We start from the raw sequence: 266,621 nt of genomic DNA on the forward strand, positions 1-266,621 counted from the left end.
GTAGGGTTAGGACTGCAGCCTAAGTCTAATGTTTCTTGGGCAGAATGTTTGTTGATGCTATACCATTTTGCAGTGACCTTATAATCAAGGATATGTCTTACTGGTGTGGTCTTAAATGCTAACGTAGATTTCTCAAAGTTAGGTTAGGCTTATTAAATGAACTCTTTTTTTTCCATTGAAGAGAAAATCTCTAATAATTTATTGACATTGTGGGGGGGGAAATGCAGCTTTACGAAACCTCAAAATGTAGTAGCAAACAAAGAGACAACATAGACATTTTAATTCTTCACTGGTATGGCTTCCCCCCTCTTTTGTGACAGACATTCACACAGAAACATTAGTACTCCTGTCCTGTATCGCATTTAGACAGAGAGTTATGGAATACTGCAGGGGTTGGCAACCTGCGGCCCATAGGCTGGATGCAGCCCACGAAGACTGTTTTACCGGTCCATGAGCTACCTCTGAACTGAGCCGCCCGCTTGGTGAGTCCCCCGCGTGCTGCGCTACACCAGTGCAGCGAGGCATGGGGACTTGCTGAAAATCGTGTCTGTGCACGCGCAGATACCGGAAATCGCTTCTGCGCATGCCCAGACGCTGAAAATCGCTTCTGCACAGGCGCGATTTCGGCGTTGCATTGCGCTGGCCTGGCCCATGGATGGTAAGCCTTGCCAACCCCTGGAATACTGTCTCTTCTTAAGTGTTCATGGAGATGCAGCCAGTACACTCAAGTCACTTACACACAAAACAAAATGGAGAATGTAATATGATATGTGGGCCCATGTGATCAAAATTAACCAGTCACAACTGAGTTACTGGGGAATGTTCCAGAATTAAACATGCAAGAATGCATTTAAGCATTCCCAATTTCAGTAAATTATACTTAATGGTCTATGCAAACAAAAGCACTCAAGGAGAACACAGAGCAGGTCTGTGATGGGTGTGATCGAGTGGGTGTGGCCTATGGAGGGGCAAGGCTTAGGATGGTCCCAAAGGCCAGATAGGAGGCCACATTCAGCTCCCAAGCCTGAGTTACTGCCATACAGGGAGAGCGGCGGCGTTTTTTCAGCAGCATGAACCTCTCTGATTAAGATACTTAAAAAAGTAATCACAGCAAATGCTCTTAAAATTAGCCTGCATCTTAAAAAGCACATCACTGAAACCTGCTGTGAATTTTTTAGCTTTCAAAACACTTCTGCCTTCCTCATGGAAATATTAAGTGTTGGTCCTGATATGAGCATCAGCAGACTTGAGTACATATTTGTTTTACGGATAGCAAGCCAACATAAATGCGTCTGGAGATCAGAATCAATTGGATAGAATCAAGTCGAGGTCTTTGAAGACTCTCACACAAAGCAGGTTGGATCGGAACTTTGGCTTTTGTAGATCAGCCAATGAGCTGAGATGGAAGAGGAAAATTCTATGGTGCTGAATGTTCATTCAGGTTGCACGGAAATCCAGGAATAACATCAATGACTAGAGATAATTTTAACAGAGAATGGCTGAAATTTTCTGGTCTGGCCGTGAAGGATGGTGATGCAAGCAGAAGAACTTCTGTTCCCTGTCCTTGATTTGTTGTTTAATAAGCACCAGTTTGTGCTATTGAGTTTATGTAGGTCTGGACAAACTGCACCTAGGATTATTTGCATAGCTTTAAATTTAGCAGCTTTCCAGTCATGAATTGAAATTGGTGTTCTCTTCCTTTCTATCCAATTCACACATTGCAAAGCTGGCTGAGCTCCAACACCATCATCTGAATTAACAAAATATTGGAAAATGTGGTATTCTTTGCTAAAAAGAAACAGGAAATTAAGTCTGATGAAATATATACACAGAAATGCAGGATTTTAAAATCCCCTTTTCACTGCAAGATTTTTTTTTTACTAAAAACCTTAAGAAAAGGACATACTCCAACATCTGAAATGGAATATTTCACTCTTTGGAGCGAGGTCACTAAATGCATGATAACATGGAAATCTAATTTTATTATTGTAACTAAGCCATCTTAGATGTTTGTGTATTATGGCAAGCCTTTCACCTGCACACGCAGCCCCTTCCCTGCTCCCTTAGTGGCATGAGTAATCAAAGGTTAAAACCTCTACCTGACCACAGTTTCCCATTTTCTCTGATAAAGGAAACTATGATTAGCAGTTTCAGAACAAGCCAAGATAGTAAACAAGGATTTGGTTTAAAACCTGGGCTTGTCCCAAGGCTGGTAAGCATACTTTCCTAGTTCAGGAAACTGTAGTTAGAAACTTCCCCATTCGATTGCTCATTCCATAGGGAAAGAGTGAAGGGGTCAATATACTCAGGCAAAAGGCACATCCATATCTCAGCTTGTTAAGCAAAGAGGTGGATCTGCACTGATTTCTGTGCATGGTGTTGGCATTCATATGACTGGATCAATGAGTTCAGACACTGCTAAAAGTCAGCATATGGTCTAATTTAAAAATGTAGCTTGTGAGAATCAGCCTAGAATGGATTGTGGATCAGAGGCAGAGCATGTCCTCAGCTAAGGGATGAGATAGTGAGTAGACATCTGCCCTTGTACCTTTTCTATCCTCCTTCATAATAATTGTTCCAGAATTTACTGGTCCATTTTTTATATATAACAAAAGCTATAACCTTTCCTTATTTTATTGGAAATGTTATATTCTAAATCAGGCATAGGCAAACTCGGTCCTCCAGATATTTTGGGACTACAACTCCCATCATCCCTAGCTAACATGACCAGTGGTCAGGGATGATGGGAATTGTAGTTCCAAAACCTCTGGAGGGCTGAGTTTGCTTATGCCTGTTCTAAATGCTTCAACTTTCACAGTGGTTACAATTTTGTTTTGAACAATCACACAGATTATGGGACAAAATTCAGTGGCCTGGTTGGCATGTCGTCACAGTAAATGGTTTACTATGAACACTCCAGTCTGGGAGAAACAAACCACAATCCCCGACATAGTTTGATGCCCATACCAAAAAACCATGGTTTTCTTCACTCCATACAAATCACAAGCTGGATCCAAGGTTTGTTCATAGCTTATTGGCCATGGTTTCCTGGAACGATACAAACCATGATTCCCTAAACTTAAGCCAGGGATTACAGCTGGTTTATGCCACACGCTAGCAGGGAAGAGCAAAACAGCCCAGATTGGCACATTCATGGTAAATGAGGAGTTCCCCATCTTTTAGGGCCCATAGGCACATGTACAAACTGGAGAAACTATAATGAACTATACCTCACACCCCACACCCTGTTCTATTGTTTCTAATAGAGTCTTTTTGTCATACCTAATGAGGGGTGGGCTAGGGACTGTGGCGCCTGGGAGGTGACCCATGTGATAAACCATTAACTCATTTATTGTTGTATGTGAATTGGGCTGGTGTATGACATCATTACACCGGGGTGGGAAATAACTCTTAATTTTGCTTACATTCTATTTTCTGCGGCTGGAACCATTGCAGATTACAGAGATTACTACAAAAGGGGAACAATAAAATGAAATGAAATATATGACTATTACTTTCCCACCCTTAAGCATAAATATGATTTGAATAGAGAGAGAGAGAGAGAGAAAAAATTATCATGTACACGAACTGGGTTCCACATGAGGAGAAACTCAAAATGTTTAAGACCTTTCAATAGAAGAAAGCGGCAACTTTTAAAAAAGCAATGTATGATGAGAGCTATCTAAAACCACATATGATTTAGAATTGTATTAATACCCAAAACTAAAGGGGTACCGTAATGAAAACAACATGCAGAGAGTTTCAAATGAACAAAAGGAATGTTTCTTCCACACAGCGGAGTCAGTTTCAATACTGCAGGATGTGGTAAAATGATTAATAATATATCAGGATTTATTTATTTATTTTTAAAAATACAGTTGAACAGTCTTTTAAAAAAGAATAGCACTGTACAGATGTTTGACTTCAACTTGCCAGATTCAGATTTGGCATGAACGACTCTTTTCCTTACTCTTTACAAACGGGTCCTATTTTTCAAACATTGGACTTGACTGTTTTAGCAGCATCCTATGCCACCTGTGGGGTGGGGAAGCACTGATGGAGAAAAGCTGATTTTCACTTGTTATAGAATGTTTTAGTTTATTTTGAAGACTTCTGTGCAACAAGATACATATGAAACACTGCAAGAATAAAAGAGCTGAAGAAAGTCATAATATTCAGCGTGCGGGCCAATAAATCCATGACCAAGGAAACATACTTTACATGTTGAAACACCCCTGGAAATAAAAAAAGTCTTTGCCAGGCACTGAAATGCCCCCAAGGTTAGTGATAGGCAAGCCTTTCTAAACGGGGCATTCCATAGCTTTTGGCACCACCACTAAGAAAGCCCCTTCCCTAGTTCCCCCTCTAACTTCACATGGTAGAGGGAAATAGAGAAGGGTCTCAGATTATGAGTGTGGGCAGGTTATTAGGTCCAGGTCACTTCTATCTATTACAGTTTAATTCTCTCAGTAATTTTTGGTTGTGGAGAAGACCCCGCTTGTTATCTGCACACATTTTTCTACCAGTTTAAAGTGCCTGTGAACAAAAATGCAAAAGGAAAGTTCTTTGGCATGGAATCATAGAGCCATAGAATTGTAGAGTTGGAAGAGACTGTGAGGGCTGTCTAGTCCAACACCAAGCAATGCAGGAATCTCAACTGAAGCATCCATGGCAGATGACCATGCAACCTCTGCTTAAAGCCCTCCAAGGAAGGAGAGTCCACCACTGACAGAAAGTTCTTCCTGATGTTAAGTTGGAATCTCCTTTCTTGCAACTTAAATCCATTGGTACAGGTCATACCCTCTGGAGCAGGAGAAAACAAGCTTGCTCCATCCTCCATGTGACAACCCTTTAGATATTTGAAGATGGCTATCCTTCTCCTCTCTCCCAACTTCACTAGAAAAGAGTCACATTGATTTCAGTGGGATTTACTTCTCATTAAGTATGTTCTTAATCTCTAGAAGAATATATTGATTTAAATATCACTCAAATCAGTTTCGCTTTGCTAGTAAGTGACAATGTTTTAAGGGTATGCCAAATAATGGATGAGATATTTAGGGGGACAGTGGTCCCAGTCAATTTTTGCAAGGTATGTCTATTAGGCCACATTCTTAACTGCAGTGTAGCTGCACTCACAATTTTTTTGGAACAATTGCATGGCTCACATTGTTGTTAGCTATCCTTCTTTCACAGTCATGAGTGGCAGTAGTTGGAAACTGATTTTGTTAAACTCCCTGATTACCCCTTTGAGGATGCTGCCGCTAGAGATATTCAAATGTGTTTATTCATGATAGTGTTTCTGTGGCCACCTGTTCTATCCTGTCATTTCCCTCTTCCCATGGCCTGCCCCCAAATTTTGGCAGATTGAGCAGCAATTTGGCAACATCTGTGGCCTTAGTACCAACATACATGAAGGAGAAGCCCCCACTCTGCATATTGACTGAAATTTAGAAAATACCGTATTGGCCTGAATATAAGCCACACCCGCAAATAAGCCGCACCTTTAAAATTCATGGGGGAAAATAAATTTGAAAAGACAATAACTGAATGTAAGCCGCTCCCTTAAAATTGGGTTACAGGCTGAAAATCGCTGTGGTTGGTAGAATTGTAACTCCGAGCCAATTTAAGCCTTTGAACTTGCAAGCCCGCAAAAGTTACTGTACAATCGCTAAAATTGCAGAAAAGGCTATTGAATTCCTACAATTCTGCAGGCACTCACACCTGTAAATGGCAAATGAACAGTCCCAAGTTCGCAAATCAGCAATAAAACATTTACCGTATGTCTGTTTCAGCAGCGATACCACAAAAGCCAATTTTTGTAAGGTTGAGAATTTAAGCAACACTTTAACTTTTTATGGTTGGAATTTGAAAAAACAAAAAGGTGAGGCCAATATGGTACATTAGAACAACTGTAGCATTGCTATTCGTACTGCAGAGAGAAAAGCTGATTATTTAGTCACCAATGAAGTTCTAAACTCAATTACCTTCTTTGCAGCTAAAGTACCCATATAAGGTCTACCGTCTAGCTCTACAGTTTTTGAATCTTAATTTACCACATTATGTTTTCTGCTTGCTTTGCCGAATGCCCTCTAACGTGTCACAAACCATAAGAAGATAAGGCTTGCAATGGCTGAGCTACTTGATTAAAAACAGAGCTTCTTGTAAGAGCTCCTTGGCCAGTTAAATTCTCTCAACCAAGACAAAACAAAGACCCGTACAAGTGGTAATACTGAATCACCTATTTTAGAATTAATCCAGTAAAAGGTTTCCGATGTTCCATCATCATGGGGTATAGCTGATATTTTTCATATTGATGTTGATGTCTTGTGTCCGCTTACCATTTTGCTGTTATTGAGGATATGAGGGCATTCACATCAATTTGTGTTCCTTCATCCAAAGCTCTTTTATTTAAAGGCATTTCTAGCATATTTCCCCTTCGATTCAGCGCATTTACAGAGGATCCAAAATTTGAAAAACCAGAATTTTTCTTGAACAAGTATCCTCTGGGCAGAGCTCAGATTGCCTATCTTCCTTCATCTGATTTTTTTTTGCAGCAATAAGTAGCCATCCTAACATATACTAAACCAGAAATAAATTTATGCCAAACTCCGCTCTAATTCAATAACACGGGGTAGATTTTTTTTAACCCCTAAAATTATATGCAGAAATCTGCTTTTGAACTCTTCCAATTTTAGTAGCACAAAAAATTAACATTGGTATAACATTTGCTTTGAAAATACTTAAAACTTGGGCATATTGATCCTGGGTATCAATCAATCAATCATTTTATTCGACCATCAGTCAGTAAAAAAAATATACATTTGTCAGTACACAGTTAAAACTCCAGGAAGATTTTAGAACTTAGTCAACACTAAAATGGGCTAAACTGATAGCCCCATATCAATACATTCAATTATATTCTTGCGACGCTTAAAAGCTAAAAAAAGAAATTTGGCCACCAAGGAAGGTATAGCTCTAGTGACGTTATTCAGCAAATGTAAAACCTGGTTTTCTCCGGGTAGGAAGCTAGATTGACATAGGAGTGAGTCTATAAAATTTTGTCTAAGCTCTGCATAAGAAGGGCAAGACAAGAGAATGTGTTCGGTGGACTCAACCACACCCATGGCACAATGACAGGTTCTCTGGGCGTATGGTACTCCCCTGTACCTTCCCCACAATATCGCAGAGTCAAGGACATTTAATCTAGCTGCTGTAAGAAGTCTACGGTATTCCACATAGTGAATTTCTGCAAGGTAGGGGGCTGGTATGGTCCGATAAATCTGGTCCCCTAGGAACATCCCTGGTTTTACCTGGGCTATGTCCTCTTGTCTGGCAATGTCACTCAATCTCCGGGAGATCACAGCTCTAGCTTGATTGTACGTCATAGACTCAAGGTAAAGGTGAGACAATCCGCAGGATTGAACCTCGTTAGTGACCTCCCTTTTCCACGATGATTGGAAATCGTCCCTCAATATCAAGGGACTGATTAAACCACTGGTTTAAAACAAAGCTTGAGCCATAGCCAGAGCTTCGTCTTCAAGGCCACATACCGTAGAGCTTACCAGCCGACTTCTAATCTCATAACCGCACCCGCTACCGAGGGGGGAATCCTAAGGATGGCTCTAAGGAATCGCGTTTGGATAGAATCCAGTTTCAAAAAATCCCTACGGGAGCCTAAAGAGATGCCCACCAAAAGAAGGGGGAGGACTTTCATTTGAAAGAGTCTCAAAGCTATCTTCACTGATTGAGCCTGATTCTTAGTGTATAGGGATCTAATCTGGATGGCTGCTTTAGATGCGTTGGTTGTTATATAGTCTCTATGGGCCAGAAAAGACCTATTTGACCGTATTACTTGTCCCAGATATTTAAAGCAGTTAACCTGCTCTAAGGGGATCCCGTTCATCGACCATCGATGGAGTCTCGGTCGGGCAGAAAAGACCATGATCTTGGTCTTAACATAGTTGGGTTGAAGCTCATGCTGATCACAGTATTCATGTAGAGCTTGCAGCATTCTCCTCAGTCCAATAGGGGATCTGGCAAGAAGTGTGGCGTCGTCCGCATACAGAAGAACATTCAGAGATCGGCCTGCTAATTTGGGGGGGTGGAAAGCATCATTGGCCATGTGGGTCACCAGTGAGTTAATGTAAAAATTAAACAATGCTGGGGCCAATAGACAACCCTGTCTTACCCCTCTAGTGGTGGTAATAGGGTTGGAGACTAGGCCTTTATTGTCTAGCCTGATTCTCAGAAAGGTGTTTGTATGGAGGCTGATAATCAGATGAAGGAGACGACGATCGATATTTGTAGCAGCCAGTTTTGTCCATAGCTGCTTTCTAGAGATTCGATCAAATGCCTGCTTAAGGTCAATGAAAGCCACATGAAGAACCTTTGGGGCTTTACTTGCATACTTTTCCGCCAGGTGATTCAAGGTTAATATTTGGTCTATGGTAGATCTTCCAGGGCGAAAACCCGCCTGTTCGTCGGCAGTGATATTGTCGTCCTCCATCCATTTCGATAGTTTGTTTAGCAAGTACCCCGAGTAAATCTTCCCAATGACATTTAGCAGGCTGATCCTGGGTATCTAAAATTCAGCAGTCTCTTTAAAGATCATAAGTAAATGCATTCAGGTTACTGTAAAGCCCAAGATCCTGAAGCTGAGAAATTTATGCCCCGATAACAGTAAGATTTTGGCTTTTTTGAATTTATGCAGGTGTGTTTTTTTAATCACCAATTTTTCTTTTCTTTTATCCAGAGTGGTCTAACAATCATTCCGTCTTTCTTGGGAACTCTGAGAATTGTAGCTCAGGGAAGGGAATAAGGGTCTCCTAAAAACTCTCAGTGAGAGATTTTACTTTCTTGGGCTCCATGATCACTGCAGATGGTGACAGCAGTCACGAAATTAAAAGACGCCTGCTCCTTGGGAGAAAGGCAATGGCAAACCTAGACAGCATCTTAAAAAGCAGAGACATCACCTTGCCAACAAAGGTCCGTATAGTTAAAACTATGGTTTTCCCAGTAGTGATGTATGGAAGTGAGAGCTGGACCATAAAGAAGGCTGATCGCCAAAGAATTGATGCTTTTGAATTATGGTGCTGGAGGAGACTCTTGAGAGTCCCATGGACTGCAAGAAGATCAAACCTCTCCATTCTTAAGGAAATCAGCCCTGAGTGGTCACTGGAAGGACAGATCGTGAAGCTGAGACTCCAATACTTTGGCCACCTCATGAGAAGAGAAGACTCCCTGGAAAAGACCCTGATGTTGGGAAAGATTAAGGGCACAAGGAGAAGGGGACGACAGAGGATGAGATGGTTGGACAGTGTTCTCGAAGCCACAAACATGAGTCTGACTAAACTGCGGGAGGCAGTGGAAGACAGGAGTGCCTGGTGTGCTCTGGTCCATGGGGTCACGAAGAGTCGGACACGACTAAACGACTAAACAAACACAAAACAAAAACTCTCAGCACTACATTCCCAGAATTCCTTGGAGGAAGTCATGACTACTAAAGTGGTGATTTACTATCTAGTTCTGATGGGCCCATTATCTCTATGGTCCTTGCAAACTACTGCAGAACTTCTAAGAGAGAGAGCAGGCAGGACCTGCTGAAGTGTGGGTTGGGTGGGCTTTGCTTAGGAAGAGAAAGCATCCGGCTTCTGAGTCTGCCTTGGGGCTGAAGGCAATAATTACAGAACAAGGGAGATGATCATAGTTACTGGGCCAAAAGAAAGGGGCATGGTCTCCCTTGCATTGTGTTTCTTGGGCTTATTGATGCCACTCTCCTACCACTCTGAGCCACCAAACATTCATTCATTGGGAGAGAGACGTCTCCCTCTCAGCCTCACACCCACCTCCTGCACCAAATTAAATGCCTGCCCACCCCCTTTCGCCTGAAGCACCATATTTGCTTAATGCAGATGGTCCCTTGGGGAGCTTGTAGTATCTTCTAATAAATATGCAAAGCATAAAAGATAAGAAATCAGCCTTGATTGCAATGTGGTGAATAGTATGGAATGGTATGCGGGAGGTGATTAGCTGTATGGAATGGGGGGGGGGCGCTGCTTTTCTAACAAGAGTACAATTAGCTCTCTGTGTGTCTTTATTTTTCTCCCCTGCCCCAAAATGTCGAAGGACTGCCTCCACTACCAGGAGTGCTAATATGGCTTTAGCAGTTGCTGCCAAAGACAACAGAGAAGATTCCTGTCTGATATACAGTGGTACCTCGGGTTAAGTACTTAATTCGTTCCAGAAGTCTGTACTTAACCTGAAACTGTTCTTAACCAGAAGCACCACTTTAGGTAATGGGGCCTCCCGCTGCCGCCACACCGCTGGAGCATGATTTCTGTTCTCATCCTGAAGCAAAGTTCTTAACCTGAAGCACTATTTCTGGGTTAGCAGAGTCTCTAACCTGAAGCGTATGTAACCTGAAGGGTATGTAACCCGAGGTATCACTGTATAAGGGAAGGGACTTCCAAAGTGTAGGCTATAGGCCTAATTCTGGCATAGCACAGAATAGACCCACTGATGGATAGGGATGGGGGAAATCCAATTCACATTTGAAGGCCTCATTAGCATTTTCCAAAACGCATGCAGCCTCCAATATTTGCACTTCTCTGAGATTTGCCATAATGCTTCCCAGCCATGTGATGTGTATAAAAAGGCATACACGAGTGTAAAATGTCAATAGAAATACATATATTGTTGAATATAAGGCACAAAAATGCCTTATTGGGGAAATTGCTTTACAAAACTGTATACATTAGGCAAAATTGTATACGGACTCCTGCATACTTGGAGAAATCCAAAGCATGCTTATGAATTTTCACGAGGATTTTTTGAAAAATCACAAACTAATGTGGAAATGTGGAGACATGGACCGAAGATTGGTAGAATGAGAAAATGAGAGAAACCAAATGTGACAGATTCACCCATCCCGCCTGGTGGGATGGCATCTGTAGGATGTGCTCTCCTGCAGAATACAGCGATCGGTTGGGGATGTAGGGGTGAGGAAATCTCTTAGATAGCCAGGTCCCAAGTTGTATAGGGCTTTGTCCACCAAAACCAGCACCTTGAACCTAGCTCCTGGGCTAGTGAAATGGCTCTCACCACAGAAGGGAAGACTGTGATCTCATAAACTCATTTAGATTGACCTCCACAAAAAAATAAATTAGGGGCTTCACATATGGATGCTAGATAACTTGAGATGCCTGGAATAAAGAGCTGTGTTAGCTCAGCTTTTCTGTCACTATAGCACACTGTCCAACTTTTTCAAGCACCAAACCAGGACATGCATCTTTCAGGGCGTGCTCCCAGGTGAGTCATGTGACAGGCGCCTCATTCTCTCATGAGATAAAACCCCCCAAAAGTGCTTTTACAGGGCAAGAGTGCAGCACGAGAGCACGCAAGATTGTGGCACCCCAAATGACCGCCACAGTCTTGCGTGAAAAAATGGGCTGTCCCGTTTTTTACGTGGCACTTGTGAGTTATGCTATAGCTGTAATGCATACTTCACTGGGAATAACTTAGTGGGACTTACTTTTGAGTAAATATCAAAAGATGAAGAGTTACAGGATGAGAATGACTGGTTGAAATTTTATGGTCTGCTTTAACTTAGCCCAGGTCATTATGATGGGCCATTTTGTTTTCACACCCTGATGGTGATGATAATCTTAACATTACAGCACCTTTAAAAAAGAAATATATATCTGTTTTGCAATATACCCTGATGATGATGATACTCTTAACAGTACAGTACCTTTAAAAAAGAAATATATATCTGTTTTGCAATATAACACTTCAGTAGAAAGTAGTAAACAATGGCCTCGAATAGTAATGTTTTCATGCATGGAGTCATGTATATATATATATATATATAAAGTTCTGATATGTTTTTCTCCACCCGACAATATGAGATGCACATAGGAGTGCTATATTTCAAAGCTGCAGCACATTACTTCCTGATAGAGAAATTGCACAAGATTTTTTTCTTTTCTTTTCTGGCTGTCCTTGATAATATTAAATAGAACCATTGAGCTGACTGATGGTGAACTTTAAGGGAGCAGAGTTTGTTGAGTAAGTTGGAATTCAAAAGACCAATGACCCTGCCACAATGATCCATGTACACTATGTAATTAGATTAAGAATTTGAAAATCAAATCCAATACAACTCAAGACAACTCAGATGAGATTTGTCAGGCTTGTCTGTCACACAGAGTACAAGTGTTATAGGAGAATGGAGTGGTGGCTGTCGGGACAGAACCCTGTTCTACTTGAGGTATGTGTGACAGTTATCAAATGTACCCAAACCGTTTAGATGGTGGGGGTGCTACACATATCACTTTTACAGTTGGTGACTCCTAGAAAGAGCCATGCTGCCAATGCTTTTAGTATAATTTACTACTGGGGTTCATCATAACAAATGCCTGAGGGTTTTCAGGCATGCAATTACGTTGCAGCAAAAGCATCAAAGAATCTGGTGGCACCCTAAAAATAGACCAACAGATTTCATTATGGGATAAGCTTTTGGGGACTACAGCCAACTTCATCAGATGCATCTAAGGACATGGGCTTTAGTCCATGAAACGACATGGTAACATTTGGTGAGCTTTAAGCTGCCACAGGACTTTTTGTTAAAATAAGTAAATAGGTATAGTGGCCTATGTTCTGCAATATATATTTTAAAACGAAACATATACAGTCAAACCTTGGTTCTTGAACGTCTCCGTTGACGATCAGTTTGGAACCCGAATGCCAACAACCTGGAAGTAATTGCTTCCGTTTTCGAATGTGCCTTGGAAGTTTCCCCATTTTTTCAATGGATTTTGCCAACTGCCCTTTGATCTTCGGTTTTCAAACGTTTCGGAAGTTGAATGGTCTTTCGTAACGGATTACGTTCGAAAATTGAGGTTCCACTGTATATGAGATTGCAACAAAATCCATTCCTATTTCAACTCCCTATTTATTGCTGATGTTGCATTAGTGGCGGCTGTTGTCCATTGGCAGAAGGCTGGGAGATCAACAAGAGGTAGAGACATGGCCCGTGACAGGTAGAGCCAACAGAACATTTTCCTCCACATTCTCCTCCCTGCTGAGTTCTACAAGAGGTAACACTGAGACTGAGGAAGAGGAAACTGACAGCCAGGGCCACCCTGTGAACTGACTGTAAGTAAGAAGGCAAGCAGGTGAGCATTGATTGAGGGCAGACTGAGGCTGGTGGGGCAGAGCCCCATTTGTCAAAATTGACCAGACTCTCCTGTGTTATATGCGGACAGGTCCGCCACTGCTGTCCTAGTTCTGCCAAACAACAGCATATTGCTGGTATTCTATGGTATTCTACCATGCATGGCCTGGTAAACTGAGATGAGAACGGTTAGTGTTCCAGTGTGACCCAGAAGGGCTGCTGAAAATACACTGGTTGTCTTGTTTAGAGCAAAAGCAAAACACAAACCCCAAACAGTCCCTGCCCTCCCAGCACATTCCCTCATTTGATTCTACTCAGAGAAGGTCCCAGAGGAAGACCCGTGGTCAATTTTGTTGGCTGCGAGTTTCCCTTTTTCATTATGTGCGATTCGGCGGAGGCTGAACCCTGTCATATCAGAGTAGCCTTTGGCAGTGAGCTGGGCCATGAAATCTCACTGGGGGAAAAGACAACAATATGTGTGGAATTGGAAATCAGGAGGCTGCTTAGGCAGACTGGGCAGCTGTGTGGCAAAACACCGTACAGTCAGCTTCGAGGCAGCCCCGACAGCCAAAGATATGTCTTTATATTTCCTCTGTGTTAAAGAGTGAATAGCCTGGTTTAAAATGCAGAATTATTGTATATTGTATTACATAGAATCATAGAATAGAATCATAGAATCATAGAGTTGGAATAGACCACAAGGGCCATCGAGTCCAACCCCCTGCCAAGCAGGAAACACCATCAGAGCACTCCTGACATATGTTTGTCAAGCCTCTGCTTAAAGACCTCCAAAGAAGGAGACTCCACCACACTCCTTGGCAGCAAATTCCACTGTCAAACAGCTCTTACTGTCAGGAAGTTCTTCCTAATGTTTAGGTGGAATCTTCTTTCTTGTAGTTTGGATCCATTGCTCCGTGTCCGCTTCTCTGGAGCAGCAGAAAACAACCTTTCTCCCTCCTCTATATGACATCCTTTTATATATTTGAACATGGCTATCATATCACCCCTTAACCTCCTCTTCTCCAGGCTAAACATGCCCAGCTCCCTTAGCCGTTCCTCATAAGGCATCGTTTCAAGGCCTTTGACCATTTTGGTTGCCCTCCTCTGGACACGTTCCAGTTTGTCAGTGTCCTCCTTGAACTGTGGTGCCCAGAACTGGACACAGTACTCCAGGTGAGGTCTGACCAGAGCAGAATACAGTGGCACTATTACTTCCCTTGATCTAGATGCTATACTCCTATTGATGCAGCCCAGAATTGCATTGGCCTTTTTAGCTGCTGCATCACACTGTTGGCTCATGTCAAGTTTGTGGTCAACCAAGACTCCTAGATCCTTTTCACATGTACTGCTCTCAAGCCAGGTGTCACCCATCTTGTATTTGCGCCTCTCATTTTTTTTGCCCAAGTGCAATACTTTACATTTCTCCCTGTTAAAGTTCATCTTGTTTGTTTTGGCCCAGTTCTCAAATCTGTCAAGGTTGTTTTGAAGTGTGATCCTGTCCTCTGGGGTGTTAGCCACCCCTCCCAGTTTGGTGTCATCTGCAAATTTGATCAGGATGCCCTTGAGTCCATCATCCAAGTCGTTGATAAAGATGTTGAATAAGACCGGGCCCAAGACAGAACCCTGTGGCACCCCACTAGTCACTCTTCTCAAGGATGAAGAGGAACCATTGATGAGCACTCTTGGGTTCGGTCAGTCAGCCAGTTACAAATCCACTGAGTGGTAGCATAGTCAAGTCCGCATTTTACCAGCTTCTTTGCAAGAATATCATGGGGCACCTTGTCAAATGCCTTGCTGAAATCAAGGTAGGCTACATCCACTGCGTTCCCTTCATCTACCAGGCTTGTAATTCTGTCAAAAAACGAGATCAGGTTAGTCTGACATGACTTATTTTTCAGAAATCCATGCTGACTATTGGTGATCACAGCATTCCTTTCTAGGTGCTCACAGACTGTTTGCTTAATGATCTGCTCCAGAATCTTCCCTGGTATTGATGTCAGACTGACTGGGCGATAATTATTTGGGTCCTCTCTTTTCCCCTTTTTGAAGGGTTTCAGTTGCTTTGCCATCTTTATCAGAGCAGTACAGCAAGCACTGTTGCTGACTCAGTCTAATGAAGGAGAACTGAGCCTGAGGCTGAGATTTGAGGAAGATGTACTTACGTGGGACTTCCAAGTAAACAACCCTAAGTGGGTTCCATAGCTAAGCTGAGTAGAGGCCACAATCCAACATAAAAGGCACTTCTAAGCCTGCGGATCTGAAAAACAGAGTTATGTTGGATTGGGAAAGTGAGTCTGTGGAAGAACTGAGATTGAGTAAACATCTGCCTAAGTGCAACTGATTATGCTGGAAACACTGACTACACTGGCCTTTTTGTACTCCAGAGTAGTGTGCCAGTTCCCTCTCCTCCATGGCTGTTAACTCCTTCTCTGACCATTGGGGTTCGCTGCAGCCAACCTCTCTCTCATAGAGGGCTCTAGACATCCTTAGCTAATCACATAATTGTACAACAGACCGTGTCATAGCTGTGGCAATTCAAGGGGAAGTGGCTAAGTCACATAATAGCCATCCCTTAATCTGAACCGGTAACCTTGCCTTCTTTTCAGTTAAAATGAGCTGGGATAATTATGCATGCAGAAGGGGAACAATGTCCCTCCTATGTCATGTATTGTGTGACCTTGTGTCCTGGACAAGCACGCAACCTATTTTAGAAACCCTTTGCATTTATAAGCCCAGTCTTATGATTATGATTACCTTTTGCAAGGAGGTGCCTGTTGTTGCAACATAAGTGCAACAATCACCATAAGTGATTGCTCAGCAAAATCTGGTGGTTTTGTTTAATGAAGGGTGAAGAAAATATTGTCTGTGGCTTTTGGACACTTGCTATTTTCACAGTTGGTAGGCTGTGATGCAGGTGCTTGTTTTTAATGAGGGTTAATTTGTCTCATATTTTAATTTGACAGAACCTGGCAATCTTTCTCTTTAGTCTCGCATCTCTTTATGTGTAAACCAAAGCTGCATTTTATCATTCAGTTTTAAGTAAACTTTTGGATTTGGAATGTATGAGGAAATTAATATAAATGTTGTATTTAGATATGGTACATTTAGTTAGATACAGGGATAGAAGTTGGCTGATTATTTTTTAAAGGGAGGGGGAAGAAAATCCATATAAAATACTTTTCTTATTGGAAGAAGTCTTCTTGGATAAGAGAGAGTAAGTCAGATGGTGATTAGGTTCAACCTAGAGTATTTTATTTTATTCGAAAATTCACATTCTGCCCCCTCCAAACATGCACACAGCATCCAAATCAGTTGAGAATATACAAATCTCACAATATAAAACAAATAAAATTAATCATTGCAGGATATTCAGTTAAAACAATTCATCCTATCAAACATCAAATCCAAGCTAGTGAAAAAACACGACCTCATTGTGTGTCCTGCTAGGTGTGTTGAGCCTATTATACCCTGTGATAGCCCCATGGCTGTAAATAGCTGACATGGAATTCTTTAACCGGTATTGTTTTCTAGCTTAATAGTTTAAAACATCCTCAATCTGAACATGCCATGATAAAACTGGGGGGTGGGGGGCAGGGAATATTCATGGGAGATAAGGAAGTCATGTAAATCCATCCAAATTATCTCAGTTGGGATGCCCTTCAAGGATATTTTCTTTCATGAAGTGTGCAAGGATGCAATTATTGACAATGCTAAGGGTTGAGAGCTTATAACCTGGAGGCTCTTACCACAATTCATAACAGTTTGGCAGTTGGGCATCAGAGCACACTCTGAATATAGCATCTTTTATTATTATTACTGAATTGAAAAGAGATTCCAAGAGTAATGTAAGGTCATGGCTTAAATTAAACCCCAGTGAAAGGAGATGAACTTGCACAAGTGTAGTTGGGCAACTTTTCATGAAAGGTCCACACTCCGTTCCACTGGGTCACTGAAAACGTTAGTGTGGGTCTTGCGTCAGTAGATGTACTAGTGAGAGGAATCAAGGGAATAATAGAAGCACGGGATGGGAAGGATCATCTACTTCAGCCTGGTCTTCTGATGGAGGGCCCTGCAGATATCAGCCAACATCCACCACATGCAGCTGCAGGTGCTTAGGAAATATATATGGCAAATCAAAAAGAACTGGAATGCATCCATTCAGCTTTAAGGAAAGAATAACTTGAGAGGAACAAGACATACCATAAGAATAAAATGGCTGATCTGAAGAGAAGAGTGGAAAAATAGGCTTTGCACACAAATTTTCCTCAACTTCTCATTCATTGTCATGGGGGATTTATTCACTATTAGTCTTCTGTAGACTTCATAGCCTATGAAATCTGATATTGCCTTTCATGTTGGCTTTTCCCATTAAATATCTGATCTTATGAATGCAACACACGGCTACACAGGCTTGGAAATCAATTCCGTCATCCTAAAATATTACCTCCATGTGGAAGACTTCTGCTGCAGGGAATCTAGTTCAATATCTTACCTTTTGCTTGTATAGATTGCCTTTTTACTTTCCTAATATCCTGAACATGCTGTAAGGGGAATTCCCCCCCCCCCCCCACTGATAGAAAGTAAATAACGCCAAAGGTGTTTATGAAGAAGAAGGAAAAAAACAGACTTGTTGTCTCAGTCAGTTGGTTAAGAGACTTGAAGATCTCTACCCCCATTTCTGGAAATTCATGGTAAATAAAGTCCAATGTGCATTGTCTCTATGCAGCTTTTCTGTGGCAGTCAATAAATTAATTCATAATTTCTCTTTCTTCTTTCAGCAAGATGGGATGATTAGTAACATTAAAAAAAATCAAATCCAGATGAGGGGCTCCAGTAATTGGCTTGAGCAAATGCTTGGCACAAACCTGATATGCCAGTAAATAATCTAAATGAAGTTCCCAGAGGGAAACCCCGCTCTGCAAACAGCATGCGTTATCCCACTGTTGACTCTCTCAGTGGGAGGGATCGCTCCATAGCACAGAAACCCCAGTTCAGATTCTTGCTTAGATACAGCAGATCCACAAACTAGTTGAGCCTGAAATACTTGGAGTGAAGTTGATTTGCAAACTAGTTGCCCTCAGTTGCAATGCTTATGCCATAGTTTTTGGGGAGAAAGCCCCAGTGAATACAGCACTTGCTTTTAGGTAAACACGAGTTAGGCTCGAACTGTTAAAGAAACATTTGTGCTGATAAGTGGAGCGGAACTGGACAGCTCTGGCCCACTCCCCCCCCAACTCCCCATGCCCACTGCTTCTATTGCAAGATAGCACCATTCCTAATAGGATGGGTTTCCCAGAATGCAGTGCTAGGGGCCATGGGAAGTCCCTTATCCTCAAAGTTCTGCTCTGTGGTTTTGGGGTGGTCCCCCCACTGTTTTTCTTTCCAGTTCAGCAGTGCCAATGGCACAGACACGGGGAGCCTTTTGTGCTTTGCAGCCATTGAGCTGTGGTGGTATACTTGCCCTCTCACTGCCTCTGATCAAACAAATTTTGCAGGTAGAAAAAGACTGGTTTAAAACTGGAGTACTGTCTGAGCAGCATTGGCAGATTAGCTTGTTTTCAGAACACACTGCCAATAAGACTAGAAGTCTTGTACCTACAACCTTTCTTTGCTGTGTATTCACTGAAGAAAACTTTGCGCATCTTAGACACACATATAAAAGGTAATGGGACCCCTGACTGTTAGGTCCAGTCGTGGGCGACTCTGGGGTTGCGGCACTCATCTTGCTTTACTGGCCGAGGGAGCCAGTGTTTGTCCGCAGACATCTGGGTCATGTGACCAGCATGACTAAGCCGCTTCTGGCGAACCAGAGCAGCGCACGGAAACACCGTTTACCTTCCCACCAGAGCGGTACCTATTTATCTACTTGCACTTTGATGTGCTTTCAAACTGCTAGGTTGGCAGACACACATATATAAATGATATATATAAATACACACATATATAAATGTGATGGTAGAATGGTGTCAAAAATAAACTGCTAAGTGAATAAAGATGGATGTGGGTGTAATGTGATGTTACTTAACATGCTGTGTTGCCTTGTCACACTTGTTAAGGCAGCATCTATTTCTGTGTCTGGGTCACCTACAACAGCCTTTGTTGTTGCATTTTCTTTCTTTCTTTCTTTCTTTCTTTCTTTCTTTCTTTCTTTCTTTCTTTCTTTCTTTCTTTCTTTCTTTCTTTCTTTCTTTCTCTCTCTCTCTCTCTCCCTTCCTTCCTTCCTTCCTTCCTTCCTTCCTTCCTTCCTTCCTTTCTTTCTATTCTCCCTCATCTGTAGAAAGCTCAGATGTGGCTTAGTAAACACTGATGATACTGTGTGTAATCAGACACCTGTTCTTGCCATTTGCAACTGTCGGTTGTCACATATGTCGTTCCTTATAAGGAAGGGGAAACGTTGGCACCCACCAAGTAAGAACACACATCCACGCATGCATATGCATACAGAAGTACTTTGGTCTGTCAGCCGATGCTTCAGAGAGAATGTTGAGACCTGCAATGAGAGGCAGCCCAATAAACCCCGCTGCAGTTGCACTAAATTGATCCATGCCAGTGGGCCTTTCATAGGAGTCACCACCAAAATGGATGATACTTGCACAGCTACAATGGCTGGTAGATGTCCCCTTTGTCTACGCAAAGGGCCTATTCCTCGTGAAATGCTAGTATGACTATATGGAGATGAACTTTATCATCACATGATTGTCTGCTGCAGTCATTTACTAAGTGCCAGTGAAGGGATTTACACCAAGTATCTACCATCCCCTGACCATTCTTACAGATCCTCTGCTGTAATTTTGTTGTGCCGATAGATTTTCCTGATCCTCCCAAGAGACATTCCCCTGTGTCTAATTAAAATAAATATTTTTTTAAAAAAGGATGACACATTTACACTTTGGTTACACTCACTTTTACACTTTAGCCACATCCACTGTGACCTGAAGTTGTGTTGACCATGGGTTAAGGCAACCCTCGACTGAAAAAATATTAGCCACCCTTGGTCAAGTTGTAGTTCATATTCGCAAGTTATGCCAGCCTTAATTAATCTTTCCTGGGCTAGAACAGGAAAAAGAAAAATTGTAGGGAGGGAAATATTCTGACAACAATATGCTAAAATCAACCTTAGTCTGTACTCAAGGCCTTATGGGCATGCTTGCATTATTAATTATCGTAGGATAATGACCTCTTTCTTCATTTATTCCGCTTTTGTGGAAGTAATACTAAAGATTAGAACTTCTAGAAATATGAGTGAATGTGAGTTTAATATACTAATTTGACAATCCACATAGTTACTTATTTCATTGTTCAGATGGTCACATTATTAGAAAATTGTTGTATTTTAGCGATTTGACTTAGAAGAATGAGACAGAGCTCTTTGCTGAGATTATTTAGTTGCTACTACATAATTAAAGCATGACTGTTGTATGCAAAGTGGTATTTTCAACTCAAAACAACATCTAACTCACTAAGTGATTTCTACTTGCTAGAATAAAGCTTCAGGTGTTGATAACTGCATATAGAGCTAAGGTTATGGGCAATGAAAATAACTTTGTATAAACTCAGTATATGTGAAAGTTGTACATGGAGTAGAGCTCTGCAGAAAATAAAAATAAATAAATGTGCAGGTTGTTTTGGTCCCTTGTAAAAGGGACTTAGTGAAGCCTGTGCTCCCTGCATAGCTGGTCTTGACTTTTATAGCATCAATAATTTTAATCTCCTTCTAAAGTTTACATCTGGGCCGACTGCATAGGTGGGGCAGTGGCAGTCCCAGCAGGAGAACTAAGCTTGAAAATGGAATTCTTTGCTTTATTGCAAACAAATTTTAAAGGAAGGAATGGAGTGAAACCTTTTGCTCTAATCCGATCAATCCTTCCCCATGTGCACATTGACAGGTATCCTTGATGTGAGACCCTCTTCAAACATCCTTTTGAAAACTAGTTTAGAAAGCAACTGGAAAGAGCCTTAAAAACGCCAAGGTTTTCTTCCCCCACACATCAAATACCAACTACTTAAATCCCAAACTGTTGATCCAGTATAAGATATTGGGTCACCCCTGCCTCTTTTAGATTGCTTGTTTGCCAGGACCAAAATGGCGAACAGCTTTCTACACCCACAATGTTGGGAGCAGGTGTTATAAGGCAAGCCATTATATACCCCACCCCCAAATTTATTGTTCAGCCATTATATACCCCACCCCCAAATTTATTGTTCTGGTTCATTCATAGCTTCATAAACAAAGGATGTGTCCCTCCAGATGTTATTGGACATGCCCAGCTCCTCCCTTGTCCTGTCCTGTGCCATTTTCAGATCCCTTCTAGTACTAAGCTGGAGTTCCTTGTTACATGGGAATCGGAGACTTCTGGCTTAATGTCGTTTAACAAACTAGGAAAATAAACCAGATATGATTGGTATCCCCATAGTAAGTTTCCAATTTCCTAGCCATATTGGGAAGCAGGACTCACCATATGAACCCGGCCAATCATGAACCAGCTGTTGACATGGATTATAGGTGTGTGTGTGGGAACACTACGGTCAAGTTTTGCTTCATGGCATTTCTAGGTTGTGGGAAACTCAGCACAGATGGGGAGAAAGTAACACCTAGACCCACTCCAAAAGGCTTTCCATGTTGCAGAAGTTGTTTCTGGGAGTTTAAGTTGGCAGTGTGTTTACTACAGAATAGTCAACATGGGAAAAGTGTAAAATATGAGCTAGTGAAAACTGTTTCAGAAGATCTGTTGCTGGATAACTTCATTGTTTTGTTAACAACGAGGGATCTGTTTTTATGACATCACAATTTCCCGATAAGACCACTAATACTTTCAGAGACTTTGCGATAATAATCCTCTCTTTCTCTTCACATTGTAAAATTTAACAAACCCGAGCTGCATTCTGATTGAAATGCTCTCCACTTCTTGTGGTTTTTAGGAGGAGTGTAATACCCTCCGAAGCTCTGCAGTTTCATGGAGTTTAAGATGACATGTTCAGCTATTACATGGCTTTACTTCATTGCATGCGCTAGGTGTAACTAAAATCATAAATCTCCCGAATGACAAAACATAAAATTTACATGCAAGATCTAATCTATCCTGTTCTGACTTATAAAAAAAGGGTCACTAGTGGGTAGTAAATTAAGACTGCATAAAAGTTTTACCTGCAGGTGCTAAATCATTTGCTCATATCAGGCTTATAGGATTGTCTTTGTTAATAACTACAGTGCTGGTTGTCTGCTATTGGGTTAGTAAAGAATAGGTGAGAAGGTCAATATTTGCCAAGCTGTTCTTGGCCTAAGTAATGGCTTTCCAGATCCTTGTGGATAACTATTGTCATCTTTCTGATTACACTGTTTTTCATTAGAATGGTATCCAAACGCCAGGCACTGAGGCAGTGTCACCCACCCTTAATATCAAGTCAATATATGCCACAGGAAAAAGAGGAAAAACAACTTCTAAACTAATGGAATTTTATTTGACGACTTCTTGTGGAGACACTGACTCCAGTGAAATGAAATAGTCGGTGGTGATTGGGCCATGGAAGTGGTGAGAAGTAGGCATATGGGGCATTGTAGGAAACTGAGAGAGGGAGTGGGGAGTGGTGGAAAGAGAAATGTTTTCCCTTGCGGACTGTAGAATTGCTTCTCTTGTACATAGCATAGTGAGCTGTGGTCCAGAACATTTAAATGTTGTCTGATTGGCGAAGGCTAACATGCCACAATCAAAGTTCCTTTCCTTTCTGACACTGGAGAAACATAATATGTAGGATTTTGGAGAAGTAAACAGCCTTTAGAGCATGGTTTTATTCCAGGGGCCAGCAAACCTTTTCAGCAGGGGGCTGGTCCACTGTCCCTCAGACCTTGTGGGCGGGGGCGGACTATATTTTTTGGGGGAAATGAATGAATTCCTATGCCCCACAAATAACCCAGAGATGCATTTTAAATAAAAGCACACATTCTACTCATGTAAAAACACCAGGCAGGCCCCACAAATAACCCAGAGATACATTTTAAATATAAGGGTACATTCTACTCATGTAAAAACACGCTGATTCCTGGACTATCCGTGGGCCGGATTGAGAAGGCGATTGGGCTGGATCCAGCCCCTAGACCTTAATTTGCCTACCCATGTTTTATTCCTTTCAATATGGCAGCCATCCGTGATATTTTTCTAGAAAAAGAGGTGCCAGAATTCACCATGAACACATCCCTCATTCTATTAGAATAGCAATGGTGCCAGAACTAAGTTCCAGCTGAAAAAAATGCTCTGGCAGCCTTGCCGGGGAGAGTATTCCATAACACATTCTTGTGTTGCCACCCTCCAAACGTCTTGTGGAGGGAGCACACAAATAAGGGCCTCAAATGATGATGACAAGGTCTGGGTTGGTTCCCATTGCAGTCTTATGGCACCCCCCCCCCATTGCTGGTGAGGCTGTGTGGCATGGAGGGGCCACTGCCACATCTGTGCACAGCGGCTGAAGCAGAGGTGTGGGGCAAGCATATTGCACAACAGCAAGGAAAGTGATTAAGGATCCTTCCTGGCCATTTCTGGGCCTTCCAGTGGCAGCCGGTGCTATGCCAGGAGATCCCGGCAAAAGGACACCTCTGCTGATCCCAACCCCACCAGCCCAGTGTAAGGGGATGGGGTGGGGTTGCTTTGTTAGTGATTTTTAAGGCAGTGAGAAAATGCCTCCCGCCTTAGCATAAGGACCCTAAGCTTGAATCATTTATTTTGCTTTCTTTCTACGTCCACTCTCAAACTTTCACTCCAGGAACTGGTGCATTGCATATTAATAACTTCCAGCTATATATCAGCCTTCCCCTTCCCAATGGCAGTTGGAACGCTTTCCATGAAATCGGACAAGTATTGCTCGAGCCATTTCAAATAAACAGAGCACAGTCAAGACAAACTCAATGAAAGATTTAAAGGAAAAGAGAAAGAGGTATAAGCGTGAATAAAGAAGCCCTCAGAAAATTTGCAGGTGCTTTAGGTGCCTTTTAGCTGCAACTTTGCCAGTTTAATTTACTGCAGGATATAATCTTCTTGGTGCAAGAGCTGTGTCCTAGCCTCTTTGAGGAATCACTGGGCTGTACAAAAAGATCATAGGCACCAGAGCTTTATGGCTCTGAAAGTTGAACAGGCTGATTCAAGTTCAACTTGGCCATGCTGACTTGTGAAGAAAGAACTCTTTCAAGAAGACAGGTCGAATATTTGGATGTTTATGAAGAAAAACTTGAAAGGGATGGGAGTGGGACGGGGGTTTGAAAATGGACTAGAAGCAATTTATTCAGAGCAAAAAGCTAAGTTGATAGTGAACAATGTGGTATCGGAGGAACTTCAAATTGAAAAAGGGACACGACAGGGGTGCCCTCTATCCCCTCTACTATTTATTTCTGTTCTGGAGGTATTGCTGAATATGATCAGGGAGGACCAGTTGGTGCAAGGTATAGTGGTCGGAGCGAAACAATACAAACTGAAAGCTTTCGCAGATGACTTAGTCTTGACAGTACAGGAGCCAGAATCTAGTACAAAAAGAGTTTTGGAACTTATCTTGGAGTTTGGTCGGGTGGCGGGATTTAAGCTAAACAAACAAAAAACTAAGGTTTTGGTCAAAAATCTGACACCTACAGAGATAGAGGGGTACCAGAAAGAGACAGAGCTAAGTGTGGTTAAAAAAGTGAAATACCTGGGGGTATCCTTGTCCACTAAAAATTTAAACCTTTTCAAAGATAACTATGAAAAATGTTGGCTGGAAATTAAAAAAGACTTGGATATTTGGTCAAGATTGAAACTTACCTTGTCAGGCCGAATCGCAGCTATAAAGATGTGTGTTTTGCCAAAAATGTTATTTTTATTTCAAACCCTTCAGGTCATGGACAGAATGGAATGTTTTGGAAAATGGCAGAAGGATATCTCTAAGTTTGTCTGGCAGGGCAAAAAGCCCCGAATAAAATTTAAAATACTAACTGACTCAAAAGAAAGAGGGGGGTTTGCCCTGCCGGATTTAAGGTTGTACTACGAAGCTGCAGCCTTCTGCTGGTTGAAGGATTGGTTTCTGTTGGAAAACACCGATGTCCTAGATCTGGAAGGGTTTGATAATGTGTATGGTTGGCATGCATACTTGTGGTATGACAAGGCGAAGGTTCACAAACTGTTTAAAAACCATATTGTCAGAAAATCAATTTTTGCCGTCTGGATGAAGTACAAGGATTTATTAGAAAGTAAGACCCCGAGGTGGTTATCACCTGTGGAAGCCAAGATTTCTAAAAAAAGGCCCAATATGGAGGCCTACTGGCCAAAATATTGGGAATTGATTGAAAGAGTTGGAGATAATTGGAAGCTCCAAAGCCAGGACAAACTAAAAGGTAAGGTGCGAGATTGGTTACATTATGCTCAAATTCAAGAGGTATTCAAAATGGATAAAAAAGCGGGTTTTCAGTTGGAGAAATCGAAACTGGAGACGGAGTTACTAGAACCAAAGACTAAGGTACTTTCGAGGATGTATGACTTGCTGCTTAAATGGAACACACAGGATGAGACAGTTAAATCTGCTATGATAAAATGGGCACAGGATGTAGGACACAACATTATGTCTGAGGACTGGGAAAGGTTATGGAACACCGGTATGAAATTCACGGCATGTAGTGCCTTGAAAGAGAACATTATGAAAATGGTATACCGGTGGTACATGACCCCAGTCAAGTTGGCTAAAATATATCATCTTTCTGATAATAAGTGTTGGAAATGCAAGGAGGCAGAAGGGACATTCTTTCACCTCTGGTGGACCTGCCCGAAAGTAAAGGCCTTTTGGGAAATGATACATAATGAGCTGAAAAAGGTATTTAGATATACCTTTTCTAAGAAACCAGAGGCCTTTCTCCTGGGCATGGTGGACCGGAAGGTGCCAAAGAAGGATAGAACTTTGTTTATGTATGCAACCACAGCAGCTAGGATTCTTATTGCAAAGTTCTGGAAGACACCAGATTTACCTACACTGGAGGACTGGCAGACGCAGCTGATGGACTATATGGAGTTGGCAGAAATGACTGGCAGAATTCGAGATCTGAGCGAAGAAACAATGGAGGAGGACTGGAAAAAATTTAAGGACTATTTGCAAAAATATTATAAGTTGTTTGAATGTTAAGATTGTGCACGATTAAGAAACGTTATGCTTCTGCAATTTATCTAAGTAAATGATAAAGTAAGTATTGATGGAAAAAAACGAGACAAATTAGAAACAAAATATTATGTTTATTAAGAGTGTTAAAACTAAATTACAAATTTTCGAAATTGGTAACATAATAAATTCAAAGGTATAATAAGATGGGAAACAAGATAACAAATTGCTGAACTGGCTAGAATAATGAATGCAATGCTGAGAGGATGAGAGGAGGTCCAAAAAGAAAGCGAACTGTGGAAGGACGTTGTGAAAGTTTCTTAACTTTTTCTTCTTTTTTTTTTATCTTTCTTCATATATAAAAAATGTTTCTTGCATGTTGCTATGTAAACAAATCTGTTAACCTATGGAAAGAAACGCAATAAAAAATTTTATAAAAAAAAACAAAAAAAACAAGAAGACAGGTCGAATATTTTGCATCTGATGACTGCACAGGCTTCTTCCCTCTCCCCCCCCACCCCCCGCCACACATTTTTTGTTGTTCTTTATCCCACTCTGGTTTATAATTTAACCACAAGGACCCTGGCACATCACACAGCGCGTTCAAGCACATGGACGTGTGCTCAGGCAAAACCCACCGATGGCTGCAAAGCCTGCCTCACCGAAATATTTGTTCATAATACTTCCCATTGAGGCTAGGAATTGAATTGAGCTGTCGCCTTGCCTTTTTTTCTGATTGCATTGAAATCCCGACAGCAGGGGGCTGACCTCCTGCTGAGTTTGGGCTGCCTGTGAGAAAAGGAAAACAGGTGGTGAACCTACTGTGAATCAGGAGGAGACTGGCAGAGGATGGATTATCGTGTTTCATTGCAGTTAAGAGGGGCTCTCCCCCTGCCTTTCTTTCAGAAGTAGGGGAAATCATGTTCCCCCCAACCCCCACCCTCTACATATCGAACCAAATTCAGTGTGTGCTTTTTAAGGCTCATACCTTTTGGCCAAATTAAGCCACAAGGGGCGATGAACACAAGCCGGCTGATGTAGAATTTTAGGCTGAAATAACAGGTTGCTGTGCACAGTAATGTAATGTGTGTGTAGCTTTTTACTTATTTCCATGTTATTTATTCCCTGAAGAATATAAATGATGCACTGTACGCACTTGCTGATTCACACTTCACTTAAAAAACAAACAAACCCCAATCATTCATTTCATTTCCACTACCAGGGAAAAATTAATATGGGAAGCATGAAAAATTTCTAGATATGGCCAGTTTACAGCACAACCCTATGCATGTTTACTCAGAAGTAATGCTCACTGTGTTCAGTGGGGTTTACTTCCTAGGATTGCAGCCTTACAGACAACCCTAGGCACATCTGCTCATAAGCAGATTCAGTGGGGCTTACTCCCAAGTAAGTTGGCATGGGATTGAAGCACCTTTGCCAAACGTGGCTGATCCAGTGTGAAAGTTTGGTTTCCTATTTGGATCACTGGCTGCCACTGGACAGTAGAAGCCATAGATCCCTGCTGTCCTTATTCCTGTTATTTATATTAGGTTAACTCAGTATAAAGTATCCTGTGATTGCTTTAGAGAATTTCCTCCACTGTGCCAACCCCCCCCCCCTTTGGATGTATGGTGTATTTCTATACCTTTCCTCGGTCAAGTTAATTGTTCATCCCTGATTAATCTGTATGAATTTGTCTATTCTGGGATTGGCTAATATTTCTTTCTTTCCTTTCATTAGCTACAAAAAGGGTTTTTTTTCTGATCCTGATTTGGGTACACTTTTTGGGATTCCGATAAGGCTCTCTTAGCAAGACCCAACACCAATCTGCTTCTCTTTTGACTGGCGTGATTCCGGTTGTTCTTATGATAACTTCCTGATCCTTCAAACTGGAGATGCCATGGACTTTGTCAGCAGTGTTTTGCATGGGGAGTTATTAAACAATCAGAAGAGAAACCAGAGCATTCCAGTGAATTATTATGAACCTTTCCCTGAAGCAGGGAGCTTATATGATTGTCCATACAACTGACCCTAATAAACCAGAAGATGGAAATATGTTTATGGAGATCCAAAAACGACAAAGACCATCTCTGTCTCATGTACATGAATTGCTAGGGAAATATTGCTTTGTGCAAACATTCCTGTAATATATGCACCTTGCATGCAATTTTTTTCTTTTCTTTTGGACAGAGAACTGAATCAGAGAAATGTGAATCAGGATAGCTGCATCAGAGTTCACATACTGGTTTGGGAAGTGAGGATTTGATAGGCTCACATTAAAATGTGAATCCTGCCCCCCCAATCCTGAGGGGGTACCCAGCTGATCAAAAGGTGGCAGAGTTGTGGGGTGCCGGCATGTAGTCAAAATCCTGCGAAGATGGATGCTTCCCACTTGTCATTCATTCATGGAATCAGGGAAGGAGAGACATAAATTGGGGAAGATATCTCATTGTGTCTCGTCAGACTAGGCTACACAAGGGCTGGGGAACATCACTGTATGGATTCAAGCAAAATGTGGTCTTTGCTCTCATGGTTGTTGTTTTTTTAAGCTAGAGCTTTGTTTTTCATCACAAGAAACAAACAAAAAGCAAAGGTCTTTCCCAGGAAAGAAACAAGGCTGTCATGGAGACCTGCCTGCCTCACATTCTTAAAAGGAACTTTGACATCCTGGCCTTCTGAGTCTCATCAAATGTACACCATCAAATTGTCAAGCTAACCTCATGGTTTTACTTTACAAATACTTCTTGGTGAACCGAGTTCAAATCAAGGCAGCACTGAAGTGTTTTCAGTCCTTCTGGGATCTGCAGTTGATTCCCAGATTTGACACCGCACAGGCCTTTACCCTCAGAGGCCTTTGAGCAGACAGGTATGATAACATGGGAATGCCAAGACGTGAGGGGAACAATCTCTCCCTGCCTCCTGCCCAATTCAAAGCAGTGGGAATGATCTTTGTTCTTCCCTTCTGGCAACTGACCAGGTCTCCCTCGAGAAGCTTGTAGAAAGATCTGTAAAACCAGCCAGGCTGCTGTAAGGCTGGCAGAAACCCCACGAGCTCTATTTTGGTTTTGCTGTTGCGTTTTAAATAGACCAGTGTTCGTGTTTTGGCTGGGCCTTTGTGCCCACCAGCACCATTAAAACAAACGATCTGTCAGCATTTCAGAGGGAGAAAAGCGCGTTAATTTCAGGCATTTACAGCTTGGCAATAAAAAGGTGCTCAAAGCTGGAATATGAAATACAAGAGATTCTTGTGGAAGTTAATATTTATGTTCATATTTCTCCTCCTCTCTCCACCCACCCCCTGTTCCCCAGTCAAAACTACTGCATGTCACTTAGAAAGTTATTACAGCTTGCCTCCCTGCCTGAACGGAGGAGGCCCAATAAGAAAGTGTGGCACTAGCAAGTTAACATCTTCTGTCTAGAGCAGACGTAATTTCTGGTTATACTTGCTGACGAAACCAGTGGAGGAAACCCACCCTGTGTATAGCTGCAAAGAGGCTGCCAGTCAAGAATAACCAGCAAGCCGCTCTGTTCTGAGTAAGTCCTTGGACTCTCCAAATCTTTGCTTTCTACGTGCTTTCTGTATTCCAGCAAGGAGTTTGGTTGGCAGAAAAAATACATCTTGATTTTGTGTGCTTATGCTGCAGACATTGGTCCAAGGCTTCTGTTCCTCTACAAGTGAAGTGTCTTTATATAAACTTAACCAAAGGTCCTGCTGAGTCAGCACAAAGGTCTCATCTGATCCAGCGTCCAGTTCTCACAGTGACCAACCAGATGCCTAAGAGGAATCCAAAACTCGGACCTGAGCGCAACAGCGTTCTCCGTCTCTGTGTTCCCCACCAACTAGCTATCAGAGGCAGAACCTAAGTACTGATTTGGGGCTGGGCGATATAAACGGGGTTTAAGGAAGCCTGCTTCTCAGTTGATCAAGCCCTGGCCTCCAGCTCACACGGGCCAGAGTGGGGTCTTCGTTAAACTGCTCGCTGAGGTGCAAGCAGCGGAGCAGTTTAAAGAAGCTGCCCATCTGTATGGTCCCTCTGCGGCTTGAGGGCCAGAGTGCACTGGTGGCTTCACCCAGCGTTTATCACAGGTGAAACAGCTGTTGCTCCTGAGTCCCTAAGCCATATGGCCGGGTTGAAGCAGCCATTGCGTTCTGGCCCTCGTACCGGTCCTGGGCGATTTATCAATACATTGCCCAGGTCTAGTACTGATAGCCTTACCTTCCACAAAGCATATAATCATAGAAGGGTCAGAGAGCCAGTGTGGTGTAGTGGTTAAGAGTGGTAGACTCGTAATCTGGGGAACCGGGTTCGCGTCCCCGCTCCTCCACATGCAGCTACTGGGTGACCTTGGGCCAGTCACACTTCTCTGAAGTCTCTCAGCCCCCCTCACCTCACAGAGTGTTTGTTGTGGGGGAGGAAGGGAAAGGAGAATGTTAGCCGCTTTGAGACTCCTTCGGATAGTGATAAAGCAGGATATCAAATCCAAACTCTTCTTCTTCATCATCCAGAGATCCAGGTTTCTGGCCATCACAGCTATTTGAGGGCACAAATACCATAGCTTGACTGAGCGCTGTGTGAAGAAGTACTTTCTTTTGCTTGTCCTGAATCTTCCAACATGATGTGAGATGTAGAAAAGCACCCCCCCCCATTCCAGTGGTTCCCAATCTTTTTTTTGGCCATGCCCCGCCTAAGCATCTCTAAAATCCTGGTGCCCACCCCCCTGTGACATATCATTCTTACTATTCAAAATGTGGACTCCTATTCACATGGAGGAAGCCTAAAAGGCCATTAACTGTTAATAACTCATTCTCAAATTGCCCCCCTTAAAAATCAAAATGCCCCGCTGTGGGGCGTTGGGAACCACGGCCCTGTTCACTTTCACCACGCCATGCAACGTCTTACATGTCTCTGTCATATCACCCTCCTTATTCACCTTTCTCACCCCTGAGCTAAAAATTCCCAAATGTTGCAACCTTCCTTTAGAGGGGCATTGCTTCATCTGGGTTGCTACATTTTGAATCAAGTACCCTGAGTTCATAATGCTTCATAGTTATATATATATATGTATTTTGGGGGGGAGTGTTGTTCCAGAACAGGAGAAACCCAACTTATCTGATCCACAAAACTTTGAAATATTTGTCCTCTCACACACAATGTGATTTTTTCAAACAAGCAGTCCAGAAAGTGAACTGAAAGAGAAAAGAAAAGGGAAGCTACATAGAACTCACAGGTTTCAATCAAAAAACCTGGTGGAAAACATCTATCCTAAAGGCACAGCTGGATTGGCCATTTTTTGTGTTATTTGTTCAGGGAGAAAGGGAGAAGTTGTCTCCCTGGCTAGACAACTGAATGACTCTTTCTTCCAGTGTTGTATTGCAACTTGCTTTTTCTTTGGTTACAAACCATTGCAGAAGAAGTAAACTAAATCAATGTACACCCCACAACAAATGTTCCATTTTTGTAGTAGCTTAGGTCAGCACTTTAAATACTAATGTTCAGAACAGACAACCTGAATGTTCCCTTATTTTCATTTTATTTTGGTTTGGTGTCTGAAACAAACAAACAAAATTATACAAGTGACTATGGAAAGAATTGGTCATTATCCAGAATGAGTGATAGACAGAGGTGTGTGTGTGTGTGTGTGTGTGTGTGTGTGACAAACTCGAAACAGAAAAGGTGTTGTTTTTTCACATGCCATTTCACAGGTAAAACTACTTTCAGTTCTACTGCTTTGCCAACGTTTTCCATCAACACCTGGCTGTTTGCCAAAGTATTTTGCTTTTTTAAATCCCAAAACAAAAAGGTATCTTGGAATGTCCTAATATTAGCAAATCACTTTTGCTAACAGGGACAAAAGAACTTTGGAAAACATTACATGAAGAGCACAGAGATCATAATTAAAAGAAGCTCCTTAATCTGGCAGAGCTCAAGTCCATCCGGGAATTGCCAGTGGAACCGGTAATAGACTTCCTGTAGAGAGACATGTGCTGATTACTTACTCAGTAATCCCTCTTCTAACTAAAGGGTACTTTCTAACTAAAGCTTGTTGGGTACTGAACAGGCGATTGCCAGGCAAATACTGATGTTGCCTTAATTAGTAGGCTATTATTTGCTGTGGATTTAACACACTGGGTCCTTGCACTATCCACTGAGACTAATTCTAGATTTTCTAAGGTCAAACAGATTCCTCACTGGCCTTGCAGACAACTTCATTGTCCAGAAAGTGGGAGAAGCAACAAGAGGAACAGCCATTTTAGATCTGGTCCTAACCAATGTTGATGAGCTGGTTAGTGGGGTAGAAGTGGAAGGATCATTAGGCGCGAGTGATCATGCTCTTCTGAAGTTTACTATACAGCGGAAAGGAGCAGCCAAGCATACTAGGACTCAATTTCTTGACTTTAAGAAAGCCGACTTCATAAAACTTAGGGAAGTGCTGGGTGAGATCCCATGGACAGCAATACTAAAAGGAAAGGGAGTTCATGATGGCTGGGAGTTTGTTAAGAGGGAGATAGTAAAAGCACAACGTCAGGCAATACCAATGAGACGGAAACATGGAAGGTGCCTAAAGAAGCCAGGGTGGCTATCTAAAGAACTTTTAACTGAGTTAAGATTAAAAAAGGATGTGTACAAAAAATGGAAAAGGGGGGAAACCACCAAAGAGGAATTCAAACAAATAGCCAGCACGTGTAGACACAAAGTCAGAAAAGCTAAAGCACAGAATGAACTCAGGCTTGCTAGAGAGGTTAAAAGCAACAAAAAAGGCTTTTATGGGTATGTTCGTAGCAAAAGGAAGAACAAAGAAACAGTGGGGTCACTCAGAGGAGAAGATGGTGAAATGCAAACAGGGGACACAGAAAGGGCTGAACTCCTCAATGCCTTCTTTGCCTCAGTCTTCTCCGATAAAGAAAACAATGCCCGACCTGAAGAATTTGGAGCAAATGATTCAGCAAAGGAAACACAGCCCAGAATAACTAAGGAGATAGTACAAGAATACTTGGCTAGTTTAGATGTATTCAAGTCTCCAGGGCCAGATGAACTGCATCCAAGAGTATTAAAAGAACTGGCAGATGTGCTCTCAGAACCACTGGCAGTCATCTTTGAGAATTCCTGGAGAACAGGCGAAGTCCCGGCAGACTGGAGGAGGGCAAATGTTGTCCCTATTTTCAAAAAGGGGAAAAGAGAGGACCCAAATAATTACCGCCCAGTCAGTCTGACATCAATACCTGGGAAGATTCTGGAGCAGATCATTAAGAAAACAGTCTGTGAACACCTAGAAAGGAATGCTGTGATCACCAATAGTCAGCATGGATTTCTGAAAAATAAGTCATGTCAGACTAACCTGATCTCGTTTTTTGACAGAATTACAAGCCTGGTAGATGAAGGGAACTCAGTGGATATAGCCTACCTTGATTTCAGTAAGGCATTTGACAAGGTGCCCCATGATATTCTTCTAAAGAAGCTGGTAAAATGCGGTCTTGACTATGCTACCACTCAGTGGATTTGTAACTGGCTGACTGACCGAACCCAAAGGGTGCTCATCAAAGGTTCCTCTTCATCCTGGAGAAGAGTGACTAGTGGGGTGCCACAGGGTTCTGTCTTGGGCCCGGTCTTATTCAACATCTTTATCAACGACTTGGATGATGGACTCAAGGGCATCCTGATCAAATTTGCAGATGACACCAAACTGGGAGGGGTGGCTAACACCCCAGAGGACAGGATCACACTTCAAAACGACCTTGACAGATTAGAAAACTGGGCCAAAACAAACAAGATGAATTTTAACAGGGAGAAATGTAAAGTATTGCACTTGGGCAAAAAAAATGAGAGGCACAAATACAAGATGGGTGACACCTGGCTTGAGAGCAGTACATGTGAAAAGGATCTAGGAGTCTTGGTTGACCACAAACTTGACATGAGCCAACAGTGTGACGCGGCAGCTAAAAAAGCCAATGCAATTCTGGGCCTCATCAATAGGAGTATAGCATCTAGATCAAGGGAAGTATTAGTGCCACTGTATTCTGCTCTGGTCAGACCTCACCTGGAGTACTGTGTCCAGTTCTGGGCACCACAATTCAAGAAGGACACTGACAAACTGGAACGTGTCCAGAGGAGGGCAACCAAAATGGTCAAAGGCCTGGAAACGATGCCTTATGAGGAACGGCTAAGGGAGCTGGGCATGTTTAGCCTGGAGAAGAGGAGGTTAAGGGGTGATATGATAGCCATGTTCAAATATATCAAAGGATGTCACATAGAGGAGGGAGAAAGGTTGTTTTCTGCTGCTCCAGAGAAGCGGACACGGAGCAATGGAGCCAAACTACAAGAAAGAAGATTCCACCTAAACATTAGGAAGAACTTCCTGACAGTAAGAGCTGTTCGACAGTGGAATTTGCTGCCAAGGAGTGTGGTGGAGTCTCCTACTTTGGAGGTCTTTAAGCAGAGGCTTGACAACCAAATGTCAGGAGTGCTCTGATGGTGTTTCCTGCTTGGCAGGGGGTTGGACTCGTTGGCCCTTGTGGTCTCTTCCAACTCTATGATTCTATGAAATGGCCATCATATAATTGTAATGTCAGTCAATGATGAACTCTTAAAGTAACTTCAGCTGCTGTAGTGGAACAACGTGAAACAGCTCAGGTTTTGTATATTGAGATGCAGCAAGCTTGCAGAACTTGCACTAGGGTGCAAATCTCCGTTTGCTTTGAGTGAGTCTTGCATGGCAAGTCCCCACTTCTTCTGGTTCTGGAATTTACCATTAACTTCACAGTAGTTTGGCAGAGAGGTTTGGCTAGCTCTATAGAGCTGGGGGTAGCCAATGTGGTCCTTGCACAAATGTAGGGAAATGTAGGGTATTGTCAGAACAAATAATGATGGATAAAGTATCAAGAAAGATTGAAATAAGGAGTGCTTGTGTGGATACAGTCTTACTGGTACCTCCTGGAACAGGGGTGGTCAAATCATAGCCTGAGGGTCATATGCAATTCTTGGCCTAATTAAAAAGGGGTAAGAATGGGCTGGGTGGGAGGGAAGCAGCTGAAGAAGAAGGCGAGGGGGGGGGGGAATGCCTTGACTACTTCTTGTTTGTTTCCACTCACTTTGGCTCTGGCCCCACGCACTCTTGAGTGGCCTTCAACAGAGCAAAGGTTCCCCACTCCCTTCCTAGACTTAGGACACGCGTAAGGAACTTTGGGCCTTCCAGATTTTGCTGAACCACAACTCCCATCAGCCCCAGGAACCATAGCCAATGGCTGAGGATCATGGGAGACGTAGTTCAGCAACATTTGGAGAGTTGAAGGTTCCCCGTGCCCAATTTAGGACAACTAATAAATACTCTAAGAAGTCAAAATGAAACAACTGAGTGTAAAACCATTAATGTCTTGGCGTCGCCAGTGGACTGAGATGAATTAAGGATATTTAGACCCTGGAACCTAGAACAATGTCACATTGCTTACTTGGTCCACTTAGTGTTTAGCTTGGCCCTCCTTTTCTCTGGTCTCCGTTGCTGATTCCCTTCTCTTTACCCTTTCCCTTCAGCAGTAAATTTTGCTGCTGCTGACAGCAGTGGTAATTGCTTTATGTAGAATAAAAGTCCTTCCATTCTCTTCCTCTGTTTTTATAGTATATGCAACCTTACCAAGCTAAAGTTTAAAAGGACAGAAAAATTCATGGTGTTTGCAGTAAGAACATGTTTTATGCTTTCCTGGTGCTAAAAGCAGGAGGATGTTACACTGATATGGAAATGTCAGAGTTACCGAGCTGTTTCTAAGGCCGTAAATGTTTCTTTTATTTCCCTCCCCCCCCCTTTTATAATGGTTGCTATTAATTTTAAATTTCCATGGCATTTGCTGCAATCAGAAGGGCAAAAGTTCCTAGGCTCCCCTTTTTCTTCTCTCGAGCCAAATCTTTCAGCTTAAGGCAATACTGCAAATGTGCCGTCCGAATTCAGCAAAAGGTGTAAGTAGGATGAAATTGTGGGGGGGGGGGTCAGCCTTTGACTTGCCCCTCATTGCTAAAATAAGGGCATGACCAACATCTAGACTGGGCATGATGCTGCCAAAACGAAGTACCTTTAAGACAGTGGCAGAAGGTTAAAACACTTGCTCGATAGAGATGGATTTTGAAGGAGGATGGAGATGCTTGCTGGGAGGAGATAGTTTGGAAGAAGGCCTTTTTTTGAGGAAAGCACCACCATTTCTGTAACATCTGATCAGGTCCTTGAGCCCAAATCTCAACACTCTTATGCCACGACTCAATACTGATGGCCAACTTAGGGCTTGTCTACATTTCTGCTTTCCCTGTGTGTAGAAAGTGCAGGTCTGTGCAGTTTTCTGTTTCTCCCCTGCTTTCTAAGTACAAGTCCGAGTGGTTTGGCCTTTGCCCTGCAGAGTACAGACCTGGGGACAGCCATCTAGAGCAGTGTTTCCCAACCACTGTTCCGCGGCACACTAGTGTGCCGCGAGATGTTGCCTGGTGTGCCGCGAGATGTTGCCTGGAGGGAGGCGGGCGAGTTGGGCGGTGAGAGGCGGGGCGGCGGCGGCGAGGAGAGGCCGCCCAGCGCTGGGCTCTCGCCATCTGCCTGCCTGGCTGCCTGCGAGCCCGGCGGGCAGCGCCTCCGTCCGCAGCGCCCGTCTCGCGGCTCTCATTCCCTGCCCCTGCCAAAGCTCACCCAGCCAAGCCGCGCTCTCCTTCCTGCCTCGCTTTGCTGCCTCCTCCCCCCCCCAAAGCTTGGAGGTTCCCCGGCAAGGGGGAGGGGAAAAAATTGAAACTTACACTTTCGTGCGTCCCTCCCGGCGTGACGCTGCGCGCTGACGTCACGGGGCTGTAATGGTGGTGTGCCTCGAGATTTTTTTCATCAAACAAGTGTGCCTTTGCCCAAAAAAGGTTGGGAAACACTGATCTAGAGGCGAGAAGTTGCTGAACGTGTGTTATTTTGTCAATAAAGACTCAATGTGTGCCTTCCTTGGCTAGGGTGCCTAGGACATGCAACTGTCCCAAAGTATAAGGGGCAGTGTTTGGATAGGTCACGATAGGTGTGGATGCACAAAGAGGGAGTTCTGAGATGGGGCTGCAAATTGGCAAATCAAATTTTAGGGCAAAGTGTGTTTCTGGGGGAATTTTCACATGTAGTGAATTTGTGTTCTATACAAATAAGGGGTCAAGCCAAAAGAAATAAGCATCCTTTCCCCGCCTTTGTGGATGTTGCAACAGGATTTATGTGAGAAATAAATATTCTCCAATCTTTTATTAAGGTGCCTAAAATATTTATAGCTGTTTTTAGTTTGATTTCATGCCGTGCCATTTTCATTTTCTTTTTTTTTTAGTAACCATACCTCACCAGACTTTCTTTCCCCTATTAATCACACTGGCTGGTGCTCAGCTTCCCACAAGCAAACAGCCAACTCTTACATCCCACCAGGTGGAACAAAATGATCTATTGGCTCCATTGGCTGTTGCAGCCAATGACCCACAAACATGTATCTCATATTCCATAGGCAAGCATATCTTGGTTCACCATCCTGAGAGATTTGCTCTTCCAATAGGAAACCCGTGACTACCTATGCATTTCTTTAGGTATGTGAAGCAACACAGGTTATCAAGTGCTATAGGTAGCTATTCTAACTCAGAGATGGCAAATACTGCAAATTGACCATTCATTTTTTGCAGGTCCTTGTCCCCAGCTAACTTTTCTATGCTAAGCAGTTTTGAACCTGGCAACCTACAATTCTGTTAACAAAGACTTTTTGTTGGAAACCACCTGGAGTGACTGGGACAACCTAGTCATATGGGCAGGGTTCAATCAATCAATCAATCAGTCAATCAAAATTCTGTGTTGACTGCATTGGTTGTATCTTTATTAATGGGTGTATTAGAATCCTACCATTTGCAGTACCTGATGTTTAAAAGCAGGATTCCCACATTCATGGTTCAAAAGGAGATCTGGGAACTACGATGCTAGCCAAACACATGTAATGGTTGGCTATGGAAGGATGGATCTTTTCAATGGTGCTGCCTCGGCTGTCAAATGCCCTCCTCAAAGATGCTCCTTTGGGGCCCAACTGTTGTCATTTTGGTGCCAAGTGAAGACCTTTCCATTTTCCTAGGCTTTTAAACCTGCATTAGTTTTTAGGCTGATTTTACTTTCTGTGACATGTGCTGGTATAAAGGCATATGCATGGGCTCTGCCTGCACACCTAATGGTGAGTAATTTCATAGAATCATAGAGTTGGAATAGACCACAAGGGCCATCGAGTCCAACCCCCTGCCAAGCAGGAAACACCATCAGAGCACTCCTGACATATGGTTGTCAAGCCTCTGCTTAAAGACCTCCAAAGAAGGAGAGTCCACCACACTCCTTGGCAGCAAATTCCACTGTCGAACAGCTCTTACTGTCAGGAAGTTCTTCCTAATGTTTAGGTGGAATCTTCTTTCTTGTAGTTTGGATCCATTGCTCCGTGTCCGCTTCTCTGGAGCAGCAGAAAACAACCTTTCTCCCTCCTCTATATGACATCCTTTTATATATTTGAACATGGCTATCATATCACCCCTTAACCTCCTCTTCTCCAGGCTAAACATGCCCAGCTCCCTTAGCCGTTCCTCATAAGGCATCGTTTCCAGGCCTTTGACCATTTTAGTTGCCCTCCTCTGGACACGTTCCAGTTTGTCAGTGTCCTTCTTGAACTGGGGAAGGATCTCATGCTTCTGAATTGGAACATGCCATTGACAAAGCAGCTCAACAGTGGTGGATTGGGGACTCCTGCAATTTTCTTCCCCCTTAGAAACAATACCAATGTGACTGAGGATATGCCCAAAGCTTGAGATGGAGTGCAGCAGGGAGGGAAGAATCTTTCATTTTGGCAGACATGTCTCATTTTTAGTCACAGCTAAGTATTTTCCCAGACCTCTCCAATCATAGTGATTTGGGGGAAGGATTGAAAGTTGTGTTGGTTATTCACATAGATCTTTGTTTTCCCCTATTCAAATAAGTAAAAAGCTCTTCATTTTGTTTTCCTAAATCCAAGGGGTCATAAGAGCAGAAGGGCAGCCCACCACCAACTATTGGGATAGCAGCATCATTGCTGGAGGGGTGACATTTTGCTCACCCCTGTCTTTTCTTTTTTTCTATCCCAGTCCCTGTTTTGTACCCAACTCCAAATGGTAAAGTCTGCCCTTGCGGGAGAGCCGCTGAATTTTGTCAGTCTTCAGCCTCTCAGAAGAGGGGGCCATGCCTGCAAATTGCACCCACTATTATGAGCCCTTTCCTTAAAGGCCATCAGTTCCTGGAAGAAAAACGTTTTCACCAGCTGGAGGAAGGACAACAAGAAGGGAGCTAGCCCAGTTTTAAACACTGCTTCTCATTGTAAGGAGGGTCCAACTCACACTAATGTGCAAAACCACTTCCAAAGGTAGGCTATCTAATCACCTCTTTATATTGGGAGCTATGGAATGCTTCAGTCCTATTTGCTGCAGAGATGGGGAGAAATTCCCCACATCGAAAATGGATGCTGCTTCAAAAGGAGCCAGGGCCAGGGCAATCAACTCATACAGAGATGCAACGGGCAGCCTCCTTGGTGAGTAAATGCCTTAGTCCAAACAAGCTTTCAAATTGCTAGTTTTATTTCTCATGGCACACAGCACGTTGGTGTGTCCTGTCGCACAGTTTTGGAACCAAATTCGCCGCGGTGGCAAGCAAATGAATCTCTTTAAAATACACAGCTGTCGCTAGCTGTACGTCCGACACAGCTGTTTGCTCCCTTGTCATTCTTTTATGCACGTGTTCCCAGCAGACGTGCCAAGAGCTTCGGCCCACTGGGGCATGTGGATGCCTAGGCAAAAAGGCTCAGCGGGGGATGGAGTGATTCCGATATAATCACAGCCCTGCAAGTGTTACAAAGCACAATCAAATGCGCTCACGTCCCAAAGGGAAATGATTATTGCATGATAACAACACTCCCTGGAGTGGGCCTTATTGGTATTATAAAGAGTGTTTATTGTGGAGAAGCGTGTTTTGTTCTTTCTTCCTCTTTGGCAATGCTGGCGGTTAAGAATATTGAGCAGCCACTGCAGCAGAAAGGTAGCTCTAATACAGCTCTTTAGAAAGCTATATTAGCTTCTGTCTGTCTCTTTCTCAGGCAGAGTTAAAATCTAGAAAATGAGCATTTTAGTGTACACAGATAGAAGCCCTTCGTCAGCACACAGGCAGGCCAGCCCCCACTCCTTCCAGGAGTCTGAGGCACTCTAATTCCATGTTTGTGGAAACTTATTATTTTCTTTGTATGTTTGTGCTTTGAATGAAGACTGGACAATGGGAGAGGATCAATTTACGCTAAGAGGTGCCATCTGCAGGGAGTGTCCGCGGAGCCTCAAACGGCACACTTCTCAAGTCATTTCGCAAATTATAGTGTAACGCCAGTGGTTTTAGAAGCATTGTCTTCTGAACTGCACTTTCAAAAGTAAATCATAACAGCTGTCAATAACGAAACATTGAAAATAATTCCCGTAATACCCAACGGCAGTGGAGACTCAGTAGGCTCCAGCTGCTAGCAATAGTAAGAGGAGCTTTTGACAGCCATAAGAAGCTGTTGCAAACCTCAGGCACCTCTGTCTCAGGATTGTGAGGAAGGTAGTTGTGTCTCGTTCAGGATTTATCACTGTGTAGACTGGTCTCCCCTCTCCTTATATTTCACCTGCATGGTAAAGTACACAAAATACTCGTTTGTTCTTTGTCCAGCAGCTAAGGAAATGGTTACACATTTGTCAATTCAGACTGGATTCCCTCTTCCCTGCTAAAATTTATATGAGATTCCCTTCAAATCATGCACAACTGCAGGTGTGTGAAAGCAACAGCTAAAAACTAAAATGTGGTTCTAGTTGGCTGTTCGTTTTTCTTTTTGTGTGTGTCCAGTCCATGAGGCCAGGTGAGGCAGCTGCCTCAAGCTGCAGGATCCACAAAGACAGAAGATCCCAATGTCTATCTTTGTTACCCCCTTGTTCCTGATGTAGATCTTCACTCAATTCTTCTTCCCTGGTGGGAAGGAGGCCACCATTTTTGGGTTTGCCTCAGGCGTTAAAATGTCTTGGGCTGGCCTTGCTCCACTCTACTGATGGAAGCCCAATGACTGACTTTGACTTTTGTGATGAATGTAGTGAGCACAACTCCCACAACCTGAGGCACTGTTCTGTAATATGGCGAGGCAGATGTTGGGGCCCATGTACACAAACACAACCATATTCCATTGTCAGAGCAGGCTGTCAGTTGCCAGCAACCCCCAGGTGTACTTGGGAATTATATAAGTGCCTAAGGAAAGGGCCTGCCGGATCACGCCAAAGGTCCGTCTAGTCCTCCAGTGTCCCGTTTCACAGTGGCCAACCAGACCGCCATACCACATAACTCAAATGCTGTGTGACAACTGCTGATGCTGCCTTGCAAAGTGAAAGAGCAAGTTGCCAGTGAAGCCCCACTGAGTCCTATTCCCAGTTTTGGCCCAACTTAGGGTATCTGTCATGGCGTTGAGTAGCTGCGGCAGGATTGGTGGTTGTTGCTTGGATGCGAGGCTGGGCAGCATCCTGTAACTCTAGCTGTAGCAACCACTGCTCATAAAGCAAAACAAAGAGTTTCAAGCCAGGAAGTGAAATTTCAGCCTCATTTGTTCCTTTGTGCGTACTGAAATCTCATTCAGCATTCATTTGTGTGCAAGAGATTCCCTTCCCTCCCCCCCCCCCCTTTTTAAAAGAATGTTTTTATTGAAGATTTTCTTGGGTTACAAAGGTACATACAGCGCCTCTGCTTTCAGTTCATAAAGTTCTTTCTACAGATCATTCATATTCAATGCAAGACACTCATGTTATAGACCAGGCTTCCTCAGCCTCGGCCCTCCAGATGTTTTTGGCCTACAACTCCCATGATCCCTAACTAGGACCAGTGGTCAGGAATGATGGGAAGTCTATTTATTATTGGTTTTTGTTGGCGGTTAGAGAGATTGTGGGGGTTGGTTGCCTATAGTTGACTTAGTGAGTTTTGTTTGTGAGAGTGGGGAAGGGCTGTTGGGTCAGCTTAGCCATCTTGATTCATATGCTGTCGGTGGTCCTGTTGTTGTCTTGTTGCACCAGGGTGAAGGCGTCCTCTTTTGTTTGTCCCCCCTGCTGCTCTTCTTTCCCCAGTTGCTTCCCTCTCATCCCACCCCCATTGAAAAAGGGGTGAGTAGGTGAGTAGTAGTGGGAGGGGAAGGGGCCACATACAATGAGGGTGAGGACCGCATGGATTGCTCAGCAGCATTCTGGGATACGCCTGGACTCTGTTACCTTCCTAGACTCAGGTTTCCAGGGCTGTGTGTGAAATTGGCCAAATTATACATGCTGCTGGCCTTTTTTGAGAGCTCAAAATATTGTATAGCAGCTACTCTTTTTCCTGCCGAATGAACTTCTAAGACAACACTAACCTAATATTACTTTGTGGTTAACATTTCTATATAAATAACATATTATTGTCAGTTTCAATGGTTATCTTTATTCCTCAGCTTTATTCTATTCCAGTTGAAGGAAAGGATTATTCCTTAAAATACCTCCCCAAATATATTTTTTTTTAAACCAAACCAAACCCTACTGTGTCCTTTTAAAATTCACAAACGCTATGAGGAAATAAAACCCATTTATCTCTAGATAGCAGCAGCCTTCTACCCTTCCTCATTTTATAGGATTGCCCATTAAATGGCTGATTAGTTCTCTGTCTTTTATAAATATTTCAAGAGTTGCAATCTCTTTCCAAAGGTTTGCAGAGATTTGTGTCCAGCTTCTATTATCCATAGTACTTCACTTGATTGTTTTTATGGTCAGGCTTCTTGTTCGCTTCATTTATCGCAAGCCTAATTCACATGCCTATAGATTTGCTAAGGGTTTCAAGCCAGCTTGAAACAGCAGTCCTGTTGATATGATGCATTTGGAGGAGACTCTTCATTGTGCATAATTGCTTTGGGATTTTGATAACTGTCCTTTGTCATCTCCCTCTACAGTGGTACCTCGGGTTAAGTACTTAATTCGTTCTGGAGGTCCGTACTTAACCTGAAACTGTTCTTAACCTGAAGCACCACTTTAGCTAATGGGGCCTCCTGCTGCTGCCGCGCCGCCGGAGCACGATTTCTGTTCTCATCCTGAAGCAAAGTTCTTAACCTGAGGTAATCTTTCTGGGCTAGCGGAATCTGTAACCTGAAGCATATGTAACCTGAGGTACCACTGTATATCACTTGCTCTCCTCTGCATGGGATGTCTGCTCATTTGAATGTTCACATGAAAGGGAACTGTTCTGAATCTGTTTACAGATATAAATATGTGTGTGGGCATACTATCAGCAATTGTAATGAATTTGAATATTCCTCATAGGGAAACAAGTTTTGTGTGGCTCTATACAGAACACCACCACCCCTTGCAGACCCTTTCCTGTGCTTCACTTAGATTTTGGATCCAGAGAGGATCGTATCTCACTAGTTCTCTCATTCATTACAGCGGGTGACCATCCCAGGATCAAAACATATGTAGTTAGGTGCTTGGTGTGTATAATTTCTCCCTCTGCTAAAATTCTCAAGGAGATTTTGAAGTAAAGAATACAGTCAAGGAGGCATTCCAACTGCATATTGCATAAGTGGGTGACTAATACCCCCCCCCCACTTGGGGCTCTTCCACAATTCTGCTTGTCCATGTCTAGAAAGTAAGAATCTGAGCTTTCTCCACTGGTCCCATGCTTTCTAGGTATGGGTCCAATCAGTTCCCCATTTGCCCACTGCATTCCCTGGGAAAACCCACTCTTTACTGCTGAATCAGAGCAAATGTCATTTTGCGGAAAACCTGGCTGACATTTGCTCCGATTCAGCAGTAAAGAATGAGTTTTCCCGGGGGAAAACAGCAGGGCAAATGGGAGTGTGGCTGAACTATTTGGGCTGGGCACACATTATTGGCTTAAAATGGAGCTAGCTTGTTCCCTTTCTCAATTCAGTTGAAGCCAATCTGTTTTGGGAGCAAAAGTGCACTTCGACTTAGGCTTGTGGAAGTCATTTTCTTTGCATTCCGGTATCCTGTTTGTAATAGCGACTGATGCAGCAAGATTGTTTTAAGGATTAATAATGAGGAAATCTTGTTTTTCCACCCAAGATTGCAGTGATCATTTGCTTATTTTGTGTTGCAATCCCTTCTATAGTAGCATTAAGCAGATTGGCCCTTTTTTGCAATTGTCTTAGGCGCATAGAGCTGATTGAGAAGCGGCAGAATTGCTGGAAGGTGGAGACGAGAGGGAATGGGCCTTTGTTTATTTTTCATGCTGACCTCCCTATCGTTCTCCACTACAGTGTATTAATCAATGGCAATAGACACCGTTGCCCTTAGTGCAGTCAGTGTTTATAGCTTTAACTTTCATAGCAAGGACATAAATACATACAATTCATTACGTGTGCACTGTTATTTGCTCATCATCCACCACGCCGAGATTATCATAAGTCTTTGAGGAAGCCATCAGGTTTTCAGCTTGTAGGCCTCATTAGTATCAAACATCCTGTGACAAGGTCATAAAAGCAAAAGCTCTCAGATTGAGAAACAGCTATTAGTTGCTATTGGTCATTTTCTTACCATTGGCATAATAGCAACTACCATTTTGTGATTGTGTGTGTGTATATCTGTCTCCTCCCTCATGATACCATCCCCATACATGAGTTACAATAACATTTAGCTTTGCGAGTGCAGAAAACTGTTTTGCCAGTAGCATGGCTGATAGATATTTAGCATATCTCTGCTCACTTGTTCTTTCAAACAGAAAGAGCAAACCATTTATAGGTTGGGGTTTTTTTGTTTTTAAGGTTTCAAGTTGAACCTTTGTTTGATAGGCATGTGCTGCAGCTGGATCTTCTTCAATAAGCTACAACTCCAAGCATCCTCGTGTGGATGTTTTGTATACCAGGCTGCATAGGAATATGATCTATTTGATTTTTCTATCTTGCTAGCAGAATATGGAGAGACTGGGCATCCTCCTCTGGGACAAATATGCTATTCACTAATAATAATTAATAATAAGTTTATACCATGCCCATCTGCTCATTATACCCCTTGGTAAGAAGGCAGGCAACCTGCTGAAGTTGTTGGGGCAATGGCTCAGTCACCCTCATGGCCAGCTTCCACTGGCTGAAGCTGTGCAGGCCAACTGTTGAATTGATGACTTCAGAAGCCTGGGTTCTTGCATTTTTCAACCTAGTTCTTTCCCTGTTTCACTTGCCCCATTAATTCAATAGTTATTTGTTATCTCTTGTGTGCCATTGCGATTGCAGGAACCCACAAGAGGCCATGGAGACTGAAGTGCCTTCAGCAGTTGTTTCCAACCCCAATTACGTCCGCATTCCAGTGATTTGCAAATTGCACACTGGTGGTAACTGTAGGATTTTAGGCATACGGACTTGCAAGGACTGGATGATAGATATATGGGAAGTCTTAACCAGCAGAGCACACCCCAGAGGTCTACCGGTGGAATTGTGTGGGGCAATCTGTTACAGCAGCCTACTTTCATCTCAGATATATAGACTGGAAATAGCCAGAGCTGGGCCAGCAGGATCAATCATTTGGAATGAGCTGTACGCGTTCATTAGAATGGGAATGAGGCCACCAAACTTTTATTTCCTTGGCTTTCTACTGCATGGCAAAGCCCAGAAGATATCTGAGGGACTAACTGCATACACTTCAGCCAGGAATGGTTTGCAGCAATCAGCTGGTGGGATGCTGTTGCAAATCTAGTTAGTTCAGTTGTATGCCTAAAGCTAACCCAGGCTGACTTCAGCCCTTGGTGGGATAAATGTACTGCTGCCTTGCAGAAGCTGATACAGCAGGAAGTTAGCACAGGCTGATGAATGGCTGATAGATCCTTATCTCTCACCCAATTCAAAGACTCTACATTCTTTACCAAACAATTTCCTAGACAGATGGAAACTTTACTAGGGCATCATATGCTATGACATGTGACAGACAAGGGCAACGCAGGATCCCGTGACTCTTGTAGGACTCCTGTTGCATGTCTACGCTTTATAAAACAAATGAAATTACAACCGTGAAAAACACTGCCTAGCTCCTCAGCTATTGTGTTAACACCATCAAAGATGGTTTGACCTAGGTTTAAAGAACACCTGATTATAAAAATAATTCACATTGCTCTACTATAGGTTTATATGATGCCAAATGGTTTATTGCATGTTGTGACTATAAATCCTGGTTTATATGTGGCGTTTTCTACAGCCACAATTCCAGTGGCAGAATTTAATATTGGGACAGAAATCTTCTTGTCTTTTCCATGCTTCTGCTTATTTTCCATGCACATTAGAACTGAAGAGATGTTTGCATAAGAAGGCAGAAGCTTCTGTCTCATTCCGAAACAAGGCATGCAACCATGAGATCGACCAAACTTACGATTTTTGATTAGGGTTGCTCTATGGAGAGTGGCAAGGAGGAAACCTAATGTTTACTCTAGGTCCATGCAGAAGGTTCCTATATTCTTGGGTCAGTATTTGAGCTTCATGGAGTCCCCACCTTCTCTTTATAGGAGTTCTGCTCCTGTAAGAGTTCGGTAGGCCAGGATGTCATAATATGGAGCTGCTGAAGATCAGATTAGATCTGGAATCTAGTATGCAACCCCACACCCACTGCCTAAAGTTGGATCGGCCCACATTTTGGCAACAAACCTAACTTTTCTGTGGACACTCATTCACTGTCACCCAAAATTAAGCCATGCAGTCTGCACAGCATGATCCGGCTTGGCAATAACCCATCTGCCATGTGAACAGGTGGCATTTGGGTGTCTAGATTGCAAATGGCTGATTGGGAAGGACTGGAGATTTCTTTTGAGCTGCCATGTGAATATACTCTAAAGCAGGGGTCAGCAAACTTTTTCAGCAGGGTGCTGGTCCACTGTCCCTCAGACCTTGTCGGGGGGTCGGAATATATATATTCCAATATATATATATTCCAATATATATATATTCCAATATATTTGCTTTCGTAGATTTTCACGGGTACAGGAATGTAGGTTTTGGTGTCTTCGGGTGTCTTCCCGTGTAAGAGTTGGGGTGTCTAGGCGACGTTTCGACGAGGTCTCACTCGTCATCTTCAGGCTGGTGCTTTCGGCTTCTTGTTACTGGAACAGAGCAGGATCTCAGTGTTTGAGTTCCTATAAATACTGTTGAGGGGGTGTGGTGCAGAGAAGAAGTTCCCAGGTTATTGTGCCTTTTCTTCTTTTGTTCCTTAATTACTTGGGGGATATCTTGAGTGATATCTTGAGTGGTATTCTGAGTACCACTTAGGTGGGTCATTAAGTGTGGATTAGTTGCTATAGCTTTCGTGTCTTGACCTTTTGAGCTAGTGAAGAGATTTTTCTGAGAAGATGGCTGTACTGCACTTAGTTGTGCTCTGGCTTGGCTTCGTGTATAGGGGCGAGCTGTGGTTTTGTGCCCTGTGCCAGCCAGATCTGTGTAGGGATTGCAGGGGGGTGCAGCATCCGGAGGTGCCACTATGGTTTGGCTACCGGATGGAGTCTGTAATTTATCTGTGGAGAGGGTCTGGGTTTGGGTCTGGTGTGGTTGATAGGTGATGGCGTTCTGTGTGCCTCTGGTCCTGGTGTCGGTTTTTGTGGGGAGGGCTAATTTCCAGATGTCTGGCAGGCGGGACGTGTCGTCACGCTTGTTCATGTTGTGAGGGTGTTTCTCTATCTCGATGGCTTCCATGATTATTCTCTTGTGGTGATGTTCCATGTTACAGAGCAATTTGGAATCTGCAAAATTAATTTCGTGTCCTGTTTCTTTCATGTGTTGGAAAAGAGAGGAGGTTTTTTCTTCTTTTTTGACGGCATTCTTGTGTTCTGCGATACGTGCATTTATTCGTCTGTTTGTTTGTCCAATGTACGTGGCTGGGCAGACTTTGCAGGGTATTTCATAGACCCCTTGGTTTTCCAACTGGATTTTATCTTTGGGGTTTCTGAGGATATTGGCTATTTTTTGGTTGGTGCAAAAGGCTGTTTTGATATTGTGTTTATGGAGGATTTTGCTGAACCCAGACCCTCTCCACAGATAAATTACAGACTCCATCCGGTAGCCAAACCATAGTGGCACCTCCGGATGCTGCACCCCCCTGCAATCCCTACACAGATCTGGCTGGCACAGGGCACAAAACCACAGCTCGCCCCTATACACGAAGCCAAGCCAGAGCACAACTAAGTGCAGTACAGCCATCTTCTCAGAAAAATCTCTTCACTAGCTCAAAAGGTCAAGACACGAAAGCTATAGCAACTAATCCACACTTAATGACCCACCTAAGTGGTACTCAGAATACCACTCAAGATATCACTCAAGATATCCCCCAAGTAATTAAGGAACAAAAGAAGAAAAGGCACAATAACCTGGGAACTTCTTCTCTGCACCACACCCCCTCAACAGTATTTATAGGAACTCAAACACTGAGATCCTGCTCTGTTCCAGTAACAAGAAGCCGAAAGCACCAGCCTGAAGATGACGAGTGAGACCTCGTCGAAACGTCGCCTAGACACCCCAACTCTTACACGGGAAGACACCCGAAGACACCAAAACCTACATTCCAATATATATATATATATTCCAATATATATATATATATATTCCAATATATATATATATATTCCTATATATATATATATATTGTGGGGAGAACGAATTCCTATGCCCCACAAATAACCCAGAGATGCATTTTAAATGAAAGGACACATTCTGCTCATGTAAAAACCTGCAGATTCCCGGACCGTCTGTGGGCTGGATTGAGAAGGCGATTTGGCTGGATCTGGCACCCGGGCCTTAGTTTGCCTACCCATGCTCTAAAGAGATGGGCTAAAGGATGTGAGTGTTAAAACTTTCTTCTTATTAATCCAACTTTAGATATACAGCAGGAAGGGAGACACCATATCACAAACAGGGCTTTTCTGCTTCCAAATAAATTAGAGCATGCATAATATTTGAAGTGGAATGCTGGGAGAAATGTGTTGATTTTTTGGGCACATTTATGTAAGCTATGCACATTTTGCTTAAAAGAGTACCTTGCATTCCTTTGACAAGAATATAGATATATAGTCAATCAGAGATGATTATAGGTGAATGCTTCTGCCAGAACTGATTTACTATTTTATCTGTTAATGTCAGATTTGTAGAATCTGATCTGCATATCTCAATGTGCAGCCACTGCTGCTTTCTTTTTTTAAAAAAGGTAGTTTGATCTTGTCTAGAACTTGCTCCCCCACTTCACATTTATTAAGCAATTTTAGATGGGTTTGCCTTTTGTGAGGCCTTTGTTCGGGACCTCCCATAATAACAAAGGCTTACTGAGCTGAAGAATGGTTCATCAAACTCCCCGCCAAAGCCAGTTCTCCTAATGGAGACAATAGAGGCCTTCCCATGTCACACGTCTTGCTGTGACACCTGGGGGCTCCCACTTTCCAATATGATCAAGCATTTATTCGGAGGGGAGGTCACCGAGAGTTCAATTTGACAGAGGCACTCTTTCCTTGCTCTTAATGGGGCTCCCCGTTGTAAGGTCCTGCAGTGGCTTAGTACATAAAGAGGCTGAATTGTCAAAGGGGTTATTTGGAAAGTCCTCCAGCTGATTATTCATCTAAAAGCATGGCGAGAGCTGCTGTCAAGAAGCCAAATTTGTCACCAAGTGGTGCTGACACCAGGAATTGCCTCATTCCTATTTACCATAAGAATCAGGAAGCTGTTGCTACATCACCTGTCAGTTCACGTTGTAGTTGGTTGGAAGGTGCTTCCTTGGTGTGCAACACTTTATGGGATGTGCTGAAGTATTTGCTAAAGGAGGGCACTGGGAAGAGGGGAAAAGGTCCCCCTTTTGGGAACTGCTTTGCAGGTGTGATGTAGCTGCTTCAATCACTAGTATCTCAATAGCTGAATGTGGCCCTTGAAAAGCTCCCCAGGGCGCACCCCGACCCCAGAAGACCTCCAACACTGAGCCTGCTTTGCAACTTGAGTACTTGTGTCTATTTGGATCGTGTCCTTGGGCTCTGTTGACGACTCTTGCTTGTCTCAATGGAAGATAGGAGAGGAGTTTGTGTGTGTGTGTGCAGGTGGTCGCCTACTGTACAAACATAAAATTGCCATTCACTGCTCCACCTTCTTTTGTCCCAGCCCCAACCACCCCAGACACCTGACCTTTGGAAAGTTGCCCAGAAGGGAATGTGTCCCTCAGGGTGAAAAATGTCCCCAGCTCCCGAGTGCTGGATTTGAAATACCCTTGGCTTCTCAGGGGAGCTCCTTAAATATATTTGTCTATGTATATCTATCTGCATTTTTTCACTGCCTATTTGCATCCTGCAGGTGGCAGATGACAAGAGAGTCACGACTCTCCTGGCTTTCTTTTCTACCCAAGTAACTGGGTCCAGTTTCTCTTTTCATGCACAACTTCTGATCATTTTAATAAAAAGAAAAAGTGGGATTTTTATACTTTCTGATGTCTGGGAAATCCAGAAGAGAAAATGTCTCCTTTTCAACCATTCAGATATATTTATTACAGGACTCAAAATATTCCATTTTGAAATTTGCTTCCAAGAATTGATCCTAACAACCTCACACCCAACTACAATGAATAGGTTGATCCAATCAAGGCTCTTCTTTGGAGCAGGGATTCTTTTTTGTTCTTGTGCATAGGCTAGGATATTATGGCGCAGGAACCACAGAATGACACAATGTTGTTGTCATTCATACAGCAGCACCAACATGTAAGGTTAAGGACAAACGTAGTTTGTAGATTTTTTTTTTTAAAAAAGACTAATCTCAGATGCCTCCAGAGGTGCTGGTAAAACTTGTTCTTTGGGGCTAATAAAGAAATGTTTCCGGGATTTGTACTTGCGGCTATAAGGAAGGTCTTACTCACGTTCTTGTCTTTCTGAGATGTTCCCATCTACCATGATATCCTTCTGGACTGAGTGTCTGAGTGGAGGCTTGAAACTATGGTGTTGCAGGGATTATGACTCAGTCCATTGGTGATTATGGAGATTTGTGGGGCTCTTATTTTGTTTCCCATTCTATTTAACATCCATGTGAAACTCCTGGGAGGGCGGGTCAGTCAGGGGTGTGGACTGAGGTGCCAAGATGTGGATGACAGCCAACTTTACATTGACATACATTCTGAGCAATCTAATATGAGCCCATTGGAATACTTCTCAAGGCTGATGAAACGTTCCAGACTGGCATATTTATTTATGCAAGAAATTTTATGAACTGCTTGATCAAATGCATGAAAGTGGCAACTATCAATAATAAAGAGATAAAATCAGAATAAAATAAAAACAAGTATTCCTAATGAAATCATAAGTCTGGGTAGGCAGGTGTCTAAAACAATGTAAGAAAGGTTCCCATCGAATGTTGTTGGGCAGATTGTTCAAAAGTCTAGGTGCTGCCACGCCTGTAATTGCCCTGATGCAAGAGTGTTTGCTACTGAAGGGTGACTTGAGTCCACAGGCCAGAAAGTCCACAGGTACAAATTACATTTTACTTTAGCAATGTGGGTTCACAGGTGTTACGTGTGGAGGGAAAATGTGTGTCCCCAAGATTTGGAGGCCACATGGCAGACATATGTCAAGAGAGATGGAATTTGCTTCTGGCTTATTGGAGAAGGCCCATGTCTGGAAACGCATCTCTGTTGGGCCATTATTGCAAAGCATGACTGTGTGTAAACCTACCAGTCTGAAATGCAACGCTTTGAGAAGTAGAATCATTTCATCTCATGGTTTTTTCCTTTCTTGAGACTGGCTCTATGTTTTTTAATATGTTGTATATGGCTGTCTTTAATATTTTAATTGTGAGCAGCTTGGAAATAGAAAAGCAGGTTATAAACGAATAAACACAAAAAGAGTGGTCTTGTTAAACAATTCCCACATGGTCCAACTGCAAGCTACCGACAGCTAAGCAGTTGCTCATAATGTGACTTTTCAGCCTAAAAAATGATAGAACAACACGTAACAAAATCACTTGCTAACAAAATCTTGATAGCCGCAGGATTCCATACATATATTTACCAATATAAATATGCACCTGGAATTCTGTGGAAGAAAAGCAATTTGTGGTTTATTTTGAATGTGAACCTGGCAGGTGGTAGAAGGGGAGGGCTAAGCCCCCTGCCCACCCCCTGTTCCCAAAGTGCCCCCTTCCACACCTGTGAGCTATGTTTTCTCTACAAGCAGAGCCATTGGGTTTCATTAAGCAAAGGTACATGCAGCGTGTACTTTTATCTTTAGGGAAGAAAAAATGTTTTTCTTATTTTGCCGTGCTGGGGTGGTTGTGGCGGGAATTCCTTGTTTTTAAGGATCATGCATTATGTGTGTTTCCTTTTACTTGGTTCTGTAAATGCCCTTTCAGAATAAAGTGCGGTGATGCTATTTAAAAAAGTTTGCATCACAGGAATGTTTGTTTCAGCAGCAAAACAGCCTGCTCATCAGGATTAGCTTCTTTCCTCTAAGGGATGCAAGGAAAACACAGATCCTAGGGGGAAGTGACAGCATCCAAGGTTCAGTCTTTTGTCGTTTGTGTGGCAAGGAATTTAAATGTAATCAAATCTGTAGGATTAGGATAGGGAGAGGTAAAGGGAAGAATTACACTGTTCCAATCTCTGCACATCACCTTTCGGTTAATGGTGTCTTTTCTTAATTAGTTTGTGTTCCATGCAGTTCCTTACAAGAAGGACTCTGCCGAAAACAAAATAAAAGAGGGAGTTTAAACTGCTGATGGTCTGCTTTTGTGTGGCTTCCAGGCATTTGAGCAATTTTGCTAACAAGTATCCTGTAACCTATTTCCAAAGGCCACTGGCAGATAATTATATTTGGTTTAATTTACATACTTCCAGTTTATAATCCTAATTAGTTCTCCAACCACTAGTCCCTAGGCAATACATAGGCCTGCCTACCTCTTGTTTGTGATCCCTAATGTGTGAGAACTCGCATTTTTATTTGAAGCGGGTGGGCTGGGGTGGTTGAGCAAGCCAAAAACCAACTGGAAAATTGTGTTTTTAGGTCTGGCTGAGGGTTTTCTCATTTCACGTCACAATTTGGCAGGGTGGTGGCATGCTGGCTATAAATATTGCATCGGTAAACATGCTTATTTCTGGATAAGAAAATTTTCTGCAGTTTATAGTGTGATCTTATGCACATCTATGCTGACTTACTCTCAGACATATATGTCTTTAGGATTGCAGCTTTAGACAGAGATGAGAGCTAGTACAGTGGTACCTTGGGTTACATACGCTTCAGGTTACATACGCTTCAGGTTACAGACTCCGCTAACCCAGAAATAGTGCTTCAGGTTAAGAACTTTGCTTCAGGATGAGAACAGAAATCGTGCTTCGGTGGCGCGGTGGCAGCAGGAGGCCCCATTAGCTAAAGTGGTGCTTCAGGTTAAGAACAGTTTCAGGTTAAGAACGGACCTCCGGAATGAATTAAGTACTTAACCCTAGGTACCACTGTACCTAGAATAGTAATGTCTGGGGACGCATACCTATTTTCAAGTACCAATCACATAGATTCAAGACACAGATACCTGACTATACACTCTTAAGCAGTGAAGCTTTTTACCCTTATACTAATTCACATTGCCTCCCAAGCCGAGGAATGTGAACGTGCATGTGTGAACACACACATATGCACACCCCTTCACACTTCTCCCCCTTTCGCTGTCCCAGCTTTCCCTGAAACGCAGGCACTCTGCATGCTGCCCTCTCATATGGTTGGAAAATGTAGCTGACTAGAGTGAAGCCCTACACAAGAAGATTCTGCCAGCACTGCTCCAACTTTCTCTACCACTTCATGATGTTTGGGGCCCAGTGCAAAATGCTGGTCTGGTGTCTGACAGGTGTTCTGGACTACAACTCTCATCAGCCCCAGCCAGTACGGCCTTAGGAGCTGTAGTACAAAAACACCGGGCTGGCTAAGGCTGCCTTACAGAATCGGGAGGGCTTGGGTCCTCCGAATGGAAAATACAGCCACTGGGGTCAGCACAAATATTCTTCCTGCAGCAAGCATAAACTACAAGGGAATTAACGGAAGTGTTCTCCGAGCCAAACTAGAAGTGATGTTATTCACATCTTTAGTCCTTATGTGGCTGATTATTATTTTTATATAGCAAATCTGGCTCACTGTCCTGATTATTTATGGTAAAAAAGCAGCCACAGAATAGCTAATTACACAAATAACATCACATCTAGTATGGTTCTCAGCTTGGAATTGACTTCCCCAAAAGGTTTGTCAAGAGACGTAACCCAGAATCCTTCACTGACTTTTGACACATGAAGAAGTAAACAGCAGCTGATGGTTGTTGTTTTTTAAGCACAACATGCAAATAGGATTGTTTAATTTGTTCAAGCTTTCGTAAGGCTCATTTGGAATTTAGTGTGCTGAAATCTGAAAAGCAGCAACTGCGAATCAACCTTTTTAAAAAATCTTTTTGTGTGTGAGGACTTAAAAATATGGAGAGAAGAGAAGCAATGAAGTTTTGTTCTCTGAAAAAGGCTGCTTCATTCTTTGCAATTATGTAGATTAGAAAACCTTTCTTCCAACTCATCCACAAGGGTGATTCCAAGCATGGGGGCCTCATGAGCTGAATTTCTGCCATCAGCCTGCTTGCTATCCTAAAATAAACTCAGTTTCGGTAATCCAATCCGTTCAGCCAGATAAACCTAATTTCTAACAATGCAGCTTACACAAGGCATTGTGGTAAAGGTGGTCAAAGTTAAGAAAAAGCCAAAGGATATGAAATATAAAACAATAATTTATTTTTTTAACTTCATTTACTTGTTAATGTTTATAACTAGTCATGATTTCATGAAAACTGCTTTCAATTTCAATACATTCAAATCTACAAAGCAGACAGCTACTACAATGGGCATTTCAAATTACACAAAACGGCCTTGTAAAAACATTGGACACACATGCACATTCTTCCAACAGGCCCCACAGCCTTGGCAAACTTGCTTCAAAGTGTTCCAGGGCTGCACCATGCAGCAGTTTGCTTCTGCTCTTTCAAGTGATACCTACATACTTCCTTCAGAAACCGCAAAGAAAGAAAATAAAAGTGTGTAGCTCTTAGCCAGGACTCTTAAGGGGTTGTGTGCATAATACGCTTAGTGTAGTGCCTAGTTGTCCTCGGTCCCCAAACTGCTGTGGTAGTCGGCTGCCTCTGCTGTTTACCACCACTCTTCGCCCCCCTGCAAGAGGGCTGCAGCTACCCAGACATTTGCAGCAGTCACAACATAGAGACCTTTACAACTTGCGACTCGCCAAACAGCCCACCCAGAGTGCATTACTGAGCACAGGACAGGTCCCAATATCTGGCTAGTGGTCTGCACCGGGCTTGGTAGGTCACAAATTGGGCATGCATGCTGTGCCATAAAGCGAAGCAGTATGAGTGCACAACCCCAAAGACACAACTGGTTTGAGAAATCATGTACATTACTGCAAAATGATTCTATCAAGAGTTTGGTAGTTCAGCTAAAATATTGATAAAACAGAAACTTGTGCAGAAAAAGGGCACAATAGCAAAGATATATTGCAAAATACTGCTTTGTTAAAAATACATATTTGAAGTTGTCTTTTGAGTTTCTGCATGTGTAACCTTTTTAAAATATGAATATAGTTTAAAAAGATATTACCTGTGTAAGTATGATTAATATGCTTTTCCTGTTATTTAAAACATCTTATGTAAAAGTGTAACACGTTACAAAAAAAGGTACTATTGGTATTTCAAATAAGGTCTGTCTGTTCCGTATTGCCTTAAAAGAGATTTTGGGTGGATGACTCTTTCTCTCCTCTTTTGCACCCAGAGTTCAGTATTTGAAGTATAAAGCCAATGAACGTGTCTTTTATTTACAATCAAAGAGAGGGAGCGTTGCCACATTTAACGAGGCAGGAATCTCTACCCCATCGGTAGGGTTTTATGTACACAACTTTGGCACCGGGAGATTATACAGTAGTCACCGACAGGAAGGAGTTGTAAACTTTTGTGCCGTCAGGTGACTTTGTGCCATGGGTCAGCAGTTCTTGGATTGTCATCCAATTGTCAAATATCTTTTTATTCCTTTTCTTCATCATTTTTTTGTGGCTCAGTTCTATGATATTCATTTCCTTCTTCTCTTCGGCCCCCTGCTGTTCCTTTAAACACTCTAACCTGCTCTGCATCATAAACTCGCGCCTTTTCCTCTGCTCCTTGGCTTTCACGACATGCTGCTTCCGCTCTTCCTTGCTCCAGTAACGGCCCATCTTCATTTCGCTGATGGCATCGTCGTCCGTCGTCATGCCACTGCGCTCCTCCTTGATCTTTATGGCACGCTCCCTCAGCAACCTGTCCCGCACGGGTCTCTTGGTGATGTAACGGGTCCCGTCGCTCCTGACTTTGACTTTCCATTCCATCCTGGGCTCGCTCTGGTTGGAAGAGTTCAAGTCTTTGCACATGCTCACTAAGCTCATTTGGCTCTGCGCATACTCCACCGCCGACTTCTGCTGTATCAACTGCATGTAGCTCTGGTAGTGCTGGGCATGGGCAGGGATGTGCGCATGTTTATATGGAGAGTGGTGATAGGGAGATAAGTAGGAGCTGCCTGGTTTGGGGGGCAGAGCTGGGCTTTTGCTTCCATCGCTCTCTTTCCTCTCTTTGATTTCCAGCTGCTCAGCATCTTTGGGGTGAGCTTTAGCTGTGCCATATTCATGACTTTCTGGGCTAGACAGCAAATTTTTCTGAGACCCTTCCGCTCCTTCGCTGACTTGCAAATTGAGATCTTCTGCTGTCCTGCACAGAGAGTTGTTGGGGGAGATCTCCAGGGTGAGAGGCGTGCTCCGGCAACTTTCCCCTGTATTGTAAGCGCTGGAGCTGTCCTTGTCCGATTTCTCTGGGAGTTCGGTGATGTCCGAGAGCTCATGCCGGCGGACGTCAATGCTTGTGTTGTAGTTGCGGAAGCCGCTGTTGTGCAGCATCCACGGCTCTCGGTACTGCTCCTTCAACTGCTGCATCTTGTGGGCCCTCACGATATTGAGGCACTCCAGCTCAATGTTGCGCAGCTCCTCGTTCAGCATCTCCAGCTCCCGGTCCACGCTCTCGTGGTCACTCTTGCTCATATCCAGAGTGCTGTTGTGGTAGTACAGGCCGTACGGGTTGGTGGACTTCACCTGGCACTTCAGTTCCAGCAGCTCGCGGAACCTCTCGCACTCGTCCACCGGGATGCCGAGGAAGTCGGCATCGGCGCAGTCGGCGGAAATGAACGACTCGTTGCTGAACTGCATGTCCCCGCTGCCCAGCGTGTCGTGGCTGTAGGTCAGCTTCTTCTGGCTCCCCAGGGTGTTTGAGGAAGTTGTGTGGTCGTCGGCATTGTTCTCCTGCTCCGAGCTTTCGTCGTTCCGGGTGCTTTCATCGGTGCGCCCTACGCCACTGTCTTTCTCGTGCTGGTTTGATAAAATGGTGGCGGTATCTGTGGTGCCTCCATCCTCTTCATTTTTCTTCTTCTAAAGTCATCAAGAAAAAGTACATTCGTTAAGAAAAAAATGCAAATAAATGTAATAGGCAAACTAATTTTCTTCTCCCTATTTGCAGAATTTTCTTCTACAGATTTTCTTCTATAAATTACCCCCCCCCCCAATCCTTATAGATGAAATAGGTATGGTCCACTTGGAACATCTCACGAGTAACACTGATAAGTTTTTGCAGGAAAAGTGTTTCTTTTAGTTTCACTTAGGAGTGGAAATTTCATTTTTTACCTAGGAAATGCATAATTCAGATGGTGATATACTTTTTGGCTAGATTTCGGGTGTATTCTCCCCTCCTCCCCAATTTTTAAGAATCTATTATTCAGACCAGATTTTCAAAAGAACCCGAAACACTATTTATAACATTTGGATATTGTTATTTTTTCTGCATTTGAGGAATGTTGGATCAGAAGACCTTAATTCAAATCTCTGTGAAGAAATGTGGAAAGCTGTAGCTCAGTGTCAGATCACCTGCTTGGCATGCAGAAGGTCCGAGTTTCAACCCCTAGCATTTCCATTGAGGGCTGGGAATGTCCCTTGGCTGAAATGCTGCTACTGGTGAGTGCAGACAGTCATGAACTAAATTGACCAGTGGTCTGACTCAGTGGACAGCGGTGTCCTATGTTGTTTAGTGGGTGCCCTTATACAGTTTCCCCGTCACTCAGGATAAGGGTTTGGGTTGGAAGACCAAAGGGATTAATCAAAATAAAAAAATTCCTTCCAGTAGCACCTTAAAGACCAACTAAGTTAGTTCTTGGTATGAGCTTTCGTGTGCATGCACACTTCTTCAGATACAAAGGGATTAATGATACACTGTAAGATGTTTGGGACAAGTGGAAAAGCAGAATCTTAACCACATACATAAAATGGACAGTGCTCAAAAAGAAACTGAGTGCAGGTGTGGGCGGTCCCTTAAGTAATGAGGGTGCAGTGAAGAAATTCTACAATTGTAGGATGCTCTCTTGTCAGTTATTCTTATTCAGAGACAGCTGTTCTTTTCCATCCTAGGAAGGGCTCACAGCATATGTAAGAAATGTTTAATGCAATGCTTAAATAAGAGCCAGGGAACAGCATGACTTTGGTTTGACAATAAGGTATTTCACCTAACAAAGAAGAATGACATTTACCTGCTGAAGCATGCTGGCAGTAAACTGCATTGCCTGATGGTGCTGTTCCTCCAGCATGTCCATGTGTAAATCATCCAGAAAATCATTTCTGTCATCATCCATCCATCCTTCATCCAGCTACAAGGAGAAGAAATACAAAACAAATGCACCGAATATTGCTATGCGGATGTGACTCAATAAATAATGCGAACTCAAGAACTGCTTTTCTGGGAATCTGACTTATTTCATGCACAACTTGTAAGAACCTCAGCATACAAGTTGTGCTTCCTTCCTTGCCTGATGTGAATCTGAAGTGCAGAAGGATATTTGAGTTCTTGACACAAAGCACAATGCATTATGTGATGGGAAAATAATTTCCTCCACCCTCGCTAATTCCTAGAAACAGATCTCTTGGTGAGTTAAAGAATCCAGATGCGTTGGGAACTGCATGCATGCCATAGTAATGGAGCACTACCATAAAACAGGAAATAATTCTGGCTTGCTAAAAACAGCATGATGTACAAGGCATGCCAGTAGCAGATGGTGGGGTGGTGATGCTTACCTGACCTCCCGGCTGCAGAGTCACTGCCGCTTACCGGAAGGGAACTTGGGAGGGGAAAGCGGTGGGGAGGTTAGCGCTGTGCAAATGCAGCACTGCATTGGCCCTGCAGGTGAGTTGCACAGTGCCAACCTCCTCACTGCCTTGCCCCTCCCACTCTTCCTCCCAGTAAGCAGCAGCAACTTCACTGCTGGGAGGTCAATGTCAATCCCCCATCCACCCCGGACAATCACTCTGTTCAACACTGGTCAAGTCTACAGCTGGACTATTGCAGCACATAGCTAGCTAATGCTGGATGAGTGAGATTGGGACATAGTGAGGGCGCATGGGTGCAGTTTTGCACAATAATCAGCACTATGCCAGACAGTTTATTCTGAATCCTGTGTAGTAACATGTCAGACAGGGCCGGGGACACACTATCTGAAGGTGCTGTTTGCTTGCAACTCTAGCACCATGTCCTTGCCCTCAGTAGTCTCACCCTTCCTAGCTTCTCTGCTCTCCTATGTTGACGCATCTCTACTGGTACCTTCACTCACTCAGCTCTACCAGCCTCAACGGTTGGAAGCATCGTGCTCTATAAAGCACAATGCCCATTGATGATGCTGTATAAACAATAACTAATAATAATTAAAATTAAAAAAAAATTCCTTCCAGTAGCACCTTAAAGACCAACTAAGTTAGTTCTTGGTATGAGCTTTCGTGTGCATGCACACTTCTTCAGATACCTGAAGATACACACTTCTTCTTCTTCTTCTTCAGGTATCTGAAGAAGTGTGCATGCACACGAAAGCTCATACCAAGAACTAACTTAGTTGGTCTTTAAGGTGCTACTGGAAGGAATTTTTTTTTATTTTGACTATGGCAGACCAACACGGCTACCTATCTACTAATAATAATTAGATGCAGCACCTGGAGAATTTCTGGCCTTGCTATGAGCAAGGAAACGTTCTTGCTTTCTTCACTGGTAAGGAGTGCCACAGCTTCTTCGCGATTCTGTATCTCTATGCCATTAATCTGGAGAAAGAAATTCAAATCCCATTATATAGAAATCCAAAAGAAAGAACTCAGAAATTATATGTGAAGTGCACTTATATTTTTTAAAACCATGCAACTTGATGCAGAGAATTTTAGTCTGGGTTTAGACACATTTTGCCTCATATGGAGTATTCCTCAGAACCAGCTGCACTGAAATGAATGAAAGCCTCATGTCAGAGTCATGACTTCAATTCTAAGTTCACCCATAAAGCCTCTGGCCTGCCTTGACCAAGGTCAGTGCCCTTCAGACTCATTGGAAATGATTCACACCCAACTCTCAAAGAGACTTTTTATGCAAAGAGGTCACCAAGCACCTACTTTAACTAATGCTGTGGCGGTTATTTTTGCCCAGTTATTTCCAAAGAAATGACCTTAGAAAATAGGTCACTTGTTATTTTGGGGTGGGAGAAGGAAGTACAGTGGCCATTATGAAGTGGACAAGTGGTGTGTGGTCTTAATTTGAAGCTTCATTCATTCATACCAGCTTCTCAACACCTCATGCTTCCTGAAATGCCTATTATGAGAATGTTTGGGGTTGTATCCAATGAAGTCATCCTCTTCATGCAAGAACTTCTCCTTGTGCAATGGAAGTCCCTCTCCCTCTTCTCCCTGTGTGTACCCGAAATCTGTTCTGGAGGTTCCCCCAACCCCCCAATGCAGATTTGGCTGGGATGTGGGGAGATAGAGGTGCGAACAGGACAACTTTGTTGGATACAACTCTAAATCAGTATTGCCTCCATTAGGCTTTTGAAGAAGTGTGGCTTGCCAGGATTCTTCCTGCGCAGCACTGAAGTGCTCTGGATGATTTGATTTCCTTTAAATAGATTCCCTACCCCCCCAAAAAAAAAGTTAGATGAAGCTGAAAAACATAGACTTCTTTCTCTGAGGGTAAAGGTTTTCATGAAACAGGCTGGGGGCAGGGCAGGGATTTGGCACAACATGTAACTTTAAATCAACAGTTTTGACTGGCAACTCGTTTTAAGTGCCTCATCACATAGAGAGTGCTGCTTTTTTTCCAAGGCAGGGCAGGCTCGAGTATTTAAAACTTTGCCCTGGCAAGATAAATACCTGCTCCTGCCACATAAACTTTACAGCATCAGAAAGTAATGTGACAACTGGGATTCACAGGGCTGTTTTGAGGCTGAATAAAATAAAGATGATAAATCTCTTTGCCTGCTAAAAGCGCTATATGATGGCAAATTCAATAACATTACGCCAGTGTTCAGAGACTGTTGAACTGTCCCCATTGGTAGTTTCTCACGAACATAATGCTGTCAGGCAACACTTTGGCTTTCATGGCTGATCTATGAAAGTAAACACGACTGCATTTGCCCTAAACTGCGAGCATCTGGCCTTCAGGTATTTCATCAAAAGACTTATTTGGGGGAATATTTATACCGGGGACTTTTGAAATACATTTTCTTATATATTTTATTCTACTTACTGCATTTCTAGCCCACCTTTCCCCCTGCAAGGACTTCAAGGTGCCTGACATGCTTCTCCCTGCTGCTCATTTAATCCTGTGAGGCGGGTTAGGGTGAGAGGCAGTGACTGGGCCAAGGTCACCCAGCAAGTTTCATGGCAGAGTGGGGACTCAAACCGTGGTCTCCCGGGTTCTAGTCTGACACTCTTTAACTACTACACCACACTGGCTCATCTGTCGGAAATGTCACATAATAGAATAACTGAAGAAACTAATAGGATTTCATATAACATAAACTCACTTGAATTATACGATCGCCTTCTCTGATGCGACCATCTTTTGCAGCAATGCTGTTGGGATCAATCTACAAAAGAGCAGAAAGTTGGCTACTTTTTGCAGCATTTCTTCCCTGCGTACTTCCAACCACTGGCATATTATCTGACATTGCCCATACACATAGTTCACAATCCTTCTTGTTTCTTTTAGACATGGATGGGGAACCTCAGACCCGGGGCTCAAATGCTGCCCCCAGGCCTTTCTACCTGCCCCCAAGCCCCACACCCTCTTGAACCATGCCCCTCCACCCAACTTTGGCCTCTCATTGAGTGTTTTTGCCTGGGTGGAATGAGTCCTCTAATAATTCTTCTTGCTTGCCTGGGTAGAGGATAGAGAGGGGTGTGTGAGTGTGAAGAAACTAGCCTACGGCACAAACATACAATTTACATTTATTGCTTTGCCCACATTATTTGCTTGTGGCCCTGCCCACATAGGCATGTCACCCCCAGAAATTTGCCCTGAAGGGAAAGTTACACTTGGGCTGGAGAAGGTTCCCCAACCTGAGAAAGAAACACTGCACTATTTTATTAGGAAACATATGATTTGCAAGACGTCCTAGGTCCCATCTCCGGCATCTCTAGGTACAGGTGGGGAAGAAACCCTAAAGTGCAGCTGCCAGTCAATGTAGACCTGGTGCCTTCCAGATGTTTTGTACAAGTCCCCCAGCCCCAGACAGTCAGGGATTATGACAATGACAATCCAACAACATCTGGAGGTTACCAGTCTAAGAAAGGTCAATGTAAACAACACTGGTCTAGATGGGCCAATCAATGGTCAGATTTAATACAAGGCAGCATCTTAGGTTCCCTGTGTTCACAACCGGAACCACCACCTCTCTGGTTGCCACTCATCTGAAAGTGGGTACATCTGGAATAGGTCTTCTAATGTTGATCTTAAAAAAACAGAAATAGGTGCCTGAAATGTAGTAAAATTGTTCTATATTACATCAAAACTTGCTTTTGCAAGTAACGTGAAATGTAACTGACGGGGGGGGGGATGACTTTTTCACAACTACAGTCAAAAGGCAAGTATTATATTTGGTCTCACCTCACTGATATAAATGCCAATATCATCTTCATCATCAGTTCTGTAGCACACTGTAAGCCCAAACTTGTCCTGGCTGTTCACTCGATGCAAATCTACTTCCTAGGGCAAAGGAATGAGAAACTGGTGAATGTCTGTTGTTGTTTTTTAAATATGTGGAAATATTTTGCTTACATTATAGTTTCTGTTTTGAAAAGATTGCACTATGTTAATTTACTGAGCTAGAAGTGATTATGGACACATGATCAATACAGAGGGCAATTCTGGCTCTTCTATCAATATGCAGTCATTTTGGAAATAAGACTCTCTTATTGATCATATAGAAGAAAAATGGTCCATCTCTCATGAAGTGGCAAACCCCCCCCCCCATTTTTAGTGCCTCCACTATAATATTTGTCAAGTGAGTCTTTGGAACCGAAGTCTTTCTACATTTCCAACACCCTAGGAACAGTAACATCATTAGCGCAAAGAGATAAATAAATACTAAATCTATGCATTTCTGTAACTGGAGATGCTGTTTGTTCTCTAATCACATTTTAGCATTCTCTAGACTAGTGCAATGCAATTCTGGAATAGTCTCTAATCCAAATACTTCAAGGCAAAGTTAGCCATGACTAAATCCCCATAAAGGCACATAAGGCTGGGCAAGTGAAAACATTAGTGTTAGTGTTGCACTAAGAAAACAAGGTTGGCACAGATTACAACCTTTCATTGTTCTTGTGATGGAAGTTGTTTCATGGTCTGTGAAAAAGTGGCCTGCAGCAAGGTAGTGAGGAAGTTAAAAGCTGTTTCTTTCTAATCTCAGTTGCATGAAATGGGGAGATTAATTTATAAACTACACACGTTATTATTGTTATTGATTTCTAGACCACCTTTCACCAAAAATGATAGCAATTTATAAGGTGTTGTCAGAGCTGCTCGAAGATCCTAGCTCACAGAGGATCACGCTAGCCAGCGATCATTAAGTGAAAGTCTTTATTGAGTTACAGTTTCCATTCTCAAGCTGCTGCGTGCAGTTCTACGTCTAGTAGCTAGATCGGCGAAGCTCCGTCTGAGTCTCCGCCCCTTGTGCACCAACTTAATATCCTAGCCCTGCTCCACCTTTTCCGCCTGACTATTCTCCTCTGGGTCCCTCTGCCCCCCGGGGTTTCTTCCTTCCGGGATTCTTCTGACGCTGACCCGGACCCTCCTGCCTCCTTGCGCCGGGCTTTAGGACCTGGCTCCCTTTCCGGGCTGCTTACTGCGCCGCCTTCCTCTGCATTTGAACTTGGCGCGCGCGCCCAACCTTCCACTTTCCGCTTAACCGTTTCTTCGCTCCCCGATGGAGGTGTGGCCACTCCTGACTCATGCCCTCCCTCCTGTGGTGAGCTGCCAGCGCTTGCCCCCTGGCTCCCTTCCTCTTCCCTGCTCCCTGGCGGTGACGCTGGTCCCGATTTCCAACTGCTCTCCTCTGAGTCCCCTCTGGCTCTATCTTCCTGGGGTGCCCCCCTAGACTCCCCCCTTGCCCTGGCCACTGGTGCTCCTTTCTGTGAATCCTCTGATTCACTGGAAAGACTCGGAGATCTCGGGTCGTCGTCATCACTCATCTTTTCTTCTGCCTCCTCCCCTTCGCTCTCTGTTTCCTCCCTTGCCCTTGCCTCTGCTCCTAAACCCCTGACATCCATCCCCCCCTCGAAGCCCCCCATTCCCCCCTCCCCTCCTTCCGGTGCTGGAGCTGGGTGCTGCTGTTGCAAAGGGACGAACGTCGGATATCGTTCGCTTCCCGTGGCGGGCCTCCATCTGAAGGCTCCCGGGTCGTCCTCCCTGCTCCCGTCGACGACGGTCACCTCCGCTTCCATCTCTGTGCCGCCGTGCTCGAAACCAGGGTCGTCCCCGAAAACGTCCATGTCCGTCTCTCCCTCACTTCCTCCTGGCGGCGTTGCTCGTCCTGGGCATTCCAGCCACTTTCTGCGGAACTGCTCCTCTGGTCTATCGTCCCACCAATACGAGGGTTCTGATGCAGATCCCGAGGGTGACCCCTCCGGGGAACGGACGTCTTGTGTCGGGTCCTCGTCCGAGTCGAACCCCCGGAAAGTGCTGGCCGAAAGCGTGGGCGTGAAAAGCCAGTCGTCGAAAAAGTCTGCTGGCATTGGTCTATGTGGGAAGAGGGCATGAAACTCGTCTTTGAGTAGAGGTTCGTCCAAGGCGTAGCCCGGCACCCAGCTGTTCGCACTGGCCGGGGTGCCCTCCTTGGCGAGAAAGTATTCTACCCCCTCTTCCCCCCATCTGGAGTCCAAAATCTCCGTGACTTCGTTGATGTGCTCCTTCTGTGCCACTCCCGCGTGCCCTGGTCTGTCCCTGACCGGACTCGGCGCCGTTCCGGGTTCCTGGAACCTGTGCGGTGCCTTGTAGGGAGTGAGCACCGATCTGTGGAACACCGGATGCATTCTGGAACCCTCCGGAAGTGCCAGTCTGAAAGCTACCGGGTTGACCTGCTCTTCGACTTGGTAGGGCCCCAGTTGTTTATGCCCTAGTTTCTTCTTGGCCAACGACCTGGCCGGCACTGCGTGGGCTGCTAACCAGACCCAGTCTCCCACATGGATCTCTTCTCCAACCCTTCTGTGCTTGTCCGCTTGTACCTTGTATGCGTGTTTGGCCAGCTCCAGGTGGCGCCTCAGCTGATCGTGGACTTCCTGCAGCTCCGACGCGAACGCATCTGCTGTCTGCGGCTCCCCCTCCCCCATCCTTTCCAGTCCCGGGAAGGTTCTGGGGTGCCTCCCATTGTTGGCGAAGAACGGCGTGACCCCCGTGGACACGTGCTTCGTGTTGTTGTAGGCGAACTCGGCAAGCGGCAGGTAATCCACCCACGTCGCAGGCTGTTGATTTGCATAACATCTCAGGTACTGCTGCATGATGGCATTGACCCGCTCCGCTTGCCCGTTGGTCTGCGGGTGTCTCGCCGACGCCAGGTTGATCTTGACGTTCAGGAAGCCCATCAGCTTCTGCCAGAAATTCGAGATGAACTGCCGCCCCCGGTCGGACAGAATAGACCGTGGCAGACCGTGAACCTTGAACACGTGGTCTATGAACAGTTTGGCGGTTTGCTCCGCCGTGGCCACCTTCGCACACGGAATGAAATGTGCCATCTTGGAAAACAGGTCCACCACCACCAGCACTGCCGTCTTGCCTCTCGAGCTGGGCAGATCTGTGACAAAGTCCAGAGCCACCCTTTCCCAAGGTTCGACCGGAGTTTGCAGCGGTTCCAACAGTCCGGCCGGCGGTCTGTGCACTGGCTTGGCCCTCTGGCAGGTGTCACACCTCGCCACGTAGTCTGCGACCTCCCCTCTCATTCCAGGCCACCAGAAATCCCTGGCTACTAATTCCACCGTCTTCTCCTTGCCAAAGTGCCCGGCCGTGGGCGCGTCGTGCAGCTGCTGCAGCACCTTGGCGCGAAGGTCGTCTCCCGGCACGTAGATGGCCCCTTTACGGATGAGCAATCCATCTCGTAGCTGGAAACCGTCGGCCGCAGCCTTGCCCCTTTGCACCTCTGCCATCTTTGCTTGCGCGAAGGAGTCATCCTGCAACGCTCGTCGCACCGCCTCCAGGTCCACGGTGGCCGCGGCGCACGCCCACACTGTTGGTGCGAAGATGTGCATGGCGGCCGCTGGCGTTGCGTCCTCCAGATACTGTGGCTTACGGGAAAGGGCGTCCGCCATGATGTTAGTGTCCCCCGGGACATACTCTATGCGGAAGTCGAAGTTCGCAAAGAACTCAGCCCAACGTATCTGCCTCTGGTTTAGGAACTGTGCCGTGCGCCAGTGCTCCAGATTCTTGTGATCCGTGCAAACCTGCACCGTGTGCTTGGCGCCGATCAGGAAGTGCCTCCACGCTTTGAACGCTGCATGAATGGCCAGCAACTCCCTGTCCCAGATGGTGTAGTTCTGCTCGGACTTGCTGAGCTTCCTGGAGTAAAACGCTCCCGGTCGCCACACCCCCTGCTGGTCCTTCTGCAGCAGGACCGCCCCCACGGCTCTGTCCGAGGCGTCTGTCTCCACCCTCATCGGCCTGCTGGGGTTGACATGAAGCAGCTGCTCTTCCGACGCGAAGAGACGCTTGAGTGCCTGAAAGGACTGCTCCGCCTGCTCTGTCCAAACGAACTTCTTTTTCTTGGAGCTAAGCGTGTCTGTGATGGCCGCCATCTGCATAGCGAAGCCCTTGATAAACTTGCGATAGAAGTTCGCGAAGCCGACAAACCGTTGGACCTCCTTCCGGTTGCGTGGACTCTTCCAATCCAACACCGCTCGAACCTTGGCGCTGTCCATGGCGAGCCCCTTGTCAGACAGCTTGTAGCCCAGAAAGTCCACCTCCGTCACGTCAAATTGGCACTTCTCCAGCTTGGCGTAGAGCCTATGTTGCTTTAGCCTGCTCAGCACTTCCTTGACGTGCCCGTCATGCTCCCGCTGCGATTCCGAAAAGATCAGGATGTCATCTAAGAAACAGACGCACGTCTTGTAGAGAAGTCCCGCCAACACGTGATGCATAAAAGCTTGAAAAACGTGGGAGCCATTTTGCAATCCAAAAGGCATAACTCTATATTCGTAGGTCCCCAGTGGCGTGAACATGGCCGTCTTCCACTCATCTCCTTCCCGCATGCGAATGAGGTTGTACGCCCCTCGCAGGTCTAACTTGGTGAACACTTTTCCCTTCCGCACCTTCGCTAGGAGGTCATCGATTCGGGGCATGGGGAAGTCCGATGGCTTGGTCCCACTGTTTAAAATGCGATAGTCCACGACCAGTCTTTTTTGGGGCGTGTCTCGCTTTTTAACAAAGAATACAGGACTGCCCCCCGCTGCCTTGGACTCTCGGATGAAACCGCGCTCCAAATTATGATCTATGAACTCCTTGAGTTCTTGCAGTTCGTCCTCTGACATGGAATACAGTTTCCCTTTAGGCAGCGCCGCCCCCGGCAGCAGGTCAATTTTGCAGTCATATGGTCTGTGAGGGGGTAGCCTGTCCGCCTCCTTTTCGCAGAAAACTTCCAAAAATTCTGCGTACTTGTGGGGAATCGCTTGCAGCGTGCCTAGCAGCAGCTGTGACTCCTCTTCCTCTCCTTCCTGCCGGGGCACGATGCAGTGTTCAGCACAAAAGGAAGAGCCGAAGATCAGCTGCCTCTGGTACCAAGCCAGCGTTGGGCTGTGCTTGTCCAGCCAACTCATTCCCAATACAATGGGCGTATCCGATAGTTGAGTGACATTGAAGCTGATGACTTCTTTGTGATTCCCAAGTCGCATCACCATCGGTGGCGTCTGCTTCACCACTTGCCCCCCGAGCAGCTCCCTGCCATCCACCGTGACAACCTGCAGGGGCAGTGTGGCCGGCAGCAACTGTATAGCGTGTTTGTCGACAAAGTCCTGCCCTATAAAGTCCGCATTGCTGCCCGAGTCCACGGTGATTGGCACGTCCATGGTGATTCCATTGGGCAGCTGGAGAGATGCGGTGAGCTTCACCACTGGTTTGGGCGGGAGGGGGTTCACGGGCTGTAAAATCTCTGGGGACTGCGTCACTAACACGTCTGGCTGGGCCCCAGTGCCTCTTCCTCCAGCCAGACTGCGTCGTTTCCCTGCTGTGGCACACCTTGCTGCGTTGCTGCAGTCACCATTGCTGAGGCTGCAGTGAGCTTGTGGGGCCTCTGGGGACACTCTTTCGCCATGTGCCCTGGCTCCTCACAGACGTAACACTTCCTGTTCCCTCTAGGAGGCTTCGCTTTCACTGCTGCCGGTGCTAGGGCTCTGGTTGCTGACTGAGCCCTTGCACCTCCAACCTCCATAGGTTCCGCTCCTCCTCCTGGCGGAGGCGTGGATTGCGCACGCGCTGCGTCTCTGGGAAGGAAGGAGGGGCCCCTGGCTGGTTCGCGCCCTCCACGCCCTTCGTCCCTGCTCCACGGACGTTCTTCCAGCCGCACCCCCACTGCCAGTGCCCTCTGAACGACCTCCTGGGTGGTCCGGGGTCTCTCCCCCCTCGCGATTTCATCTTTAATCGAGCTGTGCAGCCCCTCCCAAAAGAGGTCTCTCACAGGGGCCAAATCTCTGTCCCATTCCAGGGCACTGACCAAAGCGAAAAAGCGGGCATGATATTGCCTTACGCTGGCCCTCCCTTGCCTTAGTCCATGCACCTCCTTCCGGGCAAGATCCACGTCAATGCTTGATAAAAAACACCCATCCATCGCTTTAATAAAGGCATCCGCATCTCGGAGCGCCGGATCCTTATCTCTCCATAGATTGCGCAGCCATGCTTTAGCATCCCCATGCAAATGGGACATGATGAATCCCACCTTCTCTTGCTCATCTCTAAAGTCTTTATTCAGCAGTTGCAGTGCGCACAGTACATCTGCTCTAAAGTTGGGATACTGTTGCAGGTTCCCATCGAAGTGAGAGACCAGACCGCCTGTTCGTCTCGCCAACCCAATTCCCTCCTGTCTGGGTGTCTGCTTTGTAAGGACGTCTAACCTGACTTGGAGATCCCTGCAGGCGGCAGCTGCCTCCTCCTCTCTCTTCCGGGATGCGAGAGCTGCTGCATTCAGTTGTGACACTGCTTCTCTGAGTTCCGCTATCTGCTGCTCAGCCGTCATGTCGGCTGCCGTTCGTGAGCTCGCTGGTAGGCACCTGCTTCTCTCCCCTCCTCGAGGCTGTAGATGCCCACACTTGTGAGACGGAGCTTACTGTCAGAGCTGCTCGAAGATCCTAGCTCACAGAGGATCACGCTAGCCAGCGATCATTAAGTGAAAGTCTTTATTGAGTTACAGTTTCCATTCTCAAGCTGCTGCGTGCAGTTCTACGTCTAGTAGCTAGATCGGCGAAGCTCCGTCTGAGTCTCCGCCCCTTGTGCACCAACTTAATATCCTAGCCCTGCTCCACCTTTTCCGCCTGACTATTCTCCTCTGGGTCCCTCTGCCCCCCGGGGTTTCTTCCTTCCGGGATTCTTCTGACGCTGACCCGGACCCTCCTGCCTCCTTGCGCCGGGCTTTAGGACCTGGCTCCCTTTCCGGGCTGCTTACTGCGCCGCCTTCCTCTGCATTTGAACTTGGCGCGCGCGCCCAACCTTCCACTTTCCGCTTAACCGTTTCTTCGCTCCCCGATGGAGGTGTGGCCACTCCTGACTCATGCCCTCCCTCCTGTGGTGAGCTGCCAGCGCTTGCCCCCTGGCTCCCTTCCTCTTCCCTGCTCCCTGGCGGTGACGCTGGTCCCGATTTCCAACTGCTCTCCTCTGAGTCCCCTCTGGCTCTATCTTCCTGGGGTGCCCCCCTAGACTCCCCCCTTGCCCTGGCCACTGGTGCTCCTTTCTGTGAATCCTCTGATTCACTGGAAAGACTCGGAGATCTCGGGTCATCGTCATCACTCATCTTTTCTTCTGCCTCCTCCCCTTCGCTCTCTGTTTCCTCCCTTGCCCTTGCCTCTGCTCCTAAACCCCTGACAGGTGTTATCAAACAAAATTCATCGTATCAACTGAATTACTAATTTACAATTATTAATTCCAGGAGGTCTACTTTAAGTAGGATTAATATTGGATACAACCTTAAATTTTAGTCTCATGAATTACATAAGTAACAAAGTCAGCAGTATCATAAAAAATGGCTTAATGGCTTTCTACAGCTTGAACGTGCTTTGCCATTTAAATGTCATACCTTTGTATTGTCAAAATTCAGCACAGAGGGGTGAAATTCTACACCCAATGCAGATAATGAGTATTGTGCCATCCAAATACTGATGAGCTGAATTCTGACATGCCTGTTGTTTTCCTAGTACCCTCCATATGAACTGTAATTCTCATTAGCCCCTGCCAGCATGACCTATAGGTCAGGGATGATGGGAATTGTAGTCTAAAACATCTGGAGAGGATCAAGTTGGGGAAGACTGGTTTAGTACTTTGGTAGACCTCAGGATGCTCTTTTATATACTTTTTTGGGGGTGGGTGGTTTAAATCTACTATGAAGAGTTTTCCAAACCTCTACAATCAAATGCAAATACAGTCGTACTTTGGTTCTCGAACGGAATCCATTCCGGAAGTCCGTTCGACTCCCGAAAACGTTCGGAAACCAAGGCACAACTTCTGATTAGTGGCAGGAGCTTCCTGTACTCAATAAGCCATGGAAGGCGTTCGGGTTCCAAAGAATGTTTGCAAACATTCGCTTCTGGGTTTGCAGTGTTCAGGAGCCAAAACATTAGACCCGCAAGGTGTTTGCGAACTAAGATACGACTGTCTGCTTCAAAAGTATCACCCATCATATCATATGAAATTTGCATTTCATCCCTCATCTTTGAAAAGCAAATGCTGCAATCTCCCTCTCCAAGTGGGCACTACAGTTTCAAACCTGCTAACTCCCATGCTGCTTGTATCACGCAAATAGTTAAGTGGGGTGAGCAATGCCTATCCCCTAAAAATCCCTCTAACCCTTCCCCACCTCCCCAAATCATCAACAGCCTGAGTAAACATGGCTAGGATTCCAGCCTTGATTTTAAACGGAACTTGGTGTGAGATGCGTTGCTTAAAGAACTGGGGACAATGGCCACAGCACTATCAAATTCAACATATATGTAAGTGGGCAACTGCACAGTCACATTTGACTTCAAAAGCCGGAACTTCCCCCAAATGAGGGGATTCGGAATAAGGAAATTGAAAGGGAAATCACGGTTTCCAAAACAATATTACTAATTTGCGACATTTAACAACCAACCTTTTTTTTACATAGTCCTTTGGATCTCTGGATAAACTAGACTAAAATGACAACTTAATACTTTGCAGGATACCTAGCACCCCAAGAATTTGGTTACTCACTGCTTAGAACTGCTTTAAGCATTTGACTAAGCTGGCAGTACACAGACAGTGCTGTAATAATGAGCTTGGAAGCCATTTAAAAATTCCCACGTTTGTGAGGCAAGGGGATAAAACACACCCTGTGTTCCGATTGAAAGAGAGATTGCTGGCTTCTTCCTCCTGGTATTAATGCATTAAAAGTCCTAATAACATAATAGTCTTGCCTCTGAGCATCTCTCAATTTCAACCCGCGGTGCCATTCACTGGGGGAAGACAATAAAACTCACCAATATGAATAATTTATTGGCATGTCTAGATGACAGCTGCCACGATAAGCAATCTCTTGTTATTTACTTGTCAACATGTGTAATTTGTTTTGAAAAAAACAGAGCAGTAAATGTCAGTGGCATTTCAGATGGTATTTAAATGATTTTCAATCAATAGGCACTATTGTGAATGGCTCCACACTCTCTCGTCGTGCTTTCTTTTGTTACAGAAAGGTTGAACGCATCAGTATAATGGCAGAAGTTTTCCATATTTCTAAGGCCCTGCCATTATTATTTTTTTAAGAAAAGAGGATTGAAGCTGATCAATAAGGAAGATTAGATAATGTCAGCCAAGTACAGTTGCTGGGGTCAGTACTTTAGGTTTCATCAAGCAAATGGAAATGAAGTCAGTAAACTCTGGCTCTAATTTATGTTTAGGAAAGTTACTGCCTTTTCCTTTAAAAAACAAAACAAAAACAAATTACAGATCCCTGACCATGGGTGCGATATGTGCCTGGTAAATGGCACCACTCACCATCTTGTCTGCAGCATGGACAGGATAAATATTTTACCCCTTCTAAATAAGCAGCTAACATTACTTGGAGGGAGGGAGGCAGGGGCTCTTTAGCTTTTGCTTGTAGAAGACGGGGGGGGGGGATGGGGATGATTTGGCCACAGAGTATCAGACTAGGAGAGCAGGGTTCAAATCCCTCCTCAGCAGGTTTTTACATTTTGAAATATGGCAACCCTAATATAAATGCAATTAAAGAATTAGGCAACCCTAATATAAATGCAATTAAAGAATTACATAAATGGTGGGGCAAAGTCAGGAGTTGGCACTTCTGGGTTTCATTAAATCTTGCCCTCTAAATGTCCTGTAAGTCAGTGATTCCTCTAATACAGTGGTACCTCAGGTTACAAACACCTCGGGTTACAGACTCCGCTAACCCAGAAGTAGTACCTCGGGTTAAGAACTTTACCTCAGGATGAGAACAGAAATCGTGAGCCAGCGGCGCGGTGGCAGTGGGAGGCCCCATTAGCTAAAGTGGTACCTCAGGTTAAGAATGGTTTCAGATTAAGAACAGACTACCGGAACGAATTAAGTTCTTAACCAGAGGTACCACTGTATATGTATATGATATTGTTGCAAGCCACTCTGGATGCCATAGAAGCCACGTGGCACAGTCAGTTTCTCACTTTGCTTTCACAATATGCAAGGACATATTTTAAGGAGCAGAAGTCCTGCTTCAAAAAGCTATTTTCAAGTTACTTTAGGCAAGGGCTGTGGCACCAACATGACTCTGCAGAATAACTCCTTGTGCACAGTACAATGGAGAATTCATGTATTCTGTGTATTCATAGGTACTCCCTCCGCTGAACTCCTGAATTGAAGGAGGTCTGGCTAGATGACCCTCAGGGTCCCTTCCATCTCTGCAATTCTATGTTTATAAGTGAATGGGGGAGCTTTAAGTCTGGAACTCCCATGAAAGCAAGGAATTGTGAGCGTGAGGCAAAGCAGCCCTTGGGGCTCCATGATTCAGCTCAACACCCACCAGTCAACTTCTTTTGTCCCCCATTCACTACAGGGAAACTGTAAAAAGTGGCTATAACTTTTTTACTTTTGACAGAATAGATGAAATTTGCAGACATAACAGCCCCTGCAGAGCAGACAAATAGGTCCAGCAGAGGCTTTTGTGTCTGATATCTGTAAAGTTTGGGCTTTTTTTTTTTTCTTAAGGAAAAATTGATAACTTTTGAATTTGGAGCAGAATTAAATGAACATGAAATGAAAAAAAAAGTCTGATTTACCAAAATACCTGGGTGAAGACTAAGCAAGTGGCCTTACCAATAGTCCCACTCCTCTTAATCCTGGAATAGCCCACTCTCGGGGGCCACCAGGGGGCGCATCGGAAGATGGCTGACAATAACATCTCTCCGACCCACACGAGGTAATTTGGAGGCTATGATGGGGGTAATTAGCCTCCTTACCCCCCCCCCCCAGGATGGTGGTGTGGGGACTGCCCTTGCCTGCTGTGCCCTACACCACCCCCGAATTTGTGGGGGTGGGGGCACTAGGCACAAAGCCCTCCTGTGGGATTCCGGCACTCCTGGACGCCGTCCCTGATCCGCGCCACTAGCTGCAAGAACTTCAAAAGAAACAATTTGGATGAAGCTAATTGCACATATTTCAACAAAGAAGGGGGAGTAAAAGACTGCTAACAGAAGAGATCTCTGATAAAACAAGACAAGAATAAATCATGAGAAGATACGCCAAGATACGGTATGGCAAATGACTGATGGGGGAGGGGGAAAAACTTTCCTTTCTTTCCTTATGTGATTAAACCAGAATTCCCTCCCCTCACGAGTCATAAATGTCATTTTAAGGACTTAAGCTGTGGATTTAAGACTGTGGAGATAAACTTTCGAACCAAAGCATGTTTTAAGAAGAGCGTGGAATGTACAAGAGCTCTGGAATGACGCAGTTAAAATTGCCGTCGCCATATTGGGAAGTTCTGTCGGAGGTTTTGAGTCTGGGAGGAGAAATAGAGAAATAGAGCTGCTTTTATACTGTGGGTGAAACTCCTCAGAGGGACTCAAGAGCGACAGTTTTGCGAGATAATGATGGAAAGAGTGATGTTATCTATGAAGGTGATGATATATGAAAACCATCTCGATTTGAGGATTGGAAGAACGGAAAAATTCACACAGGAATTTTGGTGTTTATCGGCTTAAGGAGACTATCAGAAGAGATCATAAAGAAAAAAGAGAAAATATATGAACAAGATGTGATGTGGAAACAGCAAGATAAGACTGGATAGAATTATGAACTTTGTTTGGACTGATTTGGTCTGATTTGGACATTAATGCAGTAGCAAGAAGATGATCAGAATCCCCCTTCGCATCTTGAAATATGGGTCCCCCCAACAAAATTTAAAATTCGGCTTTGTAATTCGGAACTTATGTGATGTGATTTAATTTGATTTGATTGGCCGGTTAATAAAAATTATTTATATATAAAAAAGGAATAGCCCACTCTCCCCCATTGTCTTTCACCCAAAGAGAGCCCCACACTCTACCAACACACTGGGTGCCTCCAGACTGCCATTATTTGTGAGAGGGGCTCAAGTGCATACCGTAAATTTAGGTTTGCATAACTGAAATGGATTGCACTGATTTTAACAACCGAATTCAATCCTGCACTGATTTTTTGAATTCTGAGCAACGTCAGTATACAATAAACACAATCTGAATCTAATCATAATCATGTGGATCAATCAAGAAATTTGTTTTAGGACTGAGATCAAGTTTTATGTTTCAAAGATGCTTTATGTTTTATGTTTCAAAGAAGCTTTAATATTTCATGCTTTTGCTTTTCATTCTCTAGTATTTCAACAGAGAGCTTGAGCTTTTCAATATGCTTCAAAGCCAGAACGCTTCATTCCACATCTCCTGTTTGGGATATATTGTATGCGGGAAAGCCACTTGAGAAATATCTGAAATATACACACACATCTGAGGAAACCGTGCTCAGGCAAATGGTCTTTGTAAAAAATTCCCTTCAGAATAGCCTCAGAGCAGGTGTTTGGTACCTGAATTTTTATGAGTAATTAGATGTAGACTTACCCTTGGGTTCTATCCCCCCAGCCCTGGTTAGAAGTAGAAATAACTGGGATTTGATGCTACCCTAGATATGGTAATTTTGTGTACACAGAAAGAAGAACAGCTGTTTCCTAGCTGCCTATGCCTCAATAAAGTTTTTATGTAATCATAAAGCTTCAAAAGATTTTATGGACATCAACTCTATAAATTTTAAAAGCATCAAAGCAAAGAACATTTTTAATTTTCAGAGTACTTTTTCGAACAGAGTACTTTGCTTAAGCAAAAAACAACAGCACACCCTACAAGTACTAGGGTGTTCATTCCCATTACACAGAATAATTCACAGACCTCTACTTGCTTCTCAAAAAGTAATAATGTATTTTGGTTAACATGGTATGGTGTGCAGATTTTCCATGTATTACGGACCAAGACTACTATAATAACTTCTACTTGAACAAACAGTAACCGGCGCAAAGGCCACAAGTAGAAGTGGGCTTCTTACAGGAGCACAAATAGGACTTGAGTGAACGGTCACTGCAGATATAGTTAGATGTCTCACATCTGGATCCTGAACATCTCTTCACATCAATACATGTGACAGCAGCAACCAACAGCGCCAGAGTAATGTTGTGCATTATGCAATTATAATTTAGAATATGCACAGAGATCCGTTGTAGGCCCACTGAGGATGTGCAGCCACTGTGAAGGATGATTGTACCCTAATTGTCTTAGAAGTCAGGAATGATCTAAAGAGGATACATATTATAAGTGTCATGAGTAAGCATTAGCATAACTTTTTGAGATGTAGATTACCCTTTTCTAATATAGAGCTCCGATAAAACCAAAGCATGTGCAGATATGAGATCTCTGAAACTGAAATGGATGCAAGACAATTACATAAAATTATTCAGGCCCTATGCCAACTGGTGGCAGATAAAGAAAGCTAAACAACCTGAATGCTGAAATATAAGTGCCATTTACAGTGAGGCAAGAATACCATAATGTGCTATGATATTATATGCCTGTGGCCATTCATAACACTATGGGTTCAAAATAAAAGATAATAGTAAATTAGCCTCTGTATACGCAAACGGAAATTTGTACCCAACAGATTATTATATCGTGTTGCAGACAATCTTCTGTTATAGGGGCAGGTTAAAACTTTAGAAACACGGAGCCAGTCTTTTCAAAATACGTACTTGTATTGGAAATAAAATTCTCTGGAGTGAGTGGGGCTATAAGATAAGGAGCTTGGATGCTTCTCTCAATTTTGTCAGAAAGCAAATCCTAAAGACAAACATCAAATCTGTGTCCAATGGGCTTCCCTACAGTCAGCAGAGATTTAACTGTAAAAACCAGGATCCCAGAAAGTCAGCTATGTCCAGTTTTGTTGAGCATTTTACATAGACTCATAGACTTGGATGCAGGATTATTTTGCCCAACGTGGGACTCAAACTCTGAGATGAAGAGTTTCACGCTCTACCAACTGAGCTATCTGAAAAAGCTTACCAGTCACCACTCTTCTTGAAATGAAGCTAAACCACAATCAGGTGCACACCTTTTGCAAATAAATCCCACTGAATTCAGCTAAATTTGAGAAATCATTCCCAAAATCAGGCTGGTAAGGATGGATTGACCTGTACCTTTACTGCTCTCACATTTTTGTGTGTGTTTGGTGCTCTAGACACATGCTCTAGACAAGGTACATGTTTTAAGGTTCATTTGCAGTAATGCACTTAATGGTATCCTACCTCTTAGAAGAATCAGTCACTTTAACTACTTTTTGTTATCATGGTATCTATTAGGAGATTACTAAACTGTCTGTAAGTGAACCCTTTAACAACCCTACCCTGTATGTTGAAACAACATGGAAATCTACTTGTATTTGTGGTGACTGCTTTAGAAAGTATGTAGAGGCAATGTTGTTTATTTCTTGCCTTGATCATTTTTAAACGGCTTTATGGCTCATATATGTACCAACATGGATACATAAGGTATGGGCCCAATTAAAGCTTCAGAGTAAGAGTTGCAATTTAGAAAACCGTTGATATGCTGCCATGACAGTGTTCTTTTACTATTTTTTGGTTTGGGCTTTAAGAGAGGCTGTGTAATATGCTGGGAGCTGCATTCCTTGTAACACCAGGTGCCAGTTTCAGATACTGAACTTAAAGGCCTTCAATGGCCTGTTCTTGGCAGATACTCAATTCTTGTGACTAATATCAGCCTGTACAGATTGCTAGGCAATTCTACTGCGTTTCATTGAATTCTAGCAAGAACTATAGTCATTTACACAGGGGACTTGTTGACTATATCTGTTAAGTCATTAATTGTGAGTTAGGATGGCCATAAAAGCCTAGATGATGGACTGGAATTCAGAGTGTATTTTATGGAGAGAGTAGTCCAGGTGGTGTGGTTTGATATTTTACATCCTTTTCAGCATTCTGACTCGAGTCAATGAAAAAGTGCGTCTGCAGTCTGTTTAAGACAAATCTGTCAATAAGCAAACAATACAGCTAGAAGCTGCCCGAGTGTTTGTTACACTTTGACCCTTCCCATTGATCTCAGTCTCCCAGGTTTGAAACGATTCTTAAAGGCTTTCAGAGAAAGGCTATTTAAGCTGCAAGCATTTCCTAAACGTTTAGCTGGTACTGTTACACAGCTTTATTATTTTAACAATCTAAGTGCTCTCTTAATGTCAAAATTATAAAATGCCGTGAAATGATTTGAGTCACACATGCTATAGTTACTGGCCTGGCAAGAGCACATGCGGAAACAGCTGCCAGCTTAACCTGTCTGACACTATGAGCAGTGATAGCAGCAACAGTTTGTTGCCCAGCTCCTACTAGGCCCATACCATTTCAGCAATGGCAGCAGACTGCCTGAGTTGAGTTCCCTGTTCTGTAGCGGGCAGGGCAAAGGAAACACTTTTTTGGGTTGCAGTTGTTGCTTTTCAGAAAACCACCTTCTGTGTGTAAGGGTTTGCTGGAGATAAGAATTCAGCAGGAATGGGCAGTTAATCTGGACCCCTGCTTTGGGATTTTCACAGTGGTTTGGAGCGGCATTTACCTCAGCATTATCTTCTAGAATGATGAGCCCAAGCGACTTTGCATTCCCCCTTCCTTGTTTATCTGTATATGTACAGGGTGGGAGCTAGAGGTCTTTTAGTGGGTGGCAGTTTGAGCAAAAACATGAAGCTGGAGACAGATTAAGCTAGTCATTCTTAAATTTCATTAAAATCCGTGCAGCAAGTTAGTCAAAGCTTGAATTCCATGAGGCGAAAGTGTGACCTCTGGATCCAGCCCCATGATTTTGCTCAAACTAAATGAGACACATAATATTTCTGTAATTTGCCTTTTAAAAATATATTTCATTGCTCTACTTTTGTACTTTTTACTAAACTTCTAATTTGAATTTATGTTGTCTATGATAGCAGGGGAAGCATCTTGACTGGGGACTTTGAGAGAACAATAACAAGCCATGGAGGAGAAAGAAGCACTTTGCTGTAAACAAATGGAGACAAGACATGCTTCTTTCAGATGTAACATTTCTACAAGAATTAAAAACACACAAAACCCTGCAAGCTTCTCTTTGAAATCTACCACAGATATAAAACTACGCTTTTGATACTGCGTTCCCACATGAAAATCCATGTATGCAAAACTGTAAAAAGTGTATAAATAAAATACCTTATCTCCCCAAATTGTGAGCGGGTGAATAGTATAACTAGAACAGATAAGGAGAAACCTATGGCTGCTTGTATTATGAGCTGAGGACATGAACTCTAATCCTTTAATTACACAACATATAATTAACTACATATTAAAATTAGTAAGCACTAATTTCCTGCCGTCTGTACACTGAATTGCAGAGTAAAAAGATTTTCCAATATATTTTGGTAGCATAAGTTCATAATTTGAATGCAGCACTAGTTGCTAAGTCCTTGGCACATGAAAATATAATAAAAATATTTTGTATGTTGAATGGTTGCTTCTAGTTATTACTCATACCTCTAATTCTAGCTCCTCTCTGTCCATTTCTTGATGAATGCCTCCCATATAATCATTTGGGTCATAGTATTCGTGCCCTGATGAATGCCTGGGAAAATAAAGCACAGTTTAGGTTATCACTCCCTATTCTAATTAACATATTAATCCTCCCCCAGCCTCATGGCAGATCATCACTAACATGTCACACATACATCAAGACTGATGCGCTGCGGGTGATCAATGGTGTTGAGGACGTAAGCTCATTAAACAACAGAGAAAACAAATATTTATTTTTTTAAAAAAACTGTCTCGCTGCCTTAACATATTGGCCAACCAGGCAGAGGTGGCCCACTAGAGAGACAGAGGGGAACATTTGTCAAAGACAGGTGATGGTATCAAAAAATGCTGTGGAGGTAAGGCTTGGGGGTGGCATGATGGACCCATGAAGGGGAAAAAATGAGGGCCAGAAAAAGAGGGATGGCAGAATAAGCATTAGCACACACATTTTATTATACAGGGTAGTGGTCATAGGTTCCCATGTTACACCTGAGCACAGGCTCCACACTTCTACTACTTCCACAGAGAAAACTCAGGGGGGAAACATACAGGCTGGTTTCCTAGCAACCACCTTTCCACGCGCCCTCTTATCACCTCAGGAACAGGAAAATATGCCAACATCCATCCTCCAATTCCCTCTGCCTCAGAGGTGGAGGGGAACCACAGTGAGCATGTGAGAAAAGAATGGTAACTTAATTAATAATTATTCTTTTTTCTTTCTTTCTTTTTTAAAAAAGCTGTCCTCAGAAAAGCAATATGGATACTGCACAATAATAGCATGAGAACATGACCCCCGGTGCCTAATCTCTGACAGAAATTGCACAAATATATCACCTTCCCAACCCCCAGCTTTGTAGCACATGCTCATTTGCCTGATTTCTGATTGTGAAAATAATGTTTTGTCTTTAATAATGATGTAAGGTTTTGTTTTTCTAAATGGATATATATTTATATGCAGAGGAAGTGGGCAACCAGGTTTTAATTCCGCTTTCAAAATATGGGAACTTGGGATGATAACTCAGTGAAATTGACTGTCAACAGGTCCACAGTTGTCGAAAAGAAGCAATATATAGTTAACATCTGGAATTCACTTCGTTGGGATATGGAGACGGCTATAGATGACGTTAAAAAGAACTAGGCAAATTCATTAGGCACCATAACAAAAGAAAACGAGTCTCTATGTTCAAGGATTCTATCTTTCTGAATACCAGATGTTGAGGACCATCTTCTCAAGTAGATTGAGAGGCTCCAACACGAGATCTTGATGTGCGATGTCGTAAGGAGCCAGGACTCTTGTTTATACATTGATGGGAGAGTTGGGACTCCTCTCTCTCTCTCTCTCTCTCTCTCTCTCTCCTTCCATGTAGTGGGATCCCATGCTGTGGGAGGGTACTGACTAGATTTGAAGGTCCCATGTGACTGTTCTATCTGCATGGGTGATTTATTCACAGAAGTCTCAAGCAGTTGGGATCTGTACAGAAGTGGAGTGTCTCTGCACGTGATGGGGGCCTAAGCTACCCAGTACTCTACAATTACTGACACTTCACTCTGCTATCAGCCTCCCCCAACCTGGTGCCCTACAGATATTTTGGACTACAGTTCCCATTAGCCACTTCCCAGCACTGTGGAAGGAGTCCAAGGGGGAGTGGCCACATTCTTAGGCTGAAACCATGTTGAAGCAAGAACACTATCCAAAGCTCCATTGGAAGGTCCTTCTTTTATTTCATTGCCAGTGCATGCACAAAAGTGGACATTGCTTTTTACCACTCATGCACCATCCTATCAGCAATGTCCTTGCCAGTTTCTGTGAACAAGATGGGAAGAGTTCCATCACAAATGGCACTCCACATTTGTTGTGGGAGAAAATGATTCTTGTACTATCTGTGTAGGTGGACTTGCAAATAAGTAAAGGGGTGTGTGTGTGTGTGTGTGTGTGTGTGTGTGTGTGTGTGTAACTTGCTAGTATAGAAGTTTCAGACTCCCATTAACAGTAATTAAAAATTGATTTTAAAAATTCCTTGACAACATTTTAAAGAAAGATCAGCCCTACAGAACAGCTTATTTGTGTAACATTGCCACGGGATTATAATAAAAGGTAATTAATACACTGAAAGAGAATGTAGTGGCTCCTAGCAATCTGCAATTTATGGCCACCATTAAAAAACGGATAAGATTGAACAGCAGCATTGTAAACAGGTAGCAGAGAGCACTGCCAGACACATACGCCATAGTCCAGATTTTAGGGGGAAGACCTGCAGCCCAAAAGGTCCCAGGTCCAATCCTTGGTTTTTCTAGTTGGGAGACCCAAGGCACCAGGCCTGGGAAATTTCTCTGCCGGAGACCCTGGAAAGCCATTGCTGCGGGCCAGAGTTCTAAGAAACTCTTTATTTATCTGTGGGTTCACTCAGCCTTTTCCTCCTCATCTAAAGGCATAGAGACTTGGCATAATTGTGCATGCAAAATTAGAAGTGAGCAGGTAGCCTCACAGCATTTTATTTTTAACTGTCTTGTTCATTTGGTTTCTCATTCACAATGCCAATGGGCCTGCAATTTCTCAACAGTCAAAGCTACTGCACTGATTCCACCATTTCGTGAAATTGGTTGAACATGAGGGACACAGACGAAAAAATTGCAGTGCTGAGTGTTCCCTGCCACTGGATTTGCCTAATCCCAGTTTTCCATTTTTCCTTCCAGCAGTCAGCATTCTGTGGCCATTGAGCATGCTCAGTCCTCCTGGGGTCCCTCCTTTCTTCCTTAGAGTGCCCCTGCCTAAATATATTTTTTTTGTACTTGGTTCCCCCATGTCTGCTGATACCCCCTTCTTGTGTCTGGGCAATGTTACTTTGGCAATAGCACTCACAGACTGAACATCAGAATTAGAGTGGATGGTTGCATAAAATCTTGCAGATATTTCAGTCCTAATGTTTTTGCTCCTGAAAATGGCAGTTTAGATCTTCATAATGATGTATGGTCGTTGTATATTTTCATCCCAAGTGTATGAAATCTAGCCCCACCCAATGCTTCAGTGTTTACTGCCTTTTAATGTAGCGAGGTGTGATTAAAATACTGGTACTTACTCCTCAGGTAAGAGATATGGGTCCAGTACTGAAACTGGTGGGGTAGGTGAGCTCATCTTGGTAAGAGCCATGATGTGTTCAAAGGTGATGTCAGTCTGGGTGCCCATATCCACCAGGAGACATTCATGAGTGGGGCTGAAGATCTTGCTGCGTGGCGCTCTCCTCAGGACCTGAACCACGATGGGATCTTTAGCTGTTTTGAAGGCTTCTACTGCTTGGTCATGGGTTGCTTTAGATAAATCTTTTCCATTTACCTGTGGGGGAAGAGGAAGAAAGGTGAGTCTCGTTTATCTAGCGTTCCCTTCATGTAAAACCATTCATGACATGAGCTTTGTTTTTGTAAGTGCTACTTGAAAGTAAGGCTGGAGCTCTGGATCACCCAACTCTAACCTGCTGTGCATTAGCAATGAGAAAGACAAGCAAGTACTTCATAGTGGGTGGTTAAATCTCTGCGGAACAAGAGACCACCTTTTGGTAACTTCAGAAAGTCACAGCCTGATTCACTTCCATTTGAAATCAGTTCAGGTGCAGTGTGGGCGTAAAAGAAAAAGAAAAAGTTCAGGATATTGGACTAAACTCTTATTGCAGTGTTGGGCACATCATCAAAGGCTCATAGTTTTAAACTGTATTATCACAGGGGCTTTGTTATAGCTCTGATCTACAGAAAAAGAACATGATACAGGAAGCAAAAGTGGCTACATCCATGAATCCACTAATAAACTCTTCAACTCCCTTCGCAACCTTGGGAATGCATTTCCTGACTGCTGAACACAAGCTTCTTAAATATTTAAAGTTATTCCCATCCTCTTAGCTGCTACTTGTAATAATGACTATATTAAAAACAGTTTCCATGGAGCAGAGAATGGGCCTAGACCATAAGGTGAAGTCCTACTACTGAAAGTAAGCTGATGGTATCTGGACAAGACAGTAATCTCTGCCATAACTTTAGGCCTTCTGCAGGTCCTTCATCTTGGCATGAATGTTTCCTAAGGCTACAGTTGTATGGAGGCTGGGATAAAGCAAAATGCAAAGGTGATTTAGCTGCCTTCTCCTATGCTCTGCTAGATTTGAGCCGGGGAGGTTCAAGTGAGGAAGAAGGAATGATCTTGCATTCTTCTGTCTCCTTGCCTGTTAAAAAATTAATGGTTTTGATGCTTTCCCTCCTATTGGAAACAAGAGAGAAAACCCACATGTGAAGGCATGTCAAGATGACTGGGAAGCCTTGGGAGCCATGACATGCCCCTAGGACACCTATTTTTTGGCACCTCCAATGTAAGAGCAGCAACGTCAATTGGGCCAGAGCTTTGGAACAGCTAGGTGTGTCAGAGAGGTTGGTTCCAGGGGTGACATGTCTCATTTCGCCACTTGAGACAAAACAATAAGTACTGCCTTGTCCTGCCACTGCCGAAATGGGAGCTGCTTCTCCACCACGAGGGTGCCACCTTGGGGGCTTCCAGCTGCCTGAGGCAGTGGCCTCATCCCACCCAATGGCTGGGCTGGCCCTGGTTGACTCCAGCACTGGATCTCTGCTGTGTCTCTGATGCTGGAGGGATAGATCCAATCTACTGTATGGCCTCTGGGACACACAGGATTGAGAAATGATGTAGAAAGAATAGTAATATTATTCCTACATCATTTAATAATATTCTGTAATAATATATTTACATCTTTTGTGAGCAGCCTGTTTAAACTACTGAAATACTGTTTCCTTTATTTTAAATATCATCTTATCCTATATTCAGTTTATTTTCTAAAACGTTCTTCCACACCTATCATGTCTCTCAAGTCCATTTTGTATAACAAAGCAGTTTGTTTTGCAGATGCTACACACACACTTAATCTTTAGTGTAAATGCACTGAAGAGATATTCACCTGGAGCAGCTAAGTATCACAATCTGCTGAGTACCCTCAGACGTGGCTCAGCCATCTGGATAAAGTGATGTCAACACAACACTCTTGGCTTTACAGCCTTTCCCAATTGATTTTGAAAGGATCTAAGGCTCCTTCCCCCAAATTATTTCCATAGGCTTTTTGTCCAGCATGCATTACATGGGTTTCCCCCCTTCTTTGGGATAATCTGAAATCCACTGTGTCATTTTCACTGCAACTTATAGGTAGCCTCAGGCAATCTGTCATACTTGATAAAAATTAATTTGTATCCCCCATCTCTGAAACAAGAGAAACACCTGCACCAATACTAGTGTAGAAAAGGAACCTTCCATTTTTGAAACCAAATTACCACTGGAAACTCCCCACTTCTCATCCTGCCCCCACTTGCAGGGATTGTCTAGGGTAGACTATAACATTGTGCTATGGTAAATGTGCTGGGGGAAATAATTTCCCCTGGCTGTTCTGAGAGGGCTCTCCTGACACCCCAAGAGGCAATTTCAGGAGTTGGGAAAGGGTAGAAATCCCCATTGTAGCGCCAGGCGATTCACAAGCTCGCTGCATCTGGTTCAAAGCACAGGCTTCCTACTTTGGCCTACTTTATATCCAACTTTGTTCTGGTCATTCAAATGGAAGCTGTCACTGATGAACTCACAGGATCACATGGTCAGGTTGATAAACGTGTATCTACAAACCCAAAGTTCTCTATATAAATAAACTTACAAGAACTGTTGTCCACTTTTAACTACTATTGCCATTGCCTTATTTTTCAATTTGGGGTAAGGGGGACTTATTATATTGATGGTATGGTAAGCACAAGAGCAGTGATGGGGAAACCTGTGGCCCCCGCAGATGTTGTTGGTCAACAAATTTTATTTTCCTTGGCCATTGGGGGCAGCGCTGTCTGGGGAAGTGGGAGATGGAGTCCCAACACTGTCTGGAGGGTCACAGGTTGCTCATGCCTGAACTTGAGCACCCACTCATAACATAAAGGAATTTAAAACAAAACTTCCAATATCATAAAGCTATTATGCAAATCTAGAGTGCACCTGCACCTGGAATACTGTATGCATCTTCTCACTACAGAGTTGGGAAAGGTTCAGAAAAGAGAAACCCAAATGAGCAAGGGGGTGTAGCAAGTTCCCTAGGAGGAAAGTTTACAACATTTGCACCTCTTTAGTTTTGAGAAAAGGTGAGTAAGAAGACACATGACAGAGGTGTATAGAACTATGCAAGGTTTGGGTAAGTGGATAGAGAATGGCCCCAACTTTTCAAATGTTTAAATGGGGCTTAAACCCCCTTAGTTTCAAGCCGCCTTTTCTTAATTAAGCCTGTGATTAAAAAGACCTATTCCATTTCTATTTTGCTGTTTTATTTTTTAACTGGCCTCTTTTTAAGATACTTGTCGTGCTGCTGCTTTTAAACTGTCACTTTTTAAAAGTTAGCATTTTTCTTAATAATACATAAGCTGCCTTGGATAGTCTACTCTCCCCAAAACAGCTTATGAACAGTTTTATAAGTAAATAAATGAGTTAAGCCAAAGGTTTCATGGCAGATTTTTGTTCTAAACTTGTATGATATCTGACAAGAGTGCCCTGCAGTAAGTGGTTTTGTGGACCAGACCTTTGGGATCACTTCTGTTATTTTAAAAGAAAGAAAAAAGCTGGATCTTCTCAAGTCAATATGGCCATATAAAATCAAATAATGGCTTTGTATGAAGAAACACCTGGTTCCTTCAGTTTTACAGTCAACCCAAATTGATCATAAAGCTTCCATATATGGACTGGATGCCCACAGAGAAGTGAATTTGCATAGGCTGAAGCAGGCTATGTATCTGAAGCTGTGCGGTACATCAAAAGCCTTGTTCTGTTAGCTACTCAAAGCATGGGTGGTGTGCTTGGGGAGGAAATACATTCTTCTGTTCTCTTTTATAAACAAGAGTTTATTTATAGGGAACATGTAGCACAATAGATCTGAAAGGGACTGAGTGCAAGACAGCTATGAGAGAGCAGATTTATGCAGAAAAGTAACTTGAGATCAAAGCAGGCCTCACAAATTTTGCTTCTGGCATTAATTTTTAAGACAACTATGTGCACACCTCTGTTTCAAGATGCACACAACTCCATGTAGGAAAAACCACCTGCTTCAGAATCTTGGTAAGGCCTGGCATTAGAAGTTAACTTCACTGTGAAATTGGCACATGTGGAAAATGGTAAGCCTGCTTTCAAGTTGAATGGGTGCCATCTTAAGACAGGAGACTGCACACCTATACCTTGACAAAGGAACATCTAAAGTGCTCAAGCTGCTACTACTAGTGAATTTTTACCCTAGCTCAATGATATCACTCAAACCAGGCTTAACACAGTACTTTTAATTAAAATGCGTGGCAATTATCTATTTTGCAGACTAAAGATGTTTCACTGTCCAAATGCCTTATTTATTCTTGGACAGTTGGAAGCAACATGATGATCTATAGTACCTTTGTAACAGCTTTGGCATTATTGCAGTGCCGACATCAATTAAGGAAGAAGGGGGCTTGTAATATTCCTGTCTAATGTCGAGTGTATGCCAGATCTCACTCCAATAAATGTTACAAGCATTATTAATCAGAGATTGATGAATCATCCTTTTTGCCACACTTCATTGGCCAGATCCTGAACGCCTATCAGTTACTTCAGTGAAGATGAATTAATTTATATCAGCTAGCATTGTAAACATTACGACTACGGCCGTTTCTAGCCAGGGGAATTACTAAAAATCACACTGCAAGGAGGAAGCCTTATTGAAGGTGCATATCTGAAGTAAAATGGCTGCAAACCACTAAGAATCAACATACCTTAGACAACAAATTTGAGAACAGATGTTCCTGACAAAAAGGGATAACATGGGTTTCAGGCTCCTTTTCCGCTCAGAAATTAACTAGTGCTTCTGATCAGTTTCAGGATTTAAATTCACATATCCAACATAAAGGGACATGGGTGGCACTGTGGTTTAAACTACAGAGCCTAGGGCTTGCCAATCAGAAGGTCGGCGGTTTGAATCTCTGCGACAGGGTGAGCTCCCGTTGTTCGGTCCCAACTCCTGCCCACCTAGCAGTTTGAAAGCACGTCAAGTGCAAGTAGATAAATAGGTACCGCTCCAGCGGGAAGGTAAACAGAGTTTCCGTGCACTGCTCTGGTTCGCCAGAAGCAGTTTAGTCATGCTGGCCACATGACCCGGAAGCTGCCTGCGGATGAACGCCGGCTCCCTCGGCCTGTAGAGCGAGATGAGTGTGCAACCCCAGAGTCGACTGCAACTGGACCTAATGGTCAGGGGTACCTTTACCTTTACCCAACATAAGTCTTTCTGTTTTCCTGCCTGCTGCAATTAAAATGCTCAGAATGACCTTAAGCACAATCCCTTCTCCACTTGGCCTGGGCCTCTGCATCTATACAGGGCAAAGCATTTATTCTCTAGACTTTGCAGAGGACTGTTGCACCCCATCTACAAAAGTAAGGACTCCATCCCCTTGCTAGCCTTTTCAAACTTTTTTTAAAAAAATGAGCGATAGAAAGGAGAAATAATAAGAAGTGAAAATTATATGTCCATTCTCTATTTGGCAGTTCTTGCTTCTGTGCTTGTCTGCACAGGTGAGGGGTAGCATCCAGCTGCCATTAGTCTTCAACTGTCTGTAGCAATAGAGCATTTGTGCATGAATACAGTCATGCTCTTTGCACAAAGGCTAGTAGGGCAGGGATACTTGGCACCATCCCTCCTCCAGTGTTGATGAACACGGCAGCAACAATGCCCAAATAGGACTACAGTAAGTGAAAGTCATTAGTAGATGGTGGGACTCTGTAAGTGAGAAGAATTGCTGAACATCTTTCAATATGAGTAGAAATTATCATTTTAAAAGGCTAGCTCTCTTATTCAACAACCCCGGAACCCAATAGAGGGCAATTGAAGTTCCTGATTTGAAATATATGATGGCCCCCTTTCACAAATCAGGAAACACTTACTGGTTTACTATTACCCACTTATTGGTACTTTTATGGCTAGGTATCCATAGTTGTCTTGCTATGAAAACAGAGTCTGGTGGCAGCAGAAGTTGAGAAGAGAGGAGTGGGAGAGGTAAAAAGTCAGAACAAGGAGTTGGGATTGGAAGCGGTTCTTGAACAAAGAATGGATTTTGTTGGTAGATGCCTTTTGAGTAAGAAAGGAGGATAAGAAGAGTATTAGAAGAGTTCTGCTGGATGAGGATCTTCTGTCCACATACTGGCCAGCCAGATAGCTAGGAGAAGCCCACAAGCAGAATATGTGCGCAAGAGCCTCTTCTGCTTGTGATCAGCAATTGGCATTTCAATGGAGTGTGTGCATAAAGTCATCAAATAGCTCTGTAAATTAGAATAGACTGGATTATTCCAAGAACATCTATTCAAAACACGAATTCCAATGATACCGAGGGAATTCATTTCCATGCCAGAATAATTAATATTTCAGCTTTAAGAACCAGTTCACCACAGTAGCCACAATATTGGTTATAGATCTGGAAAGCCCTGTTCCAAATCTCTGCTCCGCTGTGGCACTCGTGTGTGGCCTTTGTCCAGCAGTGACTCAGACAGAGACACAGAGATGTAGATGCTGAAGGCCGTGGCACATGAGATCCCTGAATCTCCAGTTACTACAGCATTATCTAAATGCTCATTCTAAATGTGATTTAAATTAATTTGGCTGTTGTTTTTAACTAGGTTTTTATTTTTATTACTTTAGATTTTATGACTATGTTTTTTAAAAGTTGCATGCAGCTTTGAGTCCCAACTTGGGAGAAAGACAGGATATAAATACATTAAACAAACAAACAAACAAACACCCCCATCCTGGCACTATCCAGGGGCTGACCTACTTGCCTCCACAGAGCTGATACATCAACCCAGGCAATGTGCCTGATGCAAGCTGATGGACAGACAACAGATTTCTAGGCTCCAGGCCAGACAGTTGCCCCTTTAAGGTTCTCCACTAGGCAGCAAGGGGAGCACAAAAGGGCTCAGCTGAGGGGTCCAGGACCATAAAATGGCTCAGTTGTGCCTTATGTTTCTTGGAACAAATAGTCTGCTTTGTGTGCTCTGTCCAGGGTTCTGAAAGGTCTACCACTGACCTCCTTTCTTTACAGGAACTCCTCATTTTAGCTGTAATCCTGCCACTGCTTCCCGCCAGTACTGAACAATTTGCACCTTTCTGAGATGTCCATGGAATCTGCTTTACCAAGATAGACACAGTAATAATATCCCAGCCTAAGCTTGCTCACAAGGCTGCTGTAAAGTAAAAATACAGATCTGATCTCCTTGGAAGAAGGGCAGAATACATACAATAAATAAGCACTTAATGATTTGTCAGTTCTAAATTAAAGGTGAACAACAAAGAGTCTTGTGGCACCTTAAGGACTAACAGATTTATTGTGTCATGTTTTGTGGTGTTGTGGCTTTCAAAAGGCCTCTGCCACAATAAATTTATTCTCTACAGTGCCACAAGGCTGCTGTTTTTGTCGCAACTGACTACCACAGCTGCCTCTCTGAAATGCTTCTTTTCTAGCAGACATGATCCATTGCACATCACCAGACAGTGTTCAGACTTCCCAGCCTGGTGCAACCCCCTTCGCCTCAGATGACCGTAAGGCAGACCTATAGGCTGCCCCCACTACACCCTCCAGAGAAAAAGAAAAGATTAAATACAGAGAGTTGTTGAGCCTTCCTGCAAGGAGGAGACAGGCACATAGTGGTATGGGGTTGAGAGTGCAAAATAGGCTAATAGAGGTGGGACGCAGATAAGCATGGAGGAAATAGTGAATACAGATGAGATGACGCTGAAGAGAAATCTGTGGTGGTCCAGAGACCAGATGCTTTGACGTGTAGAGGGAAAAGGTGAGCTCTAGAATGAGAGGGAAAGAGAGAGTTCCAGGAGCTAAAAAGAAAAGGCTGGGCTAAAAATGTGTCAAAAATGCATCCCTGCAGCTGACAAAGCAGTACAGCCTTCTTAAATTAACATGAATGCAAAAGAGGCTTTCAGAGTGCTCTAAGCTGTGCATCCCTAATCTAGTGTGTGCATTCAACCTGAGAACGAAAGTATTTCTGTTTTTACCCCACACATTGCGTAAGCACTTGGTGCTGACTGCAGCTGCAAAAATGTAAGACAAGGCACGCTCAATTTTGACCTGGTCAAATTAAATACCATTAACTCGCCCTCTTGAGCACATTACAATTTGTACAGCTGTAAAATTAAGCCCAATTTAATGTTTTTTGTTAGTAAGAGAAATGCTGATTGTGTCCAAAGTTTTATTATTTACAATAAACGAAATGTGCAAATTCCAATGCCCGAGGTTTAGTACTGATCTTTTCTTTACAAGACTAAGCAATTAGGGTGACAAAGCAATCAGAGTTAAAGCATATCAAAACAACCCATGTTATATTGAGTGTAACATTGCTAAAGATAGCTGTTCGCTGTTAAGCAGAAAAAGCACTTAAGTAACACAGCCTCTAAAGTGATTGTAAACTTTAGAAAGCATCGTCTGGCCATGTTGAAAGGTGAATCATCTCAGTAACCGGTCAGGGCTAACTTTTGTGGAATATATGGGATTCATAGTATAAACATTAGGATATGTCTCATACTTATCCACTTTTGGTGCTCATGCGGCAGGAGTGAAGAGACTCAGGCCAGGGGGCCAAATACTTCACTGTTTGGCCACTGGGACCTTTCCCTGACCACACCTTTCCCAGTGAGTGCTTTTGCATAGCTGGAACGTGTGCTTGAATTGTGCTAGTGCCTTTTGCTTGCCTAAAATTGAAATACTTTATTGTCACTTGCACAACTTGTATACAGTGAGATTACACGAGCACCCCCCACTCAGCTCTCTTAGTCTTAATTCCCCTCATTTACTGACTCACACCCACCAAACCCGAAAGTCAGTTGCCCTGTTGTTATCTTTTCATTCAGCAGCCTAACAGCCCACAGATAGAAGCTGTTCTTTACCCTGTTGGTGCGACTAATCATGCTTCTATATCTTCTGCCTCATATAGGAGGGTGGAGAAGATGGCTGTGCTGTGTGTAGCAACCTCAGACGTTGGCATGGCTGGAACATAACCTGTTGGAAGAGTCACATCTACTGCCCTGCCCACTTTTGCACAGAGCCTTGGCTATCACTAGTAAGTTGCTGCTAGAAGACTGCCCACGAGGGAAGGCCACCCTTGTGCTAAAAAAGTTTCCCCACCCCTGCTGTAGGATTACACCATGTGCAAGATATGAGTGCACAAGTGGCCAACCTACAGGGGAAGGGGCCATGTTTGAACTTGTGCTCCATGGAAAACACTTCTTACTCTTTTCCCATATAACCTGCTGAACAGCTGGCTAATACGCTCTGTAGAAAGACAGGAAAAGAACACAACTGGCAGTAGTGCTCCACAGATAATTTTATTTATTTAGTTGCTTCCTTAGCCGCTCATCTGCAAAACATTTAATCTTCCTGTTTTCATTTCCTTTCTTGTAGTGGATGGCAAGGTTCACGCCTTCCTCCTCTCACATGGGCTTCCTTTGTTTATGATGAAACTAATGAACTGCCCGTCAGTATTATCATGAGCTGTATTAATTTTGTTCCGCAGAAGTCAATGGGAGCCATTGACAGATATGTGGAAAAGTGAAAGGGCTTCTGTTGTTGCTTGTGGTTCAGAAGTGGTGGGGAGGGCATGGAGAGAAAGCTGCTGTCTGTTCAGTGCATTAGCAAACCCAGTATCAGGAATGGGTAGGTGAATGTTTCACTCCCATTTTAAACAGGCTTCTTGATTGCAGCTCCTTTATTTTGACTCTTCTAACTCAGTGGGAGATACTGACTACTGTGGGATAAAGTAAAACAGTGTTGCCTCGACTTCTCTTTGTCTCACTGTGGTTAGTGTTTGTGTGTGTGTAAGAGAGAAAGAGAGGAGAGGGAGGAAGGAAGGAATAGAGAGAGAGAGAGACTCAGTTTGTTCCTCAGAAGGGTGCAGTGTTACTGAAAAGGCTGTATTGACAATAATGGATGGGAGCCAGGGAGCTGGCTTTTATGTCTCACAACTGTCAAGAGGTCTTGTCATCATTTTACCTTGGATTAGCAACAGAGCATGTTCTCCAGTATTATGAGTTCGTTAAAATAACCCCTGACTCATAAGAGTCATGCTGGGAGGAAGGAACGGATGACAGATTGTTATTGTTTCTCTGAATGGCTGTTCAAACGTTATGATCACCTAGATCATTCTAATGTCCGAAGACTGAAATTTCTGAAGCTTGGACTCTGCTCTTGCTCTTAATGCATAGACTGAAATCCACAAAAACCCCTGGAGCTGGGGTAAATAGTACTACAGGCAGAACTCGTGTGTTTTTCCTATAGCCACAGTACCCTGAAAGCACCTAGTCCTGCCTGACCAGGTTGGGCCTGGTTAGTACTTGGATGGGAGAACTAGTGTTTGTGGAGCAAGAGGGCTGGTTTCTGGCAAGCCTTGCAAACCCACAATTCCAGCCATTTGCCTGCTAAAGCTCAAGGTGCCCAGAGATGTGTGGACACCATTGCGCACCATTGCACAACCACTTTTGCACTCATGGTAGCCATGATTTGCTTGAGGCCTGAACTGTAAATTCATGTAGCTACTTTCCACTCAACCCTTAGTGAGATTTAAATGGGAACTTGGTGTTATGAAAAGTTCTTACCCATGAGAAGAGCATGCTTGATGTTTGGTATGCTGATTGCATATTAGATCTTTCACATGGGGCTATCTGGGGTGACTGGAAAAGTCACCAGGATATGGAAGAAGATCAGCCATGTGAATCCAACATAACACTACTGCTTTCCTGGGAGTTGTTTAGATTTATATTAGTGTCAGAATGGTTGACACCTCATCCCATATCCTACTAGCGAGACAACTTTGAACATTGTTAATGAAGAATGAGGTATTCCAGCAAGATGTCTATCTTGCCCCGGGAATCCAATTATAACGATCTCATAGTGTGTGAAGAAGATCAATGGCAAAGCACATCCAGCCCAATAATTCTTTGGAAGAGGAATATTTTAATAAGAAACCAGTCACTTATATGATTTATAGAGTAACTTCTGTCAACTGGCACCCTGTATATGGGGTGATCTACTACCTGATTTAAAGAAGCTATTTTTGACGTTCTTGGGCTCACTCATTATGATGGGCAGTGTCTGTGTGCAAGAAGGCATATTCTACTCCTGCGCATGTGTGCACATGCACAGTGTATCTCTACCCTCTGCACAGAGAAACGTTCTGCTTCTCCAGCTCTGGGATTCCTAACAGTGGGGACGAATGTCAATGCCCCCTGTCAGTCCCCACTACAAAATTCTCTCCAAGTGCAATACTTTACTTTTGTCAGTGAGGAATCACAGAGTGCTAAACCTGGGGACACAACCTGCTTCCTTGTACGAGTGACAATTGACCCATAATTTTTAAAAAATAAAATTTATATACCGCTTAAGTGTAGAAAAAAAGCTCAAAGCAGTTTACAAAGAAGATAAAACTAAAAATGTACCTCTAATATGTATGCTGTAACTAAGTGGTGGATCACATGTTTTGAATGCTTAGAACAGGGGTCAGCAAACTTTTTCACCAGGGGGCCGGTCCACTGTCCCTCAGACCTTATGGGGGACCAGACTATATTTTGGAGGGGGAAAAAGAACAAATTCCTATGCCCCACAAATAACCCAGAGATGCATTTTAAATAAAAGCACACATTCTACTCATGTAAAAACACCAGACAGGCTCGACAAGTAACCCAGAGGTACATTTTAAATAAAGGACACATTCTACTCATGTAAAAACACGCTGATTCCCGGACTGTCCATGGGCCGGATTTAGAAAGTGACTGGGCTGGATCTGGCCACTGAGCCTTAGTTTCCCACCCATGGCTTAGAAGGTTCCAGGTTCAGACGCCACTTAAAATGATATTGTAGCTGGTGATGGAAAAGGCAAAGGCTGAAATTCTGGAGAGTCACTGCCAGTCAGATTAGGTAATACAGACCTAGAAGGATAAATAGTCTGACCTGCTATAAAGAGACCAAGGAACGACAAGTCTGAACACTCAATTTGCAAGGAACACTCAATTTGCTGGTATGCTCACATATTAATTCCATTGTGAAACCAGGCTTACAGTGCAGCTACTTAACAGTTTCATTTATATGTATTCATTTATTACATTTCTATACCACTTTTATCTTTCAAGGAGCTCAGGGTCGTATACATGGTTCTCCCCGCCCCCCCCCCACTACATCCTCACAACACCCTATGAGTTAGGTTAGGCTAAGAGATGGTGACTGGCCCAAGGTCACTCTGTGAGCTTCATGGCTGAGTATGGATTCGAACCTTGCTCATAGTCCAACACTCTAACCATCATACCACACTGGCTCTACATGCTATCTATGACTCCTCTTTTATATCATAGCAGCCTTCACCTTGATTTGTGGCCCATCTGATTTTTTTAAGGGGTATGGTAATGATGTCAGAATATGTTACTTTAAAGAATTCTCAACTTCTTTAAAGAATTTCACAAACAACATGCAAGTGTTGCATAGTTGATGTTCTTTTAGCATGATTAAAATATATATATAGCAAAATACGTAGCAATGTACAAGGTGCTATAAATAACAGTAATTTCTGAGTTTGAGCAATGAATAATTTTGACATGCTACGGTCAAATGTTTAAACTATGAGCTCAATCTGAAAAGGGTACTGCAGAGAATGAATTTTGGCGGATCTGGCTCTGAGATGAGTTGGTCAGCTTATCATGCAAACAGAGTAGCAAAGGATGTAAAAGGGACAGTGTGATCCATCTGTACACAATGGACATGGACACTCGGAAGTCATGGGAGAGAAATAGAATGATACAACAGAGCATTAAGGCAACACATGATGTATGTTCCTAATCAAGAATAGATGGCACCATAACGTGAAAAGTGGGAGGCCCAGGCACAAATCCAAATGGAAAATCTTCCAAGCAAGAGAATGCTAAGGACATCTGAAACAGTCACATCAATCATGTGGATTTGGTGAAGGGGGAGGGCTCTTTTGTTTTTTAAGGGCAAAGGGAAATAAAGGTTCACAACAAGAGAAATGGCCAGCAGGTTAAGTCTATGTAAGGCAGTGGGAGAAGCTGTGTTTGTAAGCTCCCCTGAGCCTTGTTCCTAGGGCTGGTAAAGAGGATTGCTTCCAAGTGGTGACTACTCCACATTCCACTTATGATGTCCAAAGGGTTTTGCCAAACGGATCCTTCCTAACAATAGAGTTTCCAGTCCAGTACCTGAAAGTCCTAAAGGCAGAAGTCGTTGGCACAGAAAATTCCACACACAATATGAAGCACCCACCAAGTAAGCAGAACCAAAAGTTATACCTGAGATGCTGAAAACCCACCACAGGAGGCCTTTTGCATGGGAGCTAAAAAGCATATTCGGGTTCTTAAAGGTGTCTGGACCTCAGAAACAGAGAGGTTAACACAACAAACTGAGCAAATTCCACATCTCAGGGTGTCTCAATGAGTACAAGGAGGCTGCCTGCTTTAGATTGTCACCTTCCAATTTGTGGAAGAGAAACACCCCTCACATGCTAGATTTCCAGATTGCTCCAACACCTGAAGAGAGATCTACCTGTGGATCAGGTTTTGTGATAAAAAGCATGCAACACAAAGTAGACATGTGTTTTCTACTGGATGCTGCTGCTGCTGCATTTTTAATGTAAGGAGAACAAATATTTGAACTCTCATGGGGGAGGGGTTCCTATTTTGGACATGGCAACAGGAAGTGAAAATGGAAGCCATCCATGCACTTGTGAATCTGCTTTTCAGGACATGTCTTGAGATGCCACCTTCTCAGACGTGATTAGAAAGAAAGAGATACTCAAAGAAAGACCACTTACAGTAGTCTTCATGTTTTGAAATAAAATCATATACTGTACTGAACTGCCTGTCAGACAAGGCAGGCTTTCTACTGACTTCATGAACAGCAAACATATTTTTTTTTGCATCATATATTATGTCTGCACTGTCCATTATGCCACTGACAAATGCGTCTAAGAAAACATTTGTGCTTAATAAAGAATAAGAAGTTTTCCTTTACAGAAAAGCATGCCAATCCTTGGGATTTGTATTACAAAATTTGCCATTCTGACAGACTACAGATGTCTGTGTCTTATTTAGAACACACTTTATGGTCTGATACACTTATTTAGCCAGCTTTTAAGAAGTCTGCATTTTAGGCAGGGGGAGCAGTACATTTTTATGGCAAATGCAACAGCAAAAAAACCTATTTTCTAAATCTCTTCTTCTCCGTCAGAGTCTAGAGAAAAGAGGTTCAAAGTACAGGTTAATTCTTTTTACAGCTTCATCTAATCCTTCTTTTATTTCACTAGAAAGGACAGTTTCTTTTTTTTATAGATGCAGAACTGTATTATTTAGCAACAGACTGTTTTGAAGTGTGTGCACTTCCCTTTTCTCTCGTAAGCTCTTGATGGTATAAAGAAAAAGTCTAAAAAGAAAATTCTTTTTTGAATAAAACAAAATCCACTTGTCCTCTCTGAAATATTTAGCTCTCCAAGGAAAAAATTCCGAGTGGGAAATCTCAGCTCTAAAGAAAACGACACTGAGATAGGTTAATTAGAATGAACCTTGCATGACTGATTTATTTTGGTGTGTCTCTGGCATATAGAAAGTAACAGTTCAAATATATATATATAGTGGGGCTGGCCTAAACCAAAAAGATAGATTTTAATCTATTTGCTTTGAACCAAAAGTTACTGATACTGAATTAAAACCTGATTTCCATATAGCTTTTTCATTAGAAGCACCCAAGGGAACAGTCAAGCAGAGCCCAGGGGACAATAATGGAAATTGTGAGGTGACACACTGAGAGCCTTGTTTCAGGGTAGCCATGATGAATGAGAAGAATCCAATAGGCTTAAGAGATCTAGACGGGGTGATGGCATAGGAATGGTAATTGTGACTCCTAGCATGCCCTCTTTATCAGGAGAACTGCAGCAGTTGGAGAATTCTGCCTCTGACAATGCAGACAGCAGGTCTCAACCTTTGGGAGGTGTGTTGCTTGCATGGTTGCTGATGAAGACATTCATTCATAGGTGTCACGGTAGTGGAATTTTTAGATGGAACATCAAAAGCATGGGAACACTGACAGAAGCTACTGCAACAGTGCTGGTAAGACAGAACATCTAAAGAAGTCTACCATCTATGATAAAACACTAGGAGTGAAGACCTATAAAATGACAGCAGATTCTCCCTGGTCCCACAAGCAAACTGTCAGATGTTCGTTATCAGAAAGCCAAGTGCTGTTTTGAGTCACTTTCCCTGGTTGCCCCCTCCAGTTTCAGAACGTCAAGGCAGCACTCCACAGCCAGGTTCCTGATGAGGCTGCAAAGCTTATGATGTCTCAAGCACTTAGCTGAGAGGAGCTTTTTTAAATACAGCATATCTAGCTACAACAGGAGATCATAGGCTTTGGGGAGGAATCACGTGTAAGGAGAAGAGCACAGACTTCGCAAACAGAAGGTCTCAGATTCAATCCATGACATCTCCCGCTAAGAAGGTCACGTGCAGGCGATGAGAAAGGCAAACATTTCTGCTTGAGGTTTTGGAGAGCTGCTGCCAAATACATGGACAAATAGTCTGACCTGCTAGGAGTCATGCTCCTGTGTTTCTTGGAGGCTGATGCAAGAGAGGACAAGACTGGTGGCTTGAACCATTGTTTAGACCTGCTTGTGCTATTACTGCATCCATCAGAAAACCAGGCTCACGGTGCACCTAAACACATGTCATGACTCTACTTTTTATATTGTGCCTTTTGGACTGGACCTGGAGTGGGGGGGAACAGAATTGCAGCAGTAGTTCAAGGATCCATTCAAGAGGCTTGTTCTCACTCTTCAGACTTAACTTATTAAAAACAACCACCACACACATTAACAGCTGGCACGTATCATCGCCACCAGCTGTTTCATCGTCATCATCATCAATATCATCTATATAGTGCCACCCACACTTTGCAGAGTAGAAGAGGACAGGTCCCTGCTCCAAGGGCTTTACAATTTAAAGTTTGGCATGGAAGAAACAGAATAAAACTGGATGGAAGTGGAGGCTGGGCTAAATGGGAGAACAATATGCAATTATGCAGGTATTTGGAGCAACAGGTCTGGCAAGGAAGGAAATAGTTTCCATCCACTTTCTATTCAGCATAGTGCATGTTCCTTGTACTCATACTTTCTCATCTCCTGTTTAGAACCTGGCTTTTGAATTACTGGGTTGGTGAACAGGTGGATATGCGCACAATTTTGTTAAAAGCTGGGCTAAGCCAAAGTATTGCTGAACTGATACTCTGGAGTTAAATGGGGCATGTCTGGGGCAGAGGGTGTGGAATAAACTGTACCATTATACAGTGTGTTACAGACTAGGCTCATTGACTTTTTCAATGGCCAAGAACCATGTTTCCCTCACAGTTATGCATTATCAGATAACTCAGCCTCCCAAATTCAGCCGGCCTCTTTGCTAAACCCTTATGTCCTAGTTGTTTTTCTGTATTAGGTAAAATAGTAGTTTTTTTAAAAAAAAAGTTCTTTGCGGAGCAATATGTTCTGGTGGCTGCTCATACCCATATTTGCCTTTGAGCAATGAGTCTTCCCACCTGCCCTGGCAATTAGATTCAGACCACATAACCAAGTCAGAAAAATGTGAATGGATGCTTTATTAACACTTATTGCACCACTATTCAGTTGTCTCAATTCCAATATACACAATTTTAGTGCTCTTTTGGTGCCCCTGAAAATGAGTCATGACCTTCCCTTCCATTATTAATGAACATAACACAGCCCATTTATTAAACCTGCACTTTTCCCTCTGCTCCATATGCCTGTTTTCCCTTCCAGTATTTGACATGTGACAGTAAAGCTCAGAGCAAATGTCCCTAGTGCTTCCTCCCCTGCGAATTCTTGCCACCTGCTTCATAGCGTTGAACAGATGTATATATGTAAACCATTACAAACCTGTTCACCCAATCATTTATCATTTTAAGGAGAGAAAAATACTCCAAAGGCACCCCCTACTCCAAATTTTACATGTTTGGGTGAATTACTATATTAATATTTTGAAAGCTGTAATGCAAAAAGGTACTTGAAGCTATTTTAGTGCATCACTCATAACAAGTAGGCTTTTTTTTTTTTAAAAAAAGAAACAAAACTTTCAAACCATGACTTGTTTTTTTAAAAAAACAAAAAAAACCCTTCTACCATGAAGAAACTGTATTTTCTATAGAGAATCCAATGGAGGTGTTGCATTATTCATCATCAAATGAAGAGGAAAATTTCAATTGCCAGTTTCTAGTAAATGGTCTAATTAAGAAAGGGGGATTCTGAGCCATGGACAGGCGCCACAATCATTAAAGGCCATTTTCCAGCAGATTACAGGTCTCCAGTCTATCAGCGAGAATGCTGAACTAATTAAGCAGCAGAAAACCCAGCCCAGGACAAAAGTTTTCGGATTACGCAAATGTATGTATGCAATGAAGGGTCTACGCTATGTCACTTTAAAATCAGAACCTGAAGTATTCATATAAGGTAAGGGAGAACTATCTTTTTTTTACTCTGTTGAGGGCTGCATTCCCTTGGAGAGTATTACTGTATGCTGGTGGAATCAGTGATGGTAGAGGCAGAGAGAAAAGTGTTCTGGATTAACTGGTCCAGAATACAGACCTCCCTTCCTCAATTTTCTCCATGGCCACTTCAAATAAGAATCCCCAATCCTATGCAGCTCTACTCAGAAGTAAGCCCCACTGGGTTTGATGGGGTTACTCTCAAATGGATGCTGTTCTACGGCCTAAAAAATAAAATAAAATAAAATAAATGCATGGCTAGTGCATTAGTGCAAGGGACGCGGGTGGCACTGTGGTCTAAACCACTGAGCCTCTACGGCTTGCTGATCAGAAGGTAAGCTGTTCGAATCCCCGCAACGGGGTGAGCTCCCGTTGCTCGGTTCCAGCTCCTGCCAACCTAGCACTCCAAAGTGCAAGTAGATAAATAGGTACCGCTCCGCTGGGAAGGTAAACGGTGTTTCCATGTGCTGCTCTGGTTTTGGTGTTCCGTTGCGCCAGAAGCAGCTTAGTCATGGTGGCCACATGACCCGGAAAAACTGTCTGCAGACAAACACCGGCTCCCTCGGCCTGTAAAGCGAGATGAGCGGCGCAACCCCAGAGTCATCTGTGACTGGACTTAACTGTCAGGGGTCCTTTACCTTTAGTGCATTAGTGGAGGGATGGGGAAATGTGGTCCTGCAGATGTTGCTGGACTATTAACTTCCATTTTCCCTGACCATGAACCATGCTGAGTGGGGTTCATGGAAGTTGGAGTCCAAACAACAGTTGGAGGGCCACAGGTTGTCCATCACTTATTTAGTGTCAATGAAGCAAATATGTCAAACTTTTGAAAAGTGTGCTCTATCCTATGTTAAAATTATTCAACATTTATGCCCAATCTACATACATTTATGGCTATGTCTTCAGGCCACTGGCATCCATTGCTCTCCTCAGTTTGTTCAACTGGTAGCTCCTTCCACCCAAGCTTGATTATCAAACTTGCACAGGTGTAGAGGTTATTTGCTCCCAGTACTCAAGTTTAAGCATGGACCAAAGAGGAGCAGAAAAGCTCTTTCTGGCAAAAACTGATATCAGATGTTACCATTTTAACACAAGCTGAACATAGGGACTGGGGTGAGAAGAGTAAATTCCTTTCCCTGTTGATCTGCATAAACCAGGCTTCCTCAACCTTGGCCCTCCAGATGTTTTGAGACTACAATTCCCAGCATCCCTGACCACTGGTCCTGCTAGCTAGGGATCATGGGAGTTGTAGGCCAAAAACATCTGGAGGGCCGAGGTTGAGGCAGCCTGGACTATAAACTTTTGGCAACCAGAGCATGTCTTATTTGTGAGCATGCCAATTCATTCAAGTAACATTTCCCCCATTTCTTCTACTGGAGTTTTTTCACTGTAAATCAAAAGCGCATAGGAGCAGCTCATGATTCATCCAATTACAATATGGAAGTGGATAAACATACAGAGAGATAGTATTGCTCTAAAAATGCAGAATTTATCTTTCCTTTCCTTCTGCTATATTCTCAGTGCAGAGAGTGCATCTCTAATAATTGTATGATTGACTCCTTCAGTCCTGGTTTTTAAGAAAGTTTCATCCCCTTGACTTTTCAAAGTAAGTTTTTGTAGTATATGCTGCTGTCAAGTCCTTGTCAACATTTACTGAATTTTATACTACTGGGCATATTTAAAACTGCTTTGAATATGTTTTATGTTTGTTTTTAATGGCATTGACATGAGCTGTATTGAGAGGACTACAGTCTTGAAAATGGCTTGAATGACAGAATGAATGACAGTCCTGACGTAGCACCATATATGATTTTTACAATCCAAAAACTGAGAATAAGAAATGAGAGTTATTATATGGAGACAGAAGGAACTTAATTCATGATCATGGAACTTAAGCACATCTTGCTTTAGCTACCTGAAAAACCCTATTCAGCCAGGAAGGTTTCAGCCAGGTAGCTCACAGCTGCCCTTCCAAACAAACAAACAAACAAACAAACAAACAAACAGAATGACATTTAAAGATTAATGCTGAGCAGGACTTTGTAGAATCTGGAATAACTTTTGGTGCTGTTAAGCACTAACTTGCAAACCTAACCAAAACCTTAAAATATAACCCTTTTGTAAGTTTGAGACTCGTCCTCAGCAGAAAGTATTAAGTCTCTGGCTTGCCAACAATGATGCAAAACTGCTAAACTTTTGCAAAATTCTGTAGAGTCTGTCTGGGGAAGAACATAAGAGAAATCTGCTGGATTGGGCCAAAGGACCTTCTAAGTGCTTGTTCACTGAGATAACCTGGAAGGGTGCTGTTAGTTGTCCCCTGTGCTACAGAGGCCTGACTGGGCTCAACTATAAGTCAGCCAACGTGGTGTCAATTGCCCAACACTTTCCCAGCAGAGATTTGGCAGGCATGATCGCTTTTGACTTCCAGATGTCTCTTTTTGTGCTGAGACCCTATGTGATCATGGTATACATCTGAATACAGTGGTACTTCGGGTTACAAACACCTTGGGTTACAAACACTTCGGGTTACAGACTCCGCTAACCCGGAAGTAGTACCTCAGGTTAAGGACTTTACCTCAGAATGAGAACAGAAATCGCGCAGCGGCAGCAGGAGGCCCCATTAGCTAAAGTGGTACCTCAGGTGAAGAACGGTTTCAGGTTAAGAACGGACCTCCGGAACGAATTAAGTTCATAACCAGAGGCACCACTGCATTGATCTGAATATTGAAACTATGTGGATGGGGTCAAGCACTTGATGCCTGACACATGGCCTTGGTTCTCATATGCACTTGCATCCAGTAGCTACATAGGACTGCATCAAGCGGAATCAGCTCTCATCCTGCTGCAGGTGTGTGTGAAAGCATGTCTCATTTATTCACATTGAGAGAATTTAACAATGTGCTATGCAAGCCTTTTACATTTGTTTTGTATTTTCAGGTTCTTTAATACAAATACAATAAGAAGAAAATACAGTAAGACATATGATAGTTGGAAATACAATTATCTGATTATTGTCATCTCTCAGTTTTACACAACTTGTCATCCCCCCCCATCATCATTATATCCCACAACTTACTGAACCAGCTCTTCACTGTGGCACATTAAGGTGCTTCTGTAATTGAGCAACATTACGCTATGCTACTTTAAGCATATGTTGAATCAACATCTATGATCTTCATAGTCTGCACTGTCTGGAATACCTCCTGAACATCTGGTAACCAATACCCAGTGATATCTATTATACGTAGGATTCCCATTTAATATTTGCTCACCCCCAGCGCATGCAAAAATAAGTGAAGTTGGCACAACAGCCCTTCCAACATGCAGTCTCTAAACCACTGGTAATATTCAGCTTAACAACAACAACAAAGCCCAAGCCTGCTGTGTTAGTAGAGCAGAAGCAAACCATAAAGATCAACCGTGCATGTGAGAAAGTGCAGTGCCAGTGTGATCCCAAGCACTGCCAAAGCAATGGCCATTAATGTTGCTGTATCAGCATTCTTCCTTTTCCAGCACAGCTGTTTCATGCATGGATTGGCTGGGCCATGGGGTGAGCCCTCTGTTACCATGCCGAAGACTGAGAAACAGCCTTGGAATCAGGAGCAGTACAGCAGCCCTCTACTGCTGATCTCTAATAGCAAAGGGAGGCTGGGCAAATGCGGTAGTGCAGTACATCCCTTCAGCTCTCACTGCTCAAACTGCTGTTTGTGCCGGTAAAGCTGATCAATAGGACCGAGCTGACCATTGGCTAAATCCTACTATTCCAACTTTTAGCTGGCTTGGAGTTCAAGCTGTAAGCTGGCTGAAGTTCAAGTACTTCCATTTAACTAGGTCATGGATCAGGCTGCTCATGACCTAAAATAAGGGGTAAAATTCAATGCACAGGATAATGTGTTTGTCAAGAAATGGATGCACACACCTTATGCAAAAAATAGCTGCCCATTTCTTAGATATGATTTTTCACTTTGAAATTAATGATTTGCATAGCATCTCCTAATCAAAATATAAGCAGGATTTCTTTCCCTGAAATCGAGATTGCTGTGTTGACACTTAGTACATTGAAACTGCAAGTAATTGAGATTTAATGTACATTAGCACCCCCCCTACAACTCTTCTAATACAGTGTTTCCCAAACGTTTTTGGGCAACGGCACACCTGCTTACCAGAAAAAAATCTCGCGGCACACCACCATTAAAGCCCCGCCCCCGTGACGTCAGCGCGCAGCGTCACGCCGGGAGGGACGCACAAAAATGAAAGTTTTTTCCCTCCCCCTTGCCGGGGTGGGAGGAGGCAGCAGAGCGAGGGCAGCTGAGGCGGCGGCGGCAGCTGAGGCGGCGGCGGCTGCGATAGCGGGCGGAGGAGGAGCCGTCGCCGGGAGTTGCTGCTGCTGCTGTTGCTGCTGCTGCCCGGACATGCCGGCCTCCTCCTCCTCCGCTGTCTCGCGCTCCTCCCTTTTGCGCGCGCTGCCCCGCCGCTCGGCACGACCACCGCGGAGCCGCCCCGGCTCGACGCGGATCCTCCCTGCCGCCTCTCGCCGCCGCCTCTCGCCCGCCTCCCTCCCACGGCACACCAGCCGGTGTCTCACGGCACACTAGTGTGCCGCGGAACACCGGTTGGGAAACACTGTTCTAATAACCCAATTGGCCCTCAGTAAACCCATGTCTAATTATTTCCAGCACCGAGGTCCATTATTGCTATCAAAATTTTTATGAAGACCCTCTCCCCACCAATACTTTACAAACATTTTGCAAAGTTCCTATTTGCAATGCGAATTAACTATAATCACAAATCCTTCCTTAAGTGGTCATAGGACTAAAGCTAATAGTATTCAAGATCTTTATATAATAAAAAACAAGGAAGTGTTACAGGTTAACTCTTATGACAGAGTATCTAATCCTTAGGATAAAATTTGCAAGAACAATGTTGATATATGTTTGTGGTGATGATGCCCAAGAAGTCTTGTTCCCTTGCTTTCTAAAACATTTGCTCTCCTAATACATAGGAAAACTGGGAGCTGATATAAAAAGGGAGCTGATATAAAACAGTCACGACAGTGAGGATGCCTTTCTGTTTGTAGTTACAAAGTTTTCTACTTAGCCATTGTGTTCTCTGGGAAGTGTCAGAGACATATATATGGAAAATGGTGCTTAAATTTTAACTGTGTTCCTGCTAGTACAGAACACAAGGCCCATTTTACTTATTGTGTTGTGAGTGACATGAGTAGTTCCACAACAAAGACTACCTCACCTTTCTCTGTGATTTGAAACACCCTCTGCTGGCAAATGTAAAAACAAAAACACTTTTTGCATTTGGCAATAAATGCAGGTGCTCTGTTTTTCATTTCCTTAAAGTACTTTGTAAAGACGGAATCACCCCACATGCAATTTGTTCACAGTTATATTTTAAAATTATTGTTTAGATCTCCCTTCTAGAGTCAAATAACATATAGAGCATAAAGATGGCCACTTTTTCAGATTTATTTATTTATTGGTAAAGAGAAGGTAAAACAAGTTTTGTCTTGTCAAATTCTGCATTTCCTTTTGACACTATGTCTAACTTTACTGGAGCTACTACTATAGTATTTCTTTACAAACCTGTACTTTGGGATGAGATGATCTTTCAGAATCAACTGAAGAGGCAAATGGCTGGAGCCCAAACAAATATTTAAAAAATGGCATGGACTATATCAGAATGATTTTTCAAGTGTTCATTTTTTCGCACTGTGCTTTGTAGCCAGAGAAGTTGGGAAAGAGAAAATATTGTATATAGATAAAGAAAGAATTCTAGACGGGATCTCCCCTGGGTAGCAAAAGGAATTTTTACAACTGACAGAAACACAGAATCTACAGGAATTAAACTTGAGTCAAAGTATTGGTAGAGGTAGTGGCTCACTGTCTGTGGTGAATAAGTTAGTGCATTTGTCCTCCAGAAAGAAGCATCATAGAACTACTGGTAAACAGAGACCAACCCCTCCGCCACATCAATCATCACTTGTGTCTTTCCAAACTTGTTCAAAGAGAGCATGACCAAGATCTGACCCTGGCTGAGATGTTTTCCTTAACTGCCTTGTAGCTATAGATGCCTGTTTATTACATATATGATGCATTTCAACGGATATTTAAACCTCTGCACTTGTGTCATAAGGTACATCACCATAAAAAAAAAATAAATCCCAAATAAATCCCATGTCAAATAAGGTAATAGCTTACTTGCTACAATGGAATAATAGTCCTTGCCTATTCCTTCTTCTTGCTCTGACAATAAAAATAACAGCAATTGTCATGCGGCTAAAGTAACATATATACGTCCTTAGAATTCAAAGCAAACAGCTTTACCTGGCAAACTTCATACAGCAATTTGTACTGTTCCTCTTGCTTCTGCAGAGAGCACAAGCTGCATCCCATGTTTAAGAAAACTGTCTTTCTTATTCACCGCAAGAGCCCGGGAAGTTGTTGTTAGCAAGCATGCATGTAGATATCCCTTTGGCACACTAAGAGAGTCAGATGAAACTGAAACGATTTACGTTGGTGATGCTCTGATCACTGGCAAGCAACTCTGCCTTCTTCCTTAATGCTCTCCCTCCTCCGCTCACAGTACACAACACTCCCTCTACTGCTTTAGTCCAATGCACACACTATATACTGCTGCTCATGCATATTAATCAGCTCTCATTGACTATTCATAACAGACAGTGATACAGAAGCTATAATTGCTGCCTATGACAGCTGAAATTTCTCTAATTAACAAGCAAGCACTTCAGTAGCAGGGCATAATAAAAGACACTAACAATTCTGTAAACCATTTTGTAGCAATTACAAATAAACATGACTGCATTTTACTGTGGTCCCTAAGGATAATTCTTAGCATATTTAAGCAGTTTACAAATACATTTTAAATGTAAGTCATAACCAAAACGAATCTGCTGCTGATACAGAACTATTACAAGCAACATTAAACAGTTCAGCAAAGTTAAATAAAACACTCCTTAAAATATTTAAGAGAACGTGGTCACAACTAAATGGAAGTCTGTAGTGAACAAGCATGCATTTAGCAAAAAAGAAGAAAGGAAGAAAAATGAAGAATGGAACAGCTCAAGGAGCTGATGCAACTAGGAATGGGACAAATTCTGCAACTTGTTTTCATTAAAGTACAATATTGCCAGCAAACCTCATGATAATATAATTCTTTATAAATTCCACCTGACATCAGAATAGTTACACATTATCACAGCACCCATTAATAGTATTTATGTGATGATTCTGTGCTTATGCATATGCTAAACAGGAGCTATATAATCAGCTGAGCACACTTCAAGGTCTTCTAAAGACCATATAGCATGTGCACTCCATGGTAATGTGATTGCTATAGTTGCTTTATGATGTGTATTTAAAAAAACCCCTCTGTATATTTACTTCCTTCAGCTGGTAAATTCTAAGTGAAATTATTCCCCATTCACCAAATGAAATCATTACCCAGTGATGATTTGCAAGTTTCGGCTTCATCCATTGTAACACACATATGAAGGGTCAGGTGTCTCTCTGTGTTCAGAAATCCCACAAACACTGTTTCTAGTTGGGAATAAATTATAGGAGGCAACAGGGTCCCCCACCCTTTATAAAATGTAGATCCTAACTTTTTGCCAATGTAATCAAGCTAGCATATACTGTCCCCCTCCCCTTTATCCCTGGAACACCTCTGGTCACCTCCAAACACTCAATACTTTGCAGAGGAATTCAGTTGCTTACTGGAAATTGAGGTTTGCACAACTAAAGCGCATTACAGTGCTCTGTCACTCTGGTGCAAGAAATTCACTTTTAAAAAACCACCACCACTTGGCTTCTTGCAGTTAGGAAAGTGATGGGAAATACACAACAAAGTGTGGGATAACCATATAACCTCCCTACAAGACATATAACCTCCCTACAAGCAAATCAGAATGAATGCTCAAGAAAGAGGCTATCTGGAGGAGTCCCCTGTGAAGTAAGTTAGGCTTGGAGGCGGTGACTGGCTTTGTAGCTGAGTGGAGATCAGAACTGAGTTCTATCCAACCCTATTACAACATTCTTAGCCACTGTGCCTCAATGGGTAATAGTGGACAGAGCCTTAGGAAGCACTTGTTCACAGTAGTAACCACTGATTGTTGGCTAAACTCACCCATTGACAGTATGTGTGCAGTCTGAGAGTCAAATAAAGTGTCCTGTGAACAGATGAAGCCTGTTATTCTTTTCTGGAAGTAATTCTTTTCTTATCCCACAACTGGACACAGTGTGGTAGATGTACAGTAACTGTATTGCCTCAAACCAAGGAACATTATTTTGATTATCAAAGTGTGATGCTAGCCGCTCAAGTGAAGCACAAATATTGCCAAAGGAAGCATAAATCAGCCATCAACCCACACCACTGTGTATGTTCACTCAGCAGACACAGGTTCCTCATCAGATGGCTGTGGAGTGGCAAGAAACATCAAGAACAGTGTAAGGACTCTGCTGAAGAACAAAAGGAAATATGGTGGCAGGTTCTTTCTGTAACATGTCTACCCTTAATGACAACTTCTGTTGCCTTTGCCCTTCTTACCAAAACAGTCTGCATTGGTTTTTTGAAAGCTTTGGGAGGATTTGCAATGCCTTGTCTTGGTCAGCCCATATGTACATGAAAAAGTATTTCTCTAAGGGTTTCAACGTGGGAGAACCTTACACAGGGTGAAGTGAAAAGAAAATCTGAACAGACCACAGGATATCTGGGGCAAATGATTCAGGAGACAACTTTGGGAAGACTGAATGTTCCCTGAAGTTGCTTGGAGTTTCACATTCCCAGGCTGCAATCTTATGCTTGCTTACTTGGAAGTTAACCACATTGTACTCAGTGGGAGATAGGTTTGAGTTTCATGTCTCAAATTTCCCTGTATCTGGAGGTTCTGTCTCCCAAGCTTCTCCCAGAACTTCCCATTGTCCTTTATGGAGAGTGAATGGAATCTGACTCTCCACTGGCCACATTCTGCATTTGCGACATCAACAGCATGGTACGTATAATGTGTACAGTGTGTTCTTTGGTGCACCAGGAACTGGAACATCTGTTAAGGTAATATAAGAATAGGAAGATTGGGATAACAGCTCTTCAGCTGCAAGTGAAATAAATCAGTAGTTTATTTCATCAGTACGAGTTAAATGAAACAAAATAACAGGACAGGTCCCTGATGCAATTCAGAAGCAGTCCCTGTTAATACACAGCTACACAAGAATATCACCACATTATCTTTAAAATATTCTGTAATCTCAAATGGAAGAATAAATCAAGAGGGTTGGCTTCCCATGTTCTTGTTGACAAATATTCAATAACCCCTGTGGTATCCATGTGGTGTGATGAGCCCACTTGGCTGGGAAGTGGAGTCAGTGTGACAATCAAGCAAAGAGCCTTTTCTAAATTGAGGATGCTTTTCTTTTTGTGTGTAAGTCCAATTCTGAATTTTGACACATTTTAATGTCTCAAATTGACCTGGGTTGAGTTGTGTGTTCTTATCAGCAACTGTTTAAGCAAACTGTCTTTGTATAGGCTGGGTGCAATGAAATAATATTTTGCTTAACGTACCAATAGCCTAATTAACTTTCTTTCATTTTCAGCGTTTTTCTCATACGGAAGGAGGGCAAGAGGAAAGAGAGAGAGAGAGCAGCTGTTCCTTTGTAATAAATTTATGTAAGCTGAGTTTATGATGATGATGGTGATGACCATTGTAGGAAAGAGGGTGAAAGGAAGGGAGGTATTTGTTTGGAACATTAGCACTTTACAGAAGAAAAGAAATCTGGGTTGTTTGTTTCTGTATGTGTTCAGGTTTTATTTTATATGAAAAAAACCAAGTACAAAAATTGGGTCAGCTTAATCAGCCCTTTTAGTGACTATGCGGAGAATGTATCCGACTATCAATAGGGCTATTTATAAGGGCTTTCCCAATATCATAAAGCTCTTATGGCCATGAAAAGTTTTTGGCTCTCAATAATTAGAGACTTACAGACTTTGTTGTTTTGTGCAGGCTGAGCTTTTACCTTATGAATACTTGGAGCCAGTGCCAAAATAAAAGAAAAATGTCTTTTAGGAACAAACTCTATTAATATATTTCTAATTCCCATTGATCCGGTTCCAGGACATGGCCTTGGTGCCCTCTATTGTTGACTGTGATTTTATATCCTAGCCACAAATCACCTACCAAGTGCCTCCCTTGTCCCAACAGCCATTGCCTCCAGGTCTTTCCTTTGCCTTGTTCTTTTGTACTTACCACACTGTTCCTGCCATTTTAATATTAGTTGTTCAATTAGATCTTTTTACCACGAATTTGCAGGGCAGATTTTCCTGTGGGTTATTTACCCTGTCACTACGGTAAGATGTGCAAAAAGAACAAAACAAAGTGTGAATCACCCTAAATTCTGTGATTAAAATAAATAGCTTTGTCCCTCTTCCATATCTGCTGCCAGCACTCGTTGTCCTCTATGCTCATCCACTGCTTTCATGCCTTTTGCAGCTGCTGTGGCTGTAACTCCTTCCCATCATGCAACACATACAGTATGAAGATTGAAAGATCTTATCACATGGTGAATCTAAGAACACTTACCAGCACTGCACAGCTGTGAGTTGCCATATCTAGAAAAGTATTAGAAAACTAGCTTTCTCCCCAGGTTTTCATGTCTTACGACCGCTTTTACAATACCACATTACAAAGAGGAATTTTTTTCAGAGATTATTTTGTGGTGATCATTCTAGCTCAGAACTGCATGTTAAAATCTTGTATGGCCATGCAAGATAATGCATTACTGGTGACATCATACAGGTACAGTCTTCAGAATGGAGAAGGGCTGTAGCTAGCCAAAGGGCACATATTTTGCATGTACAAGGTGCCATCTCCAGTTAATAAGGGTCAAATAGTAGTACAGTAAATGCAATGTGTTAGTGCTGGAAAAGGCTTCTGTCTAAAACCCCGCAAAGCTGCTGCTGGTCAATAGACCAAGATGGACCATCACCTCGATTCTCTATGAGGCAGCTTTCGCTATTCCAGTACATGCTCAAATCCCTCCACATCTGTTAATTAAATGGTAAGCTCTTGAAAGCCTTTGCCTTGGTTTCCCCAATATGTGAGAAATAAATGAGCTAATGGGCTCTTATGATGAATAATAAGACGAAATACCACTGAAGGCTTCTGCATTCTAAAAATGATATAGAAATTATTAATTAAAGTTTTGTTTCTTTGATATTTTGAACAGGAACACTAGAAATTATTTGTGTGATTTTGTAGCAACACAATGGGTTTGGACTAGTTTACAAACGTCAAATGTTGAGAACAAAGCAGCATTTGGTAATATGGCCACATCCAGCAAACTGCCTTTGTGCAATTTAGCTTAAATGAACTCTGCCAGTTATACTGTGATTTCCCAGGTTGAACGAAGTAAACTACCTTTAAAAAAAAATCAAAAATCAAGCTACTCCTGTTGTGCGTGGAATAAGTCTGTCAGCTCCCATTACTGGCTAAAATGACACCACTGCCCTCTGTTGGAAAGAATTAGGCCTTGAGTTGCTAGGCCACAGCAAACAGAAATATTTGGCAGTGCGATCGTGACAACTTATTTATTATCACAGCACTCTCTACAGAGCCTCATCTATAGCTTGGTCCTGAAGTGCAGGAAGAAATTTATAAATAAACAAATAAAGCAGGCATACTTTGGCTCTCTGAGCTTCTGAGGCAAGAGGAATCCGTTCACTTCCAGCAGCTGACTGGCAGTAAGCTGGCATAGATGCTCTCATTGTAAGGCTTCTCATATGTCATCCGAGACCACCCGATCCAAGGTCACAGAGCAACTGCTTGATCCCCCCCTCCCAGGTTTCCCTGAAATCATATGGGAGAGGAAGTTTGGCTGGAAGTCCTTACTCTGATTCTTGAGCTAGTGAACTGAACAGGTATATGCCCAGGTAAAACCCCACCCCACTGTAGGCCTGACTGGGAGACAGAGGAGCCACAGTGGTGATTCTCCACCTGCCCCACCTCAAAGCACCATAATGGCAGTGGATTTTAAGCACTGCCTGGGCTTGGGTGCAAAGGAGCTTGTTCTCTATCGGAGACCGCAGCTTGTAGGTGCATCCTTTCAAGGCCTGAAAAGAGCCAAGTAGGTAGCCTTTCCTTCAAACAAACTTGCCTTCCTGTCTGGCTCTCATGCAAAATCTACAAAACCATAGCAGCTTCTCTTGGCTTTCCTAGGGAAGCGGCTTCAAAATTCACAGCTGTGCAGAAAGAATTCTCGAGTATTTCCTTTCAACTTGGGAATCGCAACTGCTATATTTGGGCCGATTCCTGCCTTTGCCATCTTGGGCCCACCCCCACCCCCACCCCCTTGCCGTCTTTGTCCTCCCACTGGTACAAAGATGCTGCCCATACTTTGGTAAACCTCTCATCCGTTTTTATGGGGTGGCATCCCTCCCCCTCAGTTGCTTATTGCACAGCTGCACACCCACACAGATTTCCAGCATGTCGCTCTGAATCATTTGAAGGCTATTGCAGGAGCTCGATTCCAGTATTGCCCGAGTGGGCAACTGGGAAATGTTATATTATCTCCCCATCAAAGGTCAAGTCTGGGAGCTTCCACATTCCACATACAGAGTCCACTTGGTCTGCCCTTTCCTGACAGAAGCAGCACAAAATAAAACTGGAAAACCCTGCATTAGATGGAGAACGTCTAGCGAGAGCCAGGACTGCATTTAATTTGTGGCCTCCTTGTAAAGGGGTTGTCTGATCAGTTAAATAAACTATAGAAAAACAATTCAGACTCCCAAATACTCTGTGAAGGCTTAGAGCAGGTGTTCTCAACCTGGTCCCTACGGCCCACTAGTGACCGTTTCAGGATTCTAGGTGGACAGGAGGGGGTTCTACGGCACAAGCTGAATCCTCCTTCCATCGAGCACCGGTGGGCGGTAAGGAAATTTCACCATCAAGAAAGATGCATTAGTGGGGGGTAGGTATAAAAAGGTTGACTACCCTTGGTTTAGAGTTCCAAGCCCAGTGAATTTTATACGATAGCTGAACAAGGATTTTTTAAAACACATTATTTTTTAAGGATTTCTTGGTTTACAAAAGTATGTGCAATGTCTCTTTTTCCAAGTTACGTTTTCTACAGATCAGTTTCCTATGTTGAGACATCAGTGTTACATTAGGAAGAAAAAGGGGGAAGAGGTGGAGGGGGCCATGGTGAGTGGCAATGCTTCTATTCTACCTAGTGTATGTGTGGGGTTTTGTGTCAGCATCGCTTGTGCGGGTTCTCTTTACTATTCGCTTGTATTCCTTTGGTGGTGAGAGATGTTTAGTCTAGGGGTGTGGTTGTTTGTTTGTTTGTGATTGGCTGTAGTGAACTTTGTTTTCGTGGAGAGACCTGTCAGGTGTAAGCATGGACCAATGGTATCAAATAGTTATGGGAAATAGTCTTATTAGAAAAAAACAAACCTAACCTGAACAAGGTTTGAACACACACAAAAGCCAACACTCTAGCTCTGTAGCATATTAATCTAAAATAATGCTTCATACAGTGATGTGGTGAATGGATGTTGGTTTTTTTAAAGCAAAATTTTAAGGCAGCTGTTTAATCAACATGAATGTTGTAGAGATCAACTGACATAATTTTCAGTCTTTCACACCAATAGGCACGTTATCAAAAACTAATTGTTCAATCTCATCAAAGGAACTAGATTACATCTAGTAATCTGAGATCACAGTTATAGGGCTATAGCTCAGAGGCAAGGGAAATTGTGGTGATTTACCATGATACCCACAGAAGCATCTAATATTTGATAGTTTGCTGAAGTAAAACAGTAATATTGTGGAGATACAATGGGGTTATCAATCTGTTTAGTATATCTAAATCCTTCTGGTGTTTGACCTTAGCGTCTTTAAGGTGAACTGCCTTTAGGGATTGCAAACAAAACCCAATGTCACAGGATACTAGATTACAAATGATTCGTCTTCAGATGGCTTTTGTACTGTGCATAAATACACAGTATCTGAAGAAGTGTGCATGCACATGAAAGCTCATACCAATAACAAACTTAGTTGGTCTCTAAGGAAGGATTTTTTTTATTTTGTTTCGAATACGACAGACCAACACGGCTATCTACCTGTTAACCATAAATACAGTGTTGTTAGCGGAGTTGGGTTAGCGGAGTCTGTAAGCTGAAGCGTCTGTAACCTGAAGCATCTGTAACCTGAGGTACCACTGTATAAGATACTGAACCACAAACCAATTAAGCTGCTGTAGGGCATATGGTGATGAGCTCAAATGCTTTTCAACAAACCCTACAAAGATGGGCTTCAGTAGCATGAACATTGTACAGTGCAGCAAATGTACCATATCACAGATGTATCTGTCAAGAGGAAGTCTTGTTTGTATACATTACAGAAGAAAATAATCAGGAAATGTATTGAAGTGCAAGAATGAAAAAAGAAAGCAGATTCTTAGTTAAGGTCACAGGCCATTAGTACAGCCTACAAAGGCTTCAATGTTTCTTTTCAATAACACGCTCTTCAAAACCATCCAGATGAAGGCTAGGTAGCATTACATGCTAGGACACTCTGGAAACATGGGAGCTGGTGTTTTCCTTTTGAACCCGAGTGAAAGACAAGTCTTATGAGAAACCATAGATAATTAACGCTTAAAATATTCTCAGTTTCTGTTGTGGTTAACAAGTGAAACCACCAGTAATGATGTAATCTAGCATGTCAAAAAAAAGGAAAATCAGAAGAGGAGGCAGAAGGCAGGGAGCAGCTAAAGGATGCAGAGGCAACTAATTAACTAAGTGATCCTTTAAACTGTCAAATCAAGCAAGGAGCTCCACGGACCGGTGTCTTATTGATATTCACATTAGGGCATTGGAAGCAATGATTCTAGTCCCAGTGGTTATAGTTAAACATTTTCTTTAAAAAAAACACACACATAATGCCTGGTTTACCCCTAGGTATCCTCAATCTCCCATTCATAGGGAAATGAGAGAAGGCCACCCTGAATTGCATAATTTACTGTTAGGATGAAGAAGGAGTGGGGTGTAATTCTCAAAGGGTGCATATTGATTTTTGAATTATTATGAGGGATTGCATATGGAAAAAACCCCACACAATTATTTTTCTTCTTGCCACACTGTTAATCGTGCAAAGACTTACAATGTTAAATTAGGAAAAGATGTGTGTAACTCTCTGTAACACAATCCCCCTGCTTTTAATTTCACACAAGAGATGAATATGCAATTTAATAAAACCCTGTCATGAGTAGGTTGAGATGAATTTGTTCTACCTCATCAGTTGCGATCCAAGGGCAGTCTTTGCAAAATTGTCATTCCCACAAGAACAATAATCTTTAAGGATCAATAATATAATTATCTCCTCACATTTGAGACTGTTGGGCCTTTTCAGGGATCTAGACAATTTTCTTTTATCTGATAGTCACTGAGATCAACAGATAACATTTGTAAGATGTTGGATTTGGGTTTTTGTTTTTAAGGAAAAGCACTTTGAAGTTACTGCTGACACATTACTATTTACATAAATATGAATTTACATAGATATGAAAGAATATATACATAAATGAATTCCCTACCCTTTCATTTTTGTAGCATACGGGTCCTGTTATGTCACTACGTATCATTCACAGAATGGCAGTGATCCACGTGCTCAGTCAGTGATCATACACTGCCCAATGGGATTTTCCCATCTTCTCTTCAGTCGCAGCAAGAGCTTAACATCCACCCCCAGTGTATGAGGCAAGTCAATCTCATTTCACACTTGCACTTTAAAGCTCCACATTGCATTGTGCTCTGCAGCAGATAGTACAGTCAAGAAATTTCAAAGATTTGTAATATCAATTGTTACAAAAATTACATAGGAAAGAGAACCTGTTTTTACAAAAGAACACTATATTTTGCTTCTCAAACCACTCTCCTCTTTCTGATACATTCACTTCCCTAAAATTCTCCTATATCACTCTATTCTCCACAATGCCCGCAATCCTCTGCTACCGGTTAAGGTTCCCAACCTGGCCCTTGCTATTTCTTTCAAGAGAATTCTGCCTTGTATAAGACTAGGAATAACCACATGGTGCCATTGAGATATGATTGGATTACAACTCCCATTACTTTCAGTCACCTTGACTAATAGGAAGATGGGAGATGTAGTCCAACAACTCATGGAGGGTACCACATTGGCCACCCATGTGCTAGACTGTAAACCTGAAATGTTGTGACCATGAAATATTTCCACAGTCACAATGGTAGACACACATTTCACCAAAGTGAATAACTGGAGTTAATGAAAAAGCAGCCTTCTGTTTCCTAATAAGCAATGTCTGAAGTCAGCCTGGAAGTGTAATGTGTACTTTGAAGTGGTTTTTTTGGGGGTAGTGGGGGATAAGCTCAGAAAAGGCCTTGTTCATTGTTCATTTGTACTTAAGGCTTGTGTGAAAATTTAACAGTATTTAGACACAAAACTTATTCTATTATATACAGGCATACTTAATAATTTAAGTTTTATGTGTGTTTTGAAAAAATCAAAAGGATAATGTATCTATCAACTAGGTTAACAATAGATAATGAACTGTCAGTCTACAAATGTTGACTGCAAATGTCTTCTGGGAGCATACGTTATGGGTCAGAAGACACACTGATTAAACCTACAGAGAGAAAAGTCTGTCACTTTGGGTCATGGCAGGAAGATGATTCCCAATAGTCTCACTAAGGAACTGAATAAATGGAAAACAAATGCCAATGGAAAATCAGCTGGAAAGAAAAAGTACATTCCATGGTGCTCTTTCATTACATCAGCACTGAGGCGAGATCAGATGGTGTGTTTGTTTGTTTTTTATTCGTGAGTTACGGAAGCACCTAGATTCTAGATCAATAGGATTTCTATGATGGTTTGGGTAGCTCACATTTCCAGTTATTTTCAGTGGTATTTCTTCTCCCCCACATTGCACTATGTTTGTACTTGGGAAAGGTAATGTAAAATACCTAGGCAACATATCAAAAGCTCGTGTAGCACAGTGGTGAAGAGACTGAGCTACGAATCAGGAAGGAGCTGGTTTGAATCTTGGCTCTGATGTGCACTCATAAGGTGGTGTTGTCTGTGTCATTCTCCTTCAGCTTCCACAACAGGAGGATAATATTGCTGACCTATCTTAAAGTGCTGCTGCCGTAGGGATAACAAGGTGTGGCATCACATTGAACAATTTAAAGCAGTATACAGTGGTACCTCGCAAGACGAATGCCTCGCAAGACAAAAGAGTTTTCCGTTTTTTGAGTCGTTCCACAAGACGAATTTCCCTATGGGCTTGCTTCGCAAGACAAAACGTCTTGCGAGTTCTTGCAAGTTTGTTTCCTTTTTCTTAAAGCCGCTAATAGCCGCTAAGCCGCTAATAGCCGTGCTTTGCAAGACGAAAAAACCGCAAGACGAAGAGACTCGCGGAACGGATTAATTTCATCTTGCGAGGCACCACTGTATATTATATAATATTTGTTACTACTTCTTCTAAGTGAGGACCCTGTACTAAGCTTGTAGCAAGAGGTGGATACTGAATTTCACATTGTATTTCACAAGGTGAATTTCACAAGGTGTTGTAACTTTCAGCACCTTGCACAAGTTTGCTTGGAGAATTGCACATTAACGCAACCAATCTATCCTCCCTCCCTACTCATCAACCCACCCTGAGTTCCATGTCAGAATTCCAAGACACAGTGAAAGGAGTTCAGATTTTTTTTTATTTAAAAAAATTAAACTGTTTTAGTTCAGCAAACTGCACAGGTGATGTGACAAACCCATTTTAGATCGCATATGCCAGGGCTCAAACATTGCCTCACAAGGGTAGTCATGTAAGCATTTACACACACCTAAGGATGTGGCTGTAATTTAGTGAAGGGAGATAAAATCCTTGGCACATAGAGATAACCTTCTGGTTGACTTTGTAATTACTCAGCTCAAGCTATACTTTGGTTTAACGGGGATTGGTCTCAAGTATTTCAGCTTATGCCGCCATGATGGTTTCTTAAAGTCTCGCAACTCAGGTGTTAAATCTTCCTCCTGGGCTTCAAGATGCAACTCCGATTTAAATAGCTGTTTTGTGTGATTAAGAGTAATTTGGAGCAATTAAAGAAAACAGTTCACTTGTGACAGGTGGCAGAAAACGAAGAGAGATAATTACTTTTTTTAGCCATCTGTGTTAATTGTCATTAGCAGAATTAAGTTGCAGTATACCTCTTTGAAATGCGAGGCAAAGTTCTTTCCACCTTTGCCTTGTAAACCAACACTTTCTCAAGACTAGGGGAAGGGGGAGAAAGTAATTTTACCTTGCTTGCCACAAAGTGCCCGTTTGTTCATTTTTGGAAATGAAGGAAAGTTGCAAAGTGACTGTTGTTGTCATTAAGACAATGAAATTATAAGCTGCCTTTGGTAGCAGGAAAACTACTGTGGCACACAAATGTGTGAAAACTAGGAGTTACATACATATATTTAGCCAATGTGTTAAATTTCTCTGACTCCTTTTATATGTAATTACTAAATAATGCAACTCATAATGAATCTATGCTATCACTAAATTATGTGTGTGTGTGTACACGTGCGCAGACTGTACTAAAAAAAAGTGCTACCAACTAATTCTGCACTTTTTAGAGGACAACTATAGTCCATGAACATCTCATTGTGTCTTAATGTCTAAATGACTGTTATGTACTGAACAATCGGATCCAGAATGCAGCAGTCTGATTGGTCCGCAGGAGCCACCCAATCCAGCTTGGGGTGGAAGTGAATCAGCAACCTGATTGGCCTGCAGGGGCAGCCAATCAGGCTTCTGGAGGAGATGAATCTGCAACCTGATTGGCCTACAGGAACATCCCAGAATTAGCAAATCACACGGGGCCCATTGTGTAAATAATGTATATATAGCATGAAATTCACACTTGACCCCGAGTACATTTCAGTGACCTTTCTGCCAAATAGGCACTGAGGGCAGTTTGTGAAAAATGTAAATACCCACCTTCATAAAATGCAACCACAGCGGTCACAAGCTCCTTGCTTTTGCTTATCAAAATGGCTACTGAAAGGAGCTAGCAGGTAACTTTCGTCATTCCCAATGCCAAGACTGGGTCATCAGTAAGTCTGGATGTTTGTTTTCTGTTTCTTTCTACATGAAGCTGCCTCACTGCCTACACTGATTGTCTGTGGATCGGTGAGAGCTCTGGCCAGGGTCTTTCTCATCACCTGCTAACTGCTCCTTTCAACAGGATGTGCTAGAGGCTGAATCTGGGACCTCCTTTATGCAACGCAGAAGCTCTGCAAGTCATCTATGGCTCAGCCAGCTATGATTCCCTTTTGCCTTTCATGAATATGGCAAATCACGTCAGCATTGGCATGTTTTTGCTTTGAGGGGATCCAGTTTTCCTGAAGAAATCAAGGCCACTGGAGACAGAATTGCCCAACAGTATAACTTGAATCTCACATATTTGTGGAAGAAGTGACGATCAGTGGCCTGTAACTTAGTGCTGTAATCTCAGTCTGGCTGCTTAAATCTCACTGACTTCAGGGGAATTCAAGCACACCAACAACATGCAGAATTGCAGCAAATATGTACAAGCCATATCCAGGGGACTCTTAAATTTCCTAAATTGGGGACAATTCGAGCCTCCTTAGGGAAGGAACCATAGCTTTGCATGTTCAAGATCCTGGGTTCAATCTCCAGCTAAAAATATCTGAAGGACCCTTGATATGAAAAATCTCTGCCTGAGGGTAAAATTAGAAGTGTTTATAAATCGGCAATGTTTTGCTTAAAAGTAACTGCATGTGTAACGTTTATTGATTTATTCTGAACATTTGTATCCTACCTGTCTTCAAAGCAGAAGGCACATTTTCCTTCTGTCTTGATTCTTGAGCAAGTTAAGAATGGCAATGTTAAGTGGCAAGACATACACACTTTGACATGATTTAGAACGCAGATGACCAACCTGTGGCAAGTTCTGGATTTCAATGGTTCCGCTTTGAGTATGACTTGGTTAGATACCATCCCTTATGAATATATACAAATTGCAAAGGAAAAGTCCATACCACCCACTATGCATGCTTTTTTAGTTTTAACGATTCATGAGACAATCGGACCAGTAAGAGCTAATTAAAATACCCTATTACTCAGGCATGGCGTGCTCTGCTTCCAATGGAAGCATAATATCACTAACATGACATGCATGCACAAAAAAGTACGTATCATGTCATCTGACAAGTTGGCTATTGTCTAGAGCAACTCCTCCACTCCACCCCACCCCCCGGGAGGGATTCATGCGTGTGACTGCCAAAAGGAGGGTCATGATTCAGTCTGACAGGGGCATAGCCTGGACACATTTTTCCTTAATTGCCTAGTTGTCATCTCAGATACAGCCCTGGGTGCCTCTATAGCTGAAGCAACAAAGAAAATGGATCTACTGAATATGATATATTAAAATCCCAAAACGTTCCCTATATTTGGGGCGCTCTTCGTTAAGAAGCCAAATAATTAATCTTTGTCTCTTTCATCACCAGCTGAATAGTGGCCATTATTGGATGACAGAACACATGTATGAAATAATGAAAAGAAGCAAGATCACTTGAATGTTTAATTTCTCTTTTTGTTCTGTTTCTTTCTAACTGCGGCCATGCCACAGTTTGTAATACTGTACCTACAAAGGGAGTCATGGCTAGAGATAATTCCTAAGTTACACTATAAAGCCTCACTGTGGCAAATGCATGATCTGGTGTGGTTTTTTTCCCCACAGCAGGGAGTGATATAATGGACCCTTCTGATCTTTCCCCCCTCTCCATGCAAGGGCTATAATTCTTTCATAATGGGACATAAAAATGCATTGTTAACAAGATTCAACAAATATGGCATATGGTAACCTAAGCAAAGTGTGAAGAAGCCAAGTAAAAAAATTATGCAGGATGGATCTAACAAATATCATGCGGCATATGCAATTTTTTTCTGGCAATCGTTGAAGAGGCTGGTAAGAATGATTTGTTCTAATGAATGTGGCTTTTCTTACAAAATGAGTAAGAGGCATTCATGGGCTGTTCCAGGACAATCTCTTAGGGCAAGAGGTTGCATAGCCCTGATTTGTTTATTTTTATTTATTTACGGCATTAATAGGCTGTCCTGCAACAGAACGTTCTTAGGGCAGATTAGATCACAAACTAAATTAAGAATTCAAGAACCATAACAATAAAAGTAACAAGTAAAATGATGCATCATAAAACACGAGGAACAGAGAATAAAAGTTCACTAAAACATATGTAGTAAGCTGTACGAAGAGGAGAGAAAAGTATCAGAGTGGGCCTCAAAAGGTTAAGACAGCGGGCTCCATATACACTGGCACCTCGGTTTACAAACTTAATCTGTTCCGGAAGGCCATTCTTAAACCGAAACTGTTCTTAAACCAAGGTGCACTTTCCGGGATGAGGCCTCCTGCCGCTGGTGCCCTTCCACTGTTCGGATTCCATTCTTAGACTGAGGTAAAGTTCACAAACTGGGAAACTACTTCTGGTTTTGCAGCGTTCGTAAACCAAATAGTTCGTAAACAGGACTTTTCTTAAACCAAGGTACCGCTGTATGCCATCACAATTGACAATTACACCCATAGTATTGGACTGTATAAATAAGTTGAAGATCAAAATAGCTTTTTATCTAAGATATCCAGAGAAGGAAGGCCTTTCACCTATTTATAGCATCTGTAGGCCACAAACATTCAACTTGCCAGATGATATCATTCTATGGGCCAAACTAGACCTGATATTTGTAAACTGCTTAGAGGTTTGTGAAAGTGTTTATTCATTTATTTTTTCAATTGAGCGGTATACTATTTTTGTTAAATAAGATAAAGTAAAAAAGAAAGAAGATGATTTCCATGACTTTAGCTCTTTCATGGTTTGTTTGTTTTTTAATACCCAGCCTGGGAAAGGCTGATCCGGACTGGGACTATGGCATGGAGAAGGAGGGGTTTTAACCCTTTGCAGCTGCTGTGGTCCCATTTCAAATCAAGAGTGAGGTTTACCTCCCATTGTAAATAGTTGGCATGCAGTCCCCATTCACATGATGACTCTTAAATAAGAGTGCACAAATCATAGGGAGTGCAATTATTTGCACACTAAAGATGTACAATTTCCATCTGTTGTAATATATAGGAAATCCCTCTTCAACTAACTTAAGTTACAGTTTTTGTTACGATCAGCGATGGGCCAAAGTTCTGCTAGGTGATATCTTCTCATCCCATCCTTTACTCAGGATACAGACATGTTAGCTGTTAATCAGGCTTCCATGTTAAAACCAGGGACATGGTTCTTTGTTTCACTTGCTCATGACAAGCTCTACTAACCGTGCACATTGAACGTACAATTGCTACTAACAATGAATGTGTCTAACACTTGGGAAAGTCACTCACTCATAAAAGATTTCACTGCAGAAGTACCAATATCGTCCCACAATTATCACCCATCAGTCAGTGCAGTATCCCCAAGCTATGCATTCATCAAATGTTTATTGATTAAAGGCTGGGTTTTAACTCCTCTAAAGGACTGGGAAATATTACTTGTGATTTAAATAGTATTTAGAAGACAGAAATCAAATACAAAGCAGTATTTATGCAGTATCAGTTTTTTTCAAGAGTGGACGGAGTAAAACAGCAGTAATGGAGGAGGCTTTCCTGAAATCTTTTGGTGTATATCATACTTAAGAGGTAAAGCAGCAATCCAGAAAGAATGCCCACACTGTGATATAGCATATATTCTGCCCACTCTGCAACAGAGCACGCATCCAGCCACTAAGTTTGTCACTGCCCTGAAAAATCCTCAGCAGCATTACCCAAATACTTAAAGGAAAGGAAAGAAACAAAACTGCAATGATGTGGCCAAGTGTAATATGAGTTTTCTCCCCTGCCAGCTACAGCCCTGATAGGGCCCTGCTCCAAATTCCTTCCATGGAGAATTATAGAACATCTATAGTAAAGAGTAGAGCCTTTACAAAAGGCTTCCCCAACCTAGCACCCTCTGGTTATTGTTCAACTAGAACTGTCACCATCCCTGACCTCTGGCCATACTGGCTGGGACTAATGGAAGTTGCAGTCCAAGACTGAGGGGGCAGGGTTGGGGAAAGCTGCTTTATAACCATGCTGATGGCAGGATAGTCCAGAGGTATGCATCTATGTCCCTTTCCCTACCTTCTGGTGGGGGAAATTCAAGGCCTGCTTGTTCTGAGAGGCTTGGTGTGTAAGGTTGGGCTTTGTTAGCGAATGTGGCTAATGCTGATTGAAAGCTGATTCCTTTTTAAAAATCCAGATATTACTAGCCTGTTTAGCTGTCTTTGTGTTTTTGGAATTGTAAATGTTTACTTTAAAAATACAATTGTTATAAGCTACCGCAAGCACACTGAGAAATCTATATAAAGGGCTATACAGTCGAACCTTGGTTCCCGAACGCCGCAAACCCTGAAGGAAGTGTTTCAGTTTGCAAACGTTTTTTGGAAGCTGAACGTCTGTTTCAGCTATTGGCATTGTTTCCGGGGCCAATCAGCCAAGCAGAAGCCGTGCCTTGGTTTGCGAATGTTTTGGAAGTCGAACGGACTTCCAGAATGGATTGAGTTCGGGAACCAAGGTACCACTGCAAAGTGTGTCGTCCCCCCCCACATCATCATAAGCATCATCATACAATGAATACAGTGGTGCCTCGCAAGACGAAATTAATTCGTTCCGCAATTCTCTTCGTCTTGCGGGTTTTTCGTCTTGCGATGCACGGTTTCCCATAGGAATGCATTGAAAATCAATTAATGCGTTCCTAGGGAAACCACCTTCAGACCAGGTCCGGGGACAGTCTGTCCCCGGACCTCTTCTGAAGGCTGGGGGGGGGGGACAAGGGCTTTTCTTACCACCCCCAGCATTTTAAAAAACCTTGGGACAGCGGAGGACTTCTCCGCTGTCCGGGCGATCTTAAAATGCTGGCGGGCGGCATTTTAAAATCGCCCCGGACAGCGGAGGACTTCTCCGCTGTCCGGGGCGATTTAAAAGCCCCTGGGAAGGCAGGCAGGGGGGAGCAAAGACTTTTGCCCCCTGCCCGCCTTCAGAAGGTGTTCCCACCCCCCCGCCCGGCTTCGCAGCAGCGCTACGAAGCCCGGCAGCTGGGGCAGCTGTTCCCGCCCCCCTCCCCCCTTCGGAACATCGTTCCGAAGTGGGGCGGATGGGGCAGCTGTTCCCGCCCCACCTCCCCTCTTCGGAACATCGTTCCGAAGTGGGGCGGATGGGGCAGCTGTTCCCGCCCCCCCCTTCGGAACATCCTTCCGAAGTGGGGCGGCTGGGGCAGCTGTTCCCGCCCCACCTCCCCACTTCGGAACAGCGTTCCGAAGTGGGGCGGATTGGGCAGCTGTTCCCGCCCCCCCTCCCCCCTTCGGAACATCGTTCCGAAGTGGGGCGGCTGGGGCAGCTGTTCCCGCCCCCCCTCCCCACTTCGGAACATCGTTCCGAAGTGGGGCGGATTGGGCAGCTGTTCCCGCCCCCCTCCCCCCTTCGGAACATCGTTCCGAAGTGGCGCGGCTGGGGCAGCTGTTCCCGCCCCACCTCCCCCCTTCGGAACATCGTTCCGAAGTGGGGCGGCTGGGGCAGATGTTCCCGCCCCCCGCTTCGGAACAGCGTTTTAAAATGCTGGGGGTCGGCAGCGAACACTCCCGACCCCCAGCATTTTAAAATCTCCCCGGGACAGAGACTTCTCTGCTGTCCCTTGGAGATTTTAAAATGCTGGGGGTCGGCAGCGAACGCTTTGCTCCCGCCCGCCAGCATTTTAAGATTGCCCGGGGCAGGCGGGGGGAAGGCAGGCGGGGGGAGCAAAGACTTTTGCCCCCTGCCGGCCTTCAGAAGAGGTCCTCTTCTGAAGGCCGGCTGTGGGCGAAAGTCTTTGCTCCCGACCGCCAGCATTTCCCTATGGGCTTTCGTCTTGCGATGCAAGCCCATAGGGAAATTCGTCTTGCGAAGCGCCTCCAAAACAGAAAACCCTTTCGTCTTGCGGGTTTTCCGTCTTGCGAGGCATTCGTCTTGCGGGGTACCACTGTAAATACATGAACAAGAGAAAGCAATTTTCCTGCACCTTTTAACAGATTGGGTAGAACAATAGTGACAAATTCAGCAAGGTTTTCACATTATCTTTTCTAAACAAGTATGGAAGGATAGAGGCAGCTTCTGTCCTCATTTGCATCTGATCAACCCATCACATTAGCTGAACCATATGAAATTTCTCAAGAAGCATATTTAAGGAGTTAGGCCTGCTGTGTTGAGAATCTAGCTGCAGAGTTTCAGCCCCCAACAGTCCTACAAATTAAAAGCAATTCTCAATCTCACTTGGACTATTTTCAAGATACTGTTTTAACTGAATTATCCAGCCTCCTTGCATATGGAGATGTTAGAACTGGGCTTATTATCCTAAATATTTGTGATAACCTATCTGTCTCCAATTCTAGGAACTCATATCTATAGTCTTGCTATTGTTAAGGCTGAAATCCCAGGCACAAATTCTAGTGAAAACAGTCACGACTTTCTTCCAAATAACTGTGGCTAAAGCCGCCCTAAATTAACCTTAGACATAACTAAAAGCAGTAGAGCTCACCTTTATTGTTATGCCATTTTCAATTAACTTCTGATGGGGTGTATCTCAAGAAAGGCAGCAAGGATATCCCTAAATTATTGTGATCAAAACAGGCCCATTCTTGAAGCATTTCTCCTTCATGAAATCCAGTAGGTCTTATTTTACCTTGGCTCTGTACACCCTATCTTTAGCTATAAAACAGAGGGATTTGTTTATAGGTGTCCTTCACATAAAATTGCCTCTCAGTTACAGCAGCAATTTATCAATGGCTAAATAGCCTGAGGCTAGAAGTAGACATTTACTTAAAGGACCTTCAGACTATTTTAAATAGACCTTTGGGATCTGGGAACTGACCAGTGTGTGACATGCCCTCCCCACACTCCCCCCCAGCTGCCCATAGCATCTTGCTGTGCTATTTCTTTTAATTGACTAACCTCAATGCTGGCTGTTCAAAATCACTTTAACCTAAACATGCCCCCGGACTGAAGCTCCTAATGACCTTCCCTTGGCCCTAAACACATATGGCTGAGACAATGCAAACATCATTTGGAAGATGAGTAAATTCAATAACTCAATTACCACTGCACCAAAGCCACATTCATCAAACCTCGACCACAGGAGTTTGTATCTTTAGCTCCCTGCCTTTCAATGGCTAGGCATTTGGGCAAAGAGTAACTAATCAATTTAGGAATGATTAAATAGAAATTTGTAACACTTGGCATTATTAAACCTTCAATCTTCATTATGGCCCCTTAACGATTACATCATGGCTGTGTAAAATAAATTAACAGGACTTGGCAACATTTTTGACATAAATACATATGGGGGGCTGGGAGAAATTATTAAATTGTAACAGATAGATACTGTAGGCTTATCAGTGAGCTGGTAATAGAGAAATGCAAAAGCTGAAACCTAAAGTATACACAGAGCAACAAACTACCAAAACATTTACCCCAACTCAGAGATGGTCTAGTTAAGTGGAAGGTAACACACTTGCAACTAAGCCTGATGAAAAAGACAACACCCTGAGCCTGGAAGCCACAATCCAATTCAAAGATAGATGAGTTTATGCCCATTGATTTCTGTGGACTTAAATACACTTTACTGTGTTTTGGATTGCAGCTAGCATGCACACCACCAGACACTCCTCTGTTTGGGGAAAGACTTCTTTTGTGCTCATGTCCTTCTTTGGACTTCCCTGTAGCTCTGTAGAAGAGTGAAAGGCCCATAGCTTGGTGGAAGAACACTTGTTTTACATATTGAATGTATCAGGTTTAATACCTGGTATATCCACCTAAAAAGGGATCTTAGGCATAGCTGTCAACTTTTCCCTTTTTAAAGAGAAATTCCCTTAATCCGAATAGGATTCCTTGCAAGAAAAGGTAAAAGTTGACAGCTATGATCTCAGGTAACAGAGCTGGGAAAAACCTTTACCTGAGATTTGGAGAGCTGCTGAAGCTCACGGGTAGAAACAAACAAAATGGCCCATTATAACGGAGCTTCATGTGTTTATTGCCTTGATATGTGATACAGAAACTTATGGATACAGGTGTGGAGAGACTAAGCCAGGTTTCCTCAATCTTGGCCCTCCAGATGTTTTGAGACTACAATTCCCAGCTTCCCTGACCACTGGTCCTGCTATCTAGGGATCATGGGAGTTGTAGATCTCCCATGACCCCTAGGTCTTTCCCCCCTACACTGCAGCCTTCTTTTTGAAAAGTTTAAACATTACAAATTGCTTGTCCTTATTAACGGATGCTACTGGACTCGATCAAAAGGCCCACCCCATTCCAACATTTTCTTTCCAACAGTATTTGATAAGTTATCTTTGGATACCAAATGATGATGACAGTCTAACCCAGGGGTCAGCAAACTTTTTCTACAGGGGGCCAGTCCACTGTCCCTCAGACCTTGTGGGGGGCCAGACTATATTTTGGGGAAATATCCCTCCCCACGACTCTCCCCTCCCTTCTCCACAGCACTGGATGAGCCCCGGTGGCTGCTTACCTGTGCCTTGCAAGCGGCAGGGGCTGGCGGTGGCGGCAGGACGATGAGCGGTGCGAAAGGGCTGGCTCCAGAGAGGGGCTGCTTAAAATGGCACTCAGCCAACCGTGGCTCAACAAAGCCCAGCCCCCTTCCTCCTCTAGGCAGGACGGGGAGAAGCCAGGAGGAGGGAGGGAGGGAGGAGGCCCACAATGGTGTGTGTGAATGGGGGGGGAGAGGAAATGGTGCAGCCCGAATGATCAGAATCCCCATGCCAATCCACGCGGCGATTCATGGACCGTCTGTGGGCTGGATCCAGAAGGCAATTGGGCCAGATCCAGCCCCCGGGCCTTAGTTTGCCGATCCCTGGTCTGACCTCTGCTTTATACCCAGCCTCTGGTACTCAAAGGTTATAACATCCCTGAGCATGAAAGGTTCACAGATGATTCTGAATTTCCATGAATCATCTTAACCCTTAAAAAAAAATACAACCGAGCCCACCTCCCCACTTTACATGTACTTTTTATCAGCATGGCTGTCACATAGCTGGAGATGAATGGGAGCAACCTCAGAGGATTTCACAATCATGCAGTCCTGAATCAACAGCCCCTGCCAATGTGTCACTGAAAGGAACAGTGCATCTTTGCAGACCTTTCAATGAGCTTTGTTAGTTGTCATGAATAGTTTTAAGACTTTACAATGATGTAAACCCCACTTGTTCTGCTTCTCAATTAACTACATAATAATTGAGACCAGATGCAGGCTAATAATGCAAGAACCATGGCTTTTATCAGTGTGCAAGATAGCAGATGCTTTACAAGAGCAGTATCATTCATGCTAAAAGTAATTTTACCGTTCTATGGGAAAAAACCAGCAGTCATTTGGCTCATCAGCTCAACTTTAAAGGACAATGGAGATATTTGAAGATCAGCTTTCCACTGTTCCCTATCGTGGCCACCTTGCAATTAATTTTATGAGGTTTTAAAAACTCGGTAGATGTGGGCTCCAGTAAAGATTCACATGAAATGTTTCTGCAAGATGTAGTTTGGTAAGCAGATAGTGAAGTGATACACCCAATGCCAGAGAGAGGTTATCAGGGAATAAATGCATTCTGTGCCCATAAATGTCTAAGTGTTTATGGAGCACGGATAAATTTATTCCTATAGTTCTCCAGATGCTACTGAGCAAGTTATCACTATTCTATTTCAAGCCCCCACCCCTTTCTTCTGGATATTTGTTGCTGGTGGGTTGTAAGTAAGGTAGCAGTTAATCATTTGGGCACACCAGAATACAGGGATTATAATGGTGTGAGCTAGCATCAAATTGTCTATAATGACTGCCCATCAGAGTTTCTACCTTTGCAAGAGAATGTACTCACTTACTTATGCCCATCCTTAACCTGAAACTGTTCTTAACCTGAAACACCACTTTAGCTAATAGGGCTTCCCGCTGCCCCGCGCCGCCAGGGGACGATTTCTGTTCTCATCCAGAAGCAAAGTTCTTAACCCGAGGTACTATTTCTGGGTTAGCGGAGTCTGTAACCTGAAGCGTCTGTAACCCGAGGTACCACTGTAATCAGATTTAGGAATGAAGCTCTGCAGCATCATCTAACCATGTTTGCTCAGACGTAAACTCCATTTCAGTCCAATGGTCCTACTCTCAAGTGCAGCCTTCACCAACCTGGTGTACTTCAGCTGTTGTTAGACTACAACTCCCATCAGAATGGCCAATAGACATGGATGATGGGAGTTGTAGTCCAATAATATCTAGCAGGTGCCTCCATGGCAGGTTGTGGAAAGCAGCTCTAATGAGTGAGTTTAGGACTACAGCCTTACAGTCTCTGAATGTTCATTCAGAACTAAATTCCACAAAGTTCAGTGGTACAAGCCTCAAATAAATGTGCCAGGATTACAGTAGACTACATTACTACCGAGGAAAGGAAATAGTTAAAACATTTGCTTCTGTTAGTTCTATTTTTCATATTATTTGAAGCTAGTTTACTCCTTTCTGAATAAAGCAAATTAACAGAACACCAATGAGAACAGAAAGCAATGAAGCAAATCCATTGTGTGCTGCTTTTAACATCCACCAAACCAATTTCCTTTTTTTAAAGAACCATTTCCTGGCAAAGCGCTACGGCATGGCACACTGCCGGCAAGAATGAATATCAACAGTCATGGAAGGTGGACTTTGCAATGTAGGTTCCGACACAACTGTAATTACATTGGGTGCAAATAATGCTGCTGTAACACAATGTAATCAAATATATCTAATATAGACCAGCCTATAATCCAATAAAGCAACAGCCTTGTTAAACCAACATTTATCAATCTCAATCTGGAATATTTACATACATTTCATAGTAAAAGGCCGAGACGGTCTGAAAGGCAAGATGAGATAAGCAAGAGCAGTCCCACCATGGTGAAACAAGAACAAAGAGTGCTGGACATGGCAATGTGTAGGACCTTTATTAAATAACTGCTGACATATTTAGAAATAATTACGTATGATTCATTTCTCACATTTTCTGAAATTAACTTCAAATCTGGTAGAATGGTTACAATGAGCAGTTCTTACCCACCACTTTTTATCTTCATTAGTGGGATTCAGACAGTTCATAAGAGAAGGGGATGAGCAAAAATGAAAGCATGCTTATCAAGGAATAGTTCTAAGTGGGATATGAAACTTACCTTTTATGTGGCATTAAAATGGTTACTGCAATTATGCTTCACAGTTATTCCTAGTATCATTATTTACAAACAAAACAAAACAAAACAAAACAAAATGTCACTTTCACAGGACTATACTCGTAAACCAGAATAATGTCTTCCTCTTTGTGTTCCACTCAGAGTTGCTAAGGAGTTAAGTTTTGCCTCCTCTTTCACCTCTATGCATTGACATGGGCACTGGGCCTAAGCGTCAGACTGAACATGAGTGCTTCCTAAGTGAGAAAGTGCATTCAACATCCAGTGCCAAGAGAAACTTAACATTGAAACAAACAAGCATGATTGAGTCTCTTGGTTCAGATGTGCCTACTGCCATCTGACTGGTACAGCCAGACTGGTACAACCCCAAGACCTGCTTCCAATCTTTGTTTTAAAATAAGCTTTAAAATATTCTTTTCTGAGCTGGCATTTTCTGATAAAGTCAATGCTTGTGGCTGCTGGATTGTTTTCTATGTATTTACTTTTAATATGGCCAAAGGTGCACGTCTGGGGCAGATGTTCAGCACCCCAACTCAGCAAAATGGACAACCATAGCTGCCAAGCACAGCAGGGCTAGCACACCACATTTTGGAGTGAGTGGAATGACTTCTATTCACACAATGGAACATTCCCACCCCCAACTCTGCTCCAGAGGGTTGGGGGGACTCCAGAGCAGATTTGGGGTTTGGGGAGCACATGTTGGGAGAAGAGGTAGGGGATGTTCTTACATCAGCAAGAGCTGTTCCATTCGCTCAATGGCAATGGATGCACATAATTTATTCACTTATTTACTAGGAGCATTTTCATGTGCCTCCCATTACAAGTCTTGAGGTGGTGTACAGCAGTAGTGCACAACAATATTAAAACACATATCAAAACACTGAAATAGAAGACGAAAATGCAACTGAAAATCTAGGGGGGGGCTTTTTGCTGGGAGCACAAATGTGCTTTTAAAAGACACCTGATTTTTATTGTTTTGGGCTCTAGCCTAAGTTCAGAGGGAAGGTGGTTCCACAGTACAGGTGCCACCACAGAAAAGCCTCCTCCTAGTGGCTGCTAACTAAACTTCAATAGGCTGTGGCACCACCAGGAGGGCCTTAGCTGAAGATAATGTTAGGCAATAGTGGAAAAGGTGCTCTTTCAGGTAATTTTGCCCCAAGTTGTTTAGGGCTTTGTAAGACAATACCAAACCTTTAAACCTCATCTACTAGTTTACAAACAGTCTGTAGTGGTAGAATATGTACATGATACACTGCCAGAGTAAGATGCCAAGAAGCTGCGTTTTACACTAGTTGCTGTTTGCAGAGCCCTGCATAGTCAAATTATCAGTAAATGGGTCACACTGACCGACTACCCTTGTCTAGGAATGGGCGTACCAGTCAGATGGCAGTAGGCACGCCTCAGCTCGGATAGCTCAGTTGGTAGAGCATGAGACTCTTAATTTCAGGGCTGTAGGTTCAAGCCCCACACTGGGCAAAATATTCCTTCTTTGAATGGGGGGTTGGACTAGATGAGCCTTGTGGCCCTTTTCAACTCCGTAATTCTATGAAAGACACGGGATGCAGGTGGTGCTGTGGGTTAAACCACAGAGCCTAGGACTTGCTTGGTTTCTCCGTCCTCCACCAGTCACGGACTGTGGGCCGGGGGGGAGGGGTGGCAGTATTAATCCGGGAAGATTGTTCTTTCAGGGCTCTACCATCGCCATTGATCCCCGGCATTGAATGTGTTGGCCTAGTGTGGGGCTCCGAGGAGAGCTTGGCTGTCTGGCTGGTGTACCGGCCACCTAGCGCACCAGCAGCCACCCTGTCAGGCCTGCTGGAGGCGGTGGCCGGCTGGGCCTTGGAGTTCTCTAACCTATTGGTATTGGGAGACTTCAACTTCCACGCTGATGCCACTCCCTCCTCACAGGCTCTGGACCTGGTGTCTTCCATGGCAACACTAGGGCTCTCCCAGTTTGTTTCGGGCCCCACACATCAAGCAGGCCACACGCTGGATTTGATCTTTGGCGCCGGTATAGATGTGATCATGTCTCCTTCGATGAAGGTGCCATGGTCTGATCACTACGCTCTGAAAGCCAGGACTGACTTTCCACCCCCACCCTGCTTAGGTGGCGAGCCGATTTGGGCTCACCCGCAGAGGCTGATGGACCCGGATAGATTCCGTCAAGCCTTGCGGGACCTTGCTCCCCCTGGCGACTCATTGACTGAGCTTGTTGAGGGCTGGAATACCCAGCTCCTGGCAGCCATCGATGAGATCGCACCTAAGCGCCCTCTGCGACCCCGCAGAAACCGGGCTCCCTGGTTTACCGAGGAGCTTCGGAAAATGAAGCGGGACCTCAGGCGGCTAGAGCGAGTATGGCGGGGTGCCCGTGACGGAGCCTCAAGAACATCTTATAGGGTTTTTATGAAAACCTATGAGATGGCAGTGAAGGCCGCTAAGAAGTCTTACTTCTCGGCCTCCATTGCATCCGCTAGCTCTCGCCCGGCACAATTATTTAGTATAATTCGGTCTTTAACGTCCCTTGAAGGACAGCCAAATTTAAATAACAATCTGACACACAGCTGTGAGGCATTTGCGAGCTTTTTTGCGGAGAAGGTCCTGTTGCTCCGCCATGACCTCCCTGCCAATTTGGATATAATAAAGGAACTGGAGGCCCCTCGACTGTCCTTGGGTCCAGTATTGGACCACTTTGACCGGATATCTCCAGCCGATGTGGACAGATTCCTCCAAGCTGGAAAGCCCACCACCTGTCCTCTTGACCCGTGCCCGTCATGGCTGATTAGAGCGTGTCCAGACAAGGTGCGGGCCCCCCTGGGGGATATCATCAACTTGTCCCTTGGCACCGGGATATTCCCAGGGGAACTGAAGGAGGCGGTGGTGCGTCCGCTCTTAAAGAAAACATCATTAGATCCCTCAGATCTATCCAATTACCGCCCGGTCTCGAATCTTCCATTCCTGGGTAAGGTGATTGAGAGAGCGGTTGCTGAACAGCTTGGTAGGTTTCTGGATGAAACATCTGCTTTGGATCCATTCCAGTCCGGCTTCCGCGCTGGCCATGGGACCAAGACGGCTCTGGTCGCCCTAACAGATGATCTCCGTAGGCAGCTGGATCGAGGCGGGTCGGGGCTGCTGATTCTTCTAGATCTGTCAGCAGCCTTTGACATGGTCGATCACGAACTCCTGGACCACCGCCTTGCCGACGTGGGGATCCAGGGCACAGTCCTTCAATGGCTGCGCTCGTTTCTCTCTGGTCGGGGACAGAGGGTGGCGCTTGGGGGGGAATTGTCATCGCGCCACTCCTTGGTGTGTGGAGTGCCTCAGGGTGTGATTCTCTCCCCAATGCTTTTTAACATCTTTATGCGCCCCCTCGCCCAGCTTGTCCGGAGTTTTGGGCTGGGTTGCCATCAGTATGCTGATGACACCCAACTCTATCTGTTGATGGATGGCCATCCTGACTCGGCCCCAGACACACTGACCAGATGTCTGGAATCTGTGGCTGGATGGTTACGTGGGAGCCGGTTGAAGTTAAATCCTTCGAAGACAGAGGTCCTCTGGCTGGGGCGGGACGATATGGGATTGAGGGGGCAACTCCCATCTCTTGCGGGGGTGCAATTAGTGCCAGCACCGTCCGTTAAGAGTTTGGGTGTAATCTTCGATACCTCCCTCTCTATGGAGGCGCAGATTACAGCTATAACAAAGGCGGCATTTTTTCATCTCCGCCAAGCTAAGCAGTTGGCCCCTTATCTCTCGCCCTGACCTAGCCACTGTGATCCATGCGACGGTCACCTCCAGACTGGATTATTGTAACTCGCTCTACGTGGGGCTGCCCTTGAGACTGACCCAGAAACTCCAGCGGGTGCAGAATGCCGCGGCAAGACTCCTTATGGGGTCTTCGCTGCGAGATCACATTCACCCGGTACTATACCAGCTGCACTGGCTCCCGGTGGAGTACAGGATCAGGTTTAAGGTGCTGGTTTAAACCTTTAAAGCCCTATACAGCCTAGGACCCTCGTACCTACGGGACCGCCTCTCCTGGTACGCCCCACAGAGAAACCTACGGTCTGCAAATAATAACATCCTCAAGGTCCCAGGCCTCAGAGAGGTTAGGCTGGCCTCAACTAGAGCCAGGGCCTTCTCGGCTGCGGCTCCAATCTGGTGGAATGCTCTGTCACAAGAGACTAGGGCCCTGCAGGACCTGACATCTTTCCGCAGGGCCTGCAAGACAGAGTTGTTCCGCCAGGCCTTTGGTCAGGGCGCAGCCTGACTCCCTCCTCTGGCAACCTGCACAGAATTTTGCTTAATTGGTTGCCTTCAATTTGATTTAATTAATTTTTATAATGAAATATTTTTAGATTGTGTAACTATTTTACTGTCTGATTATTTGATTGTTGTTAGCCGCCCTGAGCCCGGCTTCGGCTGGGGAGGGCGGGATATAAATAAATTTTATTATTATTATTATTATTATTATTATTATTATTATTATTATTATTACTGATCGGAAGGTTGGCGGTTCAAATCCCCGCGAAGGGGTGAGCTCCCACTGCTCGGTCCCTGCTCCTGCCAACCTAGCAGTTCGAAAGCACGTCAAGTAGATAAATAGGTACCGCTCCAGCGGGAAGGTAAACAGCATTTCTGTGCGCTGCTCTGGTTCACCAGAAGCGGCTTGGTCATGCTGGCCACATGACTCGGAAGCTGTACGCCAGCTCCCTCGGCCAATAAAGCGAGATGAGCGCCGCAACCCCAGAGTCGGTCACGACTGGACCTAATGGTCAGGGGTCCCTTTACCTTTATGAAAGACACACCATGGTGGTTACTTGAGTCTGCAATGACAGCGATGGATCGGTGTACCTATTCTTCCAGTCAGTGTGCAATCCCATTAAGAACTGGTGAATTCCTAATTCCTAAACACAGGGACGAACCTGCTAACCAATGGGGCCTCTGTTTTACTCAGTTTCAGCTGATTGGTCTTCATCCAGCTCACTACTGCATTGAAGCACTAGTCCAAGTCAGGCACAGCAAGCCCTGACTCGGGTGTAGCAGAGAAGTAGAAATGAACATCAGCGTACTGACGACATCTTGCCTCAAATCTTCTTACAACTGCTCCTGACAGCTTCAAGCAGATGTTAAATGGCACTGGGGTATTTATGAGGTGCAGTAACCCAACCAGTTCCGCAGGAAGAAGCAGAACCACTGCAATATGGTGCCCCAACTCCCATCCTACGGCGTTGGTCCAGGAGTTGTTGGTATCAAAAGCCATTGGGAGACTGAGGAAAAGTAACTCCTTCTGTTCCTCTCCTGATAAAGGTTGTCCATGACAATGATTGTGGGTCAGTGATATATCTATGTCTGTTTATGTTCAGGTTTGAAGAAAAACTCTTCTGTGGCCGTGGCTTTAAAGATTTGAGGCTGTGTGCGGTTATGATGCTACAAGCCTGTGTAGCAGCGGTTCTTGGTGACAGGTTCTGACAGAGGAGGAGAGAGACAATCACTTTAAGTTTTCATTAGATGGGGCCTGGATCCAGTTATGTTCAGGCTGATGGGTCTGTGTGACAGCAGACTCTGATTGGCTGGAGGTTCCAGTCAGCTGGGACTTAACTGTCAGGGACTGACATTTGGGCTGTTGGAGGGAGAAGGGAATTGATGAGGGAAGTGTGAGGGGAAAGACCAGAAATATAGGCTGAGGCAAAAGTTGGGCCTGAATATTTTTATCTATTGTGTTTTTAATACCTCTCTGGTGAAGATCAAGGAACGAGAGAGTTGATAATGGAGAGGCTGCCCTATGTAAATATCTTACCAGTGGAAGTAGGATATTAGATTGACTAAACTATCCAAGCAGAAAGGGTGCAATCAGAGGAGCTTTGCACTACAGAGACAGATTGTCCCCAGTAGCTAGACTGCGCCGTAAGGATAATTGGCTAGGGTGGAGGTTAAGGGAATTTGGCAACTTTGAGGCTAGTGTCAGAAACAGCGTCTCTTGCATCTTTGGAAGCTGTCAACAAGCACTCTTAAGACCTCGGTATAATTATTAGTATTCCCATTATGCATTTAGTATCCCTAAAGCTGTCAACTTTTCCCTTTTCTTGTGAGGGATCCTATTCGGAATAAGGGAATTTCCCTTTAAAAAAGGGAAAGGTTGACAGCTATGTATCCCTTTAACAAATCAGCAATCTTATCTTCATCTTGTCTCTAGTGCTGGTGTCCTTCTCACGTGTTTATATAAGTGAGGGTGAGGGAACTTGCTATCCTTGACATTGTGGTAGCAAAGAGGTAGGATCAAATTTATTGGAACCTTATCTGAACAGAGAGACAGAGAGAAGGACTGCTCCTTGTATAAATATTCCTTAACCACACCCCGGATCCACCCAACCAACTTACTCCTTAGCTAACTCCCATGATGGGAGAAAGTCAGGGGGACTTAAAAGTTGGCTGAATCACTGTAAGCACTTGCCCACATACTCAGACCACAGTAGATGAAATTGATCCTGTAATACCGGATAAAATGCATACCACAATCTAAAGAGCTATTCCCTACCCGGCTAAGACCATTAAGTCCAATATGTAAAAATCACCTCATTGCACCACTGAATTAGGTTATTTTATGTGCATTTAAAATTTTATGTTATCTGCCCAGAGATCTTGAAACTGGACATTATGAATATTTAAATTTGTATCCCCCCCGTGTGTGTGTGTGTGCGCGCACACACACACACACACAGAGAGAGAGAGATTTAAAAATGAGACAAAACTACAAAGACCATCATAAAATGATCCAGGGTTGTTTTTTTAAAACTACTGTTGCTGATCCCAGACTCTTCTGCATAAGCATCACATAGATGGCCCATCTGGTTTTGGCACTGACTGTAACCTAATTGTGAGAGGGAAAGATATGCTTGCTACTCATTAGTACAAGCTTTCTTGCCTTTGAGTCTGGTTTATAATGGCATAGGTCAAAGAAGCATTACTTTAATGAGAACCTTGGTAAGCACATATGCACAAAACATTGCTTATCTTCACGCTGATTTGCAGAACAATGTGCATTCTTAGAAATATAATCTGTATGCATCAATATGATGTGCCTTGTAGCAAAAAACAAAGCATTAGATTTTAGCACAACAAAATTCGAGTGAACACCTGATTACGAAGAATGGATGAAACCCTTTGAAACAAAGAAACTAAAAATATAAAACTGCAGGTTCCTCTTATTTTCACCCCGCCTCTTTTTAAGATGGGAAATCATGAAAACACACTTATCAATATTGTACATTATTTTCTTATTTAATGCAATATAGAAGACCATGGGCAAGAAGTTTTGCTTACTTTTGAAATTAGTTTTACTGAAAATATGGTTAAATATTTGGGATTTTTAAAGCAGTAATGTTTCCCCTACCCTCAAACATGCCCAGTTTTAAGAAATTGAAAACTCATTATTTCATATTCCAATCTATGGTACTGGAAGCCCTCAACTATTGAAAATAATGACTTTTTCAAATAGCAGGGAGCATGGTTCTCCAAAATTTATATTCGTGGAGATTCGAAAAACAAAACAGCATGAGAAGTTCCATGAAATGCCATTAATGAATAGAAACTTCCACATTCATTATTTTGAGTTTATTACTTTTTATATGTATACTATACAACTTTCCAGAAAGACTTGGCTACAATCCTAGACAGCCAAGGCATAAATATGCATGTAGCCAGAACATGTAGCTTTTATTGCAGCCAATCACCTGGTGAGAACAAGCTACATTTCAGTATAAAACAGGTTTCCCTGTTCAGTCAAGTGACTGGCTATAGAAAAAGCTTCCAATTTATCTATAGCTGCCACACCTGCACTACAGCCAGCCAGAGCCACAGCCAATGAAAACAAAATAATTTTAGCACACTCAGTGGCTTAAAACACATTATTGAGTCTCTACTGTAATAATGCTAGACTGGGAACCAAAACCATTGTTTTTAGAGTGGATAGTTAATTTGTCTGCCTTAAAATGGAATAATAATACTTAGTTTTTACACAGCATTTTAGAATGCCCAAAGTACCTTATGTATTTCATTGTAATCCTGTAAGGTAGATTAGCATTTATTATCTCCATTTTGCAGGCAAAGGGGGAAATGGGGAGTGAAGCTGAGAGAATGCCTTGCCTAAGGCTACCTAATGAGTTTATGTCAAAAGTGAAATTCAAAGTCCAGATTTGTAACTCAATCTTTTCACTACTATGCTATATTTACTTGTAGATGAACAATAAATGTAAGTTTTGGCTTCCTATATTGACTGGTTGGAACAAACATGTGACCCTTCTGATATTGTTGGACACTAGGTCCCATCATTCCTGAACATTGGATTGTGCTGGTTAGGACTGAATGGAGTTGGGAGTCCAACCACATCTGAGGGCCACAGATTCTCTTTGCCTGTGTTAGAGCTTAGGTATTCTGTTGACGTCATAATGATTACCTTACAGAAGCACGTATTCATGTAAATCAAGAGATATTTTGCAGGACTATTAAGCAACCAGTGCTTCGCCTTGTGCTGTCAAACACCTTTCTGACACAGTAAGAAAAGGCTAAGGAATCCTTTTCAACCTTTTTATTCGACCGTCAGTCAGAAAAAAGTACATTTGTCAATACACAGTTAAAGCTCCAGGAATATTTTAGAACTTAGCCAACACTAAAATGGGCTAAACAGATAGCCCCATATCAATACAGTCAATTATAGTCTTGCGACGCTTAAAAGCTAAAAAAAGAAATTTGGCCACCAAGGAAGGTATAGCTCTAGTGACGTTATTCAGCAAATGTAAAACCTGGTTTTCTCCGGATAGGAAGCTAGATTGACATAGGAGTGGGTCTATAATATTTTGTCTAAGGAATAAACCCTACACAAATCTGGAGTGAAGTCCCTAAGACGGTTGGATGGGACCTTGTATTCTTCCTTTCAGCAACTCCTGCAGCCAAGCTGATGCCAAAGCTTCTACCTTTGGACATCAGCAAGGTGAGAGCAGGGTCTACTCATCTGGGCAGCCCAGGACCGCTATACACACTGCCCAGGCTTGTGCCCTGAGGCACTTTGGTGCTGCAAATGCAGCAGTTTGACTTCACACCTAGAGGTGCACTCCATTGCCCCTCAAGACAGACAGATGCCAACAATATAAGATGCTGATTATAATTTGGTAAGGAACACAAACAAATATACCGATGCAAATGTGCAGGATTCAAATGTTCATCTATAGTACGTTAGCCAGATGGGAAGGGTATAAATGATAAAACTGTTGTTGTTTTCAATGTCAAAAGCACAAAATAGTTACATGAAATTAACTGAATATAGATTTACTATATTTCTTACATATGATACTTAGGATTCAATTTCCTTTAGGGTACTAGGATCAACTCAAATACTGTACAGGGCAACTATATGAAATGGGATCTTGGTTTTTTCTCCATTAAGTGAATAGCTCACTGCAGAGCAGTAGTCACCATATGTATTTACATAAAGCTACTCAGGGGAAGGTGCAGAAAAATAATTTATGCCTGCAGTATGCAAGGTCATTAGCTCTCCTACAGAACACCATTAAAGATGCTAAAGCACCTCATATAACATTTATTGCAGGAAATATTTATAACCTATGAAATAGTATTTTGGGATGGGTGGAGGTAAATAATATAGTTTTATGCCAAAATGAGCATGGCTTATATTTAGTGAAATTGAAAAGAAGTTTAAAAGCTGTTGTGCGACAGAATAATTCTTTAGCTAAATGTTTGATGAATAACATCTTTTGATTTTTCAATCAGATTTTTCAATCAGTTCTAAATATGACCATGGTGCTGCCTAATAATAAACAGGCTTCTAATTCACTCATGCCCAGAGGGACATGGGACAACTTTCTTCAGGCTGCAAACTTGTGCTGTTGCAATTGCTGTATGTGTGTTAATAACTGGAAACACAACTCCGTCAGTCTTTCCCATTTGAGTACCATAAAGCCTACAAGAGCTCTTATTTGTATCACACTATCCAATAGTAGACAGGGAATTGATCTTTCTGCTTGGACAGAAAGCAGAAACTAGACACAATCCAGTTCATATGCCAACCAGGAGGTAATACAGTCTGAGTTATTTAGACACAAATCAGTCCAAACAAACTAGCTTGTGTTGGTAATGACCACATTATCAGCCACTCAAGTTGGAGAGAAGAAGATCATACTGTTTCAATACATTAAAACATTGGATAGAGCAGAAATGATAGCCAAATTTCTTCAGCATGCCCTGCACAGGCCCTCACCCGCTACTCTAAGGCAATTCACATAGTACCAAGCATTTTCTCCTTCACTGAAGACAGCATGGTACTCTCCAGATGTTTTGGACAACCCATCACCCGAGGCCACTGCTATGCTGGCTGGGGCTTATGGGAGTTTTAGTCTACAACTTCTGGTGAGTACCATGTAAGCTACCCACTGACCTGGCCTGCACCAAGTCAGCTTGGCCTATTGCAGCCAATGAGGTAACAAAGTACACTCTGGATACCTTTCTGTTGCTAGTATGCAGTTAAAAAGAAAACAGGGTGATCTGAAGTCAATGCAAGAAACAAAGGAAAATAAAAGAAATTGTAACTGAATATTAATATATAAACAAAAAAGCTTAATCTTTTCATAAGTAACATAACTTAATCACAACTCCCCCTCCTCCTCTCAACCTCGGATTGTTCTAAATAAAGCCATGTAAAATATGCAGATGTTTGCACGTCTCAAGTCCTAATTAAAAAATCAACTGATTAAGGCTAGTTTTTGTGACAGGGTATTAATGTATCATGGCTAGTGCTCATAAAGCTATTAGAGAAAGGATGGCATTATAGCAAGTAAAACAACTTTAGAGAGCAGGCTAAAATTCTGCAATTTATCTGTTATGTTTTTGTACAGCTTCTGAAGGTGACAAGTACAAGCTCACTGTCATGTGTCGAGCTGCCAATTATGTCAAACCATGTTCGAAATGTGAAATAATCTCTCATTAAAGCCTATGCTGGCATCACAAGCGAAGTCCAATTATTTCACTTTTTTATGTCATTGAACAAAATTGTCAGTAAATAATACAATTGACAGGGCTTTAAGATCCACATGTGTATCTTTGCGAATAAAAAGCAAACTAATGTAGACCCTGTGTTGTTACGACATGGCTAATAGACACACTGGGCCTAATTTCCCAAACATTATATTCCCCAAATCTCAGTGGGATGCTTGCATTTTACTTCTTCAATAAAACTTCATGATTAATTAAAACTGTATACCAGAATATTTTTTAAAAGTTGTTGTTAAACACTAGTTGAAAAGTTTCGTAGATCAGACTGTTAATGGAAATGAATTCTAAAGTAAATTCATTTGCCATTTCATATATTACTTAGGCTGACTTAGGCTGGCAAGATGAAAAAGAGGAGAGGGTTTCTGCACCTTCCTTCCTTCTTTATTAAGTAAGTAAGTAAGTAAGTAAGTAAGTAAGTAAGTAAATATACCACCCTATACCCACAGGTCTAATGGTGGTTCACAGGATAAAATCACAATATAAAAACACAAAATACATAATCAAAACAAAAACAAGCTGAAGGTATACCTGAGAGTTGATTTCAGCAGGTATACCTTCCCCACCACTAATAAAAGGTTCACAAGCTCCCCATACCCTATTTACCGGGCCAGCCTACAGATCCATTGCCCCACACAGCTGCTTGCACCAAGCTTACTCTGCCATCCCTTTTGTGCACCCCTGATTTGCTCTCTCTCTCCACCCTCCAGTGCATATACTAATCAAATACTAACATACTAATCATATACTAATCATACCTTCTAATCTGCTTGGTATGTTCTTTCCTATACACCTACCATTACTGTTACTGCTCTAAATTCTGCCCTCCACATTACAGATGACTGCTGTATAGAAAGCAGCAGCACAATGTGGTTGAGAAAAGAACAAATCTTTTTGGAAAGAGGCCATGTTGGCCATTTTTCAGTTCCCTGCCCACAACCATTTGCCTCTTTCCTATTTAACTTTTGTCTTCTTGCTCTCTGGGCTCAAACTCCCCTGCTATTAACCTACTCCGTTGCTTCCTACTTTTCCATGCTGCCCCCGAACCCTAGTTTTATCTTGCTTCTTTCCTTCCTTCTATTCTGTGAACAGGACTGAGTTCTCCAAAGTGATCCAGAATAACCAACAAATAGTCAAAAGGAAGTGAGGCAGCTTGGGCAGATAGGTTGGTCTTTTCCTCTGCACTATTGTGAATTCATTCTGAAAATGAAGCGAAGGACTCTGGTTCGTTCTTAATGTTTCTCATAATGACCTGGACAGTAAAGCAACAAACTGCAACATTCTTCCCCAGTGTAAATGCAGGGTATGTATACAAAGTTCTATAAATACAAGATATATAAAGAGAATTATAACACATCAGTTCACTATGTTTATGGGCAACACTGTGAGTGTGATCTGCAACTTGTGGCCACAGAAAAATGTCACCTTCATATTGAGCTGATCTAGACACTTCTAAGGACTGCAGCTATGTCTTTGGTATTAAGTCATTCTTTAAGGAGATGAAAAAATGGAAGTAATTTGCGGTCCTTGGCTACTTGATACAAAGTATTATGTATGAGACTTTCCAGTGTGAAAAAGATATTGAATAATCCCATTTAATGTTGAGTAAATGTCATTGTTTGCCATGACTAATCCATGGTACTGAAGAGGAAATTCCACATAGGAAGCCCTAATGGGACCTTCTCCAGTTCTTCACTTTTGAATGAGTATTAAGTAACATCACTTTGAAAATAAGTACCAATTTGCTCAGATATTTTCCAGTATGTGATCTCACACACTTAAGTGGAGATAAACAGTGAACGCTTTGGATGACAAATGCAAATTCTGTTAGGCTGGAAAAGCCAGGGCAATCTCCACTTAGAGAAACCTTCAAATTAAATGAATAAAATTATTTTGAAAAGATGTTCAATGAAGGGTGCAAAATAGGATTATTCTACTCCATCAAGTTCCGTTTTGATGTTTAACGAATCTGTAACACCAGGTAAATTATGGTTTTGTGTTCACTGCACGCCTTTTAATGAGATTATCGGGTAAAATCAATATAAAAATTAGGGGGAGCAAGATGGATTTTCAAAAGGCGGGCACAACTTTTAGGAAAGGTTGACTGCGTAGTGCCATCCTGTGAACATTTGCACAGTGATGCCCTTTAAGAAACTCAGCACTGAGACTATGTAGGCCACAATGCTGTTTTTAACATGGTGCAATCCTCAGGACTCAAACACATGACAGACGATTCAATCCTTTGCAAATCTACTCAGAAGTTCATCCCATTGAGAGAATGGAATTTTGAGCAGTCGAGTGTGCATCTAGGATTGGAGTTTAAGGCCCATCTGTTTATGTAAGACTTGTTTATGTATTGAAATTATTGATACTCTGCCTCTTAGTTAAGAAGGTGGCTCACAGCAAAATTTAAATATTAAAACAAAACTAAGAAGGGTGGAGTTTCCATTTCAGTAACTCTGCTATCATGAACAAGCATGTTCTAGCCCCTCAAATTAAATGGAAGCCAAAAGGTTTGGTCCAGGAGAGAAATTACAACGATCCATACCCAATTACAGTGGTACCTCGGGTTACAAACACCTCGGGTTACAAACGCTTTGGGTTACTGACTCTGCTAACCTGGAAGTAGTACCTCAGGTTAAGAACTTTGCCCCAGGATGAGAACAGAAATCGTGTGGCAGCGGCAGTGGGAGGCCCCATTAGCTAAAGTGGTACCTCAGGTTAAGAATGGTTTCAGGTTAAGAATGGACCTCCAGAACGAATTAAGTTCATAACCAGAGGTACCACTGTAATAAAAATAAAGAAGGAATACTGTGTTTCCCACTTCCTCTTTCCTGCCAGTCAGTGTCTGGTAGACAGTAACCAGCATATACAGTGGTACCTCGTGTTATGTACGCTTCAGGTTACAGACTCCGCTAAGCCAGAAATAGTACCTCGGGTAAAGAACTTTGCTTCAGGATGAGAACAGAAATTGTGCTCTGGCGGCGCGGCAGCAGCAGGAGGCCCCATCAGATAAAGTGGTGCTTCAAGTTAAGAACAGTTTCAGGTTAAGAACGGTACCTGAGGTACCACTGTATTTCCTAAAGGAATATTTGCTCCCCCCGCCACTTGCTGGCTGATACTGAGGCTAGCTTATAACCTGCTGAATCTTCATTAGCTTAAAGGTGTAAGTTACTGAGCAGCTAATAACTGCAGAATATATTTAAAGGGGGGGGGACCCAAACATAATCCTAAAGCATGCTGTGAAATACTTAAAGCAGGGGCAGCTAATTCACAGCCTGGGAGCCCACCATGCAAAATTTTGGGGGTTCCCCAAACCAGAACTATTTAGGCTGCAGGAAGAAAAAGACAGAAAGAAGACACAGCACTGGGGTGCAACCCAGAACCCTGATATGGATGCAAATAGCCCCCTTCCTCAATTAACCTGGACAGATCATCTGGGTAGGAGGGCTGTGTGCCTGCCTGCGTGTGCGCATAAGTTGTGTTTACGAAAGTACGGGGTATACACAATTGCTCAGTGTTGGCTAAGCATGTATGTGGAACTTGGGACAAAAAGAGAGAGGGAAAGGTTAGTCAATCCTGATTTAAATTCTTAAGATACCATGTTCCCAGGAACATGAGAGGAATCTGCTGGATCTGGCCAATGGAGCGTGTAGTCCAGCATCCTCTTCTCACAGACGCCAACCAGGCGCTTGTGGGAAACCCTCAAGGAGGACCCAAGCTCAACAGCCCTCTCCCCTCCTGTGGTTTCTAGCAGTTGGTATTCACACCAGCAGTGGCGTAGCGTGGGTTGTCAGCACCCGGGGCAAGGCAAGTAATTTGCACCCCCTAACCCGTGGATTTGCGCCCCCTAACCCTAACCCCCAGATGTTGCACCCGGTGCGGTCGGCCCCCCCTGCACCCCCCACGCTACGCCACTGCACACCAGTGTACCATGCTCCAGTTCGCCATTTGACACAATCACTGGTCTGCTTAGTGCCATTTGCAGAAAAAGATACTTCTCGTGTCAATGAGCATCACAGTGCAGATTGTGGTAAGCATCTGCAACAAGAACAAAAGACTACTGAGGTCTCTCCTGATCAACTGGGGTGCATGTCTTCATGCTTACATTGTGTTATTTGAGACCAGGGTGACTTTCAACGGCTTGTTTGCATTCCTGCTTCTGTGGGACTGTTATGATAAACCTTCCTTTAGAGTGATTTCCCCCCACATTTTCCCTTTCCCGCTGAAATTTGTTTTTGTATTTACTTGGCTTGCCTGCATCTCCCTGTGTAACAAAGTTTTATTACTATATTTCATATTTCTATGATATACTGAACCCTTCAGCCATGCTTCACTTAAATTGCCATACAACTTTGCAATATTAGCAGCATGTAAGGTAATAAAAATAAGACCTTATTTCTACATTTTAGTTGAGGGGAAAGAAAAAAAACTTCACCTGATTCCAGAATTCATGTTCTGTTTAGCTGTTTATAATGCTTAATTTCTGACATCTGGTACATCTTATTTTATAGATGAACAGTTTAGATATTAAGAATTTCTTCCAAGGTTTATGGCATTCTAGTGCCATCTAGTGAAAGATTATGGTCACAATGAATGCCTGTTGTAAAGTTATATGAGTGTTATAGGTGCTATCAAAGCAAACTGAACAGTATGAATTTTCCATTTCATGAATATATATTTTTTTTAAAAAAACCCAAAGAGAAGCAAAATATAAACCCTCTAGGGATCCTTAAACATTTATTTGAACCTGGGTTTCCTAGTTCCCCAGTGCACTGGCTCATATAAACACTACATGACTTGTTTATATGATAAGCAATTTAGAAGGAACTATTCATGTGATTCAACTGCTGATTTGTGTATACAATCAAATGAATTAATCAGAGCTGAGGTGAATTAAAAAAAAGAAAGAAAAAGCACACAGGGATAATAAAAGTTTCCTTTTTTAAAATTTCACTTTCAAAGACTGCTCTAAAGATCCTTTTTTGCATCTTTCCCCCTCCCAAAATGGGCATAAGGGGTTGAGCAGGTGTTTGATCTTTAAGTGTAGAATGATGTTCCAGCTGTACATACAAAATTTCATTCTAGTATCTCAGACATAAACCCCATGTATTGCATGCAGCTGAACTCCTGATATCTCCAGTAAAGAGAGTCAGGTAAAAGGTGAGATAAAAGATACAGGGTCCCTGTGAATAAAGGTAAAGGTAAAGGTACCCCTGCCCATACGGGCCAGTCTTGACAGACTCTAGGGTTGTGCGCTCCTCTCACTCTATAGGCCGGGAGCCAGCGCTGTCCGCAGACACTTCCGGGTCATGTGGCCAGCGTGACAAGCTGCATCTGGCGAGCCAGCACAGCACACGGAACGCCGTTTACCTTCCCGCTGGTAAGCGGTCCCTATTTATCTACTTGCACCCGGAGGTGCTTTTGAACTGCTAGGTTGGCAGGCGCTGGGACCGAACGACGGGAGCTCACCCTGCCGCGGGGATTCGAACCGCCGACCATGCAATCGGCAAGTCCTAGGTGCTGAGGTTTTACCCACAGCGCCACCCGCGTCCCTGTGAATACATTCTCTATAAAGGGGAGACAGTGGGAACTCAAAGTAAGATCAAACCAATGGCCAATCTTTTCCAGTATCCCATTCCCATATTAGCCACCCAGATGCCTGTGGGAAAACCAGAGCATGAGAACCCTCTTCCCTCCTGTGGTTTCCAGCAACTGGTACTCAGAAACATCACTTCCTCCAGCAGATGAGGCAAAGCACAGCCTTCATGGCAAGCATTGTCCAACCCTCTTTCAAAGCCATCCAACTTTTATTAACCCAAACACTTTATCTTTGATTCGGGTGCTGTGGTGTTTCTCTCTGCAGCTTATGGCGTGACTCCAGTCAGTGGGCCGCACACTGCTAGACACATAACCTGTCTGTGACCTCAATCCCAAACATTTTACATGGATGTGAATCTTGCAGAAACCAACTCATGAAGTTCAGAGGAGTGAGCTGGCCTGCAGTGCTACGCTCAACCTCACAGCTAATTAAAACTGTTACGAAGCTAAACATGTCCAGGCAAAGTGGCTTGGCAAGTCAATCCAGTGCAATATGTGAACCCAACTAAAATATAAACGTAATTTAATTAGTTGATAATGGTCCATTAATTACAATGGCACCGGAATGAAACACGGTGTTATGGGAATACATAACAAAAGCAGTGAGGAAGAATGCATTTGCTTTGAGTGCTCTGTTAAGAAAACCACCTGTGCAAATAGTTGAGCCAGCCTAGTTCGGCAGACAGGAAGGTTGTTTTTTATTGCCCAGAAAAGGGTTTTGTTTCCATGGCAACACACACCGGACAAAACCCAACTATTTCATTCCCCCACCCCTTTTGCAGTGAACATTTCATTAATTCTAACACATTAACATGTGATTTAATAATGTGTTTAAAATATTTTTATTAACCATCAATTGTTTAGTATAATGGCTTCTGCCTAGTTATGACCATTTAGTGACTTAAGAATTCATCTTAACGTCTATTAGGCCTTTTCTAAGACTTCTGGCATTTTAAACAAATGCTGTAATGTTCTTTGGCTCAAAGTAACCACTGTAGACACCAGGGGGAAGCTAAGCAAATGTTTTAAAAGTGGCATAAAAGTTTATTTAATTGAGCATAAAATTATATTAACTTAGGTCATATAAGTGTTGCACAGCATTTAATATTTTGGCAAGTAATTACAAATACACATCATACAATATTTAATGATGTTATTCAAAAAAAACTGGTTTCTTGATCTGAGGGCAAATACACCATATTTACAAGGAGTTGTTCTCAGTCGGGTCCTGGAAAATACAATGTGTTACTCATTAAATGTGCTGTTGTGTGATTATTTGATTACATTTCTGCTTTGGTCTATATGGAAAGAAGCAAAAAGGAAATAGAATAAACAAAAGCAGAACATATTATCTTTCAAATAATTCAAATCACAAAAGTCATGTTGGACTTTAACCTCCGAAAAGCCATTGCAATATTTAATTAAGCCAAAACTTGTGTAGTCGCTCAACAGAGGGGGAAACTCCACAGTAAAAAATATAGTTTCATGTCTTTGCCATACTTAATAGTTTATCAAGGCTGTTTCCATTGGCTTAACTAGAACAAGCCAACTGGAACAGCTTAATATTGTACTATTTTTTGGGGGGGAAAGCTAACAGCACAGCCATAGCTCTTCCAACTGACAACCAGCTACACAATTTCATCAGGCACACAGGTATTTTAGCATTTCAGTGAAATACTTATACATTTCTTCACTAAACAAGAACACTTGGGCTTGGATCCAATGGTGCCCTGTGTGTGTGTGTGTGTGTGTGTGTGTGTGTGGACAATTTTAATTATGTAAGGGGAGGTTTCCTCATCAACCAGATGCCCTGGTGGCAAGCCTTTGGACCACATCAAGCTCATAGAAGTCCAGTAACATCTGTAGGTTCAGAGGCTTGGCATCCGTAGTATACAGGATATAAAAATCAGCAAAGATAGGCATTGAGTCAGAGCAGAAGAAAGAATGGTGTGCTCTTTTCCCTGGAGTTTTGTTGTTGTTGTTGTTTGAGGGGGGGATACCTCAAATATCACTCTTCCCAAGCTGCCTTCCTCCCCATTTTCCCTTGAAAAATCACAGAACTTCAAGTAATATACAGTTCGAGACTCAGTCCCAAAACTCAACTCCAATGCAGTATGCCTGAGATGAGTGCTTAAACCAGGAAACAAATATCCACTAGATGGCTTCCTAATAATGAATTTAGAGCAGTAAAAAAGATTCACGAACCAGGAGCAGTAAGGGTCTGCTTTCAGCTCTGATGCTATCCTAACAATAAAAGAGCAATTTATATTATTGTATTGGAGGTGTATTCTTCACTCTTAGATAAGCTTCCCACGTCTGGGAGGCCACATTAACCAGTAAGGGGGGAAATGTACACCACCAGTTCTAGGCTTAAAGCAATATATTTTTAATTTATTATATGGTACAAATGTGATTAACAAAACCCCATGTCCTTGGCCAAAGGCTTGCAATCTTATCAAATATGGCAAGCAATGTTGCTAAAACCAACAAAGAGACAGCAGTCTTCGATAAGGGCAAAGGATGTTAATTTGCAGAACTATGAAGAATCCTATACAAATACAAAACCCTGTGTGAGAGAAAGCACAGAATTTGAACTCTATAAAATCCACTCCATCCTCTCCTACTGAGCCATCTTTCCCCATCATTTCTCCCCCACAATATTAAACATATCCTGGCACCCTCCTGCCCAATGCATACTATTGTTGCTTATTCTTTGCACTAGAAGAAAGGTAAAGGTAAAGGGACCCCTAAGACTCTGGGGTGGTGGCGCTCATCTCATTTTACTGGCCGAGGGAGCTTCCGGGTCATGTGGCCAGCATGACTAAGCCACTTCTGGCGAACCAGAGCAGCACACGGAAACGCTGTTTACCTTCCCGCCATACCTATTTATCTACTTGCACCTCGACATGTTTTCAAACTGCTAGGTTGGCAGGAACTGGAAGAAAGATTTCCATGCAAGCCAGGCCATGCATTAAATACCTCTTCAAATGCTGAAAATCTTCCTACAGGGACAGGAAAAGGTGTGGAATCTTTGTGTAGACAGTCATGAGAAGAGATAACAAGGGAGGACACTTTCAGCTGCAGCTTAGGCAGTTGGTCACAGCTCCTCAGCACATATATACATAGCAACCCAATTCCTCACAGTCTGTGATCAAGGCACGGGTTTCATGTGTCTTCTTCCAACTATCTGAAGTGTACCAGAGGTCTGTTGTTTTCTAGGCAGGGATATATTAAAAAGTCTCTTTTTTCCTAATGCAGCAGCCATTCAGTGAATAGAAGAAGAAGAAGAAGAAGAAGAGTTTGGATTTGATATCCCGCCTTTCACTCCCTTTAAGGAGTCTCAAAGCGGCTAACATTCTCCTTTTCCTTCCTCCCCCACAACAAACACTCTGTGAGGTGAGTGGGGCTGAGAGACTTCAGAGAAGTGTGACTGGCCCAAGGTCACCCAGCAGCTACATGTGGAGGAGCGGAGACTCGAACCCGGTTCTCCAGATTACGAGACTACTGCTCTTAACCACTACACCACAGAAAGTCATGTACCTCCTGTAAAATGCAATGCTTTGTGGTAAGCTATATGATAGAACCATACCTGTTGATTCAAGATGAATTTATCTCAATTGCCTTGCCCTCAATCTGCATTTACAAGCAGTAACTAAGAACAGAACCTCTCTACCCCCATAAATACTGTTACCAGCCTGATGATGATTACAACATAAAGCTCTCCTTGGGCAGTCTTAAACTCCTTCCACGGAAGAACTGCTTTGGGTCTGAGCACCCTCCAACTCCAACCATCCTGAATTGTGAGTGGGGAGGTCTGAAGGGGGCTGCAAGCACATTTGGCTGAATGTGCTGGCAGTCCTCTCGTGTTCATGAATTCTGAACAGTCACAGTTCCCGTCTGCAGGTAGGACTGTAACATAAGGAGGGCTGCTCAATGCAGGAAGGCCAGGGATGATGATTTTGTTCACAGCCACATACAGTAGCACCTCGGGTTAAGTACTTAATTCGTTCCGGAGGTCCGTACTTAACCTGAAACTGTTCTTAACCTGAAGCACCACTTTAGCTAATGGGGCCTCCTGCTGCCTCTGGAGCACGATTTCTGTTCTCATCCTGAAGCAAAGTTCTTAACCTGAAGCACTATTTCTGGGCTAGCAGAGTCTGTAACCTGAAGCATACGTAACCTGAAGCGTATGTAACCCGAGGTACCACTGTACCCCCTTACAGAATAGGTTTAAGAACACCTAAAGAAGGCTAAAGTGATAACATGTACTAAGGAACTATTATTCCCCCCTAAGTGATGCTGAGGACCACAATCCAAAGCACATAGCCTGGGAGTAGACAGTCAAATCAACCTGTTTGTAGCAGCAAATCTATGCATGTTAATACTTTTGCCTGACACCAATCTGAGGTATTAGGTGCAGAACCAATAGATTAGATTCCAATGAGCAAGTATATTCACTAAGGTAAAAAAGGTAAAGGTAAAGGACCCCTGGATGGTTAAGTCCAGTCAAAGGCAACTACAGGGTGTGGTGCTCATCTTGCTTTTCAGGTCGAGGCAGCTGGAGTTTGTCCACAGACAGCTTTCCGGGTCATGTGGCCACCATGACTAAACCCTTCTGGAACAATGGGACACTGTGACGAGTGCCAGAGCGCACAGAAATGCCATTTATCTTCCCGCCACAGCGGTACCTATTTATCTACTCACACTGGCATGGTTTTGAACTGCTAGGTTGCCAGAAGCTGGGACAGAGCATCGGGAGCCCACCTCATCGTGCTGATTTGAACCACCGACCTTCCGACTGGCAAGCCCAAGAGGCTCAGTAGTTTAGACCACAGCGCCACCTGCATCCCCATATTCACTAACACAACCAATATAGCCTCCTTTTTAAAAACACAAATCCCTAGGAAGTGATCTTTAAGATGTTAAAAGCACAATACACCCAGTTTTTCAAGGCACTTATTAGCTGCACTGTTATATGACTTGGCTTTGTGCAGTCCTTTTAGCCATTTGTGTTTTGCTGAGGTAGACTCAAAGTAAAACATTTCTTTGCTGCATATTCAACATATAAAAAGCATGTCTCAGTAAGCCCACTGTAAGCTGAACGGCCATTCCAAACTTCAGACAGGAAACACCTGGGCTCCTGTGGTGAAGTATCGTCACTGTGAGCACACGGTACATTTTGGAACACATTGGCTCGAGTTCTTGTCCTTTCACAGTTTTCATAAGCACAACTGCACCGGGGCTAAAATGTGTGCAATGTGACCTATCCTGAATCCGATACTAAACTTTCTCCCCCAAATACTTTGGGCATGCAAATCCCGTGAAAGGCATATGGTGTTTCCCTGAGAAAGATTAAATGTTTCATTCATTTTGAGTTATGTTTTTCCTTCATGGAACCACATTCTCCTCTCTTTGATCTTATGATTCTGTGATCTTGTATGGCTCTGTGTTCACAACCCTTCAGTTCCTGTAACTGGATCTTGCACAGCAGTCTGGAGCAAGCTCAGCAGAAATTAATGTAGCCTGGGCAATGGCAGTGATGGGTCGACTGCGTCTATAAGCACGGAGTGTGTTCTGAATCATAAAATGTTGCCATTAAGGGTAATGATAAACAAATCATGTTGGGGGCCCCCTGATTCCTACTCTTCCGAGTGAGTTAATCTTTAAACATCATCCGACTCTAAGTAAAAGAGCTGCTCTTAACGTTCCATGCCCCTGAACTTGTGCCTTTACGCACACAGCAAGCGTGGCAAAAGTCTCCTTTGGCGCACATTTAAATCTGTGAGAAAATGCAAGGCAGCTCCAATTTAACATTATTTCCTCCACTGACAAGTACATCTGAGGAACGCACGCACAAATGTTGCAGAGGACTGAAAAAAAAAATCAACGTCAGCAGATACTTTTTATTTCACAAGTGTGCGTGATCGGAGCGGCTCCTAAAAATGCCATAGGCTTCTACTCTTTAAGTTCTCTTCATAATGCAAGCTCTCCATGGCAACTGGCAAGGTCTGTTGCAAATACCTGTCCTAGTTGGAAGTTTGGGGTTGGGTGTAGACTGACCAGAAGATTTGGCTTGAACCCCGGTTTGGTGCTAGGCCTGGTCGATGTATCAGTATATCGGCCCAGGACCAATTTGAAGGGCAGAGCATGATGGTGCCTTCATCTGGCAGTATATTGTGTGTGGGGCTTGCCTGTGCCTGACTCCCTCTGCCGCTAGTGCCCAGCCTGCAGAGGAGGAACAAGCAGAATCAGCCCCAGCCCCATGCGGTGCCGGGGTGAAACCACTGCCACTCCCATTCCTGGGATATTATGTTTGGTATGGAATGACTCCTGCAAAATGCCTATAGCCTTGAGGAATGAGCACTCCACATATTTGGCCTGTTGAAAGCCTTCTCCTTGGGTTGTGCCCATGGAGACCTTCAACACATAATTGCACAAAGCCTCCAGGTAGTCATGACACTACTACCCAGTCACATTGATAGGCTACCAGGGATTTAAGTCATTTGAAAGAGAACGGATAGCCTATTCTCTAAGCGGTAAGGCCAAGTACAAATGATAAAATATATAAATACAGAACGGGGGCTTGACTCACTGTATGATCCTCTGTATGTGATAATTCAAACAATATAGGACTTTTCTCTTTGGCAGGGGAATTCTCAAGGTTATGTTTTCAAGTTCCCTAGAGAAACACAGTAAACCTACAAACGATTCAAGGGTGTGTATATAGGCAAGGCGTTGTTGTATATCAGGACAAAAATCTTTAGGATAATGGGAGCTGTGCACAAACAAGCTCCTAGTCTCTCCCTCCTATAATTATGATGCTGGTTGTTAATTACTTATCTACTTATTAAATAACACAGAGAAACCAAACACATACACAACAATCTAGTCCTCCCCTAAAAAAAACAAGTAAACAAAAAAAATCCCCAAACTGAGTTGCTACATTTGTTAATATGCATCTAAGCAGTCAACACCATAAATTATAGGGTTTTTTGCCTCTGTTGTAGACCATAATTCATGCTTTCAGCTTATCCCAGGTTGCTGTGAACTTCCACAGAAATCGATAAATTGATGACTGAATTTGCCTTTGGGCACCTGAACATTCAGCAACTCACTTTTCACTCCTTTCCGTTATTTTGAATTATCTTCACAGTCATGAAGGTAATTTCTTTGCTCCATGTAATGCCCACATGCCAATCAATAAAACTAAAGCACCAATGACGACAAAAGTGTTTTAGAAAATAAATATGTTTATTAATTTTTCATAGGCTTACAATATGCCTAGTAATAACAAAAGATTTCTGCTAGTTCCCTCACTGCGAGAAGTGAGGTTATAGGGAACCAGGCAGAGGGCCTTTTTGGTAGTGGCACCTTCCTGTGGAATGCCCTCCCTTCAAATGTCAAGGAAATAAACAACTATCTGACTTTTAGAAGACATATGAAGGCAGCCCTGTTTAGGAAAGTTTTAAATATTTGATGTTTTAGTAGGTTTTGATATATGCTGAGAGCCACCCAGAGTGGCTGAGGAAATAATGGGGGGGGGGGTTAGAAATAATAAATAATAATAACAATAATAAAAACACAAATAAAAGAGGTACAGTTGGTTTCAGCAGGTATGATAAAGGCTTATGTCAGGAGTGATGAAAAAGAAAGAAAAATTTCTTTCTTTCTTTCTCAAACATATACAATAAAGCAATACCATGTTTCATAAAAGACTTTTTCTGAAGAAGTGTGCATGCACATGAAAGCTCATACCAAGAACAAACTTAGTTGGTCCCTAAGGTGCTACTGGACAATTTTTAATTTTTTTAATATATGTTTCATAAAAATTATCTGCCTCATAGACTTTTCTTAGAGTGCTATGTCCCAGCTAAGTTTTTCCATGTATTTATTGAAGCCAGGAATTTGTTAAGAGTCAATCAAAGGTATTTCAGGTGTTTTTTTCCTAATGAACCCTGGTTTTAAAGTAGATTCAGTAAAATCTTACAATCTATGAGCATGATTCAGAAGACCATAGGTGTAAAAACTAAAGAACTACAGTCTCATCCAAACAGAGGTGTTCTCTTGTGTCCTCAAGTTCCTCTAGATAGGAGACTTTGAGAGTATTTGAGGACTACCACTGAGTAGGTATTTGTCAATCCCCGTCCAAGACTCTTGGGTTTCAACAGTAGTAGGCTTCTCCTGTTGTGCTAATTTCTACTTACTCAACGTTCTTCAGAAGAATAACCCTGTATGTCTTGCTAATTCAACTGGTCCCAGAAGCGTGAACTCAAATACAGTTACTGTTTAACTGTAGTAATTCCATTAAAGGCTAATGGCCTGGGGTATGCTTCATTTCATGAAGTGGAGACTAACCACAAAAGATAATGATTGAGAATCAGTACTTGGTCTCCAAGAAACTGAATGAGGCAAAGCTATTCTGGGGAGGAGACCAAAAATAAAAATAACCCCAGGAAGGGGGTGATGGACTGCAGTACAGTGGTACCTTGGGTTAAGTACTTAATTCGTTCTGGAGGTCCGTTCCTAACCTGAAACTGTTCTTAACCTGAGGTACCACTTTAGCTAATGGGGCCTCCCACTGCCGCTGTGCCACTGCCACACGATTTCTGTTTTCATCCTGAGGCAAAGTTCTTAACCTGAGGTACTACTTCCAGGTTAGCGGAGTCTGTAACCCAAAGCGTTTGTAACCCAAGGTACCACTGTAATTGGGTATGGATCATTATAATTTCTCTCCTGGACCAAACCTTTTGGCCGCTGCACGATTTCTGTTCTCATCCTGAAGCAAAGTTCTTAACCCGAGGTACTATTTCTGGGTTAGCGGAGTCTGTAACCTGAAGCATCGGTAACCTGAAGTGTCTGTAACCCGAGGTACCATTGTATTCTGAAAGAGGTATTGGTCAGAGTCTGTGTTGTGGTATGAGCCTACATCAGTGCTGCTTCTGCTTGGGAACCAGTGGCACTGTTGTGGATCATTTCCAGGTGATTCAGGCCAAATCACATGTGATTATGGTAACAGATAAATCATTATTGCAGCATGTACAAAAGCCGTTTTCAGTGGCAACCATACCTTGTTTGCAACCGTATCTGAACTGGAACTCAGACTTTATTCCAGCCTTGCAATTGTGCACAAATGTTACTAATCCTGACCCCCAAAATCTCACCCGCCCACACAAGTATATACTATTTGTAGCACACTTGTAGTCAGGGACTGGGCAGGGGAAAGAATCAACTGCTCCGATTTTATAGAAGTTTCACCATATGGTCATCAAGGGGTGACGCTTACTTGCCACAGGTGAACAGGTGGCTACTGACAAGTCTGTACTATTGATGGTGGTTCAGAGTTATAAACAAAAGGATGCAATCCACCAAATGCTGTTTCAGGCAAGCCTGACTGAAATAAATATGGCTTGTGCTGGAACAGTGCTTCGTGGATTGTACCCAGAGGGGTGCAAACTAAGTTGGAAACCAGATGGTGCTGAGCAGAGGTCAAGTGTCTTTCCAAGAGGCTTTCCAAAATAGCACTTTATTTTTTCAGGAGCCTCTTAAAACATATACCTGCCATTTGAAACGAGCTTGGAACATCCTGCTTTATAGCTGATGTTTTGTCAAGCTGTTTTCTTCTAAAAGCCAAGCCTGGTCAGGAGTCATAAATAGTTTTCCAAAGTAACTCTCCAGCCTAAAAATAGTAATTTCCCCAAACTAAAAATGACTACCGCCCAAACATATATGCCGGCTCATTCAGACGTTATGTTCCCACACAATAGTTTGGTGTAGTGGCAATGTGCTGTGAAGTCACATGTTCCCTCCAGCCCCTCCTTTCATTTCATCCCCCCCTCCTTTCCATAGTTTGGATCGCCAATGAGAGGCTCCACACTACTTACTGTTGATCAAGCATTGATCTTTCAAATGAAGTGAAAGCACAAATGTAAATGTGGTTCCACATGACATTTAAGAGAGGTAAATGACCCCTGGATGGTTAAGTCCAGTCAAACTTGACTATGGGGTGCGGCGCTCATCTCGCTTCAGGCTGAGGGAGCCAGCGTTTGCCCACAGATAGCTTTCTGGGTCATGTGGCCAGCATGACTAAACCACTTCTGGTGCAATGGGACACCATGACAAGTGCAGAGAAACACTGTTTACCTTCCCGCCAAAGCGGTACCCATTTATCTACTTGCACTGGTATGCTTTCAAATTGCTAGGTTGGCAGGAGCTGGGACAGAGAAATGGGAGCTCACCCTGTTGCACGAACTCGAACGGCTGACCTTATGATGAACATACTATATTGCCTATCCCAATGGCAGAGCCTCGGAAAGCTTATGTAAGAGTAAGTCCCATGCAATGGTAATGGGGAAGTGAACTAGGATCTCTCTCTCTCTTAAACTGCCCTGTAGCTATGCAGGTACACTAATGTTCATCAATGAAAAGGAAGTCAGTGGGGACCAGCGTGATTGGGTGTGAAAAGCAAGTGGCAGGGCTCCTCCCGTATTCTGTACAGTTGTGCCTCGCAAGACGAAATTAATTCGTTCCGCAAGTTTTGCTGTCTAGCGAATTTTTCGTCTTGCGAAGCACGGTTTTAATGGTTTAACAAAGTCGCAAGACGTTTTCGTCTTGCGAAGCAAGCCCATAGGGAAATTCGTCTTGCGAGGCAAATCGCAAATGGAAAAACCTTTCGTCTAGCGAGTTTTTTGTCTTGCGAGGCATTCGTCTTGCGAGGTACCACTGTAGTCGGTTGCCTAGGAGCTGAGGAGAGTGAGTTTGTAGCAACTCCAAGCAGAAAGGACGTATCAGATTGTCCAAAGCATTCCTGGTTACCAACCTTCCAGCCACTCCATTTCTAAAATGTGGATACACACAAACTGAGCAAGGATGACTGGTCACTTGCCTCAGCGGGAAGGAAAGAGGAAATAATAAATTAGACAGAAGCAGGAACAGTCTCAAAAAAGACAGAGAAGTGCTGAAGACCCACTACAAACAAACTGGAAAAATAGTAGTATGTCACTGGGTTGGACCATTGAGATCTGAGCTCCTTGTAAAAAGTGGTGCTTTTCATGGTTCTAGCCGTGTTCGTCTGACACAGTCGAAACATATAAAATCCTAACTACTTCTGTGCCATCTGATAGTCTGCTAAATGTTCATGAAAACAAAATAAAAAAATTCCTTCCAGTAGCACCTTAGAGACCAACTAAGTTTGTTCTTGGTATAAGTTTTCGTGTGCATGCACACTTCTTCAGATATCTTCTTCATGTGCATGCACACTTCTACAGAGAGGAAACCACGCTCTAGAGAGGAGAAAGGGGTTGTGTGAACCCACAGCCAATTTTCAGTTTTCTAGTCCATGGTTTAGAGGACTGAGAATACAATGATCAAATGCAGCCGCTGAAGCAAACACCAGGGTTAAACATCTCGAATACACCCCCCCCCCAACAGCACCTATTTTCCTGCGTGAAATGTTCTAGACTGATTTAATAAAAAGCATAAGCCACATTAATTAAACGGTACTGTGAACTGATGTGCTGGTGTAAAATAGGTTCCCTGTGTTTGGCTTAAAAGAAAATATTGCAAATTATTACAAAGGATAGCTTTTACAAAGGTGTGCATTCATTAAAGCAAACAGTATGTCTACACACTTTTAATTTTATTCAGCTGTATGAAAACTTTAATACTTAATTCTCTTTTAAAATGCAAAATGGTGCTGCAACAGCATTCAGGAGGCAATCACGGTAAGATTTAAGTCCTCCTCTGATGGGCAAATTAGCCAGATCAACAGATCAAGCACCAGTCAGAAAAGTCAATGACCCTTGAAAGCTGGCTTAAGCTTCCATAGGGCCACTTATTACAGACCACTTGCTATGGATGCAAACAATGTCAGGTGTGCCCCTTTAAGATCAGAAAATCTCTTATTAAAAAATGAAAGAGCAGTTGGTCCTCACTGGTTGCTTTGATGTAAGATCAGTATTTCCCCTAAAATAGATTTCTAAGAGCAAGACCCACCAAGCTAGCTTTTATTTCGAAAGGCGTTGCTTTGATTGGCATTCCATAATTTAATTAATTCAGCCTAAAAGTAAGAGTTCTCAGTAGTACTATGCTCAACTGGGAAACAAATTGGAATGAATAATTTTTTTGGGGGGGGGGGAGCAGCAACTGTTATTTCAACATTAAACAGATTAGAAAACCACAAGGATTGCACAAAGCAGAGTTGTGGCAAAACTACCTATTTAGTTTTAGTTTCACTTTCACTACTGTCAAAAAGCTCCTCTACAGTGGTGCCCCGCAAGACGAATGCCTCGCAAGACGGAAAACCCGCTAGACGAAAGGGTTTTCCGTTTTTGAGCTGCTTCGCAAGACGATTTTCCCTATGGGCTTGCTTTGCAAGACGAAAACGTCTTGCAAGTGTTCCGATTTTTTTTCCGCTCCCCCCCTTTTCTAAGCCGCTAAGCCGCTAATAGCCCTTTAGACGCTAATCCGCTAAGCCTTTAATAGCCACTAAACCGCTAATAGCGCTAATCCGCTAATAGGGTTGCTTCGCAAGACGAAAAAACCGCTAGACGAAGAGACTCGCGGAACGGATTAATTTTGTCTTGCGAGGCACCACTGTATTTTGGCTGCGTATTTAAGTGCCCCCTCCTCTATTTTCCACCTGGAACCATGGATAAGGGTGGTTTTTAATGTTTCTATGAACACTGTAGCCTGAAGAACACAACTTAGGGAATCACCCTAGTCTTAGGAGCAAAGGTGAATTTGAGCTCTTAATATGGGATAGCTAATATGATCTAATAGGCATTGCTGAAACCTGGTGGGATGAGACTCACAACTGGAAAGTAGAAATTGAGGGGTCTCTCTTCTCTCTCTTTGGCGATCACTCGTAGCCGAGTAAGATCTTCCATGAATATGGCCTTAACAAAATAAAAAAAATCCTTCCAGTAGCACCTTATTGGTATGAGCTTTCGGGTGCAATAGCTGTTTTAAGCAAATATTTATGCCAAGGAAAGAGTTAAACTCCCAGCCCTGATCAACTACCTCCCCCCACCCCCACAACTGCTTTAATGCGAAATGATGATGTTGGGAGATAAAATCACAGATCTTCTAAACCGTGTCCATTTGGGCTCTCTGTCTTCTTACAAGTAGGCTCCAAGGAAACATGAGATGGCTTTCAAGGTTGTTTTTTAAAAATGCACCCCTAGCCATGGGGGGACGGGACTTAAGTACATACAAAAGTTAATCAGTGTGCTTTGCTGTGCTCTCCTTCCTCTCCCTTCTACCAGTGATCATCAAGGCCAGAGAGGAGGTAAATATTTTTCCTTATTCTACTCATTTGCAAAGGTGAGAGACCAGGTCTCTGTTTTATAACCAATGCACAAAAGGGAGGGTTCAGGGATGAGTTTGCATCTCTGTTAGTAATACTGTATCTTTATACAGTGGTACCTCAAGTTACAAATGCCTCGGGTTACAAACGCTTCAGGTTACAAACTGCGCTAACCTGGAAGAGTTACCTCGAGTTGAGAACTTTGCCCCAGAATGAGAACGGAAATCGTGTGCCGGCGGTGCAGCGGCAGCAAGAAGCCCCATTAGAGAAAGCACGCCTCTAGTTAAGAACAGTTTCAGGTTAAGAATGGACCTCCGGAACGAATTAAGTTCATAACTGGAGGTACCACTGTACTCCCATCCTGCATAGGAGGTCGTCTTAACCTTTTGAAAACCATTCACGCATCTGCTGAAGGACCAGAAAATGCAACTACGAAATCATTGGCCAACCTGTGGGAATATCGTTGCAGTCAACTTGGAACTACACAGCACACATCTGAAATTAGCAGAAGGCGCAATGTAACCAGCACACACAAGAGAGGCAGGATAATTTTCATACGATTTTTTGCTGAAATACCCAAGAGAAAGAAAGGAATTGATGCAACAAAAGGACTAGATTGGTACAAATGACGCAGACAAAATAAATGACAGGGTCCCCTGCTACAGCGCATTAGAACTCTACAGCGCATTAGAAACTTGCTGTTTGCTTTTGAAGCGGCTAATGCCCCGTAGACTGGATTCTGCACACACAATAACCCTTAGCAAATTACTCTTGCTGATTCAAGATTGCTGGGGTCAAGGTCAGAGTTCAAGCCTTTTTGAGTCAAGGGCCTTCCACTAAAAACCAAGGAAGCATGCAGCGTAGGAGTGCTTGCTTCGTGCTCGCTACCAATTTGGCTTCTTCAGTTCATGCTTGGCTGAAACTTGACTTGGGACACTACCTTGCAGGAGTGGCCAGTTTAAAGCGCCCGCCAGCTAATCCTTCAAACAGCCCAGCTACTGCTTTCATGCCATCCCGAACAAAGATTAAAACGGCTTCACGCTCTTTTTGAAGTTCAGATGAAACTAGTTATCCCCCCCAAAGCCTGTAATTGCTTGCGGGACTTGAAGAGAAACAAAATACAGGGACCTTATAGCTTTTATGGTTTCAGGCAAACACCAAGTGATTATTTAACAGGGATTATAGAAAGTATTAGATCAATATAGATAATATCTCTATTACAGTCTGCAACAGGGGTGAGAAAGGTAGCCTGATTATCAAGGCCTCTTTCTCTGCTTTAAGTGAAGCGTTTTTTAGGGCAGCTGCATGCCTAACCAGATTAACAGGGAATATCTGGCACATATTCCCATTGCTTTTTCAAGAAGAAAATACTCAAACTGCAACCAAAAATTCCAGGGGACTTCAAACCCACAGTCAAAGGAATATAAGAAGATAAGAGTAGAAGCATATATACGAGCAGCAGAACTGCTTCATCTAATATAGAGGGTTGTATCCAGTTTTGCACAATAGGAAGGCAGCCCACACTACTGTTGCTTCCCTTTGCATCCTCCCCCAAGGAAGCCTCTCCCCAGAAGGTTGCAGGGAACATGGCTGTCTGCAAGGACCTGAAGCACAGCGAAAGGGTGGAATATCCAGGCATTGGGGAACTTTATACGACCTGTGCAAGATTCCTCCACTGAGTTTTAGTAGATTTCCATCTACAACACTACCAAAAATGTTCTGTAGGTCCCCTCAACCCTCAGGAGAAGCTTTTCCACTGGGAAGGAGTGGAAAGGAAAGGTTGGTTATGTGAGCTGCTGTCCAATCAGACAACGTTGGGTACAGCCTGGAAAGAGAAAGAACCCTTGCTCATAATCCTCTTGTTGAACCATTCAAACAGAAGCAAACTAAAGCCTAGTTAAATGGACGAAAATCACAATCTATGGCTGCAAAGAGACCAGCAGGTTTTATGGAAAGCACTGATGTCACATTTCAGGAGCAGAACTGCTGCTAGTGGTGATCCCACTTTCTGTCTCCAATGAAATACTCTTTACAAGTTTTTTGTTGGTTTTTTTTGCATTATTTTGGGAAAAAAACAAACTTCTGTTTGAATAGAGGTATCTGTGCAACAAGGGAAATATGGGTTTACAATATGGAAAATGACACCTCTCTCTCATAGACATAGACACAGACACAGACACACACACACACACACACTTCTAGTTTAACATTATATGTGACTGTTCAATACCATAAATTTTGTACTGTATTGTTTATTCCCCACCTATTTTTGAATCAATCTCCTTTCAGTTGAGAAATTATATGTATTTGAAGGGTCCATTGCACTGAAGTACCCATAGTATACAATTGTCACATAGAATTCTGCCCATTCCAAGAGGCTCTGGATGTGTGAGAGATGGAAGTATACAGTGCACTGAAATAATCAGCAGTATAAGCAAACTGCACACTTTTAATATTTGCATGGATACGGCACCACAACAAAGCTGTTAAGTTGTTGAGCTGGAAAGAAAGCAAACAGCTAGGATAAATAAAAGCAGCAGAAACACCCACAGCTGGTGTGAATCCCCACAACCTCTCTTGAGTCAGCTGAGAACTTGCCACATCATCATTAATTGAAGATTTTATGTGCATGTGTTTTGTAACTTTCTGGCAAAATAGCAACTGCTGCAAGAAAGAGGGGGGAAAGATTCAGAAACTCCTTTTTAATAGTGAAGTCGGGTGTCTTGAGTGCCTATGAATTTGGGAGCAAAGATGACCGTCTGAAAATAAAGTGGTGGTGTCTACATACTTAGAGGAGATGCCCTAGGTGCCCATAAAATACATTATGTTTCAGAATTAAAAGAAAATATAATTTTCAAAAACCAACCAACCAACAAACCAACAAACAAACCAACAAACAAACCCAAAGCTACCTGACAGGAGCCTGTGATCTTACAGACTGCTGACAAAGGTTTAGTCTACAGAGAGATAGAGGGAAATGGGCTAAAGAAACCAGAGGTCAAGCTAACTGTGCGAGTCTGGCTATCACGTCTATTGTTAAGAGCAGTTTGAGACACAGAATGCTCATGTGTCAGTCTGAAAGAAGAAAAGAGGGAAATGGAAGGCAGAGCAAGAGCAAAAATCGACCTGCACCTAACAATTTTTGTTAGGGGAAAGGTGGGGGATCAGGGTTAAGAAGGATTATTTTTTTCTCCATTCCCTTTACTCCATGCCCCCTTGATGTACAACTATAAAATAGTTTCTACCTCTCTAGCACTATATAGTATAGCTAAGGAAATCTGGGGTGCAAGAAGGGCTGGGAACAGGGTAGAAAAGGTGCTATTTATATCTTCCTCACTCCTGAAACACATCCCCTCCCTAGAGAGGCCTAAATAGTACTATAATGTTGTCTGAACAGGAACACTCCCCTTGGGAATTATGCTGCAATATTTTGTTGCAGGACCCACTTGCATTTTCTTTCTCTTTTCCCCAGCAGTTTCGATAATTGGCAGTGCAAGATGATGCAAGCAGCAGCTTCAGAGAGGCTGCTGCTGGTGCAGCAGTAAAACTGCTAGCACATTTGGAAAGCTAAGCAGAGTCTGGTCTGGTTTCAAATTGGACGGGGGACTGTGTGTTAAGATTCCTGCATTGCTGGGGAGGGGGTGTCGACTAGATGACCCTCAGGGTCAGTTCCAACTCTACAATTCTATGATTTTATTATTTTTGTTGGGATAGTGGAAGGAGGAGATGGGCTTAAATTCTCCCTCTGCACAGGACACTGTCCACAGTACTAAGGTGCTCAAACTTCCCCTTCCGTAACAAAACTGTGCATGCTGACTTCTGCACATGATTAGTTCAGCTCTCAGTTACACAGCATCCCACAAAAGCTTACTAAGGAATAGATCCGATTTGAAATCCCTCTCTTTGTGAGCCAAAGCTCATGTTACAATCTCTACATGAGCACTGAGGAGTCCCCAAAACTTTGATCTACATCCCATGGTGCCAATCCACATGGTAAAGACTTGTGGCCTGGGATTTAGAGAAGAATAGCTACTCAAAAGGAGGTCAGGTCCTGGACTATCCATGACAGGGGTCAGCAAACTTTTTCAGCAGGGGGCCAGTCCACTATCCCTTAGATCTTGTGGGGGGCCAGACTATTTTTTTGGGGGGGGGCGGAGAATGAATTCCTATGCCCCACAAATAACCCAGAGATGCATGTTAAATAAAAGCACACATTCTACTCATGTAAAAACACCAGGCAGGCCCCACAAATAACCCAGCGATGCATTTAAAATAAAAGGACACATTCTACTCATGTAAAAACACGCTGATTCCCGGACCATCCGCGGGCCAGATTTAGAAGGCGATTGGGCTGGATCCTGCCCCCGGGCCTTAGTTTGCCGACCCATGATCCATTGGAGCTGTTGCATGCTCTCCAGCTCTAAGTTTTACCCCTTTTCTTACTCAGTGTATTGGCTTCATGTTTACATTTGAGCCTCTTATGCCTATGATCAGGGTCCGATGCAGCTCATGGACAAGTTTCAGAGCAATAAGATGCTTAAAATGTGGTACTAGGAAGGCAGTTCCACATGGGAAGCAGCCATTTGTGCACAACAGTTTGGTCACGCAGACCCGGTTAGTTTGTGTCTGTAATGACAACTGTTATTTTGGCCATGTTGTGAGAGCATACTCCAAACATACGCAATGATTCTTAACAATGATGTAAGAATTGTTGCACAAATATCTTTTTTGGCTTGATGAAAAATAGTGGAGGCAGAAATAAAGTTTTAAGATACGTTTTGCAGGCTTAGCAAGGCTATTGTTGCACACCAAAACAGATACATCATCATTTAGGAGCGCTGATCTCACGAGCACGAAATTGTAAGGTGAGAAGCAGTGCTTGGAGAATATTTTTATTAAGATGCAGAAATGCGTTTAGAATTCACTACATCACAGCATTATACATATTATCGATAATGCTACATGCTTCTTATACTTCACAGCAAGAACAGGTTTTACAGTTTAGCACCCATGCCTATAAATACATAAATGGTCACTTAAGACCATTCCCAAATAATGAGACCATTATAGATTAAGTCTTATAAAGCAGTACGTATCACATTAGGTTATTAAATAGACAAACCTCAAGGCAAGCAGCCAACAGTTTGAATATAAAATTTCATTGCAAGTTAGATGCCCCAAGACATAATAAATTTGCAGCTTGGTATGGATTACAAGATGAAGCTTCTGGATGAATAAATTCTGAGCAATCAGAAGTACCGTATTTTTCGCTCTATAAGACGCACCAGACCACAAGACGCACCTAATTTTTGGAGGAGGAAAACAAGAAAAAAAATATTCTGAATCTCAGAAGCCAGAACAACAAGAGGGATCGCTGCGCAGTGAAAGCAGCAATCCCTCTTGCTCTTCTGGCTTCTGGGATAGCTGCACAGCCTGCATTCACTCCGTAAGACGCACACACATTTCCCCTTACTTTTTAGGAGGGAAAAAGTGAGTCTTATAGAGCAAAAAATACAGTAAGCTCCATTGGGTTCAATGAGGCTTATTACTGCCAACTATGTGTTTGTAGGATTGCAACTGGTTTAAAGTGAGTGTTTTCAGATTCTACATCAAAAGTCTTCTGATCAATGTATTGCATGGGAACCTTTACAATGTACTAATATAGAACATGATATCCTCTGATCAGCATTAGCTCACCCTGCACATCAATGTGCATTTCTTTTTCTCTCCCCTCACCCCCCATTACATTGTTTGCTGTCCTTTTCCAGCAGAACAAGGTTAGAGAACAAAGCTTGACTGTGAACACAGAGTATGAGCATCTTAGTCATAATCAAGTAAAATACAAATGTTTTTGTATAAGAACATGTTTCAGTGCTAATGCTACAGGACTGGAAGGGGGGAAAGCAGAGGAAGAACTGATTGATCCCGCAACATTTTTTTTGTTTGCAAAAGATCAGTGCAAAGAGTTGGGAGAAGCATAGACAACTTGCTTTAGCCATGGAGGGGAAAGGGATGGAGACATAGAGATGAGAGCTGTAAGTGAGCATGTCCCAGAGAAACAAAAACAAAATGTTTGCATGTTTATCTAAAATTTGTGTTACGTTGCCAATAGGCAATTCAAAACTCTTTCAAATTTGTGCTACACGAAATGCAGTAGAGACCTGCATATCTCCGAACTTATGAAAAACACAGAATATAAAAAGGCTGGCTTCTAGATTTTTCTTGGGGGGCTGGGCGGGCGGTAGAGAGTAGTAGTATTCCAATTATGCACATTTATTTCGGTGTGTTGGGCTATGTTATTGGCATAATATACTATTTTAGGAATAATGAACCAGCAAAGCTGTGCCTTTGGGACAACTTGTTTTTAAAGGTGGGGGGGGGGGATGTAAATCATTAAAACGAATGAACAAATGAATTGCACGTCCCATCCCAATTGTACCTTTGTCTCAGGTCAAATCGAATTAATGGACTGTCATATCCACAGTCTTCTGGCTTCGCAAATACTGTTCAGTACAGCTGAGTAAAAGCTGGTGAAGCATGAAAGAAGAAGTGAAGGCTTATTGCACTAATAAGCTCTGCAATAGTGCTACTTTTCCAGGAAAGCAGACATGTTAACCAAACCCTGGTCTTAATGAATCTTTCTGTGACCTCACTCTTCATCGTAACAAGTTGATTTTAATCCTGTTACGTTAACATCAAAGGGATGAGATTCATTGGCAAAGTTAAATGAAGCAACAATGAAGGATTTATAAAAGGCAGGCCAATACCCCCCAATCAGCCCATCTGTCTTAATTAAGCTTATATTTTGCTGAACACTTCTGGCAAGATTTAAGGTTTAGTGACCTAAGGCAGAACTAGCACATTGTAAGTCAAGGTTCTTTTTATCTTCTTATTTCTTCCTTTGATTGGCAGGCGAGGATTGTGGGGGGGGGATGGGGGGGGACACAGTCCCGGTCAGCAAGTTGGGGGGTGGCGGCAAAAGAGCATGGGAGGGAGGAGGGAGGCACACTGTGTCCCCAGCACACACTTGGTGACTCCTTATGTATTGGCCAGTTTTCAATTATAAAAAGAGGGTGGGTGGTTCCATCAGGACCGTAAAGGTAGACACAGGGCCTAATGATGGATGCAGAGTGCCTGGCTAGGGTTAGATCATAGAGAGACCTGCCTCCTTGCCTGCCCCAGGGGACAGTGGCCAGCCCAGTAGTGGCAGGATGAGAAAGGTGGGCCTTTCTACAGAAGCCCGCATGGAACATAAAGGGAGAAAGACGTCATTTCCTTTCTTGTCCCATAGTCTGGTCCCCCAACAGTGAGGCTGTTGTCATTGTTGCAAGTGAGGCTGTTGTCATTGTTGCAAGGGTGGCAGTGCAGACCTTTGCCCCCTGGAGAAAAATCTGTAAATCCAGCACTGTTGACTAGAATGTCAAGAGCTTTCTGGTCACTGGAAAAAGGGGGGAAAGAAATCACAACAGAGGTTTGCCGGTCATATTCTGCCTGTTTGACATGATATGTCTTCATCACTGACGTAAGATTTGTTTCTCCATTTACAAGTAAAGCACAGGTAAAGCTTTTTCTGAGACAGTGACATAAATGGGGGGAAAGCTTTCTCTATTTCATCTTCTGTTTTTCATGCAGTCATGAATTTCACATGACTTTTACCTCTTGGAAAGCTTTTGATGCTTTTTGATGACAAACAGATCAGCTCCTGAAAGAAGCAAAGGGCTGCAAAGTTCCATCAAGGAATAGCCCATTGCCTGAACATAGAAGGCTTCCATATCACCAGCTCATTTGTCCATCTAGCCCACTACTGTCTGCTCCGACTGGCAGTGACTCTCTGAATGCAGAGCACATGCTATGGTCCTTCTGCTTCTGTGAATAATACCATGGCCTTGTAAACATGCCTTAAAATTCTCCTGGTGGCTTTTGCAGCTCAGTAGAATTTCCAAACATTAGTGAGTCTACATGACAGCTTTTGTTTGTTTAATTCCCAAACAGGCCTAATTTGGGAAACTCTGCTTTGCACAGATGGATGAATTCCTGAAGTGACTGCCTATTTTTACTGTTCTTTGTAATACTGATTCTCCCCCTGTTCTTAGTTTTCAAGTGTTTTCTTTGCTGGCAAATGTCACATGAACTCATATTTAAGACTTCCCCCGCCATGTGCCATGATGTACTCGTAGGGAAAACACACAACTTTAGTTAAAAGGTTTATTTAAAAGCTGTAATAACAGAAGTTAGTTTTTCTTTCTTTCTTTCTTTCTTTCTTTCTTTCTTTCTTTCTTTCTTTCTTTCTTGTTTTAAGAAGTTTCAGCTGATGCCTGTCCTCATCTCAGTTCAACCTCACAACAACCAAATAAGGAAGATGCTGCTGAAATAAGAGTTCAAGGCCAGCCGGTGAAATTGGAAAAGCAGGGAACCTGGATATCTCCCACCCAAATTCAACATGCTACTCACTGTACCATGTGAGCACACTGCATTTTCCATGTTCTTCGGGTTTCACACATACACACTTTGCTTTCTATAGGATCTGTCTCTTTAATCATCATCTCACCCTTTCATCATCTCCCAGTCCAGGCTTCCTCAACCTCGGCCCTCCAGATGGTTTGAGACTACAATTCCCATCATCCCTGACCACTGGTCCTGCTAGCTAGGGATCATGGGAGTTGTAGGCCAAAAACATCTGGAGGGTCGAGGCTGAGGAAGTCTGCCCCAATCCCTCATGCCATGTTGTCATTCAAAGCCACTTATTGCGTTTTGCCCAAACAACCTGTAGGCTCCACAAATCTACAGCAAAGTTATTTGGAAAGGTGTGGCTTAACAGTGACGTCTTCCCTCCCTTAAGTAACCAGAGCTATAAACGGTAGCTGCAGCGTGAAATCTGACATCTCTCCACTAGCTGTTCCATTCCTTTGGGGCAGGTCCCTTTGGAGGATATTTCTGTTTCTGAAGCAGCAGCAGCAACATCTGGCTTGTCCCTGACATCTGCCAGGAGAAGGGCTGTTGATCATTTTGAATCCCCAGGCCAAAGCAGAGACATGGTCACAGTTGAATATTTGGAATGTGAAGCCCAGTTTGGTTTTTCTTTCTTGGGAATTCAGTTTAGCTTGCTGTCTTCCGTGCAAATTAACAGCTTCCAGAGCAAGCATATGTCAACATTCCACAAGCGTGGTTGCATGTTTATATAAACACTTAAGCTGCAGTTCTCCCCCCAACCCCCAGCAACCACATACAGATAATGTTGGCTGCCCCTGTTCATAAATGGAGCATCGTAAATTGGAACTGCGTAGTGGGGGTGCATGATAAACTCAGAAATATCTCAGCAACTTCAAGGAAAACAAGACTCCTCCAATCCATCTCAGTTTTGGGGTGGGTGGTGGGTGTGGGGGAGGTGAAAATAATCCTGAAAAAGAAATAAAGAATACTTCCTTCCTACAATAATTCTACCCTGTTGCACTGTGAAAAAAGTATAAAGCACCTTTGTTCACCTTTCACATGCCAAAGGCCCAACCTAGCAGAAGTTGCTGTAACCCTGAATAGCTGTTTTTAACCTTTTAAATCAACTTCTCATTCCAAGTCATACCGAGAAAGCTATTGCAACATCTTTAACACTTGTCTGTGCTAAACTGTTCAGGACCTAATTAACTGTGATCACCTATCCACACACACATTTGCTCATCAACAAAATTCTCGGACTCACTTTCTGAGGTTGATGCTATTTCTGAAGTTGATGGACAAAATGCAGTCACATGCAATGCTGGGCAAAGTATTAGGAGCGTTCTTTTTGGCAGGATGGGGTATATAAATAAGGCAGCCAAATGACGGCTGCGTTTTTGGAGAGAGGATGAATTCTGAAAAATTTCAGAAGGGAGGGAGGGCTGAAGTTTTTATTTCTTTTCACACACGAGTGGTGGTAGAGCTGTAAAGTGAAGCCCACTTCTATGATATGTCCCCTGGAATGCCCAAAATAGGAACTATGCCATGTCATGACATTTGCTATGGTCCTGCCAATACGATCCCATCAATGTGATTTTTTTAAAGCTGTGCTAGAATACACAGTAGTTGAAGCCCCTTTTGCAGTTGGAGGCAGCGATGCTTCTGGAAACCAACTGTTGGAAACCACAGGAGCAGTGGCGTAGCGTGGGGGGTGCAGGGGGGGCCCGGCCGCACCGGGCGCAACATCTGGGGGTTAGGGTTAGGGGGCGCAAATCCACGGGTTAGGGGGTGCAAATTACTTGCCTTGCCCCGGGTGCTGACAACCCACGCTACGCCACTGCACAGGAGAAAGGGTGCTCTTGTGCTCAAATTCTGCTTGCTGGCTTCAGCCACTGTGAGAGCAGGATGCTTGACTAGAGGAGCCACTGGCCTCACCCAGCAGGCTCTTCTTATATTTTATTATGTATTGTTGTGGCTCCAGTTTCATTCTGTTTGCTACAGACAGGTAAGCATTACCAACGCTACGCTCCGAACCTTAGGCCTTAACCCACATTCTAGTTTATCTTTGCACATACAGTGGTACCTCGGGTTAAGTACTTAATTCGTTCCGAAGGTCCGCACTTAACCTGAAACTGTTCTTAACCTGAAGCACCACTTTAGCTAATGGGGCCTCCTGCTGCCGCTGCGCCACTGGAGCACAATTTCTGTTCTCAGCCTGAAGCAAAGTTCTTAACCTGAAGCACTATTTCTGGGTTAGCGGAGTCTGTAACCTGAAGCGTATGTAACCTGAAGCGTATGTAACCTGAGGTACCACTGTACAGATATTTCACAATGACAATCATACATACAAAAGCATTCTATTTTCTATTAAAGAGCGATGCAAAATATTAATATTGTTGTCTAATAATAATTCAAGACAAATATGTGCATTTATTGCTTCCTCTGGCTCCAAATTCACACAAACAGTACAGGCATAAAGCTGGAACTCACCCTGGCATACAGCAACTTAGAATTTGCAATCATTCTGATCTGACTGTTATTATCACTCATCAATGTGGAGTCCTCCTTTAGGTTGATGATGGCCCATGTTCACACCTTAAGAATTCTGTTAGAGAACATATTTCATTTTGATGGCACCAGTTAATGAGGCTCTTTATCAACAGGGCTGGAGCAATGAAAGCTGCATTTCCTTGCTGCTACTGCTGAACTGTGCCTAAGGAAGGAAGAACCCATTTGGCTCCTAGCAGACACTATGATATGGTACTTGCTTAGAGCCTTACGGGGGCTATACATGCATGGCCACCATCAATTTGCACCTTAGAAAGCCGCCAAAGAAATAAAGAGGACAAAAAGGATACCTACTAAGGGCAACTGCCGTATTTTTCGCTCTATAAGACACCTAGTTTTTGGAGGAGGAAAACAAGTGTTATGTACTGAAGTTCTCACCCTGGGCCAGCAGGGGATACTGTAGATAGTTATGCAAATAAGGGATTGAAAGTGACGTTCAGTGATTGGATAGTTTTAGAAAATTGTTACAGTTACATTGTACTGGAGCTCTATATAAGCAGGCTGACTGAACACTTCAGTTCAGTTCTGTCCTGGCCTGTGAATAAACAAGAGCTATTTGAAGAATCGCTGTGTCGTCTGATATGTTCACCCACAACCTAACAACAAGAAAAAAAATATTCTGAATCCCAGAAGCCAGAACAGCAAGAGGGATCGCTGCGCAGAAAAGGTGAACTTTGAGGAAGACTTAAAGGAAACAAAGGAGCATGCAAGTGTTCTGGGAGGCAGCCCCAACCACAGGGAACAGCAAAGGGGAAATGGGCAGAGTTCTTAGACTTCTAAAGGGAAACTACTGTAGACTTTTATGCCAGGCGTGAAAGCTGGCCCTTCCCCTATCAACATGCTTAACGCAACAAGCTCTACTCAAAATCCGCAATTCGCTGTTGTAAATGGAAGCACCTCAAAGATAACATCAGCATTTTTTTATTTGCAAACCCCACACCCTACCCCAACCCTGTTTCATGCAGGGAGAAGAGGCGAAGGAATAACCCAAAGCGTTCTCTGACTGGCTCTCTGTTTTAAAGTGCCTCAGCGAGTGGAGTGCCAAGACAAACATGGACCACAGCAGCAAGGGGGGATCTTATTACAGCAGCTGAGCACGTCCAGAGATGCTGGTTGCTGCCCGGGGGGGGGGGGTGAGGGAAGGAGAGATACAGAGCAGAACCACAGCCCAGTGTACTCTTAACACAGTTTCATTCTTAGATGTACTTCAACTGCAACAAAAGCCCTGTTTTAGGCAGTCTCTTGTTCTGAACAAGGAAGCAGCGGGGGTCACGAGCGAGGACTGGAAGGCAGAACCTGCTCTTTCCTCCCCAATGAAACCCAGAACAAGTCACTCTGTAAAAGTGGGGAAGTTTTAAAACGGCATCAAGGGCATCGGGAAAGTTGCAAGGAAAGACTCCAGAAATGCAGGATATGGTTAAAAATCCAAAAGGGACTCTACTGGCAATAATACCCTTGTCAGCTGCTCGAGAAGGAAGATGTAGGTTTAATGAATGCACTGGGAGACCATGAGGTTTATATTTATGAAATCTTTCCTTTGCTCACCACTGTTTGGGCTGGCTCATGCCGTCAATTGCTCTTACACAAGAACAGCTGCAGTCCATCTTGAGAAGGCAGCTTGGGTGAGGAAACATTAGCACAAACCGGGCTATATGCAGATATAGCTGCAGCACTTTCCTGTGATGGCGGCTGCTAGAGGAGACATTTCCTGCCAACCTAGCAGTTTGAAAGCACGTCAAAGTGCAAGTAGATAAATAGGTACGGCGGGAAGGTAAACGGCGTTTCTGTGCACTGCTCTGGTTCTGCCAGAAGCGGCTTAGTCATGCTGGCCACATGACCCGGAAGCTGTACGCCGGCTCCCTTGGCCAATAAAGCGAGATGAGCGCCACAACCCCAGAGTCGTTCACGACTGGACTTAACTGTCAAGGGTCCTTTACCTTTAGAGGAGACATTACGGAGCAAGGGCAGAGATGGTTGCTGATTATCTCTGGGCAAAAGGCGGCTTCACACAAATCGCAGGCAGACCCAAGGCCAAAGTCAGGCCGCAACTGTTCTCAGGTAGGGGAAATCGTGTGAGCTTGTGTTTCCTGCTGCAGAATAATGCCTTTCTAAAGCTAGGTAGGTTCGGAACTACACAGCCAATTATCTAACTATTAAAAGACCCCCCGCATCCTTACAGTGTTCAGTCCCAGTAAAATCCATGGGTTTAACAAACACTCACATTCTGTGGAGGACGGCAATAATAATAATCCCTGAAGGCAAGCATGGTGTTTTGCCATAGGCAGCTTTGTGACTTGATATATACCTTGAAAGGCCTCTGCACCAGCTGTCAGGAAGAACAGCAGGGATATAGCAGGCTTCTGTATCTGGCTGGCCTTAAACATCTCATTTGCATTGCTGTTAACTGGGGTTTTCTGTGTTTGCTGTAATGAGCTTCCTGCATGCAATTATGGCTAAACAATGCTGAAGTAACTGGCACACTCCAGGTAGATGAAGCAGGGCAGCCTTTGTTCAAGGCCAGCTCTATAGATCCCAAAATAACATTCAACAGCAGCACAAGAGCAATCAACAATCACCATTATTTACGTGAAGGAGGGGGCAGGTTCATTTTCTGCTTCCTGGACCAAGGTTGAAAGCTAGGATGTGAAGGTATGATGGCTTGGGTGACACAATGCATGATCAACATAAATAATTCACAAAATGTAGCCGCTGCCAGGAGCCCAGATGGTCTTAAAGAAAGATTTGATAAATTCATAGCAGATATTTATGGCAACTAGCAGTAATAACGAAATGGAACATCCATGATCAGAGGCCCCATGATGCTAGGCTCAGCAACTAAGAAGGGCCACTGCAGGGCTGGCCCAAGTTATTTCACCACCCGAGTCTCATCACTACATCCCATGCACCGCTATCTGCTCAGCACAAACCCCAAAGCCTTGTACAGTCCTGCTCCTGGCAGCTGCGTGACCAAGCACTCCAGAGTCAGGCTCCTGCCCTGCTAGAGCACTACTAGTAGAACCAGGTGAGAAGCACTCTTGACAGGTTGTGGTGTCTCACAGCATGCTGCCAAGTCATGGATGCTATTTTTGGCTTTGCATGGCAGATGCTGCTGCTGCCAAGGAGTAAAAGGTAAAGGTAAATGACCCCTGGATGGTTAAGTCCAGTCAAAGGCGACTATGGGGTGTGGCACTCATCTCGCTTTCAGGCCGAGGGAGCCAGCATTTGTCCACAGACAGATTTCTGGGTCATGTGGCCAGCATGACTAAACTGCTTCTGGTGCAACGAGACACCGTGAGAGTGTCAGAGAGCACAGAAACACCATTTACCTTCCTGCCATAGTGGTACATATTTATCTACTTGCACTGGTATGCTTTAGGTTGGCAGAAGCTGGGGCAGAGCAGTGGGAGCTCATCCCGCCGTGGGGATTCGAACTGCCGACCTTCTGATCAGGAGGCCCAAGAGGCTCAGTGGCTTAGACCACAGCACCACCCGCATCCCTTCCACAATGCCAAGGAGGTACACTCACTGCAGCACAGCAGCACTCAGGCGCTGCTGCACAAACTCAGGCAGACCGTGGGGTTGCTCATTCAACTTCCCTTCCCAATCCACCACCTAAGTATTGCCAGGGCCAGCTCTGGACTGTAGCTTTCATGAGTTCCACAGGACAAGGAGTGGGCACTGTTGGAAACCGAACACCAGACTTCATGAACCTTTGGTCAAATCTGAATAGTTTTTCTCATTTCTTAGGAGTGTGGCTTACAGAATGCTTATTGGTTTGGACTGCTTGTATGATTTTTATGGAAGGTAGCACAGGAAAAACTCGTTTAGGCTGAAGAGCAGGCTGGGAAGTGTTTTCATAAATCATTAAATACATGTCAAAACAATCAGTCTCGTGTAGCCCTCAGGTGCCATCAGTCTCAAAATTCTGGGATCTGGTTTGACAGAGACAATTTACCCCATGAAACCTAGGACAGCCAGATGCAAAGGACAGAGCTCCTGCACTTGCCATAGTTATGTAGAAGAGGGAACTTACGGTAAGCGGAGAATTATCAAGCCAGGTGCACCTGCTGAAATTTAAAAAGAGCCCTGATGGAGCAGGCCAATGGCCACAATTCTCTCTTCTACACAACTATTAATTGTGCCCTGTTCTCATTTGTACCTGCCCATCCTAATAGCCCCACTAGCTTACACTGTTAAAATTCGCGTTCTCTTAGCATGTACATTGCCAGCAATATCTCTGCACAGCTCCATCCATGACTTCCTAGTGACGCTTGGACCTTTCTAACTTCTCCATCACCTCCAGCCTGCTGAGATTGTGCTAACTGCAGAAGGTGTGGATTGCTTGGACAAACAGGAATATAGGCATTGAGATTAACAATACAAATTGATCCTCTAATCATGCATAATGCTTTTTCGCATCATGTGCTTTTACTGTTTGGGAGGAACCTTCAACTGACGAGATATGGTGAATGTACCTGTATGGAACTGATGTGGATATACGGAGAATTCTGCGAGTGAGTACTCAACAGAGCTGCTTTCTGCATATTCCACTCTTAAGAGGAATACAGGTATTGCTATGTAAAGGCCCCCAGGTTACTGCTGCCTGGTGTTTCCCTTTTTCTCATCAAAGTCATCTTTTAATTGCACTGGGTCAAGTACTGCTTTCCTTTGCTAACTATCTTTGTGTGCTATGGCATGGTGCCCATGACTTAATTGCGGCCTTGTGGGCCGGCTCATTAGAGGAGGACTGGTAATGGACAGGAACTTGAATGGGAGGTTTCACATTTCAATCTGATGAAAGAGGTTGGATTTTGGTCCTGAGCCAGAGATGCACAGTTGTATTAAGCAGATAAAAAACTGAGAGATCTCGTCCCACTGTAGTTGGTGGGAAAACAACAGCAGTGTTGTTTTCAGTAAGATCACCCAGATCACACTTGCAGTGGCGGAGCTAATGATGTGCAGGCACATGGCACTCTGTCCAATCCATGGAATCTTCAGTTACAGAAATTCGGATTTCAGGGCTGGGAAACCTCCTGCCTAAGGCCCTGGAGAATTGTCTGAAACATGCTTGCTGCTGCTGGCCCAAGCTGAACATTTATATTAACATTTAGAGGCTGCATTTCAGACTAAAAGGACCCTTCAAGTGACATACCATATACTAAAGAACAAAAAAAACACCTATTAAAAAATCAACAAAATAAAAACATTAACACAAAAAGGGTAGGCATACCATTTTGCTTGCTCTATATACGTATTTGTAAATACTGAGTTGGTTCTAGACTTAGCTGTGCTTACTCTTGAGTGGCTAATTAAAGTCTCACTGATTTTAATTAGCCTATTCTAAGCATAACTAACTCTGGATCCAAACCATTACCTAAATCCAACTTATTTCAATGGGTCTTTTACAGTGACCCCACCAGACCACTTTAAAATTGCTGAGGATCTTGGCAGACCATATTATTATTATTATTATTATTATTATTATTATTATTATTATTATTATTATTATTATTCCCTTTGTAGCAAATGTAATGAGTTGTGCTAGATGCTATGTGATTTCTAATTGTATTTTCATTTCTTCTTTTATTTCTTATCTTGTATTTTATTTTATTTTATTACAACGGGTTCTTCACAGACACATTGTGGACCACCTGAATGAAGTTTACAAACTACTGGTGATCCACTGACCACAGTTTGGGAACCCTTGGTCTGTACTAAGTTTGGACCCAAACTCACTGCCTTTTTTATTCTGTACTAGTAGTATACATTTATACTATAACAGCATGGTACAATGTATAGAACTCCCAAGGTTTGCCAGGACTCAGCCCCAGAACCTACTTTGAATTCCAGGAATATGCAAAATAACAGCATGGTTGTGTGTGCCTCTGAACATGCGCAGAGCGCATTTCCAACACTACTGAGCAACAATAAACCATACAACTGTGATCAGAGCAGAATCGAGTCAACTGCTGTGACTCCCTAGGCAGACTTGCGCTCAAGGGCCTCTCAGTTTAGAGATGCAGGGCTGAAGTACACAGGCAACACAAATGTTTAGCCAATATGCAAGCATCTAGCAGTTACTGTAAAATGCAAAGTCTGCTGACTATCCTGTTCAATTTCGAGGACGCAGATGTACACGGAAGCCATAATGTTATGCAAAATGCACAGGATGTTATTAGTGCTTGACACATGTACACACAGCTGTTTGCAGAGTCAATAAAAGGAGACGAGATCGAGTTTCTTTTGGAAAAATCCAGACCTCCCAACCAACATTCAGAATTCTTGATGTACCACCTGTCCACAAGTAAGCACCATCACAACTGGCAAAGTTGACTAAAGGACGGTGAGTTACAGAAAGGCCAACAACAAAGGTTACTCACACCTGTCGCCCCTTATCTGGCCACACCCATCCTCAGTTTCCCTGCTTCTTGCTTTTCCATACTAAATAAATTGATATTCCCTCACCCCAACTTCACAGCCAGAATTTTCACTCTAGGAACCCCCACGCTTACTTGGTTCATACCAACGCTTGGCTTAGTGCAGGCTTTCTCAAACTAGGCCCTCCAGATTTTTTGGCCTACACCTCCCATGATCCCTAGCGAGCAGGACCAGTGGTCAGGGATAATGGGAACTGTAGTCTCAAAACATCTGGAGGGCTGAGTTTGAGGAAGCCTGGCTTAGTGTTATGCCAGAACTGGGCCTATACATGGCTAGGGCCATCCGCACGACAAGCAGTTTTCAGATATGTGAAGGCTCTGCCATGCAGACACATTTCCAGCAGGTTTCCAGACGAGGAGCTAAATATGAGATGTGGAATAGGTTGTTGACTGGTAATATGCAGGAGGTTACCAGAGACTTGAAGAAAGTGAACAACTGCTTCGTACTCCTACAATGGTCTGGAGGAAGCAAAGGTCACCTGAGCATTATCATCCAGCATCTATTCCCAAATCCATCAAATCACCTTGGACTCCCCCACTTAGAGAATGCCATACTGCTCCATTTCCCAGACTGCAAGATGGCTGCTACTATGGCTTGGAATTATGGAGCACCTGGTGCTTTCTTTCTGGGGGGGGGATGCATACCCCTAAACATTTTGTGAATCCAAGTTTGGCCTCATTAAGCGGCAGTATTTCAATATCAGTAGGAAAATGAGAGTACCCCTAAACATTTTTTTAGGGAAAAAAGCACTGGGGGCACCTGAGCACGCAAGTACCGTGTCCAAGGTGTGTTTGATAAGCTGCATTTACTATAAATAATAATTTTATTATATTTATGGTAGATATCTGAATGAAGTGAGAGAGTTGGCATCACACAATGTTCTGGGCAGCAGTTCCAAGCATAACATATCACCGGTTTGGGGGGACGGACATTTTGATACTAGAAGGAACAGGAGGAATCTCCTTCTCTTCTCTTCCCTCCCTCCAAATGTTTTGTAGGCCTTGAATATTCATGGTTAAAGAAGAGCATTGCATAGCACAATAGCAATTTCGGGGAAAACTTTACAGTGTAAAGTCAGTTGATTGAAGGCTTTACCCCAGTGATTTCTCAAACTAAGAAATGGGAAGATAAAGAACAGCTGTTCAAAAAACAATATGCAAGAACTTATTCTTCACCACGTTAAGAAGACTGCCCTGTTTCTGAAGGAAAATATTATGCTGTTTTAAAGAAATGCAGCTGGCCTGAGTTTATGAAACTTGAATTATCTTTCCTTGGAACCCGATCATCAGAAAGCTGGAAGAATTTCACTGCACAGCTCTGATCCAATTTCCTCCAGCATGTTTCCCGATTCTGACTTCAGTAATAAAAATTGAGCATGTGGTCACAATTTGGCCTTAATTCCCATTAGCAGAGGTGAATACTGAAACCAGGACTTTAGCTGACAAACTTCAAGGTACAACTTGCAAATACCTGAAATGGTAGAAGGGTTTTTGAGCACAGACAACTCCAAGTCACCTTCTCCACCACGCCCCTCCCCCGCCTCAGAGAGAACAGTTAACATAACCACATAAAAAGGGCTTTGAGTAGTTGTGTGCTGAAAATTTTTAATCTGTTTGCCCAGAGTTTTCAGTCTGAAAATGGTTCATGAGAGACCTTGACCCATAACAGTTTTACCTGCCTAAATATTCTTGCTGTGAATATTTCACAGCAAAAATATTCACAGCAAAAATATTCTTGCTGTGAGTATTTCACAGCAAGAAGGGGAAGCCCTTCTCCCTCCTCAGGAAAAGCCCCCAAGACGCACACGCTCCACGCGGCTCGTAAAGGGAGCGCTGACAGAGCCTCTTGCCTGCATTCGCTGCATAAGACGCACACACATTTCCCCTTACTTTTTAGGAGGGGAAAAGTGCATCTTATAGAGCGAAAAATACGGTATATAGCTACTCTGGCACTGTTGAGCTTTAGCTATGTGAACCATTAGACAGTATCAATAAAAATACGTATCAGACACTCCTGAGATGAGCACTTACACAGCTTACATTAAATCACCCACATTTTATTTTTGTTAAGAGAAAAGACAACAGAATGAATGATATGCTAAACTAGAACTCCAAAGCTTCCGAGCTCTTTTGAAAGTAGAGTAACAGAGAAAAACACATTGATGCAGGCTTATCACAGCCCATGCATGATGGAGGCAGGATCCTCAAACAACGGGTGGCATCTCACTGCAGACAGTCCCCATGCTCTCAGGTCCTAAAAGCTGGCTGGAAATGTAGTCTTTATAAAAACCCAGCAACCTAATCATGGTTGGGAAGACAGAGAGATGTCTTGGAAGGGGTTTGAAAACCCCTACACACACAGGAATTCTTTATTTCAACCAATCTTATACTTAAAAGGGGAATGCAGCTAATGCTTGTCTAACCACTTTTCATTACGTTTTATAATGTCCTCCCGCCTTAAACCTTAAGCTCTAGCCAGTTCTCCACAGACAGACAATGTAAAGAACAGTAACCGTAATATATTACACAACTGGACAAGATCACATGGATTTTACAAGCCAACCTGAGAGAGGCTGTTTGGAAATGCCATTCCAAATTCTTATTTAAAACTTAGAAGTATGAAGGCTGTCCGGCAGTTTTAAGACTGAACTGCTCATTCCAGTTTCTGGGCCAGAGAAATCTTAAGGTTTGGGTTTTACATGTACCCTAGAGTTTTGTTTCACTTCTGTACCCAAAGGGAAACTCTTCCTTGTCTATACTGTGATTATGCGCACCCTGACAGTCACATTTAAAACCTACTCACAATAGATTCACTAAGTGAAGATCAAGAATGGTTAAAAAATAAATAAAAAAGTCAGGCATTATGCTGAGAATGCCATCATTTCCCAAAACAATCTTTTAAGTCTTGTGGAGGTAGCAGGTCAGTGGAGGATGACTTGCAAAATCTAGTAAGGAACCAAATGTAAACTCTTAAGCAGGAATGGGAAACAAAAGTAATTCACAAGAAGTATATTAGGGCTTGTTAGCTCCCAAATGAAAAATTAAATTAAGACAAAATTAAGGTATTTGGGGCAAACCAACTCCAATCTTCCCATTAAGCCTTTGATTAAGGTTTGCTTCACGATTTTCAAACTATAAATCTAGCTACCTTTAAGTATTTAAGAAACAATCAGAAAAGGCTGGTCAATGGAACTAATTCCTCATACTGTACCATAAGGATGTGGAACCTGTAGCACTCCAGATGTTGGACTCCCACCTCCCACCACCCCTTTACTGTTGGGCATACAGACAGAAGCCGATTGGAAGACAGAACCCAACAACATCTGGAGGGTCACAGATTCCCCAACTACACTCACTTACTGGTCTAACTATTTTGATATATTTCATATAACACAGCACTGTACCACACAAAAGTAAGAAGTAGAAGGACCTCTGCACAGAGGACTTACTACAATAAATGAATAAAACATAAGGAAGATAATCAATTACCTTTGGTTACCAGAGTTAGAAGACCCAATGTGCAAAGAGAAACAAGATGTGTTGAATATGAGATAGAAAAGTTTAAACAGAAGCATGGGTGGGAAAAACAAGTGATGCTGGGTTCCCTGAAATAGTACAACTTTGGAAGTAATAGTACTCCTCTGTTCTGCCTTGGTCAGACACACCTGAAGTACCATGTCCGGTTCTGGGCAACACAATTTAAGAAGGATATTGAAAAGCTGGAACGTGTGCAGAGGAGGGCGATCAAGAGTCTGGAAACCAAGCCTTATGAGGAACAGTTGAGGGAATTGGGTATGTTTAGCCTGGGTAAGAGGTGAATGAGAGGAGATAGGATAGCCACCTTCAAATATCTAAAGCACTGTCACATGGAAGATGGAGGAAGCTTGTTTTCTCCTGCTCCAGAAGCTAGGACCTGAACGAATGGATTCAAGTTACAAGAAAGGAGATTCCAACTAAACATCAAGACGGTAAGAGCTGTTCTACAGTGGAACAGACTCCCTCAGAGGTTTTTATGCAGACACTGGATGGCCATCTGTCATGGATGCTTTAGCTGAGTTTCCTGCTTGGCAGGGGGTTGGACTAGATGACCCTTGGGTCCCTTCCAACTCTACAATTCTATGACTCTATGACTCATCCTGAAGGCTTAGTATAATCAGCATGAGGGTAAGGTGTTTCTGTCTTGCTGTATTTTAAAAGGCAAAACTTACGATTAAATTCAAGTGCTGCTTATACAGATAGGTTGCTGTATGCAGTGTTACATTTTCGAGTTCCTGGCATTCCATCAAAATGCCCCACTGAAGAGAAGCCCTTGCTTTATGGTTTTACTCAAGACACCTACTGGGTGCAGTAAGTAAATCTGAACTAAGCACGCTAAAACCACTGCCTGTAACCAGAGCAATGAGTTTTACAACAAACCCAGTATGAACAACTTTAGGTAAGTATGGGAATAAATTTCGTAGGACCGCCTCATTAAATGTGATGCTAAGAATATGTATTCACTGAGAATACCACATGCACTGATACGACTTGCTGTATAAGCGTGTCCTAGAATGTGTATTTCTTATATCTAAATTTCAGAATGCATTGTTCTGCTACCACAGGAATGCTGAAACTGAGCCTGTTTTTCTTAAACGTTTCACGCAACAGAGCCAGACCATCGGTCCCAAGATTATTCTTTATTGGCAAAAGTGACTATATAGACTAATAAAAAGCATCTGAGCTTGAAGGCAAGGAGGAGGAGGCTTAATGCTTCAGCTCCCAGTAGATGTTGTGAACCAAGCAGACTTTTGTTGCTAATCTACAACAGTCCAAGAAACTTTGCTAGTAGGCAGGCATACTTCATACAAGCACAGAACATGTAAATCAGGCATCCTCAAACTCGGCCCTCCAGCTGTTTTGGGATTACAATTCCCATCATCCCTGACCACTGGTCCTGTTAGCTAGGGATCATGGGAGTTGTAGTCCCAAAACAGCTGGAGGGCCAAATTTGGGGATGCCTGACGTAAGTTGTGAAGTAAAGACTGCTAGATAACTTAACTCTTAACATCAGGCTCTTAACAACATTTGACAAACTCATGGTATGAGCGTCATGATATGTAGAAAAGGAACTTTTCCAAAACTTCCAATCAAAGCTTTTATACACAAAGGAATACTCGCAAGTACAGTGGTACCTCGGGTTACAGACACTTCAGGTTAGAGACACTTCAGGTTACAGACTCCGCTAACCCAGAAATAGTACTTCGGGTAAAGAGCTTTGCTTCAGGATGAGAACAGAAATCGTGCTCCGGCGGCACGGTGGCAGCGGGAGGCCCCATTAGCTAAACTGGAACCTCAGGTTAAGAACAGTTTTAGGTTAAGAACTGACCTCCAGAACAAATTAAGTTCTTAACCCGAGGTACCAATGTATTCAAATTATAGCCTTCCCTCTTATCCCACCTACTGAAGCAAGCAGAATTCTTTTGTCTGCCCACAGGATGCAAACTAATGGATTCAAGTTACAAGAAAGGGGATTCCAACCAAACATCAGGAAGAACTTTGTGAGGCTAAGAGCTGTTCTGGCAGTGGAACGGACTCCCTTGGAAGGTGGTGGACTTGCCCTCACCGGTGATATTTAAGCAGAGGTTGGATTATCTGTCATGGATTATCTATGTCGTTGAGATTCCTGCATTGCAGAGGGCTGGACTAGCTGGCCCCTCAGGGTACCTTCCAACTCTACAATTCTATGATTCTATGAATCAGGCAGGTGGGGGACTTCAGAACTGGAAAAAGAGGTGCAAGAGAAACTTCCAGGTTGTGACACTGTGACCCAGTCCATAATAAATCATGTTCTGATCGCTTACAGTCGATGGCCATTTCACACGGGGGTTCCATTCCCGGCCCCCAGGCACGCTGGCAGTGCGCATAGTAGTTCACCCTGTCCCGTTATACCCTTGTGATGACACATTTTGTAACATTTTCGGTCACTTCTGGGTTTGCGTAATAAAGAAGCTATTTTTTCAGCTTTAAAGATTTTCAGAATAAGAATTTAACTTCTGAACAGAGGGAGCATAGCACGTCACAAGACACATTTAAATGTATTACATGATTTGGTGACAACCCAAATACTCACTGTTTTGCGTGAGTGTGGAGCCATTCAAATGCTCCACCAATGTGAAATGGAAACAATTATTGATCTCTGTAAACATCACAGAATACTTTTATTGCAGCAAAATGAGATTAAACTAGATCTCTCAATCATACACATGCGCGCGCGCACGCACACACATATATGCTGAGATATATATATATATATATATATATATGTAGGTTTTGGTGTCTTCGGGTGTCTTCCCGTGTAAGAGTTGGGGTGTCTAGGCGACGTTTCGACGAGGTCTCACTCGTCATCTTCAGGCTGGTGCTTTCGGCTTCTTGTTACTAGAACAGAGCAGGATCTCAGTGTTTGAGTTCCTATAAATACTGTTGAGGGGGTGTGGTGTATAGCCTCCAACGTTCTGGGCAGAGAGGAAGTTCCTCTCTGCCCAGAACGTTGGAGGCTATACACCACACCCCCTCAACAGTATTTATAGGAACTCAAACACTGAGATCCTGCTCTGTTCTAGTAACAAGAAGCCGAAAGCACCAGCCTGAAGATGACGAGTGAGACCTCGTCGAAACGTCGCCTAGACACCCCAACTCTTACACGGGAAGACACCCGAAGACACCAAAACCTACATTCCTGTACCCGTGAAAATCTACGAAAGCAAATATATATATATATATATATATATATATATATATATATATATATATATATATATATGCGTGCATGCAGTATTTAAAGATCAGAAACAATGCAATAAAATGTATTTTTTAAACAAACAAACAACTATTGCAATATATGTTAAGCTCCCTCTATCCTGTACTTTATATTAACCGAAAGGGTTTTAAGTGCCGAAAAAGGAAGCCTTAGGGCTCCCTTGTTCGAAGTGAGACACCAACAATGCAACCTACAGAGCCCATGCTGGTCTTGCAGTCATCCATGTCAACTGTGGAAGCTGGTGGGAATCAGCTCAGGCAGAAACGCTTGGCCTGAGTGGGCTGGCCCTCTAATTAGAGCCATGTGAGCAAAGTCAGAGACATCAGCCTGAGATTAGCTAAAATTCAAGGCTCAATGGCTGATAATTAGATTTCTAGTTCTGGAGATATGGTTACGAGTTTGCATAATAAAATGACATATCCATCTTTCTTAGGTCAGAACTTGAACATAACTAACTATTGCAGTGATAAATGACTCCCTTTGTTTAACATCTGACGAGCAATTGTTTTATCGGATGTAAAATAGTCAAACAGGACCAAATTAAACTTAATTCCACCTAATGGAAATGGGAGCTGGACAAGAGCCATTGACATTTCTAGCCTTTCCTTAGGAGTCCAACAAACCGCTTTTGCAGAATCAAACTTCCTAAAATATTTCAGCATAACTGGATTACAATAAATTCAATATTCTTGGAGACTTGAATGTCTCCATAACAAACACTCAGGGGCAGTAGGATTGCACAGCAGGAAAGCAATCTCTGTGGAATTCAAGACTGCCATCTCCCTACACTGCTAAATTGTGAAGAACGCGAAAACACACACCCCTCCAATACGTTTCAGGATAATTTATGCATGTTTACATAGGGTTCAATCCAGACTGAATTTGCTGCAGCTCATTTAAATCCAACTGATTTCAAGAGGAACTGCAATTAACTTTGTCGGCATCCAGCCCAAAAAAGTTTATCACATGATAAATCTGAAGACAACTTTAGTTTTATTACTTATTTGAAGCATTTTTGTTCCAATCATTACTCTGTTTTATTTCAGCCAAAAAGCCTTCCTGAGCCATTTGCAAATATCAGTGATAAGGCAGTCTCTGTCCCCAGCTTTCCAGACTTAATGGACATGGCACAAAAGGGAAATAGATTGGGTATCGGGAGGCGGACAAGAAAGCTCAGACCCTCTTTCTTGTTTCCCAAGTTCTTGTAATGACTGGCTGGAGTGAAAATATATGGAAAGAACGAACACAAAGTTGTTTGTCTTTCAGAGGCAAACCCCACAATTTCATTTCTCCTCGTCCTGTACATAGGTATCTTGCTGACAAGTATTTCTACTGAAGAATCAGGGAATACAGGAGGTCAGAATGCATCAAATTCTACAGTTTAGTTATAAGGAATGCAAGGTGAATGATACCGTATTGCTCTACAAAGGAGCATATAGACAGGAAACGTCAGTTTTCTCCTCTCTCCCCAGATATTAACATCAACAAAAGGATAGTGTCCAGATCATGGGAAAATAAAAAAAATCCTTCCAGTAGCACCTTAAAGACCAACTAAGTTAGTTCTTGGTATGAGCTTTCGTGTGCATGCACACTTCTTCAGATACACCTTCAGGTGCTACTGGAAGGAATTTTTTTATTTTGACTATGGCAGACCAACACGGCTACCTATCTGTAACCAGATCATGGGAAGTAATTGTACTGCTCTATTCTGCCTTGGTCAGACCACACCACAACTGTTTTGGGCACCACAATTTAAGGAGGATATTGACAAGCTGGAACATGTGGAGAGGCGGGTGATCAAGAGTCTGGAAACCAAGCCTTATGAGGAACAGTTGAGGGAGTTGGGTATGTTCAGCCTGGATAAGACAAGACAGAGAGGTGATATGATAGCCATTTTCAAATCTCTAAAGGGCTGTCACATGGAAGATGGAGCAAGCTTGTTTTCTCCTGCTCTGGAGGATCGGAACCAAATAAACTTATAAGAAAGGAGACTTCAGGAAGAACTTTCTGACAGTAGATAGGTAGCCGTGTTGGTCTGCCATAGTCAAAATAAAAAAATTCCTTCCAGTAGCACCTTAAAGACCAACTAAGTTAGTTCTTGGTATGAGCTTTCGTGTGTATCTGAAGAAGTGTGCATGCACACGAAAGCTCATACCAAGAACTAACTTAGTTGGTCTTTAAGGTGCTATTGGAAGGAATTTTTTTATTTTAACTTTCTGACAGTAAGAGCTGCTTGAATGCACTGTCTTGGAAGATGGTGGATCCTCTTTCACTGGAGGGTTTATAAGCAGAGGTTGGATGATCATCTCTTTTAGTTGAGATTGCAGCATTACAGAGGGTTAGATGATCTCCGGGGTCCCTTCCAACTCAACAATTCTATGATTATCGCCGGATATTATCAACTTGATCAAGAAATCAGACCAATCCTCCAGCATATTTTGCTGATTCCCTATCCAATTACAAGCAGCAGATGAAGTAGGCACTTGCCTATGAAAGTTCATAGCACAATAAGCATGCTCATCTCCAAATGTTTAGCAGCACACTTCAGTGTTTCTGCAATACCCTACAGCAGACACATCGAGTTATTCTTCTGGAACACAGCATTCAAAAGAGCCAGATTCTCTGTGAGCTTAATGGAAATTCAATGTATGAAGCAGCTGAGGGATCACATATCAAACGTGTTCATGTTTTTTCCATACAGCAGTGAAGTGCAAGAGCCCCTTCATAAATTCTTTCTTTTCAGTGTTGGATGAAAATAACTGCAGGGTGACTAGATTAATCCTCTATTAGTGTGCCTGAGAAATAGCATTCCTTACCAATTATAATTAGTGACATCACTACAAACATCAAGTCAAGCACCCAATGAGCATTCAGTCACAGGCATTCTGAGAAGTCTTAAAAAAACCAAACCCACCTCTCTCTCTTCTTTCATTACTGTTAGATGCTATACCTGTCTGTCACATTTTTAAAAGTTACTACCTATGAAGTTTTCATTCCCTGCAGACCTAACAGAAGCTCCAAAGGCCTTCTAAAACCCGACCTTGCTAACGATATCTCTGTGTTTCAAGGTTATCCAAACAAGCAAGGCACGTCCATCCCCTCAATCCAATATCGCTGATTTAGGGTCCTCGCTATCAGCAGAGTTATTACCAGTTACTGCATTATCTTCGTCTATAAGCACACACAGATGGACTTTATGGTTTCCATCAAGTGAAAACAGAAAGAAACTTACCGGTTCTACTTCCTTAGTAAGAAAAGAAAATGGGTGGGGCTATTTGAAGGGGTGCAGGAAAAACAACAACCAGGGAATTAGTTTTGATAATGTAAACACCTCTAAGATTCTTTTGAACTTAAAAGGCCCATAACTGAATACTGATCTCTTTACTATTTGTTATTGTAGCTGATTGTTAACTTCTGTCCTGCCAATCTTTCCTTTGAAGATATTATGTGGGACGCAGCCTGATGTAAATGGGCCTACATACAGCATGAGGGGCCAATCTAGATCGTACACAGTACAAACATGTAAGATCAATGGGTGGGAGGGAAACTGTTTTCAATGAAAAGATGTGGCTTTCCCCCCATCAGTGGACAAACAGGTGTGTGGGGTTTTTTTTTTTTGGGGGGGGGGGTTGATTTTTAGCTGAAGATGGTGAGAGCTACAAGGGTTAAGCAGCCCCTTCCTTCCCCCACCCCTCTGGATGCCCTTCCTCCACTTCCCATTTTGCTATCTTCCACAGCTGTTTTTCATTATTTTTATTTTTCAAAACATCAGGAGAATGGTACATATGTCCTCAGTGTAATGTCTGATCCGGCCCTAACCACCCTAAATCTCTTTTTCAGCACCATCATTCTGGGTTTGAGCCACACTGCGGGAAACTGATTTGGCTAGTCTTGCCAAGAGAACATTCAAAACCGTTTCCAACTGGTGATGTCCTTTGCCCTTTGCCTCTCTGTTCTGAACAGGGCTGGCCCAACCATGAGGCAAGGTGAAGCAGCCGCCTTGGGCACTGGAAGCTGAAGAGGCAGTGCAACATTGCCTCCATCACCAGCAGAGAAGCGGTGCCAGCAGCGACACTGCTTTCTGGTGAGAGTTCACTGAAATCTCACTGGAGCCCGGCACTGCTTCTTCACAGGTAAAGGGGAAGGTGGGACACCACCTCTGCAGCAAACCTGGGAAGCACTCCAGTTTGACACAGGGGGCAGTACATTCCCATTTCACCTCAGGCGGCCAACTGGGACACAGCGCCCCCAGTTCTGTACAACACACAAGTACAAAAATGGTATTGCCGCCTATGTGAAAAATAAAACTCTTTCAACAACTTGGTTAATTTGACAGAGATTTGGGACTCTCTATCCATCTGCTTCAATCTTGTCAATATTTTCAGGAATAAAAAATTATGTGCTTTGGTTTAGAGTGTGGAGGGGATGTACTCACAATCACCTCCTGCATATCCCCAGAGACACCAGCTCCCCTTTCCCGCCCCCCTTTTAACCCTGTTCAGTTAGGCACCCCATACAAGCAGGGTTCCCCAGCAAAGGGAAGATTCCAAGCTGTGTTCAACTGAATGCAGTTGGAATATCCCTGCAGATCAGGCATAGGCACCTCCGGCCCTCCAGATGTTTGGGACTACAATTCCCATCATCCCTGACTACTGGTCCTGTTAGCTAGGGATGATGGGAATTGTAGTCCCAAACATCTGGAGGGCCAGAGTTTGCCTATGCCCGCTGCAGACTATCACATGCCAGAAGATAAACCATGCATCAACATTAAACACCTCTGGAGAGCAACAGGAAAAGGGACCATTGGAGAAATCTCTGCGCAACTCTTCTGTTCAGCTGAGGAACTGAAGGCTAGATTTTCTGAGGTCTGCTCACATGACTCCAAAGAGTTTACAGCAGGATCTGCCATTTAAAAAGTGACATTTTTCACCAAGCACGCTTTTAAAAATCCCATTTTCTTCTTCTCCTTCTTTTGTTGTTGTTTTTATAAATTTAAAGTTTACTGTCATAAACACTGGCAGCCCGAAACCAAAATCTGTTTTTGTTTCCAAAGGCATGCACATTTGTTAGTTATTTAGAAGAATCTCATGTGGGCTAGGGTAATGAACACAGCTATGTTTGTTTTAAATATAAAGAAGTATATAGATCTGGTGGATTTGTACAGGAAAAGCAAGGGTGGGGGTTTTAAATATCAGGCCGTTCCAGATCTGAAGGAAACCTTTCTTCTTTCACTATGTATGCTTCCTTCCCAACCATATTACCAAACTCCTCTGCCTAGGCTTTACAAATGCTACAGGAAAGGAAGCTTAGAAAGAGGTAAACAAAAATTAAGGTAGGGTGATTTGTTACCGTTTGCAATACATTACTGCCATAGAGAAAAGCGTATAGTAATAAAACAAATTGTCCCATTTTACATATTGTGAAATTTCTTGAGCTGCTGCACTCACTGAAGGTTTGTTCCACAGTAGCTGGGACTTAAGTCTTTCAGGACAGTGGCACCTTCCCTGTGGAACGTGCTGGCCACAGATGTTGTACAGGCTTGAACCCTGTACATATTCCCCTAGATGCTAAGGACTTTTTCATTTGTATAGGCTTTCTCAGAAGCATGAAGAAGAAGAAGAAGAAGAAGAAGAAAAAGAAGAAGAAGAAGAGGAGGAGGAGGAGGAGGAGGAGGAGTTTGAATTTATCACTACCCGAAGGAGTCTCAAAGCGGCTAACATTCTCCTTTCCCTTCCTCCCCCACAACAAACACTCTGTGAGGTGAGTGGGGCTGAGAGACTTCGGAGAAGTGTGACTGGCCCAAGGTCACCCAGCAGCTGCATGTGGAGGAGCGGAGACGCGAACCCGGTTCCCCAGATTACAAGTCTACCGCTCTTAACCACTACACCACACTGAGTTTACTCAGGGGAATTTTTAATGCTTCTTTGAGAATAGTTTTTATCTGTTTTCATTCTTTTTAATTGCTGTGTGCAGCTTTTGTATTAATGTGTGGTCTAAACCACTGAGCCTCTTGGGCTTGCCAGTCAGAAGGTCGGTGGTTCAAATCAGCGTGATGGAGTGAGCTCCTGTTGCTCTGTTCCAGCTCGTGCCAACCTAGCAGTTCGAAAGCATGCCAAAAAGTGCAAGTAGATTAATAGGTATCGCTCTGGCAGGAAGGTAAACGGCGTTTCCATGTGCTACTCTGGTTTCGGTGTTCCATTGTGCCAGAAGAGGCTTAGTCATGCTGGCCACATAACCCAGAAGCTGTATGCTGGCTCCCTTGGCCTGTAAAGCGAGATGAGCACCGCAACCCCAGAGTCGTCCGCGACTGGTCTTAACTGCCAGGGGTCCCTTTACCTTTACCTTTAATGCTTTAACAGAATAAATAATTCTGAAGCTGCAACTGAAGCTTCCTGTCACTCAGGAATAATTTCTAACACCAGTCTCCAAGAAAGTGAGCACCTCTGCATCGCAAAAAGAAGGAAATGTAGCACACTCAAAAAAGAGGGAAAAGGCACAGATTTGCATAAAATGTATTACTGCTGCAAGCTAAACTTGAATTGCAACACTGGAGAGCTGAGGGAAACCTAAGGTTGTCCAGATGTTTCCGCTGCCTACTCTCATAAGCTCTAGCCAGCATGGCCAACAATCAGGGTGATGCGAGGTATAGTCCAAATCTTCTGGAAGACTGCAGGTTCCTCACCCCTCTGCTACACCATTATATTACAATCTCTGGAATATTCAGCGAAGCTTATTAAATAACTCCTAGTGTGGTCATGACTGAAATGAAGAGGCCCTTGGTAGAGCCAGCAGAGTTCCAGGATCTATTCCAAACACATCTCTGTAGCACCTTCTTCCGTTGCTTCTCCACTAATCATTTGTTTTGTACTTGTGCCAGAGTATTGGTTGAGTGTTTATGAAGCAAGAGTTCTCTTGTGGTGAAATCCCTCTGCGCAAAACAATAATGCGATTTTAAGTCTTTAACAGCATCTAGCTTGTTTCAATACTGAAGTGTGTATGTTTTCAATGCTAGCCTAATAAACAACAAATGCAGCAATGCACAACTCTACTCATTTAATGTCAGGACATGAAGCGCCTTATTTGTGGCTTCTTATTAATGATGAACAGTGGCTTCTTCCACAAGCATCCACCATAAACCCAAAGGACTACTTGCAGTAATGCATAAAATTAGGGTAAACATACCACCAAAATGCTCCAGCACACTAAGGTGGAATGCCAGTTCATTGAAGGCCTACCTGAAGACCTGTGAATGTACTATAAACTAACTGACCGGGATTCATTATTTGGCCCAGAGAGCTTCTGGTACAAAAGCAATAGAAAACCTGAATCAAGGTGTTTGCAAGTGTTTAAAACACTGGAGTTCAGCCCTTAAAAGCTGTACACTGAATTTCACAGCTGGCTTCAAGAGACATGTAGTTAGTCACTGCTGGAAACAGCATGGGGACAGACCATAATCTAGCAGTGTTCTTCACAATGTTCTTATGCTAAGAATCACGGTGCAAACAAATAAGTACCTGGAGCGGTCGGCAACAACCAATGTGCTTCAACAGTGCTGCAGTCATGAAGTTCTGATGCTCCTGCCCAGTGGGATTATTCTAGCACAGTCATTTTGTAGCATAAGGAAGGATGAATCCGTCCATTTCAGTGTCACTCACTTTCTAATTGTGATTTTTACTATTTATTTATTTTTTAAAAGCTGTCACAAAGTTGAGAACTTGAATATGCATTCCCCCTTATACAAATTTTTGCATGCAAATCTGCCTAATATCCAAACAATTCCCCCGTCCAAACAATTCCCCCTAATATAGCACACATTTGCATGTTATTTTCAAGAAAATATGTATCATTATACGATTTCCATAATATGCATAAATGTGGAACGTATTGTTTTTGTCAGGAGAACTGCACTGCAAAATTCAGAGAAGCATTATAGGCAGAGATTACATGGTCGCCATTTATTGCCACAAGATATTCAGAAAAAAGAGCAAGTCACACATGTGCTTTTGGCCAGTACTGTCAACATGCTGCATTTCTAAAACCAGCTTAATTCATTTTGCTATAAATGGAAACCATGCTTTCAGTATATGTGGTGGGAGTTAGTTAAATATATGCTAAAACTTGCCAAACTGCACTTTCTATAAAAGAGGGGAAAGAGCTTCATGAATTGAAAGCAGTGTGCTGGTTGAAAAAGGTAGGTTCCCAGAAAGAAAAACCTTCTTGTAATCACATATCAAAAGTCTAATACCATTTATAAAAACCAGAAACTACTTTATGAATCTGATTGTGTTTACAATTTGGAGCCCGAAGTCTGCCCTCCTATAGCTACTGTTTTATACAACTGTATTTATGGCCTGCAACAGAGCTGACTTCCTATTCATGGTTGGTTTCTGGATTATGCATTCACTGAGTGAATGCTGAACAGAATATTTCTTTCCCTGATTAGCCTTTTAAACAACAGTACATCTACGCAGAAGAGATATAAACTCAAACAGTCCAAAACAAGAATCCATTTCTTGGTCTGAGAAGTTTTTGTAAAGAGTGACAAAAGAACTGTTCCTGAAACATCATACACTTGAAAAAAGGGAATCAGGCAGTAAGTGTTTAGAATGAGAATACCAAGAAAGAAAAATGTGTGTGCAATTAATCTGCACGTTATTTTTACACTTTTGCAAAGAGTGTAAGCCTGTTGCTGAGCAGTTGGATATGATATAAAAAAATTAAGTATCCATGTCTTCAAGCTAGTTGCAAGGCAGTTTCTTATTTGGTTTATTTATTCATTCAATTTATACCTTGCCCTTCCTCCCAAAGAAGCCCAGGGCAGCTTGTCTTACCACCAGACAAGCTTTAGGTTCATCATGAATGTTGCATAGAATGACAGAATGCTGGACAAATGTATAACCAAGTTGGTGAAGTATCCTCAGTTAAGTAGCCTCCTAGCTGTTCTCCTTCACTTAAGTAACCAGGTTCTACCAGCTATCAAGCAAAGGAAGTCAGATTTACAACAAATGCTTCTAAACATGACAAGATTCATATGGCAGACATCTAGTAAGCTGTGCTAATAATGTTGGACAACAGAGATAAAGAAGTCGTACAAGAAAGAAAATGGTATAGGTTTAATATGTATGCATAAAATGCTATGTTTGATGCACTGTATTTAAAATGCAATGCAGAGACGTTTGTATTAGGCAAGAGAGGTTTGTCGCTAGCTGTAAGTAGCAAAGAAAAGGGTGGACCTTTCTGTTCAGGTTAAATGATGACTCACCCAGAAAACAAGAGATGCCATGTCAGCTCAGCGATATTGCTACAAGCAACTTGCTTGTATAGGATCTCTCTCTGGGACCAGAGACAGAAAAGTTTATTGAACTGCATTAAGGACTTAAAGGACATGGGGTAGCATTGCTTGCTGTTAAAGACCAATGTGTTGTTTTGTACAGTCGTACCTTGGATACTGAATGCCCTGGAACTTGGATGTTTTGGCTCCCGAATGTCGCAAACCTGGAAGTGAGTGTTCTGGTTTGCGAACATTCTTTTGGAACCCGAATGTCCAATGGGCCTTCCTGCAGCCAATCAGAAGCCATGATTTGGTTTTTGAACATTTTGGAAGTTGAACGGACTTCTGGAATGGATTCCGTTTGGCTTCCAAGGTATGACTGTGTCATTTTGTGGTGGAGAGCCAAGTCATTTCTACTCTGCAAAGGTCTGGATCAGGGATTCCTTTTGCAGCAACTCTAGCAATCAATGCACGGTATATGAAGTCTAAGCTGCTTAAAAGGCATTCTTTAAGTTATATTTATTCTACCTTATTTGTGAAATGGTTGCATTTCTTTTTCAGTAAGTAGTTCTTTAGAAGAAAGAGAGACCAGGAGCTGTCATCTCGGTAGAAATGTTAGATAGAAATGATATTCTTTGCATTCTCGTCTACTTATTTTTATAGTAAACATCCCTGTGGACTGTGAAAAGGTCTGCATATAAATCATCTAAATAAATAATAGAAGAGGAAGAGACCTTTTAAAAAAATAATAATGAATGCTCAGAGTTTGGGTCCCATGCTGGCTATGACTCTGGGACATCAGCACCCTCTGTACCCATTTCTCGGCAGCTGTGCAGCACTCCTTCTACCACCTCAAATCTATTATAGATGCTGCAGCTAGACCTCCCCCAAGTACAATTCCCATGAACTGGCCATTCTAGTACTGAAGAATCATTACAGAATCATTCTATCGAAGGTGAAAGCAAATCAGACGATTTGTGTATCTAGCCTGTGTTGTCCACCCTGACTTCAAGCAGCTCTCTGGGGTCTCAGGCAGATAGATTTTCCTCACCACATTCTTTCTGTTTCCTTTCAAAATAAAGAATCCCTAAAAAAAGAACAACCCAAGAGATGCCAGGGATCGAACCTTCTGCAGGCAACACATGTGCTTTTCCATTTGCCTCTGACCCATCTAATAGTAGACTTTTGACAGTTCTAGTCTCAACTTTCAAAGTAGAGTCAACTAAGCTAGAGAAAGATACAAAGAAAAGACAATAAAAATGGTGATAAGTGCTGAAAAAACTTCCATTTATGGAAAGGCTACAATTGCAGAAGGTAGAGCTGGTTTACATCTTGTGCTAAATCCAAATATGCTCCTCCACGTCCTTAAGGTTGAGAACTGCTTTAGGCTATTGCCCTTATATAACACTAGAACTCTCCTGGAAGCATTGATGGAGTTACACTGGTGGCTACTTTCCTTTCACTCCCTGCTTCTTGGTTTCAACTCTATAATCCCAAGTTTAAAAGAATGGCTGATGGGCGATCATATATATTACTATCCAGGGCCGGCCCTACCATGAGGCAGTGTTAGGCAGGTGCCTCAGGTGGCAAATATTGAAGGGCAACAAGTGGAGGGATTTCTGTGTGTGTGCTATGCAACCTGTCCATCACCCACTAAACTAAGCCACTGTCACTGCCCCTGGGGGCAGTGGAGGATGTTGAAATAAGATTGAACGGTCTGCTGAGCTTTTGTACCTGGAATGCGACTGGGAAGAGACAATTTATCTCCCTTTGCTTCAGGCAGCAACATGCCTTGGACCAGCCCTGTTACTATCCACTACCAGCAGCAATTCTTTGAAACTCAGAATCATACAATGGTTTCCAAAGAATAGTGAACGGAAACTAAGTTGTCATAAACATGTACATGCTTTTCAAAAAGTCAACTAGTACTGCATGCAACAGCTACAATAATCATTGCTGAACTCTGAAACTCACTACCACATGCTGGGAGAATGGACAGCAATATGAGAAAGGACTGAGATGGGAAAGGGAATAATAAAGAGCTACTTTTTCCTGCAAAGGTTCTCTAGAAAATCAGCTGTCGAAGCAGAGAATGTCCAACTGGGACTTCAGCATCCTATCTGTACGGTTTGAAACACGTCACAGTGCCAGATGGTTGCATTAATAGTTGTATTTTCATTATGGAAACAGTTTTGAAATATTTGTTCGATCTGAATTTATCCAATGCTCAGAAAATCTGGAAGTGCGCCTTAAAGAATGTAATTTTCTCTGTGCTGCCTTAAAAGAATGTAAGTTTCTCTGAGCTGTTTGGCAAGATTTTAGAAGAGAAAGAAAGGAGAATACTAGAAAGAAAACTATTCTCTAAAATCAGCCACTCAAGACTTATAAAACCATGGATCTTTAGTTTACTTATCCAGATTGATTGCTTATAACTTCTGATTCTCTAAAAGAAAAAAAGTTTGCAGTGTTGCTCTGTGCAAGATACTCCCAAAGGTTAAGATGTTAGCTGTCACCATTCCGTTATACATCCCATTACTGATGGGGGGAGGGGAATCCCAGTTCCTCCAATTTTCCATCTCTGCAGCCAGACTCCCTCTAAACAATTTCCTGTGCCCGTTTTACGTTAGAGACTAAATTGTTGCTAATGCAGGAATTCAGTTAACCGCAACCGATAGACAAATACCTTTACTTATCACTAATGGATTACAACACTTGACTGCAAAAGCCATTTAAACCTTAAACAAAAGCACATTCTGCAACGTATGCTTACATCCACAAAACCAGACAGCTGCTGCTACAGCAGATTTTTTTTATTGTGCATGCGAGAAAAACTGCACTAACAATTTAGAGGGCAACTTGGTTTTGTTGTATGCTAGAAAGTTTAAACTGGTGGTGTAGGGTGGTTTTTTTGTCCTAAAATGAAACACAACAGAAATAATTGCTTGCACTGAAAATGCACGTGAAGCGGGGGGGGGGGGACGGACATGTTAACTACTCTGGTATTTAAAAGCAAATGCGCATGTACATTAGTCATGCATATCGTGTTTATATTAGAGTCACATGGAGACTCTCCAGTTGTGAGGCCGCAATTTCACTCGGCAAAGTTCTGGAAAACAACATTGTGGCACCTTCTGCTAAATATTTGCGCTGGCATAGTGCTACTGCAACACTGGCACAAAACCAAAGCTTGTGGTGCTATATTGCATACATGTTGATAAATATACTCTGCCCTGAGCATTTATGTGCTCAGTTACAGTCTTAAGATTGTACTATAGACAATGGATATGCAGCCACAAATGCAAAACTGGGGAGGGAGTATTTTCAGTTTAGTCAGGCCAACACCCTGTTCCAGTAAGCCTAGACATCACTGTGACTATAACACATTTTATAAGGTGCCCCCAGAATCCTTTGAAGCAAGGGAAAGCACAGCAGGTCCTCAGCCAGTCAGCAAACAATTCCACTGATGGTAAAGTAAAATTACAGTTTGAGAGAGTCTTCTGAGTCATCTTCTCCAACTATCTGTTTGATGAAAATCATGGCTGAATATGAATTTTGTACGACAGAAATTAAACTATTATAGGATGGTTCCACAAATTTCCTGCATCATGTACTATTTTATTTACTACTTAAATCAATGGTACAGAGAGGTAGAGCTCGGTGTCATCAGCATATTAAAGACACCTTCCCTCAAACTATCTGTTAACAGCCTGCAACAGCTTCATACAGATGTTAAGCAGCATGGGTGATGAGACTTAACCTTAACAGTGAAATCCCTATAAATTAAAGTTGTTATTGATACAAAAAAATCTTTTACTAATGGTCAACAATCTAAGCATACATGTTATTATACATTTCATATCTGCAACAATTAAGATATACATACTTTAACACAGGGGTAGTCAACCTTTTTATACCTGCTGCCCACTAATGCATCTTTCTTGATGGTGAAATTTCCATACCGCCCACCAGTGCTCAATGGAAGGAGGGTTCAGCTTGTGCCATAGAACCGCCTACCGCCCACCTAGAATCCTGAAATGGTCACTAGGGACCAGGTTGACAACCCCTGCTTTAACATAACAACAATGAATTGTAGAGTTGGAAAGGACTGCAACGTGGTGCCGTCAATCACAGGTCCTTGAGGTGGTCCAGAAGGATACCGTGATTAATGGTACCAAAAAGCAGTTAAGAGGTCAAGGAGGGTTGCACTCACATGGTCCCTCTCCCAAAACTATGTTCAAAGTTGGATTTAAATTGGTCTAGAAATTCAGTTTCATCCAAGCATGCCTGAAATTTGCCTTTAAAAAAGGAACAAAAGCAACTGAGTGATAATTGTCTAGCACAGGCAAAGCACAGGCTGCAAACTTGGCCCTCCAGATGTTTTGGGACTGCAACTCCCACCATCCCTAGCTAACAGGACCAGTGGTCAGGGATGATGGGAATTGTAGTCTCAAAACGTCTGGAGGGCCGGGTTTGCCTCTGCCTGGTCTAGTACTTCAGGGTCCACAGAGGCTCTCTTAAGGAGTGGGTGCACCATCACCTCCATCAAAGCTGGTGGCACAACCCCTTCTGCAGCAAGGCATTAATTGCTCCCTGTGACTTATTAATAGCACCACCAGAGTAGAGAGCTTACTGACATGGACATCCAAATTCTATCAGCTGGGTAACGGTCTTAGTGGCTAATGTCTGTTACCACCAGAATGAAAGCCCCTTATTTGATCCTCTCCCCATAATTATCCTCTAGACCAGGCATGGTCAAACTTGGCCCTCCAGCTGTTTTGGGATTACAACTCCCATCATCCCTAGCTAACAGGACCAGTGGTCAGGGATGATGGGAATTGTAGTCCCAAAACAGCTGGAGGGCCAAGTTTGGCCATGCCTGCTCTAGACACACAACCCACGACACCTACGTGGGCATGTTGATTGTGTCAATGGTCTAATAATCCTACCAAGGCTGGTTGGAAGAATGATCCCAAAATATCTCACAATTAATTGGCACAAACTTGTGCAAAAGCAGCAAACTGCTCTTCTGAGCAATGAGGTAACTAAGTGCATCAAGCCAAATGGATCAACAGATCGCAAGACAGACTCTTAGTGCAACACAGTACCCCAAAACCATTAAATATCTTCAGAAACCACATAGTGCTAGCCTAATACAAAGGAAATAAAGAGCATGATAACAAGAGAGCAAAGCAATAAAGCATGTAGACCCTTCAAAGTGCAAGATTATCCTGAGAGACTGAAAGCTGAATGCAAAGATGGTGGTTCTATTTATCCACATGCTGATGACAAGCAGATCGGAGGGCATCATGTCCAGCCTCCCACCCTGGACTCACTATAAATTAGGAAGTCTGATGGAAATAAGCAACTCTATGATATCTAAATGGCCTGTGCCTCCAAAAGTCAGTCTTGGAATATTAACTTACGTATGTAGTTCTGTGAGTGGTCTCCTAACTCTTAGCACCTTTAACAAGCTACAGCCATGACCGTCTGAAGTGGTACCATAGCTCTTTAAATGTATGGTGTGGATGTGACTGCAGTAATACAGGCTGCCTTTATTGTAATTGTTTGTATGGTTTAATAAATTTTATTTATGTACATAGTTTTATTTCTAACAATGTTTAATTGTTTTTTAATGATTGCTTTTTCTATGTTTTTAGCAGTTCTTATTTTTATATGTAAGCCACCCTGAGTCATAAAAAGGAGGGTTGTAAATCGTTGCTGTTGTTGTTATTCTAAATCCAATAGTGAACTTTTTCTTCTGCCAACCACTTTTTTTGGTTCCTTGTTCATATCCTGCTAACATAACCTCTTTCCCCCCTGAGTAAACTTAAAGAGCTTGTGGTTTTCACTTTTTTGACCAATGATGCCTGCCTCTTTTTCACTGCATATGCAAGGAGATAACCAAAGCACAACAGGAATAAACTGTGCCTTAGTGGTACCTACCTGATCCAATACACTTGTAAAATGCTTTTTGTTAACATAGAACAGGACTCTCTCTTTCTCCCTCTCTCTTTTTAAAAGAAAACAGAATAGATGCCCTATATTGAGAATAATAGTGGAATAATTCAGGATCCCCTCTTGTGCATCAACCAGTGAATGCCTCAATCCAAAACCTGCAGGAGTTGATCTTGTATTGTGCTTCCAAATTTCCCACTCGCCTTATTTGGAACTCAGTGTGTGCGCGCACGCACATGTTTGTAAAGAACGCCTGAGTGAGCCAATAACAACCAAACAATATGGTCTATGCTTTTGTACTGTCCATTTTTTCTCACACCACCCACACACTTCAGGCACTGAAAAATTCAGACTGAATCATTTGATATGGCAACATGTGGTGTATGCTTGGAATCTGCTGGCAACCCATCAAGTCCTGTTTTCAGCAACCTCCTGCAGTGATCTTTCTCCAAGTCATAATTACCAAAAGGTGACACACGCTATGAAAAAAGATGCTGGTCCACAAGATTCGAAAACAAAACATACAAGCTGCAAAAAAATAAAATACTGTAAAATAATCCTACTTTATTTTTAAAAAAACATATAGGAGTTTAAACACGGGTTTAATTACACGGTAAGTGAATTAAGATAGAAAAGTGGTTTGTAGGCTAAAATTTCTACATAATATGAACTTGGTTCTTTTATAGGTAAACTCCAAATTAGATTACAGTAATAAGTTATAACTGAAGTTACCCTTGAAGAAAGTCCAGAAGCTGCAACTAGTGGAGAATGTGGCCGCCAGAGGTACAGCTTATCAAAATCATATAACGTCAGTTCTATGAGACCTGCACTGGTTGCCTATAAACTGCTGCGCCCAATTCACACGCTAATGCTAACTTACAAAGCATTTGCACACATGAGGATATCAATCACAGTAATGAGGGGTGTGGGAATCAACAAGGTAAGTTTTCCAATCCTGGGATTGCCAACACTGGGCTGCCATTACAGCAGCTGGAGCAGGAACAAGAGCAACAGTATGAGGAAACCATTAGGAAAACCTTACTTTCCTCCTTTCTCCAGCAGAGCACCAGTGCCAAAAGCGCAGCAGGAGGAGGTCTTGGACTGGGGCCAGAGCCTCATCTGTAATTTGAACACTGTTAATGCCTTGCTTGCCAAACTATGCTACCCATGCCTATCTGCCTTTATTGATACATCCTTCCCTTCTCCATGAAGGTGTAAAGGTTAACAAATGGTTAGGTATATTTAGCATGCTTATATGCCATTCACTGAATGAACCAAATCCTGAGAAATGAGTGCCTTTCTCAATTATTGTCCTCAGCTGTTCTGACTGTCATCAAGCAAAATAGTTAGGAGTTCCCATAACTCAAGGCCCTGCTATTTATACTGCATAGTCCAGATGGGACATCTAGTTCTAACAGGTGCTTAGTACGAAGGCAAAGGCTATAGGTCAGCTCCTGGCTGGAAAATCAAATAACCTACTTGCTCTCTGACCCCTTTATGGACCATGAAAACAGAAGAGTGAAAATCCAAAACTCGGGTTACAATGTGAAATTTGGAACCATCAGGGTCACGCAGATCCATCGTTCCAGTTTCTGTCATTTCCCTGGCATATTTTCAAACAGCCACCAGCGGCCAGCGCAGCCAACGATGAAATCAAAGCACCATCTCTTGCTCGAGAGGGGACAGGAAATACGACCAACCTCATGATTTGACACATCCCAAGATCTCAACAGACTACAGGGACTGAAATCATGGCTTGTTTCAATCTATGACACAACCTAGTTGCTGTAAGAAAAATACTGGGGGCTAATTTGATCAGAAGAATGTTGGACATCTGGTGGGCGGGGCTTGTATGTCATGCTCTGGAATCAGCCCCTCCCTTCGGTGTGTTCCATATCTCCTCTCAAAGGTCCTGGGCAAAGGCCTGCTGGATCCACATGGTCTCTCCTCATCCTGAACATCTTGATTCCTCTTTCTTCATTTGCAACAAATCATGGAGGGAATCATACTGTGTAAGGGAGGCAACACATGAGCCTTCAACAAGACGCCTTCAAGGCTAAGTCTAAACCAGCACACTGAAACAAGACCCATTGTGACTTTTCTTTGCTCTTTGTAGCACAGAAGCTTCCCAATGTTATCAAAGTTATATTATAGCCATTTTAATAGCTATTATGACTAACACAGACTGAGAATAAGATGTGGATACTCATGCAAAGTTAGCTGGGCTTTGGGGGCTACCTCCACCAGACTATGTTGAAATGGCTGGAGAGACGTTTCAACATCTTGGAAGGAAAAAAAGAGAAAAGATTGGAGGCAGGGAACCTGAATGAATCAATGGAATGTATGACCTTTTCCAACTCTTCCTTGTGTTATTTAGACCACTGACAACCTGATATGTGCCATACATTCACCAGCGTGCAGAAAAACCTTGGATCTAACTTTACCTCTACAGATTTCTAAACATCCAGTCTGGACTGAAACTATCCAGCAGCCCTCTTTGTAAATGCAGTCCTAGACTTAAGCACTCCAAAGTTAGGATTTAATAAAATGGGTTGATTGTTTACAGATTAAGACTGAAGCGAACCTCTGATGTGCAAATGACTAAAAGCCACAATATCTCTCTGTACCATCTTCGTATAATCCAAACTGCAATGTAAGGTGGTACCAGTAGATGAGATATATCTTTAAGGCCTTAAAATCTTAGCATCAGCTTTGGAAAGTTAAAATGAAAGCTATTTCCCTTCCTACTGAGAAATTTCCTGTTTCCAGGCACTTGTTAGCTGGGGCAAATCCTTAAAAGTGTAACAAGCATTGGGGCTCATTCTATTGAAGATATATTTTTCCCCTTCAGAAGCTGCGGCCATTTGTTATGAAACTTGTCCTGAGCTGTCAAGCATACCTTTTCAATCAAAGCAACAGCTGCCAGACTGATATAGCCAGAACAAGAATGCTTGAATGGTTACATGCCCTGGTTTATCTCAAAAGAGGACAGGTCTTAGTCTCAAAACACTACAGAAAGCATCAGAAATGAAGTGACTCGACATTAATCAAACTTAATGCAATGAAGGGGAGCTATAAAACAATACTTTTTAGGAAGCTTATTGTGAGTACTCCTGGGGATAAACAGGAGCAGAAATAAATGAAGGCCAGCAGTTAAAAGACATTCCTTATTATTTCTGAAATACGGTATATCCTTACCTTACTAACATTGGGACAGAATAGAAATATGCTGGTTGCCATTTAATCAAAAGCAGGAGCTATAGGATCGCACGGTTCCTCTAGGGAACAATTTCCCCCTCTTACCACAAAGTCAATAACCTCAGTAATGGCTAACCATGATTCTCATTTAAACAGGATTTGAAACCAACATTAAACCACTATTTAATTAAATCACCACCAGCACATTAGTATTTCTGTTTAGAACACCCACACAAACCACAACAGCTAACTGATAAGAGTACAAATTGGACAATTCATCTGATACTGGGCAAGGATCCTTAGCTATAAAGCGTCCATTGCAGGGTATGCAATCTATCCCCTTGAACCCATCTACTGTTTCATTGTGCTACTTAGGGAAAGGGAACATTCCTAGTACACAATGTGTTTTTGTTAACAGTGGCCAAATTTCAACTGGGTTCGTGATGGAAATGATATATTTATATTGTCTTACTGACACTGAAAACTTTTTCACACACACAATATAAAGAGGAAGAGAGTTTTAAATTATGTTGGAGAATATGTAATATATTGTGCGCCAGGGTTCTATTTATTATTTCCCCCTTTTTACTCAGAAAAAAAGAAAACGTAAGTGAATATTGGTTGCTATGTTTGAAATGAATTAATTTTACCTGTGAGTGCAGAATGGCAGTGTTGTCAATTGAAACACCCTATTGGTGTCTATTTATGGACCGTCTACTTTGAGTGCTTTTGCATCTCCTAAACTGTTGGAAGGAATTATTGGAACTTCTCGAAAAGCTGCTGCAACTGTTTATAAATGCTTATTGGATCTTTGTAAGGCAGATGTTCCAAAACTTATGAGAGTTGTGAAATAGAATTTTCCATTTAACCTAAACAATAGAAATTGAGAATGTATATAGAATATTTCTCTAGATTTGAACTGAGACTGATCCAGCAAAAATTGTTACTTATTGGACTCTGCAGTGTTTGTGCAGAAAGGCACTGTCTAGTACAGAAAGATGCTGGAGGTGTAATTTGTCCTTAGATAAAAGGATAAATACCCACTATGCATTATGCTAGTGAATCCCAACCTTTTTGGTACGGCCCACGAATCCAAACTTACTTGGTATGGTCACCCATTCATTTATTGTCACATAAATTTTGGATCTTAGGTCTTCGCTGCCACCCGCTGCAAGAGAACAATTCTTAAGTGTTAAAGAATAATAATAATAATAATAAATTTTATTTATATCCCGCCCTCCCCAGCCAAGCCGGGCTCAGGGCGGCTAACAACAATCAAATAAACAATCAAATAATAACACATTCTAAAAATTTTCATTATAAAAATTAGTTAAAATCAAATTGATGGCAACCAATTAAACAAAATTCTGTGCAGGTTGCCAGAGGAGGGAGTCAGGCTGCGCCCTGACCAAAGGCCTGGCGGAACAACTCTGTCTTGCAGGCCCTGCGGAAGGTTGTCAGGTCCCGCAGGGCCCTGGTCTCTTGTGACAGAGCGTTCCACCAGGTTGGAGCCGCAGCCGAGAAGGCCCTGGCTCTAGTTGAGGCCAGCCTAACCTCTCTGAGGCCTGGGACCTTGAGGGTGTTATTATTTGCAGACCGTAGGTTTCTCTGTGGGGCATACCAGGAGAGGCGGTCCCGTAGGTACGAGGGTCCTAGGCCGTATAGGGCTTTAAAGGTTAAAACCAGCACCTTAAACCTGATCCTGTACTCCACCGGGAGCCAGTGCAGCTGGTATAGTACCGGATGAATGTGATCTCGCAGCGAAGACCCCATAAGGAGTCTCGCCGCGGCATTCTGCACCCGCTGGAGTTTCTGGGTCAGTCTCAAGGGCAGCCCCACGTAGAGCGAGTTACAATAATCCAGTCTGGAGGTGACCGTCGCATGGATCACAGTGGCTAGGTGAGGGCGAGAGAGATAAGGGGCCAACTGCTTAGCTTGGCGGAGATGGAAAAATGCCGCCTTTGTTATAGCTGTAATCTGCGCCTCCAAGAAGAAGAAGAAGAAGAAGAAGAAGAAGAAGAAGAAGAAGAAGAAGAAGAATTTGGATTTGATATCCCGCTTTATCACTACCTGAAGGAGTCTCATAGTGGCTAACGTTCTCCTTTCCCTTCCTCCCCCACAACAAACACTCTGTGAGGGGAGTGGAGCTGAGAGACTTCAGAGAAGTGTGACTAGCCCAAGGTCACCCAGCAGCTGCATGTGGAGGAGTGGGGAATCGAACCCAGTTCACCAGATTATGAGTCCACCGCTCTTAACCACTACACCACACTGGCTCTCACAGTGTAAGCCTCGACCCTCTCTGATGTTCAATTACAATTATCAACACAGTTTTATGCCAACAAAACAAAAAGTTGTTAAAAGGCATTCATTGTACCAATGAAGGACTACAAGCAATAATTATTTGGGGCTTCCTTATAAAGCCCACAACCCGCCTACATAGACTTCATTAACTACAGTAGAACCTCTACTTACAACCGCCTCCACTTGCGGATGTTCCAAGTTGCAACCACCGCAAACCTGGAAGTAACCGGTGGGTTTGCCGCCATTCGCGCACATGCAGGAGTGGCAATCGCAGTTCGCACCTGCACAGAAGTGGCAATCACCATTCGCGCCTGCGCAGAAGCGGGCAATTGCTGCCCGCTCCTGCGTACAACAGCACCTCTCCCAATGACCCGTTTTGCCATAAGGACGGGCCTCCGGAACAGATTGTGGTCGTGAGTAGAGGTTCCACTGTACTTGCAGGAACTTGAGACCCAGAGGTTGGAAAATGCTGCATTATGCAACGGTGTGAGAACCTCAGCACTTTGCTATATTTGAACATATTTCTTTTTATAAACAAGAAATTCATGTGGACAACTGGAGGGCTTATATCCACTTATATGTTTAATTTTGGATGGAATTACTGGTGGCTATTATTTTCTCAATGTGAGTTTACAGTGGGCAAAACAATACCAATGCTTTTCTGTAAAAATATTTGTTTTTTCCTTCTTTGTTAAATCTGACACTTAAAAAACATACATATATATATAAAAGAAATGAGTAATTAATGAAATGTTGCTTAAGGTATTGTTCTTTTATAACTGACAAATTCTGTAAATGAAGTAATTTTTAAAAAAAGAGGATTATGCAAAGCCCATGTAAACAAGCAGGAGTGTTGGCTACACTCATATGTCCTTTTGCAAGCTTGATAACAATATTCATGGAAAACATCAATTAAGTGTGCATTCATTAGCAGCTTTAAACTACAAAGGCTCCAACTTACATTATGGTATGAACGAAAAGTTAGCATTCCCATTAGAGGTTTAAAGAAACAAAGTCCTTGCTAGCAAGAGGTTTGTGCCCCAAGAACATATCTATACTTTCTTCTTCTTCATAATTAAAAATATACATTTTTACATTCATGAAATCCTCTAGTATCCACAAATATTGTGTCTCCTTTCCAATATTACATCAAAGTATAACTTGGCTAACCAGAGTTCATAACCCAAAAAACATTCAAGCTTTGAAATGTAAGAGGCCAATCAAAATTTGGAGTCAACTTTCATTTTCCATCCTCTTATAATTCAGCTTCACAAATTCACTTCTCTCTCCATGCTAAAGAGTTCTCTAAGAGGTAGAATGGTACCAGTTCAGACATTCTTCACCAGGATTTGGCTTGATTTACCTAGATCTTATATTCTGAATTGTGCCAGAGTACATAAGGAAATACACTACTTTGTTAGCACATACTCTAGCCGTGAGTGGTGTGGAGGATGTGTGAAACAGCCCAACATGGAATGAGTAAATGCTATTTATCCTAATGCCACAGTTGCTGGAAATAACAAGCCAGTTGCAGAGCTGTCAGACATTTGACACTTCCCACATAAGCAAGAGAAAGTTTGCGTTAGTTACTTACTGTGTGATGCTGCAGTCTTTGCTATGCACACATTGTTCTGACTCACTTCTCTTCATGCCTAACAGTTAAAATCTTGTTGGACTAACATGGAATACTAATTTTTAAGTAAACAATGGCAAGCTCTTGGACACTACTATAGGGTTGCCAAATTTCGAAAAAAATTCTGGACACAAAAGTTGTCTTTGGCAAAGTTTTTTTTCCAAAATCTAAAAAAAAGGAAGTTTTTTCTGGTGGGGAAATTGAAGTTTCTGAGATTTTTAAAAGAAAATTGGCAAAATCCACACATCCAACATGGGTTGCCATACGTCCAGATTTTCCTTGACATTTCAGCAGCTTCCGCCTGGATGCTGTTTTGATGGCCGAATCCCGGCTATGTCTGTGAAATTCCGGACATATGGCCACCCTAACTACTACAATTTCTTTTTCTCTAAAAACTGCACTTGCAAGCTCTACCTATTTATGCTAAATCATGACTAGGACATACATGGACCACAGGTTGCAAGCTTGTAAAGCACCCCACTTTTACCTGCCCCCTCCATGAGTTACAGTCCCCTGTGTCATATTCATATAGTCAACAGAGGGTCTTCTAAACTTTAGAGAAACTCTGAGGGGGCATGGATGGGGAGATACAGCTGCAGTGGGCTCCTGTACAGTGGTACCTCAGGTTAAGTACTTAATTCATTCCGGAGGTTGGTACTTAACCTGAAACTGTTCTTAACCTGAAGAACCACTTTAGCTAATAATAATAATAATAATAATAATAATAATAATAATAATAATAATAATAATAATAATAATTTTTTATTTGTACCCCGCCCATCTGGCTGGGTTTCCCCAGCCACTCTGGGCAGCTTCCATAGAAACCAAAAATACACTAAAATATTACACATAAAAAACTTCCCTGAACAGGGCTGCCTTAAGATGTCTTCTGAATGTCAGGTAGTTGTTTATCGCTTTGACATCTCTCAAAGGAGTGCGTTCCACAGGGCGGGCGCCACTACCGAGAAGGCCCTCTGCCTGGTTCCCTGTAGCTTTGCTTCTCGCATTGAGGGAACCGCCAGAAGGCCCTCGGCGCTGGACCTCAGAGTCCGGGCAGAACGATGGAGGTGGAGACGCTCCTTCAGGTATACAGGACCGAGGCCGTTTAGGGCTCTAAAGGTCAACACCAGTACTTTGAATTGTGCTCGGAAACGTACTGGGAGCCAATGTAGGTCTTTCAAGACCGGTGTTATGTGGTCTCGGCGTCCGCCCCCAGTCACCAGTCCAGCTGCCGCATTCTGGATTAGCTGTAGTTTCCGAGTCACCTTCAAAGGTAGCCCCACGTAGAGTGCATTGCAGTAGTCCAAGCGGGAGATAACTAGAGCATGCACCACTCTGGCGAGACAGTCCGCGGGCAGGTAGGGTCTCAGCCTGTGTACCAGGTGGAGTTGGGGCCTCCTGCTGCCACCACGCCGCTGGAGCACGATTTCTGTTCTCATCCTGAAGCAAAGTTCTTAACCTGAAGCACTTTTTCTGGGTTAGCGGAGTCTGTAACCTGAAGCGTATGTAACCTGGGGTACCACTGTAATTGGCAAAAGTCAGGTGTTCTGCCTCACACAAGCAAAGGTGCTTCTGCTAGTGGCAAAACCATAAGAGGATACAACATAAACACATGAACAAAATAGCAAGAAATACTGTGTTGCAAAAAAACACAATCTGTGAGTCAAGAGCTGGCACTTCCTTGACTTTGCATTGTATTACTGTTTCTTGAAGACGGTATTAAATAAAACTTTTGTGTTATTGCTCTGACAGTTCAGTTTTGAGGATAAATTGACTGACCGACTTGGTTATCTAACCGTTTGCTCTGGTTCACCAATTCTCTCTGCAATTGTTTTTTTATTTTTCTTCTTCCTCCCAACTGTCTGGATATATGTTCACGAGCAGCTGAGCTCCACTCTTCTGTTCAAAGTCAGGACTATTTCTTGCCCTCAGTCTGAATTAACTTTAAGACAATTTCAATAGCCAGTCAGATTTATCTATGAGGGACAGCATTAATTCAAAGCTGGTGCACTGTAATTGTAGCACAGGACTGAGCCTTAGGATGACAAAGACCATATTTGGTTACATGGCTAAAATGGCAACAGACAATGTTGAGGGAATTCAGGTTAAGTGGAAAGATTATCTGCAACTGGTTAATGCATAAGCAACTAGGCATCTACCTTTCCAGAATTCCCACCTAACTAAACTAAACAAATTTTGCGCAGCTGAAAGGGAAACGCTGGAAAGTCTGCAAGTTTTATGAACTGTAGATTGATTCCTACCACCTGCTTCAAGGAATCACGAATAAGTGCAATGGTCTTTCCATAGATGCCAATAAAGGGGTTCCTGGAAAGGCATTCCATAGAATAACAATCTCAGCCACACCTGGAAATAGCAGAGCTTCCTAACTAGGTCTGCACTTTTAAATATGCAGACAGTCCAGTTCTGTGACAAATCTTCCTCTATTGTTTGTGCAACAAACACACACATTCTTGGCACTGATAGGCTCTGAAAATCAGACAGATGGAGATGTTATTGTCAAATGAACAGGCCAGGATTTTAAAAAGCTTCTTAACACACCTGTCACTATCACTTCTGTTCCGCTGAATCCAGCAGTCCTTAAAACTTATTATCAGATCCATTCAGAAGGCACAGCAATGAGACAAGAAAGATGAAACCATGTAAGGTGTTGTGTCTTGTAGAACCAGAACAGTTTTGACATGTTGTGGATACTGTTCTTTGTCGTTTTTCAGTAGATTAGGTTCACATAAGAATGCAAGAGCCTCAGTGGATCAGACCAAAGGTTAATCTAGTCTAGAATCCCGTGTCACACAATGACCAACCAGATCGCATGAACACAAATAGCCCTCTCCTGTTGTTACTGCTACTGAGGCACATACTTCCCCTAAACCCTGGACTGTGCAGATAGTCACCACAACAAGTAGCTACTGACAACCAGCTCATAAATGTGTCTAATAACCTTTTTAAGCCATCTAAGCCAGTGGTCATCCCCATATCTTCTGGCTGAGCATTCCGTAAATTAATTATACACCTGTGTGAAGAAGTTCGTCCTCTTGTCTCTCATGATTCTCCTGCCAATCAGTTTCACTGGATGACCCCCAGCATCAGAGGTGGATATGCACTGTGTGCACACACCACAAAAAATCAAAGACCACAAAGATGCAAACTTGGACAGGGGGGCATAATCTATTGAAGTAAGTCCACAAAAAACTTTGCAAAGGCAGTTGAAGGTAAGAGAAAAAGGTGGGTGAAAGGTTTGAGATAGACTTTTCACTACTGTCATTATGTCACTGCTTCTCTTAATTACTTCCAGTGTTATTTGGGTCCTCAGGTAGAGTTCCTAAAGCATATAAATTGTCTGTTTGATGGCTTGCCTGATAGAAAGGGATTTGTTGGAATTACAGTTCATTTTTTTCGTCTACCCAGACACAAAGTCAAAATAAAATAAAAACCTCTTTGACTGTGTAGCATACAAAATACGTTAACAATACAGTACATTTGTCACAGATGCCGAATTTCTGTGCACAGAATGAATGCAAGAAAACTCTACTAACAAAACACACCATATCAATTCTGTACACTAATGTTTGTTCTGTGTTGTTGAAAGAATTAAGTTTTCCACACATCAGAGCCAGCTCTACAAAGACTGCTGATAAACTGCGTGAAAGATTCAGCTGCGTCACTCACATGCCTTGCCTTAATATCAGCTAGTCCAATGGTGAGGGAACAGAGCTCTCTCTTCTATTTTTAAAAATGTCAACAGTATTTTTTTGGAAACTTTGTATTGCTCTTTTTCCTTTTTGAGTTTCTCTTTGACAAATTTCTTCTCCGAAAAGCTTCAAAGTCATCTGGCATTTCAAACAAACAATAAAAAAAAATCCTGGCATTCTCAGAGTAGGTGGTCTGGAACATTAAGCCATCAACAATTAGCTTTATGCCTTCTTTTCTAGTGACAGGATTTGTTCTCCTTTCACTGACAAGGGTAAGGCATCCTCTCTGTCTAGCACTGTAAATTATAAAAGAAAGCAAAAAAGCAACCCCATTTGCCATTTTTAATGGATGCACTTCAATGCTTTTAATGGTTAAACACGCATATGGCAATATATTGTCAAGCAAGGACTATGAATTGACAGGTCCAAACACTTGCCAAGCAACATAAAATTTAAAACCAAGGCTGTGCTCCAAACTCTTGCATTACTACTGACCTTGGCTCTAGACACTGTCTACTTTGTTCACCTAACCAAAAGAAAATGTTTAACTATGGGTCTTAGCCATTAACTCCCATGGAATTAAAAAGCCAAACTTGGGAACCCATTTACACTATTCAGAGGGGAAACTGATTAGGGGGAAATAAGGAACACAGGCACAATGCCAAGCTATAGACCTCCTTGAGGAACTCTACAAGGCATGAGCAGGAAAGATCAACACCTCCCAGTTTCCAATAACTGGAACTCTGTCTGAGCAGATATATGGTACTGAATCGACAGCATCAATCAATAAAAGCAGTGCCACCTCATTGATCAACAGAGTATATTTTTAAAGAAAGACCTTTCTAATTAAGGGGAGCAGAATTATAATATGATCCTAGGGTTGTAAATAAACTATTTCAACTTCTGTTAAGAAATATTCGTAGAAGAAATAACAAATGAAATCTTATAGCAGTGAAATAGAGGCAAACTGCACATGTAAAAATCATGTACGATAAACAAACAAGCAGTTCAAATTACACAGCAACTAGCTTTCTTTCGTGAATCACAACTCACAAAACACTCCTCCTTTGCAAACCATTGAAATGAATCCCTAAAAACTCAACACCATTTTAAAGTGTTTTAAGCAGGGAACCTTGGGTGATATCCAGCTAAGCCATGCTCAGAGTACACCTACTGAAAACAAAGGATTTGAGTGAATTGATCTCAACAGGGTATACTCTTAGAACAGCAAACACAGGACATCACACCATCAAAGTAGATTATATGGCCAGCTTCTACTTTGGTCAAGACAGGTCCACCCAACTACAAACACCACCACCAGCTGCCAATATTCAATCAATCTAAAAGCCAACGAAAGTCCACCTGGCTCATTTTTGTAAAACAATGTATTTTAGAGTGCAGGTCTATGCATCCAGTGTAAGGATCATATATGTAATAAGTCACAGGTATCTACTGGAGGGGATGGTGTTCATAATATCATTCCTTGGTTTCTTACTCATCCCTTCCTACCTATATGTACTAGGGATTGACAGTGAGTCCCCTTTTTGACCCAACAGGCATTAAGAGTGTTACAGTGTTCCAATCAAACACTTCAAAAAGCCCTTGCTGGCCAGATGGGCGGGGTATAAGTAAGTAAGTAAGTAAGTAAGTAAGTAAGTAAATTAATAATAATAATAATAATAATAATAATAATAATAATAATAATAATAATAATGCCTTTCCTTTCTTTGCCCCAAGTGCCCCAAAACATACCTTGGGGGAAGTTGTGGGAGGCACTCCCTGTCCCCTGAGTGTCTCGGGAGACTGGAACTACAAATTCTAGCATCCCCAGCAGGGAACTGGTGCTCTGTACGACATTCCCTCCAGGGATTTAGGGACTTGCCGGTATAAGAAGACATACCTCCGGGTATATGGATGGACAGCTGCTGCCTCTGCCACTTCACCTGCCCCCAAGGTAACTTCTTGGGCGATTGGCAAGGGAATGAGACACTGGAAGGGTTCCATCAGAATCCAAGAGGGTACAGCTCTCAATTCTGCCAACAAGAATTTGAACAAGGGTCGCAGCACTCCTGTTTGAACTATCATGACACCCTTAATGATTTTTAATAGCATGTTCAATTCACAACTCCTGTTATTTATTTAGGCCATGAATAGTCTGCCTTCAAATGAAATAAGTTTCTCAAAGTGGGAATTATTACATATGGATTACATAAGCATTAAATGTATCATATATGCACCCATGTATCACCTTTCTGCAGGGCTCATGTGAACATCTTTTACAGTTTTACACACAACTGGAATCCTCTGAATCAAAGCTAGGCACGTTCATTGCCATTATGTAGAGAGGATTATGTCATTTCTGGAGGTGTGAGCCAAAAAAATGTGCTAGGAAAGACATTGGTTCCTCCACTGGCAAGCGATGGAAAGGCCTGATACTCCTGATACTTTTCGAATTAGCCACAGAGATACCTGGCTTGCCTGAGGCCACAGTGAACACCAAGCTCCATGGATATGTGACAGAGATCTTGACGGTGAGCCACTCATACAAACATATTTCACACAGTGAACTTTCCAGTGAATGTTGAACTTCCATTAAAATGCTGCATCTCATCTTCCCCTCACATTCTTTTTCGGTTAACTTTCCCAGGACTTTGCACACAATGGTGACGTAAATGTGAACGCATACTGCAAAATACATAGGACATGCCAAAACCACGGAAAATAGCATATTGACTGCATCATTATTATTTTTTTAAAAAGCCTTGTGTGAACAAGTGTGTCTAATCTGTAGCCTTGAAAAACTATGGAATATTCTGCCAAATCAAAATTTTCCATTTCACACATAATGCTGAGCAGGGTCTGCTCAACAAACAATGAGTCCTTTCAGAGAGACGTAAGCAAGCCACATCTTGGTTCTCCAAAGATGCTATTGCCTCATAACTCTATAACTTGTGAGCGTTTAGGATGAGATGGCCACAGCAACCATCACTTAACAAGGCTGCACGGTTTGGACATAACCATAGTTAAAACAAAACTTGGTTCATAAGCCAACAACAAAGCATGGGTTCACAACACAGCTAGTCTGCTGGTCTGGATGTTCAAACAAGACACACTTTTAGCTCAACAACCCATGAATGTGCGAACCAGGCCACAGTATGTGTGTGAAGTTTTTAAAAGTCCTGGAATTTCACACACTGATGATCTGGCCCAAGATAATTCAGGAGCCTACTCTGTATTTTTTCATTCTTTGAACCATAATTTAAAAAACAACACCACCACTAGGATATTTTCAATGTGCATTAACTTAGTAGCCTGCAAGTTTAAACAGCACTGGTTAATACTGATGGGGGTACATTTTTAAGCAGTAGGGCTGAAAAATATAACACAACAGCCTTTTGTTTCCTGTTAGCATTTGTTTCACAGTTTACTTTCACACTTGGAAGATGATCTCCCTCACCTAATTTGCTGAGAATATGAATGACCTTGGGTGATAATTGGACTGGCAAAAGCAGTCAAGACCTTTCCCAAGACCTCTGTTTATAGCTCCAAATTTGCATTTTGCTCCCAAGTGAATTCTGCTATGTTTTATCGCCTCATTGACAGCTCTGTTTAATTAAGCACATGTGATAAAGGCAAGACTTCCTGAAGACAGTAGGGAAATTTTTATAAGGGGAATGGTGGTTTAACAGCAATAGCGATGAAGCCTAGCGTTTTCATTTTAATCAAACGAAGGAAATCGTTCTAGAAAGTGGGCCACAACCAGCAAACATAAAGATGCCATTATACTTCCAAGTGGTAAATAATGCATTTATTTTTAAATGGCACCACTTTCAAAAACATCTCAATATTAAATTGTCAAAGTAAGCTACAATCAAATAAATGCTACTTATTTCCACCCACTGGCCTTGCTCAAATGAAGTGATTTCTAACATGGAACGTGTTAGAAATAAGGGCAAATGGTGATGTTTGTAGGGATCCACTTGTCACAGTGAGAATCCTGCCCATACACAGGATTCTAGATTCCATCTGTTCCATTGGACATTAGGGTTTAAGGCACTTCACCAGAAAGGAATAAAGAACAACATCATATGACTTCTGGAAAACGGCTTAACTCACGACTAACATTCAAAATGAAAGGGACATAAGTGTCGTTGGCTGGAGCTTCAGGCTACGCTCTAAATACATTAAACAAAAGCTTCCACAGTGCTTTTGCTTATCCACAGATTTTTAACAATGTGCTATCAGAGTTTTAAGTTACCAAGATATTGTTAGCTGCGCTAATGTAGCCAAAGGAAGAAAGAACTAAGCAAGGAAGAGGAGGCGTGCTGGGACTACTGTAATCTGAATGTACAATACCACAATGCACAAGCTAAGATAAAGCAACTTTAATAGTCTATAAAGCCAGAGATTTATTTGACTCTCTAGGAGGCTAATATTTTATCTATCTGATTTTGACATCTTTGTATGCATTTCTCCCCCCCCCCCCCAGCAATTTTTGGAGTCTGCTGCTTCGGAGTGTTATAAAGAATGTCCTTTACCAATTAACTGCACCATCCCCATAGCAGCAAAGAAACACACTTCAAAGAGTGGACAAAATGGGAAACGAATGTAATAGTCCACAAGACCATTAAAACTAGTAAAGAGTTAAGGAAGGCGGCTCAAGTTATTGAAAAGGTTTGCAACAGAAGGAGCCAGTAACTCCCCTGCTGCAAAGCAGACTGTACCTTCAAAGCTTTCAGCGGCAGAAGGAAAGCCAATGTGCAGGGAAACAATAGGGGATGCAGAGAAATGGGCAACTTCCCATCCATGTGTGGAAATACTTTAAAATGAAACAAGATGGTTTTGAAGAGGACCGTTATTAATTTACCACTCTGCTGTGCTTCCTCCCCTTCTTTGTTTGTAAGTGTTTTGCTGAGGTTGTCATAACCAAACGCAAATGGAAAAGGGATAACCAGAAATAGAAAACCTGTAGAACTTGGCCCATCTCTGTTCTAAGTTCCCATGAAAACACACACACACACACACCCTTGAAGCTGGGGGTGAGTTTCAACACAGCACATAAAACTGCAGTTGAGGGTAAAGGTAAAGGTAAAGGTAAAGGGACCTCTGACCATTTGATCCAGTGGTGACCAACTCTGGGGTTGTGGCGCTCATCTCGCTTTACTGGCCGAGGGAGCTGGCGTTTGTCCGCAGACATCTTCCGGGTCATGTGGCCAGAATGACTAAGCCACTTCTGGCGAAACCAGAGGAACTCACGGAAACACCGTTTACCTTCCCGCCAGAGCGGTACCTATTTATCTACTTGCACTTTGACATGCTTTCAAACTGCTAGGTTGGCAGGAGCAGGGACCGAGCAACGGGAGCTCACCCCGTCACGGGGATTCAAACTGCTGACCTTCTGATCGGCAAGCCCTAGGCACTGTGGTTTGGACCACAGCGCCACCCGCATCCCTGCAGTTGAGGGTAAAGATGGTTAATTCCCTGTGCAAACATGGAAGCCCTTTGCCATTTCCAAATTTCCAAAGCGGTAATTCAGAGACTCATAGGTGTTACATGGACGAACCCAAGTGCTGTTCAGACCTTGTAGTTACTGAGGTGGGTACTGTTGTCCTTCTGCAGATGGAACACTCTTTGGTCTGGGGGAGGCTCTGATCAGCAGAGCAGAGAAGGAGGGCAATTTGTGCTGATTCCCCAGCCCCTGCACCCCACATTCCCCTACACTGTTCCAAAGGGTCCCCCCAAGTTCTGGAGCAGATTTCTGGGACATGCATGGAGCAACACGGGAAACGAGAGATCAGCAAAAATAGATTCCCTCCACATTTGGTTGGATCAAAGAGCCTTCATTTGGCACAAGCATTAGTGGATATAAACCTCAGCTATGGCAGCGGCTTATACTAAATAGTCTCTGAAGAAGGAAACTGGTGAGCAGCCACCTTGTCTTGGTGGCACTAAGTTCACACTGAGCCTGTACTGGCAGAGGAATCATAGCTCCTTTTGGTGACCAATGGCTTAAGGGTCCTCAAGTATCAACAGGTGGGCTAACCTATCTTGGCTCAGGAAGCTAAATGCTCTTAGACCTGAGAATCTGACTTCTAAAAATCTTAAGAGGCACACCAGATAAGAAGCTAGACAAGAACTCTCTTACACAAGAGAATAACAGCAACTGAATACTCCTCAATTCCACCCAGATACAACTATGTCCAGTGCCTCCTAGTGAATATCCACACAGCCCATGTGAACACGTGTCTTGGGCTGTTGGTATGGCATCAGTTAAGTGTGGGCATGGAAACTTTAGCTGAAAAAACATGGACCAAACTTGAAGCTTTTAATCTTACTGAATATGTAATATGCAATCTACCTATTTCTGACCCTCCTAATTACATACCTCTCAGACATCATTAACCGAGTATTGGACTTAGGAGTAGCATTTGGTTTTGTCGTTGTAAAAGCTATGAATCAACTACTGAAATTTTAAGGTTCGTATAGACCCAGTTCTGCCGAAACCTAAGTAAGTTTGTACAAAACTCAGGAATATATTTACTATTTATATTGATCTTACTGCAATTCCTGAAGACCAAGTGTTTAAACAAAACGAAACCACACTGGATATATTTAAATAATTTTGAAGAGCAGCGCTCTGAATATTTAATAGCTTTTTAGCTTATTTGTGCCAATTTTATTCATATCACTTCATACAATTGACATGGTAATTTACTGCACATGTAGTAAATTAAGGATGATTGTGCCTGATTGCCCAATTATTGTGATATGCATGAAATAATACTACAGATAGGGAAAGACCTCTGCAGTGTTTGCTCTGTGGAGTCTCAAAAAGAATGTTCAAGCCCACCAATTAAAACCCAACAGTTAAATCATGATGGCTTTGGCTTCAAATGTGGAAAATTATACAGGGGATTACAGAAAACTGAAGGAACTAATCCAGATGTGAAAAAACCTCCAAATTCTTACATTTTTATATCATCAGTATCTCAGTTATATGTTTATCAACTTCACTTAGCACAATTTAGATGGTGATTTGTTAGCACTGTTCACAAATATTTTATCATGTGCTGACCAGCAGAATGGTAAACATCCATTGTAAGTCACTGGATTCATTTTATTATGAATTTCAGTTCCCACTATAAAAAAATCAGTTGGCTGGTGTGAAATTAACTTACTACGCCTGTTCATTGTTCAGTTCAATCTATGCTTTGGATGCTGTCATACATGCATTTTCCTATGAAGTCACATTCCGCCATAGTCTAGACTCAAAGTTGGATTTCTGTATGCATATATTTAGAATCCATGATATTCAGTATCAATTCAACAGAACGTATGTGAAATGGAGAGTCAATATTCACATTTTAAACTGTGATTGGTATGAAAAGGTTATTGTGGACTCTGTAGCATTATAAGAGATTGTTTGAACCAGTCAGTACATTTCAAATTTTGGGAGAGTCATGGGGACACCAGCCATCAAATGTCTGTCAAGGGTGTGTGTGTGGCACAGCACAAAACAGCTTCTTTGCAGAGCAGGGCATAACGCAAATTTAGAGAGACAACTACACATGACAACCTTATGCTTATCATAAGTCAGCTATTTCCTGATTGTGAAGATCACACAATACTGATTACATATACACACACACCCCACACACACACCAATGTTGTTGGTGTCCAACAAGTACCAAGAAAAATACACAAGGTAGCCACATCACACTCATTTCTTCACAGAAATTGCACATCTGCAAATGTCCTGTGTATTTTCATTACAAAAGCTGGCTATAACAAGTGGGACCTGCAATTAAATGCTGCAATGTGGACTTGTCCTGTTCAGTTTTCCAGCCTGGAACTCGTGCCTTCTCCCAGAATATTCCTTTTTAATCCCCCACTACAACAAGCCTGGACCATTCTATGTTCACTGAGCATGCTCAGTCCTCATTGAGCTTTGAAGAGGGTTGCCCTGTTGGGGTTGGGTCTTCTTTAGAAGGGGTCTTTCTTCAACTTTCAGGATTCCCCAAAACATGCTGGTACCTCCTCTCTCGTTCTTTGGTGGTGCTATCTTGGCTTCAAAATCATAATCAATCAGAGATGGTTTTCACTCTAAGTATATAATAAATAAATGGAACCCTTAAAACTGAGAAAGTAGCCAATACCAACTTTGCTTTCAGTTCTGAAAGCCAACTTGATTCTTACATAACAGATCTTCCACCATTATTGTTCAAATGGCATTATTTCCAACTGATAATGCTCTACAGGTTTTTGGGGAGGAGGGGACATTCCCACAAAGTTCCAAAACGTTATACATTTTGGTCATTAAAGTGCCTTATTATTTATCTCTTGGTTCCCCCCCCCCTTTTTTAGTTATGTAGATGCCTACTTACATCTTTTCCTATTTAAATAAGATCCATTAAAGAGATATTTCCAGGCCCCGGTGGAAATGAAATGCCCCTGGCACACAGTGTGTCTACACGCTGTGAATTTTCTATTAAATTGGGCATGCAATAGAATGCTGCTAATCTGTGAAAGGTTCTTGTCTAAGGCTTGGCTTACAAGTCAGACACTCTCCTTTAGTTGTACGTTTAAAAATATGTGTTTAATGTGACCAGCTCTGCTGGAAGACATTATTCTCTCTATTTCCAATTCCCATCCCCTCCTCAAGTTGATTTGCCCCCCCCCCCTTTTGCATCAGAAAGGAATGGAAATATAATAACAGCGATTAATTATGTCTGCATTGTTCTATTCTTTTCTTAAGTCTAGCTCAGTTTGGTTTTTCTTTTTGCCTTCTTCAAGTCAGACTGAGGCAATATCGAAGAGTGCTTTATCCCAGAGAATGTTTTTAGAGTTAAAAAATGGACCTCCTGTTTTCACTCTGGCCTACAGATTTTTCTCTTTATAAATATATTACTTCTCTGTTTCATCTTCTGCCAGTTTGCAACATCCAGCCTTTAATTCAGATATGAATTTGCTATTCTTTTTTCAGACACTATTAATAGTTGAAATGCAATCATCCTCCCTGGAAACTGTACCGGTAGCCTAACAAAAAAAAGTTATCTCATACACTGGGGTGTTGTGGGAGGGGAGAGAAGAGACAAAATATTTGTTCACTCAAGCAGTGCTATAGCACTTCACTAACTTGCAATAATGAAAATTGCCTTCCCCCAGTTCTCCGATGAAAAGAAATCTATGCCTTCAAGCGTTTAAAAATAATAACTCTGAAAAACTTGTGAGCTTATGGATAAAGGATAGAAGGGGAGAAATGATGTTGTGCATCATATTTTCAAACTTCGTACTTTCTGGGCTTGTATACTGAAGTTATTTTTAAGTATATGTTCCTTATGACTTGCTCGTGTCGTCTAGACATCAGTGGACTTGGGTTTTCTTTGTGCAAGGAGGGAATCTCTGGGTCTTTTCATTTACAACATTGTTAATTATCATTCTGACATCATTGCATATCCGTTAACAAGACACACGTGTAATTATGAATCGGCTATCAAGACAGATTCATTCCACAATAGACACTAATCACTTAACTTGAAAGCAGGAGACAACTGTGAGGTTCTGAATTATTTAAGGTGCAATCCAAGCAAAGGTAAGCACTTTTAACTGTCCTTTAATTTTAGTGCAAAAGATGGAAGCACGTGTCTTATTCTGCCACAGAAATCAGCAGGCTTCAGAGTTATTTATTATGGCTTGATTGCATCATTAGCGTCTGCTTTTATCTTTCAACTTGGTTCACTTCAGTTGCCCTTTGACCATGTAAACAATAGCTAAGAGGTTGCTAGCTACTTTGGGTTTAAAAATACGTTTTGATTTATGAGGTAGTGTCCATCTCTGCAAATACATGAACATTGTTTGAAAGTGCCCATAAGGTGTAGTTTCCTAGCTGATGTTACGGATCACTAAAAACCCCTCAAATCATATCAGTGTTGACATGGAGGTTTTTCCACGAGCTCAGCAATGTGTGAAAGCACTTGATCTTGATAGAAAAGGTCATTCATTTAATAAAAGTGTATTAATGAGAGTTTTGATATTAGGGAATCCACCCAGCACATAGTTAAACTAAGGAATTCAATCCAACAGGATGCAGTGGTGGCCACCAACTTGAACGGCTTTAAAAGAGGGCGAGCTCCAAATTACAGCCATCATTTTGCAGATTTTGCACTTGCAACTTAGAAGTGCCTGGAAGTGGGCTAGGTGGGATACCATTTCCACACAATGCATAGGCTCTGAAATCTTCCCAAATACCACAACTTGTTCTTAGTTGTTTTAACTGCAGCACAGCCCCCCCAACTGGAGCATACCAATTAAACAGATTAATGCTTGCAAATTCTGCTATTAAGTTTTATTCTTCTTCTTCTTTTACATTTTGAAGATTGCTCCAGGATCATCCTGGCATTGGCCTTGTTTGCACAACATGGTTAATCATAATGGTACCACTTTGCTCCTCCCTGGCTTAGCATTATATCCAAACTGTCTTGTACACTGTTTCATTCCAAATGAACTAGGTCCTATAGTCAAGATTTGCCCTTGGTTACCAGACGGTAGATTTTTTATTTATTTTTAGTGACGCCAACTACAGGGTGAGTCTTTTAAAAGAGGCCCTGTGGAACGTGTGTACTCTGTATCCACAGGGCCTCTTTTAAAGGGCTCACCCTGTACAATCCACACTTCAGATAACATGTACACTAGTGGAAAGGAACACAGTGTCCCAGATTAGCATGTTCATGGGAAACTAGTATAGGGCAATAAACTGAGCCTGTAGAGTATTAAACCAGCCAAAGACATTGCCACACATTTTTAAACTGTCTTATTTCACATGCACAGGCACCTTCAGAGGTTATCATTATCACATGCAAAGAACTGCTCCATTCATTCAGTGGAACATGGATGAATGGATATTGCTGAAGAGCAGCATGGGGTAAATTGCACTGTAACTTGCTATTTAAAAGACAGCACTCCGTCTTGCTGTTCTACAGAGTGGATTGCCGTCTCCACTCTGCTAGTTAGCCAGGATGATAAAACTAGGACCCAGATCAATAAATCTAATATAATATGTTTCAATTGCTCAGCAGAAGACACCTTCGTCGACTGATTAATAACTACAGTGACATCACTATTCCTTAGCTCCACATTCTTTTATTCAGCTGGACAAGGTCACCTTTGAAATGTATCTTTGCCCTCAGACATTAGATTGGATTCTGTGAGGGAGTCCAGATAGCGTTAATGTGTTTGGACATTAAAGAGATAAAACATGGTTCAAACGTTCAACCATCACAAGCTCCCTCTTCCTGCTAAGGCTATCGCAATGCACTGAAGATAACTTATGCAGGCATTATGAGCCTTTGAAGCCTGAAGATTTCTGCTCAGTGGACACACACAGGAAATTGACGATGATGCTAATAAAATGCCATGCTTATTTCCCCCCCCCCTCTAGTAACATTTTTCTGTACATGTATGGAACTCAAATTCTACTCTTTGGTCGCTACAAACCCACTTTGGGGGGCAAGAATCATCAACTGTTAATATTATGGCACAAATGAACAACCTTTAAACTGCAGAGATATTCCATTTTTGTTTCAGGAGAGTAACTTATTAAGGTGAGATTCATCACTGTGCGTGTGGATATGCATAGCCAAAAGCTAATCGGTACATGTAAAATTATGTAGTGGTTTACAAGCTGCTCCTTTGTAGAAGGAAACACACACCTATACTGTTATTTTCATAGCCAGTTTATTTTTCACAAGCACCTACACTCAAAGACGATGAAAGGTTGTCTGTATGATTTACTTCTTCAAAATGAAGAGTAACATCTCTCTGCTCCTACATGAACATGATGGGGCTTACTTTCAAGTAAATTTGCACAGATTATACTGCATGCTTTAACTATTGTTTGCATTCAGCTTTAATTTGAAGAGTCTCAAGAAGGCAAATGTCAGGAGCCTTCCTATTCTGGGCAAGATGAGGTATTTAGTGCTCACTTTACCTTGCTTCATATATAGCCTTTCTACCCTCTTTCTTCTCTTGCCGCACACCTGAGCCTCCATCCTGCTTCTACATATTACACAATATTAACAAGATAATCAGAGATGGCAGTCTTTTTGTGCATGTCCTCAAGTATTACAAAGTTGACAAAGATCCACTGCTAATGGAGTGGTTGAAGGGAACAAAAATATTTTCAGGTCCTAAAACATTTTATACTGAAAGGATTGCATGAATGCCCACCAACTAGGTGTTTTTTGCAGATAGCCTGCTCCAAAATTTATTATAACTTGAAATCAGTTGAATTAAAAAAAATAATATGTGTGTTGGCTTGCTCCATTTGCACCTTTAAACATGCTTTCTAGCACAAAATGTTCTCCATAATATTTTCTCCTCTTACAAAAAAAACACTGTTGAATGCAGTTTTCTTTATCAACGCAGAATATAGCAAATATATATATCACGCTTTGCCAACAGAAAATCTTTAACAGCTGTTTATTGCTCATTTGCAGAACATAAGAGCAAAGGAATTCCATGTCTTGGGGAAACTGGCTGTTCCATGCTATCTTTGGCTACAAAAGCAGCACTTTTCCTTAAATAAAAATAAAAGTAGTTCCCCAACTTCCCCGCTTTTGCAACAATGAAAGAAAATGAACAAATTCTAATATAGACAACAATGGAATCTGATTTGCAGTTAGCCGATTTCCGTTCCATAAATCAAACATTCCCCTTAAGCTCAAACTATCATCTTAAGTAATGATCTTGACAACAGGAACAACTTTTTCAAACAGTCAAAATGTTAGGAAAATGGGAAGAACTCCAGACTACGAACTTAAAAAAAAAAAAGAGAGTGCTCAGTAACCCTTCAAGGAATTTCTCAGGAAAGCTCATCACAATGTGCTTTAAAAGCTCACTTAACAGGGGCTTCTGTCCTTTATCATCTGTTCAAAACATTTTGGTCCTCTTGGGGGGGAAATGCCTTAGAAACCAAGCTAAATAAAGTCACAGTTCTCACAACAGATACTTGCCTTCGCATATGGTTTTAACTAAATAACTTCACGTCTCCAACAGCTTCAGAAAGAAATAACTGCAGCATACCAAGTACATGCTAGCTCCTCAAAATGCCAGGACATGCACATACCTTCCATAATCTGGCCTCTATATTTAGATAAGAACTGTACCTAAAGCCAGGAAGGTCAGCATTGAAGCAAGTTGAGCATATTTGAGCTGCCCGGTCTTTTAGCCTCTGCTACCCACATCACAACTCTCCCAGGCCAGAGATCCTTAGCTATCCCATACACAAAAGAATAGAGAGGGAATTCTGCCCATCAGGAATGATCCAACATAGCCTTCTTACTTCAATAATCCTGTCGTGAATCTGCAGCCCTCCTTCTTTGGCAGCAGGCCCGCTGTCTGCTATTTTAGAGACAAAAATTCCTTCGCTAGATGAGCCGTCTTGATTGTCCTTTGAAAAGAAAGAAAATTGGGGGGGGGGGGAGGAAAGAAGAATGTAAACACCGGTTAAGATTGAAGCATGTTGAATTCATGGCACTGGTCACCATTTAAGCACTGCACGGCATATGGACATTTCAGTACCCTGCTGCCCAGTGCCCCAGCAGTATAGCACACTCACACTTTCTGTGGGTAAATGCCAAACGCAGCCACAGACAGGTAGGTGTTTACCTTGCCACCGTTCAAAGGTGCCACCGTTTTGGATTTTCCAGGTAAAATAGAAAGCGAGGGAATGTGAGGTTCTTCCATTTCTCTGCCCACCAGTGGTCTCACCTAAAGGCAGAGGTGGAAGAGAAGAGAGAGCCATCCTTCCCCACATGAACCGCACTGGAGGCTGATCTCCAGGTGCCTCTGCCTTTGGACCCAAGATCCCTGTCTTCCGGAAGAAAGATCCATTTCTTTGGCAGCACCTAACCTGTGTAACTCACTCCCCAGACATGTTTACCAGCTCCCTTTCCTGTTGGGTGCCAGGGGATGTCCACTTCTCCCATGCCTTCATAGCATTTAACTGTAGTTTTCTACCAGAACCCTGCCCACCACTGTTGTAATTGACAGATTTGCAGTTTTTGTTTCCAATAGTCAGCTACTGGGTTGTTGTTGTTGTTGTTGTTTAATCTGTTGCTGTAATCTGTTCCCTTGTTTTTTTTTAAATCTGACAGTTCTTTTTATCAGCCATGTGAATCTACCCCAGCCCTACCTACAGATGCCAGAGGCTGAACTTGAGATGTTCTGCTCCCAAAGCATGGTCTCTGCCACTGAGCTATAGGCCATTCCCCTTTTACAGTTCTCTCGTGACCTGCAGGGCAACCCAACCCAAACCTACTGCATAAGAATAGTGGTGAAAGGAGGGGAAGGCACATAGCCCAGCTAGGGCTTGGAAGAATGCTTATTAAGGAACAGCATTTAGATTTCGGCATTGGTAACACAGCTCTTGTCTGTTAGGGAAACAATAAAGTTTAGAATAAGTTTGCGTTGCTCCAAGACCTCACAGATCTATGCACAGAGCATCTGCCTTGCATGTAGAAGGTCTCAGGTAGGTATGGAAAAAAGTTCCTGTCTCAAACCCTGGACAGATGCTGCCAGTTAGTATAAACAAAGCTGAGCTAGATGGACGAGTGGTGTGGTTCAGTAGAAGGCAGCTTCTCATGTAAGCTGAACTCTACAAGGTAGTTTCAGAACATTGCTGCGTAGAACTGAGCTGAAATACTGATTGCTGAAAAAAGGGGTTCGCCCTTCTATAACAGGACTGAAAAAGTGTTTCATTGTTGCCCAAAAAAATTATTGGCAAAAACTGCTCTAACGTATACATGAATATTGCCTTCGCTCTAAATGGGTTACATTTAGCAACTAAGGTCAGATATAGTAAAAACTGACTGGCTGCGCAGGAGCTTGGCATCATCGTATCCAGAACAGGATCCCTAACTTGCTTGGATTACTTGTGGAGAAATGACAGTGAAGAAGTAGAGAGAAAGGGCAAAGAATGTCTGCAAACAGTTATGGAAAAAACTTACTACACATGGCAAAAATAGGAGAGCATTTGGCTCAACCCTGCGACTTTACAAAAAAAAGTTGTTTTATAAGTACAATATTTGCATATTTTAAGCTTTTTCAATGCAGGGTGGAGAGATGGTGCTCATAATGTCACTCCCCCTGCAAAAAAAGAGAAAAGTATGAGCCTGGCAGCAGAGTGCTACATAATTGTTGTTCGTTACGGCTGATCCAACTCCCTAAAGATTCTGAACAGTCCATACTTTCATTGGGCTGTAAAATGGAAAAACTAATCTGTAACAGTTCAGCGGCTAAGTATATAATAGCATAATATGTGGTTTATGCTGCAATTCTAGTCATATGTACCTGGGAATAAACTCTATTGACCGAAACATAACTTACTTCTGATTAAACACACACAGGATTCCGCTGTATGTGACAATTCCCAGCCCAATCCCATCTATAACTATATACCAGTGAACGAGATAAATCTATCAAGCGACTTTTGTTAATTGGGTAAACATCTTTAGGGATCTTTAGCACCATCAATGAGATTGCACAGAAGTGTCATTAAAATGCTGCTAAATACAAGGAAACGGTTTAATTAAAGTGCATTAGCCAACAAGCTTGCCAAATTATTTCAAAGAAACCTTTATACAAGAAAATAAGCCTCCCTCCTTTCATACATTACAAGGCAGACTTGGGAGGTCTGTTGATTTTGTTCATACAGTACGACAACAACCAATAAATATGAAGAGTTTGTTTTAAGTTACAAGAAGCCCCAAGCCCAGGGCAAGCAAAAGCTGAGGTGAAACCATGAAGTCCCAAACTAAATATCATCATACAGATTGCACACAGTGTCTAAGAAACCATAGGTTAGGGTGAATGCATGGTATCCCAGAGTCAAGTGTTAGAAACTGGGATAGAAAAGCTAGGAGCCAAATGGCTTCTGGGACCTGGGCTGTGGGTGCCAAAACAGAACATCTAGCCGCCACAGGGGAGTGGGGGGGGGGGTCGGCAACACTTTTTATTTATTATTTTGATAAGTATGAACTAATATGCAATTCACATAAGTGACACACTTAATATCAGAAATTGTTAATACATGTTTAATTTGGTGTTTACAATTTAAAAAATCCTGGCACCGTACTTCAGTTTTCAAAACACTCTACTCTTTATTGTTAAACTCCTTAATATGTTGTCTATCCTTAACACATACTTCGAGGCTTCAAAGCAAATACATTTCAGTAATCCTTGAATGTCAGCCAGGCACAAAAAAATGGCACCCAGACTTTCTGAGGTGCTCGCAAATGGGAGAATCTTTCGTCGCAAAATGTGCCTGGCGCCCTGCTAATTTTGAACCCTGGACAAGATTGAGGCTGCTTTGCTCATCCTCCGGTCCTCCTGCAGCTGGGAGCTAAGTCACAGTTTGGCTTAGCATGTGGTCAAACTCAGGTTCAGACAGGAAGCAAAGACTTCTAAGATATCTAAGATATTTAACCTCACAGCGGCACCAGGACCAGAAGAGGAGCAAAGTGGTTGCAGTCTCCCCTCTGGGAGCCTGTGCATTTGCACTAAGCTATTGCTTGGCTTGGCATTACGTGCAGACATTATCTTGTTCAGCAGAGACAGAACATGCCTCATAGTGCGTACGATGGAACACCCCTATGCTGTTACCTAAGATGAAAGTAAAAGCTCTGGTGGAACAGACCAAAGGCTCACCTAGTCAGCATCCTTGCTCTCAACAGCGGCCAACCAGATGCCTATGGGAACACATCATGAGAGGCGCGAATGTATCCATAGGGGTAGCATTTGTTCAAGTGAAGATAGCCCATGTAAATAATACTTTCTAGAGCAGAATATGTGCCTAACAGCATCCCCTCCACTGCAAAAAAAGGTCCCAATGCTAATAAGAAACACATATATACATCAATGATTAACATACCATGCATGGCCGACCACCAATTATATTAAATCCAAGAGACCCAGAATCACGATGAAGAACAAGCGTCAGCGCTTTAGTCTCTTCACCCTATAAAGAACAGGGAAAGTCAATTTAACTCTTTGAACACTGGCAAGCTTAGGGCAGGCTTTTCTTCATAAAAATGACATTAAAAGCTGGTGTTTGATGAGGGCTTCTACCCATAAAAACACTTGAGGACACAGAGCTGTATTTTCTCCACAGATTCTAGTGAAAATCGTTTGAGGGTCAAGTTTTCCTGAAGGTTCAGTACTGGATCAAGGAAATCAGCTCATATTAAGGTGAAGCTGTTGCTAGTTCTTATCCTGAAATTCTTACTGAATAGATTGGGGTGCTGGTGACACAAAAGCCAAAGTTACTGGTTGTGGTTATTAGCAAAGCTCACCTCCCTGAGAGAAACATGAATGGAGGTTCACATTCAGCAGTAATTGAGTGAATACAGCTGGGTTCTCCATCACAGATACTCTCAATGCAAGGACTTCTTATGGTTCTCTCTCTTGCCCTCCTTCCACATCTGCTTCCTGACTGTATACATTTTATTTAGTGAGATGACATTTGCACTAAATCAGGCATCCCCAACCTGCGGCCCCCCAGATGTTTTCGCCTACAACTCCCATGATCCGTAGCTAACAGGACCAGTGGTCAGGGATGATGGGAATTGTAGTCCAAAACATTTGGAGGGCCAAAGGTTGGGGATGCCTGCACTAAATCTCTATGGATCTGGGAAGGGATTTAAAAAAAATAGATAAATTAGGAAGCAATTGATAAAGAAGGCACCAAGTATGATAGCAGACAAAAACTGTGTAGACATTTTCCATACCAAAGACTGATGCACACAATCATTTTTACACAATTCTGGCAATTAGCCTCACCAAATACCTGGAGGCCCCTTGAATTAGATGCTATGCTTGATATTCCACCTCATACCACAGTGTCTACAAGATTAGCCACCACACCAAAAAACTCACAGTGGTTTGACTGCATTCAGTTGTTACAACTGAACAATGTGTGCCTATGAAAGAAAGTTCCAGGAAGTGGAATGGCATTACTAACAAAGCATTTGTAGGAATGTTGGTCATGTAATGACAACTTCCCCTCCCTTTAGACCAAGAAAGTTAAGTTTAATAATCATTTGTCTGCAGATGCCTTCTCAGTACTGCATCCATCACTAAGTATTTTGGATCCTACAGGAAAACTCTGCAGGGAAACTCTCCATTAATGTTTAATACATTTAATTACAGAAATAATAATGCATGCATGCTATGAAGCAGTTTCCTGACCAAGTCGCCTTGGTCTGCTGCAGAGTTTGTTCCCAAATATAGGAATGCCATGTGCTAGCATAACATCCCCCTTTCTCAATTCTGAAAGGGAGAGGCCATAGCTCAGAAGGAGAATGCATACTTCGCATGTATGAGGATTCAAGTCTGAGCTCTTTCAGCTCCACTTAATAGGGTATCAGGTAGCAGGGCTGGGAACAACTTCTACTTGAGATCCTGGAGAGCAGAGTTCAAGACGCACTCCACTCAGGGTTGGCGTTACTGTGCTCGATGGGGAATTGATCCGATTCATTAAGTGGCAGCATTTTATTTCCTGGGAGAGTTGGAGGATTCTTCTAGTACTTTTTAATCTCCGACCAATAATACCAAAGAATACAACAACTGACGTATCCCTCCACACATTTCTGTGCCAAAGAAAGTTCACTGGCATGAATGAAATGACACTAAGAAAGTAGAGAAATGAAAAGAAACAAATGAAAAAGGACCAAGCCCTGTATATCTGGAGAAGGTGCAGCTCAGTAACTTTGACCTCTGTTTTTAAATAAATATAAAAAGTTGATACAATGAAATATAAATTTCTTTTATAATGAGCTGAACTATATCATCAGGCTCTATGGCTTCCCCAAAGCCTGCTTCCCATTGTATTTCCCCCACTGTAAATTCTCGCTGCATGCATTATCCCCACCCCACTCAAATTTTAGTTCTGGTCCACCTGTGCTTTGAATGGGGGGAGGGGGGAGGCAGACAGACCTGTTACCCTTCAAATGATGTTGGACTCCAATGCCCAAAGGCTCCAGTCAAGGGATATATTTTTTAAAAATAAAACACCAACTATTATTCATAGCAGCCTGATCACAAAGCTTTTTGGAACCATGGAGAACACTGATGTCCCCCTCAACTGGCTTTGAATCAAGCCATGTGTAGTTTTGTACGTTCCAACTATTTGGGTTCTTGAAGAAGTCATGCATCATTCAAGCCACTGGAAGAGCAAGCTCTCTGGTTATTATTTAACCACAACAGTAAACGCCATGATTGCCTGGGTGCTTTTGCCCCTATAGTGGGATTTAATAGTGAGAGCCAGTGTGGTGTAGTGGTTAAGAGCGGTGGACTCATAATTTGGTAAAACAGGTTTGATTCCCTGCTCCTCCACATGCAGCTGCTGGGTGACCTTGGGCCAGTCACACTTCTCTGAAGTCTCTCAGCTTCACTCACCTCACAGAGTGTTTGTTGTGGGAGAGGAAGGGAAAGGAGATTGTTAGCCGCTTTGAGACTCCTTAGGGTAGTGATAAAGCGGGATATCAAATCCAAACTCTTCTTAATGAAAATAATAAAGAAGTAAAGCACAATTCATTGCTGCATACCAAAGAGAGAATGCATGTTTTGTTTTAAACTAAGTGATTATACTTATACAATAAGAATTCATTCCGCTCAACCCAGTTTTCCTTTATTATTTTGCAACAGATACTCAATTATCATTATGAACGCTTAGTTCTCAATGGGCTGCCTTCCCACCAACACTATTATTATGTATAGATGATGGCAAGTGGGTATCTTTAGCATTTGATACGGACAATCACACACCCAGATAACTGCCTGGTTGATTGTGGCAACCATGAATCTTTACAACATTTCCAATCTCACCATGAGTTAAACATTGTTTTGGACTAAAACAGTGTGCATTTTTAACATAAATATTACAACTTGTAAAGGTCTTAATTTTTTTAAATGCTGTCTCACAGGAGCCAACCATATCTGTTGTTTGTAAATTATTATGTATATAGTGGTGTAAAGCACCACTGTATTATTATTATTATTATTATTATTATTATTATTAATGAAGAATTATGATCGAAAGCCATTCAAAATATTTAATTTGATTATTTAAATTTTCAGTCTGAGCCATCTTAAAATTTAATCTGGGGTGATGATAATCAGGTGCACATCAGCAGCCTCTGCAGCCTCCCTGCTAGGAAAAAAACAAACAGGAAAAAGGCAGCCACATGAACCTTGAATCATCCCAGACACCATAGCTCACGTAGGCAGTGCATGAGGCTCTTAATCTCAGGGTTGTGGGTTTGAGCCCCACATTGGGCGAAAGGTTTTGGCATTGCAGGGGATTGAACTAGATGACCCTCATGGTCCCTTCAGAATCCACAATTCTATGATTCTATAAAGATGAAAATGTTATAAACAAACACATGAATTTGAGGAAGTTATTTAACATGTCTGGTTTCCATATCCAATTAATGGCATAAATTACAATTGTTGCCTAATAACGCAATGCAGATGCTTTAAGCTTGGCTCCCCACCCCCTCCACCGTTTTGGCATTTCAGTGTGAAGCTGTCAGTCAAACTATATTAACATTGAGAAACATTCTGCTGAGTTGCTCAAGCCATCATATATTTTCCTGTCACTCCTATGAAAGAAAAAAGCCCAGAGCTAGTATCAGCTGGTATAAATTACAGAAATCTAGAGATCCAAATTAACTTGTAAAACTGCACAGCAGTTTATACTTGGGACTATAATGTTGTTTAGTGGTAGAGCAAGGCACAGCATATTCTTACCCCCAAATCCTTTTTACTTAGAAGCAAGTCTCACTTATTTCAGTCATATTCCTTCCCCCATAACGGATTGATTTGTGTCTCATTTGTAACAATGAAGCTGAAATCCTGTAGCCATTGACAGTAGACCCACAACTTATGCACATTTAACTTGTGCACATTCAGCTTTACACACTTGGCAATTTTTTAAATTATTTTTTTACAAAATAGAAAGGGGTCAGGCATCCAGGAAATAAAATTTTGGCAATCCCAACCACCATTGCATCCACTGAGTTTGGACTATACAAGATTTGGGCTTTATGCTCTATCCCTGGAACACAACCCCACATAAGTTTAGAGTTTACTGTACCTTGTAGTAAGACCAGTTGAACTAAATGAGACTTAAGACTTGTGAGTGGGAATACAGGATTGTGCATCAAAAATCAGCCTCAAGAAATACCCAGCTCTTTTCTTTTCTCTTGTTGCCTTTAACTGGCTTTCTAGCATGCTCGACTCTTCTAAAAGGAGAGCAGTGGAATAAGAGGTGAAACTGTTTTCCCGGAAACCCCCTGGCCCAGACGTCAGATAATATTTCAAGGCAAAAACTTCCAGTCCTGTGAGGCCACTTTTAAGGTCTAATAAGTTCAGAAATGGAAACATAAGAATGTTATTGTCACAAAACCCTGTGACTGCACTCAGGATGGTAGCTATAATTAAAGTTTGAAGAAAAAGGTTTCCATTACTATTGGATTGTTTCTCAGCAAAAGAAGAATGGTGGGGACGAGTGAGAAATAGAAAGATCTGCAATGCATCAACCAGCTAGTTTAAAAAGTAAAAATAAAAATCATCACAATATTTGGCAGTTAAAAACAAACAAACGTTCTAAGCATTTAAAAAGATTTCTGCTAGCTTGCCATGCATATCCATAACTGATCCGCTGTTTGCATTTTAGCACAGTAATACGAGGGAGGAAACTGGGTGATAATTCTAGCAGATGTGCTTCTAAAGCACCACGACACAAGGGACTAACAACTTGTTGCTCCAACAGCCCTTTTGAAATTCACATCTTGATATTAATGCCATTTTAAATAACAGCTCTTAAAAGAGTCGCCTCCTTTACAACTTACCACTGTCACTCTAAATTATTATTATTATTTTAAAGCATTTTATTGCAAATGGTCATGCTTAACCCCACCCAGCTCAGATCATCTGATTCTACAACAAATCTGATCGTTCTGGCATGCTGCTTACCCACAGCTGAGTCAAGCTCTTAAACATAATTCTGGAAATTGCTTCAGATCCCAGCTTAGTATTTTGGAGCTAGGAAGCGACCTTCTACATTTGATTCTGAACACTGGGAGTGTTCTCACTTCTTGAGTAAAAACGTAACTTTCCTCATTTCTCAGCCAATCCCATTAGAATGGGTTAGCACACAGATTCTCAAACAATAGGTTCAGTTTCACCACTGAGTCACAGAAGGTTTCTGGGTAATTTACCATTTGCCAGTAATAGCTGTTTAGGAAGTGGGAGGGGCAGGGGAAGCACCATTTAAGTACAGTTGTACCTCTACTTACGTATCCTTCTAGATACGTAAACTTCAGCTTGCTAATATGTCAAACCCGGAAGTTTATACTTCCAAGTTTCACTGCACATGCATGCGCAGAAGTGGCGCCTCTGGATACAGACTTTTCAGGTTGCGGACAGACCCCCGGAATGAATTACCGTTAAGTTCGTATCCAGAGGGTCCACTGTATACAGAAAGTGGGAAAATTCTGCTTCCAATTAAATGGTTGGGATCATAAGGCAAACTATGAAGTGAAGAAGAGAATTCTGCCCTTAGAATGCAATCCTGAAGTAACCTCCACTGAATTAAATGGAGACTGCTTCCATGTTATTGAATTACAGACTTAGAATACCTTGGAACACCTCGGCTATCAGACTTTTCCCCTGCCTAGATGTTGTGCCTGAAAGATATATGAATCAAAGAACCCTCTAGATTCTGTTGTTCCTTAAAATTCACTCGTCAGTCACGTGCCAAGCCCACTTAGCACTCCCTCCTCCGAGTACCTCATATCATTGATTCTACCATCTCCCTAAAATTCAATTTGCGATGGTTTCTTATTGCACTGACTGCACAGGCAGAAATACTTCTAGATAATTTTTAAAAAGGGACACGTAAATATGGTACCAGAAACCGTTAACCCAGACTAAAAGCTAAAATAACAAAGTGGCTCAACCCTAGGAGTCATGCTGTGCCCAAGATGGAGCAACATGACTGCAGTACCAGCACAACGGCTTAGCATATAGCATGGCACTGGAACTGCAAATCATGCCAGGACAGCCATGTGTTGCATGACTAATATTTCTCACTGCTGGATATTAAATGGCAGAATGTACAAGGTGATGGTCTTAGACAAAGCGAGAAGGCAGGATTTCAAGGCACTATGGATGTGCCTCTTTTCAGTAAGCCTTGAACTATTTGGTAGAATGGTTTTCAAAGCAGCAGTAAAATGGTCTTGTCCCACTTGTCTTGGGCAGGAAACCACAGTAGCTGGAAGTGGAAGCTCCAAATTGTCTGTAGGATTTGGACTATAGACATCTGATTAGAGATAAGAACCTAAGGACATTAAGATATTCGCAAAATTCTCCCAATCCAAATTGTAGCATTCCCAAATTGGGTTTTGATGTCACAAGACCATAGCGGTTGAATCTATTGAACGACACTGTTTTATATTAGGTGCTACAGCTAGCCTGAATATTTTGGAATCTACAAAATCCCTGAGCCCAGTGTGCATGCCTGGCCACTTGCTTATATCCTTTGCCCTTCGCAGCACACAACTATGTTGACATCGCTGTCTGATTAAATAATCCAGGGATCAAAATACTGGAAGCAAGCCATTCCCTCCCCATACACACGCCAGCGAAGCGAGCCATGTGGCAGGACAATCCCCGTGCTGGTCTTCCTTCACAATTCTCCAGCGCACAAAGATTTATATTTTCTAATTGCACTTCTTCTGGCTGAAACTGTTAATCTTGGAAAGTTGCCCGAATGGCTGTGAAAGACATGTAATTGATTGAGCACTACACCACAGTTTTGTGGTGACATGACACCTTTTGGCTTTCTGCAGATTACACGCTGCCTTTTTCTGAAAAGTGCATAACAGCCTTTTTGTGGACAGCCTGAAAACAAACAGTCATGTTAACCAGCTGTGTCCATAAATCTGATGAAAACATTGCTGCACACACTGCGTACTGTAGACACTATCTGGGGGGCTATGTGCTTTTTTTTTTTAATAGCAACTAAAACACCCAGTTGAGTAATCTAATAATGCCACAGAACAGTTACAAAGACCAAAAGTTGATTCAGACATTACATATTCCAATGATGAGATCACTCCATGTCTGGACACTCACAAAAACATACTATGAGATGCACACAGCTTGCTTCCTTAGCAACTGTGAATTGCAGAATCAGGCTTGAACAATTTCAAGTGCTTAGGACATAGGGAAATTAAGGAAGCTGTGTGCATTTCACACTCTCTCATGGGTATCCAGACACTGGTTTCACATCAGGAAGGGGCATCCTAGCAGGAACCCAGTGGAAATCAGCACCCCAATGTGAGTCAACTTTATCTACAGTGATGGTGTGCACCAATGTAAATAAAACACAGTCTTATTCCAAGCAACAAGGAAGACATTTGAAAAGGTTGCTGTAACACAGGGGGTAAGGGCAGGGACATACCACCTCTGAAAGTGCCAGATAGCCACTAGCAGATGGATAAACAATGAATATTCATGCACCAGTGGTAGGGGCTGAGCGCAGACCTCAGAACTAGAAGAAGGAACTAGCGACACTTTGGGACTGTCACCCAAGCAGCAGGATCTCATAAAAGGAGAACCGTTTCAGGATCTGCTTTGAATGATGGTGAAGTCAGCAACGCAACAGTATGTAGAAAAGGCCAGCTCAGGTTGTAGAAGTGATGTTACATATCAGCACCACAAGCATAATAGGATTAGGACCAGCAATGTGAACAAAGGGCAGAAGGAACATACTGATAGACAGGAGGACTTCTACAGATATGCACTTACAACTTGTATGATTGTACTCAAGGGGTAATCAATACATTGGGGTTGGGGACAGGGGAAGTTGGGGGGGCAATCCTATTCCCTTCCTCATACAATGCTTTTAGCTGCTTTTAGAACATCTGCATAGAGCTTAGAAGCTAATAATAATCATGGAATCGTAGAGTTGTAAAAAGCCATGAGGTTCATCTGGTCCAATCCCCCTGAAATTGGAATCTTTTGTCCAACATCAGGCTCACACCCATGACTATGAACTTAAAGAGTCTCACGCTCTACTAACTGAGCTATCCCAGGTTGTTTCTATGGATGTGGATAGCCAATTCCACCCTCTCTGAAGGTGAGATAGAAGAGATTTAAGTTGGACACCAGAAAACACTTTCTAACTGAAAGAACTGCTGTTCATTGGCATAAGATGCCCATGAAAGGTGCAAAAACCCCATTCTCTAAACTCTGTAGAGATTTATTTATTTTTTTAAGAAAAGGTGGGAGAACTATCAGTCTGAAGAGTGTTGCATCTATCCTGCAAGTACACTGCCATTGAGCTCTATTATTCTGGGAAATCAGAGCAAGTTTTAAAGATTTTAAATTCTGTGCATATTCTGTAATGGCTGATCCTAGCGACCTTATGCTCAAGCTAAGCCTCTTCTAGAAATAATATGTTATTTAGCAAGTCACATTTAGAAAGCTTTCAGGTCAGGGAGCGTCCTTATTCTATGATCCTGGTTACTAACAGAGATTCAAAAACAACGTTGAATTCAGGGGAGGAGGAACCACCCATTTCGAGTTCATAAAAGTCCCCTTTTAAGGGGCGAGGAAGAGTGGAAAAGAAATTGTGATCTGGATTTCCTCAACAGACTTATTTTCTGTGCCCCCCACTTTACAACTTCTAATGTTTTTCTTTCTCTCTGACCAAAACATGCAAACAAGACTCAAACACTAAATCTATCAAATGTAGCCATGAGTGGGAAGAGTGTGTTGGAAAAATATGAAAACGCTTTCCAGGGGAAAAAACAGCACTCATCCATGTTTGAGAGGAAATACTAAAGTGTTTAAACACACACGGATGTTGCAGTAAACAAACCCCACAAGGTAGCACCTGAAAGACTGCCCAAGAGGCCAGTTGTCACGGTTATGAGAAGAACGCTGTTTCATTTTTAAAATGTAGCGCAGTGAACATGGGAACTTGGTATAAGTTCTCTTATGTTTTGATAGTACTCTCCTTCCCCCTCCTCTCTCTCTGTAGCCCTCCTTTCCTAGGCAGGTCCTCTTTCTCCCAAGTTAGTGGTGAGCAGCTTAGCTGTAAATATTTGCCCTTCATGTTGAGCCTTCCAGCTGGCTGAAGCTGCAGCTGACAGACATGTCTGTAAGCAAAGGGAGAGAGAGGGAGGTGGAGATGGGGGGAGGGCAGGCAGGCAAAAAAATAGATTTCAAAGGGGAAAGCGGGGGACAGATTTGATCACTTAGCAGACTCCCAAGCCTTACTAATGAGGAAAAGAGAAGAAAATAAACAACAAAAATCCTGTCTCCTCCCTGCTACCTTCTGTATGCCCGGAACCTATCTACACACACACACAACTTTCACCACAGGATGCCAAAAGTCTGGCACTTGGGACCGGGAGCTGCTTCTCCTTTTGTTGTGCTTGTTCCAAAGGTGTATTTACTCTCACTAAAACATCAGCGCCAAACCTCTAGCTTTCGCCCTGAATGTGATGAATGACACATTCTCAGAGGTCCTGTAGGGGTCCTGGAACTGCCTTGCCAGGGGTCTGAATATGGGAGGTGTAAAGAAGAGAGGATGCAAACGCACCCTGCAGCATTCTGTTTATGGAATTATTTAACAGGGACAAAACTAGGAGGATGATTCCATGCCTTACTGCGCAAACGCTGGGTCCTGTGACCCAAAAACTGTGTCATTTGGAGGGGGGCAGAAGGATGACTACCAACAACAGCAGCAACCAGGGGGCTTGTGGCAACTTAAATCATAAAAGCAAGATGTCACAAGACCCCTGGTTGTTGTTGCTGGTAATTACCTTTCTGAGTTTTGCCCCTCTGTGGGATGCCAAAGTTTTGGCTCGGTTGGAAGGGACTAAAAAGGGTCATCTAGCCCAACCGCCCCCCCCCCGCGACGCAATAATCTTTTTTGCCCAACGCGGAGCTCGAAGCCACGACTATCCCAGCTCATTTCCAGACTAACGCATCTGCATCACGTAAGGGACCCTGAGAAGCATCCAGTCCAACGCCCTGCAATGCAGGAACATGCAGCTGTCCCATCCGGGGTGTGTGCGAGAGAGGGGAGCCTGCCTGGGCCACTTGCTTCCTCAGAGGCGCGAGAGGGCGCTTCAGCCACCAAAGCGGGAGCGGGGGAATGTTTGCCCCAAAGAAACCGGCGCAGCCTGTTCAGGATGCCGCGGGATTCTTTGCTGCGCCTGAGAGAGGATGGAGGGCGAGTGGCTGGCGGGGGGGAGCAGGCAGGAAGGAAGGGCGATGCTGGGGCCAAGGCGGGCCTCCGTGCGGATTCACCTTGTTGGGCGTCGAGGCGGCGAGACTGCGGCTGAGGGAGTCGAGGCGGGCGCTGTACTCGGTGAACTTCTTCTGGTAGCGCAGCGCCGTCACCTGGAGCTCGAGCTGGGCGGCCGAGAGCTGCGCCAGGAGCGACTTTTCCCGCTTGCCGGCGCGCAGCGCCTCCTTCTTGAGCTCCTTCTCCAGGCCGGCCAGCTGCGCCTGCAGGGCGGCGCCGTGCGCCTTGAGCGCCTGCAGGCAGCAGTGCGAGCCGGCCTGGCGCTCGCCGTGCGTGAGCGCCAAGCCGCAGCCGCGCTCGCAGGAGCCGGCCGGGCGGGCCGCGCAGGCCTCGCGCATGTGCGCCTCCACGTCGCGCGCGTTGAGCACCTCGGCGCAGCCCCGGTGGCGGCAGCGGGCCGCCGAGTAGCCGCACGCCTCGGCGTGCTCGGCCAGGTGCTGCAGCTTGACCACGGCGCCGCAGCCGCGCGCCCGGTTGGCGCACTTGATGTCCAGCTTGAGGATGAGGCTCTTCAAGGGCAGGACGTGGTTGAGCTCCTTGGCCGACATGCGGCGGCACTTCACCGGGCAGCTGCCTTGCTGCACCACCCACGGCAGCACGCAGCCGGCGCAGAACACGTGGCCGCAGGGGGTGGTCAGAGGGTCCTCCAGCACTTTGTTGCACAGGTTGCACTTCAGGTCCGGGTCCACCTCGCCGCTGAAGCGGTCCAGCTCGAAGCCCATCGCTCCGCCGACGCCCCACCCTCTCGGGGGGGGGAAAATGGAACACGCAAACAAGCGGGAACCCCCAAGGAAAACGCGCGCGCACAAGCAAGCGCTCGCTCCAAAACTCCTCTTGGGGAAAGAGGTGGCGGGGGGGGGGGAGTTGCAATACTATCCTCCCCTCCCTCCAAAATTTCAAATCGCCCACCCGCAAACCACACAGCCTCCCCCAAACAGTTGTCTGTCTCTCTTTCGAAGTCCCCAAACTGCAGAGATCCTAGGGAATGACTGCAGCCGCTCTCCTTTCTTGGTTCCTCCGCTAGTCCTTGGGAGCAGCCTAGACTGGCTGGCTGCAGGCTGTCTACTGACTGAACTAATTGCCTCAGACTTCCTCGAAAATGCTGGGGAGGAATCCTCTACCGCATTGATTCTAGTGAAAGCGCAGGACTGCCTTCTCCCACTTTCCCCCCACCCCACCCCTTCTCCTTCCGCCCCTCCTTCACGCAGCCTTTCCCAACCCCTCCTGCACTCGCCCCCCTCTCTCCCCCCTTTCCCCCCCTCTTTTGGCTCAATTTCATGTGTGTGCGCGCGCGCTTTTTTGTCCAGCGCAGCTAAGAATGCTGTTTATTCGTGAGCACAATCATCTCTACGAAGGCATGCTGGCGATATGAAAAAGGAGGGGGTTGTGCGGTCTTAGTTATAGCGCTATGGGAATCTGTTTGCACAGTTGTGCGCGTTCATCTGTTTGCTCGAGTTGTTGTGGGGCTGTGTTCCGAGATGCTCTTGGGGCGGCATCTGGTCTTATGACGTTCAGGGGAGCTGTGGGGTGTTTATGCAATGGATTTGTGGCATACCGTACTCTTGTCTCTCCCTCTCTCTGCAAGCTGCCTTTCCTTCTTATTGCAGAGTTATCTGGCTTCTGGCATGTCCTTTTTCAGTTTTGTTTGGTTCTCGTGTTCTCCATTCTACAGAGTTGTGAGTTTTTCTTTGTGGACCTGGAGGTGGTGACAGTGGAGCCCTGAGTGCATATTTTCCGTGGAATTGGAGGGGATCATTCTGTGACAGAATGGCACAGAGTGGCAGGATGTTATATTCAGCAATACATGGAACTGGGAAATGTTGTTTCTGGGAAGCTGTGGAGTTCTGGAGCATCAGGGTTGGTTCTGTTTTGTGGAGCTATTCAGGGCTGTTGAGCTTAATTAGATTTTGTTGAAGTTCCTTCCTAAGGTTGGTACTCATCAACATTTTTATCATACCAGCTTAGAGATGACAAATCTGCAGGTGAACCGGGAGAAATAGCTAACACTTCAGAAGATGGAGGTAACATTCAAAATGACCTTGACAGAATGGAAAACTGAAATTAACAAAATGAAACTCATCAGACAAATGCATTTAGGAAAATAAAATGAACTGCGCTGCTATAGGATGGCTTGGCAGTAGTATATGTCAAAAGGACCTCAGGACTTAAGTCCATCTCAAGCTGGTCACGAGTCACCTATGGGATGTGACTGCAGAAATGACTAATGCCGTTTCAGGCTGCACAAATGGAACTGTGGTTTCCAGTTCACAAGAAGCAATAGCTCTACCTTATCCTGCACTAGTCCAGCCAATGGAGTACAGCATCCAGTTTTAGGCACCACACTTGAAAAGGACATTGGCAAACTGTAATGTGTTCAGAGTAGGAAAATGAAGAATGTCTGCTGTATGGTGAACAAGCTCTGTGGGGAAAGATTGGAAGAACTGGGTATGTTTAGCCTGGACAAAAGAAGACTGGGGAGGTACACGACAGTGTTCTTCAAATATCTTTTCCATAGAACTTGTTCTCTGCTATCCCAGAGGGCAGGGCTAGATCTAACAGACTGGGGTGGATTCAGGTGGAACACTAGGAGACACTTCTTGATGGTATGAGCAGTTTGTCAATGGAACCAATAACCTAAGGAGACGGTAAGCTCTCCATCGCTGGAGGTCTTCACACAGAGGCTAGGCAGAAAGGCTGGAATTCCTACACTGCACAGGGGGGTTAGATTAGATTACTTAATTAAACATAGGAAACTGCTGTGGGTCTACCTTTAGTTGGTGGTCCATGGCATTTGTGGTTGAAGACAAGACAAGCTGTCCATTGTGTTGAGTATATTGGATCTTTATTGCTTCTTTTATTTCATGCATTGTCTTTGGTTGTATTACAGTTTGAATTCCGTGGAATTACAATTTCTGCAACAGTCAGAAACGTCATTAAGGGATCCACCAAGATCCTTGCTTGGCAAATTTCAAGTGGTCTGTGGGGGGAAATGTTGGGAACCACTAATCGACACTGACTGACAATCCCTTTCCAGAGTTTCAAGCAGGAGACTTTCTCAGCCTTACTTGCCAGGGATCGAACCTGGGACCTTCTGAATGCAACCTATGTACTCTGCCACTGAGCCACAGCCCTTCCCCCTAACACAGTTCTTGGAAAATATAGGACATCTGGCTACCTATCCTATACCCTCGTGTTTTGTATAGGGTGACAAAAGTGTCTTTGTTCACCCTCTCCAACTCTTAGCAGACTGTGGAGGTGGGGGAAAGGCAGCAGACAGGGTCAAAGGACAATGTCTGCAGCATTTTTTTTAACAGTTCTTAGCAGACTTGTGAGACAGGTAATGAAGGCTGGGGTAGGAGGTTTTGTAAAAGGGGCTCTGGGCAAGATATAAATGTTGTATCTCATCCTGTACCCTCTTGAATAACATCTGAATAACTGTTGTCCATAGGGTTTTGAAATGAGGTCTTAGAAAGAGTTGGCCAAATGGGATTTCGCAAAAGGGTGGAATAGACCCAGGTAAACATTTGGGGGCAAGCTGAACTTTCAGCCCATATTCAAACTCAGGTTCACATGAGCACGGAGTCTCTAAATTTCCTATGACTTTAGTGACAGCTGAGACTCCTACCACTTGGACTGCAGATCTCATGCCCTACCTGTATCACTCCAAATGTAAAATTTTGAGTTGACAGGGTTATTGTTTCTTAAGAAGCACAGAGCAGAGTCACACAAGACACTGAAAGGCACTTTTTTGAGCTTTTTCTGTGTGCCATGCATCAGTTCAGCAAGGGAGGAAGCAGAAGAAAACAGGTTTAAAAGTGAATGGGCATTCTAACTAATGTATATTTTATATTTGCAATGCAGGCTGATATATTGGGGAGGGCAATTCCTGTGCAGTGTGAGTCTATACATGTCTGCTTGGAACAAAGCAGCATTGAGTTAAGTGGGACTAACTTCCAATAAAGACTATATAGGACTGCAGCCTGAATCTTAAAGAGGCGGGGACTGAACAAGAGTAAATGGACAAAATTAATATATATTTTGTACACAACTTGCGCTGCTCTTTGGGCTCAGGGCATATGCTAAGTTTCCTAAAATCAAAGTCTTAAAAAAAAATGTCAAAATGCTTCACTCCAATGAGCTATTCAACCTGCCTATATGGAAACTGGCTGGCTTTGACCTATAAAGTGCCTACCAAGCTTGAACCCTACACACTGTAGATTCTGCCTCTTCCCCTACATACCCTCACAATTTTTTCGGTTGTGTCCTGTGGCCTCCTCAGACAGTTGATTTTGGGTGTCAAGAAAGGGCTGCAAATTGTCACTTGATTCAAAGTAGTCGAATGGCACCCCTAGACTGTCAGTATCTTGTAGGAGAGATTCAAGCACATAAATAGCTCAGGGCTGCAATACCTCTAGGACAGGGGTTGGCAAAGTTTTTGTGGCTTGGGCCGGTTCATGGTCCCACAGACGCTGCGGTGGGCCAGAGTGTGTGAGTGCGCGCACGCACGCACAAACACTATTTCCTGCACTCCTTCTGGCGCAGAGGAGGCTTGCACAGCTTCCCATTGGCTGCAGGACCTTCCTGCAGCCAATGGGAAGCTGGCCAGCGTCACAGAAGGTGGTCCCCTCTCTGCTCTGTGCTGGTTTAGCGCAGCACACGGGAGCCAACTGAGTGGGCGACGGGGGTCCCCGAGTGAGTAGTGGGGGTCCATGGGCTGGTTAAACGACGCCCCCCATGGGCTGCTTGTGGCCCATGGGCTTTAGGTTGCTGACCCCTACTCTAGGACCACCTCTCTCCATAGGAACCAACCTGGACCTTGCAATCATCATCTGAGGCCCTTCTTTGTGTGCCTCCTCCGTGAGAGGTTTGGAGGGCAGCAACACAACAAGGGGGCTTTTCTGTGGGGCTCTCTGCTTGTGGACAGCTCTCCCCAGGGAGGCTAGCCTGGTGCTTTCGTTACATAGTTTTAGGTGCCAGGCAAAAACATTCCTTTTCTCCCAGGCCTTTGGCTAATAAAACAATCTATGGACTCTTAAACTGTGTGCGGGTTGGGAGGATAATTGTTTTTTTGTTTGTTATTGTGATGTATTTTTGTATTTTTATATTGGATGAAGGGTGATATAGAAATTTAATTAATTAATTAACAATAACAACAATTTCAAAACTTTAGATTTGCACAATTAAAAGTGGGTTACAAAAAAATATGTGCTGCATTGTTCTAGCACAGCAAATGCACTTTAATCCAGAAATAGACCTTTTGTGCTTAGGAAAGTGATGGGGACATAGGAATGACTAGCAGGAAGACATATAAACACCCAGCAAGCAAACCAGAATAAATGCTCTTTGTAGTATGACCACCCCACAAACAAATGAGAACAAATGCTGAATAAATATCAAACACAATCTAACCCCCGCCTAAGCTTTGTGCAAGCAAATCAGGATGAATGCTCAATAATAATACGTAGGTCATTTGGAGGAGTTCATTAACAACAAAGAGCCTTGTGGTAAGTCACTTTGGGTTGCCCTGGGCAGGATAAAGCGACTAACAAATTCAATAAAGAATAATAATAATTATAGCACTATAAAGATTCGTGAATGTATAAGCATTTAAGTTGCCACTCCGTTGTTTCTGCTGCAACCAACTAGCAAGGCTTTCCAGCTGGAGACTGCTAGTTAAGTGAACAATAGCAAATGAAGTGATGGTCTGAGAGCATTTGATATTTGATACAGAAGAATGAGACACCGGGGGAACGCCAGGAGAGAGGCATTTAGGATACTGTTTTCTGGGTCCAGGGCATTTATTCTCTTGAGAGCCGACTTGCTAAATAAAGCATTTATATATATATATATATATATATATATATATATATATATATATATATGTACATCCTTAATAATTGACCCAGGAGAAGAGGTGTATTTTGTATGCAGTGTATCTGTAACAAAATATAAAACATAACAAAATTGCCCTTTTACACTGTAAAGCAGAGTCTGTCTGGTTTCGAGTATCTTGTACAGCACTTAGTTGACCAGTACAACACATAAATATTATCTCTTGAAATCAGTGGGTCATCCAGGCAAATATATTTCTGGATGGAGGGAGATGGGGCAGCCACTTCCATTACTCACAAGGCCACAGCTTTCCCTGCTGGATTCTGAGCTGTCGCAACGAGGTAATGGAGCCTTCTCATGCAAGCTTGCGTCTCTTTATAGTAAAATATATTTTCTGCGTTGTGTGGTCTATTACGGTCCCATTAATGTCATTGAGAATTATGTGCGTGTGTTAAGGCCAGGAAAGCTTGGTTCTTGGAAAATCTGTTTCCATACATATATAATCTCCATGCATTCAGAAGGTATAATCAAGAGCCGCTATGTAAGACCACACCAGAAGGATATCTAAGATCTGGAAAATAGACATACTTTCCTCCTCTACCAAAGTGAGGAGGGTGAAGTGCAACATGCAATTCACATATCCATTCCAATATGTTTTTGCTATTAAAGAAAACCCAACAGCTTTGTTTCAAAGGAGGGTGAGTGCTCAACTCCAGTCTTAGACCCTAATGGAGCCCAATGCTACACTTTCCAAACCTTTCCAGCGGGTGGCAGCAGCCAAAGTGGAGGGAAGACCAGTGTGGGGAGGCAAAAGAAAGCAGCTCCATTCAGCAGTGGGGTTGCTGCTCTGCCTAAGCCTGGCAGAGGGAGAACAAGCCTTTAAAATAGTGGTCTTTGCCAAGTAGCCAGGTCATATTATTGAACTGATTTGGTTTAGGATGCAGCAGCTTCTTCTTCTTCTTCTTCTTCTTCTTCTTCTTCTTCTTCTTCTTCTTCTTCATACCCCACCCATCTGGCCTGGTTTCCCCAGCCACTTTGGGTGGCTCCCAACAGAATATTAAAAACGCAATAAAACATCAAACATTAAAAACTTCCCTAAACAGGCCTGCCTTCAGATGTCTTCTAAAAGTAAGATAGTTGTTTATTTCTTTGACATCTGATGGGAGGGCATTCCACAGGGCGGGCGCCACTACCGAGAAGGCCCTCTGCCTGGTTCCCTGTGACCTCACTTCTCACAGGGAGGGAACTCCCAGAAGGAGGGGGAGACGCTCCTTCAGGTATACTGGGCCAAGGCTGTTTAGGGATTTAAAGGTGAGGACCAGCACTTTGAATTGTGCTCGGAAACGTACTGGGAGCCAGTGTCGGTCTTTTAGGACTGGTGTTATATGGTCTTGGCCACTGCTCCCAGTCACCAGTCTAGCTGCTGCATTCTGGATTAATTGTAGTTTCCAGGACACCTTCAAAGGTAGCCCTATGTAGAGCGCCTTGCAGTAGTCCAAGCAGGAGATAATTACTGTAGAGCATGCACCACTCTGGCGAGACAGTCTGTAGGCAGGTAGGGTCTTAGCTGGTAGACAGCCTATGTTCCTTCCCCTCTCTGACATCCACATCCTCACAATGCCCCATTTGGGGGACTTGCACTGGCCTCAGCTCAGCCAGCTTTGGCTCAGCCAGCTGAGCTCTGGTTGAACCAGGATGAGCAAGCTATGCCAAATATCTTCATCTGAACTGGAGTTGAGGACTTAACATGAGGCCAAGCCAGGAAGCCGCACACTGAGTCAGAGATCTGCTGTGTTCTGAGCTGTTCTTCCAGGTGGAACTTTCTATAGGAGTGCAACACCCTAATGCTTTCTTGGCAGTGGCGTAGCGTGGGTTGTCAGCACCCGGGGCAAGGCAAGTAATTTGCGCCCCCTAACCCGTGGATTTTAGCACTCAAGTGCAAGCGCGCCCTCGGATTTTTCTGGTAACACTTGACTTTATAGAATCATAGAATCGTAGAGTCGGAAGGGACCCGATGGTCATCTAGTCCAACCCCCTGTGGTGATGATGATGATGATGATGATGATACATTTTATTTATACCCCGCCCTCCCCAGCCAGAGCCGGGCTCAGGGCGGCTAACACCGGTAACATTACAATAGAAACATAATGGGGGGAGGGACCAATTTAAAATACAGGTTAAAATGCAATTTGAAAAGCAGCCTCATTTTAAAAGTAGCCCACAAATCAAAACTGTAAGGGGAGGGAAGACATAAGGGTCCCACTGAGTCCAAACCAAAGGCCAGGTGGAACAGCTCTGTCTTGCAGGCCCTGAGGAAAGATGCAGGACCACGCAGCTGTCCCGTGCAGGGATCGAACCTGCAACCTTGACATCCCTATTTCCATAGGGTTCGGGTTCCCGAGTGGCTAGGGAAACCAAGCTGGATGGGGAGGGGAAGTCACAAACATAAGTCTGACCAAACTGCGGGAAGCAGTGGAAGACAGGAGTGCCTGGCGTGCTCTGGTCCAGGGGGTCACGAAGAGTCAGACACGACTAAATGACTAAACAATAACAACAACAATGTATGAAGTTACATTGAAAGACCTACATTGGCTCCCTGTACGTTTCTGAGCACAATTCAAAGTGTTGGTGTTGACCTTTAAAGCCCTAAACGGCCTCGGCCCAGTAGACCTGAAGGAGCGTCTCCACCCCCATCATTCAGCCCGGACACTGAGGTCCAGCGCCGAGGGCCTTCTGACGGTTCCCTCCCTGCAAGAAGTGAGGTTACAGGGAAGCAGGCAGAGGGCCTTCCTGGTAGTGGCACCTGCCCTGTGGAACGCCCTCCCACCAGATGTCAAAGAGAAGAACAACTACCAGACTTTTAGAAGACATCCGAAGGCAGCCCTGTTTAGGGAAGCTTTTAATGTTTGACGTATTAATATTTTTTTGGAAGCCGCCCAGAGTGGCTGGGGAAGCCCAGCCAGATGGGCAGGGTATAAATAATTTATTTTTATTTTTATTTGACACCCCCCAAGCCAAGGAGATAAGTAACTCTACAACTTCACAAGTCATCTGAAGGGAAGTTTTTTTAAATGTTTCATGTTTTATTATAGTTTTATCCAAGGTGACTGGGGCAGCCCAGTCAGATGGGAAGGGTATAAATAATAAAATTATTACTATTATTATTATTATTATGGAATAGGGCGTCTCAATTTTATTTGATGAAATGTTGCAAGGTATTCCGATTAATGCTTTTTATAGGATATTGGACACGGTGCGAGTTTATGGCTGCCAAGTATTGGCCTGAAAGGAAGGGCAGCCGGCGTCAGAGAACTGCTGGAGGATGGAGCTTGCAAGTGTTAGAATGCAAAACGTGGACAGGTTCAGGCACGCAAGAAGGTGGGGGAAAGGGGAGCCCGGATGGCTCAGTTTAAGAGCACGGCGCTGATAAGGCCAAGGTTGCAGGTTCGATCCCTTGTAGGGGGGCAGCGGCGTATTACTGCATTGCAGCGGGGTGGACTAGATGACCCTCGGCTCCCTTCCAGCTCGACAACTGACCCGGCCGGGCTCTGTTTCCCAGGCAAGCAAGAAGTTGCAATCCAAAGTTGCAGAAGCGCCCTGCTCCTTCTTCCGCAGAGGGAAACGCTCCTGCGGAGGCGAGAGGCAGCGAGGAGGCGACGAGGTGAGGCTTTTGTGAGGTAGGGAGAGGAAAGACGGGGGAGGGAACCCAAGGAGGATTTGCACGAGAGGGAATGAAGGGGAAACGCGCCTCCCACGCGGAGCACTTTTCCCCGGGAAATGCACGGGGTGGGGTCGTGGCTGATCCGTGCTGCGCGCTCGCGTCGTGCGGCCCAAAGTGCTGCAGGATCGCCAATGCAAGACCCCCTTTTAAAACCTCACCCTCCCCCAGCTCTGGAAAAAAAGGGGGAAGGGAAGGGAAGGGAAGGAGGAAGGGTATGGCGTCAGGGTGCGGAGGCTGCCCGTGCCCGGCCAGGCGTCGGTGGCGGCGTCAGCGCTGCTGCAGCGGCTGCTCCTGCGAGCAGTGAGTGGATCGCAGCCGCAGCGGCGGCGGGGGGCGCGCGCGCCAAGGCGCAAGGCTGGCGGTGGCGGCGGGGAGCCCGTCGAAGGAAGGAACTTGTCCCTTCCCTCTGGACTCGCGCCCCCCGCAGATGTTGGGCCCGGTGCGGCTGTCACCCATGGCACCCCCCACGCTACGCCACTGTTTCTTGGATAACTCAGAGATCTAGTACAGTGGTACCTCGGATTAAGTACTTAATTTGTTCCAGAGGCCCGTTCTTAACCTGAAACTGTTCTTAACCTGAAGCACCACTTTAGCTAATGGGGCCTCCTGCTGCCGCTGAAGCACGATTTCTGTTCTCATCCTGAAGCAAAGTTCTTAACCTGAAGCACTGTTTATGGGTTAGCAGAGTCTGTAACCTGAAGCGTATGTAACCTGAAGCTTATGTAACCTGAGGTACCACTATAGTAAGAAACTGAGGGAAACCTTTTCTCTAGCTATTTTTCTCCACATCTGTATTTTTCTCTACCTCGAGTCTGAGAGACACTTCTTTCTACCACCTTCGAAATTTCCCCTGTACACAGAATAGGAACCTTCTGCTGCTCTACTATTCTGCCACACCGACAAATGTTCATTATCTGGATGCACAGCATAGCATATCGGCCTCCTTTTTTTGCCCTGTGATAGGGGAATGAAACATCCCTTTCTGAGCTCCTGAAGAATTATACAGTGAATAATATGGGCACACACATTCCATGCTAGAAAAGTCACCCAGATAATCCTCACTGTTGGAGTTTCTAGACTTCAGCGCAGTTGTCATAAGCATAGCGATGAATCCAACCCCGATAGGCAAAGTCTCTTATTTGAGAGCCTGCATAAATACCAGGGTGGAAAAATATGGGCAACCGTTGTGAATAGTATTTTCATTAGGATTTTTCTCTCTCAGCAGCTGACGCTGCTAAATGTGTGTGAGATACACTTTTGGATATGAGCTCAGCATGGGCTTTGGCTTTTGTTGATGAATGAGAGAGAAAAATCTGATTTCCAAGCCACCCACTCATTATGTGCCTTGTATTTAGCTTATGCGTTATTTTGAAAAGCTGCTACTGGCTCATAGCTCACGTCTCATGCTGAAAAGCCGTTACATAGAGGCTGGGCTGGGGGCAGGGGCGGCAAGGGGGAGGGGCTGTAGAATACACCATGAAAGAAACGTTTCTCAGAACATTTGGTCTTGGGTGTCCAGGAGGGAGGAGGCACCTAACACTGCCTTTCCAGAGTTGTTTTTCTTCAGACTGAGGTTTGAAATGGACAGAAGCCCTGCTTTCTCCGTTAATTGCCATCAGCAGTGGGCAACTGCAGCCAAGAAGAGGGAGGAGTCCTATTAAATCAAGTCTGAATGACCCTCCTGACTGGAGGTAGCGTACTGGGGTGGAGTCGCTCTTCAAACCGTTAGAGCTGTTTTATTCCAGGCTGATCTCCTGTCACAACCTCAAGCAGTGTGTCTGTGAGAGGGCCTTGTCATACTACCAAGACTCGGAGCTGGCACAAATCCAGCACAGGGATTTTTTTGTTGTTGTTGCTGCTGCTCTTTGCAGCAGGAAACTTTTTTTTAACACTGAGTCTCTTTCAGGTCTCTCTCTGTTTTAGTCTGCTGCTGCTACGAAGCCAAAAAAACCTCTCCTATTGCAGCAAAATCTGTAGAGCAAATCCTATTCAGCCAGCCTGTTCGGTCCTTCCACTCCTGGACAACAGCCCAGTTTTCATATCCACCTACACAATTCTGAGACAAAAGTATTGCTGCATCTTTGGTGAAAGCGATCTAAGCAAGATTTTCACTTCCCTTTCTTTACCCCCTTCTACCGTTGTTAAAGGACACCTAAGGAAAAACTAGTCACACAGCCATGGAAACAATTTCTCTTCTACAGTATTTGGATCTTCTCTCTCTCTCTCTCTCTCTCTCTCGCACACCCACACCCACACCCTTCTTTGATCCCGGAGCCTTAACCCTTTTCTAGTAGATACATTCTGTGGGTTCCTTCCCAAGGAACAAAACACATAGGGACCTTGGCACTTCAAGAAAGTGGGCTGATGTTGGAGGACATTTGTGGAGCCATCAGCCATTAAGGAAGTGGGAGATACATTGCTCAGTGCCCAGCCTAAACACAGAGACAGCATTACCCTCTTTGCAGAATAAGCATTTAAAATCTGAATATAGTGGTCCAGAACAGAGGAGAAAAGGTTAAGGCAGATTTCCACTCTGCTCCGCACTTGGCTGTGCATGAATATTTATGCTAAGAACCACTGTTCGCTTATTATTTTAACCTCTGTGACTGAAAGCCAGTGTTCTCTTCCTCCGTTCAGCCCTTACAATGTTCCTCAAAGAAACTTAAGCCGAGGCTTGGGCTGAATCTCTAGACAAAGGGAGCCCTGTAATTGTGTAGCTACCTCCAAGAAGGGCTCTCTCTGCATGCCTCCTTTGCATGGTCTTGACACAAGTATCAGGAAGGCCTTGGGTATCGGGAGAGACCGTGTAACTTTTTGGATGCAGCAAGAAGCAAGAGTAGGAGATCACACTGACTAGTGCTTCCCGTTTCTGCTGTCCACTGTGGCTGAAGGTGAATCCATGTGTATCTCCCTATTCCTAAAGTTGCCCTTTGGTTGCGCCTTTGGATCTTTAACTTTTCTGAATTTTGCAAGGCAGTTCTTAGCTTTAAAAAAAAAGTATCAAAATGCATTTTAGAATTTGTACTTTAAGGTCCCAAAGCATGGTTTGATGGCACATGAGGCCACCAGCTTCCTGAAAGCTCAGCAGGCCTCAGTCTGTTCAGTGTCTGGATGGATAACCATTTGTCTGTCACCCTGGCTTCCTTGACAGAAGAAAAGCAGGATACAAATGTAATAATGAATGATTGAATAAGACACATGTATAACTGCTAGCTTCCATCATACCCTCCAAGAGACTGAAGGGAAAACCAGGATGCCATCTTCTGGGATGACATCTTCCTGTTTTTTTCTTGCAAGAGGACAGTGTACATTTTGGGCGCTGTGATCTTGCATGATTTTGCACCATGATCCCCCCCTGGAAAAGCACTTTTGGGGGCACAGCACCCCAAAATGTGCATGTTGGAGCACCATGCAGGATCGTGGCCCCCCCAAAAAAGTGCTTTATTCAGGTGGAATTGTGGTGTGAAGTTGTGTGAGATCACGGCCCCCCAAATTGCTGGCATGCTTTTGTGAGAAACAATGGGATGTCCCATGTTGTTTTTCCTCCAAGCTCACTAAAATGAATGCACAGCAGGATGGCAGCAACTGTAGAACATTATGCAGGTGTTCACTGAAGCTACATTAAAAAGAAGGATGCCTGGAGTGTTGGAGGGAAGATCCCGGAAAGGGATACAAACCATACTTAAGGTCAAACCACATATGATGCAGGAGATCTACTGTATGACTGGATCAACTGACTGACAATTTATTTGTTACTTTCAAGTAAGAGGGAGAGGGAGGTCCGAGTTTGATCAGAGCTATGGTGCTGGGTGCAGGGAGATGTAAAAACCACATCAGGTGTTAATGATTATCAGAGGGGGCCTGCTAGGTAGTTCCACCAATCCAATAATTTGAAGGGGAAGGGTAGGAGGGGGAATTCTTTGTGGTAACCCCTAAGCTGTGGAATTCTAGACAATGAAGAGGTCTAGAATCTTCATTGTGTATTTTCATTGTGCTGAAGATGCACCTTTTTACCTAGGCCTTGGCACCTAAGATGTCTAGTACCCATCCTAGTTCCTTGATTAGAATCTTTTAAAACTGTTTTTAATGCTGCCTTGAATTTTTAAATTACTACTCACCCTGGACCTTGTGGTGAAGGGAAGGTAAGAATTCTAAAAATCAACATCACTATTAACAACAACAGCACCTCCTCTCTCTAAATAGTCTCCCCAAAGCTTCTCTTTTCACTGCTGTGGACAAAACATATACAGACACAATGCAGATACCTGCATTTCCCACCACTCTTTACTTTTTGGCTAATAAAACCATGGATGTAGACATGGAAGACAACAGAAATGTACAAAGTAAATGGCCTTTCCCCAGTGCTGCTGCTCTAATAGAAATCAGGAAACTGTTCCCTGCCTTCAGCCTAATTAGCTGCTTTAAAGTTTGAAAGAGACTCATATCAGGCCAGATATAAGAATGTTTACTCAGATGCATTTTCCTCTGATGTCAATGGTACCTTCAAGTAAGTTTACTGCCACAAACCCAAAGCACAGTTAACTCTGGGCATGATCCAGCTGAAGTTTGTTCCACTGAAGTTCCATTCATATCAAAGGGTCAAGGAATTAATGGGCCTCTCCCACCTTAAATCAGCAAAATTGAAGGGCACTTAACTTTGGCTCAGTGTTTAAGTAAAACCCTTGTTTTCAATGCTATATGCTAGCAATGGAACAGAACCCAGAAGACAGAGCAGTGGTGCTCACTCAGGGCTGCCTTCTGCGCATCTCCATTTCAGAAAGTGTTATCAAGGCACTTTGCTTACACTGCAAACATAGGAAGTACCTTAAAGGTCAAAAACCCCAGATTAAATGTAGGTTTTTATTTTCCTCTGAAGGCTTTGAGCTCAACCCCTTTGCCTTTGAAGTCCTTTACATAATTCCTATTGCTATTGATAGGAGCAGTAGTAGACCTCTTTCTGAAACTGAAGCTTATTGAGCAGAAATGTAGAAGGAAACTGAAACGTTTGCTTCTAAAAATGAAAGATGTGCTGGCTTTGGCTTGGTTTGGTCTTAACCCCACTAGGTCTCTGGAAATGAAGGCGCACTCTTCATTTCCAGGTGCCAATTAAAAGAACATCTTTATTTTTAAAAAGCGATTTTAAACTAACATTTTAGGTAGTAATGTCCCTAACACACACATTAATACACTGCATCTTTATGATCAATTCTACTGTATTATTGGTTGGAAGCTTCTTTCACTGCAGTCAGATCATCTTGAGTAGGGACCGAGGAAGAAGCCCCTTCCCTCTTCTCCAAGATGTGGCTTGTGGGCAAACTCAGCTATTGACCCTCCACAAATCTCTGGCTTCTCCTTCCTTCCTGTGAATAGTGAAGGGCAGGGTGCATGAAGAAAAGGAGAAGGTGGAACTGAGGAATGAAAGACGGATCTGCTTTCTCCTGTACTTTTGGCAATCCACCAGCACCCCAATTCATTTCGAGAACAGAAACGAAAAGAGGGGCCTGACTATGAAGGGGTGGGAAGGCTGATTCGTTGCCCACAAGTTCCTGACCTATTCATAGGGACTCCAAGCTTGTACAATAACTTGGTGCATGTGCAGGTCTAATGCACCAGTGGCAGGATAAAATGACCTTTATCCAAACTTTGGGGTGTATTTCACCACAGTAGCTATAGGAGACTAGAATTCCCACCTACCCCCTCAATTCATTTTTTGTATATTTGTTGATAAGTTTAGAAAGCAGAATGCCTTCTTATTCCCCTTGCACTGTTCTCTGAGTCACAAGAACAGGTGTGTGTGTGTGTGTGTGTGTGTGTGTGTGTGTGTGTTTTGTGGTGCTTTCTGCTTTTCGCAGTGCAGTGCAATGTGCTCAGCCCATGGATCTTTCAACCTTGCATGTTGCTGCCAGTATAATGGAATGGTTTGGGCTGTTGCCACGGTGCAGTGATTGATACACCTGGTTTTAGGGTTGTGTTGCCAGAAACGGCTTACAAAACGGTTCCTTAAGAACTCTGGAGGTGATGTCAGGTCTTCAGAAACAGCTCAGTTGCAGTGGGTTTCCTGCCACATAAAGAGAAAGGGCCTCCAGTTGTTGAGCTGTGTCTATCTGTAGTGAAAACCAGATGGCCAAATGAATGGAAAATTGTCAGCGATGAAATAGAGAGGAAGGGGGCTTACAGAAGAAATTAAAGAAAGACAACCACATGGGAACTGACGTTGGGTGGGGGAGTCTCCTTCCACCTGATGGCTGAACAAACCTGTATCAGAGGCGGAGCAAGCTGATGAGGTGCTGCAGTGCTAAAGTTGTTCTGACATGCAGTGATGAATAAATATCCACATTGTTTGATTCCTTCCTTCCCACAATCTCTTCTTATTTTTCCTTGCAAAAAATGTAATCTACAGGCAACCCTCCATTTACGCAGGGATTACGTTCCGAGACACCGCATGCGTCAGTGAAATTGTGCATAATTGAAACACATTGAAAAAGCCTGCAAATACCCCCTTCTGTCCTTGTCCCGCCCTGACCCCGTTCCTCCCTTTTAGTGACATATTTATGACGTTTCCATGTCACTTCCAGGTTTGGCAAGATGCATATATATAGTGTTGTGCACATATTGAACATGCGTAAACAGGGGGCTGCCTGTATATGGATTTGTTCTGGGAAGATATAAGGATCTCTTAAAAGCACTTGCTCTAATGTAATCTTTCTTTGAATCCTCAGAATCTCTCTCTCCTTACCCCCAAGGCAAAATTCATCAAATGAAAGAGCTATAGATGGCTTTGTGTTTGCCTTCACTTCCTTGTCTCTATGCTCCGTGCCCACAAATGTAATGATAATTGTTGCTTTTCAAAAAAAAGGCAAAAAGAATAGGCAAAACTGAAAAGAGTAAACTTTCCAGAATCATCCACCCCAGATTAAATGGAAATCCAGATGATGCATTAAAATAACAAACTGCCTGTGTTATTATGAATGTTTATTTTTAGTTGGACTACATTACAGGGCAAGGGGAGTAAACTTCAATGTAGGTTAGCTTTTTGCATGGCATCACCAATGTAGATCAGTGTGCCAGAGTACAAAAATCAGATCCATGTAAAGTTGTGCCTAGCATGTCAGCATACACATGCCAACCTCAGCATAGACTGTTACTGCTGGAAATCACTATGGATTGATTGTAAGCGGTAGCTATCAGACACCAAGAGGGTTATAAGAATAAAGGTTTACAGACAATGACCAATGTTTGCAGACAGGAGCATTTGTCCCTATTCTAAATGTACAATTCTACAGCAAAATAAAAAAATTCCTTCCAGTAGCACCTTAAAGACCAACTAAGTTAGTTCTTGGTATGAGCTTTCGTGTGCATGCACACTTCTTCAGATACACTGATACAGCAGTCTTTGCTCTTAGGCTTTCCATTAGGTTGCACTTGCCCAAAGAACCTGAGACCTGTGAGTATAGGGCAGTATACAAATTGTAATAACACCACCACCAACAACAACAACAACAACATACTTAGCAATTTGGGAAATGGAAGAGGGGACACAAATCAAAGGTATAAATGAGCAGCCAGCTACACAATTATCTTGAAAGGAGTAAAGGTGAAAACAGAATGGGCAAACCATATATTCATTATTCAGGAACACAATTCACAGAATTCACTGTTTTCTGAAACTCGCCCCCCCCCCATCAATATATCAATGTACTGTATTTCTGTCCTTTCTGCATAACATGCTGTAACTGATCTATTTTAATTATGTTGTTAAATGCTGATATCCATCGCTATAGTCCCTTAATTGGAAACATTCCTTGCGGCACTTCTTAATGTTCAATTCCGTTCTTGTTTTTCCTTTCCAGGTTTAGTCACGTCCAAGATATTTCCTTTCGTTTCTTTTCTATAGATGTACAGTATTATAAATGTCCTGGAAACAAAATTAATCTACTTTTTTTTTTTTTTTTTTGCTTAAGTGACAAGGCAGTTCAGCTAGGATGAAAATAATTAGAAAATATAGAATGATGACAATCAGAAATTGTTCTGTTTTTGAAACGTTTATCCCACCGCACCCCCAGCTTTGCTTAATGTATAATTTCACACAGAGACTCTTCCATTGGTGACACAATGACTGATGTTTAAAAGTATGATTTCATGGGGTCTACTGCTATTCCATTTTATAGCATTTTGATGTTTATATATATGTCTTTGCTGCTATAACTTCAGCAACTTAATAATAAATTGAATAACAGAGTGCGCAGAGACAAAAAGAAACATGCAAACCCAGCAGTTGAAAAAAGGAATAAATAATGTTATTGATCAAGAACATCCATTCTTTGATAAATATTCTGATAAATATTCAATAACACAGCTAACTTATATCAGGTATGAGGAAACATTTTTCAATCTGATGGCCACATTTTCTTTTTTTAATATAAATAATTTTTATTTGATTTTACAAATACAAAATTATAAAAATATCATAACACACATCCACAATTAAAAGATTGCTTTGAACCTCTGGACTTCCCACCTTCCCCTGCATGGGTTCTGTGATTAAATCTTTTCTACTGCATCTTTTTCAGTAATCCATGTTTTTACAAGTGTTATTGCAACCCTGCTAATGTTTTCATCTGTTTACAGTGGTCTCCAAGATAAATTATACAATTTCCCCATTCCTTATTGAAGTTTTGGTCTTCCTGGTTCCTGAGCTTCCCAGTCAATTTTGCCATTTCAGCATAGTCCAACAGTTTAATTTTCCATTCTTCTCTGGTAGGGACTTTACCTTCTTTCCAACTCTGGGCTAACAGCATCCATGCTGCTGTCGTCACATACATAAAAAGTCTTTTCTGCTCCCTTGGGATATCAACACCTAAAATTCCCAATAGAAAAGCCTCTGATGGTCACATTTCCTTCTGGCAACTTTACGAAGGTCACATGCCAGTGGTGGACAAGGCCAGAGAAAAAAAGTGGGTGGAATATAAATTTTACCTTTGTATGGTATGTTAGTTTCTACCACACTCACACACCCCTCTGTATCTGCAGTCCAGGCAATCAAGAGTTCAAAGGCACAAACCAGTCAGGGTAAAATCATCAAGGAGGGTGTGAAGCAAGACTGGTGATAGGTGTGACCTGGGAAGAAAAGGTCCAGGTGAGGAGGGTGTGTGGCGTGGGGTTGTCCTGAGGGTCAGGGAAAGAAGCCCAAGGGGGTGGATTTGGGTCAGAGGTTCCCAACAAAAATCTAGATCACACAAAACTGAAGCTTTATTTATCCACAAAGGATTCTTCTCAGTGGAAATCATGATTGAAGGCTATGGGTTAACATGTCATGACATGTCATGTCATGTCAATAATAATAATAATAATAATAATAATAATAATAATAATAATAATAAATTTATACCCTACCCATCTGGCTGGGTTTCCCCAGCCACTCTGGGTGGCTCCCAACAGAATATTAAAAAACCCGCTAAAACATCAAACATTAAAAACTTCCCTAAACAAGGCTGCCTTCAGATGTCTTCTAAAATTCAGATAGTTGTTTATTCCCTTGACATCTGATGGGAAGGCGTTCCACAGGGCAGGTGCCACTACCAAGAAGGCCCTCTGCCTGGTTCCCTGTAACCTCACTTCTCACAGGGAGGGAACCGCCAGAAGGCCCTCAGCGCTGGACCTCAGTGTCCAGACTGAATGATGGGGGGGCGGGCGGGGAGACGCTCTTTCAGGTATACTGGGCCGAGGTCATTTAGGGCTTTAAAGGTCAGCACCAACACTTTGAATTGTGCTCAGAAATGCATCTTCAATCATTTCATTTCAATCATTTTCAATCATTTCATTTCAATCATTTCAAACGTCTAAAGCTCATTGAGCTCAGTGAAACAAAAGTGTTCACACACTTCAGCTTACGTATATGATTGTGTTCCATACCAGCAATGGGCATACTCTCTGCTTTGCCTTTTCCTGGAACTCTGAGGTCCATCAGCTGCAGCCATGTGCAAACCTGCTAAGAAAATGTGCATGGGGATTGCAACCTAAAATATCTACAAGGAAGGTTTTGACAGCTGAGAGGCTGGGAGAACCAGCAGAGACCTCTGGCTTCTTGCCACTGTCAACATCCATGATGTCTTGTTCCCAACAGCATACTTTATATGGGGACTCATGAATCCAAATGCTCCTTTGTCGTCCCAACTTTACATCATTGTCTGGTGTGCCTACCAATTATTTAGCTGCGTCAACATTTACCATGCATATTTCATAGGGGAGGGCGTCAGATTCCTCCTCGGCTTATGACAAAAGATACTTTAATGGCAGATAGGTGCCTTCAGTGAGAAGGCTAGATTAAAAGCTGAAATAAATACCAGTTACCCCCTTTTGAAATCATAAGCCCACTCCTATACTTCTGAAAAGTTACGGTATCTCTGTGAATCAGCTTCATAAGCATTTGTTGGGGTTTGTAACATAGTTGCTAAAGCAATTAGCTGGAAGGAGGTATGTAGTTGCTAGAACAATTGACAGAGTGGTCCAGGAGGGGGTTGGGGAGCCTGCTGTTGGACTCAAACTCTCATCATTCTCAGACAGCATGGCCAATGATCAGGGACAATGGATACGGTAGGCCAATGCCTAGGGCTGCCATACGTCTGGATTTTCCTGGACATGCCCAGGTTTCAAACTACAAAACTAGCATCGGGGGTGGGTGGGTTTAAAAACACCAAAATGTCTGGAGGTTTGGGAGCACAAAAAGCCGTGCCCTGGAAGAGGAAGCAAGCAGTTGCCTCCTTTCCTGCCGCCACTAGCCAAGCACGTGCAGGACGCAATGCCAGGGCTGCGTCAGCATTGCAAGAGCCCTTACGCCTTCTCAAAATCATGCAGGCTTTGGGAAGGTAACAGGGAAGGTGCTCCTAGTCCCTAGAAGGGACCCAGAGCAAGGCTGGGATGGCTTAAGATGGTTCTGGGGATTATGCAAAAAAATCTTAAGTATTCCTACTTTTGGGAATATGGCAGCCCTACCTATGCCACCTGAAGAGGGTTCCCACCCATGATGTAGTGAATAGCATGTTGGACTTGGGCCAGGAAGAACTGGGTTAATTGACTTGGAAATTCACTGAATGACATTGGGTCTATAACATACAAAGCAAGATGGCAGCTTGTGGCAAATTTCACTGATTCTTATGACACTTCCATCCATGTCAATGGTTTTAGGATTAAGCTGCAAGGCGAGTTTCAACTCTTATAAAAATCTGTCTGTTTCTACTTTTTTTCTTCCCCATCCAGATTCTAGGGGTGGCTTACCAGTTATCTCCTGAAGAAAGCGCCTGGAGGTCAACTAATCTTTATATGGTTATATAACAACTTTCTACTAAGCATCAAAGACCGGCAGAATCAACAAATAAGCACCATATGCTTGTTCCGGGATTCTCATTCTCTCTCTCTCTCTCTCTCTCTCTCTCTCTCTCTCTCTCTCTCTCTCCATGCTTTGCAGTAGTTTTCTGCTTTAGGGGGAAATTGCTGCTTGGTTGACTCTTTATGCTCTTCTTCTCCTTCTATAAGTAAAATAGATATGATAAGATTGGTCTCCACAGCTTTTGTTCATGTTCCGTTCAACTCATTTTCCATTAGAGAGCATTTATGCAACCCATTACTAGGTTTTTCCATACCCTGCTTGCAATCTTTTGATGCTCACAAAAGGATATTGAGTGTAGAAGTGCAGAGTGGTACAGTGGACCTGGAGAGGGTCTTGACAGAGCCATATACCCCAGAGAGCCTCCAAAGAATGTTCTTGAGAATCCATGCTACAGGACTGTAGACAGGAACCCACCCCAAAATTATCAGCTAAACATTATTGTGGCAATTGGACCTAGTTATCCACTGCTCACACTGAGAATTCTCTGCTTCTCTACTATGATTACTTATTCTATTTATTTGTCACTTTTTATACCCAAGTGTCTCAGAGCAACTTATGCAGTAAAGACAGAAATTACAAAACAACTACCTCCATTAAAATGAAATGCAACAACAGCAATAAAGCAATACCTTCATTGTTTTAGTTCAAGAATCATTCAAGAATATATATGAAACAAACAAATCCTATTCACCTCAGTTAAAAGGATGCGTGAAAAAATGGGGTTACTAACTAGTTACCTTCTCAATTAAGTACCACAGCCCTGGAAAAATGAAAATATTTCTGCCTGGCACTTAAAAACAGACAACGACGGTGCCAGGTTTAGCTTGCTGGGCCTCTAGGCTATGATCAGTATGCTTCTTTTGTTTTTATGAGAGTGTTCCACAAGCAGGGAGCCACCACTAAGAAGGCCCGTTCTCACGTCCTGAGTTCCTATACCTTGTCAACTGAGAACCTGACTGTATAACCTTGGGCCAATTATTATCTGTACATAACAAAGGGATAATGTGTCAGGCCAGACCTTTCCTCCAACCCCCCAAGCCTGTAGCACTGGCAAATGCTGCTCTGGAAGATGGCATCATTGCTCTTGATGTGCACCAGAGCTATGTTTCCTCCTTCCTCCGCCTCTGTCCATGGGTGAAAAAGACTACATGAACTGACACTGAAAAATCAGGAGCCTGTAGAAGCCTGTATTTTTCCAGAGATTTCGGGAGCTTGAAGTAATAGGCTTGAAAACTGCCAGGTGCGAGAGAGCCCTTGTTACTGAGTAAAGTCACTGAATAAGAGGAGTCAAAATGATGGAAGAAGCCAAAGGCAACAGTGTCAGCGTAAAAGCTGAATCGTTTACCTGATTATAGCTCTTTTAAAGGCAAAGGTTATTGTGCTGGATGAGGACAGGAGAAATTGCTTTCTAACAAACTCAAATATGTCTCCTTTCATTTCCACATGGCTATCATTTTACAATTACAAAGCTACTTTCCCTTGCAAGCTGCCATTACAATGTAAGATTCTGATGTTTAGCTCCTTTGTAGAATATTATAATTACAGGACTTATAGGAGCTATTTCTGAAATACACTGAATTCTGTCATGGGCACTGGAAAACTGCAACCCGCAAAAGAGATATATTCTTTCAAATATTCTATAAAACAGTTTGTGGGCTCATTATTATTGTTATTATTAACCTGTCAGCACAGAAACCTTGTTTTCTAGAGACATGGCTGTACCATTTTCTGAGAATCGTATTATACCTAGTTTATACCTAGCTGAAACCTATCAGGTTAGTGAAATCCTAGTCATAATTCTTTTCACTGCTTTTCTATTTATTTCTGCCATCATCCCTTTATCTGGGCACCGTCCCCCGTTTTATTGATGTAATTCAATTCCCATCACTTTTGCCAAGAGGGCTGTTTTCAAAACTCTTAAATGCTCCAAATTTCTCCATCTGTTCTTTCTTTTTGTCCTTCTTCCTTCCTTCCTTCCTTTCCTTCTCTTTGCCTATCCCTTCTGTGCATTTCCAGCACACAGCATCTGGTTTTACTTGGGTGTCCTTGGCAGGCTGTCTTCACCGCTCAGAAGGCTGGCTTCGGACCAAGCTAGGATCCACATCCTTCTAGATTGCAGCAGGGCCTTTCATGGTAAGAGTCGATGCAAGCATTTCTCTAAGTGTGGTCTTAAAGACTATCAGTGATGAACAGAAAACTTTCAGGAGGTCAGAGGAGAGAGCTTTGTTATGACAGTGAAAAGAATATCTGCATTTAAGCATTTAAGTTTCACACAGTCCAGCTCGAAACTTTAGCTGCATTATTGTGCCAGGTTTTCTTTGTGCTGAATATGACAATTCTGCTACACTTTGCAGTGTTTTTATTATTTATTCTTGTTGTAATTGTTATTGCATTTGTAATTTGTTATTGCTCTGTAATTATTATTGCATTTTTGTATCAATCCCCTTCAGCTTGGAATGGTGGTATTGTATTTTAATATTTATTTCCTCCCTCTCCTCCAAGAGGCTCAAGGCAGCACACACCATTCACTCCCAATTTTATCCTTACAATAACCCTGTGAGGTAGGTTAGGCTGAGAGACGGTGATAGGCCCAAGGTCACCCGATGAGATTCATGACTGTGTGGGGATTTGAACCCGGCTCTCCCAGGTCCAGGTCCAAGACTCTAACCACTACTCTACAGTGTAGCATGTTAAATAAATATTAACAAAATAACTGCTTTAAGTCTATTCTTAAATAGTTGTTCTCAGCATATCTAAGTCCTGTCAGGATGGCAGAATGTATATAACTGTGGCGTATTAAAAGGTCATAACAACAGGCTGAAAAAATATATTTAAGAAAACAAAAATTCTAATGTAATTGAATTGAGTCACCTTGTAATTCCTTTTATTTTCTTGAAGATTTAAAGCAGACTCCCACTTAGTACAAACCCAGCTCTAAATTCCCATTGAGTAAACATGCTTCACTAGGTTCACGCAGGTCATACCTATCAGCCTAAAACTACCTCACAATGTTCTTGTGCGATAAATGCTGAGTTCATTGCACCAGACCCGGGAAGCCAAGCAAAAGTGAATGGCTGTTTCTTACCCCTTCATTATTTTCTTCCCTGTGAAGGGACTCTTTCAACATCCAAGTATGCATCAAAGTTTGTTTTCTGTTTTCAGCTAGGTCACAGAATGTGACTTGGAGAAATTTCATATACCATACAGTCACACAACTTGTTTTCCCATATCTTTGGTAATGTGAATCAAATTATCTCCTTTTCTTTCTCCTGCACAGCTTAATCTAATAATAGTTTTGCAAAGACCCTGGGAAGAACACTGTACATTTTTCTTATGAGTTAGGCATTTACAGTGGAAGCAAAGATGATTGCTATGCTCTTTCCGAGGGCATGGAAATCTAGTTATCAACTAGAGACATTTATTTGTTATATCTCAGATTTATACTCCGCACCTTCCTCCAAGCACTCCTTTAAGTAGCTTTAAAATTTTTGTTTTATTTTGCACATACTGTTGAATATGGTTTGTGGGACTTCCGGGTTAGCGCCTCCGGCAATGGCGGATTTCCTCTGACCGGGAGGAATCCGCTTCGTGAAACTAGGGTCTGGACCGCCACGGCGAGGCGGAGACCCATTAAAAACCACAGGCGGGAGAAGCCTGTGGACGTGGGATTCGGCCGGCACCTTTTGCGCCTCCCCTACTCGCGGGGAAACACGGTTTCGGGGATCCGGAGCGACGTGGGGTGAGTGGCGCAGTGCTTTGAATCGACTGCTCTTTTCACGGAGTGAAGCCGCATTGCTGTTGTCGGAGAGCGCTGACTTTTTCCTGTGGACAATTGGACTTTAAACAACTACCCGTGAGTAGAACGGAAAATTGGATTATGAAACATCTTAATTTGGCACCGAAGCGGGAAGGTCTAAACAGGAAGTCCGCCTTCCGCTTTTGTAGATAGATTGAAGCAAAGACATTGCAAGCTGAAGTCTGGAAAGTCGTTTGTAAAGGACTAAATTTCCATCAGTCAAAATTACCAAACCCCCCTTGGAAGCAGGAGAAGAGGGGGGAAATCTTAGACTGTTCAAACCTGCAGGAGAGAGTGTAAAGAAAGATAAATTTCCACCATCTTGAACCTGGGAACGGGGTGTCAGAGACAGACGCTTTGGGGAAGTTCATTGACTGTGAATAAAACGCTTTTTGACTGATAGTTAAAAAAGAGAAACATATTGATTACAATGTTTCCTTTTGCACTTAAAAGGAACAAAATATCTGAAAAACGAAAGGAATTTTGTTGCTGGATCTGCTTTTAAAAAGACGGATACAAACAGAAATTGTTTCTTCTAGAGGGAGCTTGTGAAACTGTTGCTGGATTCGATCTGGGGAATTCTACAGCTGTGGAGATTAAGGATCGTGAGAACTAGACATTTGACCTTGAATAAGAATGTGCCCAGAAGAAGTTTTAGTGCTTGCTTTTTGCAAGACAAGTGCTTTATTGGAACAGCTACATGAGAAGATGGATGTGTTGGTCCCGGAGGGAAGGTTACCGTTGGCGTAGTCAAAGTCCGGTCCTGGGTCACTGGGCTGGAAACAGTTCACAAGGAGCGAGGTGAGGTCCGAAGCAGGAAGCCGGGCGGGGACAGGAACACTGGGGGAAACAGGACTGGATGCTGGCCGAAACAGCTCATCAACGACGTTGCTCCCGCAACCTGGGACCGGGCTGACTGGCCTTTATCTTCTCTGAGGCCAGGGGCGGTCCCGGCCCCCAGGAGACCCGCCTCTCCTGGCCTTAAGGCGAGCACTCCTCCTGGGAGAAACCAGTTCCCTTCACCTCTCTGCCCTGAGCCTCTGCAGTTCAGGAGAGGCTGAAGGGTTACTGGACCCAGGGGGAGACTCACCTGTAGGCACTGAGTCCTCAACCACCTCCGGAGCCAGAGTGGATTCACCTGGTGCCTGCTCCTGAGGATCCAGCACAGGTGCAGGCGCTTCAGAATCAAGGCCCTGCCCCAGTTCAGCCGGCCCTGGAGGCGGGGACTCCTGTGCAGGCTGGGATTCCTCCGGTTCAGCCTCTGAATCGGTTTCCCAGGCCATCACAATGGATTTGATGACTGTTGCAGTTAGCAATTTTGGACAAACAGTGAAAGCTATATAGAAACCATGCAGGAACCAATCCAGGAATTTGCTTTAACAGGGCAAGTTGTGCAGGAGACAAAGGAGGAGGTTGTTGTTGAACCTCAAGTAATAGAAATGGATCAAGTTGTGCAGAAGACAAAGGAGGAGGTTGTGGCTGAACCTCAAGTAACAGAAATGGAGAGAGCCGCAGCCTTGCAGGAAAATAAGTTGTTGTTTCTGACGACTGAACCTGGAGAAAGTCAGATTGGGAGAGATGGAGTACTGTTTGGTTTGGAGATGGGAAGCTGGATGGATCCCCCTATGCAGGGATGTTCTGACTTTTGGGATCTGGTTGGGGGCCAGGGGGTGCTTGGAGTTGTGGGGGCCCTTAACTTTGGAGGGACTTTGAAACATGCCTTCAAATATCTTTTGGATTTCAGTGCTGACTGTGGAGAGTGGGCTGACCTGTCAGGAAGGGATAAAGACATTGTCAAGTTGGAGTCTCCCTGAGATCTACCCCTCAGTGAGAAAGGAAGGAAATTAAGAATAAGAGCAGCAGAAGATAAAGCAAAGTGCAGGTATAAACATGAAGAAGACCTGCAGAAGGGACATGGAAAAGACTTAAGAGCCTCGGATAGAAGGTCACCAGGTTAATGGACTAGATGGAAGGGATAGAAAGGACTGACAAAACCCGAGACCAGGAAGAAGAGGCGATGGATGAAGATTGGAAGAAAGTTTAAAAATTCATTTAGAGAATTATTGTAAAATTAACGAGTGTTAGAAAAATGCTGGAATGAAACTATTTGGCTTTGGTAGAAATACTATAAGGAATTATGTATAAATAAGTTTTAAGTTTTAAGCTCTAGGGCTTTTTATGGTAAGATAAGGTTAAAATAAATTAAGGTAATTTAATGATAGAATATAGTAAAAGATGGAAAGGATTTGCTGAGATAATTAATAATTAGAATACAAAAGAGGGAGGTGTGAGGAGGTCGATGAAACAAGTTAATGAAAGATAAAGATTTGGGAATACTGGATTTGTTTTTAAATTTTTTGTTTTTCCTTTTTTTGTTGTTGGTTTTGATGTATTGTGTGTTTTGTATTTTTCTTTTTTTCTTTTTATTGACTTGTATTGCTTAATTCCTTGTTTTTCTGATTATATATATATATATATATATATATATATATATATATATGCAGGTTTTGGTGTCTTCGGGTGTCTTCCCGTGTAAGAGTTGGGGTGTCTAGGCGACGTTTCGACGAGGTCTCACTCGTCATCTTCAGGCTGGTGCTTTCGGCTTCTTGTTACTAGAACAGAGCAGGATCTCAGTGTTTGAGTTCCTATAAATACTGTTGAGGGGGTGTGGTGTATAGCCTCCAACGTTCTGGGCAGAGAGGGAGTTCCCAGGTTAGTGTGCCTTTTCTTCTTTTGTTCCTTAATTACTTGAGGGATATCTTGAGTGATTTCTTGAGTGATATTCTGAGTACCACTTAGGAGGGTCATTAGGTGTGGATTAGTTGCTAAAGCTTTCGTGTCTTGACCTCTTGAGCTTGTTAAGAGTTTTTCTGAGAAGATGGCTGTACTGCACTTAGTTGTGCTCTGGCTTGGCTTCGTGTATAGGGGCGAGCTGTGGTTTTGTGCCCTGTGCCAGCCAGATCTGTGTAGGGATTCTGCATCCGGATGCTGCACCCCCCTGCAATCCCTACACAGATCTGACGAGTGAGACCTCGTCGAAACGTCGCCTAGACACCCCAACTCTTACACGGGAAGACACCCGAAGACACCAAAACCTGCATTCCTGTACCCGTGAAAATCTACGAAAGCAAATATATATATATATATATATATATATATATATATATATATATATATATATATATATAATTCTTTTCTTTTCTTTTCTTTCTTTTTCTTCTTCTTTTTCTCCTTCTCTTTTATTCTCTGTAATTTTAAACTGTCAATAAATATCATTATTTTTT

General features: G+C 43.0%; 1 protein-coding gene across 3 annotated transcripts; it reads right to left on the reverse strand.

Annotated features, from left to right (window-relative positions):
• Nucleotides 1-55,053: 55,053 nt before the first annotated feature.
• PDZRN3 (PDZ domain containing ring finger 3) lies at nt 55,054-239,746 on the reverse strand. Of its 3 annotated transcripts, XM_081184002.1 has the most exons (10): nt 238,605-239,746; nt 228,148-228,234; nt 224,560-224,667; nt 83,097-83,350; nt 79,984-80,071; nt 63,324-63,422; nt 62,242-62,304; nt 60,392-60,496; nt 58,945-59,061; nt 55,054-57,796 (listed from the first exon to the last, which is right to left on the reverse strand). In XM_081184002.1, the coding sequence occupies exons 1-10, from the start codon at nt 239,322-239,324 to the stop codon at nt 56,264-56,266; spliced, it is 3,174 nt and encodes a 1,057-aa protein (XP_081040128.1). In that variant the 5' UTR covers nt 239,325-239,746; the 3' UTR covers nt 55,054-56,263. The 3 variants fall into 3 exon arrangements, with proteins under 3 accessions (XP_081040128.1, XP_081040129.1, XP_081040130.1); XM_081184003.1 differs by lacking the exon at nt 228,148-228,234; XM_081184004.1 differs by lacking the exons at nt 224,560-224,667; nt 228,148-228,234; nt 238,605-239,746 and adding an exon at nt 106,971-107,225.
• Between the last annotated feature and the right edge of the window lie 26,875 nt (nt 239,747-266,621).

The sequence above is a fragment of the Podarcis bocagei genome, assembly GCF_964188305.1.
Source record: "Podarcis bocagei genome assembly, chromosome: 2".
Taxonomy (NCBI): Eukaryota; Metazoa; Chordata; class Lepidosauria; order Squamata; family Lacertidae; genus Podarcis; species Podarcis bocagei.

Excerpts from the sequence above, each read along its gene's own strand:
- PDZRN3 (XM_081184002.1), bottom strand. The coding sequence starts at position 239,324 with ATGGGCTTCGAGCTGGACCGCTTCAGCGGCGAGGTGGACCCGGACCTG. Across the intron at positions 83,351-224,559 it reads TTCACGACAGGATTATTGAA|GTAAATGGAAAAGATTTATC; the intron begins GTAAGAAGGCTA and ends CTTCCCCCACAG. Across the intron at positions 60,497-62,241 it reads AAGGCGATCGTATAATTCAA|ATTAATGGCATAGAGATACA; the intron begins GTGAGTTTATGT and ends TTCTTTCTCCAG.